The sequence below is a fragment of the Macrotis lagotis genome, chromosome 7, assembly GCF_037893015.1.
Source record: "Macrotis lagotis isolate mMagLag1 chromosome 7, bilby.v1.9.chrom.fasta, whole genome shotgun sequence".
Classification (NCBI taxonomy): domain Eukaryota; kingdom Metazoa; phylum Chordata; class Mammalia; order Peramelemorphia; family Peramelidae; genus Macrotis; species Macrotis lagotis.
In genome coordinates, this window is record NC_133664.1 from 189,251,157 (window position 1) to 189,507,902 (window position 256,746).

The 256,746-nt window shown below is 35.1% G+C and overlaps 1 protein-coding gene across 16 annotated transcripts; it reads left to right on the forward strand.

Annotated features, from left to right (window-relative positions):
- Positions 1-57,643: 57,643 nt before the first annotated feature.
- C2CD5 (C2 calcium dependent domain containing 5) lies at positions 57,644-188,933 on the forward strand. Of its 16 annotated transcripts, none has more exons than XM_074194270.1 (26): positions 57,644-57,755; positions 73,141-73,236; positions 74,371-74,509; positions 82,887-83,085; positions 88,417-88,568; positions 92,821-93,012; positions 94,804-94,889; positions 95,529-95,561; positions 100,615-100,723; positions 116,242-116,356; positions 117,332-117,520; positions 121,151-121,342; positions 122,850-123,036; positions 124,312-124,476; positions 130,935-131,075; positions 138,094-138,157; positions 139,818-139,879; positions 140,081-140,179; positions 143,065-143,154; positions 147,278-147,365; positions 150,218-150,304; positions 167,955-168,005; positions 168,852-168,953; positions 170,007-170,197; positions 184,273-184,419; positions 187,566-188,932. In XM_074194270.1, exons 3-26 carry the CDS (start codon positions 74,503-74,505, stop codon positions 187,695-187,697), a joined length of 2,880 nt encoding a protein of 959 aa, XP_074050371.1. In that variant the 5' UTR covers positions 57,644-57,755; positions 73,141-73,236; positions 74,371-74,502; the 3' UTR covers positions 187,698-188,932. The 16 variants fall into 16 exon arrangements, with proteins under 16 accessions (XP_074050371.1, XP_074050374.1, XP_074050376.1 ...); XM_074194273.1 differs by having other exon boundaries at positions 117,332-117,460; XM_074194275.1 differs by having other exon boundaries at positions 117,332-117,427.
- Positions 188,934-256,746: the final 67,813 nt, after the last annotated feature.

The window sequence follows — 256,746 nt, forward strand, 5'->3', positions numbered from 1 at the left end:
CAGTCGTTCTGGAAAGCAATTTGCAATTTTGCCCCAGAAGTTGTCAACTCTGAATAAATATTCTTTGACCCAATGATATATACTTCTACTAAGGCCTATAATCCAAAAGAAAGAGGGATAAAAATTCTTATGTACAAAAATATAGCAACTCCCTTCATAGTCTTATAGAAATGGAATGAATAATGAGTTTAATCACCTTGATTTGTTTGAGCTCCTTTATTTCCTAGGAGAGGTTTAAGTTACCTGGAAAGATCAGCCAAACAGGAGACAAAAATGAATGTGATTGGAATTTGACAGATCAGTAATCCTCTGTGGTGTCCACTGAGTGAACCCGGAACATCTCTGCTGTGCCAGCAAACACAGGACCAGCTCAAAGTGGTTCATTCCAGTCCCAAATGGACAGAGCTTGTACAAACATCCTGGTTCCGGGTACTCTATATTTCTACTGTTCTCCTGCTTCTCTTTGTTGTACAACTGTATAATCACTTCTTAACCCCCCCCCCCCAATTATTTAGATCAGCTAGATTCTGCTCTTCTCCAGGCACTAGTGTTATATTTACCCAATAAATGCTTCTGGTTTTGCACTTGAATTGTGCCTTGCTTCTCTTTGACACTTTGCCTCAATTAATCAAACTGCCAATTAGTGCGTCTCTAAAATTGATAGGCTATACTATTGCATAATGACTATATAAATTATGGTATATGAATATAATAGAATATTTTCTGACATAAAAAATGAAACAATCTGTTTCAAAGAAAACTAGGAAGACCTCCATGAACTAATACAGACAAAAGTGAACAGTATTAGAACAATTTATTAAATTGTTGTCATTAGGGAAAAATATTATTGAGAGACTGATCAATATAATGATAAATCTTTCACCTCCTGGAAGGGAGGCGACAAACCAAATGCAAAGGGAGCCAATTCCTGGCATGGCTATTGTGGTACTCAAATGATCAATTTGCTTTGCTGAATTATGCATGTTTATGATGAAAGTTTTATATTTCATTTTGGGGAACTTTTATTTATTCAATGGGGGTAGGTTATAAATATACATTAAATAAAATTTATTTTTTAATGAAAACTTATCCGAGAAAACATAAGTTAAAGAAATGAAGACCACTTCATACCAAGTTAGGGCAATCTGCCAGTCTATATAGTTAACTCAGAGCAGTCAAAGCCCTGCATTTGTTTTTCAACTCTCTGCTGCCTATTTGATAAATCCTATACTTTACTTTCAGAACTGTACTGCTTCTGAATAGCCAAGGACCTATCCTTCCTTCTGAACTTTCATTTGCTCCCTTCTGTACAGTTTTTTAAAATGTTACAAAGGCCCACTTTTTTTGACACCATTATTGCCAACTTTGTCCCTTTACCCCCTCTCCATTATAAAGCAAGAGAAAGAAAAACAAAATTGACTTGTAACTGATAAGTACAATCAAGCAAAATTAATCTCCATAGTGGCCCTATCAAAAAATGTCTTTGTACCATTTCTCTCACCTCTTTGTTAGAAAGTAGAGAAACAATATGTTCTCATCTTTTTTTTGTTTGTTTTTCTTTACAATGTCCTTATTTAAGCTGTTCTTATAGTTCGATTCAGCTTAAATAAGGACATTGTAAAGAATAAGGACACTGTAAAAAAAAACTAAGCTTATCTTGTAGTTCTGTTCAAGGGTCTGCTAAACAGTGCAATGGATCAGCACTGCCTTTGGAGTCAGGAGAATGAGAGTTTCAATCTGGCCTCAGTTATTTGACTCTTACTAGCTGTGTGACCTTGGGCAAGTTACTTAACCCTGATTATCTGGAATCCAGGGCCATCTCCAATGTTTCTGATTCATATCCGATCACTGGATCCAGATGGCTCTGAAGGAAAAAGTGAAGCTGGTGACTTAGCCCAGCACCCCTCACTCAAATTCAATTCATGTGCTTATCACGGAATCACCCTGATGTTTTCTTCAAAAATGAAGAACTATTATATTATTATACTTCTATTCACTCAGTGGCAGTTGTACTATCCAAGATGTTCTGAAATGGTCTCATTATTTCTTATGGTAAAATATTACCTTGTATAAGCAATCTAAGACACTGCCTTAGATTCTTAGTTCCTTTTCTTTTGCCCTTATTAATGAGAAATGGCAAATTTCACCCCCTTATTGCTTCTCTTTATGCAAATGTGTTCCTTTTATCCTCCCCTATCTTTCTCAAATCTTCACATCTGCCTTGCACTGTTCCCTGTTTGAGAAAAAAAAATTGAATATTTTTTGAAGACATTAAAGTTAAGAAGAGATACTTGTTTCTTCTTCCTAATTAGAATGTTAGTATTATATCATCCTTTAGCATTTCTAATTTCTCAAATAAATTTAATTTTCTGATTTCTCTGTACTCTTCTGTTTGTATTAAAAATTTCTTCTCTGCTCTGATCTTTTCATCAGAAATGTTTGAAGCTTGTTTATTCCATTAAAGATCTATTTTCTCCTGTAGGATTTTATTCAACTTTTCTGGATAATTATTCTTGATTGTATTTTTGATTGATATTTTTGGTTTTCCTGTCCCTTGACTTTGTTTTTCAAGATTTGCTCTTATAGTAGAAGGCACCAAGTATTTTGTGATTCTGACTTTTGGCCTAGATTTTTGACATATTTCTTTCATGAAAATTTTCTTTCTTGAGGGAGATCTGGATTTTGATTATAACATTCCTGGAATATTTTCCTTCTGGCTTCTTTTCAGGAAATGATTTGTGAATTCTTTCTCTCTTGACTTTGCCCTCTGGCTCTAATAGATCTGGACAGTTTTTATTTATGATTTCTTGAAAGATAGCATCTGGATTTGTTTGTTTCTTTAAATTATAATTTTCAGAGAGTTTAACAATTCTTAAATTATTTCACCTTGATCTATTTGTTTGTGTCTATTGGTTGGATCACAGATTTCTTACATTTTTCTTTTTTTTCTTTAAGTCTCTTGATCTAATATTTTTGTCTCATGATATCATTGAGTTCTGATTAGACTAGTCTAGTTTTCATGGAGTGCATGTCTTGGGTAAGGTTCACCACTTTCTCTTTCAGGTTATTTTTCTTTTAATTCTTTTCATCAGAACTTTTATTTCTTTTTTTCCCTCTTACTTCATTATTCATGTAGTCTTGTTGAAAATCCATTTTTACCATTATGTCAGTTTGCAATTCTTATGAAGTTAATCACTACTTTGTATGGGGGAGGGGATTTCTATATTTGCAATATTTTCTTTATACTAGTTATCTTTTTTGGTTACTCCTCTCAATTTTAATTCCCGAAGTGGAATTTTGTCACAGGGCCAGATTCTACTTTCTGCAATTTTTTAATGGGCGAAGTTGTCTCTGATGGCTTTGTCCTTGTTCCCTGTATTCTTGGACTTACCTCCAGCTCCTTCTGGTACTTCAGGACAGTATTATGAACCTTAGAGGGCTTGGACCTATTCTGCTGCATGCTGTAACATCACAGTCAGTCTGGTCACTTTCTGCTACTATTCCCCAGGGATTTCAAGGTCCCCACCTTGGAGTTTTCTAACCATCCTGTGGCTTTCTCAGAGATGCCTTCTGTTCTTGCTACCTTCAGATCCAGTCTTTCAGGATACAAGGATCCTATCTCTGGTCACTCCAACCTTCAATTTGCTATTGTCCATGGGTTTCTAGGTGACATTTGTATAGTTCCAGAGTAGACAAAGTAATTTAGTTTATCATTGGATTTCATGATCATTATTTGATCTGGTGTGAACTTTTGGGTTTTGCTGGAAGAGGTATATGGAAGCTGGGGCAATCTACCTCCAGAGTAAGGTAACTATCTTGGCAAAAATGAGTTATGTGTTCTTCAGTGATCTGAGAAATAACTCTTGGCTAACACATTTCTCTGAAGTGGTCTAAGTATGGCAGTCTGTATAGATCAGGGTATCTGATAAAGGGTGTGTCCTGATCTTTGCCCTCTTAACTCTGAGATTCCTAAGCTTCCAAATCCTATTCCTGGTCAGAGCAAAATGGATTCAGGCTCTAGACAATCTTGGTCATACCCTGGTCCAAGCTGCCATCCTCTACCCCTGCACAAAGTGACAGGTTCCAGACTTCATGGAAGACTTCTATAAGCTGGATTCCTGATGTTTTTCTTTCTGGACCCCTACCATAGAGTTCAAAATTTTCTTATCTCTTTTAGTGGTCCTGGTTTGGCAAAATTAAATTCCTGTAGTTTCCATTTGAATTTGTTGATGATTGCTTGGTTCAGCACATTTTGAGCAGTTATGAGAGACCTGAGCTATTTCGGTCACATTCACTCTGCCATCTTTGAGAAGACCAGGCAAAATTTCTGATGTCTTTGGAATAATAAGAGTAGTTTTCACATGTAGCCAGGTCTCCTTTGATGGAATATATATATATATATATATATATATACATTATATATATGAATTTTTTAAACCATATCACATGGTGTTATATGATATTTATGATAAATGTGTTGGCTTATAGTATTTTTCTGTATTATAACCTTTACTATAGGTATATTGATTTATGTGAATATTATATATAGCCCTTATATAGCCCTCAGGCCAGACGTTCCCTGCCCTGGTCTAAAGCATGCTATTTGATTGTATAGGCTTGATGTGTAATGTGTTCTATGATTGTATATACTTAAGTTGTTGCTTATAAATCTCATTTGGATCGAGTGCTTGGCATGAGAGTTAGGAAGGCTTGGGTTCAAGCCTACCTGTGATACATACTGACTAAATGACCCCTAGGTAAGTCATTTAACATCTCAAAGCCCCCAGGAAATTCTTTGAGACTCTAAGTTACAGAGCAGGTACAAATCTGCACTAGAAATTTTGTGATTGGAATGTCTATTTGTCAACGAAACCTCAGATCTAGTCTGTAAAATATTTGAGGTGTTAGTATGTATATATGTATATGTATGTGTATATATATATATATATATATATGTTTTTGTGTATATTTTCAGATGTCCCCAGTTTGTAAAGACTGCCAAAATTTTTTCCAAGGCATGTACTTAGTCCTAGTCCCTGCCCTAGAATGAAATTGTGTTATTTTGGAGACTATATCCACCCCACCCCCATTACCACCTGCTGCATATTTAAGTATGCAGCAGGTGGTAATGTAACCTAGAAAATTGTTCAGGAGACCAAGGGTAAAAAGCCAAAATTGAAGAAGAAAAAATAAGTCAGAATAAGGATGAGAGAAGGAAATGAGGCTATAGAACCAATGGACTTCCTCTGGGCTATGTTTTATTGCACCTGGTTCTACAAATTTTGAGACTTTGCCCTCTGACCTCCCAATGCTAGACTTTTATGGTTCAGTATGACACTACTACAGCAAGCCATTGAGGTACCTCCCCCATTCCTGTCAATTATAGACTTTTGATTTGTAGTTGTACTCTATACAAGTTCCCTATATACTTCACCTCTTCTGTACCAGGAAGCAACTAGTTCAATAGCAGTGAGACGTAGCATCTTTTGTGGTTATCTAATGGACATTTTAAAAAATACATTTATTATTTATTTTTAACATTTTTTTGAGTTTCAAATTCTCTCCCTCACTCCTGCCATTTTCCTGCCCTTTTGAAAAGGCAAGAAATTTAATATCAACTATACATGTAAAATCAGGCAAAACAGATTTTCATGTTAGCCCCATTGCCAAAAACAAATAAAAGAAAGATAAAGAAATTGGAAAAATATTTTTCAATCTGCACTCAGACTTTATTGGTTCTCTTGCTGGAATTGGATAGTATTTTTCATCATAAAGCCTTTGGAATTATTTGGATCGTTGTCTTGATAAGAGCACCTAAGTCTTAACACACTTGATCATTTACCTTATCTTGATATGCAGTGTGAGATGTTGGTCTAAAAGTAGTTTCTGCCAATTGTTTTCTAGTTTTCCCAGAAGTTTTTGACAAATTATGAGTTCCTAGCCTAAAATCTAGATCTTTGAGATTAACTCAGTAGTGTGTACTTAATCTATTATACTGATCCACCACTCTGTTTCTTAGCCAATACCAGATTGTTTTTATGATTAATGCTTTATAATAGTTTGTAATCAGGTAATGCTAGGTCACCTTCCTTCACATTTTTAATCTATTTCTTTGATATTCCTTATTTGATTATTTCTTAACCTTTTGTTCTTCCAGATGAATATCACTATTATTTTTTCTAATTTGATAAAATAATTTTTGGTACTTTGATATGGCACTGAATAAATTAATTTAGGTAGAACTGCCATTTTTATTATATTGGCTTGGCTTAACCATGAACAATTAATATTTCTCCAATTGGGCACTTTGTTAATTTAACATTTCCCCTACAATGAGGATTGAACTGATAGCTGCAGCATTAAGCAGCTGAATTTACAATCTTTCACCTCTAGAGCTTGGGAATTGATTGGTTTTGGAAAAGTGGTAGCAAGTATATATGCTATTTAATAAATCTGCCTTGAAATTTTTATTTTAAGTAATTTTTTTGCTTTTGAATTATTCTAATGTTAAGTGAAACAATTTTAGAAGATTTAAGAAAGAAAATATTGGTCAAGTAATTGAAGTAGTTATGTACTCAAACTAATTTGGCAAACTAAAGGTTACATTCAGAAATACTGTTCTTCTGATTAGATATAATTAATCAACATTACCAACAAGCAGCAACTCTCTTTGATTAAAAAGAAAGAAATGTATTATATTTCATTCCTACATACCTCTCTTAAAATTAAATGTCATTTTACTTTAATAGATGTAATAAAGAAGCTCTCGCCTCATAAAAATGAATGTTTGGGATATTAATTAACATTTTCCCTATCAGAAGGAAATCATTTTTTTCTTCACATATCATGTTAGTTCTTGATACTCAGTGGAATAGTAAAGTACTTTCATTGAGGGATATGAGTAGATTTCTAATATTGGAAATTCCTTAGATACAGGTCATCAAAGACTTGTTTTTTTTTTATCAGTTGCAGGTTTTAATAATCTATCCCATACATTTTGAAACTACATATTGAAACAAATAATATCAGCTCATGTTACAGATCACAAGTGATCACATACCCCCACTGCGTTCTGCTTCTTCTGTCTTCTCTCTTTCTTTCTACCCTACTCCTAGTACTCCTAGTCTTGGATCTAACTGTAAACACCTTCCCTCTATTCTTAATCCTAGGCCTTTTTTTCAGTCATCTGAGAGAGTTTGTGATCAAGGAACTAGGGGAAAAAACAGTTTGTCTTAAAGGAATTATGGAATCAATCCAATCAGAAGAGATTTTAGAGGTCAACTAATACATCCCAAACTTGAAGGAATTCCCCCTTTGCAATACTCCCTACAAATAGTTGTACAACTTCCACTCAAAGATTTTCAGTGGTGACAGCTAGGTGGCACAGTGGATAGACCACCAACCCTGGAATCAGGAGGACCTGAGTTCAAACCTAGACCTCAGACACTTAATAATTGTCTAGCTGTGTGACCTTGGGCAAGGCACTTAGGCCCATTGCCTTGCATAAATAAAAAAAGATATATAGAATTTTGTCATTATAGTTATATTAGGAAACTAGGAGGCACAATGGATAGAGTGCCAGGCCTGGAATCAGGAAGATTCATCTTCCTGAGTTCAACTATAACATCAGACACTTATTAGTTATGTGACCATGGGCAAGTCTCTTAACCCCATTTGCTTCAGTAATCTGTAAAATGACCTGGAGAAGGAAGTGGGAAACCACTTTAGTATCTTTGCCAAGAAAACACAAAATGGGGTCATGAAGACTTAGAAATGACTGAACAACAAAGTTCTACTTCACTCCTCATCAATTCATAAGTCTTTGTGTGTTTCTCTGAATTCTTCATTCATATTCACTATTTCTTATGGCACAGAAATTTTCCATTACATTTCCATTACTTAGTTTCTTCTAAGAAAAATGATGCTGGGGTGGCTAGGTGGTACAGTGGATAAAGCACCAGCCCTGGAGTCAGGAGTACCTGGGTTCAAATCTGGTCTCAGACACTTAATAATTACCTAGCTGTGTGGCCTTGGGAAAGCCACTTAACCCCAATTGTCTTAAAAAAACCTAAAAAAAAAAGTGATGCTTTGAACATTTATATATATATATATATATATATATATATATATATATATATATATATATATATATATATATATGTATATATATATGAACTTTCTGTCTCTGACCTCCTTTGTCTGATCATTATTCTCTGACTATCTGTCTCTTTCTCTTTTTCTCTCTCTCTGTCTCTCTCTCTCTATACTCTATGTGTTTCTCTGTCTCTTTGTCTCTGTGTCTCTCTCTGGGTATGTCTTCATTTCTCTGACTGTCCCTTTCTCACTCTTTCTCCCTTTGTTAGCTTTGGCAAATATTTACTCCAAAGGGATAAAGAAAATATACAAACAGCTTAATACAGTTCCTATAAACAAGTGACCTAGGTCAATTTGAATGCCTAAGAATGTATGACCCTTTCTACCAGACAATAACAAGTTAGTGATGCCAGATTTCTCACATTAAAGTTCTATCAGTACTTGTACAGGACTCACTAATACAGAACCTATTGGTACATCAATACATACAAACATATATATATATATATATATATATATATATGCATATATATATACAGAATTCAATAATACAGAGTTTCAGTCAAGTACTCAATAAATGAAGCTTGCAAAATATGCCAATGGGAACTGATTTGTATAATACTAAATAACGTATAAAGCAAACACACAAACAATTCCCTATTGAGTACTGTCCCAGTTCCAAGTCCCAAACCTACCTTGGTTCCAATTTAAGGTATCCTGGCTTCTCAGGGCTTTTCTGCCAGGCTAGCTGGCTGCAGCATCCCACCTAGAATTCTAGCTCCAAGATCACCATGGAAAGCTAGAGTCATAATTTGCTTTTAAAGGGGGCTTACATAGTGCTTTGTTTGTCAGTTGCTTAGAATATTTTTTCTTATAGAAGTCTAGATGCCTCTTTAAATGTTTGGAAGAATTCACTTGTCAATTCGTACAGTGTCAATGTGTCTGGAGAAGAATTTTCTTTGGTGGGGTTAATTCATTCATAATGGTATAGTTTTACTTTCTGTGATTGAATTGTTTAAGATCTCTTTGTTATTTTTTATGAGTACTTTGCTTTTGTAGGTGATCATTTCCTTTAAATAGTTTTTAAACATATAATTAAGAATATGTTCTGATTATTATTTTTGTCCTCTTTGTTCATTCATTTGATGCATTTTTCATTTTGGTAAAATTGTTTTTGTCTCTTAAAAATATTATGATTAACTGACTGTTTCCAAGATGTTCTAGTTAGTACTCAGGAGCATATACTTCCATCAGAGGAGGAGCCCTTCTTTGATTACTTGTAAATCTGGCCTTTTATACAGAAAGAAGATTTACTGGACAATACCAATTTTGGGGTTTGCCTCTGGATGACTTCTATTTTCAGTGACCTGGAATGTTATATGATAAGGGAATTTCTAGCCAAAAATGAGAAATGGTTCAGGCAGCACCAGCCTTGAGAGTTACCTTTTGAGTAACTCCCAAGTTCAAGATTTTGGGGGATCACATGTTCTAATCTAGAGAAAGAGAAATTTCCAGTTATAGTGTCAGCCTCACAAAACAGTTCAAAACTTCTCACTGTCACCCTGACTACTTGAGAGAAAGATGAGAGAGTATTACACAATGTTTTCTTTAAATTTCTACCAGTATCTACTACCTGTTCTGACAATCCAACCTATTTCTTTATAATAGCTGAGTCATTTTGTTCCTCATTCTCATTCGTTTAGATCTTTACCAAAAATGAAAATGAGAATACTTGTAGTTTATTACTCAGGTTAATACATGTAGGTTAGAAAATATTAAATCCAGAAATGCAAAATAATAGGAAGCAAATCAAGCAACCAGAAGGGAGAGCCTGGAAAGAGAATATAAAAGACCAATTAGAGGAAAGAATTTAAAGAATTCAATTCCAATTTAAGCTTACACTGCACTTCACTGCCTTAACTTCAGATTAAGCAAGTGGAGAATTAGCCACTTTGTCTACATTTTTATGGTCACTTTTAAATGAATATGCATACATGCATCTGAAGTTAAATCAGTTAAGTATTTTAAGTTAGCAAGAAATGTTTTTCTTTGTCTTATGCCTAGAAACTAGCCTTTATAGGCCCCCAAACAAATCATCAAGGCCCCAAAACAAATTATCAATTTGAAGAATTTGCTTCAGGTCCAGACTTCTTTCAGGAAAGGTCCTTGTTGTCTCCATCTGATTGGCTTTAGTTTTGATTCTCCTCCTACTACTATTACTACTACTACTATGAATAAAAAAAGCCATGAGTTTCCTAGGGACTTCTTCAGAAAGTGAAGTAAGAGCAGGTCTGAAGGCTAGGAACCTCAGTTAACGATTCAAAAAGATCCCGAACTTCACATAATGTTGTCAGTAGGCCCATACAAATTAGTGAAGAGTTTTGCTTAAATGGAGTTGTCCATTTAGTTGTCCTTTTGAAATTTCATCATAATCCAGCATAGTAAAACAGAGTCAAGACAATTGGTGATGGCTATAAAAGTAAAGGGAATAGATTATCCTGTGACAATTAAATTATCATTTAATTATAGCTAGTTCTTGTCAGACACCTTCTCAATAGGCTGATCCTTCACCTGGAAGATGGTCACCTTCCTGAGAGTCAGTGTGGTTTCAGAAAGGGTCGAGGCATAGTCAATATGATGTTTGCTGCCTGATAACTCCAGGAAAAATGCCAGGAACAGAACAGAGGTCTGTATACAATATTTGTAGATCTGACCAAGGCTTTTTATACCATCAGTCATGAGGGCTTAGGAAAAATTATGTCAAAATTTGGGTGCCTGGAGTTCATTAGTATTGCACACCAATTTCATGACAGCATGCACACCCAGGTTCTGGACAGTAGACAATGCTCTCAAGAGTTCCCAGTCACCAGTGGAGTGGAACAAGAATGTGTCCTTGCTCCCATACATTTTTTTAATTTTTTAACTTTTTGTTTTGTTTTTTTTTTTTGCAAGGCAGTGGGGTTAAGTGACTTACCCAAGGTCGCACAGCTAAGTAATTATTAAGTGTCTGAGGTCTAGATTTGAACTCAGGTCCTCCTGACTCCAGGGCCAGTGCTCTATCCATTGCACCACCTAGCTGTCCTGCTTCCATACTTTTAGCATGATGTTTTCAGTCATGTTATCTATCAAATGCCTTCTGTTTGCAGATTATTCCTCAGTGCAGCCTCTGAAGCTAAGTTGCAACAAAGTATGGATCGATGCTCTGCTACTTGTGCTCATTTTGGTCTAATAATTAACACCAAGAAAATACAGGTGCTCCATCAGCCAGCACTGCACCATCCATATATGCAACCACTGATTTCAGCAAATGGAGAAAGTTTGAGTACTATAGACAAGTTCACTTACCTTGGCAGTGACCTTTCCAAGGAGGTTCACTTTGACAATGAGGTTGACACTCATACTGCCAGAGCTAGCTAAGGATTTGGGAGGCTCTGAAAGAGAGTGTGGGAGAGAAGAGGTAGTAGACTGATTCCAACCTGAAAGTCTACAGAGCTGTTATGCTGACCTCACTGCTATATGTCTGTGAAACCTGGACTGTCTACCAGCGCCATGTCAGGACACTGAATTACTTCCATTTAACTTGTCTTAGGAAGATTCTGAAGATCACCTGGCAAGAGAAGATACCAGACATTGAGGTCCTTTCTGGAGCTTAACTGCCTGGCATTCCAACATTACTACAGAGAGAGCAACTATGATGGGCTGTTAGAATGCCAAAAAACTATTTTATGGAGAATTCATACAGGGAAAATGCTCACAAGGGGGTCAGAAAAAATGATACTGAGACACTGAAGGTCTCATTGAAGAACTTTAGAATTGATTGTACAGCATGGGAGCCATTGGCACAGGACCGCCCAGCAGGGCGGTGATGGTCCTCATCACTGAGGATACTGCACTCCATGAGGAAGGCAAAAATGGAAGCAGCTCAAAGGAAATGTGACATCCATAAATTTAGAATACCCACCCCAGGTGTTCACATGAATAATTTGTGCCCAACCTGTGTTATAGCATTCTGAAAGCATTTTGGTCTGATAAGCCTCAGTAGAATTCACTGTAATTTATCTGAAACATAATGATATCATTTTGGTCTTCTTTGATAAAGAAAGACAAGAACCAAACAACTTTTTGAATTTTATTGTATCCATAACCATAAGATCCGTGATTGAGGCTTGGAAGGACCTCTAAATGCCTCATTTTCCTGTTGAGGAAATAGGTTTATTGACAATTGGTAGGAAAGTTTGTTGTTTTTTTAAAGTACATCATTTATCTTAGTAGAGAGAAAGAAATTTGCAATCTTTGTGGATTTTTTTTGAGTTTAAACATTTTATCTTTATAGCAGCTTTTTTTGTGGTGACAAAGAATTGGAAATTTAGGGGATGCCCATCAGTTGGGGGCTGAACAAGTTTTGGTATATGACTATAAGAAATGATGTCTACTCAGATTTCAGAAAAACCTGAAAAAACTTATTTGAACTAATGCAAAGTGAACCAGAAGCACATTGTACACTCTAGCAGCATTGAACAATATCAACTATGAATGATGACAGTTATTTTCAGTCATACAATGATCCAAGAAAATTCTATAGGATTCAACTGAAAAAATACTACTCACATCCAGAGAAAGAATTGATGGAGTCTTCATGCAAATGTAAACATAATATTTTCAATTTATTTTTGGTGAGTATTTTCTTTTGATGTTTCTTTTTTTTGACAACATGAATAATATGGAAATGTGTTTTACATGACCTATATCAGTTTAGGGAAGGGAAACATAAGGGAAAGAGGGAGAAAATTTAGGACTCAGTTATGTTTTTTAAAAAATGTATTAATTGGGGTACGTTGGTGGTGCAGTGGATAGAGCACTAGTCCTGGAGTCAGGAGGACCTGAGTTCCAAATGTGGCCTCAGACATTTAATAATTTCCTAGCTGTATGGCCATAGGCAATTCACTTAACCCCATTGCCTTCCAAAAAAAAAAAGAATAACAATTTGTCTTTAATGTCATTGGAAAAAAATAAAATACTATTTATAAAAACCAAAGTGGGGTCATAAAGAATGGGAAAGGACTGAACAACAACAACAACAAAGGAATGTAAACTCTTTGAAGTTAGGGACTGTCTCATTTTTATATTTGTATTCTTAGCCCCTGGTACAGTTCTTTGTACAAACTAGAGACATAATAAAAGTTTGAATTTGAAATAAAATTTTGAAAAAAAGTTTAAACTTTTGTTATTAATTTCACACTGCCTGCTGATGGCCTAGAAGGTTCAGTATATCTCTCTTTATCTCATGGGCTTCTGCTTCATAGCTACTGAATCTCTTCTTTATATCAATATTTCAGCATGTTCTGTAGGACAAAAATAATACAATAAAAGCAAATCCTCGCCCCTTAGTTCAAGATCAGTTATTTGTACTGCTCTTTTTTACACCTGCTTTGGAGTTGTCCCTTGTTCATTTATAATTATATGTTCAAGTAGGATGTCAATAACAATAAATGTTCTATTTCACTTCTGCCACCTTTCCCCTAAAGAAAAGATTAAGAAGGAATTTGGAAAAATAAAAAAAAAAACAATGAACATGTAACAGGAAATCTGAATTCAAACCCTAGCTTGAATATTAGTAGCTATATAGTCTTTGGTAAGTCATTTAATGGGGAGTTAAGAGGCATATTAGCAGCTGAATTGACTGAGAATGAGGAGTCTCTGGTGAAATAAGTCTTTTCCTCTAATTCACTTTGCTCTGATTCCATATGCTCACCACTTGGTCTTGTTATCTTAATGTATTTTTTAAGTAATCTTCCTTATTACAAAGCAATAAGTCCCATTATAAATTACTACATTTGCTTTCTGGTAATGTAGTTCATGCAAAAAGATTATAGGAATCCTAAATATTAACTAATTCATTGTTCCTCCCTGAAGAGATAGTGTGTACAGAAGATACAGACTTGGCCTCAGAGATAAGAATTGGTTTGATGTCCAGCCTCTTGACATAAATGAAGTTTTGTGCCCCTAGGCAGCTCTCTAAAATTATAACTTGCAGAGAAAGTGAAAAGCTCTATTATTAGAGAGAATTTTTCATCTGAGAGTCCTCTATACTTATGAAATAGAAATCAATATAATTGATAAACTAAGTCAGGGCTTTCCAACCTTACTTTAAAAAATTTATATTGAAACAATAGACAATATATTTTGAATAGCAATTTTAATGAGAACTTTGTTTACTAAAGGATTTTGTAAACCCACAGGCTGGCCACATAAAATGATCCTGCAGGCCAAAGGTGACTGTTGCATTTTGGACAGCCCTGAACAAAGTCATCTGCAGAATTAATCTTCCCTAACGATTACTTTGCAAATGGATTGCTAATAAGACTAGGATGATCCCAGAATCTTGACTCACAAATCTTAGTCTTCTGAAGCCAAAAATGATAAGAAAAGTGAACTCATGTCTCCAAAATACACAAAAGGTTCTATTCCTCTTAAAAAGATTCGGGGTTTTTATTTGTTTATTTTGAGGTCTCTGAATGTTCAGGAGATTTTTCTATAAAGTCATGATAGATATATTAAAGATCTATAATTTCACCTGTGCCTCCACAGCTCCATTGACTACATAACAAAACTCTTTGTAGCCTTAGTAGATTGATTTCAGCAATTGTTAAAGCTAAAATATTCATTGAATTAGATTTAATAGAAACCAAATTTAACTAGACTAGTTCTAGACAAACAGATATATATGGTCTCATCATTGGTTTGTATTTTCTGAAATGCATTGGTTTGAAATTTAACTAAATGTAAAATAAACATTAACATATGAATCAGGAGGACCTGTTGCAAACTTTACAATGACTTATATATAAAAAAAGCCAGGTACAATATATGAATCTTTAATTGTTCATCTAGAGTTGTTCAAGGGAGAGGATGCTTTGACCAGGCAGCATGAGTATGACAGTTTCCTTGACACGAGATAATATCATTAAAGTTGCTCTTCACCAGCTGCTTTCTAATAGTACTTTTTTCTGCAGTAAACATTTCTGCTAGGGAAACGTATCAATTAATAGACTAAGTAGTCTAGTCACGTTGATAATTCTACTTATTATGTTAGGACATTTTCATTGTGTCTTGTTAATCAATAATCATTTGTGATACTTCTAATTGTTATCATATTATCACATTTTTATCATGGCTTTGTCACAGCTACTCTTTTGAGTTTTGTTAGTAAAAGTCAGTGCCCCAATACTTGATCACTCCTGGATCAACTGAGTTGTCTTGATAGAAGGAATTTCCTGTGAGTCCTGTGAAGCTGCAAGTTCAGTTTCTGTCCTGATGTTATATTATGCATATAATTTTTCTTACTCATATTAGCTGGCTAGTCAAAGCACTCAAGTCATAGAGACACACACAATTTTATCATTCTGATTGACACTTAGAGGTCCCTAGTCATAGTGGGGAAAATAATTTTCTGTATCCTAGAATATCATATATAAAATTTAGAAACAGAAGAGAACTTAAAGAATGTAACCTTTTTCAGTACAGGAATACATGCTTGGTAGACAGCATTTTCTCTGTTAATAAAAATTTTTTTAGATTAAAAAAATGATAAAGTGGGATCTTATATTCACAGCACCATTTAGTCAATTGTATGATTATAAATATGTAGTTTACTTTAACAGATAATTTCTGAGAACCTTCCTGTTCCATTCTTGTATTTTTCAACAAGGAAGCAAATTATGGTAGATGAATATTATGCAATATTATTGTACCCTAAATGATAAAATCAGAGATAACTGGGAAGATTAATCTGAACTTATATAGAATAAAGTGAGCAGAAGCAAGAGAACAATTTATATAATAATTTTATAAAAGGAACCTTAAAATATTTGAAAATTCTAATCAATGAAATGACAACTACAATTCTAGAGAACTGATGATGAAACAAGTTACCTACCTCTTGACATGTATTGTTGGACACAGCCAATATAGGAATTTATTTTGTTTGACTGAATATTTGTTACAGGGATGGTTATTTTTTTGTTTTGTTTTGTTTTTCCTGAGGGGTGGGGGAGGCCAAAAGAATTCTAAGAGACTGAGGGGGAATAGGAATACTATAGCTTAAAAAGAAAAAAAGAAGAAATGGAAGGTTATTGAATTTAGATTTTTTTTTAAATTGCAGAGAAGAGAACATAAGGAAAGCCAGAGGGATGTACAGGCAATCAAGGTGGCTTTGAAGGCTACAGATTAAACAGAAAAAACAAGCTGAACATAAGAGATCTATAGTTTCATGTGCCTTGCTCTTTTTCTATTCTATTATGAATATGGAAATGCCTATCTAGCATATGTTAAGCTCAAACAAAATAAAATTTTTGAAAAGAAATATTTATAAAATAAAAAGAAATATTGTAAAGCTTTTTTGTGTCCTTGCAGCTGTAAATGTAAATGTTCTTAGAATGATCTGATTTAATAAGGCTTAGTACAAATTTTTTGTTAACTCATTTTCTTCTCCGCTTTTTTTTTTTTAGGTTTTTGCAAAGCAAACGGGGTTAAGTGGCTTGCCCAAGGCCACACAGCTAGGTAATTATTAAGTGTCTGAGGCCGGATTTGAACTCAGGTACTCCTGACTCCAGGGCCGGTGCTCTATCCACTGTGCCACCTAGCCACCCTTCTCCACTACTTCTTAAACATTTTACAAGGCTACATATTGAATCACCCATTTATATACAATTTATCAAATTAGCTTATATTCTAAATCATTCCTGTGCTGCCAATATGTTGCTACATGACAGAGCCTGAAGCTATTGTTATGACAATTTACATTGATCAACTTCTATAGGAAACAGTGATAACTCATATTGATGCCTGTTTCTTTATACATTTTCTATTTTGGTAACTTTTAATTGAGTCAGACTGACACTATTTTGAATACATGTCTTCTTATTTTTATGCTTTCTTCTAATTCATTGTTACTTGTAGACCAGGGGATTCCTCCCTTTCTGAAGAGGAATCAAATGCTTTCCTTTCACTTGGATCAAGCTCACTCAGATTCAGTTCTGGGGACTACCTTAATACAAAAATAGGAAGGAGTACTATTTTTCTTGAACCCTTTGGCTCAGTATGCCTCACTCTGAAATTCTGGGGAAAATCTTTTAATGTTTATATATAGCTCATTTCTAGAGTCAAAGAGAGATTAAAATGTACAAAATAGTATAGGACAAATTCTATCAAAAAGTTGCTTAAAATACAAAAAATTCAAAACATTGCTTCATTAATGTAATAAATAAATGTTAAAATGTAGCAAAGATTCAACCTTGAAGGACTTGCTCATTCCATCAGTGCAACAATTGGGAACAATTTTGGGCTGTCTGCAAAGGAGAGTGCCATCTGTATCCAGATAAGGAGCTGTGGAGTTTGAACAAAGTGCAAGGACTATTTCCTTTAATTTAGGAAAAACCAGATATCTTATTGTCTGATCTTGTTACCTCTTAGACTTCTCTTCTTTAAGGATATGATTTCTCTCTCATCACACCAATTTTGGATCAATGTACAACATGGAAACAAAGTAAAGACTGACAGAGTGCTTTCCTTGGGGTAGGGGGTGGGGGGGAAGCAAGATGGGGGGAAAATTGTAAAACTCAGATAATATCTTTAATAAAAATAAATTTAAAATGTAGTAAAGAATAATGTGATACTTATTTAAACATGAGATATTTATTATATTATTGAAGGAACTGCTGAGTAGCTATTCCACAAGTAGTTTGGATAAGTCCTGTCTGTGCAACTCACAAAGCCCAGCTATTTTAGCAAGCTAGGAGTTGGTTCTTTCAGCCACACAGATACCTTCTCTGAATTCTTGTGGGACTCATCTCCTGATGATCAGCTAGTGTATGCTTTGGGAAATTTTGATGTTTTAAACTCTTGAGGATACCTACAGAGCTGGAGTCATTCATTCCTTGAGTTTGCTATTTGTGACTTGGACTCCCAAAAGGAAATGCAAAACAAGAGGAGCCAGGGACTTGTAATCTGATTTCAGGCTCATTTAGGTAAGCATCACATGTGCTTACCTCCTTCTATTGCAGGGGAAAGAAGAAAAATAAATACCCTTTCTTCCTTAGTAGAAGTAAGAGAGAACTTAATCTTGAAGAAGTCAGGCCCCAAAACAGAGAGATGAAGCTGTTAATGTGCCTCTTCTAGATTATTGAGAAGTTGACTTTCTAGCCCAATCACCAACATCTTAGATAGAGAGTCCGTCCCCACTCCATCCCGAGTTAAGGTACAGTGACCAGTCAGCCATCTATTTTGCATATTCTTTACCCCAGCTTCATGGGAAGTAGTCAAGTCCACATTCTGTCATAAACAAATCATCAAAACTTGGAAACATTCCAAAATAACAGCATCATAATGAAAAATTGCTCCAGATCACTAGTAATTAGGGAAATTGGGGAAATGTAAATTAAAGCAACTTTGAGGTTCTACTTCACATCTACCATACTGATAAAACTGAAAAATTAGGAAAATAACAGGTGCTGAAGGGGTTTTGGGGAAACAAGCATACTGTTAGTATGCTATTGGTGAAACTGTGAATTGGTGCAGCCATTCTAGAAAGCAATTTGGAACTAAGTCCCGTTGTCACTATACTTCATAGTAGTTGGCCCAGCAATACCATTACTTGTACTATGCTCTAAAGAGATGAAAGAAGAAAAGGACTTGTTTGTTCAAAAATATTTATAGTAACTCTTTTTCTATAGAAGAAAATAACTGGGGAGCAGAAACAAGATGGCAGCATGAGAACAGTGTTTCCTAGGAGCTCTCTCCAAAATATTTCAAAAACCTTAAAATTATTACCCTAACTAAATTTTTGAGATAGAACCCACAGAAAGATTCAGTGAGACAATTCTCCAGCCCAAATTAACCTGGAAGATCATGGGAAAGCTCTGTTGCTTAGGGTTGAAGGGGGCAGCAGTGTGCTGGAGCAAAGGAGTTCCAGAATTCTGGGAAGAGTCCATGGGGTGCCTGGGTCCCTGGGAGCACCAGCACCTGGCAACAGAAGCAGTTTCCTGACCTGCCAACCCAGGGAACACGAAGCACAACTTGGCAGATCAGCATGGAAACCTCTGCCAGAGTGAGAGGGAGTCAGCGTGGCCCCCAGTACAGCTGCAGCCATCAGTGTAGCTGTGTCCTGAGGGCAGCTAGAGCCCAGAAAATGGAAGCAGGCCCACAGAGCTGCCTAGCAGTCACCCAGCAGCAGTCACCCAGCAGCTGCTACCAGAGCACTCAGCCCACAGAAGGTAAGGGGGTGGGGTGGGGAGACTGTCAAGGTCTCTCCTCTGTCTCTGGGACAGAACTCTGGGGTTTTGTCCATATTCAGACCCTGGTCATAGTCTGGGTCCCCATACTGTCATAGAGCAGGGACCCTCCTCACAGTCCCGAGGCAGAGGGGAGGGTTTGGAGTCATCCATGGACTAAAACACAAGCAGAAGAGCAGTCAGAGTTTCTCATAAGACCTTGAAGGAACTGAGGTCCTGGCAGGGGTGTCCCAATAATACTCAAAAGCTCAGGAAGAGGCACAGGCTGGGGAAATGAATGAACAGAAAAAAAGGAATCTTACCATTGACAATTATTTTGTTCCTGGAGGATCAAAACACACATTCAACAGAATCCAAGCTTCCATATCCAAAACCTCCAAGAAATATAAGAGTGGGGCTCAGGCTATGACAGAAAGATTTTGAAACCAAGTAAGGGAGATAAAGGAAAAATTGGGAAGAGAAATGAGAGAGATACAGGAAAAACAAAGCCAGCAGTTTAGTCAAGGAGATTCAAAAAAAAGTTGAAGAAAATAACATGTTAAAAACCAGTTTAGGTCAAATGGGAAAAGCAGCACAAAAAGTTAATAAGGAGAAGAATATTTTAAAAAGCAGAATTGCCCAGATGGAAAAGGAGATAAGAAAGTTCTCTGAAGAAAACAACTCCTTCAAATGTAAAATGGAGCTAAAGGAAGCTGATGACTTTGCAAGGAATTGAACTGATAAAACAATACCAAAAGAATGAAAAATTAGAAGGAAAAAAATGAAATACCTCATTCATTGAAAAAAAATCCAACTGATCTAGAAAACAGATCCAGAAGAGACAATTTTAAAATTACTGGACTACCTGAAAATCATGATCAGGAAAAGAGCCTTGACTTCATTTTTAAAGAATTTCTACAGAAAAATTGTTCTGATATCCTAGAAGAAGAGGGAAAAATAGAAACTAAGAGAATCCACTGATGTCCTCCAGAAAGAGTTCCAAAAAAAATAACCACCAGGAATATTATAGCCAAGTTTCAGAACAACCAAGTCAAAGAGAAAATATTGCAAGTAGCCATAAGGAAACAATTTGAATGTTGTGGTGCTGCAGTCAGGATCACACAGGACTTAACAGCATCTACATTAAGGGCTCTTAGGACTTGGAATATAATATTCTGGAAGGCAAAAGAGCTTGGAATGCAACCAAGAATCAACTACCCAGCAAAACTGAAGGTCCTCTTCTAGGGGAAAAGATGGACTTTCAATGAAATGGGAATTTCAGATGTTCCTATTGAAAGGATCAGAGCTGAACAGAAAGCTTGATCTTCAAGTACAGGACTCAGGTGAAGCAAAGAGAGGATGGATGAGAAGGGTAGATTGTGAGGGATTTAATGATGATGAACTGTGTGTATTCCTGCATGGGAAGATGATACTGATAAAATTCATATGAACCTTCTCATTTATTAAAGCATTTAGAAAGAGCATATATATATATATATATTCAAGGCACAGGAGAGAGATGAATTTGAAGATATAGATTTTTATAATGGAGTCAGTGGGTGGAAAGGAAATGTACTGGGAGACAGGGAAAGGAGAGGCAGAATATTTCATGTAAAAGAATAGCTTTTGCAATGGTATGGAAATGGGGAGGATGAGAAGGAATGAGAGAGCCTTCATTTTCATCAAAAATGGCTCAGAAAGGGGGCAGAGCCAAGATGACGACAAGAGCTGATCGTGTCTTAGGTGCTCTCACACAAATCTTCAAAACTAAGGACTTTAACTAAATTTTTGAGAGACAGAACCCACAGAGGGACCCAGTGGGGCAGTTCTCCTACTCAAGGTAACCTGGAAAATAGCAGAAAGGCTCTGCTCCCCGGGGTTGGAGGGGCGGCCTGCCACAGGGTTGGCCTGCCAGGGCGAAAGAACTTCACCTCCTGGAAGCAGCCCCAGGGCACTGGGAGCCACAGCTCACAGCAGCTGGGGCGGGGGAGTTTCCTGAGCTATGCCCCAGGGAGCAGCAGGCACAAATTGGGAGAACAGCGGGGAACCTCTCCCAGAGCAAGCACATGAAGTCCAGCCCTCAGGGCACACAGAATAGCCACTGCATTCCAGATCCAGGAAACATAAGCAGGTGGAGCCAGTAAGCAGAAGCCCCCAGGGCATGAGCCCATTGAGCTGAGGGAGGGGAGTGAAAAGAGACTGCCCAGCTCTATCCTCTGCCCCTGGAACAGGACTCTGGGGATCTGAACACATTCAGAAACTGATCGCAGTCTAGCCCCCTCCCCAATAGAATAGCAGAGGGGGGGCGCATATAGTCATTCACAGACCAGGAGGGAGGACAGAGATTCACACACTGAGACCCTTGTGGGAGTGTCCCAAAAGCTCAGGAAGCACCCCAAAACCAGGTTCAGGCTGGGAAAATGAGTAAGCAGAGAAATAAGAGGAATACCATTGAGAAATATTTTGCATATGAGCCCAAGAAGGATGAAAATACTCAGTCTGAAGATGAGGAAGCACAAGCTCCTGCATCTAAAGACTCCAAGAAAAATAGAAATTGGGCTCAGGCTATGACAGAGCTCAAAAAAAGACTTTGAAAATCAAATGAGGGAGTTAGAAGAAACTGGGAAAAGAAATGAGAGAGATGCAGCAAAAACATGAAAATGAAGTCAGCAGCCTAGTCAAGGAAATCCAAAAAAAAAAAATGCTGAAGAAAATAGCATACTAAAAACCAGCTTAGGTCAAATGGATAAAGCAGTTCAAAAAGTTATTGAGGAGAAGAATGCTTTAAAAAGCAAAATTGGCCAGATGGAAAAAGAGATAAGAAAACTCTCTGAGGAAAACAAATCCTGCAAACAAAGAATAGAACTCAGGGAGATTGATGAATTTACAAGAAATCAGGACACAATACTTCAAAACCCCAAAAAATGAAAAATTAGAAGAAAATGTGAAACATCTCATTGAAAAAACAACTGATATGGAAAACAGATTTAGGAAAGATAATTTAAAAATTATTGAAATACATGAAAGTCATGATCAGGAAAATAGCCTTGACATCATTTTCAAAAAATTACTACAGGAAAATTGCCCTGCTATCCTAGAAGCAGAGGGCAAAATAGAAATGGCGAGAATTCACCGATCCCCCCGAAAAAGAGATCCCAAAAAAACCAACCACTAGGAATATTATAGCCAAATTCCAGAACTCCCAAATCAAAGATAAAATATTACAGGCAGCCAGAAGGACACAATTCAAATATCATGTAGCTGCAGTCAGGATCACACAGGACTTAGCAGCAACTACATTAAAAGCTCGTAGGGCTTGGAATATAGTATACTGGAAGGCAAAAGAGCTTGGAATGCAACCGAGAATCAACTACCCAGCAAAAATGAATGTCCTCTTCCAGGGAAAAAGATGGACTTTCAGTGAACCAGGAGAATTTCAAATGTTCCTGTTAGAATGGCCAGAGCTGAACAGAAGGTTTGATCTTCAAATACAGGACTCAGGTGAAGTATAGAGATTGGAGAAGGGGAAAATATGAGGGACTTAATGATGATGAACTGTATGTATTCCTGCCTAGAAAAATGGCACTGATAATACTCATATGAACCTTCTCAGTTAATAGAGCAGGTAGAGGGAGCTTTTATAGTTGAAGCACAGGAGAAAGCTGAATTTGAAGATATAATGTGGTGTAAAAATGATGGAGTTGATAAAAGGGAAATGTAATGGGGGAAAGAAAAAGGAGGGGGGGATAGGCCAAGATATTTCATATAATAAGATTTTTCTTTAGTACAGTAAGCTATTGCAATGATATGGAAGGGGGGAAGACAAGGGGGAATGAGGGAATCTTTTCTCTCATCAGAGGTGGCTAGGAGAGGAAACAGCATATATACTCAATGGGGTATAGACATCTGGAGTAAGAAGGAGAGAAGGGGGATGGGGGAAGGGGGGATGTGAGTAATGGAGAAGAGGATGGACCATGGGGTGGGGGAGAGTGGTCAGATATAACACATTTTCTTTTTTACTTCTTGCAAGGGGCTGGGATTGGATGGCCTGTCTGGGACCATAGGACCAGGTGGATGCTGGGTCTAAAGGGTGGTAGGGGTGCTCAGGGCCTCTTGGCCCCAGGACCAGGGATCTTTCTGCTGCGCCACTCAGCTACCCTACAGCAGAGTCAGAGTGAAAGGAGAGATAAAATATAGTACATGGTAGTGGAGAAATATGAAAGGAGGGAGTTGCGATCAGCCATGGCAACGGTGGAAAAATATGGAGGTAACTTTTGTGATGAACTTATCATAAAGAATGTGATCCACCCGCGACAGAGTTGTTGGTGTTGGAACAAAGACTGAAGCACACTTTTTATTATTATTATTTTGAGTGGTGTACAGGGCAAATGGGGCTGCGTGGCCTGCCTTGGGCCTCATAGCAGTGTGATAGTTGGGTGTCTGAGGCTGGTTTTGGACCCGGGTGCTCCTGGCTCAAGGGCCAATTCTCTGTCCACCACCCAGTCACCCCTACTATTATTACTATTTTATTTTATTTTGGGTCTTTTTCCTTCTTTTTGGTTTTTGCAAGAAAGTGGGGTTGGGGTGGCTTGCAAGTCACATGGCTGGGTGATTGTTAGGTGTATGGGGCCCGATATGGGCTTGGGTGCTCTTGGCTCCAGGGCTGGTATTCCATCCATTGTGCCACCTGGCCATACCTACAATTATTACTATTATTTTTTTAATTTTAATTTTTTTCTCTCCCCTTTACTTTATTGCTTAAGCTTGTCTATATTTTTTTGGGGGGAGGGAGCATTTTGTTTACTCTCAAACAAGAATATTTTATTAATGTATAAAAAAACCATTATTTGTAAAAAAATGTGCATACCTTTTGATCCAGTATACCACTCCTAGGTCTATACCCTGAAGAGATGATGAAAAAGGGTAAAAACATCACTTGTACAAAAATATTCATAGCAGCCCTGTTTGTGGTGGCAAAGAATTGGAAATCAAGTAAATGTCCTTCATTTGGGGAATGGTTTAGCAAACTGTGATATATGTATGACATGGAACACTATTGTTCTATTGGAATCCAGGAGGGATGGGAATTCAGGGAAGCCTGGAGGGATTTGCATGAACTGATGCTGAGTGAGATGAGCAGAACCAGAAAAACACTGTACACCCTAACAGCAACATGGGGGTGATGATTAACTTGATGGACATGCTTATTTCATCAGTGCAACAATCAAGGACATTTTGGGGCTGTCTGCAATGGAGAATACCATATGTATCCAGAGAAAGAACTGTGGAGTTTGAACAAAGACCAAGGACCATTACCTTAAATTTAGGGGAAAAAACCTGATATCTTATTGTCTGATCTTGCTATCTCTTATACTTTATGTTTCTTTCTTAAGGATATCATTTCTCTCTCATCACACTCAATTTGGATCAATGTTTACCATGGAAACAATGTAAAGACTGACAAATTGCCTTCTGTTGGGGTGGGGGGGTGGGGGGAGGGAAGTAAGATTAGGGGAAAATTGTAAAACTCAAAATAAATAAAATCTTTAATAAAGAAATAATAAAAAGGGAACAGACGACCTGAAAGAAGGGGAAGAGATAGTGTACCTGGGACCCAGGTCCAGTTCTCTAGTGATAATGGAGAAGTATGGAGTATATGAACCTTAGTTCTTTTTCTTTTTTTCTTACAAAATAAAATTCTTTATTAAATTAAAAAAATGGCTCAGAAAGGAAACAACATACATACTTATTAGGGCATAGAAATTTAGAAGAAAAAGGAGAGGGGGTGGCTAGGTGGTGCAGTGGATAGAGCAGCAGCCCTGAAGTCAGGAGTACCTGAGTTCAAATCCAGCCTCAGACACTTAATAATTACCTAGCTGTGTGGCCTTGGGCAAGCCACTTAACCCCATTTGCCTTTCAAAAACATAAAAAAAGTTTCCTTTTAGTCTAAAAACCTTTTCACTCTTTTTTCTTTTGTGTTCAACATATTTAATAAATATTTGTTGATCATTAAAATATATAACTATTGCTTAAATTAAAAAAATTTAATCTAATTTAATCATAGCTAAAATATTTTGTGAAACTTTAAAATTTTTTAAATTAAAAATGATTGACATTTTATTAACATTTAAAACTACTATCATTTTGTAGCTAATTATGTTTCCTGACCCTATTTATTATGCCCACATGTATGATTTTGTATCATTATCTAGCTTTCAAACATAGGACTTTTCATCTTACAGCTTCTGGATATGAATGAGTTTCTCCAAATTAAAACTTTGGATCCACCTGGGTGGTACAGTAGATAGAGCACTGGCCCTGGAGTCAGGAAGGCTTAAGTTCAAATTCAGCCTCAGACACTTGATACTTACTAGGGTTAGATAGCTTTTACTTAACCCCATTGCTTTGCAAAAACCAAAATAAAAAAAAAATTATGACTTTGGTTTATATTCATTACACTGAGATTCTCCTGTTTACATAGATTACTCTTTTCTGTCCAAAATGCACTACAACCCCCCCCCCCCAATAGAATAAATAGAATAATAAAATAGAATAATCACCACTTGGTGAAGCCAACCTGCTTCTTTGCAGAGGTCAAGTTCCATAGGTATAGATTATTGTATATAACATCAGATTTTTTTTGGCTGTGTTGATCAATTTTACAGATTTTTTTTTATCTTCTTCCTCTCATTAAAAAGGTTCTTGTTATAAGGAATTGATGTAAAAACAAATTATATAAATAAGATATTTATATATATACATATATATATATATTAAGAGATAGCTATTAGGCATGCAGTAGGTAGAGTGCTAGGACTAGAGTCAGAAGAACTGGATTCAAATTCATCCTCAAACATTAATAGTTGTGTGATCCTGGACAAGTCACTTAGCCCTGTTTGCTTCAGTTTCCTCATTTGTAAAATGAGTTGGAGAAAGAAGTAACAATCTACTCCAGTATCTTTGCCAAGAAAATCTCCAGTTTGATCATAAAGCAGGTGGACATTGCTGAGAATCAAATTAAAATTAAGTTAAAATCACAGTAAAATTTAAATAACAAAATTATTATTTTACTATTAAAGCATTTTTAGTATTTTTATATTTACTTGACCTCTACCAGATAGAAATTAATTAAATAAAACACTTGTATTAGAAATGGAATAAAACAATAGCAAAATATATAATTTATCTCTTTGGGGCACTCAGTACTCTTCAGTAGAATTATTAAAAGTAACTGTAAATAGTATTTAATCATGTTTTGACATTATTAAAATGGGTTATTTTATTTTTTAACTAGTAAATCATGACATTTTATAGTTATGTATATAAATATATAAGTAATATACTTAAATTTTTATTTTAATTAGACATTAATGTCTTAGGAAGAGCTAATCCTTATTGTTATTCATCTTAAAACCTGCCCTAGGGGACCTAACTTGTATTTTATTGGTCTGGGTTAATTAAAACTGTTAAGAATCAATGCTTTTTAACATTCATAGATGTCCCTCAGCCAAATCAATAGCTATTGATTATGGGAATATGACATTTTCTTTTGAGGGGGGGGATTAAATTTCATTAGGCATAAAATGAAAATGGATACAAGAGATTTTAGTTCATCTCCCTAAATTCGAACTGGCATTCAGTAATTTACAGTAGCAAAAAAGATGCATGTAAAAAAATTATACCTAGGGAGTAGCTAGGTGACGTAGTGGATAAAGCACCGGTCTTGGAGTCAGGAGTACCTGGGTTCAAATCCAGTCTCAGACACTTAAAAATTACCTAGCTGTGTGGCCTTGGGCAAGCCACTTAACCCCCATTTGCCTTGCAAAAAAAAATTATACCTATAAACAAAAACATGATTAGCTGGAGTATCAAAAATAGAAGGAAGGTCAGAATCAGAGCCAGAGCCAATTAACATTTATAGGCACTGTCCTATGCACAGGAGATACAAAGAAAGCCATTAGCCAGTCCCTGCCCTCAAGGAACTCATTGTCTAATAAAAAGAAGCTGAAAAAGTCTGAATGGAATGGGGAGGGTGTTTCTGAATTTCCAAGTTAATTTCTTGGAGATTATGGAGTCTAGGAAAGTAGCTGGCTAGGAAATGAGGAGGAGGAGGAGGAGGAGGAGGAGGAGGAGGAGGAGGAGGAGGAATATCTTGGAGGAGCATCTAGAAATCAACCTCACACTCTCCAGCCAGAGGGAGAAAGGGACCTCAAGAGTAGGGGGGGCTGAGGAGTTGTGAGTTATAATAATAAAATTACATTCTGATGGAAATATAATATGATAACATAATATAATAAATATAATTACAAATATTTTAAAGTTGTTATTTTATTGCATGGTATTTAATAACTTGCACTATGTGAAGATTTCAAAAGTATTTAAGGAAAGTACTTTGTCATCCCATTGGTATATACCAAAGGACACAGTAAGTTACAATTATTCTATCAAGAGTTTTTTTTTGTTTTGTTTTGTCTTTTTTAGCTTAATACAATATTTGAATTAGCTACCAGGTGGTGATTATTCTATTTTAACTGGTGTCCGGGCCTTGTCAGTTATTTTTACCTCTGAGTTCCTCCCTGATCTTTAATTTAATATAAAATAGGGATGCACTGAGCCCACCCAATTCATTGACTCTGGGGCCTCTTTCTCCTCTTCTTCCCTTCCTCTTCTCCTTCAACAAGGTGATGCCGTGGATAGCACATTCGCCTTGGAGTCAGGAGGATGTGAGTTTGAATCCAACCTCAGACACTTGACTCATACTATCCGAGTGACTTTGGACAAGTCACTTAACCCTGACTGCCTTGCATCCAAGGCCATCTCTAGTCCTGATCCATATTAGTCACTGGATCCAGAGGCTGTGGAGGAGAAAGTGAGACTGATGACTTAGCACAGCTCCCCCTCACTAAAATCCAAATCATGGCATCATTTCCCTGTCATGGTCTTCTTTGAAATTGAAGAACAAACATTAAATTAAATAAATACTTACCTCTATGGGTCAGTTATTGTACTAGATACTGGGGATACAAAGACTAAAAACCTTTCCTTCAAGGAGTTTAAATCTTGGAAGAAACCAATATGAAAACCTCTAACTAAACACAAAATATAAATGAAATAAATACAAAATAAATGGAGGTGGGTATACTGTTAATGGGGGGTATCCACATAAGTCTCCTGGAGGAGGTAACATTTGAGTTGAGCTCTAAAGAAAAGTAGTTTTAGGGAGGCAGAGTAGAAGAGGAGAAAATCTCATAGGGGACTGCCTTTGTGAAGGAGATAAAAGAAGGAATGGAGTATATAGGGAACAAAAGTATGAATATAGAATTCATATTAATTCATATAATAATTAATTAATTCATATTAATATGCAATAAACTATGGAAATAGGAGCTGTAATCAGCTTGCAAGAGCTCTAAAAGGGAAAAAAATTTGAATTTTTATGCTAGAGGTAAAATTGGGCCATTGCAGTTTCCTGAGAAGGGAAGTGATGTGGTCATACCTGAGCTGTAGGAATATCAGTTTGAAAGCTATGTGGAGGATAAATTAGAGAGGGGAAGACTAGAACCAGAGAACAATTAGGAGGCTATGGCAAAAATAAACAAGAAGTGATGAGGACCTGAACTAGGATAGTGGCTATGAATAGAGAGAAAAGAAATGATATGAAAGAAGTTATGAATGTAGAATTGTTAAGTTTTGGCAACTGACTGGATATGAGGATAATGGTAGGAGAAGGTAAAGAATTGAAAATGACTGAAGTAGGGGCGGCAAGGTGGTGCAGTGGGTAGAGCACCGGCCCTGGAATCAGGAGGACCTGAGTTCAAATTCGACTTCAGACACTTAATAATTACCTGGCTGTGTGCCCTTGGGCAAGCCACTTAACCCCGTTTGCCCTGCAAAAAAAAAAAAACCTAAGAAAGAAAATGACTGAAGTAGTGTACCTAAATGACTAAAAGGATAGTAGGAATCTAACCAGAAATCAGGAATAAAATAAATAAAAGTCAGAGGAAAAATAATGAGTTCTCTATGTTGTACATCTGTTTAAGATGCTTTTTTACACATCTATTTGGGAATGTCTAATAGTCAGTTATTCATTTGCTACTGGAGTTCAAGAAAATAGAGCTGTGTGTGTACACACACACACACACACACACTCACACACATATATATTTAAGAGTCATCTGCATAAAGAAAAGGACTAAACCTATAGGAACTGATTAGATTACATGGATGACCCAGTAAAGGAGCCTGAGAAGAGAGTTATGTCACAAAAACCTGTAGAAAAAGTGAATATCAGGAAGAGTGGTGTAGTCTACATTAATAAGCCTGAAGTCAGAATTTTCAATCACTTTACTCTTTCCCCTGATCCTTCCTTTGAGGCATGACTTTATAACTACTCTCTAAGCCCTTTCCTTCTGGGGAATGAATGCCTTTCAGACTACTGGCACAAGTATTGGCAGATGCTGTATTCCTTGCATCTGTTAGATACCCACACTATTCCAGATTTCATGATCAGTTAAACCCCAATGAATGTTTTCTCTCTGCTTGGGAAGTGACTGAAATAAATGAATGAATACATATTCCCTCCTCTCAAGGTTTTCATAACACTGTTCCCTTATGATTCTCTTTCTAGCTATGTGATCATTCCTCTTCAGTCTCCTCTACTGGATCTTTGTACAGGTCACATCATCTAACCATGATATCCCCCAAGGCTCTGTTCAGGGTCCTCTTCTCTCTCCTTAATCTGTCTCATTTGATGATCCCATCAGTTTCCATGGGTTCATTTTTCATCTCTATGACAATAATTTTAGACCTATATAGATCTCACTCTTAATCTCTCCTGAATACCTGTCCCACATCACCAAACAATTCATGGACATCTCAAACTAGATATCTCATCTCAGACATTTAAAAAATAATACCTTTAATCTTTCTCTCCAATCCTTCCCTCTCTCTGTTGATACAGGTGAGAAAGATCACAGTGGTTTGGCAAATGGGGACCCAGAGGTGTTAGGGACATAAAAGTTTATTTCCACATTACTGTGGGTATTAAAGTAACAAGTAAAAAAACTTCATTTATTAACTGCTTCTCATTTACCTTGGAAACATTATCTCAAAAACACCCCTTTCAAATCACTTATACAACCACCAACCTTATAGAGGTTCTCAAGCAACCCATTTGGTACATTGCAATAGCCTTCTGTGATCTCCCTGCCTCAAGACTCTCCTAATCTCTACTCCACTCAGCAGCCAAAGTGACCTTCCTAAAGTTCAGGTCTGGCCATGTTACCTCCTTACTTAATAAACTCCATTGAGATTTTGTGACTTCTAGGAACAAATCTAAAATCCTCTGACATTGAAATTCTTCACAACCTAATCCCCTCCTACTTTTTTCAACCTTCTTATACTTTACTCCTATCCATATGCTCCATGATCCAGTTATCTTGTTATTCTTTGTTCATGACATTTGCACTGACTGTCCCCATGCCTGGAAAGCATTCCATCTTCCTATGCCCCACCCCCACCTCAGAGATTACCTTCCATTTACACCCAAATAGAATTAATATTTAGTTATTTGCATATTGAATCCCACAATCACAATTTCAGTTCTTTGAGATCAGAGTCTATATAATTTTGCCTTTTTTTTTTTTTATTATTACTTAGTACATAGCATAGAGCCTGGCACTTAATAAGTGCCTAATCAATAATTATTTTTTGACTGATTTAGTATCAATGTGTGGATCTGTAATAAATGACTAGTTTTTATATGAGAATCTGGGGAAAGGAATCTATGTCTTACAGGTCAACAGCCAGGAAGGAGAAAGAAAGCCATAAAATAGCTTGATGTATATCAGAAAAGCAGTAAACGAAAGGAATCTGCCTCTATAGACAAGAAGTAAGTTAATTTACAACAAATCATAAAGAAGGAACCTGTCTCTTATAGATAAAGAGTTAGGAAAACTTACAATAGGAATACAAGAAAGCATAAAAGTAGAATAGGAATTTGAGGAGAATAAATAAACCAGGGGGAACCAAATGAAAAGTCTTTACCCACTCAAAGGAGGGTTTGGGTTGTTAGATTGTGGGGAGTAGAGGGTATGTGATAATGAATGGGAATCCACATGGTGGAGGGATAGGATAAGGAATGGTGGCTCACATGGTCAAGGACTTACGGGGATTACGATAGGCTTTTTTTTTTTTTTTACGATAGGCTTTTGACCTCTGTAATGCCCAGCCAATCTGGGAGGGCGGGACTTGTGTTTCTATACAGGGGATAAAAGGCTATGCTTTTAGTCTTCAGGATGTGTCTACTTTCAGGGACACCCATTTTTAAGAATGTTACAATAAAAGATCCTCTTTCACTAATGGAGGTTTGAATTCTTGGTAAGGCACTTGTTCTTTAGAAATGGGGGTTCTTTCGGGATCCAGACCTTGTCTCAGTAACCAGACCTCCAGACCAGTGAGGGGGGGGGATCCCTAACAAAGACAGGAAATCGAGACCAATAGATTTTAAAAGTCCTGTGTATTGCCAATGAGTGTCCCTGCTTGGATACGGTTCAAAAATCCTAGGGGGCACTTTAAGTAGTTTAGCCATAAGTGAACCAAAGGATTAAAGAATGGAAAAAAGGGAAAATAAATACCATGGCAAAGAGGTAACTTTATGCACAAAACCAAGATAAGAAAGGAAGTACTAAAGATTATTAATCTTGTTGATTAAGATTCCTGCAGAGATTAGGCAAAATGTATGAGTGTCTCAGGTAAGGTGACAAAATCAGGAGGAATATTTAACAAACAAGAAAGATGGGAAAGAATTCAGCACCAGGGAAATTAAGGAATAATAAGGGAACCCCTGGGGATATTGGCAATTCTCTATATAGTCTATTGGGAGGATTCTGGGAAATTGGGATAGTGATTGCTGCACTAGGAAAAAAGGATAAAAAGAAAATTCAAAAGATAGAAGAATGGAGTAGGGATTGCTGAGAAGGGCTTTGTAGACGTGTTTAAATTGTGTGTCTTTGTAGCACTGTCTCTGCCTGCTAAATTTCAACTTTCCCTCCTCATGCTCTGTTTCTGAATTGTTATTTCCAGCTGCCTGCTATATTTCTGTGGATTTAGGTAAAATTTGTTTTTGTAAAGCAAATTAAGTTTTAAACATTAGGAGTTTACCAACAAAGAGAATAATTCTGCTCATCCCATAGGAAGAGAAGAGAGGGAAGTTTCTTTCAAATCTGTCTCTCCCTCTGAGTGTTCCAGGGCATTATGTGTGAGGGAAGTCTGATCCCTGCCCCTTCTCTGTCTCCCTCTTTGCCTCTGATCTAAAGCTGGACTGCCAGAGTCTATGCTCATCTCTATTCCCTTTTCTGAGGCAGACTTCAGTGTTTCAGCCTGAACAGTTCCTCTTTTCTTGTTTGTGAGAGGCTGCCATGTTGCCTAGAGAGGCTGGGATTTTTCAAAGGGTGTTACATATTAAGAACTTTGGATGGGAAAGTGCGTTGTGAAAAAGTGGAATTCTTGCTATAATTTAATGCGTGTTCCTCATCATAAAATTGATAAAATATTCTGAACATGTTTTGTTACAGGGAGAATTGGATTGATTTTTTTTATTTTTTTAAGGGATGTCTAAGTTGTGTTCTAGTGTGATAGGCGAGATTAAATTTTAATTACTGTTTGCCTGTAAAATTAAGATCTGATAAACATATTGCTAAAAATATAAAAAGGAATGTTCATTAGAAAGAATGAATAGGGGCAGCTAGGTGGCTCAATGGATAGAGCACTGGCCCTGGAGTCAGGAGGACCTGAGTTCAAATTCAGACTCAGACACTTAATAGTTACCTAGCTGTGTGGCCTTGGACAAGTCACTTAACCCCATTGCCTTGTAAAATCCCTTCTCCCCCACAAAAGAAAGAATGTATAGTTTGAAATGTGGTTAAGCAGAAGATGTGAAAAGTTTGAGTTTTCTCTGAATCATAGGAAAGGTATATTTAACATAAAAAAGATATTTGTGAGCATGTGAAAGTTTCAAGTAAGTGAAAAATAATGAGAATTGTAAATAAAAAATTAAGTTCTGAAATTAAGGAATCCAGTTGAACTGGATTAAGTTATGTTCAGATGTGATAATTGATAATTTGCTTCTTATGCAAAATCTCTAGCAGTGAATTGTCTGGGAAATAATGAACCCCAGAAATATTGAATGCTTGAAAACTGAGGCTCTTGTATATGAATCTAGGTATAATTGAAGTTTATCCAAGTCTCAATCTAAATAAATGGTTTAAAATGTGAATCCTCCTTTTATTCTTTTGGACTTTTAAAAGACTAATTTGAAATTGATAATTAGTTACAGGTTATCATCTGAACTTAAGATTTCAGGGTCTTAAAATAATAATAATAATAATAATGAAAGTTTTCAAATAGTTTGGTAAATGTTCAAACTGTTCTTATAAAGGAGAAAAATATATATGTGTCTGAAGTTAAGGACTGATAAATCCAGATTTAGTTTTATTTAATCCAAAATTTAGTCCTAAAGGGAACAAAAATAGAGCCATTGGGGGTCTTTATCCTTGGACAAAGGTGGTTAAAATTCCTTGCCTTAGGGCCCTGGAACCCTGGTTTGGTGTCTAGTCAAGAGATCCCCAAAGTCAAGTTTTATTTATTTGATAGTATTTAGATCAGAAGTGATGTGAGACAGTCAGCAAGATCCACATGAAAGTCTCTGTCTTAGGGAGAACAGGACGAGTTTACGTAGAAGAATCCGACCCTAATTAACAGATGACTAGATGATAGGATCCCAATCTGCTTCTTTCCAGGAGAAAGGACTGGGAGAGTAAACTAAGCTGCTGCAGGTGAGACCAAAGGGGAGGAGACAATTCTCATTTAGGGGCTAGTCTGGGAATGAGGCAGGAACTTGGATAAAGAAAGGCATCTTCAACCATACAGACAGAGATGGATAGGAAGGAATTTTCTCAAACTTGTATCTTAGGAATTTTTCCTAGTTTTGTATTTTGGTATCTCAAGACCTCTCTCAGGCGTAAGCTTCAATTCCAAATAATAGTTTACCCCAAATATTAATTTTTTATTATCTCTTCAATTTGACAACTCTATTTGAATTGATCATCTATGTAAGGTAATCTGAAAATACATGTAACTAATTTAAGGAATTTTTTTTCTGATCAGACTAGGGGGAAAAATTTAAAAATAAAATAAATTAAGAGGAAAAAAGAAAATAGGGGAATGAGAGACCTGGAACTCTTTGAAAGAAAATGTCCCATTCCTCTCCTCTCCCAACCCTGTTTAAAAAAAATAATAATGCTAAAATGAAATTTGGGATCCTTTTAATTAAATGTAACTACTTCATAATTCTCCAATATTTTTGAGATAATTTCTGTAAGAAAGTCTAGGCATTTAACAAAATTTAGGTCACCTATTTTGGTCTTTTTAATTGGTAGTTTTAATTAACTTAATTATTGATGAATTGGTTAACCATGTGGTGTTACTCTTTAAAACCTATATATGAAAGGAATTTGACTTAAAGATGTTTTCTATATGAAAAATTGTGAATTTATTAATTTGATTTTTGGGGAATCTGGTAGAGGAAATTTGGACAGGGAAATATGTTTAAATTGTTCTCTCTGCCCTATGTATCTTACATTATTCAAGGCAATATACACCCCTACCCCCATCCCATTTTTCATGTTCTTTAAGATGAGGCCAATTAACTTTTAGTTCCTTAATTACCTCATCTTTTAACTGAATTCTTGGGGGGGGGGTCATTTTGAGGATTTTACAAGGGGAATAGAATAGAAAAGTCTAACCCTGTGGTAAGAGGATCAGTGTTGTAAAATTCTGGCAAAATCCTTGCACAGAATGGGGAGTAATTGTATAATTTTAAACTGCCATCTGAGAATGTACTTATTTAAGTTAAGGTGGATAATAGTAAATTTGTCAATGCTATTCAAATAAAAAAAATATATGTGGAATTATTTCTTAGTGCCAAAGAAAAATTGCCAAAGAAAAATTGTATTTGAGTAAATCTTAAGGCCTTGGTAGACTTTGTCATTTATGATAAGGGTAATTTAGTTATGTATGTTTTCCTTGTCTTAAACCAACAGATTCGTCCTTTTGTAAACATCCTTGGGTCCAAGTAAGATGGCATTAGAAATTCTGTGGTAATTGAGATTTATTTATGATAACAATTTTATACTAAATTAAGGCTGATAGATTCCAGATTTAAAGATTTATTTTTTATTTAAGGTTGAATAACTAAGAGATTTTTTACTTTACAAATTCCCAACTAATTTATTGTTTAAGGTTTTTGATTGTCTTTTTAACATCAGGAATATTTATTATTTATTTATTTGTTTGTTTATTTATTTTTTAGGTTTTTGCAAGGCAAATGGGGTTAAGTGGTTTGCCCAAAGCCACACAGCTAGGTAATTATTAAGTGTCTGAGAACGGATTTGAACCCAGGTACTCCTGACTCCAGGGCTGGTGCTTTATCCACTGCATCACATAGCCGCCCCAATATTTGTTATTTTTAAGAAAGAGGAACACTCTCAGAAGAGAATTGTTTTGTAAAAATACTCATGTAATAGGGCCTACTAAATTTTCAAATCTGTAAACTAATTCATTACAATAATGTGATGGTATTACTTATAGTAATAATGAATCAATTAGACATTGGGCTAATATTAAAAGCATTTAAAGTTTTTGTAATAATTGCAAGTGGAAAGGATCTTGCTGTTTTTATCTAAATTTGTTGCTGATCCATGGCATAAGTAAGAGTTGCATTAGTTGAAATTATCATATGTATTAGATTAGATTCCTAAAGAATCTCATTTTCTTTCTGAGAACGATATGAGTATATTTGAGTAGAATTAAATAAACTTGCAAACCAAAAATGAAAAATCCATTGAGATATGATTAAAGTTAAGAAACCTTTTTGTTGCTTTGTTTTGTTTAAGGAGATAAGATTTCAGCAAGGAAACTAAATGCTTAGTGAAGGCTAATAATTCATCTATTTTAGGTGTAATAGATCTGGAATTTAGAACCATTTGTATAACTCTATGCACATTATTTGTAAGTCATTTAAAATTATTCTAATTGTTTTACAGAATTCTGAAAGCAATGGTTTGTTGTTTGTGTCTATTTGAATATGGATAATAACTGAACATATTAATAGAGAAAATTGTCTCTGTAGAATCTACTTCTATATACAATTTAGGATTATTTTAGTTATATATGGCAAGTCTTTTATTGTTTGCTTTAAAGTAAAAGCATCCAAGCAATATGGATAAAATAATTTGAGTTTTTTTGTGATAATCTCTTGCTATTTCCAATGTGAGATTATAATCGATATTTAATCTATGTAAGCTGAACTCACCTAAAAAAAGTCTGATTGTTGAAATTTTCTATTTAAAATCTTATGTGGGGGCAGCAAAAAGCAGCACAGTAGATAGAGTACCAGCCCTGGAGTCAGGAGGACTGAATTCAAATCCAGCCTCAGACACTTAATAATTGCCCAGCTGTGTGACTTGGGCAAGTAAAATTTAACTCCATTGCCTTAAATAAATAAAAAAATTTAAAAAAGATCTTATACTATAGTTTAATTGATATTATTCTGTGGAAATGCTAGGTCAATGTTCTACTGATGCCAGTAACCTAAAGGGGGTTGGACACTGCAGGTGACAGGCTCATTTGGTCAAGAAAAAAGAGCAACTGTTCAGTACAATCTGAGGTTGGGCTCTTTTTGAAACAGTCAGATGATCTATAGATAGATAGATAGATAGATAGATAGATAGATAGATGATAGAAAGATATGAAATTTCCTTTTCTTTATGTCCCTGATCTTTATGAAAAATTGCTATAATCATGTCAGGTAATCACTATTAAAATCAGATATAGAAAATTTAAGTCTTTTGGACTACCATTATCTAAATTCTAATAGCCAGGTAGGCTATTAGTGTTAATAGTTTTGTCATCTGTTGCCAGCATATATTCCTATAAGAATTAAGATCCTTTCTTTTTTTTTTTATGCTTAGGGGACATTTAAGTGAAATAATAAAAAGTTTTTGTGACATCAAGATATGATTCTCTAAACTAACTGTGGAATTTAAATTAAAAGCAAAGCTTATTATCTTCAATTTTTAAAAGTCGTTTTAAGAATTATGTCATTTTTTTCTCTCTGTTTTCTTTCTTCCATTTGGATTTAATTCTTCTCTCACATGACGCTCAATATAGAACTATGTTTGGTATGATTATAAATGTAGAGCCTATATCAGATTTCTTTCTATCAGGGGGAGGCAGGAGGAAGAAAAATATAAAACTCAAAACCTTACCAAAAAATCGACTTGTTGAAAAAAACAATAAATAAAATATTTTTTAAAAAAATATATGATTCTCTATTATAACAGTCTCAAATTTAGTTTACAAAGAAATGTTAGTCAACTAAATATATATCAGAAGAAAGATGAGGTCTATTTTAAAATTATTTCAAAGAGAACTTCATTTCTAGTTAAGAATTTTTGAGTCATTATTTTAAAATTTTTAAAAGGTTAAAACTTTTTATCTGTAAATCACTTTCTGGATACTCTGCTCTAAAATGATATACAAACTCAAATTAATTTGGAAATCTTGCTTGAATTCACTTGTGAAATCCTTATGGAAGTTTATTTTGTTAAGTGGAGCAGCATACTCCAAAATGGTGGAATAAAAAGGAAAAAGTGCCAAATATAAATCTAGAGTTTTTATTTCTATTTGGAACTAAATTTTTTTGTGTATACCTATGTCAGTGGGTAAATCAAAAGGTAAATTGTTATGATCTAAAAAGCTCTTAAGTTTTATTTTCAAGTGATTAAAATATGAGTTTTGATCTGATTAAAAATGTTGTGTTAAGTAGTTCTTTTACCAAAAAGGAAGATCTTTACAGATAACCTAAAGAGGATTTCATTAACAGTCTCCAAAGATACAGAAGGATGTCAGATGTCTCCAGAAGAAAAGAAAAATTGGACCAGAAATCTATGTTATAGCTTATCTTCTCCTTCTTGCATATATTTATATGGTTTATTTATTCAAAGGGAACTGCCCCTTTTTAATCTCTGTAACTTTCCCCTTGATTCTGTAAGTGAGTTGCCCATACTTATTCCCCTTCCTTATAGATAAACTTCATGTTTGTTGCCTGCCCACTAGGGGCCCGAGGAGGAGTACTTGAGACAAGGAAAACACGAGACAAGGAAAAAGATTAATATGAGGATGAAAGTGAAAAAAATGTTAATTAAATTTGAGAAATTGGAATATGAAAGAAGAGGAGGGATTGTAATAAATGATTCATCTTCATTTCTACATCAGTTATGACATATAGAGGGAAAGAAATCTACAGGTAAATAGCTAAGGAGGATGGAAAAAAGCTATAAAATAGGTTGATGTATACTAACTAGAAAAGCAGTAAATGTAAGGAATCTGCTTCAACAAATATGAAGTAAGTTAATTTACAACAAGCCATAAAGAAAGGAATCTGTCTCTTATAGATAATGAATTAGATAAAATTTTAATAGAAATGCAAGAAAGCATAAAAGTAGAATAGGAATTTGGGGGGGATAAATAAATCATTAGAAACAGAATAAAGGATCTTAACACACTCAAATGAGGGTCTGGGTTGCTACATTATGGGGAATGGGAAAATGTGATAAGGAATGGGGACCCAGGTAGAGGTGGTGGAAGGGCAAGCAGGGATTGGGCACTTGACCTGTGTAATACTCAACTAAATGAGGATGGGGAGGGATTTGTGTTTCTAGACAGGGGAATAAAGGCTATGCTTTTGTGTTCCAGGTTGTGCATACTTTTAGGGTCACCCAAGGATTCTTTGCTTCACTAATGGTGATTCTGGGCTCTTGGTAAAGCACTTACAAATCTTACTCCAAGAGATAGGTCTTGTTGTGAGGTTTTCATCCTCACTTCCTTGATGTCAAGAGGTTTTTGGCAATCTCCTGTCCACTCCTTATGGCAGCAACTTCTTTACCTCTATCGCCTTGCCTCCTTCTATTTCTGTGGTTTCTTGTTCTGACAAGGGATTTGGGAATCAAAGCCAGATGACACCACCATAGAGGCAGGCATTGTCTCCAAGACTCTTGAATCACAAACCTTTGGGGTGTGCCCAAAGTAGTAGTACAAAATATCTTTGGTTTCATTGGAAAGAACAATTTCATTTGAGAGGTGGAGTTAGCATTGTAGTGTCAAAACTTAGTTATTTGGGGCTAAAATAAAGCAATAGAAAATTTTAGGTTAAACATGAAAGTATTGTCTGGGATTTACCTAGAAGCTTATAATGATAGTTATCATTAGAGATGGATACCTAGAGCAAAATGAGGGGGGAGTATTTATAAAAAAATATAGTTAAAAACTTTTGGCAGTCAACCAATCAAGTTACAAATTAGTGAAAATAAAGGTATCATTGATTATTATCCTCTTTCCCATCCATGAGGTCTGTTCGTGTCAAAATTGACAAAGATCCAATTAGTGGCAGGACTAGAGTCTCCTTTCTGACTTGATATTTTGTGTTTTTATAAGACATGTAAGAGAGATATAAAACATGGTATTTCTCACTTTCCAAAATGTCATAAGTATAAGAATTTATTTGGCATTCTTACAGAGATAACCAGGCCATTCCACTTTCTCAGGATGGTTTTTCTCTAATTGTTGACCAACTGAGAAAGCCAATTTGTAGAAGCAATTAGTGGGGGATAATTTACAAAAACAGAGTCAATCTTAATATTTAAAAACTAGAGAGACATAGATGCTGAGGACAGAGAGGCTCACATTCAGTCTTAGGAATTCAATCTGAAGAAACAGATTTTGATCAGAAATACAAACTTTAGAAACTTAACTTTCACAATAGCTTTTTTTTGGAATGAGGTTATAAAATGGAGATGAGATTTAAGAATTTTCCTGGACGTATGTCAGGGTTAAATGAAGGCTTTTGAAATATGGCAGGCTTTAGACATGTTTAGAGACAACAAGGTAGGCACCAGCAAATATAGTAGAGTGAAAATTAGAGAGGAGGGGAATGACTTCTGGGACCAGTAAAAGTTTTTGCATGAGATAGAAGGGGACCATCAATAGTTCAAAGATGTGATGTAATATATATGTACATATATATGTATAGTATTTTTAAATATACAAATATGTGTATATTCAAAATATATGCACTAGCAGACTAATTTAACAGGCTGTACATAACAAATTCATGTTAACTTGGGTTATATGTATGCTAACCTTTTTTTTTTTTTTCCGAAGTGACCAGCTAAGCTGATGTATCTATTATCCTTGGTTTTTTCCAGTGTGACTAGTTAAGTTGATATCTGATCAAAGATAGGTTCATATGGCCCAAGTAAACATAGAATCAAATGTGTCACTTTGTAAGTGAGACTATTAGTACAGATATCTTAAATATGCTTCTTGCCCAGGGGACGTTTTGCAATAGTTGCCCCAGTCCAAATATTCCTAAATGTATCTGTCTCCTTTTTTGTGCAGCATTGTTTACTTCTACCAGTTGTCTCCCATTGCTCTCAATCCATCTAACTGGTTCTTGTTTCAGATCAATGTTCCAATTCACTGTGCTCTTCTCAGTTTCCAGGAGGTGGAAGTCTCTAGTATTATTTTTCACAAACCTGCCACTCAGCTCAAATTCCATTTGTTCTCCTCCTCTTCTTCTAACTGATCACTGACTCTTTATGTTTGACAATTCTCTAATCCCTTGGCAGATGATTCTAATCATCCTTTACCTTCTTTAGCTAGTCTTTTGTTCTATTCTTTCTTGCATAAATAGCAATTTATCTCTATTCCAGCAGATGGCACTATATTGCCTTTTCTCTAGGATCAGGGCTCTAAAACTGGTTTCTAAGAGAACAGCTTACCAATGTTTCTAACAATTCAGAAATCTCTGACACTATTCTGTTTCTTTTAAAATTATTCCAATGATGCTCTTAAAATGGCAGTGGTAGTGGTTGCTGTTATTGGATTGGTAAGAAGGCAAGGTATATTAGTTACTCTTATTTGCCTTTAATTTTTGGATGACTTTCTTTTTTAGCTATTCCCTTGGTCTCCCTTCTTCTATGAGTTGAGAATAGAAGACAACTTGAAGTTCACCAGTCAATTGCTACTCCTAATAGGGTACGAATTCATTTTTCTAAAGCAAACTTAGGAAGTTGAATATTCTCTTCCCTACCTCAAGTTTCCTATCCACTCTGACACAGTAAAAATCTATTTACTGCCCCTTTCATATTCAAATTGCCTCCTTTTCAGTGCTTTAGTCAAACAATAATGCACACAGTTTAACAATATGGGTAGCTAACACTTTCATCACATTTTGCTAGTTTAAGAAACCATGTGGAGTGTCTAGAACACCTGCCCTGGAGTCAGGAGGACCTGAGTTCAAATGTGACTTCAGACACTTAATTACTTATCTGTGAGACCTAGGGCAAGTCACTTAACCCCATTACCTATCCCCACACCCCCCAAAAAAAGACAAATGTGGATAAGCATAATGGATAAACAAAATTTTTTTTAGTTTTTTTTGCAAGGCAATGGGGTTAAGTGGCTTGCCCAAGGCCACACGGCCAGGTAATTATTAAGCGTCTGAGACCAGATTTGAACCCTGACTCCAGGGCTGGTGCTCTATTCACTGCGCCACCTAGCCACCCGATAAACAAATTTTTAAGAAACAAAGACAATACTCCCAAACCTTGGGGGAAAATTATGATAATGACATATGTCACACAAGAGTATTATAAATGGTTCATACTTATAAAAACATTGTCTGGAATAATTAAATGACTTTTTAAAGTTAATTTTTTCTGCAGAAAAGAGTTATCTCCCCTAGTGGGAAAAAGCCCCAAATTGTGACAATGTCCAGTCTTATAGACAGTTTCTTCTTTCTCCTTCCCTCCAAGCCAGCCATTGGTCTGAAGTGTCAGGTACAATCTAATCAATATGATGAGCCTCAATCATCATGGGGGAGTGTATAGTTATATGTATGGACCTCATTAGACAAGCACATTTACGGAGGTTAAGGATCCTAGGTCATCTTAGGTCTGGTCTTATCTCAAGTCTGACCAGGTTGGGAGACCTCTCCCAGTTCTGTGACTGGTTGAGGTCAATTCCTTTGTCTCCCCTTTTGTCTTATGATCATATACCTGTATCTAGGCACAAAAGTCATAGGTAGACCCCAGATTTTGTCATGTATATCTTAGACAACCTCCCTATGGAAAGCAAACACCCTACATTCCTCACAATAGGGAGAGAACAGATAGAAGCAAAATGACAGGTCATTGTTTTGGTTTATGGTTCAGTAAAGTTTTAGTAACAAGTGATAGATGCTTCTTGACATGCTTCATGAATGATTTGCTCACTCACCTTCCCCTACATTTGGTGGTCATCACTAGTGATCCCATGGTTTCAGCACTCTGTTGCTTCCATAAGATCCACAGTTCTACAGTTTCACCCTCTCTTGATCCTGTATGACTTTTCAATTCTCTTCTCACAAAATGCAAAAGGGTAGGGTAGGGTAGACTTGTGAGCCAAGGTCACAACTTCTGCCATTCCCAAGCACAAGACAAATCTCCATGGTGATGGAGGAGAGGAACTGAGGACTGGATCTATTCATAGATCCACCAACAGTGTATTAATGCACCCATTTTAGAATTTGCATTCCATTATTTCCTATTATTATATTTGTAATATATAAATATATATAACATATGGCTTTTCATTTTTTGTAATATTTGTCATCTAATTGATGTGATATAAAGATTTCAGAATTGTTTAAATTTTTATTTTTCTTGCTTTTAATGGAACTAGTTTAGAGCATTCTTTCATATTCATATTGATAAATTATAGTTTTTTCCTTTTAAAATTGTCTCTGTATATCCCTTGTCTACTTATCTAATGAGAAATGGCTCCTGTTCTTATAAATTTGTATCAATTTCCTACATATCCTATATATTTCCAGATATTAGAGACTGAGAAACAGGCCCAGGTAATTTGAATAATTTGTTAGATTTGCCCTAGGGACAGATGAGGACTGAGGTCCAATCAGAGAGAAAATGAAGGAATTCTTTTGAGGTGGCATGAACAAGAATTGCTTCAGACATTATAAGGAAAACCTGAAGAGAATAAAGAAAGACTCCTGAAGGCCAGCTAGGAGACACAGTGGATAGAGCACTAGCCCTGGAGTCTGAAGAACCAGAGTTCAAATTCGATCTCAGACACTTAATAATTACCTGTGTGACCTTGGGCAAGTCACTTAATCCCACTGCTCTGGAAATAAACAAAACAGTAAAAATGAAGTTTAATCTTTAAAAAAAAATCTCAAGAAAAAAACAATAACCTGTACTTAGAATATGGAACAATTGTTTCAACTAGAATTTTGTATGTTTATGCCAAACTAGTTGGGATTTATAGTATCAAAAAATTCTATCTTCACTAACAAATTAGAATGAAGTCATTTTATAAATTAACTTAAATTACAATGCAGCAATTTGCTAAAATATCAGATACTAAAAAAGCAAAAAATAAACTTTATAAAAGTTTCTTAGCAAATTTGTTGGGATGAGGATCAAATGACTAATCCCATGCTTTCAGGCTATTTATGACATACTGTATTCCCCCATATGTAAGACACTCCCATTTGGGGGCCCGGAATTTGAAAAAAAAATGTATTACAAAAAGTTATCTAACTCAAGTTTTATTCATCATGAAATTCAGGGACTTGAACTTAGCTTTCAGCCATCTTTTGAGCAATTCTGGTGGCAAGTCTTGGACATGCTTAGTCCATTCTGTTAGTCCATTATGAAGCACCAATTGTGTCCTTTGAAATCCGTCACTTCTTTTTCATCAGCAATTCTTCTTGCCTCATGCTGAACCATCTTTGTGGACACAGGAATTCCAATCAGCCTTTGCTCTTATCCATCTCTTCAATTCCCTTTCTAAATCATGCCATTTGACTGACTTGCCTTTCCTGGTCTTCTGCCTGGTGTTCTCAGTAGGGTTTCTTCTTCCCCTAGTCAGTCTCCCATTGTGTTCTTAATAGCAGGAGGATTGAATTGACATTCAGCAACATGATTTCCATTCTCTTTTTCAAACTGGATTACTTTGAACTTGAATTCAGCACTGTATGAAAATCTTTTCTGAGCCATTTCTGGGCAGAATGTGGCAAAATGTAACCAATGTACCAGTAACAAATGTGAAAAGACAGCAAGGGTAAAAAAGCAGAAATCCAAGTTAAAAAAAAAAACTACAACCATTGTAAAAGATGCTCCCAGTTTTTAGATCCCAGTTTTTTTTTAAAAAAGGGTACATCTTATGCATGGGGAAATATGGTTTGTCCATTTTTTTTTTAACTGAAGTTGAATAGGTTCCTTATGCCTTGGTCTTCAGGAAAGTGGGGAAAGTACTTCTAGGAAGCCAACTTAAGCCTTCTTCAACTTTGGTTCCATTCTAAATTTCAGTTTTTTTTAAATCTTGCTGGCTATAAATTTTAGAAAGTAAAAATGTAAATAACAAGCTTGTATATGTAAAATAAAGAACAGAGAGGAAATTGAGTCTTTTTCTCCATACCTAGTATGGAAGTAGAGTGAGTTTCTAAACTATATTCCTGGTTAAAAAAAAAGTTTGATTTCTTTTGACAGTACTCAAACTTTAAGTCTCAGTAACCTTTGCCAATGAGAAGTCAGGATCCATGAATATTTCCCCCCATGTAATTAAAAACTTAGGAAGACAGTGATCAGGATGCTGAAAAATTTGTCTTGCCCTAATGATGCTTAAATTTCAGGAAGAGATGAATCATCATGTAGTATTGTATAAAGATGGTAGTCTCTGAGTAGCAATTGGGAAACTTAATATTGTGCAAAATTCATAGTCAGACCACCAGGGGAGATTAATGATTTCCCCTGTCCTTTGTTTGTGGATAAATATTACCCTCTCTCTCAGTTTGGGGTGATCATCCTGAATAGATGACTTCCACTTATAGGTTTATATAAATCCTAGAGAATAAAACTTCATATCTAACCTATATTTTCTATCATTTTATTTTAACCTTATATTTTTAAGGTTTGCACTAGAGAGGAGGATTAAAACAAAACAGGAAAATTAGGTAGCTTTAAGTCAACATAATTGGTGAAAATTGAGATGGGGGTGTGATGGCTACAGATAATAAAGGGAGAGATCTATAACAAGGTACAGTGAAGAGAGCATTTGGTTTAAAGTCAGTTTATCTGAGGTCTGCTTTTACCCTTTCTGTCTACTAGTTTCTATGACTTCAGGCAAACTCCAAATCTGTCTGAGATTTAATTTCCTCATCTGTGAAAAGAGAGGGCAAAATTAGATGATTCCTGAGGGCCATTCTAACTTTAAATCTATGATCCCATTCCTTTCCCTATATAATTTAAAATTAAAACTTTTTGTCAATGATGAAGTCAGTATAGATTAGGTTGTCTAATTGCATGCCATGGTCTAAACAATTGACATTCCCATTCACTTAGTTTTTCCTGTATGAATGATTAAGGAAAACTTTTTTAAAAATTTTATTTATTTAAAACAATGAGGTTAAGTGACTTGGCCAAGGTCACACTGCTAGGTTATTATTAAATGTCTGAGATCTGATTTGAACTCAGGTCCTCCTGACTCCAGGGCCGGTGCTCTATTAGTTTTGCCACCTAGCTGCCCCTTAAGGCAAACTTTAAAAAAATTGCTTATATATCTTGTTTCAGACACCTTCCCTTGTTCTGGGACTTAAAAACAGGACATTGTCATCTAAAAATAGGAATATTTGGAGAAGCTCATACTCTATGAGGAAATCTTTTTCAACTTGGATTCTGTCTCTTCCATAACAATTTTTTCCATTAGATATCAAAACCATAAGGACTTGAATCCCTCTAATCTAGACTGGAGCTAGATGGGAGATGTAGTTCTTTTTAGACAAGAGAAAAAGGTAGTCTATTAAATCAAAGTGTTCCCATTTTAATAGTTCGTAAACAGTTTATTCAATTTTTCAAAGGAGCAAAGTAAGCCCAAATGTCTGGAAGGTTTTTGATATCAAATTAAGATGCCCAGGGAGTTTTAAAATATAGGGATAAGATTTTAAGAGTATTCATCCGGGGCGGCTAGGTGGCTAGTGGATAAAGCACCGGCCCTGGAGTCAGAAGTACCTGAGTTAAAATCCGGTCTCAGACACTTAATAATTACCTAGCTGTGTGGCCTTGGGCAAGCCACTTAACTCCATTTCTTTCCAAAAACATAAAAAAAGAGCATTCATCCAATTAAGAAGGTATAAGACTTTTCTTTTAATATAATTTTTTGCTTTGAAAGTTATCTTACTGAATTGAATTTTGTTACTGAATGAACAAGTTCTAATTGTTTTAAACTTTTTTTACTTATTTCAAGGTTTAGTAATTTAGTTGATATGGGTTCTCCCTTTCCAGATGCAAATTGGTATACCTCACCTCCCAACCCAGTCATTAGGAAGTTTTCTCAAGTTGCAGAGCCCAACCCCACTCTGCCTCTCCAATTAAAATAATTTTTTATTTAATTTTTTATTTGAATTTTTTAATCCACTGGTGATGACTCTCTCTGAGATTAATTGAATAAAACCCTGAGGATAAAAATACTCTCCTTGGCTGAACCTATAATATAAATATTTCCATCTCCTTAGTGCCTGCATACTCTACTGCCATGGCCTTCTAGAATTCAGCAACATCACCATGTCATTATAAGATATTAGAATAGGTTTTTAGTGGGGCAGTTGCTTTTTTTAAAAAATTATAATTCTATTTTGGAAAGACACAGGAGAATCTAAAATAACCTTGATAGTGCTACTGTGACTCAGTTATCCGTGACAATAATCATAGTAGCAAATTTTTTGGAAAAAAAAGATTTAAACTCTCAAGGCTTTAAATGGCCCATCTTCTTACACACTGGAATAATTTTTGTGGCAGTATGCAAAAGCAGATACTGATAAGGAACAAGAAAGTTTTCCCCATGGAAAAATTTACTTGGGGTTATTACTTGTTATTACTTATTCCCTCAGTTACACTATGGTGAGGAGGCAACATTATGTAGCATAAAAAAGCATTAGATGTAGAAACAGAGACTTGCAATCTGCCCTGGTATTGCTATTTAATAACTGTGTGACTTTGAACAAGTGAGGATCTATATAAGCCTCAGTTTTTTATCTGTAAAATAGGAGTAAAAATATTACTTTTGCAATTTAGTATTTTTTTTAGGTTTTTGCAAGGCAAATGGGGTTAAGTGGCTTGCCCAAGGCCACACAGCTAGGTAATTATTAAGTGTCTGAGATCGGATTTGAACCCAGGTACTCCTGACTCCAGGGCCGGTGCTTTATCCACTGTGCCACCTAGCTGCCCCTGCAATTTAGTATTTTTAAAAATTTTTTATTGTATTTATTTTTTATTTTTGTACAAATGATTTTTTTATACATTACTAAAATATTCTTGTTTAAGAGTAAACATAATATCCCCCCCAAAAAAATACAGACCCTCATGAGTGATCAAGTAAAGAGAAAAAAATAAAAATAAAAAAATAATTTAAAAATGTGCTTCAGGGGCGGCTAGGTGGCGTAGTGGATAAAGCACCGGCCTTGGAGTCAGGAGTACCTGGGTTCAAATCCGGTCTCAGACACTTAATAATTACCTAGCTGTGTGGCCTTGGGCAAGCCACTTAACCCCATTTGCCTTGCAAAAACCTGAAAAAAAAATGTGCTTCAGTCTGTGTTCCAATACTACCAGCTCTGTCGCAGGTGGATCACATTCTTTATGATAAGTGCATCACAAAAGCTACTTCCATATTTTTCCACCATTGCCACTGCTGATTCCAACTCCCTCCATTTGTACTTCCCCATTACCATATACTATATTTTCTCTCTCATTTCACTCTGTCCCTATTCTTAAATGTGCTGTAGGGTAACTGAGTGGCACAGCAGACTGATCACCAGCCCTGGGGCCAAGAGGCCATGAGTCCACATACTACCCCTAAGGCCCAGCCCTGTTGTCCTGGATAGGTCACCCAATCCCAGCCCTTTGCAGGTAGTAAAAAAGAAAATGTGTTATATCTGACCACTCTCCCCCATGGTCCACCCTCTCCTCCATCACTCATATTCCCCCTCCCTTCCCCCTGTCCCCCTTCTCTCCTTCTTACTCTAGATGTCTATACCCCATTGAGTATGTATGCTGTTTCCTCTCTGAGTCACCTCTGATGAGAGCGAAGTTTCCCTTACTTCCCCTCGCCTTCCCCCCTTCCATATCATTGTGATAGCTCATTGCAATAAAAAAATCTTATTATATGAAGTATCTTAGCCTATTCCACCTCTCCTTTCTCTTACTCCCATTACATTTCCCTTTTAGTCATTGACTCCATTTTTACACTATATTATAATCTTCAAATCCAGCTCTCTCCTGTGGTTCATCTATAAAAGCTCCTTCTACCTGCTCTATTAAATAAAGTTTCATATGAGTATTATCAGTATCATTTTTCTATGCAGGAATACATGCAGCTCATCATCATTAAGTCCCTCATATTTTACCCTTCTCCTCCACTCTCTATGCTTCACCAGAGTCCTGTATTTGAAGTTCAAACTTTCTGTTCAGCTCTGGTTGTTTCAACAGGAACAATTGAAATTTTCCTGGTTTATTGAAAGTCCATATTTTTCCCTGTAAGAGGACATTCAGTTTTGCTGGGTAGTTGATTCTTGGTTGCATTCCAAACTCTTTTGTCTTCCAGAATATTATATTCCTTAATGTAGTTGCTGCTAAGTCCTGTGTGATCTCGAAGCCAGTGGGAAGGGAACACCTCAGGCATCCTTTGGCCATTGGTGCGCCAGAGGCTGCGGAGAAGGGAAAGAGAGATGACTCGTACTGTGAAGATCAAGGTGCCGAGACCTGGTCGTGCCTATGATGGGGGGGGGGGGGGGAAGAATCAAGGATGGCTGTTAATTTGGCTAACCTGGGGTGACTGGAGGAATTGTGGTGCTTTTTAACAGAAAATCAGGGGGGTTTGGTGGAGGAGGAGTTTTGGGGTAAATAGGATGAATTCCATATCAGGTACATGCATAGGTTGTTAAAAAGGGTGTTCATGATTTGAGTCTCTAGATTCAAGACAGATAATTTGGATTTTGGATATATAGGACACTTTAGGTCTGTTGTAACTGTGTTTTTGGTCTTTATTTTTGGATCTCCATATGTGATTTAGAATTAGAAATTCGTAATTTAGATTTAAATTCATAATTATGAATTTAGAATTCATAAGCAGCTGTCTTTTACAACTCATCTCAGTAGTATTGGTTTTAATTGGACAGACCCAGAAGAAGCTACTTTGTTCAAAGCACTAAGGTAGGGAGGGGATAGAAAGGGAAAGAAAAATTTAAACAAGATTCTAGATTAAGACTCCTCTTTTCATGAAATTTACAATCCAGTAGGGGATAGATGACATAAAAAAGTTATAATACAGTAGGTTAGAGGAGCAGAAATATTCTTTGTAATGTCTTTTGGGTAAATAATTTCTGAGTGGTGGAATGAGACAAAGTTTCACAGAAAAGGGTTCATTTGAATTAGCTGTTAACAGATAAGATAGGAATTATTTTTTATTAAAGATTTTATTTTGAGTTTTACAATTTCCCCCATCTTACTTCCTTTCCCCCCCACAGTCTTTACTTTGTTTCCATGTTGTACACTGATCCAGATTGAGTGTGATGAGAGAGAAGAGATAGGAATTTTTAGGCAAAGCAAAATAGAGATCCATCCAGGCAAAGAGGCATAGAAATGGACAGATTCAAGGTTAGTTTTGGGGGACAAAGGAAGTATTATGAGAGGATGTTCCAGGGTATCTTGAATATAAGCCCCCAAAAGTTAAACTTATTCAGGGAATAGGGAGCCACCAAGAATTTTCTAAGTAGAGAAATATGTTTGGACTAGTCTGGTAATATAGCAGGTAATGGTTCTAAAGACCTTCTTTATTCTATTTATTCTATTCTATTTATTTATTTATTGCAAGGCAATGGGGTTAAGTGGCTTGCCCAAGGCCACACAGCTAGGTAATTATTAAGTGTCTGAGGCCTGATTTGAACTCTGGTACTCCTGACTCCAGGGCCATTGCTCTATCCCACCTAGCCGGGCCTTTTTTAATTTTTTTTAAACATTTTATTTATTTTGAGTTTTACAATTTTCCCCCCAATCTTACTCCCCCCCCCCCCCCACAGAAGGCAATTTTGCCAGTCTTTACATTGTTTCCATGGTATACATTAATTCAAATTGAATGTGATGAGAGAAAAATCACATCTAAAGGTCTTCTTGACAGCACAGTGATAGCAGAAATAAAGAAAAATTGGAATTGGACATCTTGATAAGTGATTAGCTATGAGAAATGAGGAAAAAAGAGGAGTCAAGAGAGATCAAAGTTTCATATATGAGTAAGTGAATGAATGGTGGCACCACCTATAAAAATTAGTTGAGTTAAATTAAGAGACATTGTATTGCAGCAGAAAGTGTTGCATTTGGAGTCAGAGGAGTTTGACTTCAAATCTTAGCCCTTTCACTTATTATCTGTCTGATCTTTAGTCAAGTCACTTAAACTTAGTGATCCCTAGTTTCCTTCACCTGTAAATTGAAGCATTTGAATTTGATTTTCTAAAGGATTCCCTTTTGCCTTGGATTCTTTGAACCTTTGACTAAACTACAAGCTCATGAAATAGGAAACAATGGAATTGTTGATTGTAGAGAAAGAAAGGATAGAGAATTTCCTACTTTAAAATTGCAGGAAACAGCAAAGAAGATAGAGAAGGAACATTTAAGAGGAGAACCAGGGTTAGAATAGTACTACAGGCAAAGGATAAGGTTTTAGAGGAAGAAGGTGTATAATAATGTTATAATTTGTTTAGGTCAAGAAGAGGATAAAAATTGAAAAAAAAAGGCTAGGGGACATTATGGTCTTGACTTTGATGACCTGAGTAGTGAGGGTGAGGTGACTATGGAAGATGAACAAAAGGTTCAGGGGAAGGTTTTTTTTAATTTTTTTTTTTTTTTAGGATTAAGGAAAACCTAGCATTGTAGCTAAAAAGGAAGGATCCAGTGTCAAAAGAAAAAGATGATTACTAAATCAAGGTCATGATTTAAAATATCTTAAAATAGTTAATAATTTTTTATTCAGTATATCTATATTTATGTGTTTTACAGTCTGATGTAAAACTGATTTTTTTTTTGTTCATTATGATAGATAGTTCTTAAGTTGAATATGTGTTTTTTGGATATATATCAATCGAATATTACTGAATTCCAGATATATGCCATGAACTGAGTAGTTGTTTTGGAGGATACAGAACTATAAAATAGCTCTTGGTAGGTGGGGAACCAAAATTAATTCAAATGAAACATCAGTGAACAATAGTATAAGACATCAGACTAATATGAAATTAGTAGCTCAGGGGAATATACTTTAAATAATATTTACCTAACATTTAATAAAGTTTTATGCTCTTCTTGTAGGATATAAATGAAGGGATGGAAACTAGATAGCAATATACATACTTTAATTTGGAATTGGTCAGATGATCAGAGTCCTTATTGGTTAGATGCCAGCTAGGATCCATCCATAGAATGTTCCAGAAATCTTTGCTTGATCATAAGCTGTTCAAATGGTTTTTATCTACAATGCAGAAGTTTGCATCCTTGTCTAATTTTTTTAGATGTCACAAAACTTAGAGGGAGAGCCATCCTACAACATAACAAAATCAGGATTCAAAAGATTTTGACAACTAGAATATTGGGCTGAATTGACTAAGGTGAAATGTAATAAGGTTCAAAACATTAACTCCACAAGTACAAAATTGGGAGGGATGTGATTGGAAAGCCATTCATTAGAAAAAGATGTGTATTAATTGACTCTGATATGGCAGATATATGAATCAGCAAACATTTAAGTGCATAAATGAGGTAGGCACTATTTTGGAGACCCAAAGACAAGAATAAAGTAGTTCCATTAAAGAATTTACAGAGGCAGAATACAAATAAGTATATATAGAAAATAAATACTAAGAATTTTTTAGAGGGGGAACAGGATTCAACCAGGAATGACTTCATGTAGTTGTTTCTTGGGCAGAATTGAAGGAAACAACGATTCTGTAAGGGAGAGGTGATAGCTAGAGTGAAGATGTGGAGATAGAAGATAGAATATTGTTTGTAAGGAACAGCAAGAAAACTAGTTTGACAAAACTGTAGAATGTGGGAAGACGACAGGTGAATAATAAGATTGTAAAGGTTTGGGCTAGGTTGTGAAGCACTTTAAAAGTAAACAGAGGAGCTTTTATAATCCTAGAGGCATTGGAACCTTTGGGAATTAGAGTAGGGTGTGATGTGGTTAAATCTGCACTTGAACATTCAAAATAATTTTGGTAGCTGAGCTGAGGGATGGATTAGAGAGGGAAGAAACTTGAGCCAGGGAACCCAAATAGTAGGTTGTGGTAGCAATTTAGCCAAGAGGTGATAGGATCTGAACTAGGTTGGTACTTGTATGAGTAGAGAGAAAAAGAATGATAACAGAGATACCTTGACATGAGAAAAGACAAGATTTGTCTACTGTGTGAGGTGAGGAAGAATGAGCAGTCAAGGAAAATGCCAAGGTTGGGAATTTGAGTAACTAGAACAGTTGTACAGGAAGACAATTCAAATTTAGCTAGGAGTGAAAGGCATAGCTTCCAGGAGTAAGGGAGTGATAATTCTACCCTGGTCAGATCAAGAATATTGTGTGTTCAGTTCTGGGTTCCATGTTAGAGGAAGAAAATTGATAGTGTTGGAGAGTATTCAGAGAGATCAGTGAAAGGCATGTAGGTATTTGTGGAGTGATAGAAAGAAATGTTTGGGTAAGTAAGGGTGGAGTGATCTTATGTGGGGGAGGGGTTGGAAAAATCTAGTGAGGAGGTTAGTTTTGATATAGTAAGGTTTTGGAGTATCTGGGATTTCCCTGTTAGAAATGTATTTCACAACTCATCAATGCCCTTTTATTTTGTGCTCCTGTAAAATCTACCCCAAATACTGATTCTATATATTCTATAACATTGCATAGTATTATGGATTGGACCAGATTTAGGTCAACCCAAGATAGTTTAGGTTTCACTTTAGGAAGTAATTGTAGTCCAATCTGATAGAGAGTTTTACTTTGCCATAGCAGGGGAGAAATTTTTAAGAATGTTTAATGAGGACCCTTTTGTGATTCAGCTTCCTTGTATTGGTAATACTATTTGTTTGTGGACAGAAGCATTGGAGAGAGAGAGAGAGAGAGAGAGAGAGAGAGAGAGAGAGAGAGAGAGACAGAGAGACAGAGAGACAGAGACAGACACACAGAGACAGACAGAGAGACAGAACAAACTTGACGAACACTACGACCTTTCCCAGAAAAAACGTTTTAGGGAAAACTAGCCCACCATACATAGCTGGCCCTTAAAAGATATTCCTCATCTATACATATATTCCAATGAAGTATATAGGTCTCTCCACATGAGTGGCTCCCCTTTTTCAGTAACCTCTCTGATGATACCTTTAATTGCACTTTGTTGGAGGTGCATTAAGGACTATTCATACCTTCTATGTGTCTCTTTTTTGTCCTCCAGTGACTCTTGCAAATAGAAAATCCCACCTTCACAAAAACTCTGAAAACTAGGTTTATTAGGGAATTTACAGCCCTTAACAGAAGTTTATATTTTTAAAAATAGCCGGACAAAGGGAGGAGAGGCTACCAGGAAGGGGCAGGACATAGAAGGGGTACTGGTGTAGCAAAGGTGCAAAAAACAAAACAAAACACTTCCTACAGGGAGGAGCAGGGTGATGACAAAAGCCACCTTCTTTTTCCTTGGGAACTACTAGACTTTGAAGATAGGAGGTTCTGTTTATCTGCAAAGGACCCCAGCTGCTCAAGCATTACTCTAGCCTGGAACTCTAGACTTTGCTGACACCTGTCTTGCCTTCCAGGTACATACGGGAAGTCCAACCTGGGGTGCAACAATAAATTATGTCAGCTCAGTGGGAGGTTCATCCTTGGCACATTCAGTGCCTCCTGCATGCTTTGGGTGTCATGCTTCTGGAAAATATGGCAAATCCAGAAGAAAGGTTAGATTGGATTCAGGGCATTAGCCTCAATTTTAATTCTTCACACAATGTATTCCATGACTTAGAGCCAACATGAATTTATATTGCTGTTAGAAAGATTATGTTTTTTCTTTTTTTAAAAAATTGGTTGTTTTTAACATTCTTTTAAAAAATTTGAGTTTCATAGTCTCTCCTTCCAGCCCCTCCATTCACTGTGAAGGCAAGCAATAACTCATTTCACTTGATGTCAATGATGTGAAATCGTGCAAAAAATTTACATATTAGCCAGTTTTCAAAAAACAAAATGAAAAATAAAATGGAAAATATTATACATTAATTTGTATTCAGAGTTAACTCTCTCTCTTGAGGTAGATACCATTTACCCAAATGTCTCCTTTGGTATTATTTTTAGCAGAGTAGCTAAGTCTTGCACAATTGATCATCATTACAATGTTGTGTACAAAAATCTTCTGGTTCTGCCCACTTCATTTTGTGTCAGTTCATACAGATCTTTCCAAGTTTTTCTGAAACCATCTCTCTTTGTCATTTTTTTTTATGGCACAATAATACACCATCAAAGTCATACTTATTCATCCATTTCCCAATTGATGGGCATTCATTCCCCTCAATTGTTTTTTTTTTTTTTTTGCCAACACAAAGAGCTGCTATGAATATTTTTGTTCATTTAGGTTCTTCTTTTTTTTCTTTGCTGTATTGAGGATACAGACCTAATGATGATTTTGCTGGGGCAAAGGGTATGCACAGTTTTGTAGCTCTTGGGCATAATTCCAAGTCCTTCCTCAGAAGTGATCTGTGCTTCAAGAAGACTGGAGTCATTCAAAACATTGAACAATTTCCCAAAGGCACTCCAGTCTGCTCTCCTCCTTAGTATCTGTCCACAATATATGATAGCATAGTTTGAACAGTAGTCATTTTTCAATAGACTATACACTTCTTAACAGCAAAGACCTTTTTTCCCCTTTCTTTTTGTTCTTTAAGATTTCTAGAACAGTTCCTGGCACATTGCATATACATAATGCTTGTTGAAAATCAATGAGTGAAACTGCATAGCATTTTCTGTTTTGGGTAGTTGGGCTAAATTGGTTATGTGTCACTCTTGGCAATTTTCTAGGACTTGAAATCCTAGTAGTTTATAGTTTCTGTAGTTATTTGTATTTGTAGTTATCTACATATAGGAGCATCTGGTGACTGTTGCCATCTATAGGGAAATTCTTTCTTATTTGGACTCTGCTTAAGGTATCCAAGTCATCTTGTGTTGTGCATTTGTCTGTTTTACCCTTTGCTTTTTAAAATAAATTATAGAATATCATCAAAAATCCTTTTATATTTGTCAGGGTAATATTGATTTCTCCATGAGAGATATGATACTTTGTTTATAGTCAATAAAACTGGCATTCTCTAACCCTTTTGGCCAATATTTTGATTGTAAAAATATGTTCTATTTTAGATTGTGGTTTGTAAAAATCTACTTTTTTCCTTCTCATATTTTATTTTATATATATATATGTATATGTATATACATAATGTATATATCTTGATTTTATGTAGATTATTCTCATAAAAATTTTACAGGTTTAGAGAATTACACATGTAAATTTAATATTCTCTTGGTCATATTATTATGGTAACTACTGGAGATTTTTCCAAGCCTTTTTCTTTCCTTCTTTCAGATAACTTGAGGAACCAATTCCTTAATGCCCTCGGAATTGCATTATTGTCTGTATACAATGCCTCTGTTTACTTAGTCTACTCCTGCAGTTCATCCCTCCCCTTTTAAAACTTACATAGTGTTATTTCTGCTTCTTCAAGCAACACATCTGAGATTATGATGTTGAGTTGAAGGATAATGGGGTTAAATTGAGATCTTCTCTGTCAACTGCCTTGGTCCAAGGAGAAGGAACTTTCTGAGCACACTGAACTGAAGCATGTTGACCAAAGCATGTTCTGGGGCAGGAAGTGCTGGGGAACATTCCTAGTAAGCATATTTTGGGGTGCACACCTGGGGACTTGGCCCATCCCTGGGTATTTACCTCAAGACATCTGGAGAAAGTGATTGTACTCAGGACCTGAGGGTGTTTTGACTGAAACTTCCTGTATCACTGAATTCAGTCTTATAAACTCTTGGATCTGTGCCATTTTTGTGTGAGCACTATAAAAATCTTACTTGGGGAAAAATGGCTTTGGAAGTCATTCCTTTCAGAGAGGATGCTGTACTGAAGGAACTTTCCCAATCGAGACCTTGGTGCTGAGTTGTGATTCAATTTCCCCAGCTGGCCAGATTTCCAGGCATTGGATTCTCCTTGAATGGGTAGCTTTTCTCTTCTTTATCTCATACCTTTCCTTTCCTTTATGTTGATTTTTCCTTCATATATGCATTTATGTAATTGTATATCTTTGGGTTATAAGTGTATTATTAATCTTGGGTTATAAGTATATTAATCATTAAATTCTCATTTAAAAACTTAAGACACAGTGAGAATGCCATTGTGGGGACAGGAAGACCAAACTGACCAAATTAAAAATCTGCCCATAACCCTTTTTGTTACAGTAGTCTATATGTAGTGAGCTTATTGTCACTTATAAAAGCTTTTTATAGATCTTTTCCATTTTGGGAGGACTCTTGGTTTTAATCAGTTTTTTTTTTTTTGCTGAATTTTCTGTAAACCTTTTCATTCCCTACTGCTTCTTGTTGATTTATGTAGTGATACTGCTCATAATCTTCCACCATTTTCTTTTGTAAGACTTTTACAAATGAGTTATGAGTATTGCCTTTGGCTACCTGGCTACCATAATTCTCTGCTTAGCAAGAAGATCTTATCTTCAGAGGCTCACATGGTTTCCAGGCACTTTTATTTTTGTTCATTGACAAATGATTTATGTTGCTTAAACTACCCTAGCAGATTTTTTTACTTCATATATGTTCCTTTATCCATTTTCCATATTTCAGCACCAGCAGCTTGTTTGATTGTTTTTCTGATTGTATAACATAACTTTATATTTATTCTTCTAATTTGACTCTTTTTCAACTTGGATATTACTGTACAAACTGTGTGCTTCATGAGATAAACTACTTTATAGATTGCTTGCATGTTAATTTTTTTGTTTCAAAATATACATTTAATTCTATGTGATTATAATAAAAAAATCTCTTAACTTTTAGGTGAAATTTGGTAATACAACATTTAAGACAGATGTGTATCATAAGTCCCTTAACCCTCAGTGGAACTCAGAATGGTTTAAATTTGAGGTAAGATTTTAATTATTCTTATAAATAATGTTTGTTAGTGTATTTCATTGTAATAATTTATAAATATGTGTGTGTGTTTAGGGGGGTGTTTCTCACACAAAAATGTGAGTAGCTCTTTTTCCAGAATGGTAATATCTTCCATACAGTTCTTAAAGACACATTATCCCATGTCTACCCCAAATATCAGAATCTTTTATTTTTGGATATATTATTAAAATTGACACACACACACACACACACACACACATAAAAGAATAAATTCCTGTAACAATCTTAATTACTTGACTAAAAGGCAAACCTTGTGAAGAAGTTGTATTTACCAAATTTATTTTTGAATTGTTTCTCTTGTATTTTCAAACAATAGTTTATACTTGAATTTTCTTGTATAAGGTATGTTTTTGACCCATCAAATTACTCTAAAAAGCCAGATCTTTGCAGGCCATACATTTCCTTGAAAAACTACAAACTAGCATTGTATTGTGTTTTTATTCTGTTAAACATTTCCCATTTGCATTTATTCTGGTTTAGCTTGATGCTTCTGACCCAGGGGTACCAAGTTTACACTAAAGTATGCATTTTTACAATAACCTGTCACAAATCTATGTGTGCAAGTAGACTTTCTGATGAAGTGTAGAACCACTTAACTGCATATCTCTAGTGGCTGGCAGATAATAAACACTATATAAATGTTAGCTATTATTATTTCCTTTGAACATCCAGTCCTTATTTCACTTTGGATGATAAGGAAGAAAGGTGGGTAATGTAACAGCTAGCCAGCCGGCTCAGGAAGACTTCATTTCATATACTATATGACTTCAGGCAAGTCACTTAATCCTTCATTATCTATTACTATGAGTCTGGAGGGAATGGTCAAGGCTATGAGAAAGAGTATTTACCCTTGACCCTTTCCTCTTCAGTGTTTTCATTCATCAGTTGTATAAAAACATAAAAGATATTATCTCAAAGCTAATAACCAATAAAATAGAACTTTAAATTAAAAATTATTGCAGTACCTAGAATATTGAAATAAAGATGATTAAATTTAATAGACCTATTTGTAAAAGACCTTGAAGTCAAAAAAACAAATGCTTACAGATGGGAATACATGGTTTGGCAGTAGTTCACATAGAATCTCTGGTGGTTTTATTTGATTTATGTAAAAAGGCTACTAAAAATTGAGTGCACTGTATGTTGTGTTTCATTTGGAATACCTTATTTAAAAGATGTCACAGTGGGATAGTGATAAGTTATAGTTAATTGAGAGGAGAGTGATCAGAGTAGTGAATAGTTGAAAAAAACTGTGGATATTTCTCTTTGGGGAATAGAAGACTTAATATTTGAAACAGTGCAAGGATCTCACACATGAAGGAAGCATAAAACTGGCAGCCAGTATACTATAGGGGGAAAGGGCATGGGACTTGGAGTCAAAAGAGCTGAATTTGAGTTCTGGCTCTGATACTTTGTGACTTAATAACTTGTGTCTGAATTTCTTCATCTGTAAAATGGGGAGAATTAACATTTGTACTTGCAACTTACAGAATAGTTGTGAGGAAATACCTTATAAACTCGAAAGCACTATATAAATTATAGTTTCTACTGCTAGAATTTTGATAATGATAAAGTTGTTTCAAAAAACAGAATTAGTATACATGAGCAGAAGCTACAGAGAGGGCACATTTGAATCCGAAAGAGTAGATTTTTTTCCTCCATTATACCTGTGATTTTATTAGGAGTGGAGCTACTGATAAGAAAATAGCTTTTGTTGTAGATTAGCACCAGTTCTGTAAACTACGATCTTAGAGAGTTGTCTGGGGCACTGCGCAGTTTCAGGTTACACAATCAGGATGGGTTACAGGTAGGAAGTGAACCTCTGTCTCTCTGACCTCAGGACTATGGAGCTATCTTCTTTACCCATCCTACCTTCCTACTACATCATTCTGTTTCTCAAAAAGGACCAACACTTAAGAGTTGTTCAAAAAAGAAACAGGTTGCTTTTCAAAGTAATAGCTCTGTTTCTATACTGAGGAGTGTAGGTAAGATTACCTCTGAGATCCCTTTTAATTCAAATTCTGTGCAAGAAATGCTCTTGTTTTGCTAAGGCTAATAAATAGTAATAAAAATAATATTAGCTGATAATCACCTAGTGCTTTAAAATTGACAAAATGTTTTATGTATTTTATTTTGTTACACATTGGGGGATTCTGTTATCCCCATTTTACAGATTCTTATAATTACTGGAAGTAGGTTTTGAAACCAATGTTCTCTTTTGACTCTAATGCCAGTATTCTTTCTACTACTCTGTCTAAGCTAAATAGATTTTCCTAATTTCCATACTTCTACAGTAACATGCTTTTGATTATTTTAGACTGTGAAGAGCCTTTTCAATTTAGATATTTAAAATTATCTCAATAATTTTAAGTATGGAAAATTTTAATATATGTACTAAATTTGCCTTTTGATTTTCTAGTTTTGGATAATTATAAATAAATCTTTTTGATCCCTTTAGCTAATTTATATAGTGTTTATTGCAACTTGATATATTTTATAGATGTATTTTATAGAATGTGATGCTTAGACGCTACATATATTTATAGAACCAGATATATTTTATAGAATGCTATGATTAGATTAGTAATTAGTAATTAAACATGAATGTATGGAGAAGTATTTTATGCATTGTTCATGTTATATGGTGATCACATCCAATTTCCCATCATATCCCATTCTCAGTTTCCATTTAGGGTAATCACATCCCATTCTCAATTCCTTTAGAAATTTAGTAGAAAATTTTTCTTTTTTGCATTAAGAACTGTCATGTCCTCTTGTTATATATATAAAAAGTTATACTTTTTATAACTGAAGACTTTTGATGTTTCATATTGGGATATAATTCTAGGTGGATGATGAAGATTTACAAGATGAGCCTCTACAAATTACAGTACTTGACCATGATACTTACAGTGCAAATGATGCTATTGGCAAAGTGTATATTGATATTGATCCTTTACTGTATAGTGAGGCTGCTACAGTAATCTCAGGATGGTTTCCAATTTATGACACCATACATGGTAAGGGTTAATATTCTTAAAGTTTATTATGTCAGTAGATTATTTTATTCAAAATATCTTGTTATTTATTTAAAAAGAACTTTTAGCAGACATGTGACAATTTTAAATGTGATTGCTGGTCAGTGTTTACATTCTGGTAAGGAAGTGATTTATTTATATTTAACAAATATTTCTTAAGTGCCTACTATGATCAAGGCATTGTGCTAAATGCTAGGATACTTCGAGGCATTTCAGAGATGAGTCATTGCCATCAAAGGATTTACACACTTAGTTGGGGCTCATAGGATTAGGAGTATCAGTGAAATGCACGCAGATAAATTTAATACAAGAGAGGTAGTAAGATAGCAATTTACAAAAGAGTTTCAGGAATATTTACTTTGGTATTGTTGAATTGTTTCCAGTTGTGTCTGACTCTTCGTCACCCCATTTAGGATTTTTTTTTTTTATGTTTTTTTGCAAGGCAAATGGGGTTAAGTGGCTTGCCCAAGGCCACACAGCTAGGTAATTATTTAAGTGTCTGAGACCGGATTTGAACCCAGGTACTCCTGACTCCAAGGCCAGTTCTTTATCCATTATGCCACCTAGCCGCCCCTATTTAGGAGTCAAAGATACTGGAATGGTTTGCTATTTCCTACTGCAACTCATTTTACAGAGGAAGAAACCAGTGTAAACAGTTCAGTGACCTATTCAGGGTCACATAGGTAGGATCTGAGGCAAGATTTGAAATCAGGAAGATGAGTCTTCCTCATTTCAGGCCTGGTACTCTATTCAGTTTGCCACCTAACTACCTATTTGGGGAGGGAGAGAGACTACTTTTAGTTGTGGGTATCAGAGCTATGTCTATATAAATATTATGTGATTTATGCTGAATTTTGAAGGAAGATAGGAACTCTGAAATGAGGAATGAAAAAATTATAGAAATTGAGAATAGCCTTTGCAAAAGTGGGGAAAACAAGAGATTATAAAATAAGGATAGGAAGACAATTTGAAGTAAGACTATGGAGTGGCTTAAATTCATGGCTCAGAGACAATTATTTTATATTAGAGGCAAAAGAAACCCCTAGAGATTTTTTGATGAGGTTTGGGACCTGTCTCTTAGGTTTTGGCAGTTGTGTGGAGATTGGATTTGATCTTTCCCCCTCATAAACTCACCTTTCTGTTGATGTGTTACAATCTTCCTAATCAGAAAGAAATAAAACCTTGAGTAATTTTTGATTCATCTATCTCCTTCTCCCTTTATATCTTATGGATATAGGATCTAGGCCATCTTCCTCACAACTGGCAAAATAATCTTCCTAAGGCACAAGCCCCCTTTCCTATCGTAAATCCCTTGTTTAAAAGCCTTCAGTGACCCCCTATTGCTTCTTGGACAAAATATATATTCCTTACCTTTTTGGAGGGCAATTTTACATTTTATTTGTTTTCCAATTATATAACAATAGTAATAAGTACCTATCATTTTTTGTAAGGTTTTGTATTTTACAATCTCCCCCTTCCCCCCCCAAGGCTGTCTGATAGTCTTTACATTGTTTCCATTTTATACATTGATGTAAATTGAATGTGTTATAAGAGTAGACATAACACCCCCGCCCCCCCCCACCCAGAAGATGAGAAATGTCAATAATAGAGAGAGAGGGGAAAAAAATGTACTTCAGTCTGTGTTCAGATTCCATTGGCTCTGTCTCTAAGGTGAGTTGCTTTTTTTTTTTAGATTTTTTTTTCAAGGCAATGGGGTTAAGTGGCTTGCCCAAGGCCACAGGGCTAGGTAATTATTAAGTGTCTGAGTCCAGATTTGAATGCTCTATCCACTGCGCCACCTAGCCGCCCTGAGTTGCTTTCTTTATCATAAGTCCACCAGAGACATTCCTTACATTTAAAGCTAGCTATAAACTAGGTTCAATCCTTTCTTTCTAGACTTGTTTTACATTATTCTCTTATTGTGTTGTAGCCAAACTGGGCAACTGTCTTTTTTATGAAGCTGGCATTTTATTTCCTGCCTTCCTTCATTTTTACAAATTATTTTCTAATGCTTGGAAACTTCTCTTTCTTCATTTTTTGCTTCTTTTTAGTTTTTGCAAGGCAATGGGGTTAAGTGGCTTGCCCTAGACCACACAGCTAGGTAATTATTATGTGTTTGAGGCCAGATTTGAACTCAGGTACTCCTGACTCCAGGGCCGGTGCTCTATCCACTGTGCCACCTAGCCGCCTCTGCTTCTCAGAATCTTTAAATTACTTTAAGGCACCACTTAGATGCCACCTCTTGCACTGAACCTTTCTGATTGCTCCTGTGTTAATTTTCTCTCCTTTCCAAATTACCTTTTGTTTACTTAACTGTGTATTTGTGTTATCCCTTCATTTCAATGTAAGTTACTCAAGGGCAGAAACTGTTTAGTTTTTATTTTTATATTCTTAGATTCTAGCAATGTATTTGCACATGGTAAGATTTAATAAATATTTGTTAGATTGAAGTGATGAATTCAGTTTTGGATTTGCTGTATGTGGATTGAATTACCACAGAAAATTAGGATGATAATAGCATATATTTCATTCTATACATAAAATATGTATTATGTATTCCTTGTATATAAATGAGGGAGTCATCTGCATATGATGTTGCTGCTGCTGCTGCTGCTGCTGCTGCTGCTGCTGCTGCTGATTGTCCTTTATTCTTTTTTTCTTTTTGCAAAGCAATGGGGTTAAGTGATTTGCTAAAGTTCACACAGCTAGGTAATTATTAAGTGTCTGAGGTCAAATTTGAACTCTAGTCCTCCTGACTTCTGGGCTGGTGCTCTATCCACTGCACCACCTAGCTAGCCCCTTGTCCTTCATTCTTGAAGGAGACCATAACATCAGGGAGTTGATGCCATGACAAGCACATGAATTTGGTTTGAGTGGGGGGGTGCTAAGTCACCAATCTTACTTTCTCCTCCAGAACTATCTGGGTCTAGTGGCCAGAAATGAATCAGGATGACTGGAGATGGTCCTAGATGTGAGACAGAAAAGTTAAGTGACTTGCCCAAGGTCACACAGCTAGTGGTTATCACATGCCTGAGGCTGCATTTGAACTCCCATCCTCCTGAGTCCAAGTCCAGTGCTTTATCTACTGCTCCATCTAGCTGCATATATGTAATAATTGAATCCATGGGATCAGATTAGATCACCTAAAGAGAGAATATCAAAAGAAAAGTCATTTTACGGCAGAGTTTTGGTGGAGACACATTCTTTTTGAGTGTTGGAGATAATGAATTCACATTTATATAATATTTTAAGATTTGCAAATTACTATACTAGTATGTTATTTCAGTTTCACCATAATCCTTTGGGCTAATGCTATTATCATCCTAATTTTCTGTGATAATTCAATCCACAAGTATTTATTAAGTTCTTTATGCCTTTATAAAAGGCACTGTGCTAACTTCTAGAATTACAAATACAGTAAAAAAGAAAGACAATTCCTAACTGTGCAACCACAAAAAAAAAAGGCTGTTAAAAATATTTTTGCGTATGTGGGTCCTTTCTCTTTTTTTTTTTTTGTGATCTCTTTGGGATATAGACCTAGTCGTAGTACTGCTGGATCAAAGGGTATGCACAGTTTTCCCTTTGGTCATAGTCCCAAATTGCTCTCCAGGATAATGCTCCAAAAGTGTATTAGTGTCCTAATTTTTCTACATTGTCTCTCATATTTATCATTTTCCTTTTTTGTCATTTTACTCTATCTGGTAGGTATGTGATGGTCTCTCAGAGTTATTTTAATTTGCATTTTTCTAACCATAAGTGATTTAGAGCACTTATTCATACAGATAGCTTTGATTTTTTTTTTTTTTTTCATCTGAAAACTGCCTTCCTTTTCTTTGATCATTTAGCAGTTAGGGGATAGCTTGTCTTCTTACAGATTTGACTTATTTCTTTATATGTTTTGAGAAATGAGGCCTTTATTGGAGAACCTTGCTATAAAAAAAATTGTTTCCCAGATTTCTACTTTCCTTCTAATCTTGGTTACTTTGGTTTGTTTGTGGCTAAAACTTTTTAATTTGATATAATCAAAATTATCTATTTAAATGTTATAATACTCTGTCTCTTAATTGGTCATGAATTTTTCCCTTTTCCATAGATATGACAGGCAGTTTATTTCTTGTTATTCTGATTTGCTTATATGGTATAACTCTGTTTGTCTAAATCATGTATGCATTTTCACCTTGATAGATGATGTAAGATGTTGTACTCTATGTAGTTTGTACCCTTTTTTTTAGTTTTCCTGCCTGTAGCTCATCTAATTTTTCCTTTAAGAAACTGGATGATATGCCACTTGGTATATGTTTAGTATTGATATTATTTCATTGCCTATTTTATGGGTACTTTTTTAGCAAGGTGTTTCTGATCACTTTTAATTGGATCTATTTTGTTTTTGCTTTGTCTGAAATCAGGGCCACTTTTTTTTTTTTTTTTTTTTTTTTTTTTAGGTTTTTGCAAGACTGGGGTTAAGTGGCTTGCTCAAGGCCACACAGCTAGGTAATTATTTAGTGTTTGAGGCCTGATTTGCAGTCAGGTAGTCCTGACTCCAGGGCTGGTGCTCTATCCACTGCGCCACCTAGCCTCCCCTACCCTTTTTTTATACTTCAGTTGAAGCATAATAGAATCAGTTGCAGACCCTTCCCTTTATGTGTTTCTGTTTCATGTGTGTTGTTTTGTAAACATCATATTGTAGGATTCTAGTTTTTGATGCACTCTGCTATCTGCTTTTGTTTTATGGGACAGTTCATCCCATTCAAATTCAGTTGTGATTACCATCTGTATATATTCCACCATTCTATTTTTCTTTCTGTTTTCCAATTTCCTTTCACACTTTTCCTCCTCCAGTGTTTTGCTTTTGTCTACCACCTCCTACTATCTGCTCTCTCTCTCTCTTTCTCTCTCTCTCTCTCTCTTCTGTCAGTCCCTTTCCCCCAGTATTTACTGAATTTCTTTCCCTCTTGCTTTCCTTTTAGGTAAGATAGATTACTTTATTCAACTAATTATATACATTCTAACTTTGAGTCAGTCCTGATGAGAGTAAGGTTCAAGTGATGCCCATTGCCTACCCTTCTCTCTTTCCTTTCACTGTAGTAAGTTTTTTGAGCCTCTTCATGTAAAATAATTTATACTGTTCTATCTCTCCCTCCCTTCTGTACCCAGTGAACTTTGTCCCTTCCCCCTCCCTCTCCCTCCCTTTCTCTTTCCTCTCCTCTTGCCAAGTCATGACATCACCTTCTTGATGTTATGGTCCTCTTCAAGAACCAGGGACCTAGGGGCAGCTAGGTGGCATAGTGGATAAAGCACCGGCCTTGGAGTCAGGAGTACCTGGGTTTAAATCTGGTCTCAGACACTTAATAATTACCTAACTGTGTGGCCTTGGGCAAGCCACTTTACCCCATTTGCCTTGCAAAAACCTAAAAAAACAAACAAACAAAAAACCAGGGACCTGATGCTGGTGACTGGCATATGCTGAGGTTAGAAGGAAATTTCTTCATTTCCCCAAGACTATTCAAAGGTTTTTGGGTCTGGAGTTTACCTGTTCCCCTGGCTATGCTGAAGTATATTGGGGATCTATCCTGGTGTTGCCTATTTCACCACACTGAGACTCAGGATCTCTTACTGATTTGCTTGAGGTGGAGCTTACTACTGGAATGTTTGTTGAAATGCTTTCTGTCCTAGACTGTGCTCCCCTTTTACCTGAGTGAGACCTTTCTTGCCAATCTTCCGAGTTAAATTTTGCTAAAAGATTGTTTCATCCTGCGGATTTGTTTTGGGTTGCTTTTTTATGGTTGTTTGGAGGTGAATATGGGAGAGTTATGGCGATTTGCTATTTACTTCTCTCAGAAATTATTTAGAAGATTTTTTTTTGTGTGTGTGTTAAGTAGTAGAATGACAGGAAAGGCATAGGAGAATAGATTAAAGGCATAGGTAATGATATGGTTAAGTGAAGTTTTTTTTTTTTTTTTCAGGCAAGGGATACCTAAGAATAATTGTAGGGAGCAGGGAATCTTATGGTTAAAACAGAAAAATTGAAGAGAAAAAAAGGTTTTACAGGGATTGGAGGGTTTGAAACAGCAACTTGAGGGCATCTGACAGCGAATCAATTTGAGATGAATGTAAGGAATGTCATGTAGCATTGAGGATCCAATTGAGGTTAGATAATCCAATCTATTTGATTGTGTGACTTTAACATGAATTTAGGATTATCAGGATTGTCTGATAGAGAAGTGGACAGGGGATTAAGAAGTGAAGGATGGTGCTTTGCTGAATGAGAATAACTGTAGGTTAATATTGCAAAAAGAGAGAAGGAAGCCATAGACCCAGAGAATAGGGAGAGATGGGGGGGGGGGACTAAAAGTCGGAACTTTTAATTTTTACTGTTTTAACTGCTGTGTATTATTTGCTTAAAAATTGGAAGTGTTCTTTACTTTGTTCTATAATTCAAAATTTTTGCAGTTTATTTTTATATAAAGAAACTTTTTTTTATCTTTCTTTCAATGTAAAGAGTCTTGGGGAAAAATTTAGAAGGGTTCTATCATGGTTCTAAAGTAGTTATTTTCTTTTTTTTAGGTTTTTGCAAGGCAAATGGGGTTGAGTGGCTTGCCCTAGGCCACACAGTTAGGTATAAAGTAGTTATTTTTTTTATTTGTCAAGTCAGTTTTTAAAAAGACTTTTGTAGTATTTCTCAATTCAACACTGAATTATTAAAATAGATGTCTAAATTATGGATAAAGATAGAACCATAAAAAAGGGAAGAGCAGTGTAAAATTTCATTAGTTTTAGTTCTGATCTTTTGTTGAAGAGATATTTTATGGGGGTGGCTAGGTGGCGTGGTGGATAGAACACCGACCCTGGAGTCAGGAGTACCTGAGTTCAAATCTGGCCTCAGACACTTAATAATTACCTAGCTGTGTGGCCTTGGGCAAGCCACTTAACCTTATTTGCCTTGCAAAAACCTAAAAAACAAAAAAGACATTTTATGATTTGATTGCTGCTGTCATCATATGCAAATATACAGTAAAACCAGATGTGAATAAACATGTGGAGACCAAAACACATTCATCATGTTTTATAGGCAAATAGACAAATTCTTGAATTTGCTACTGATTCTTCACTTGGGCACCACCCAGTCTTCATTGCTTAAAGAAATATACAGTTATCCTTTTCACATTGTGACTTTCTCCATCATGGTTTTGATATATCACATGTTGGCATAAGAAATTAAATGGGAATTTTGGGGGTTTTACAGAAACTGCATATGACACACAAAGGCCAACAAGACAGTAATGAAAAATTTTAGGAATTCAGAAATATAGAAAATACATGTATAGACCAGCATGTTTTAACTTTAATTCTATAATAATTCAGACCTCTTCTCTGGTATGGAAGGAAGGCCAAAAAATTTTAGGTGGATTTTTCAGATTATGGGGATGCCTTGACCCTTATCCCCACAATGTAGAAAGGATAACTGAAGTGGGGAAAAAACTATCGTGAGATTTTTTTCTGATGAGCATTATTGGAATAATGGTTAGAATAATTTACTTATAAAAATTTTCATTCATCTACTAAGAACACATTGAAATATGGAAAAAAGGTCAAAAGATATTTTGATTTTTGTTTTTTGTTCTTGTTTTTAGTTTTTGCAGGGCAATGGGGTTAAGTGGCTTGCCCAAGGTCACACAGCTAGGTAATTATTAAGTGTCTGAGGCCAGATTTGAACTCAGGTACTCCTGACTCCAGGGCCGGTGCTCTATCCACCGTGCCACTTAGCCGCCCCCAAAAGCTATTTTGAAATGTAGAAATTAAAGAAAATGTTAATAGTTGACAAAGTTGATTTTGAAATTCTTCTAATTAAAGGAGAGTGACTACAGCTGAGAGGAAATTAAGTAGTTTTTTGGGCAACTTTGGTATTTGATGGCCCTTGTTTGGAAATTGCAATAATGTAATTATAATATATTATACTATAACTGTAATATGCATTTCTATATTATTGCAAAGTACATAGCATACTTTACCGCATTTAACATTTAACAACTGTGCAAAGTAGGTAGGGTAAGTATTACCCTTATTTTATACTTAAGGAAAATTAGTCCTAGAAAAATCAAATGACCTTAACTTATTTGCCTTTTAAATGATCAAAGGTCAGAATTTTTTCACTGTAGTATGATATACTTAGTAGTTATCAAGTTATGTGTGAGGCACAGTAAAATAAAATCTTAATTTTAGTCTAACTTTAAGTAATCTTTATTACATTTGTAGAACCCTATCTTGGATAATAGGCATCCTAGCATAGGCTGTTTTTCTGAGTGTGGTTTTCAGGTAGACCAGTAATTTTGTCTGGATCTATTTTCCAGTTTGGTCATTTTTCCTAAGAGATATTTTATATTTTATTCTATTTTTTTCAGCCTTTTGGTTTTGTTTGATGTAATCCTGTGGTCCATATAGTTAATAATTTCCATTTGTCCAATTCTAATTTTGGGGGTTTTATTTTCTTCAATTAACTTTTTTGTGTTTCCTTTTCCATTTGGTTAATTTTACTTATATGTGAGTTATATTTCTTTTCTAGTTGGTCAATTTTACTTTTAGATGAGTTGCATTTCATTTCCATTTGACCAATTTTACTTTTAAAGGTTATTATTTCTTTCCAGTCTATTTTTCATAATTCTCTTGCATGACTCTCATTTCTTTTCTCAGTTTTACTCTTCATCTCTTTTTTGATTTTGGAAATCCTTTTTGAACTCTTCCAAGAGATCTTTTTGGATTTGAGACTAATTTATAAATCCCTTTGAGATTTCAAACATATAGGTATTTTGTCACTGCTTACCTCTTCTGAAATGGTGTTTCTATTGTTCCTTTCAGAATAGTAGTTTTCTATGGTGAGTACTTTTTGCTCATTTTGATAGTTGATCTCTGCTCCTAGGGCACAGGGGATGAAGTTCCAAGCTTTTTATGCAGAGACTGGTCCCTGGTCCCTGGTTTATTGCTTGCCTGTGGTTGCCTGTGGTGTTTCAGGTGCTAGTTCCCTACCTTAGGGTAGCCCAGCCCAGGTCTGCCTTTTACACCAGCATTCCCAGTGCTCAGACTTAGGCTTCCTAGCTGGACTTGGGACCCTCGGCCTGCTGAGCCCAGATCTGAGCTGCCCTGTGGGTAAGAGCCTCCACCAACTTTCCTGCTCTTTCCCTTCACTGGGCTGTGCTTTCCCTTTTATGCATGTGAGACAGACCTTTATTGAAGTTCCTCCAAGGTGTCTTGAGTGGAGAACTTGTTTCACTCTTGTTTTTGTGGGATCTGTAATTTTAGGGTCTGTTTACAGGTTTCATTTAAAGTTGGTTAGGGAAATGCTCCAGGAGCTTCTGAGCTTTGTACCATCATCTTGGCTCTGCCCTGTTAGTGGGACCTTGGGTTCTTGAAGTCTCTGTCTGTAAAGCTTCTAAATTAATTTAGAATTAGAACTGGGATCATTTCATCTAGTTTTTCCCTTCATTTCATAAAAAAAAGTGAGGACCAGAGAGGTTAAATGATTTGTTCCAGATTACACTGGTCATCATAAACATCAGCAGTGGGGCTCAAAACTGTTCTCTGTTGCAGAACGAGACTCCTTCCTCTGCAGTTCTGTCCGGTGTGGTTATTGTGAGCTGCTGTGTTTATTGAAAGAGAACTAACTAGCTAAGCTGTTTGGAGATTCTTTTCACCAAAAAGCTCACCTGAATTTTTTTTTGGGGGGCATAATAACTCCTGAGTTATTATCTACTGAGGGTGAAGGTTGAGTCTACTGAAAGGTTTTGTGGTTTGTGTTGGAAGAAGTACTCAAACTGTTGAAGGATTATTTGAAATATCAAGAAGATCATCTATGAAGTTTGAGACATGGAACCAGTAATCCGAGTTTGAGATCTGATTCTTTCACATGAAAATAACTAATTTGTCCCCCTATAGATGTGTGACATAAAACTTTTTGGGACACACAATCTACAGTATTTGCTACAGCTACCGTTATAGAAGGTACCAAAGGAGGAATGATGGAACTATTTAGGAATTCTCATAAAGGTCTCAAATGTCTCCTTGGTGGAAGGAGCTTAAAAAATATCATAAAGATATGCAGAAATACATGGAAAGATTACATCAGAATCTTACTACTTCTGCTCTGCCCTGTAGATAATGTAAACATATTATTGCTCAATTATATAAACAACAGCAAGAAAATGCAGAATGAAATTCAGTCTTAATGACCATTGATCTTTTGGTAATATGAAGTGGGTAACAATAAACCTAGGTTTCAAAACAAAAGCAGCCCATACAGTGTTAGTAAAACACACAGCTAAGGTAACCATAAAAAGATGAATATTAATAGTCAAAAAAGGAGTAAAAGAATTGGTAGATATTTTCAGAGCACATGATAACTAGTTTACGTGGAAACAAACAGACCTTCAAACTGAAGTAAATACTACCAGATTTAATTCCAAATTTAATCCCAGGGTAGTTTATTTCCAGATGAAGTGTTTGAAATAGCTATGTAGGAAGTGGAATAAAAAAATTTCTCCATGGGGTACATCCACATAAACTTAATGAACACGTTGTTAACAAAAAAGCATGGAACAAATATCAGAGTTATGCAGATTCATGAATAAAAATGGAGGAATCTATTAAAACTTCTCTATTAAAGCTATTAAAATCATTGCCACTACAAACAATAGAAAGCTTATGTTCAATTACCTTAATTTATTAATCAGTGCAGTTTATACAGTGAAGTGGAAACATGTCTCTCCCATTTTGGTAATTATGGTTATTTTAAAAGATATGATCAAGTGGCTAGAATGATATACCTGAAGCATTTGCCATATTTTGTAAAATATAGATGACAAGTCCATGTATATTACAAATGCATACTTCCCCACTTCCCAATCCTTTAGAGTTCAACAAATAAAACTGTACTAGAAGCAAAGCATCATTATAGATAGAAGTGACTATAATATGTAAATAGTCCTATCCAAACAAAACATTGGTCCATAAAAATTAAAGATAGTTTTAAATAAATGTTCCTTTGTTGAATATCTAAACTTCCTAGAATGAAGATCTATCAAAATAGATAAATTAAAACCATATAGGAACAGAACAGGATTACATATTATTATCATCATCATCTTTCTTCTATTGGAGTTGTCCCAAAGATGATTTCAAAGAGTCTTCACAGAATGACCCTATAGCTTCATGATCTTGTTCATTTTATCCATTTGTGTAACCATGTGTAGAACATAAATTAAAAAAAATAACCAGTGACTTGTCCTTAGGCCAATTTTAATCTAAATTGTATCAAAAAAAGATGAGACGAATGAGATAATAGTAATATCATTAGTTACAGAAGGCACACAGTGCCAGAGTTTGCAATTAGTTTGTATATATTATATCTCATTGGGAAAGTATTTGGCATGCCCTAGGTTGAAAAACATTTGTTTGGCTGATGGATAGAATAAACGGAGGTGTGTATAGTATGAAAAAACCCCAAAAAGTTCTTCATCTTCTGAGATTGGTGGGACAGAGAAGGAAACAATTGTAAATAAAAAATTTTGTTATATAGAAGAAGTGAGAGTTCAGTTTTGTGTTTTAGTGAAATCACAGTCATCTGAGATGATGGGGTTGAATTCTGAAGGCTTGAAGACGAGAATATGATAGGTGGTGTGGGGAAATGTGACAGGAAATTTATGAGAGATAAAGAATGATCAAGTAGCAGTCCAGGCTCAGTGTGTTTATAGATGCAATCATCATTATGCTTGACTCCTTTCTTTAACAGTACATGGTATACTGGGATGAAGAACAGAGAATGTGGAATCCTAGGGTTACTAAGGCTTTTAATCAGTCAGGAGCGGTGGAGGTAAAATAGACAAGTGATTCTAGAGTAGTGGTACAGTTAAAATGAAATGTGGTCAGAAGATCTAAATCTAACAAGGGACCCAAAGCCATATTAAAGAGGGAAGAGGAAAGATAAAGGAATATTTTGGGGAATTTTTTTCCAACAGGAAACATCAGTATGCCAGTAACCTTTAATTTCATGGATATGAAGACTAATCTTAGAGAGTATCTAAAGTTCAGAGAAACTAAATATTTTCCCCATGGTCAGTCAAGTATACTATAAGTATCAGAGGGAGGATTTCAATTTAGACCTTGCATACTCAAAGTCCAGCACTCTTTCAGTTTTGCTAAGGTGCCTCTGTTTTATATTATTTTATAAAAAGTTTAATTTACTTGATAGGTTTAAGAAAAGCATTATTTTTCCTAGAATGATTTGTTGCTTTTCCCTTTTTATTTCACAGGTATCCGTGGAGAGATCAATGTTGTAGTAAAAGTAGACCTCTTTAATGATTTAAACCGTTTTAGGCAGTCATCATGTGGAGTAAAATTCTTCTGCAGTAAGTAAATAATTTCAAATGGAATTGACTTGCTCTTAATATGGAAAAATAGATTTCTATAAATGTGGAAAAATGAATATCTTTATCTTTTAAGATCTAAATAAAATGTGTACTTGTCAAGAAATTATTGTGGAAAATAAGTCTTTATAAAATTTTTTCTGGGGTCAAAAGCTTTCATTCAAACAATAATTAGTTTTTGTAAGTTTATATATTTAGGCCTGAAAAATTCAATAATATTTTACTGTTATATGAGGCACAGAGGAATATGCCATTTACTTGTTTCATAGTTCTATCTCTGTTCTCTATTCTGTGGTAAAAAGCATATCATTTTGTATTCCAAGTATTAAATCTATAATTTTTGTTTGCTAGAGATTTTAGGAATTCACTATTGCCAGTAGACATTAAGGTTTGTTGTGTTGGTACTTTCAGATATAGAATGCAAATGACATGATTTTTAAAGACTGATATAGTCATGTTTGGAGTAACTTTTAAAAAAAGTTTTAAATGAATATTCCTTTTTTTGCTTAGTGATTAGTTTTACATTTGCTTTCTACTTTTAGGTACCTGATTTATATTCTGAATTTTATTTAGATTTCATTTTATATTAATGTTATCTATAGCAGTTCTTAAACCACAATTATAGACCTTTCTTTAATGTGTTTGTAAGAAAGGTTGAGACACCATGGAATAGTGGATAGAAAGTTGACCTTGGAATCAAGAACACTCAGTTCACATGTCTTTGACATGTGTTAGCTGTCTAGTGTTCAGTTGTTAGGTCAGTGCCTCAGGAAATCCTCCTAGGGTTAACTAAGTTAAATACAAGTGATATTAATCTAAATTGGTTGAGGAAATCTCCAAACTGAGAATCCTTTGTAAAAAAAAGAAATAACAGACCAGGACTAAAAAAAGAAAAAGTGAGGATCAAAACCTTCTGAAAGAAAATAAGGAGTATTTTTATGACTGATTATATCTTTTGTGTAAAAGTAATTATATTAATTACTTCATTATAAACCATAATTAAAGTGATATTCTTTACTTTTAAGGACAGCAGAATATCTCATATTTAGTATATTAATTTCATTTGTTATACATATAGATATATCAATTTTTTTAATAGCAACATCTATTCCAAAGTGTTATCGAGCTGTAATAATTCATGGATTTGTAGAAGAATTGGTGGTGAATGAAGACCCTGAATATCAGTGGATTGACCGAATTCGCACACCAAGGGCATCAAATGAAGCCAGACAGAGACTTATTTCATTAATGTCAGGTAGGTTTTCTTGTGAATTAGTGGTACAGATGAAAATGTCTTCTCAAGAGTTGAAGATGTGGATCTAGAGTTCAGTGGAAAGATCAGCACTAGAGATAGAGATTTGGAAATGCTCTGCATAACTATAGGAGTTGAAGGCAATGTGATTAGTGAAAAAAGCACTGGCTTTTCTCTTAGGGAATTTGGGTCCAAATACTAACTGTATTCTTTATTACCCATGGGATCTTGGCAAGTCATTTAGTACCTTGGCCTCATTTATAACAAGACAGGACTGGTATAGATGATGAAACCTTTCTATTGCTAGAGCCTATGAGATTTGATTGAGGAGAAGTTATTGTGCTTTCCTCACCATGCACTTGTGAGAATCAAATGAGATAATCTTTTAAAATTCTTTTCAAACCTTAAAACATATTACCTATTTTTTTTTTTGCTTATTTAAAGACAGGTCATTATTTTATACTTTGAGAAGCATATTCTACTCAGAATTGCTTTTCAGTTTTTTAAGTAATCAAGCTCATTCTCCTCTTAATTCCCAGTTCAGTCAATTTTTGTGTGTGTGTGTGTGTGTGTGTGTGTGTGTGTGTGTGTGTGTGTGTGTACACGCACGTATATGTACCAAGTCAAAATGTATCTTAGCAATTTCTACTCAATGCTTTTTATTTTATTTTTCCCAGTTATATGCAAAAACAAGTTTCAACATTCAGGTTTTTTTTTAGGTTTTTTTTTTTTTTTTTTTTTTTTTAGGTTTTTGCAAGGTAAATTTAAGTGGCTTGCCCAAGGCCACACAGCTAGGTGATTATTAAGTGTCTGCTGCTGGATTTCAACTCAGGAACTCCTGATTCTAAGGCTGGTGCTCTATCCACTGCCCCACTAGCTGCTCCTAACATTCAGTTTTAAAACTTTGAATTCTGAATTTTCTCCCTTTCTCCCACCCCACTTCCCCATATTGAGAAAGCAAATTATTTGATATAGGTTAAAAATCTGTAGTTATGAAATACATTACTACAGTAGTTCTGTTGTAAAAGTAAACATAGCTCCTCCCTCACAAAAAAGAGAAACCCCAAGAAAAATAAAGTAAAAAACAACATATACTTTAAACTGTATTCACACACCATCAGACTTTATCATCAGTCTTTATCGTAAGTCCTTCAGAGTTCTCTCAGCATTTCTGAGAAAAGGTAAGTTATTTACAGCTGATTAGCCTACAACATTGTTGTTACTTTGTATCTAGTACATTTCCCATTGCATACTGCTCAGTAAATTTTTACTGAGCATCCTATTGAACCTTTTTTAAAATGACAGAATAGCATTTCATCCTAATCATATCTTTTTCAGTCATCCCCCAACTGATGGCCCCAATTTCCAATTGTTTGCCACCAGAAAAGAGCCTGCTCTAAATATTCTTATATATAGAAGTCCTTTTCCTTCTTGTTTTTTCATCTCTTCTGGAATATAGCATTCCTAGGTCAAAGGGTAGATGTGGTTTTTATAGCTCTTTGGGCATAGTTCCAAATTGCTCTACAGAATGGTTGAATTTCACAACTGCTCTAATAGTGTATTAATGTCTCATTTTCCCTACTTCCCTTCCAACATTTGACATTTTTTTCTTTCTGCCCTATTAACTGATCTAATAGGTATAAGGTAGTACTTCACAATTGTTCCAAACTACATTTCTCCTGTCAATAGTGAGTTAGGACATTTTTGAAAAAAATATTTAAATAGATAGCATTGATAACCTTATCTGAAAACTGTTCATACCTTTTGATTATTTATCAATTGGGTAATGACTCTTATTTTATATAAAGTTGACTCAGTTCTCTGTATTGGAGAAATGAGTTCTTTATCAGAGAAACTTGTTTCAGTATTTTCCCCCCATAGTTATAAAGCTAATGTATTTCCCTTCATCCTATTCCCCCACTCCCTATTTATTGTATTCTCTCTCTCCTCTCACCCTGTTCCTTCTCAAAAATGTTTGGCATCTGACTACCCCTTTCCACAATTTTCCTTCTCTTCTATCACCTACCCTTTGCCCCCTTAATCCCATCCCTTTCCTCTCCTATTTTTCCTTTAGGTTAGATAGATTTCTATATTCAATTGAGAGTGTATGTGTGTTATTCCTTCTCTTTGCCATTTCTGATGAGAGTAAGGCTTACTCATCTTATCTCATCTCCCTCATCTCCCCTCTTTTCCACTCCACTGCAATTTCCACTTCACTGCAAAAACTTTTCCTTGCCTCTTTTATGTGAAATAACTTGCCCCATTCTACCTCACCTTTTCCTTTTCTCCCAGTACATTCTTCTCTCACCCCTTAACTTCATCTTTATAATGTATTATACCTTCAAATTCGATGCTTACTTGTGCCTTGTCTATATATGCCCCTTCTAACTACCCTAATAGCTGAGAAAGTTCATACAAGTTGGCAGAATCATCTTCCCATACAGAAATATAAGCAGTTCAGCACTTTTAAGTCCCTCAGATTTGCCTTTCCTGTTTACCTTTTCATGTTTCACTTGAGTCTTGTCTTTAAAGATCAAATTTTTTGTTCACCTCTGGTCATTTCATCAAGGAAGTTTGAAAAATCCCCTATTTCATTGAATGTCCATAGTTTCCTTGAAAGAGTATTTTCAGTTTTGTAGAGTAGTCTTTTGCCTTCTGGAATATCATATTCCAAGCCCTATGATCTCTTAATGTAGAAGTTGCTAAATCTTGTATTATCTTGACTGTGGTTACAGGATACTGAAGTGTTTCTTTCTGGCTGCTTGCAGCATTTTCTCCTTTATCTAGGAGCTCTGAAGTTTGACTGTAACATTCCTGGAAGTTTTCATGTTGGGATCTCTTTCAGGAGGTCATTTGTAGATACTTTCAATTTCTGTTTTTACCCTCTATTTCTAGAATATCAGAGCAGCTTTCCCTGATAATTTCTAGAAAAATGTCTAGGGTCTTTTTTTTTTGCTCATGACTTTCAGGTAGTCCAATAATTTTCTTGCTTTTTTTTTTCCAAGGTAATGGGGTTAAGTGATTTGCCCAAGGTCACACAGCTAGGCAATTATTACGTGTCTGAGGCTGGATTTGAACTCAGGTCCTCCTGACTCCAGGGCTGGTGCTCTATCTATTGCACCACTTAGCTGCCTCAGTCAAATTATTTCTCCTGGATTTGTTTTCTTAGTCAGTTGATTTTCCAATAGAATATTTCATATTTTCTTCTAGTTTTTTTCTTTTGGCTTTATTTTATTGTTTCTTGATTTCTCACAAAGTCACCAGCTTACCTTTTCTCCAACTCCATTCTATACTCTAAGGAATTCTTTTCTTCACTTAGCTTTTGAATCTTCTTTTCCATTTGGCCAATTCTGCTTTTTTAGGCATTCTTCCCCTCATTGACTTTTTGTACTCCTTTTGACCAAGTCTGGTTTTTAAGATGTTATTTTCTTCAGATTTTTTTAATATCCTTCACCAAATCTGCTGACTGTTTTCATTTTTTTGAATCACTCTCATTTCTCTTCCCAAGTTTTCCTCTATCTCCCTTACTTGATCTTTAAAATCTTTTTTGAACTCTTCTCTAACCTGAGACCAATTCATATTTTTCTTGGAAGCTTTGGGTTCAGATTTTGTTATGTTCTGAGTGTATATTTTGATCTTCCTGATGATCACAGTAACTATCAAAAGTGTGATGTTTTTTCTTCTGTTTGCTGATTTCCCCAGCCTATGGCTTGATTTTAATTCTTCAATTTAATTTTATGTCCCTTTTTTGACATGTTAAGGTGGGGCTCTGCTTCCAGGATGGGCACTGTCCCAAGCTTTTGAGGGTTTTGCAATTGTTTTCACAGGTTCTTTTTAGGGACCTTCAAGCTTTCAATTCTTTCAGGTATTAGGATCTAAGAAGAGTTTTTGATCATACTCCTGGCCTGTGCTCTGGTCTGTAGATGACCATAAGCACTCCTTTCTGCCCTGGACCTGTGAGGAAAGTCCTTGCTCTGCTGTGGCAGTAAGCTCTGTTGTCCTTCTGCTCCTCTTCTGGGATCGGGGCTCCAGACTGTGACCCAGATCTGAGCATGGGCAAAGTAGTGAAGTCCTGCCTCAGTGATAGCAAAAACTCCCGTTATCTCCTTTGGACTTCCTTACCATCCATGGGCTGAGAAGGCCTAAAGAAGCTGCTTCTGCTGCTGCTGCTACCTATTCAGTGGCTCCTGAGGCCTGCTCTTGGTCTGCGCTGCTGAGGCTTGTGCTGGATTATGGTCCATTTTTACTCTGGCAGACCTTTCCAGCTGACCTTCAAGTTGTTCTTGGCATTCTTTGTTTCAAAAGGTCTAGAAGCCACCTCTGCTGCCCCTGACTCAGTTGCCCAACAGTCTGTTCCTGGATGACTGGGGCCAGTTCACTCTGGCATTATCTGGGCTGCACTGTAGGTCCTTTCTTACACCAAGGCAAAACACCTTACTGTAGATCTTCCAGGTTGTCTTGGGCTGGGAAATTGTTTCACTCGGTCTTTTTATGGGTTCTGCCACTTTAGAATTTGTCATAATTTAAAGGTACTTGCAGTGGTTGTGGGAGAGCTTGGGCAAGTCCCTGCCTTTACTCTGCCATCTTTGACTCCGCCTCAGTATTAAATATTTAAGAAAGAATATCATGATGGATATTTAAATAGTACTAAATGTTATTTTCCTTTCTTATGATTATTACAAATAGAACTTGTACATGGTTTTTGTGTGACATGTCAAAAAAGGGATATCAGCATATTCATAAAAAAGAAGTAAAAGGGGCAGGTAGGTGGCACAATGGATAGAGTATTGCAAAAAAGAAAAAGAAAAAAGGAGTAAAAACTAAAGTTGTTAGCAATAATAGTGATTATTCATATTTGTATAGCTCTGCTTTACAAATTCCTTTTCTTACAATGACTCCTTGAGACAACTTGTGGAAATAACTATTAGAAATGTTATATTCTCACAGTATGATTTTTGGCTCAGGTTAAAAAAAAGTTGAAAGCAGAACCCTAATTTTCTGATTCTTGAGTTTAGTACTTTTCCCATTACACTATGCTATATATATATATTTTTTTGGGGGGGGGGCTAGGAAGTGGGTTAAGCGACTTTGTCTAAGATCACACAGCCAGGCAATTATTAAGTGTCTGAGGCCAGATTTGAACTCAGGTACTTCTGACTCCAGGGCTGGTGCTCTATCCATTGAACCACTTAGCTGTCCCCTACACTATGCTATTTCTTAATAATTTCCAACAAATAAGTCTCTTTGTGGAAAAGACCCCTACTTTGGAAAAGGCCAGCACCAACACTACTATCTGCCTCTGATAGGATAGTCAGGCTAGCCTAGTTGAAATAGCAAAAACAAAAATTAGCATTTTCCTCTTTCATCAGTTCCTCTGGTGGAGAAGTTCAGAACCCTGAGACCAAGAGAAAGAGGTTTACCACTCCCCCATAACAGTGATTCTATTTCTAGTCTGTCCCTTGCAGCAGTCATTGAGGGGAGCAACCCATGTGCAGAAGGACCTTGTTACTCCAACACCACTGCTACCACAGTTGCCACCAATGGGCAGGTAAACCTAAGAACACAGAAAATATTGGAGTTCCCCAAATACTGACTCTGCTCTATTTACACCTCCCCCACCCTGCAGCCAACAGTCATCCAGAGTTTCCTGCAGAGAAGTATTTGGTGGCTACTTCTTCAAGGGCTGCAGCCCCTAGGTGCTTGTTGATGAAAAATGCAGAAAAGAGAGTCTCTCCATCTAAGTCCTTGGTACCATCACATACCTCAATATCAGAAACAGTTATTATCTGACTTTAGCAGAGATGTTTTACCATCTGCTTTGCCCACAGCACCACTGGACTTTTCCTTCTCACTTGCTGCCGAAACCTCCGTGATCTCCCCCATTGGAATCTGAACTTCTTTAGAACAATGACTATTTTTTTCTCTTTTCATCCCTAGAACTTAATGCAGTGCTTTGTGATAAAAAAAGTGCTTAATAAATGTTTTTTCATTTCTTGTGGAACTTGAAAAAGAGTAAGAAAAATAAGAGCTTTTTAATCATTTTCTCTATCACTATAAGCTACTTTAAGTTTATTAAAAACAAATGTAACTAAGCTAAGCTCATTTACTTTCTGGTAAACTTGTGACATATATGTAACCTTAGACAAGTCATCTAACCTCTCTGGGCTGTGTCTACAAAATAGACATAATGATAACTTGTCTGTATACCTGCCCAAATAAGTTCAGAATTCTAGATTAGATGATCCTTTGATCTCTTTTCCAGTTCAGGATTATGAAAATGAGGAAATGTAGACTAGATGATAATATGGTTAGGTGAATTATGAACTTCGTGAGCAATAGTGCCTAAAGGGTATCAACTAATGGATCAGTGTTAGTGTAAGGGGAGTTTCAGATGTGTCCTAGGCCTTATTCTGTTACTTATGATTCAAAGTTTATTTGTCCTTTATTTTTACTTCATTGATATTTCTGGATCTTTTTACCAACCTAACCCTCCTGAGTATCAGAAGTTTGTTTTTTACCTCAGAAATAATAATGAGTCACTGACTGCACACTTTTAAGTGAGGGACTGACATGATCATATTAGTTTTAGGATAGTCTTGGCAGTATATTAAGGTTACTTTCTAAGGACTACCTTAGCTAAGTACAAAGAAACTCATCACAAATAAGCCTTACTACTTGCTGTTGAAATCTTGATCTTTTGGCAACCCATGCAAAAAGCGAAGGAAAAAAAATGCCCCTTAGTTCTCTGTTATCCCCTTCCAAATCTCCAGCATTTGTAGAGTGGTTGAAAAGGAATGGATACTCAGAATCATGCAATTATTAGACCACCTATAAACTTTAATTGTTGGTACTCTAAATGTGAAATCCTTAACCAGTGATGAACACAGGAGGAACTGAATCATAATCATGCTTAATGCTTTTGCTGTAATAGATAGAAATTGCTGCTGTTTGTCTTTCATTTTGTAAAAAGACTATGACATCAGGGAGGTGATGCCAAGACAAGCACATGAATTGGATTTGAGTGAGGGGCTGTGCTAATTCACCAGCCTCTCAGAGCCATCCGGGTTCAGTGGCCAGATATGAAGCAGGATGACTGGAAATGACCCTGGATGCAAGTGAATCAGGGTTGAGTGACTTGCCCAGGGTCACACAGCTAGTAATTGTCTGAGGCTGGATTAAAACTCCTGTCTTCCTGAATCCAAGGCCAGTGCTCTGTCCACTCTGTCACCTAGAAATTGCTGCTAAATTGATCACATATACTTCTTGGAAAATTCAACAAAGAATTTTAGTGAGTTGGCTTTATTTTAAAGTCAGACAACAAGAAATATATCATTAGGCATTTGATCATCTTTCCTTGTGTTCATCATTGTATATATTTACAAGAAGTCTAACATGACTTTTTCAGTGATAAGTTTCTGTGAAATATGTGCTATGATTCTTCTAGATTAAATCATTATCCATCTTGATACTTGATGATTTCAGTACAAAGGTAGAAATGGGAGAAAATATTGATGATCAGGTAGGAGGAATAAGAGCGACTATAGACTTATAGATTACAAAGAATCATCATTATGAATACTTAGTAAAGGTTATAATAATCACAACAACAGAGTTGATTATATTTTAAGTCATATTTTTGAAATTTTCTTTTCCTTTTTTTTTGCAAGGCAGTGGGGTTAAGTGACTTGTGCAAGGTCACAAGCTAGATAATTATTAAATGTCTTAAACTCAGGTCCTCCTGACTCCAGGCCTGGTGCTCTATCCTCTGCACCACCTAGATGCCCTCAAAATTTAATTTTTTTATTGTGAGCTTAATCATCAATAAACATTTCAACATGAATTAATTTTATAGTCAGACCAAGATCAGAATTAGTAAAAAGCTAGATTGATAATGAAGAAAAAGATACGGCATACGAGTACATCAAGTAACTAAATTTTGACCTGTTTAAGCAAGTAATTATTTAAATTGGTTAAAGCACTTTGACAAAGATTATAATAATTTTATTTAGAAGTTTAACTGATAATTTTTTTTTTTTTGGTTTTTGCAAGGCAGTGAGATTAAGTGACTAGCCCATGGTCACACAGCAAGGCAATTATTGGTTGGACTTGAACTCAGGTCCTCCTGACTCCAGGGCCAGTGCTCTAGTCCCTGAGCCATCTAACTGCCCCTTTAACTGATAATTTTTTCTGTTTTTTGCCCCATTGATAAAATTAGTTTGACCTAATTGATATAAAAAGTTTCTTCCAAGTCTAAATTTGTGATTCTTTGATTCTTAACCATTAACATTTCAATAATGTATTAACAATTCAGTTTTGTAAAACAGGAATTGATTGCCTTTTTAAGAGTTTTAGGGTTTTTTTTCCCCCTTCTGTTTTATAGGTGAACTACAAAGGAAGATTGGTTTGAAAGTACTTGAAATGAGAGGAAATGCCGTAGTTGGGTATTTGCAGTGTTTTGATCTTGAAGGAGAATCTGGATTAGTGGTGCGAGCCATAGGAACAGCCTGTACTCTGGATAAATTAAGTAGCACGGCAGCATTCCTTCCTGCATGCAATTCCCCATCCAAAGAAATGAAAGAGTAAGTATGTAAGTGCGTAACTTTTAATGGAGAATGCTGTTCATCTTTTTTTCTGTACATATTCACTTTATTTTAAACATGGCCAGTAGGGTGAACCAGCACTTTTTATTAACATAATGATTTCCTGTCAGAATTCACTGTCAGTATCTGATATGTATTGTAGAACACTTTCCTCTTCAAACTTAATTTTGGACTAAATACTTTGTCCTTAAAGACTATTTATGGATTGTGTTTCACATGTTTTCTGATAGATTTTAAAAACTCTTTGGTTGTTGATCTGTGTTCTCTTTATGATAATGTAGAGGCAACAGGCTAGGTTGATCCATATGCTGGAGAGATCTTCTGCAATACAGTGTGAAGAGGTTAGTTAAGAAACCATCAAGAACCATTAAATAGACTTTTCATTTTTCTTTTGACTACTTCTTTAGCAGATCTATCGAATTATTTTAAAATTTGACCCTTTTAATGAGGGTAGAGGAACCTAGTTTTTCCATCTCTTGAGATTAACATCATAAAATTTAAAACTGTAAAAAACACTTCAGCTCACCATTTCCTAACTGAGGAAACTGAAGATGAAGTGATTTGTCTAAGGTTTTATATCCAGGAACTGGCAAAGCTATTACTTCAGATTATGGCTCGTTTAACTGTCCTTTACAAAGTGGCAGTGTAACAGCAAATGGTGTTGGGTTTTCTTGTCACAAAATGATCCTGAAAGAAACATTATGATTCCGTCTTGTTCGTTTGCTTGCAATGAACTCATTGCATTAAAGTTCTGACTGTTGTATCTCTAATGCTTATCCTTGTTTCATGTGGATTATAGTACACAGAAAGTTAGGAGATGGCTACATTACCTCTACATCTTGTGGTTGAAGTGTTAAATTACTAACTAGGAAACAAATTTTATATATTTGCTTGAATCCTATTAATTGGAGTCTTTGAGGACTGTAGTCTGAATTTTTTCCCCAATTTTCTGTTTCTACTTAGTGAATTCGAATAAAATGGGAAATACCTATATACTGTGAAGGGATTAAGACATTTGCAATTGAGAACATTTCTGAAAAGTATATAAAAATACATGTAATTTTTCAGAATACCCGATGTTTTAAACTTCCTTCTTTGTATTTCTGATAGCTTAATAATTTAGAAACCTCTATAAAATTCCATGCCATGAATATCCAGCCATAACTATGCTGGGTCCCTAATATAACAAAGCATTATTAGGCAAAATATGGCTTTATCTTAGTTTGAAGGGTTTAGAATGCACATGTAGTGCCAAAGATCTTCATTATAAATTAATGATGTTTCCATAATCTTTACCCAAGGATGCTTTAGACTTCAACATATTTGTGTATGCAATTAAGAAATGAAATGCTTTTGTATTTTTATAAGTCCAAGGTCTTTACTTTAATCTCAAATTTGTATTAAAAGTTAATTTCATTTGAATTTATTGCTCTTCTGTCTCAGAAGCTTGTTGGATTTTTTAAATAGTTTGAACAAAGTAATAGCTTGTTGGCCAGCACACATTTTTAGATGTCTGCTTTGTATCAGGAACCATGCTGACCATGGGGTTATAAATGCAGGCTGTGGAAGCAGTCTTTATTCTCGAGGAGATTATATTTCATACAGGAAAGCAGGACCTCTGTATGTGAATATGGAGTTATTATGAAGAGAACAAAGACAGATAAATACAAATTAGTGTCATTCAAGATAATCTGTAGTGGCAGTTGGGGGAGGAAGAGGTCAGGAAAGATTGCATGGTGATCCAGGGCTTTAGTTGGATCATACATGAGGCTTGGAAGGAAGTATATTCCAGCATGGCAGATAATCAGACCTAGAGACTGGAAATAGACCATCATGGGTGAGAAAAAGAGAGGAGACCAATGTAGCTCAATCACAGAGTGCTGGAGAGGGAGGGACTTAAAATTAGGGAGGAAAGGATAGGTTAGATCAAAGATGAGAAGAACTTTATATTTGATTGGCATTTGGTGGCATTAGGAAACTAGTGCTGCTTAAGTGTAGTAGTAACATGTTTAGATCTGAACTTTCCGAAAATTACTTGAACATCACGTGGAACAGGGACTGAAATAGCATTAATTAGGAGGCTGATGAGTAATCTAGATGAGAGCCTTATCTAAGGTTAACTGTGAGAGATGTAGAATTAGAAATGGCAAGATTTGACAATTGATTTGATAAATGAAATGAGAGAGTTTGAGAAGTTGAGTATAATGCCAAGGTTTACGCTTGGGAGAATGTATCTTTGTAGGCTTGATAGTACAAAAATAGTCAGTTTTGGAAAAGGGCTGGATTTTGGAAGTTTTGGAAATGTTGCATTTGCAATATACCTTAGTCAACTGGTGATGTGAAATTGAAGTTCAGAAAAGAGAACAGGGACTGGATATATTGATAGTTGATTCATCTACTAACAAATGATAATTAAATATATGAGAGTTGGTGAGATCACAAGAGAAAATTTATAGGGGGAAGAGGTGAACCTAAGGCAGTAGAATCCTTTTTCTATGTTTTTACTGCACTTAAAAAAATTATATTGTAAAAAGCACTCCTTAACATGTTTGTCTTCAATCAAGAAAGTCAAATTTTTAATTCCTTTCATCAGTATATTACAGTAGTACATATATATCACTAAATGTAATGTTGTACATTATTCATTTTGGGGGAGTAGAATTTTCCATTGTAAGATTTTTTTGTTTATAGTTGTAGTTTTGTTCCATTTTAACCGAATAAAATAATACAGACCATTGACCTCATCTATTTTTTTAAAGTGAGACCCCCCCAAGAAATTATTTTGGTGGCTTCTGTTGTTGGAATGCCAAATAAGTGCAATTGTTATATACCTAGTATAATTGAAGCATACTAACAATAAGAATATGAGCACTCACATGTTATAAAAGGCAGGAATATTAGCTTGCAAACTATATTGAAGACCATTGCAGCCATCAGTACTAGATTATTTTTGAGAATTACTATTCTGTGATAATACTTCTAACCATATAATGTTAGTTGAATATGTGTTAAAGGACCATAAAATAAGGTCAGTGGAAGTTGGGCTTTTTAGACTATGACAGTATATTTTTTTCAGTGTTTATTCATAAGAGCCTAAAAAAATTTTTTTAGTGTTGCATTAGTGAAAAAAGCAAATAAATTGCTTAGTACCATTTACAAATATTTATAGCCTGTAGATCCTTTTTTTAATCCAGGACATGTAAGTCTTTTTTAAGTTAAAATTTTATTAGATGAACATATATCATATTTTTTACTAATAAAAGTTTTTATTATATTTTATATATATATATATTTTACTACATGTATACTATATTTACTGATTTAGAGTGCTAAGTCGTATCTCACAAAATTGAATTTAAATTGTCCTTTCATACAAGGAGTAATTAATTTTAGAAATTATTGTCTTAATTGATGATGCATTTTTGTTGCATCATGCATTTTGAGACATAGTACTTTTTTTTTGCTCTATGTATGGTGTCACCAGCTTTAAAATAATATATATAATATGCATCAAGATGTTTATTCTTATAGATACAACTTAAACATTTTCTTGATTAGAATTCTCTTTTTTCCTAAACTGTCATGGTATTTTTCCTTCATATTCTTTGGTGCCCCCCCCCATATAGAAAATATTCTTTGGAAAGTTTTCTTTTAATCAAACATATGTAAAATTTTCTTTAAGAATTTGTATAAGTAACATAAGTATATAGGGTTACTAATTTCAAAGATGTAATATGATTTAGCTCTTTGTATTTAACTTTTCAGTTTTATGGGTTTTTTTCCTCCCATAAAGTTTGTACTGTGAGGTCACTGATGATGAAGGTAAAGAGAAACTTTTCTTTTTGGTGAATTGTTTATTTTTAAAGCAACTATAGAGACAAAATCTTACATTCAACTAAGCAGGAAAATATAGTTTACTTTCTGCCTAATTCTCTTATCAAAGCTCAGAGTTTATTAACTTTTCCTTTAAAAATTTTGACTAAAACATATCTTTAGCTAATGTGTATCTATTCTTTTCCCCCTTTTGGGTTTTCATCTAGTCTTTTGCATGTTAGGGATTTATAATTCTTAGGAGCTGCTTAAAAATGTGTGCTCTCTTCTAACTAAAGCACGCTGCAATCATTTTAACGTAACTTTGCAATCTGTTGTATATATTGTTTTCTTTTCTTCCACCTTGACTGCAAATTCTCTCAGGTCTCCGCTGGTTCACCCTCCAAGCCATGGATGCCGCTCGACTCACAACAGCCCAATTCACACTGCTACTGGCTCACGACTTACTCAGAACTTCTCTGTGTCTGTTCCCACTCTCATCTACACTGGTACGAGACTGCTCAGACTCAGGAGCTGGGGAGACAGGCCACAGGCAGAGTGGTCGCACAGGGCAGGCAGGCAGGCAGTGTAGGCAGGTACCTCAAATCTTTTCTCCTTCCTTTTCTCACTGGAAGTCCTGCTGTCGGTGAAGAACTACTGTATTCAACTGATAAAACAGAGGTTATAGTTGTTTGGAAGAGAAAGTGTCCTTTTCACTTCCAAAGTCTCTTCCATAGTCCATACACTTGTTTTCAAATTGTTCTCTCTTATAAATTTACAGTGGTGTACTCCAATTTGTAACTTTTGCATTTGCTTTCTGGTTTTACTTGGACACCAGAATTGTGATTGGGCAGAAAACTAATTTTTGTCCAAATGATCTATGTCTTCTGTTTCTTCTTTTATAAAACCTTTTAAGTATGGCTTGTGTAATTCTATGGAAGAGATCTTGTTGGAGAACAGGTAAGCAGTGATTCTGCACGAAACAGAAATGTTTCAGTGTGGCTATATCCATTTTCTTCATTGCTTTGTTTTTAGCTGTGGCACTCTTGATGCTATAGGATAAGGAAACATTTTTTTTTTGGAAGATATATATGTGTGCAAATATCAGTATATTTGGGTATATTTACACACATCATTTGCAGTCATCATCATTTTTTTCTTTTGTAACTGGAATCAAAAAGCATTGTTTATTTGAAAATATTTTCAACCATGTATTTATTCTCTTTGGTTATTTCTCTTTGGTATATTTTTTTCCCTGAGTCTGACATTTCATGCCTTTTACTTGGCTCGTTAACTGTTTCAGTGCAGATATTTATCTGAAGAGTACTGAATGGGTAAATAGAAATTCTTTGTCTTTGACCTCATTCCCAGCTTTACCCTTAAGAAATGACTGCTGGCCCAACCCCCAACCCATCCCATCCTGGTGTTTGGATCATGCTGCCATCAGCCAGATCCTTTGGGCACATGATTGCTTAATATCTTTCCACCTTCTTCTGGCAGGATTCCCTTCAATGAAGATCCCAATCCCAATACTCACTCATCAGGACCCTCCACCCCTCTGAAAAATCAAACTTATTCCTTTTCACCTTCCAAGTCCTACAGTCGACAGTCCTCTTCTTCTGACACAGATTTGAGTTTGACACCCAAAACTGGTAAGGCGCTTCCACCCGCTTTTATAATTTGGTTCTGTTCTTGTTGGCTTTTCATCCAAACTTTTTCTTCTGCTTTTGGCATATAATTTAATAAAAATGATGCCAGCACTAATAATTTTTGACTGTCACAATTAAAATATGAATATATTTTTACAAGGCAGGAATTAATTTGATGTGATTTCTGCCACCTAGGTTGATAGCTCAGAGGTTTAAGCTTTTTTGATAGTTTAAGTGAGAAATTGGATAACAAACACAATTCTCATTTTACCTATAGATATTTTGTTTAATACTATAATTTGTTAGAATCACATTTTATTAAAACGTATTAGGTAGTTGAAGAGTTAACTTATTAGTAAAAATGTGAAATCAAATTCCTCATGTAATAAATATATTTTTGGATTTATCTATGTTCTTTTTAAAGACCTCATTCTGAATTTAATCCTATAAAATTCAAAATATTACAAAACAACACCTACAAATCCCTCTGGGATGGTAGTGTCACATTAATAAGTGATATATTATCGTTAGTTTTGAAGTTTGCTTGTTCTATCCTATAAGGTAGAAAAATACCATTTTTGCTCCAGTTGTTTTTGCATATTTCTGAATTCTTATCTTTCCCCTCTCAAAAGCTCCTTGCTCCTTCCATTCATTCCTTACCCTGGTCCCCTATTTTGTCAAAATTTGCTTAGAATTTTTGGGGGGAGTTAGTCATTGATTATTTTTTCATCTCTAGGATAGACCAAAAAAAAAAGACTAACAAAAATATTTTAAGAAATTGGAGGAAAAAAGAATTGGGGTGATAGGATTTTTATAAACTGCATTTTGATCTGGGACATTTTTCAATGTGATTTAATCCACATTTTTAAAAATAGCTTTTGTATCATTTTGTCTTACTCCTTGAAATCAAATCTAATTTTAAAAGTATGGAAGCTTCAAGAATAAAGGAAATACTTGTGATTTTTTTTTTAAACTTTTTTTTTAAGCTGAGTTAGATTTAATAAATGAAATCATTAAAGAGAACACAAATTGAGAAAGCAATTTTGATGCTTACTTGAAAAGAAACCTGAGTTTTCTGATCTTTATTTTCACATCATGCTGCAGGTAAAAATAATTCAGTTTGTTAATTAATAGTTCAGAATTTAACAAGAAAGTACATACATTTCTTTAGATCATCTATCATGTTTAAAACACTTGGCAATTTAAGTCGTAGTATAATAAAAGTTTAAGACATCTGCCTATGGCACTTTTGCCCTAATGATTCTAAAATAAATGGGGCCCAAACTAAAATTGCTGACAGAAGAGACTTGAAGTCATGAAAAGTTATTGTTCTCTAAAGGGAAATTGATTAGGCTTAAAATATATAGTATGTTAGTTGGTATAAAAATCATAGTGAGGATTGTAGAGGTTTAAAAGAATGAGTAGCTTTTAGTTTTTCTTTTTATTAGAACTTTAAGGTAACATCATTTCATGTAGTTCCAAGGCCTGTGCTGAAGCTCACATCCACAACTCCTGAGTATTTGTTCTGAATCTAAATTGCTATGCCTTCAAGTAATATTCCAAATGTAAAAATTCTTTCAAAATTGGTTAGATCTTGTAGATTTTATTTCATGAGCTTTGAAAAGTTCCCTTTTCATCTTTGTGCAGAGGCAGTTTCTTTAACAATAGCTGGTGTTTTAGAGTTTAAGAAATTAAAGTAGTAGATACTGGCTTTCAATTCTTTCTACTTGGAAAAAAATATATTGCATCTAATTTTTTTAAGTTTTATTAGACAGTAGGGTTAAGTGACTTGCCCAAGGTTACACAGCTAAGTAAGTATTAAGCTTCTGAGGTTGGATTTGAGCTCAGGTCCTTCTTAGTCCAGCACTGTTGCTCTATCTGCTGTGCTACATAGATGTCCCTTTTTTTTTAGGTTTTTTTTTTGCAAGGTCAAATGGGGTTAAGTGGCTTGCCCAAGGCCACACAGCTAGATAATTATTAAGTGTCTGAGACCAGATTTGAACCCAGGTACTCCTGACTTCAGGGCTGGTGCTTTATCCACTGAGCCACCTAGCTGCCCTGTATAGCTGTCCCTTTGATTGCATCTAATTTGAAAAAAATTAAGTGAATTTGTATTTTTTTTCCTCGTCAAATATTTTGGTTTGTCTGATTTTTAACCATTTAAACTTACCAGATAGTGTGTTTATACCAAAGAATCTTCACACACATGTACCAAAATTTTAATTATGTCCTCTATCTTTGTCATCCTAAGAACCCAAATGTATGATTATTTTATGTAGCATAGGAACCAGTGAGCAAATTAATTTTTAGTATTAACTGGTTTTCCTGTGTTGTTTTCAAATAGTTTAGAAGATGTTTCTTTAGGGATTGATGGATTGATTCCTAAATTCCCTCTTTATAGGTTCTATTTCATAACTGAACTGGACCAATAAAAACTTTTTATAATTCAATTTTAAATAGATGCCTAGAAACATTTCTTTTTAGCTTTTATTTTTATTTTCTTCGAACTAAGGAGTTAGACATATTTTGTTTATAAATTTATGCAGTGCATTATATATATTTTTTTCAGTTGGGTTGTCTATTACTGCCTCATAACAGTAACATATTTTAAGTTTCATAAATGTCAAAAAAAAGGTAGACAATATAGTTGATACTTTAATTATTTGATTTTACCTGAGTCTGTTATATTCCTTGAAATTTATTTAAATAAATCAATCTATATCTTCATGTTTCTCTTAGTGTATATGGCTACTCAGAGAGGGAGCCTGGTGTAGGTTATAAAGAACTGTCCTTCAAGTTTGAAAAAGCTATGTTCATATCTTGCTTCTGACACAATCAGAGTGCCATAGTGACTATGGCAACTTTCCAAGATTAAAAGTTCATGTAGATAATGGAACTAGATTGATGAAGACAGTTGACATATAAGAAATTCCCTGTCTGATGACAAGAACTAATTAGGATAATGCGTATCCAAAGTTAATGGCTGGACGTACGTGGTAGTTGTCTCCAAACAACTAGCAAAATAGTCATCTTTTACTGGCTTCCTTATCTGCTTATTTTATTTCTTTTGGTTTCAGAAAAAAATTTGAGACAACTTCTAGAATTAAAAGAAAACTAAAAATGTAGGAGAATGTATGTTTAAAGAAATAGAAATTGATACTACATGTAAAATACATAAAACCCACCTAGGAAGTGATTGTTCTTTTAAGAACAAAAATCAAAATTGAAATGTGATTGAGTGAGGAAATAATTTTTCTTTTTGTAGGTAGAGGCTAACATTTGCATTTGGGCAGTTTTAAATTTATTTCTTTTTTAAAAAAATCTAAATAATTTAGAATACAAAATCTAAACTATTAATTAGTCCTTTCATTGGGAAGCTTCTCTACTTTTTTAATTTTATCTTAGCTCTTTCTATAATTGGTTAATAGTTTAGTAGAATATGTTTTATGTTGGCCTTTGGAAGACAGGTATAAAATACTGCATATAGTTGTTTTGATTCATGGGATATCATTTGATCTTTAATATAGGAATATATTTGTGATAATAGAATGAAAATAAAACATCTTTATCAGAGAGAAAAATATTAAAAATATTGATAATGTGTTTTAAATTTGCATAAAACATTGCTTGACTTAATTTGAAGTCAAAAGCATCTACCTACTGAAACAAAAATTATTAGTGATGTAATAAATAGCAAATAAAATCATTAGAATGATTAGCCAAATTGATGAGATGATAAATCCATTTAAAAGTTTTTAGTGTATTACCCACTTAAAATATGTTATTGTAGTATGTACTGCAACATTTTGCTTTATGCATACAGAAACATTTAAAAATTTATAACTATCCAAGTTTTAGTCCTTAAATGTATTTTAAATTTGATATATTTGAATTAGTACTTATATTTAAAAATTAAACGTAGCTTAAATTTAATATATTCTTGGAGAAATTTAAAATAGACTAGAATATCCTTAATTCTTAATTAAGATATTAAAGAATACTAAAGAACCTAATAAAGCTTATAGTAAATGTTTTCATTTTAAAGTCTGTATAATATGCTTTTCATCTACATTGTGACATTATATGGTCTTGGCATTACTGTTTCCTAATGGGAACTTTTCATAAGGTGGCTGTATGTCTGCATTTAAAAAAAATCATTTTAATGTTATGTTTTGTTTCATCATTGCTTTCCTTATTCTGCTTTTTCTGGTCATCTTCTGAATCTACATCTTTTCTCTACCACTTTCCTCCACAGCACCTTACTCACAAGGGCCTAGGATTTTCCTGTGTCCCAGCTCCCCCTCTATCTCTTCTGGTTCCCCTCATCTTAAAAAGTCCTGTCTCTTCTCGGAATCTAGCCTTACCCCTCATCACTCTAGCCATATCAGACCAGTTGTTCTGAGGAAAAGTGTTTCTTTCAGTGAAGAGTTGCTCCTGGCTGCTTCTGGTAGGCTCAAACTATAACAGCTTTTTTCCCCCCATTTAAAAAAAAAGCACAGTTTAACAAAGTAATTGTAGTCTTATAAGGAATTATTGGGTGTTATACAAGGAGCATCTATTTTTCTTATTTACAAAAGAAAAAAAGAACCCATATGAGACAATTTCTGAGTTCACTCATGGGTATTTAAATGTTTGGTAATTTTTTGTAAAATGATGCTGACAGCATAAATTTTTTTTATTATATTTAAAAGTTTTATGTTTTCAAGAAATTAAGACCTAAGAATACATACTTTGTCTTACAGTTAGTAGGATTCCTATTTTGGCTCATTTACTTGAACTTCTCTTCACATTAACTTCATTCATATGATTGGATCCCTATTATCATGTTAGCAGCCATTTGAAAATGTAGTTATTTTGTTCAAATTAGTTTGTCTCATTAGGCTTCTAATTTTCATTTTCGCTTTCCCTTATTTCATTCCATTGACATAAACATTGTAATGTTCTGCTAAGATTCCTTGGTGGTGGTGGTGGTGTCTTTTTCTCTAAGGAATCCATTTTGTTTTGTGCTTTCAGTATGCTTTGTATAAAGATCTTTATTTTGTGTCTCTAGTTAGTATTGTATAGTCCCTAGAAAGTATATTATAAATTAAAAGAATTAATTTTTCTGGGGGAAAACCTCCCCACCAGAATGGGACTATACATATGCTAATCTTTGTTTCCTTATCCAAGAACAGCTAAAAATATAATAGTTTTTACACAAGTAAACTAGTTCTTATATAGGGAATTTTAGTAAGCCTGACTTGTGTACATCAGTTTTGAATAGGGTGGGATTGAGCTCCTATTGTTAGTGTTTCAAATTCTTGCTTCTCACCTATACCAATATAATTCTTTTGCCCTGATTTAGTCAGTTGGTATTATCAAAAGAAGAAGAAAAGGTAGGGAAAGTAATGTAACATTAAAATTTTAAAATATAGGTAAATGTTTGCTAAATAAAGTTCTTTCAGAACTACATAGCTTATGATTTTGTGTTGAGTTCTTTGAGAGAGCTTTGAAAAGTATGGATATCATTAGATATAATTATATGGTAGAGCACAATTTAGATTTTAGACTATTTTGAAATAGCTTAAACATTTGGGTTCATTAGAATATTTTGAAGCAATCATTGAATTTCCTCTGTGACTGTTATATTTACTATAAGTAAATAGATCCAAATATAATTCTTTGACATGATAATCAATGTTTTTTTAGAATTTTTGAGTTTTAAAGTAGGGAAGGATGAACTAATCCAACCTACCTCCATTTTACAAATGAGGAAAGAGATGGTCAGAGAGGTTATGTGTTTTACCCAACGTCATATGGGAAGTTATTGACAATGATTATGTATTTGAAAAAATACATAAAACTAATTTATTTTCAGTAGACACTTATTTATAATTAAATTTTTCTTAAAGGAGAACCTTCTAGGGTACAAATATTTATCCCTTTAACATTATTTCTATTATTAAAGGAAGTTAACCCAAAATTTTGCACTACTTAGACTTTGTAAAAACATTGTAAACCTATTTAGTACACTAGGAAACTTTCACTGCAAGGGAAACTTCAGTATACAAAATGAAGTATTTGACCATATATGATTTTTTGTTTTGCTGATACTAATTTAAATAAAATATTTTGCTTGATGCATTTTAAAATAATTTAGGGGGGAACTCATGGCAGAAAATTAATTTCACTGAAGTTTTCTATTTCTTTGAAAGTTGGTTGTTTCCAAAGTTATTATTTATTTGCTGATATTTCTTAGGAATGGGCAGTGGGAGTGCTGGAAAAGAAGGGGGGCCATTTAAAGCTCTTTTAAGACAGCAGACTCAATCAGCGCTGGAACAGAGGGTAAGGAATTACAATTTCAGGACAATTTCATTGTTCTTATATTGTTAATGGTGTAAAAAATTGTGATGCATTCATGTGATGTTATTACCTTGTGTTTAACTTTTTTTTGTACAGTATATTTTCATGAGTCCCTCTAAAGAGTTTACAATAGCAATAATATAGTTTTAAAAAATTTATCATACATTTAAAATATTAGCTTATATATTCTTGTACTACAAAACTGATGTGGAGTAACCATGGAAGGTAATTAACTTTTTTTTTTTGTCTTGGAATCTAATTATAGATAATCATGACATTGAAGAAAAGTTATGCTGTGTTTAGAAGTTTTTTCTAATTTCTTTTTCAAATGATATTGTAGAAAATAAGTAATGTAATTTCAGTTATAGATAATATAGTTAAAATATTCCTATATTTTATTTTAAATTATTCTTTTCATTGTTTAGTTCCCATGAAAATAATATGAAATTCACAAATTTCATATTTGGATTTTTTAATGTAACATGATTATTTAGACTTCCATATTATTTCTTATAAACTAAATATGTATATATATATATTTAAATATCTCAGGGGGAAATGAATAGTTATAGTTTTTGGATGATTTTCTCTTTTCATTTTTTTGTGTTATTCATTGCTAAGGGAGGATCGCCTCATAGGTTCTGTAGAAGTCGGGTATGTTTCTAAAAATGTGTGAGAGTCTTTTTGTTTCTTGGATTGAGAGCTTTTAAAATTTTAATCTTGTTACTTAAAATTTGTTTAAGCTTTTTTTTTTCTTTTGGAAATGTTGCTAGTTCATAATGTACCATGTTAATATATTTTATTTAACAGCACTTGTGAAAACCATTAACTAATATGATGCATGATAATATATTTTTCATTTATTTTTCAGACACCTGTAGTTAGCTTTCAGTTGCAAATGATTTTATTTTGAAAATTCTAAGCACTTTTAAAAAGAAAAACCTTTTCTTACATTTCCTATTTTATGCTGGCATTTAAAAATACACATAAAATTCTATTATGACAAATAACCAATCAATATAAAGAAGGATTCTGCATACCATAACTGTTACCAAAATAGGTTTTTTTGAGGACAAATTCATCTCCATTCCTTTTCCCCATAATTCTGTGGGTCTTGTTTGCCTCCCAACGAGGCAAAGAGAACGGAACTGAACCAACAGCTAAGCAGCAATTTTCTTGCTTTGTCATTAAGTAACAAATATCATTCAACTATTCTTCACCTCTTCTTCATTTAAACTAATCATCTAATCCCATTTGAATAACCCTACCTTATAAGAAGAATACAAAAAGACCAATGCTCTTAGAGAAGAAAACAGATGAAAATAAAGGTAGATGCATGCATGACTACCTCCTCCTTTTTCTTAATGGATTCAAGAAACCTTTAAAATTTTTTAATTCACTGCCTCCAGATCTTTGAATTCTCTTACTTTTGTCTCATTAGAATTGAAATGTGATTTAATCAAATCATAATAATTACAAATTAGTAATTTGAGGTCTCCTGGATTTTGATGTAATGGAATTTTATATGTATATGGTGTCTTTAATATGTCTGTGCCTAAAATTTTACATGTCTTTAGAAATACAGTGAATATTACTTTGTATTTTATACTGGAATTTCATTCTTATAGCAAACTTGAAGCCCATAGGATGATCCATATGGGATTGAAATTTGTTATTGTAAACTGTAATTTCCTTCATGACCTGAAAAAAACAAAGCATGGCAGTATGCCTGAATCGTTTAACTTCTAACTACCTGTTGAGTCTCCATAACAGGTGCCTAAATGCAAGAAGTCCAGTAATTTGTAATAATGGATTGAGTGTAATTTGTTTACATGATTTGTTTCATTTACTTGTGGCTGTGTTGCTAATGGACATGTTTTAAGAACTATTTAGAACTAGAAACACTGAAACATACAGTATGTACTCCACATATACCCAAACACATGCTTGGTGGAAACCTCAGATTGCTTAATGACTATGGATCCACTTAGATCCTAATTCTCTTCATACTTTGTTTTCCTCCTTGTGGAGCAAGGAGCATAATTTAAATATTTATTTGAGAAAAGAAAAAAAATCCCTTCTCAGCCCAACATTCTTTAAGAGTTTATTGTTTCACGTGCCAAAAAAAAGTAAGCACTTAAGTGATAAGTGTCTACTTCATAGAAGGAAAAGAGAAAGATAAATGTATTTAAGTTTTTTCATGACTTTGGGTTTTTACATATAGACTTACTTTTCACTAACACCAGTACGAGTGTTTTCTGTTAGTATCTTACTTTCCCCAAACATAAAGCAGTTATTTTCTGTGTGCAGCATATTGACTGCTTCCTAAATTTTAATTGTTGCTTATAATCTGTAGCTTGATGATGCAGTGATTAGAATGCTGGGCTTAGAGGTAAGAAGACCTGACTTCAAATTTAACCTCAGCTTCTTATAAGCTCTGTGACCTTGAGAAAGTCACTTGACTTCTGTTTGCCTCAGTTTCCTCAGCTGCAAAATGGGGATAATAATGGCACCTATCTCACAGAATTTTAATTAGTATAAAATGAAATAGTATTTGTAAAGTTCTTAAAATCCTTATTCCCTTTCCTTTCCCTATCCTCTACACCCCCCTCTCCCCTCATACAGTATTTTTAGTCTGATTCAGGAAGGACTAGCTTCCTTCAGAGCAAATTAATTTTTGAATTCACATTATTGATATTCCACAATAGCAGCTTTAACAGATTATTACCTGTGTAATGGAAAGATCTAATTCTTGTTTTTGATATTTATGTTTATGCAAGAACACTTGCTTTTTAATCTTTTTAAAAGGATATAGTTTACTTTCATCAAGTTATCTTTTTTTGTTTGTTTGTTTAGGTTTTTGCAAGGCAAATGGGGTTAAGTGACTTGCCCAAGGCCACACAGCTAGGTAATTATTGAGTGTCTGAGACCGGATTTGAACCCAGGTACTCCTGACTCCAGGGCCGGTGCTTTATCCACTGTGCCACCTAGCTGCCCCATCATCAAGTTATCTTAATGTCTCCTTACCTAAGTCTTTGAGACTTAAGGTTCTTTAGTATAGCCCTTCAGTGTACTGTTAAAACTCTTCTTCTTGGGCATTTCACATAATACATATGTTCTCTAAGCTAGAGAGTAGTTACAGTGTAGGGTTGCCCAGAAATTCAAAAAAAGACACTAAGAAAGAAGTCAGTCTTAAATGTTTAGACTTTGATGCAAAGTATAGTTAACAAGCAAAACTTCCCTGTAATTAAAATTATCTAAAAGTAGTATGGGCCACTTTAGAAGGGAGTGGGTTCCTCCTAGTTGAAGATCTTCTCTAATTGACTAATGATAGATTTGTGGTATATGTTCATGTATAGGTTGTACTACATAACTTTGGAGATCCCTTCAAACTCCAAGTCTATGCATATGTTTTTGTTTTTTAGGGTTTTTTTTGGGCAAAGCAATGGGATTAAGTGACTTGCCCAAGGTCACACAGCTTAAGTATTAAGTGTCTGAGGTGGAATTTGAACTCAGGTCCTCCTGACTCCAGGACTGGTGCTCTATCCACTGTGCCACCTCCGTATGTTTTAATAATTAAAAAAAAAACCCTAGCATTTCAGGGAAGAAAAAGGTATAATAACTCCAATTTTTTCTTATCTATAAGACATTTAATTTTGCATGATTAATTCTTTTAACTGATATATATATATATATATATATATATATATATATATATTTTTTAGTTTTTGCAAGACAAATGGGGTTAAGTGGCTTGCCCAAGGCCACACAGCTAGGTAATTATTAAATATCTGAGGCCAGATTTGAACTCAGGGTCTCCTGACTCCAGGGCTGGTGCTCTATCTACTTTGCCACCTGGCTTCCCCTAACTGATACATTTTGATAAACCCAATGAGTAGATCAAAAGTTTTTTTGTCAGTCTTTGCTTGTTGAGTTAAACTTAACCATTATTACTCATGTCTTTGAAGAACCTTTGAAGAATTCAAATAAGTTAACATGTGTATAATGCTTTGCCAGCATTAAAACACTAGTAATTGCTAACTTTATTGTTATTAAGACCCTAAAAAAAGACCTTTTTTAATAGCAGCAATAGCCATAGCTACTTATATACATATATATCACTTTGAAAATTAAAGTTTTGCAAAGTGCTTTAAAAACTTTTAATCTGCTTCTCTTAACTATGAGGCAGGTTGTTGGAATAGGTACCTCGGATATTATCAGAGAAAGGAACCAGACCAATTTTCAGGATTCCAAAACAGCACCTTTTCATTATGTCACCTTGTCTCTCTCCTTAAATGTAGACACTATTATTTCTGTAAAGGTCCAACTTAAACAGTAATAGATTGTTTCTCTACTTCAGAGAAGTATCTTTGAGTCCCTTTGGCAGGCTGCCCAAATCTGTGGACTTATTGTTAGAAAATTTTTTTCCCATCCAATTTATGGACCCATAGAAATCTGTCTATATACCCCTTTAAGGGTCCATGACTCTGAAAGAGCCCTTCCTATCACTTCTTTAACACTGTTTATGATACTTTAGGTACTACTTATTAAGTTGTTACTATCTGTAAAATGTGATTTTTACAAAATGTGATACTGAACATTTACTTTTTTGTTGTATCGATACTTTGATGTACTTAGGGTAAAATTGATATAAGCAATTCTGCTGGTGGTGCAGATTTGGATCCATCTTGACCATTTGATCTAGTTATTCTTATATATGCTTTTAATAGGGGACAATAGATAAAGTACTGGACTTGGAATCAAGATTACACACTCAGACACTTACTAGTTTTGTGATTATTGGCAGATCATTTAATCTTCTCTCAACCTCAGTACTTTCATATAGAATTGTTTTAAAAGAACTAAATAATTTGTGAATGAATGGCATGAGTTTATTAATGAATGGGGACATTGAGACTTGTTTTTTGATCTTCAGAGCTTTTTTCTTATTTTACTCTGATTCCAGTGATCTTTAAAAAGGTATTAATGTTAGTACATGTTTATTCAGTGACCATTAAAAAGATGTACACTTACTAGTTCCTCTCTTCTTTTTTATTTCTATCTCTCCCAGTATTTGTCATTTCAGAATTAGAGACATTCTTCACTGCCTTTTTCTCTTCTTTACTATCACCTTGTTAATAGCCTTGTCCAAATCATGAAAGAGAACTTGGATTTGAAAGAGTTTCTGGTTATTAGGGCTGGAATGGGAGTGAAATATATATACTTGGAATCCCGGGAACTCTGAAAACATTTTCCCTTGGAAACATTGTTATACAGAATAGTTTGTTGTTTTATTAGTGTCAGGTTTACAAAGTACTTTACTTATATTATCTTATTTGTTTTTCAAAATCCTGAGATAGGTGTTTATAATTTCTTCTCTCCTCTTCATCCCTCATTTTTTAGATGTATAAGCTGAGTTTGAGGCCTCCCTGTTAAGTGACTTGCCTAGGATCACACAGTTGAGAAGGGATCGATTTGAAGCAGAATTTGGACTCAGGCCTTTTGGATGCCCATTGCTTTCTATCTACTATGCCATCTAAGTGTTTTAAGTTAACAAATGAATTACATGATATATTTTTAAAAATATATCTACAACTGGCATGCCTCTGATTTCAGTGGACAGAATAAATAAAATAATTGACATATGTTACTGGAACTTTGCAAGTTATTGACTGACTTTCTCCCCATACCCCTTTTTTCCTACCAGGAATTTCCATTTTTTACCTTGACGGCATTTCCTTCGGGATTTCTTGTTCATGTTGGGGGCGTTGTTAGTGCACGTTCTGTGAAGCTTCTGGATCGCATCCACAATCCTGGTATGTTGAAAAAAGGAAAATTGTTTTGTAAAATGTTCTATTAAGTTTAGGATTGAATTTTTAAAGTGATTTCTATAAATTGTTTTAGACTTTTAAAGTTAAAATCTTCTAAAAACTTCAAGAAAGTGTTATACTAAAGATATTTGTTTCATTCATTTGTATGAATTTTAAAAGATGACTTTTCAAACAAATTGTTAAAAACATTGATTAATTTTTGGTTTAAAATTTAGCCAAGAAAGTACATTAAGGTTGGCACCTTTGGAGCTTAGAAAGATAAAATCTTGCCATTAGCTACTGAGCCATGGCTATCATTAGTTAATTCTGTGTTGCAATTAATATTTATATATTGCATATTTAAGTAGTTCCTTTCCTACTTAGGGAGGAGTTTTAAAATTTAATTGAAAAAGTATGTATATATATATATAAAATGCATATAAATTTGTAATATTATTATGAATTTTCAAAACATTTTTAATATATCTGTGATGCTCCTGTTTGCTACATTGCTGAATTGTTAGCAATTCATTTATATTTTTAAAAAGGAAGTCATATTTTTCATTCACAGACATTGATCATAATTGTAAAGGAACAAAGGAAGTAGGCAGCAGAATATAGAACAGCCACCTTCCTGAACAGTAACCTCTAAAATCTTCTGAATTCTGATATTCTAAATTGAATATTCTTCTTTGACATTGACTTGATGTATGATCTTGCCCAAATTAAACATTTTTCTTTTGTAATGTCAGTATCTCTCTCTCTCTCTCTCTCTCTCTCTCTCTCTCTTTTTCCATATGTGTAGCACTTGGTTTATATTTTATTAACTGTTTCCTTATTTTTTTTAACTTAATAGTTCTCATAGCCTCTCCATGAGTACACATATTGACACCATAAAAAAGTAAAGTGTTTTGAAGCTCTCATGTGAAAAGCACAATCTCCATATAAGTTTTGTTTTCTCTTTTTCCACAGTATTAAAATACTTTTTGGTTTAGGAGTTAAATTAGTCATAATTCATTGTTGTTTGGGTTATTTTTAATTTTCGGAGAGCAAAATAGAAATACTTAGATAATTATATACATATACATTTTTGTATTGGGCATTGTAGTTCTGAAAAAAAGGTTTTGGAGAAGTGATATTTACTTTGGGTGTGCATGCATGAGCCAGGATTATTTAGCCTAAAAGGTTGGCAGCTGCATCTTTTTAAAGCATCAGTCTTCTCTTCCCACCTACCTACTTCTGTTTTTCTGTTTTTTTTTTAAAAATCCCTTTGTTCTAGTTAAAAACTTATATTCAGAGTGTTAGAACTGGAAAAAAGATTAGAGATCATTATCTTTAAGCAGTAAATATGTATGTTTAAGCAGTAAATATGTATATATATGTATGTAGAATATCCAGATTATTAGTTTGTCATACTAATACTCTTAAAGATATTGGTACATCAATTTTTTATAGTAAGTTCCTAATCTCTATTTTTATGTCCTTGTATATTTTGGGATAAAAAACAATGGAAATATGAATTTAGAAGATTTTATAAAACTTATCTTGCCAACCATAGGCTAGTCACAGATTATATCAGCCTAAAAACTTTGACACTAACATTTTATTCAATAACATTTACCACCTAGTCACAGAGAAACAATAAGAATATTTTTTAAGGATAAATCCAAGTTTGGTTAAACCTTTTATAAGTTAAAAATATTGTTTTAAAGTTTTACCATCTGTGCTCTGATTAAATTATGAAGCCTGGGAGAACAAGCTATGTATAGGATAGATACTTAAGCCAAAGTATTGTATTTAAAGCATCAATCCAAATAAAAAATGTTAATTAAGTGCCTATTATGTGAAAGGTACTGTAGTAGGTCCTGCATCAAGTTTGTTTTTTTTAAGAATTGTTATCTCTATATTGTTTACTACTAGCCATCCATGTAGCAAACATCCCTAAATGTGGTAAAATATCTTGCTTTAATGATCTTCAAATCACTGATAACTTTTCTTCTTTGAAAATATTTTTTGGCTATTAAATCAGCATAGTGTTAATCCTGGGTTTATTTGTTGTGAAACTAGAATACCTCTCACTAGCCTCTCTGTCCTATGAGAGTGAATACATCTTTGAAAAATAAAACTTTAATTAAAAAACCCACTAAATTGAAGTTAAATATATATCTACACATGTAGATATATACACATGTGTGTATATATTATATATATGTTCATATTTCTATTGAATATGATTTTGATTAAACTGACATATAAACTTAAACTATATAAACAATTATTATGCATTATAAAGGAATTCATATTCAAGGATAGTAAGTTAAATTTTAAGTACTTATTAAAATTCTTCCCTTATAAAAAAGGTTAAAATGCTAGTTTATAATACATTTGATTATCTTAATTTATTAGCATTCATTGATGATAACATTAAGGGAGAAACTGATGATAGATTGAGATGCATGGGCTTATTTTAACATGCTCTGCTTGCACTCTCAAATTAATTTATCAGAATTATTGAAGTCACTGATTTCTCTTGAGCAGGGAATATAGGAAATTATTTCAAAGGTAGTACTTAGGGGAGGTTTTATTCTGAAGATGGCAATACAGCTTTACAAAGTTGTGATTTTGGAATTATTTCACTATTAACCTTTCCTGCTTTCCACTTCTCCCTTCTCTACCCACTAAATATTAAGATTGGAAAAAAAATCATGGAGAAAATAAGTATTTAAGAATGTGTAGCAAAGGGAAAAATGGAGTAGTTTTGAATATTAAGGTATTCCTCATAAAGGATATATTTTTTCGATTGCTATAGCATGCGCCTTTTTCCCTATTTCAACTTTTGAATTAACTTTACTGTCTGTCTTTCCAGTTCCTGTGAAATGGTGTTGTCAATTATGTTCTTGTTTGTAGTGTTTTATTTTCTACTATTCTGCTCCTAAAACTAATCTACTAATTTGATGTTTTGAACTCAGCCTTTGTCGGAATTATGGGTAACACAAGATCTTACAAACTGCTAGACTGGAATAGTTTCAATTCAGGTATTTTATTAGTCATTCAGTACTACATATGCTGACAAAAATTATGGCAGCTCAGTGAAGTTTTTAGAAATTTTTTGATTAATTAGGTGTGCAAATTCCATTATGTTAATAATTTTTGCAATACAACTATAAATGTACATACATTACCTATAGCTTTTCTCAGAAAAGCAATATTAGAATCTGTTATCCTTTAGTAAAAATCTGTTAATTTTTTAACTAATTTTATTCTGAAAGGCTGAGCCATCCATTTTATTTTTTTCAGTTCTAAATTAAGATTATTTGCAGATTCATTTGATTATTTTATAAATGTTATCACCTTTTCAATAAGTAAAAGAATGAGTAGTTATAAAAATAATTTACTTTAAAAATCCCTGTGGGATTTTTACCCAGCTTTCAAACTCAAACAGTTCAATTGCCATTTAAAGTTGAATTGATTCTTTCAAATGAATTAACTGAAACAAAGCAAAATAGAAAATTTTAAAACTGTGGAGTTCTTAAATATACAATTTTCAGACTAATATCCTAAAATTATCTTTAATGTAATTTGGGGTATTCTCTACAAAAAGTATATGATTCTTTCAAAAAAACTTAATAAGTTTAGGCACATATTAACATAATTTAAGGCACATGTTAAAGATGTTATATACTTGAAATATCAGTTTTTATCATTCTAAAATATAAAATAGATTTAGAATGAAGTTTGCTGTTTCTATTTCAAAAAATGTTTTTTGCAACATCAAAAAATTGAACACTGTAACAATTTTGATTACTTTTCCAGAAGTAAACAAAAGTTTGAGAAATCAGAAACAGAAATTTTGTGGACTAAATCCTTCTGTTTTCCTTTACTGGATTTTTTTTTTCTTGTGAATGGAGATCCCTTTTTTTCTTTAGAGGAAATTTTACATAAGAATATATTTTGGGAAACTGAAAAATCTCTCTTATAGCCTTAAGATAAGATGGTGGAAGAGAAAGCTTCACAGATGATGATATTGTCTAGAATAAAAATGAATATATTTTTGTTCTTATCAAGTAAAATTATTTAAATATTTGATATTTTAACAATACTTAACTTAGGACATTTCTATCATCCTTTCTTTTCCTTAGAAGCTGTGAGGTGATAAAATCATTAGTCATGATTAAGTTTCACATATTGATACTTTACCTAAAAATCTTATATAGTTTTTTAAATTTCATGTCATAAGATATATCAGTAAAAAGTTTTTTAGGATATTAGAATATGTCCCATAACATTTTCTTTATTGAAGAGTGTTTTTTTTTTGTCTTAGGGGTCCAGGATTCAAATCTGAAGTAAGTAATGCATGTATGACTTGTAGGCTACACAAATTGCCTATTCATCATGCGGATTTGCCTAAATTCAGTCTAGTAGGAGAATTGTAATCAATTTGCAAGCCTAGACTGCATTCATTGGCAAATCTTTAGGAAAATGGTTTCCTGTCTCAATTTTTGCTAGCATGCTCTCACTTTGATTAGCATAAAAATAGCTAAATACATAATAGTTAGATGGCATTTTCTAATTTTACAAAATTGTTAAGGTTTCAGTGGAAAAACGTTTTTAAAAATTTATCATGAATTAAGTACGAGGAATTTAAAATATGAAACTGAATTTATTCGGTAATGATGAATTAGAATATGCTCTTTTTAAACCATAAGAGCCAGTGTTACCTCATGGAAAGAATTCTCATGGAAGTAGAAGGAAGACTTGAATTCTGTTCTGGACTCTTATCTTTTACTGGCTTGGGATTTCAAGGCATTAGCCTCCTTGAACTCATTTTCATGTCTGTAAAATGGACATAAGTTCTTCCCTGTCTTCTCATAGGTATGTTTTAAGAAGCAAAGGAAATAATCTTTGTGAAAATGCTGTGGTTACATTTATAATGCAGCTTTTTTTTTTACAATTTTAAGCAAGAGTGAGACTTTACAAATAATTTATAGTATCTTTAAAGCAGTTATGAGATGGACTAAAGAGCACTGATCTTGAAATCATCATCTATGTTGAAATCCTGCCTCAACTATGTAATTTTATGTGGTCTTGGAAGGTCAGTCAAGCTCTCTTTGGGCCTCAGTTTCTTCTGTAAAATTAGGGTTAGGGTTAGATGAGGTCTGTGATCTCTTCCAACTCTAAGGTTTATGATCCTATGAGCTATGTTTAAAAAAAAAGAAATAAATATATTCACTGAATTATTTAAGAGTTTGTAGACTCTAGTTTAAAAGCCATAGATAAAACAATAAATAAATTCACTTGGAGAAGTAAGGAATTAGTTTTTAATAAGCAGACTCCCTTAGGGCATGGTATGGGCTGTAAAAGTACATCACAATGAGGCAGGATTCCATTGTTTTCATTCATGAGAGTCTGACCTCTGCATGTTAGAAAGCAAATACTGATCCTATAATGAATATGGTCCTTTAGTATATTATTTCCTCATTGAAATCATACCCACATCTTCAGAATTTCATTTCTCCTACTTCATATGCTGGGAATAATTGATTTTTTATATAAAAATAAAGGATTTTAAATCTAGAATAGATTGTAAAGGTCCCATAATCAGGCACCTTCATTTTATGTAAATCAAAACTGAGGTCACCTAAGAGGTTAACAGGACCTTCAAAAATTCTGAAGTGGCTGATGAGGAAATATAATTAGATGTTTGTTTCACATTAGAAGAAAAATATGAGAGGAAAAATTTAAAAATACAAGAAAATGATGGGTACAGTGAATATAGGGACCAGGGAAAAGTAGTTTGTGGGCATTAAGAATCAGCCAATCAGGACATAATTTAAAGAACTAGAAAATCTGAAGGTTTTTGGACAAGCAGGGTGATCTTTTCAATTGTGATGGAATTTGAATAAAGTAGAAAGAAAGGAAACATACTTTGTGAAAATTTAGTTTATTCTAGTCCTTAAGGAATTAAGGGGGCGGGTATAACTGGTACTATAAAAGGGTTACAATAGAATTTGGGAGTACAGTGATTGGAGGAAGCACTATATCTTAACATTTAAAAATTAATTAATGAATCTGTCTCAGTAATCAAGTAACTAAGGCAAATGAGACAAGTAATGGGTGATGGGCTAAATAGAATATAAATCAGGAGTAAAAGTGGAGAAAGCTTTAAAAAAGGATTTTAATTTTAACTTTTACACATAATAATCTTTTGATTGAAGTATTTCATAAAGCTTTCTTTCTTGCTGGTAGTGATGTGCTCAGAAAATTTAAAGTAATTTTTATAGTCATTCTTTGAAAAATACTTGTAAATCAGTTTGCTGGGGAAAAATGTATTTCACAAGTACATATAAATTACTTATTTTTTATGTTTTATGCCGTTACTTTCTGATAGATTTTTGGAAGCTGTATGCCATATATTCCTACAGATAAACAGGAATTGACCATGTTAATAAACATCAGGATAATACATGCTACAGATTTTGATTTCTGTTAAAGGAATTAATTCAGTGTGTTATGGAAATTTTTCCAAATAAATCACTTATTAATTTAGTTTTCACATGCTAAAGAATGACATATGACTACATTTCTAACCACAGATTTTGTAAATATCAGAATGAAACTTTAAAAAGAAACCTTAAATTTTGTTAGTGTTTGTAATGCAGTATGTTAGAATCTGCTTCGATATGCCTCTTTAGAGATGATCATACTTATCGAAATCAACCCCAGATTGTTCTTTAAATTCTTATTAGAGTTTTAATTAGGTGCAAAATCTCTTGAGATTTTTATAGTTCCTGACTTTATCTGCTTCCCTTTGTCCCTTTCCCTCATTAGTTTATGAAAACTATACCGATAGTACAAACAAAAATTCCTTACTTTAGAGAAAAATACTGCAGAAAAGCAGGAATGAAACTTACTGTCTTTTCCAGGGTGATCAGGGATAGAGGGGCAGGAAATCTCTTTCAGAGATGGAGAAAGAGAGATTTAATGTGTTCTTTCTGGTCTTGCTGCTGGATTTTTGGCATTAACTATTGAAAATGCTTGTATTGTTAGCCATCCTGCCAAGCAAGTGATGTGATGGAGGAAGTTAACTTCTGTGGATCCTGTTCTTGGTGCTGAATCTCTTCTTCCTTCTCTCTGACTTCCCAGTCTAGATAGTGGAAAAATAATTTAAAAATCATGAAGTCAGTTTGGGTACAAAGTCTGAGTCCTGGAAGAAATAGACATGGGAAGTTTTCAGTATTGCAGTGAAGGAAAAAGCACAAACAAAAGTTTGAGAATAAAACAGTAAGAATAACCAACCTGATCAGAGCAGGGGATATAGAGGGAGCAGAAGATTCAATTTTTGAGCCCAAAGTTTTTTCCCTATCAAAAGGTCTGTTAAAGTTAACGAATAGTAAAGTGCAGCGGCCTTAGAACAGCAACATTGAAGACATTTGTTGAAAAACCCTGTTTTAGGCAGATTTAGGGTTGATTTCAAAAATTGAGCTTAAAAATTACTACCACAGTTTGACCTCAGTTTCTTCATCCATTAAATATATAGTACTTCTTTTACCTCTCCCTTGGGGGTAGTTTTGTAAAATTTTAGCATTTGTAAAATGCTAAAGAAATATGTGGTGCTCTTAGTAGAAGCATTCCTCCATAACTCTCTTTGTAGTGTGGAGTTGACCTGGAACCTAGAGAGACAATCCCCACTGACTCTTAACAGGTTCTCTTAAAGAATCTAATTAAGCCAAAAAAGCCAAAAAGCCACATAAGTCTGGGGTATCTCTTATCTGAGACCACACCTCTAAATTCAGAAACTAATTATCAGAGTATTGACTAACAGGTGATGTTTTTTGTCATGACAATTCGTGACTTATCTACTAAAGAGTTGAGAAGTTACATTATATGTTTGTGGAGAGAACACATAAATTAGCAAAATTCCAGATCTTCAAGTATTGCAGTATTATTGATGTTATTTTATGTATTCAGCATTGTATGAATGAAGTATTATAAGTAGGAAGTGAAATAAATTTGAAAACAAAAATACATAGACTATTTACTCTAGATAGAATTGATTGATAATGAATGGATTCACTTTGTGGTGTTTTGGACAGAATTTGTGATTTCATTAGTCCAGGGAGCTCTGTCAGGGAAAAATTTCTTCTGCCAGCTATAAGGTACATTATCTGTAGCTCTGTAGTCTTAGAGATTTGCCCTGAGCACAGAGAGGTTAAATTGCCTGCCAAGGGTCACAGGTAGAACTTGAACCACTTAATCTTGTTTTTTTAGGTTTTTTTTTTGCAAGGCAAATGGGGTTAAGTGGCTTGCCCAAGGCCACATGGCTAGGTAATTATTAAGTTTCTGAGACCAGATTTGAACCCAGGTACTCCTGACTCCAGGGCTGATGCTTTATCCACTATGCCACCTAGCTGCCCCTACCACTGATCTTGTTGACTTCAAACCCAGACTATTATCCATTGTACTATGTTTGATTAAATAGTTAACATTTATTGAATATCAACAGTAAAGCATTGTGTTATGTGGTACAGTTGTTATAGGAATTCAGAGATGAGAAAGGCCATTGTGACCTAGTAAGAGAATTAGTACAAATCTGAGGCTTAAAGGAAGTATAGAATTTTTAGATTGGTGGCAAGAAGAGAGGAGAAGTTAAAATCAACACGACTTAGGTTTTAAAAGTGAGCATCGCTTATATGGCAGGTAAAAAAGAGAACAATTGAACTTAGTTGTATAGAAGGTTCATGTTTTGTCTGGTTAGAGAAGAGATTTGTAATGGGGAGCTCAGATGGTCGACTGAGGCCTTAGAACTTGAGCCGATAGATGGCATTTGCCGGGGGTTCTGATTTGTGGACAGTATACCTAACTTGTGTGGGGACAACCAGCTCAACTTTTCCAAAGCCTCTATGATAAAATCAAAGCATTTAGTGTATATCTACATATATCTTTATCTTTATAGATCCATTAGATAGCAAATGTGTTCCTTAAGCAAAGAACAAACTTTGTTTTAAAAAAGTATTAAAATGAAGCATGCCAATTAAGTCCTGTTAGTCTAGTGACAAACATTCATGTACATTTCTTAAAAGAAGATAAAACTGAGACCAAAATTAAAGCATTTATCTGAGATTCAATTTGATGTCTTTTCACCTTCCTCAGTTATTACTGTTGCCTAATAGAACTCATTTTTTTTTTTATGGAAACTCCTTGTATTCTTCTCCCTGCTCCAAGATTGCTTATGTGTCTTTTGTAATTTTTGCCCTGTTCTCAATGCAAAACAGAAAAGTTGCCCTTATTGCTTTCTGTTTACTCTGAGAAGAAAATCTGAGAGTAAAATTAGGCTGATTTTCATCAGCTCTCTGTTTTTTCTCTTCCTATTTTGCATGAGAGAACTATATTTTTTGTTATTCATCTTTTTCTTTTGACCAGAAGAGAACTTTATTACCTCTACTCATTTAGTCCGCAGGTACAGTATCTTGGATTCTCTTTGCTCAGAATTTCTACCTAACCTTTTTTTTCTTTTGCTTTCTTCCTTGGTCTTTGAAGCTCAAGTTGGTGTAAAAATTACTTTAATAACTTCAGCAGGCTGCTCCTAGCTTGTTTTAAGTCCCTTTCTCTAAAAGGCCTAAGTCCATTCTTCTCTTTTTTCTGTTACATTTAAAATTATATTTGAATAGAAAGGCATCATTTACTCAGTCCCTAATTTTAGGAAGGTGATATTGAATAGGGGTTAATCAGAGAACAACCAATTATGGGATGATAGTGAAAGAATTGACCAAAAAGAATAGTAGTATTAGAATGAAAAGATTTAGGAGGAGAAATGACATTGATAGGAGATAAAGTTTTTGTCTCATACCCCTCATATTAGTTTTCTGTTGCTAATAAAGTTCTTTTTATGAAAATACATATAGACAGAGGTAGTATTGTAGTAGTGAAAATACAAGAATGGAAATTGAGCTTTAATTCTGGTTCTGATTTAAATTTGTTAGAAAGTCAGCATGAGATTTTAAGCTGGTCAACTTTTGGTTCTCTGCCAACCTTCTGTTCCCTTTTATGCCCAGAAACTTGAAATGGGCAATGATTTTGACAGCTTAAAGAATCCCTGAAGTAGAAGACAATAAAGCATGCGGGTCTGCATGAGAGTGACATAAGCATCTGCCATGTGCGGACTTGAATGGACAAAGATCCAGTAGAACATATGGATTGACTTCAAGAAGATTGCTATCTTGTTGAAGTGTCAACGAAAGTTTTTTTTTAAAAGAAAATTATAAAAATTATCTTAGAGCACTGAATTTCCAAGAACTCATTTTTTTCTCATATGTTAAATGGATTTGGCCATCATGCTATCTGGAAAGTTTAATTGGAAAGTTTTTCTGTGAATAGAAAATTGGATTCACTAAAAATTTTTGAGAGTGCAGGGATAATCTGTAGTTTCTTCAGTCCATTAGATGATTTGTACTAGATGATATTTTCATAGAGTATAGCACAAGTTACAGTGATGATCGTAAGGCTTTAAAAATTCCTTTTTTAATAGTGTTTTAGGGTGTGGGGAAAAGGTTAGAATTTTCTTTCCTCTGTTTCTCATTGAGAGTTTCTAGCTTTTTTAAGGTGTGTTGTTTTTGGTTTTTTTAATTAAAATGTACATGTTAACTTCTACAGTCAACAATATTTTAGACTTTAGATAGATTGTCTTGTGCTTTGGAAGACATTTTTGAAATTTTCTACATTACAAGAGATTTTTGAAATTTCTTCAACATTACATATTAGGGTAGATGATGGGGTTTAGGATACATCTCACTTTAATTCAATCCCTTTCCTACTTTCCTACTGAAGTGTAATTATTGACTTTCTAGACCAATAGAGAAAAAATTTAGATGTATGATCTTAAGTTGAAAAATATTGTTCTAGAATATTATTATCTTGCTCTCTTCCTTCCATATGAACTGACAAAATCTAGAAAAAAAGAAGATTCAAAAGTGTGTCTTTAAAAATAATAGTACTGAATTCTAATAAAACATAAGTTAACTCATTAAAAAAAATCAAGCTTGTTCTTTGAATGTACAGATTAATTTATCAACCTAAATGTATTGAATTTGGTTTAATTTGTTGGAGTTTCAAGTGACATTTCTGAAATGTGTATCTTACTTTGTACTTTTATACAGTTATATAGAATTTATTAAATAAGAATTAGGTTGTTTTGAAATTCTCAAATCTTCATTTTACATATTTGGAAAATTATTTCCATGAATGTAAGGAACTATTTATTAAAATGAGATAAATGTATTATCTATATTACATGAATAGAATTTTTAAATGGAATAAATTCATCATCTAGTACATGAATTTTTTCTTCATAAGTAATAATAATTGAATTGATTCTATTTAATGATCTCTTAGGTGAAATGATAAGATTATTGAATGGACCAAATGTCCTAAATAGTAGAGATATCTAATCATTCACAAACTCTTTGCCTGCCATTATTCCCCAGTTTTAAACTATTGCATCCTAAACTGTTTGGCCCTTGTGACTTTGCCCTAAAGCCTGGCTCTTTGTTGACAATTTGTCATTTCATCTTGGTGCAGTGTACACATTCCTTTTAAACTGAGTTTTATGTTGAATTCATTCTTTCAAATGTACAGGAGAGGAAGAGGCTCCCATTTAAAATGTTCACTTTATCCTATTATCATCTCTTTCACCTTCTTGCTCTATTCCAAATCAGGTTGAATAGGGTGACTGGTCAGTTCCCCTTTTTTGTTTCCAAACCAAATTACAAGCTTCTTTAGGACAGAGTAATTCAAACTGTTTGTTTACCCCTGTGATAATCCACTTAATAAATGTTGGATAATGAAAAAAAAATGTGCCTTATATAAAAGTGTCTCCACTTTACTGCTCAGCCAAGTGGTATCTTATTAGAAAATTTTATCAGTTTCAAAATCATTGCTTAGGATTATTTCTTCCAAAATGGCAAGATAAAGCCCCAATTATAACTGTAATCTAAAGATTCAACTTTGGCAAAGTTGAATTCATTGTAATGATAATGATAATGCAGTTTTGTCCATCCAGTTTTGTTTCATCTTACAAAGAGATGAAAAATTGAATTATAGCATAGTTCATCTCTATATCAGAAAAGTGATATTAAAATAATCTATAAGTTTTATGGAAGAAAACCACAAAATACCAGAAATAATTAGAAAAAGGAAACCTTTAATTATTAAAAGATACTGACATTTATTCATTATTTTTATTAAATTATAAATCTCTAGTAGGAAGGTGGTTTTATGTTGAGGGAAATTTCTTTGCCTTATAGCTCTAAATCCCATCTCAGTTATCCCTTTAAAATGAAGTTTCAAAAACTTCACACATGGCATGTGATTACCAGAATCATTTTTATTGGTAATTCCAGAGTTTTGTATTTTTTAAATTTTCAGCTTAAACTCTTTGTGCCCTATATTAAAATTTTTGAATACATCTTTGAGAAGAAATTCAACTCTTAGTTTTTAAGATTTTAATATTTTCAGTTTCAGGATACCAGGTCCTTCTGAACTTTAGTCTTTAGTAAATTAGGTAGAACCTAATTAACAATGTTTTTATAGCTCACTTTGGTCTAAACATAATGTAGATTTTGAACAAAGTTAAAACTTTGCTTTAATACTAAATAAATGAGTTTACTATTTTAAATGAACATAGATATAATAGATAAAGAATTAATCCTCTCCAATTTATTGCTTAAAGTTTGAGATAATTTTTGCTAAAGTAACCACCAGCAATACTAGAAAAACCTGTGATTGAGTGCTACATACTGTATGCTTGCCTTGCTTTCACCTAGAGTCGAGGGCCATTACTTTCTGTAACCATTTCAGTGAGCTGCCATAGTTCTCAGTCTGTACTGTCACCTGATCCAAGCATGCGCCAAAATATCCACTGTTTCTGGCTACTGTCTGCTAAATCTGCTTTGCAAAAACCCTTTGTTCTTTAAGCTTTTGCTTCAGCCACAAATAAAATTAAAGAAGCCCTTTGAAGTGTGACACATGCCATCCTGCTTCCTTAGCTCCTCTGTTATGTAAATCCTTAGCATTACTAAATTTGTAAATATTACAGTGGCATCCCCATGTGGAATTTTGTGGCTCATGTGTCAAAATAAAGGCTGCTTGTTACTATATTTGTAAGAAAAATACGAATGCTGCATTCACACTGCATTCAGTGTTTGTATTAACCACTTACAATGTCATAGTCTTTGGTTTAATTGTGTGATGATTTTTATGCATTAATACTAAGGTAAGTTAAGTGTGTTTATATATTCTATGTTATGTGTGTACTTAGATCAAAGTAATGACACACACTTTTAAATTTAGATTTACTAGTCATTTAAAAATATAACATTCAAGTTTATAAATTGAAATTAAAATACAACATCCTCTACTCAAATCTGATTTTTAAAAAATCTTGCATCTTTTTCGAAAAAAAATCAATTATAATGTGTTATTTTAGATAGCAAATATTTTATGTAAAAATTCATATCTGCATATAAATTTTGCAGTGATTCTTTGTATTATAAAAGTTTTATCCTGCATTTTTAAAAAATAAGAGCCCCAATGCACTTAAAATGATTCAATGTATTAAAATTCATTTACATGTAATTTTAGTTAGCCATATCTGGTGCTTGAGCTGAATTATACTTTTACTACCTTTCCTGATTTTTTTAAACGTAGAATTTTATGTAAGATTAAATTAGACACCAGAATCATTTTCTTAGATGTTAAAATTCCATAATAGAAAAGTGGAGGAAACAAAAAAAGTCTTAGGAGAGTTAGAGTGTATTGATAAATATACTTATGTACTGCCTATTTGTATTTAAATCTCATTTCAGGAGGAGTTTCTCTAATAGCCACAGTGTGTGTAACATATGAGTACAGTGTTCTACCTAATTATCCCATGATTTGATAGCTCCAACATTTCAGCCTTTCATCTTTTTTCCTTCTCTATTTTCCTATCCTGTTTTGACCCCTTTTTCAACTTCTTGGGGATCTTCATTTCTTTCTTTTTTTTTCCCCTAAAAGAAATTGTATAAATCTAAATATCCAGAAACTTAATTCAAGCTCTAACTGATATCCTTTGTGACTTTGGCCATTATTTCTTCACTTACCTCAACCTTCTGTTTCCCAAGGAGAAAAATTGTCATATCATTCTACTGTGTAATCTAGAAAAAGTTATTTAATTTTTTTTGTATGTATGTGTGTGTGTTTTGATTTCTACAGTTTTCTAATAGTGAATATACTACTACTTCTCCCTCTTTGTCACTGGGTATTGAGGCATACTTTTCTTTATTTACTTTTGGAAGCGAAAATATATTTTAAGAATTAGGCATAGACAATTGCTCCTAAATGGAAATATGTATATTATATGAGTTTTGAATCTTAATTACTGCCAAATGCTACTGTTCTCTGCACACAGTAAGCACTCTTAGATGTATACTTAGGTTGAGTTGATATAAAACTTTTTAATATGGAAGAGCTTCAAAGAGAGATTTAGTTAGCACATTATCTAGAAAGGTTTGATTTGTTTTTTCCATACACATTGTTCATTCATGAGCACAGCCATAAATGGAAACAATGAAATAATGTTTTAGTCAATTTTTGCTTGTATCATCTTTTACTAAAATTGAGTGTTCTTGTCAGCTGGTACTCACCGGTTATATCATGTTAAATGCAAGCTTGGCATAGATAAATTTGTAACAGATAGGATATTTGAATGTTCTTTGAAGAGTAGACACTGAACACCTTGTCATCACTTGCAATATGTACAACCTTGAAGATAGGCACAATTCTGTAATTTCAAAACATTTTGTGAGTGTGACCAACAAATAAAGTTCATTGTGTCATAATTAAAATCTCATTTTCCAAGTTAACCAAATTATTGGTGTAATTTTTTTAGTACAAGTTTTTTGTATTATTCAGTCTTTTTTTCTCTCTGTTTTAGATCCCACTTTTTTTTTTTTTTTAATAAGGATGGCTTCTTTTCAATTAACATTGGTATATCTTTTACCAGAAAAGAAGGACTTTGTTTTAGGGTGTTTTATATATCATTCTTATCACTGAAAATCTATTTCCTAATTCATATTCCTTACATTCATTCCCAAAATGGTTAAAAAAAATTAAAAAAGGTGCCAGATCTGCATAATCCTGACCAGTGTGAAAGTGCCATACAAGGTATTCTCTTGGGACATAGATTTTAACGCCTAAGTTTTGAGTTTGGAACCTGTTGTATCTGTACTTTTAAGGTATGTAAGAAGATATATTTCTACTTGGTGACTCAATACTAGTGAAAAATTTATAGGACTAATTTATTTTCAGACAAGTGTCAAACAAAATAAGATAATAAAAACAAAGTATTGGATTTCAAATATATAGATCATATTATTTATTCTATGACAGTACTCCCATGCCTTTTAGTGTGCTTATTCAGATTAGTTAACATGACACTTTATAGGTCTTATGCCCCAAAATTACAAACTGATTTATTATTTGTTTTTCAGATGAACCAGAAACTCGAGATGCTTGGTGGGCAGAAATCAGACAAGAAATAAAATCTCATGCAAAAGCATTAGGCTGTCATGCTGTAGTGGGCTACAGTGAATCAACTAGTATTTGGTAAATCATACTTATAGTCTGAGTTTCTAAATGCCATAACTATTTCTCTTCTATCTTTTGAATAGGCCCAAAACTTGAGACAACTATAGAGATGCTTCAGAATAAAGCCAGGACAGCCCTTAATATGTATAAATTTTGTGTAAAAGATGTTGAAGCTAGCATTTAAAAACCTTTGCTTAAATAGTAATGCATTTGAAGAATCGATATTGGAAAAAATTTTGGATTTGGTATCAGAAGGCTTGGATTTAAATACTAACTTTGTCAATTCCTAGCAATGTAACCTTGCAAAAAATAAAGTAGGACTTGTTTCTTTGAATGTAAAGTAAGGAGGTTTAATTAGAGATAAGCTTTCCATACTCTATGTATTTATGAACTATGATCTTATATTTATGTATCCTTCAGGCTGAGCCTAAATATATTTTTCCTAGCAATGTCTACATTTAAATATCTATTTCCTAAGTTAAATTTTATATATAATTACTAAAATATCATAATTTTTTGTAGAATTTTATTTTCCTATAATTTAAACAAGGTTTTATATCTTTAATATGTAGTTCAAGTAGAGAATTTTAATAATTCTTTTATTCTATTTGAATTTAATATCTTAGGAGTTTATGCTAATTTGAACTTTCTTGAATTATTTTAATAAATTTTAAATGTACTTATTCCTGAATTTACAATGCAATTTGCTACTGCTAATATTTTAGAAATATAATGTACTTCTTTTTCTGTCAAGTTTTAAGTAAAACTGCGTATTGCTTTATAAATTATGTTTGGTGAATAATTCTTGATACTAAAGAAACTTCCACTTGCTCCCCAATTCTTTGGTAAACAAATTTCCTTTCTTAAGATTTGTTTGATGATAGTATTTTTCCATATATAGTATTCAGTAGTATCTTAAAAGTTGACATGTATTTAAATCATCACCTTTTGAATTACTTGTTAAAATACATATGTAATTTTTTTCTCTTCCAGTGAAGAGGTCTGTATTTTATCTGCATCTGGCACGGCAGCTGTACTGAACCCTAGATTTCTTCAGGATGGCACGGTGGAAAGCTGTTTGGAACAAAGGTTGTCATGGCAGCCTGGCTTCTTTTCCATAGGGTCAGAGAAGGGAGAGGTTGATTTTTTTCCTCAGAGCCAGGATAGTTCCTCTCTATTAGGGTAGGTTACAGTGTTACAGTGCAGGATTCGGGACCAAGCACTTTACTGATTTTTCACTAACAGCAGCAACAAAAGAAGTAATGGGACTGCACAAAATTAGATATATTATTTTTATTTCTAACAGCTTGAATAAGGTAACATGTTTGAACACTAACCAGACAATTTATACTTTTTTTGCCACTATTGAAGAATAATTTTCTTTTTAAAAAAAAATGTTTTGATACAGTTCATTCCATTGCTGCCATTCATGAAACCATTCAATTAAAGAAAACTCATTAATTCATCTACTAATATTGTACATGATTTCTTATTAGTAATTGCATAGAAAGTAAAGAATTTAAGTAGAGTTAAAATTGAATTTTTGTGCTTTAAAAAAATTGAATTTCGTAATTAACATGGTAAGGGAAATTTAGTTGTTTTTTTGGTTGACTTAAATTATTGGCTCCTTTTAAATAGCCAGCCAGTCAGCATAAACTGTTATTGAACTATTTCATTGAAATTAGAACTACAAATTTCTGAGATGGCTGTTTGCCATTATCACTGAGATGTTGTATAAAAATCAAATTTTTAGTGAATTGAATTCATTAGTATACACTTATTTGAACATTCGGTTGTTGTCTATGCTATACTTTAGAAAACTATAGTTTCCTAACTATGTAGCAAATAGAGAAAACAAAGCTTTACTCTCTAGGTAAATATAACCTTAAAGTTCAGCACTAAAAGTCCAGATGTAACAAAAAAAATCTTTAAGTTGTGTTTATGTCAAGAAACAAAATTCTGCCACAGGAAAAGAATTTAAACTGTTTTTTCTTCCATTTTGTTTTAATGGAATTTGACCAGGGATTTCAAAACCCAGAAAAAAGATAATTAGTAGGGAAATGTTGAAGAATTTCACAAGTGCACTTGTCAAATTTGTAATAATCTTGCCTTTGACACCAGTGTATACTGATGAATGAATTCATTATCACCCATTTCAACAAATGCAACCTCCATCTCAATATAATAATGTTTGTTTCCTAATACTCTTTTGCTAATATGTAAGCAATGAATTCTACTGAATGCAGCAATTGAATGAGTATTATTTAAACATTGCTATTACTCCTACAATTTATTTACTTTTTAAAATGTTTTGATAATAGAGAAGCTTATAAATTTTTCTTTTGAGTAAAGAGTGCTTTCTGGTCATAGATAAGATGTTATTGTATTATGAATCACTTTGCAGGAGTAAAACAAGGTTGAACCCTCATTAAGATGATTAAAAAGGGGTGGCTAGGTGGCGTAGTGGATAAAGCACCGGCCTTGGAGTCAGGAGTATCTGGGTTCAAATCCAGTCTCAGACACTTAATAATTACCTATCTGTGTGGCCTTGGGCAAGCCACTTAACCCCATTTGCCTTGCAAAAAAAAAAACAACCTAAAAAAAAAAGATGATTAAAATTCACAGAATTTGAGTTAGGGCTCCTTAAATCAAAGTTTGACCTAGTCTCCCTCCACTTTTTGGTGAACCTGTACTAAGAGGCCAGGTGCCCAGTGTAGTAAATCTAATAACTGAATATGTTCATGAAAAATAGTTTATAATCTAGAGGCTTTTTTATGATCTATTTCCAAGAAGAGAATCCCAGCCTCAGCTGAGGATATAGAGTGGTACCCCAAATTATTAATAATTTATAGTTCAGTTTGTGAATAATAGCTCCTAAACCTGAAAGGATACTTCATAGTTTATCTGAAACTTTCTACAGATCCTTTGCAGACTTTATTTTATCCTGGAATATTCTTTATACATTTTAGCAGTTTGATTATATTGGAGAGCCTGTTTACTAAAACCAAGGAGCTGTAATATATGACAAAAATTGAAAGGGTTTTTTTTTAAACATCTTTTACATCTCCCATCCCAAAGAAATAAAAAAAATTTCAATAAATTGCCCTTATTGTTATTATGGGCTGAAGATGTATCATGTGTAGGTAATAGAGAAGAATTGTGTCTTTAAAATGAAAATGTTTTGCATAGCGAAGTCTTTTTAATATACAATTTTGGTATCATGATTTTGGTCCTTTTTATTTTTTAGCTTTGACTCATTTATTACCATATTTGCGTGGGAATATCTCCTATTTCAGTCGCTGGCTGATGCCACTGTGTTGTTTTTTGTTCTTAGGATTTAAATCATGAAGATTTGCTAAGTATTGGGGAGAATTTCCATCCTGTTTTAAATTTATTATTCTCTATCTTGATTATAAACTTGTGTGGGAGAGTGAAACTGGCAAATGGGAAGGAGATGCTGCAGCACTTGAGTCTCTCTTGTCTACCCATAGTCTTCTCTATCCCTAGATTTACCTTCTTTTCAGTAAATGAATTCTTAATGATAATGAAGCAACACAGTGCTTCTTAAATAAATTTGTAAATGGGACAGTATGTATGTAAAATATGGTGCTTTTATTTGTAGTTATAAATATCTGTGCTCTTTGTTATTGAAGAATAATGCTATTTTAGCAATGTTTACATAATTTTGAGTTTCAGTGAGACCCTTTGATTCTGATGTAGAACTCTGATGTAGAACAGATTTTTAGGGGGCAGCTAAGTGACTCAGTGCATAGAGCATCTGCCCTGAAGTCAGAACAACCCACTTAGTAGCTGTGTGATCCTGGACAAGTTACTCAACCTCTATTTGCCTCAAGAAAAAAATGAAAAACAATAGATGTTTTTTCTTTTCAAATTATCTTAGTTTCTTTTTAAGTTATATGTCTTAAATAATTTGGGGAAGGTTATTTTCTCAGAAATTTTTCTACATCATATATATATAATTTATTGTTTTATCATATATTTTATACGTATTCTATAGCAAACATTTCTGTAGTGCTTACTATGTGTTTTACAGTTATCTTATTTGATCCTTGTAACATCTCTTGACAGGTAGATGCTAGTATTATCCCCATTTTACAGATAAATAAACAAAGCCAAACAGAGATTGACTGACTAACTCAGGGTCACATAACTAGTGAGTATCTTAGGTCAGGTTTGAACTCCTGATTCCAAACCCAGGGCTCTAACACTCAGTAGATTATATTACCTGGTTACTCCTGACAGATTAGGTCAGCAACACTTTTGGTTTCTTGTCTTTTTATTGTTTTTGTGCTACATGCTCTAATCACAATTTATAAAACTTTAAACATTAAAACACTGAAAAAACTTTTGAGCTGGCCTTACTCTGCAGTGTAAGAAATTTCCAAAATATATACAATTAATGTGATAATATTTTCCAGTTATGTTGATTAGGTCGTTTTTAGATGCCCTAAATCCTGAAAGGTCATGGAACTAAAATAATTGGTTTTGAGGTGATCTAATCCAGCTTCTCATTTTGCAAATCAGAGAAATGAAATATTTTGTTTTTAAGTCATTCTGGTAAAAAGTAACAGAATCAACCCAAGTCTTTTGACTTATGAACTCAAGGCTCTTCTTGCCCCTCTAACAGAAGACCTCCTGGCTGTTTGTAGTTGGTATCTCAGTTGCTTGTTTCAATTTAAGAGAAAGCATTAATATTGAAATAGTTTTTGTGTATGTTTTAATGATTTATATAAACATCTAAAGCATTCTGCTTTTTTTTTCAAGAATTCATTTTTCTTAATATATTTTTAGACAAGAAGAAAATTTACCTGCTGGTTGTGGATTTTGCCATATACCTTATGATGAATTGAATATGCCATTCCCAGCTCACCTCACTTACTGCTATAACTGCAGAAAACAAAAGGTTCCTGATGTTCTTTTTACAACAATAGATCTTCCTACTGATGCAACAGTTATAGGAAAAGGTTGTCTTATTCAAGCCAGGTATGTTTACCAAAGCAAGAGAGAATCAATTTCTTTGTATATTAAGCAAGCCCATGCAGATTACATTTAATGTTAGAGATTTTTGTTAATTAATATGATAGTTGAGCCTATGGGAGCTAATAAAATCATTGTGAAAGGGAAAATAGAGAAGTGACTCCAAGACAGAACCAGGGAGTAAACTTAATGCAGAGGGAATGAGACGTAAATCATAATCCAGCAAAAAAAGTCTGAGGCCGAAGGTCATCAGAAAAGGCCCACCATTTAACATACATGCATGTATGTAGGGATATAGAAACTTAGGTAGACATGTTTATAGATACATGTATGTGTGTGCACACAAGCACAGATACTGTATATACACATAAAACATTATGCACACTTCTGTGTCTGTTTTCTTTCTCTGGAGCTACGTAGATATCATCTTCCTTTATAGATTCTTTATAATACAAAATATTGCTGTTACTGAATAGAACATTATATCAGAAGATAGAAGTGTTGTAAAAACTTAATGTAGACAGAGTTCCTAGGTAGGAGGAGAATAGTCAGCAGTGTCAAGTAGGAATTTGAGGACGGAAAAAAAAAGAATGTTAGATTTGACAGCTAAGAAATTCTATTGAGGACCAAGATTGCAAAGGACTGAGCAGTGTAAATGTGGTGAAAAAATGGAGACTTAGTGAAGACAGCTTTTCCTGTGTTTGTTATGAAAGGGAGAAGAGATAAAGGGTTAAAACATGAGGGGATGGTTGGAGTGACTTAAGTTTTTTAAAGGTTGGGGAGACTTGAGCAAAAAGGTAGAGTTATTTACATGGATAAGTTTAAGGATCATCTCTTGGAAGAGTGGTAAAATAATGGGAGATGATACTGAGGTGACTTGAAGTATAGATTTGGGGTAGAGGAAATAGTCATTTTGGAAAGCTTCAGTGTTTTTTAGTGAAATGTGAGCTGAGGTCCTCTATTTAGAAGGAGTGATGTAGGTGACTTGAAAGAGGTCTACTGTGAAGAGGGGAATTAGAAGGTCATTCAGGGAAGAGTAACAGGATTAGAGTCCAACATTGAAGACCCAGTACGATTGCATAATGTACATTTGTAGGATCATCTGATTCTGGGATCTTCTCTCTTGGCATTCAGCAACAACTGAAGATGAGCAGTGGATTTGTCAGAGTAGTATGGGGTTGGAGTTTGGGAAGGGATGGGCAGCAATAGGATATGGGGCATGGGACTCAGGTAGTGGACAGAGTAAAGTTGAACTGGTTAACTCTAGGATCAAGATTCTGAAAGGAGGATGTAGTGAGGTTTGTATGTCTTTTCTTTCCTTTTAGAGTTAGCTCCATATAGACAGATTGTTTCTTAATTTATCTTTGTATCTCAGTTACATCAGACTAACTTACATAGAAGGAATTTCATTTTTCTTTAATTCACTAATAAAAGTGTGACTTTTTTTGAGATTCTACTATTAATTTATTGATGAGATCAATGTCAAACAAGTTAATGCTTTTTTTTTTGACAGGTTATGTCGCTTAAAAAAGAAAGCTCAAGCAGAAGCAAATGCTACTGCTATCAGCAATTTGTTACCATTTATGGAATATGAAGTGCATACTCAGTTAATGAATAAGCTGAAACTCAAAGGAATGAATGCTTTGTTTGGACTAAGGATTCAAATTACAGTGGGTGAAAATATGTTGATGGGCTTGGCAGTAAGTTCAAATTTATTTGGATATATTCTAACTGCTATAGTTATAGAATCTGTTTAGGTAGTAGATTAAGGACTTCATTTTTAAATATATATAGTGAACATTTATCCTTCAATAATTTGAAATTTTTTTTGTTATTTTTTTTAACTAGAAAAATGATCTAATAATATATTTGTGGGGCACTGTAATTTCTTAGGTAGAAAACTGGACTTGATGAAGTGCATATACTTCAAGGTCACCACTCTAGTCAACAGTAGATGGTATAGTGAAGTAGGTCTAGAACATTAACTCAGTGAAACCTGAGAAATTGAAACATTAGTGATTATATACCCATTTCCTTTTTTTCCATTAGCTGCTATTATAAAGTAAAATGATGTTTTGTAGGGAATATGGCAGCGAATAATAAAGTCTACTGCTGGCTGATTCAAGCTGACCTCGTATCACAGTTAAATTTAAGAGGACATACACTGAGTGTCAGGAAAAAGTTGGTCACCTGAAGTCCAAGTGTGGTCGCCAGTAGCCATATGGTTACTCATCTATTCATGTTCCTGTTGAGTCTGATAGCATTTTCATTTTAGAGAGGTTATAAAACAGTTCTTTAATCATACGTCTTCACTTAACAAGAACCAAATTTATCTCATTACTACAAGTTCAAAGTGGCATTATATCCATTCAGTTGGAGATACTGGTTCATAATGCACATAAAATATGAATATTTTGTCTTGGTCTGTGTAAAGTAAATTTTTTGTTTTAATTGCCTCCTTTTGTCTTTTAATTGTATAATGATAAATAAAAACTAATTGAGTTTAAATTAGAATTATTATATAATTAGAAATATTTGGATGAATAAAGAATTTTGTTTTATCCATCAAAGATAATATATGCCTTCTGCCATCTTCTTCTTGATGTCCTTATTTTGCCTTACACCATTACATGTTGGTATTTAAATAATTTATTTTGTACTGTTCTCTAATTGTTTTAATGTGCTTAATTCTTATCATAACTAGATTGTTAAGTCCTTAAGGAACTTGTCTAGGCAGTTTGAGGAATACAGAAGTATTATATGTGGTGTGTGTTTGTTTTATTCCTCGTAACCAAGCACAGTGTTAGCCTAATGTAGGCTTAAATATTTTTTTAGCTTAAATTTTAAAATTGTATTTGTGTAAATTAATTGACCGTTCTTTCTTGGGCCATATCAGAGGGCCAGAAAAATTTCTTTTTTTTGCTTTGCTATTGTTAAATGAATATTCTGTCTTTTTTCTGCCCATTTTTCCTAAGTCTGCAACAGGTGTATATTTAACAGCTTTACCAACCCCTGGTGGTATCCAAATTGCTGGGAAGACACCAAATGATGGATCATATGAACAACATATATCCCATATGCAAAAAAAAATAAATGATACAATAGCTAAGAACAAAGAGCTGTATGAAATCAATCCTCCTGTAAGTAAACTCTGTAATGAGACTATTTTAGCTTTTTTATTCTTATGTATGTTTCTACTTTATTTTACCTTAGGTTTATCTATAATATGAAGTTATATACACACATTGCAACTTTTGACTATAAAGATTATAACTATCATTTCACTTGCTATTTTAAAGTTTACTCCTTTAGTTTGAAGAACATTGATTTACTAATGATTTGGAGGAAAGAAAAAAGGATTTGGATTCCATTATCATATATTAAAACTCATATTAACTCACATTTCTCACTGAGTTTGCAAAACACACCTATGTGTCCACAACTGTGGATCCATAGTAGAAATATGGTAATCTTCATTTAACAAAAGAGATTGTGATATGGAAGCTCTTCAGGTGTAATTTTTTTTTGCAAGGCAACGGGGTTAAGTGGCTTGACCAAGGCCACACAACTAGGTAGTTATTAAGTATCTGAGGCCAGATTTGAACTCAGGTACTCCTGACTCCAAGGCCAGTGCTCTATTCACTGTGCCCCTAGCCACCTCTAGGTGTCATTATTGACATCAATATAAAGTAATAATTAATCCTTTGGGCAAATGAAAGTATTTTTGTTTTTTTTCTATTCTGTTTTATTAACTGGATATTTTTTAAAACATTATTATGCTAGGCATACTTGATAATATTGTTGTTTCTATCCTATCCTACCAATGACAATTCATTTAACAAACATTAGACTTTACTTTGTGCTTTCTATGGACCCTTCTGCTTCTAGCATTTATATTCTGTAAAGAGCATACATGTTAGCACATTGGATCATAGAGTTAGAAAACTAATAAATTAAGGTCCTATTTATTATTTATCAGTCCCAATAGTTTATATGAATTAAGCTTTTCTTGCTTAGTCATTAGTACTTTTTTTTAGTTTTATTTTTTACAAGGCAATGGGATTAAGTGACTTACCCAAGGTTACACAGCTAGGTAATTATTAAGTGTCTGAGGCTGGATTTGAACTCAGGTACTCCTGACTCTAGGGCCAGTGCTCTATCTACTGGGTCACCTAGGTGTCCCCAGTACCTATTATTAAATGAGGTATTTTTTTTTAAATGAACAGAGCAATATCTGTTTTATTTATTGAATTTTAGAATTGCAAACTTGTTAGTTTTATCAGACATGATCATAGTAAAATAAATTTCTGCATTTCATTACTGTAAGCATACTTAGTATAGTGTTGTTTATCAATTTCCAGCTTATACCTAGCTATCATGACTATCATGTTGGACACTAAGATTTAGGATCCAAAAAGATTAAAAGTGCTGGGAAAATACTAAGATGAATTTTAATAGGAATAAATGTACAACATCTTACTTGGTTAAAAAAAATCAACTTCCCTAGTACAGGAGAGATGAGGAGGGTAGCATGGTTAGGTTCATCCAAAAAAGATAGGAGCTTTTAGTGACTTGCTGTCTTAATATGAAACAATATTATGATATTGCAGAAACTAATGTGATCTTAGTTTGCAAAAATGACAGTAAAAATAAATTGCACTTATTTCCAAAACATGTTACATATATATATTCTTTCATTTAATCTGTTATGAAGATCTATATTTTCTAAGGGCAGTAATATTACATACTGCTTGGGCCGGTTAACCCTGAAAAAGAGGAGGAGACTATCATAGTTGAGTTCCAGTACTTAAGAATCTGTTGTGTGGTAGAGAGATTAGATTTGTTTTGCTTAATCTTAGAAGGGAGAGCTGGGTTTAAATAGCAAAGACTTAGGTTGAGACTTGATTCTTTTTTTAAATTTAATTTATTCTTATTTTGTACAAATTACTAAAATATTCTTGTTTAAGAGTAAACATAATACCCCCTCCCCCCAAGAAAATATAGAACCACATAAGAGATTAAGTAAAGGGGAGAGAAAAAAATAAAATTAATAACAATAATAACAACAATAATAAGAAATAATAATAACAACAACAACAATAACAACAATAATAACTAATAATAATAATAATAATAATAATAATAATAATAATTGTAGATATGGCCAGATGGCGCAGTGGGACAGAGCAGCGGCCCTGGAGCCAGGAGCACTTGAGCCCAAATCCGACCCCAGACCCCCAACAAATACCCAGTTGTGTGACCCCATGAAAGCCACCCCAACCCCATTCCCCTACAAAAAAAAACAAAAAAAGACCCAAAATAAAATAGTAGGAATAATAATAATAATAATAATAATAATAATAAGGGTGACTGGGTGGCAAGACAGATCACTGGCCCTTGAGCCAGGAGCACCCAGGTCCAAATCTGGGCTCAGACACCCATCAGTCACCCAGCTGTGCAGCCCCAGGCAGCCCACCTAGTCTCATTTGTCTCGCAACACGCCTCCCCGATAATAATAATAATAATAAAAAATGTGCTTCAGTCTGTATTCTAATACCACCAGCTCTGTCGCAGGTGGATCATATTCTTTTTTGTTGTTTTTATTTTAGGATTTTGTAAGGCAAATGGGGTTAAGTGGCTTGCCCAAGGCCACACAGCTGGGTAATTATTAAGTGTCTGAGGCCAGATTTGAACTCAGGTACTCCTGACTCCAGGGCCGGTGCTCTATTCACTGCGCCACCTAGCCCCCGATCACATTCTTTATTATAAGTCCATCACAAAAGTTACTTCCATATTTTTCCACCATTGACATTGCTGATCACAACTCCCTCCATTCATACTTCTCTACTACCATGAACTGTATTTTCTCTCTCCTTTCACTCTGTTTCTGCTGTAGGGTAGTTGAGTGGCACAGTAGACAGATCCCCGGCCCTGGGGCCAAGAGGCCCTGAGCCCACATACCACCCCTTACACAGCATCCACCCTGCCCTATAGTCCTGGACAGGCCGTCCAATCCCAGCCCCTTGCAAGAAGTAAAAAAGAAAATGTGTTATATCTGACCATTCTCCCCCCATGGCCCATCCTCCCCTCCATCACTCATATCACCCCCCTTCTCCCTGTCCCCCCCTTCTTACTTCAAATGTCCATACCCCATTGAGTATATATGCTGTTTCCTTTCCTAGCTACCTCTGATGAGAGCTAAGATTCCCTCATTCCCCCTTGCCTTCCCCCTTCCATATCATTGAAATAGCTCATTGTAATAAAGAAAAATCTTATTACATGAAATATCTTGGCCTATTCTCCCTCTCCTTTTTCTTTCTCCCATTACATTTCCCTTTTTGCTATTGACTCCATTTTTATACCATATTTTATCTTCAAATTTAGCCTTCTCCTGTGCTTCATCTATAAAAGCTCCTTCTACCTGCTCTGTTGATTGAGAAGGTTCATATGAGTATTATCAATGTCATTTTTCTATGCAGGAATACATGCAATTCATCATCATTAAGTCCCTCTTATTTTCCCCCTCTCCTCCAATCTCCATGCTTCACCTGAGTCCTGTATCTGAAGATCAAACCTTCTCTTCAGGTCTGGCCATTCCAAAAGGAACATTTGAAATTCCCCTGGTTCATTGAAAGTCCATCTTTTTCCCTGGAAGAGGACATTAGTTTTGCTGGGTAGTTGATTCTCGGTTGCATTCTAAGCTCTTTTGCCTTCCGGTATATTATTCCAAGCCCTACGATCTTATAAATGTAGTTGCTGCTCAGTCCTGTGAGATCCTGATTGCAGCTATAATATTCCTGGAGGTTGGTTTTTTTTTTTTTGGATCACTTTCTCGGGGAGATCGGTAGATTCTCTCCATTTCTATTTTGCCCTCTGCTTCTAGAATATCAGGGCAATTTTCCTGTAGTAATTCTTTGAAAATGATGTCAAGGCTCTTTTCCTGATCATGATTTTCAGGTATTCCAATAATTTTTAAATTATCTTTCCTAAATCTGTTTTCCATATCAGTTGTTTTTTCAATGAGATGTTTCACATTTTCTTCTAATTTTTCATTCTTTTGGTTTTGAAGTATTGAGTCCTGATTTCTCATAAAATCAACAATCTCCCTGGGTTCCATTCTTTGTCTGAAGGATTTGTTTTCCTCAGTGAGCTTTCTTATCTTTTCTCCATCTGGCCAATTCTCCTTTTTAAAGCATTCTTCTGCTCAATAACTTTTTGAACTGTTTTATCCATTTGACCTAAGCTTGTTTTTAAAGAGCATGCTATTTTCTTCATCATTTTTTTTTTGGATCTCCTTGACTAAGTTGCTGACTTCATTTTCATGTTTTTCCTGCATCTTTCTTATTTCTTTTCCCAATTTTTCTTCCTGTCTTCCTCATTTGATTTTCTTTATTATCATTTTTTAAGGTTTTTACAAGGCAGATGGGGTTAAATGGCTTGCCCAAGGCCACACAGCTAGGTAATTATTAAATGTCTGAGACCGGATTTGAACCAAGGTATTCCTGACTTCAGGGCGGTACTTTATCCACTACACCACCTAGCCGCCCCACTCTCATTTGATTTTCAAAGTCTTTTTTGAGCTCTGTCAGCCTGAGCTCAATTTCTGTTTTTCTTGGAGTCTTTAGATGCAGGAACTTGGACTTCCTCATCTTCAGATTGAGTGTTTTGATCCTTCTTGGGATCACAGGCAAAGTATTTCTCAATGGTGTTCCTCTTTTTTCTCTGCTTGCTCATTTTCCCAGCCTGAGCCTGGTTTTGGGGTGCTTCCTGAGCTTTTGGAACACTCCCACAAGGATCTCAGTGTGTGAGGCTCTGTCCTCCTTCCTGGTCTTTGAATGACCATAAGAGCCTCCCTCTGCCATGGGTCTGAGGTGGGGGTCCCTGCTGTTCTCTGGGGGGGCCTAGACTGCAATCAGCATCTGAATGTGGTCAGAAACCCAGAGTCCTGTTCCATGGACAGAGGACAGAGCTCAGTAGTCTCTCTCAGCTCCCTCCCTAGGCTCAGGGTGCTCATGCCCTGGGGACTTTGCTTAATGGCTCTGCCTGTTTCCTCTTTCTGGATTCCTGGAGACCAAGCTGCTCTCTCTGTTACCCTAAGTTGTGTCTGGTGCTCCCCTGGGGTGTAGATCAGGAAACTTCCCCACTGCTGTGAGCAGCTTCCAGCGCCCTGGGGCTGCTTCCAGGAGGCTGAAGTTCCTTCGCTCTGGGGGGCTGCCCCTCCAACCCTTGGAGCAGAGCTTTTCTGCTCTTTTCCAGGTTACCTTGAGTTGGAGAACTGCCTCACTGGGTCCCTCTGTGGATTCTGTATCTCAAAATTTTAGAGTCCTTAATTTAGAAGTTTTATGAGAGAGTGCCTAAGAGACATCCTCTCTTGTCACCATCTTGGCTCCACCCAGTAGACTTGATTCTTAAAAAAAATTTTGTAGCAGAACTATTTAAAAGTAAAGTAGACTTCCTCAGGAGATAATAGTGGATTCCTTTTTTATGTGTCATTAGAGTTCTTCAAGCAGTGACATTTTTGATGTTGTGTAAGAAATTCTTTTTCAGGTATAGGATAGATTAGATAGCCCCTGAACTTCTTTCCAATGTTGAGGTTGATGTCTTTACTATTATGTGTAAAATGGATCAACTGTGCAATTTTGAATTTGACATAACTTTTGTTTAAAATGGTTATCCTAGAATATGATCCCCAGACAGAGCATATAAATTGATTTTTTTTAAAATGCAAAAAGATATTCCATTAGTAAATTCAATACATGATGCTAATGCATAAATTTTTTTCATTAGCAGAACATAGGGAATATTACTTCAAGTTTCAATGAGAAAGGCACTAGTTAGACTTTGGGGCCTATATATCCAAAAGAACAATGATTTATTTTTAAATTATTTTTTCAATTAGCCCTTAACCCAATTAAATTTCAAATAATTTTATTGATATCATTGCCATGTATTCCTCACATGCCACCAAATAAATTATTATATAATAGATATACTAATAACGAGTTTTAAACTTTACTACTCAAATAAGTTTTCTATTTATTCTTCATATATATATTTATATATTCATGTATATATGCATGAATAAGTAACCTTTCAGACTCCATAACTTGTACCATATCCTTTGTCTTTGAGTTTTTCTAGCACTATTGATAGATTTGTAGGAATAGACTTATTCTCTTTTCTTGGTCTGTCTTGTGACCTGTGTATACAGGTCCGCTGAATAAGTTGTAGGTATTGTTTATAGCCATGCAACAGAGAAAAAACTAAGGAACTCATTCACTGTCCTCATTTTTATCTTTTTCTTCCATTGTTAGCATAATGTTGCTCACAGAATAGGTACTTGATAAATGTTTGTTGAAATGATAAGATTTTTTCTTAAACAACCAGCTATAGTTAATTACTGCAGAGAGTTATTCCATAAATTTTGTCAGCGGAGAGGATTTATTAAACTCCTACTTTGGAGGTGTATACCACTAAAGAAGAATGAAGAAAATACTTAAAGGAAGCCTTTTCTAATTGGAATGTTTATGTTTACTTTCTATTCATGTACATTTTTATTGAAAATGGAAACTTATGTAAAATATATTCTATATTTCAGGAGATACCTGAAGAGATAATAGGATCTCCCATTCCAGAACCTCGGCAGCGTTCAAGATTATTACGGTCTCAGTCTGAAAGTTCTGATGAAGTTATTGAACTGGATCTCTCACACGGGAAAAAAGATGCTTTTGTACTAGAGGTACTTTTAGGCTTTAAAACATTTGGAAGAAAAAAGTCCAAATTATTTTAATTGCTTTCTAAATTGGGGTATAACATTAATAGTCTTATTCATAAAGTATGTTTGAAGTACTAAGACAGTATAGCAATTTATACAGGAAAAAATGATGAAAATCATGTTGGCCATTTTTATGCTGTTAGCTACCAAATGACTGAATATGTAATTGGTGCTTTAAAAATGGATACTTCAGTTAGTTACAAGTTGAATGGATACTTGAAATAATAAGTTGAAATATCCTCAATTAGACTTGTTTTTATGAAGCTGAAAATAGGAAGTCAGAATACAAACTTGGACTATTTAAAGAAACTATTTATTATAGAGTTATATTGTAAAGCTCAGTATCATTGAATAACAAAACCTTGGAAGTGGGAAGTACTTCTAAAGTCATACAATCCAAGTCATTCATGAACAGGACCCTTCTCTGCAAAATCACCAACAAATGGTCTAGCAGCTACACGAAAACTTTCAGGGGCAAGAGAGTGGATTCCAGTACTTCTCCAGTCTGTTCATTACATGTTGGGACTGATAGAATTGTTAGGAAGTTTTTCTTCACATCCACCCTTTCTGTCTTTCTCTCTAACTTAATCCTTCCCTTCCTGCCAGCAGGCATTGTCCTGGGGGGATGCAACTCTGACAACTACCTCTGCAGGTGTTCCACCCCTCCCTTATAAGCCATACCTACTGAAGTCTAAGAGGGAAAAAAAAATTCTCTGTGATCACTGACAAATGTTTCATCATCAAAAATTATTTTTTTCCCTGTATACTCAGCATCTTTTTTTTATTAAATGTTTTTTTTATTTTTTATTCTCATTTTGTACAAATATTTTTTTACATTAATAAAATATTCTTGTGTAAGTGTAAACAAAATACCCCTCCTCCCCATGAGTATAGACTTGCTTGGGTGAAAAAAAGTAAAGGGGAGAGGAAAAAAATAAAATTAAAAAAAATAATAGTAATAATTGTAGGTATGGCCAGGTGGCGCAATGGACGAAGCACCAGCCCTGGAGCCACGAGCACCCGAGCTCACATCCAGCCTCGTAAACCCAACAATCATCCAGACGTGTGACATGCAAGCCACCCAATCCCCACTGCCCGGCAAAAACCAAAAAGAAGGAAAAAAAAAGACCCAAAATAAAATAAAATAGTAATAATACTAGGGGTGGCTGGGTGGCAGACAGAGCATTGGCCCTTGAACCAGGAGCACCAGGGTCCAAATCCAACCTCAGACACCCAAAGATCACCCTGCTATGTGGCCCCAGGCAGGCCACTCAGCCCTATTTGCCCTCCACCCTCCCCCAAATAATAATAATGAAAAATGGAGTGTTTGTTCCAACACCAACAACTCTGTCATGGGTGGATCACATTCTTTATGATAAGTCCATTGCAAAAGTTACTTCTGTATTTTTCTAACGTTGCCATTGCTGATCGCAACTCCCTCCTTTCTTATTTCTCCACTACCATGTACTATATTTTCTCTTTCCTTTCACTCTGACTCTGCTGTAGGGTTGCTGAATGGCACAGCAGAAAGATCCCTGGTCCTGGGGGCCAAGAAGCCCTGAGCCCCCATACCACCCCTTAGGCCCAGAATCCACCTGGCCCTATGGTCCTGGGCAGGCCTTCCAATCCCAGCCCCTTGCAAGAAGTAAAAAAGAAATGTGTTATATCTGACCACTCTCCCCACTTGGTCCATCCTCTCCTCCTTTATTCACATCCCCACCCCTTCCCCTTGCTCCCTCCTCCTCCTTCTTACTCCAGATGCCTATACCCCATTGAGTATATGTGCTGTTTCCTCTCCTAGCCATCTCTGATGAGAGGAAAGGTTCCCTCATTCCCCTCCTTCCATATCATTGCAATAGCTCATTGTAATAAAAAAAAATCTTATTATATGAAATGTCTTGGCCTATGCCCCCTCTCCTTTTTCTTCCATTCCATTTCCCTTTTTTCTATTGACTCCATTTTTACACCATATTTTATCTTTGAATTCAGCTTTCTCCTGTGCTTCAGCTATAAAAGCTCCCTCTACCTGCTCTATTAACTGAGAAGGTTCATATGAATATTATCAGTGTGATTTTTCTATGCAGGAATACATGCAGTTCATCCTCATTATGTCCCTCATATTTCCCCCCTCTCCTCCAATCTCCATGCTTCACCTGAGTCCTGTATCTGAAGATCAGACCTTCTCTTCAGCTCTGGCCATTCCAAAAGGAACATTTGAAATTCCCCTGGTTCATTGAAAGTCCATCTTTTTCCCTGGAAGAGGACATTAGTTTTGCTGGGTAGTTGATTCTCGGTTGCATTCTAAGCTCTTTTGCCTTCCGGTATATTGTATTCCAAGCCCTACAAGCTTCCAATGTAGTTGCTGCTAAGTCTTGTGTGATCCTGACTGCAGCTTCACGATAATTGAACTGTGTCCTTCTGGATGCTTGTAATATTTTCTCTTTGACTTGGGAGTTCTGGAACTTGGCTATAATATTCCTAGGGGTTGGTTTTTTGGGATCTCTTTCTCTGGGGGATCGGTGGATTCTCTCCATTTCCATTTTGCCCTCTGCTTCTAGAATATCAGGGCAATTTTCCTGTAGTAATTCTTTGAAGATGATGTCAAGACTCTTTTCCTGATCATGACTTTCAGGTATTCCAATAATTTTTAAATTATCTTTCCTAAGTCTGTTTTCCATATCAGTTGTTTTTTCAATGAGATATTTCACATTTTCTTCTAATTTTTCATTTTTTTGGTTTTGAAGTATTGATTCCTGATTTCTGGTAAATTCATCAATTTCCCTGAATTCTACTCTTTGTCTGAAGGATTTGTTTTCCTCAGAGAGCTTTCTTATCTCTTTTTCCATCTGGCCAATTCTGCTTGTTAAAGCATTCTTCTCCTCAATAACTTTTTGAACTGGTTCATCCATATGACCTAGGCTGATTTTTAGCATGCTATTTTCTTCAGCATTTTTTTGGATTTCCTTGCCTAAGCTGCTGACTTCATTTTCATGTTTTTTTTTTCCTGCATCTCTCTCATTTTTTCCCCAGTTTTTCTTCTAACTCCCTCATTTGATTTTCAAAGTCTTTTTTAAGCTCTGTCATAGCCTGAGCCCACTTTCTGTTTTTCTTGGAGTCTTTAGATGCAGGAGCTTGTGCTTCCTCATCTTCAGACTGATTGTTTTGATCCTTCTTGGGCTCATATGCAAAATATTTCTCAATTGTGTTCCTCTTTTTTCTCTGCTTGCTCGTTTTCCCAGCCCAACCCTGTTTTTGGGGTGCTTCCTGAGCTTTTGGGACACTCCCACAAGGATCTCAGTGTGTGAGGCTCTGTCCTCCCTCCTGGTCTGTGAATGACCATAAGCGCCCCCTCTGCCACGGAGCTGAGATGGGGGGGGACCCTGCTGTTCTATGGGGGGGCCAAGACTGCGATCAGGATCTGAATGTGGTCAGAGCCCCAGAGTCCTGTTCCAGAGGCAGAGGACAGAGCTCTGCAGTCTCTCTCTCTTCACTCCCCTCCCTCAGCTCAGTGGGCTCATGCCCTGGGGGCTCCTGCTTACTGGCTCCGCCTGCTTCTGTTTCTGGATCTGGGCTGCAGAAAGACCAAGCTGCTACCTGTGTGCCCTGAGGGCTGGGCTCCAAGTGCTCACTCTGGTAGAGGTCCCCCGCTGTTCCCCCACTTTGTGCCTGGTGCTCCTTGGGGTGCAGCTCAGGAGACTCCCCTGGGGCTGCCTCTGGGAGGCTGAAGTTCTTTGGCTTTGGCGGGCCACCCCTCTGGCTGGCTCCCCCTCCAGCCCTGGGGAGCAGAGCCTTTCTGCTCTTTTCCAGGTTACCTTGAGTAGGAGAACTGCCTCACTGGGTCCCTTTGTAGGTTCTGTCTCTCGAAAGTTTAGTTAGAGTCCTTAGCTTATGAGTTTTATCATAGAGTGCCTAAGACTCCATCCCTTCTTGTCGCCATCTTCAGCATCAAAAATTATTACAATTTAATTAAAGGAAATGAAACTTAAAAATGCATTATCATATTCCTTGCTGCTGTAACATGGATCATTGCATCAACCTTTAGCTGAAGCCTCTTATATATGATATCTTCTCTTGTTAAAATAGGAGTTTTTTGAATTCTTTACATGTAGTCAGCATCTAATATAATTTTTCATTTATTTGTACTCTAAATCTAAATCTGTACTTTCCCATCATTGCTACTAATTCTTAGAGTCACACAATTTCAACATTAGAAGAGACCACAGAGTCTGCCTTAGGCCACTATTTTTTTGCATTAAAAATTATCTCTGCAACAAATCATCCAACCTTTGTTGAAGTCCTCTATTAAGAAAGAATCAAAACCTCTTGAGGCAGCTTTCGGATACATCTAATTTTAAAGAAATTTTTCCTTACATTATGTTGAAATCTCCCTTCCTTTAGCCTTCATAGTTTCCTCTTCTGAGACAGAGAAGATTTGATCCCAGTTCCACAGTAATTCTTCAAATATTTGAAGACTGCCCCCCCTCCTCTGTATCCCTCCCATCCCCAAAAAGGATCTTCTCCAGTCAAGGTCCTCCAGAAGCTGAACATTCTTAATTCCTTCAGTCATTCAAACATAGTATGATCTTGATGACTTTTATGATCCTAGCCTCTGTTCTGAATACTTTCTATTTAATCCGTATCTTTCCTAATATGTGATACCAGATAAAGATTGGTCAAATTAGAGCATCACCTCTCTTGTTCTGTACACTATGCTCCTTTTAAAAGATGTAGCTGATGTTTCAGAATTGTTGTGAGGATCAAAGGAGATATTAAAGCTCTTAGTCCACTGCCGGGTGTACCTATTAAATACTTTCCTTTCCTTTCCTCATTCTCCTCCTTCCTTCCTTCTGTATTTTGACTGGCATGTCACATTCATCCTGTAGTCCATCCCAGTGTTTGGAACTTCAAGATAAATTGCTGTACAATGACATCCCCATCTTATACTTGTGAAGTTGTGGGGGTTTTTTTTAAGCTTAAATGTAAGACCTTGAATTTACTGTTTAAATTTATTTATTAGCGTTGATCCATTTCCTAGTCTATCAAAGAAAGACCCGACTGTTCAAAAGTTAGATCCTGAATCTGTCATCTTTGTTAATATTTTATCCTAGCTGACTCATTTGCTCATTTGAAAAACATGTCCTTTGTCTATATTTAAGTCTTTGATGAAAACATTAATCAGCACAGCACCAAGGTCAAACCCCCTGAAGCACTTAAAAGATCTTCCAGGTTGGCACGGATTCGTTAGTTTTGGGTCATTCAAGTAGTTCTGAAGCCATTTGACCTTGCTCTGCTTATTTCACTCACCCATGTTGCTTTGGGCCAGAGTAAAGGTACGGCAGTGTAAATGCTTTGTTGGATTCTGAGGACATTATAATCAGTAGCCTTCTCCAGATCTGTTAGAATTAAAAACCCTCTTTATCACAGAAGGCTAGTAACCTTAAAGTTAATCTGGAATGCTATTAAGTAAAAACATTTTAAAAAAGAATAAATTTGTTATCTTATGTAGTTAAACCATTTAGGTCATTTCCTGTTAATCTTGTTCAACCCACACCCCCATCCTTAATACAAAGTAAAATATTTGAACAGAGCCAAATAGTCCAGAAATCATTTCTGACACTGTACCCTCAACATTTCTTTTTCATCACTATTTCCTTTTCTGTATTCATGAGTCAGTATTGAATAATATATTCTAGAATTTTGCCAGGGATTGAAGTCAAGCTTTACAGGCCTATAGATTGTAGACGACGTTTTTCTCTTTTTATACTGGGATGTTGCACTTCATTAGACTTTGGCACTTTTTCCTGTAGTATTTGATACTTTTCTCTCTTATTTTTGTGGCTATCTTTAGTTTTTACATTTTCATTTTTAAATTTATTCTTCCCTTCATCCCTGCTTAGAGAGCCATCTCTTGTAAGGCAAGAATAAAAAAAAGAGGAAAAATCAATTCAGCAAAACTGACCAATGCATCAAATGAGTCTGGACACACACACACACACACACACACACACACACACACACACACACACACACACACACACACTGTTCTGAGACCACAATCCTCCACTTCTACAAAGGAGGCAAGGAGGTATATATGCTCATTTCTTTTGGATAAATTTTTTTGTTCATCAGTTCATACGTCTTTCCATGTTTTTTCTTCTTCATGGTCATCATTTCTTACCACACAGTATTCCATTACACTGGTATATCTGTTTCTCTGGGACTGTGACCAACTTTTGCTTTGTAAACACCATGGTAATGAATTCTTTGGAGGTAACTGAAAACTTTCCTTTGCCCTTCATACTTGTACCAACATTCTCTAGCTTCTGCCATTCTTATTTGTAGCTGTTATAGATAACACTCACAGTAAATAGGTCTGGCAGATAGGTCGGTGTGTCTTGTGTTTTACATTCGGTGGGGTCAGGCTTCTAAGTGAGGTTAAATTTATTCATGGTCTATGCTTAGTACTTTTACTGTGATATGATATTAGCTTTCTCAGATGCTGTTGCTTGGCCATTAGAGGCTGACTGACCACTTCTCAGTATGTTGTTGACTGGATTTTTTAAAGGATGAGTTGAGCTAGGAGTCTAGAAACTGATTTTTCTATGGTGTTGTGGCTATGACTACTTATTCTCTTAGAACTCCTTTAGACTTTCTCATTTTGTGTACTCTTTTGTCTTTTTTTCTATTCTCTAACTCATCCTCCATTCATTTGCTAAATCACAGGTCTGCCCTTAATGCTCTCCTCTGTAATTGTCACCCCATTTCCAATAGGATTCTTTCATAATCTAGTTGCATCTCTTTCCAGCCACATACAGTTCCCCTCCTGTTTCTAAGCAGAGGTCTTAGCTCTGGAAGAAAAACAATGACCATTTCATGAGGAAATTCTCTATTTCTTCAACATTTAAGATAAATTTTAAGTTTTTATTTTATACTTATTATATATTATTAGTTATTTTAACCTGATTTTATAAATTATTTTAAGATTGATGACACAGATGCCATGGAAGATGTACATTCTTTACTTACAGATGTTCCTCCACCTTCGGGTATAGTATAAAAACTTATTTTTGAATTTTAAACTATTTCCTAGTTTTTTATGCTTCATTTCATAGTACTTTTATTGATAAATTGATTTGAATAGATTAGATGACCTCTCAGGACCTATCTACTTCATCAGAATGACATAAGATTATGAAATGGAATGCTGAGTCAGCTCAGTCTTAGGCAGTTGGGCTAATGTAAATATTTATTTTCCATCTCTGAAAGAGTACATTAAGGAAGGTTTTTTTGTGTGTTCTTTAGCCCTTTGAGTTGAAAGTTTGGTCATATTGCTTAGTTTATTTTTTTTTTTTACCAGTCTTTCAAGTAAAATATTTAGAATCTGTTCTTTGTAAAGAATCTACAACAAGTATGTGCTGAACAAAGTTATTGCCAAGCCTTTTGCTAAGCTTTGGGGAAGAAACAGAAAAGGAATGTATGGTCCGGTTTTATAAAACTTAAGGAGTTTTACAAGGAAAATTTGAGGAATAGGGGCCTTAAGTGCTGTTTTCAAGTATTTGTAGGGTTGTCATATGGAAGAGGCAGTACCCTTGTTCTTCTTGGCTCCAGAGGGGAATGATGAGTGAAAGTTGCAGTTTTCAATTCAGCTAGGCATGATTTAAGTGCCAGTCACTGTGCTAGGGGTGGGCATGTGGAGAGGATGTTGAAAGCTCTTCAAGGAGCTTATATTATTCCATTGGGGAAAATAGCTCAGTAGGTGGAGGTGAGGAAATGCTTAATGTTAAGAGCTGAAGGGTCACCTCAAGGAGCTTTCAACATCCTCTCCACATGCCCACCCCTGAGTTTTTTTTAAGTTTTTTTTTGCAAGGCAATGGGGTTAAGTGACTTGTCCAAGGCCACACAGCTAGGTAATTATTTAGTGTCTGAGGTCGGATTTGAATTCAGGTCCTCCTGACTCCAGGGTCGGTGCTTATCCACTGTGCCACTTAGCTGCCCCCCCCCTTCAGCTGAGCTTTGAAAAGAATTAAAGATCCCAGGAGATGGAGGTCAGGAGGAAGAGTAGTCCTGTAGGGCACAGCCTGTGCAAAGAAATGGAAATGGGAAATAGGCCAGTTGGTGGAATGAGTAATAAACCTGGAACCACTGACTGGACCTAGATGATGATAAGTTTTCTATGTCAAATAGAGAGCTACGTATTTTGTCCTAGCAAGGAGAAGCAGCCACTGAGGACAATTGAGCAAGAGAGTGATATAATCAGACCTGTGCTTTTTAGGAATGTCAGTTTGGCAGCTGTGTGGAGAATGAATTAGAAAAGGAAGAAATAGTCTAGATAAGAGATAGTGAGGGCCATAACTAGGCATGGTTGTTTTATGATTGAAGAGAAAAGGATTTAGTTAAAATATATTGTGGAGGTAGAATCTACCTTGTTGAATATGGGAGGGGAAGGGAAAATGAAAAGTTACAGATGCTTCTGAGCTGGTGAACCTAGTGACTGTAAGACTGATTGGTCTCCCTCAACAGAAAAAAAGGAAGTTTTCAGGAAGATTGAGTAAAGACCAGTTTACTCCTATCTGACCTAGTATTTGAATCAGAGAATAAAAGTAATTATTTTAAATTCCCATTCTATATTTTCAAAATGTACTACATGAATGTAAGTGCAGTATATTTCATTTCTTATTCTGTTTCTTTTTGGGGGGCGGGGTTCAGGCTTTTATAGCTGCAATACAGAAATTATGCCAGGCATCAATAATTGGACATCTGAAATACAGGTAAAACTTTCACTTTCTTATTCTTGAATATAGGCCACTTGAATGATGTCAGTACACTGTCTTTATGCATTAAATATGAATAACATGAGTATCATTTTAAAATTTTCTTCTGTGTAGCATGCCATCAGTTGTTGCCATTTTATTTTTTTACAGGTTGTCCTAATATTTAAATTTAAACAAACTCTTAATTTTTCTATTTAGATGTTCACTTCAGTAAGAGTATCCAGATTAAGCAATATTAATTTGACAAATCAGACACTCAATAAGAATTTTAATGATCTCTGTGAAAACTTGCTCAAGGTAGGAAATTTTTTTTACTGATTATATCCCAGGCTCAGAGGTTTTAAGAGAGTTTCAGCTGAGGTTCAAAGGCTCAGTGACTTTCTAAATATCAGACAGGTTATAATTAAGAGATTTGAACCCAAGTCCTCTCACTCCACATCCTGTTCTAGATATGTAAAAACTATTAAATGGTATGGAACTGGAAAAACAAATGTTAAAGTTTCTCTGAATTGTTTGATATAATAATATGAAATAGTCTGAGAAAGATGAGTTGCATAGAAGTCAATTCAGCATATTTAGCCATTAATAAGAACAGATATTTTCATTCTGAGTTTGTGTAGAAAAGCAATGGAGAGACATATGTGCATGATCAGAAAAGGAGCTGAAATATTTATGATGGACAGTCTCTAAACTGCACTGTGAAATGTAATACTACAAATGAAAGACTTCCAAAATTTTGACTTTTAGTTTTGTAGAGGATATATAGGTGATCACATAGAATGAGCAAGCTTGGGTTGATTATGAGCTGCCTTGATGGAAGGAATGTTCAAATTAAACATTTCCAAAGTATTTTATTTTCTCTTTATAATCCTCTCCCCAACCTAGTAAGCTGGGTTGCATAGATACCATTATCCCTTCTTTATAGGAAACTGAGATACTGTGAAAATAAATGACTTGTCCATGGTCATATAACTAGTAGATATTTGAAGAGGTAGGATTTTTGAAGCCAGGGCTTTCCTGACACCCAAGTTGTTTAGTTTTTCTACTACTTCACAGTTTGTCTTATATAATGTTGATAAGTGGAAAAAAATATTAAGCAAGTTCTCTCTGCAATTCTGGGTGACTTACCAAGCTTAAATGTAAATAAGATTAGATCCTTGTTGTCATAGAGCTTTTGATTTTGTTGGGGGGCATATGATGCATACAATAGTAACTGAGTAAAAATTATACAAGTACATGAAGAAGGTACCAAAAAATAGCTTTGTGAGGTTTAAGGATAAGAAAGATCTTTATTTGCTTGGGGCATTAGGGAAAACTTCATGAGAGAAGTGACTTTTGAGTTGGACTTTAAAAGATAAAAAGAGCTATGGGGCATTAGGGAAGACTTCATGAGAAAAGTGACTTTTGAGTTGGACTTTAGAAGATAAAAAGAGCTAAACATTTGGAGTGAAAAATCTTGAAGAATGTATTACTGGTATGGGGAATAGTGTGACGTGGAGGTGGAGAAAAACCAAGGCATATTTATATAAGAGATAGCCATCAGTCTTATTTGATTGAGACTGAGAATGGAAAGGGGGTACTTTGAAATAAGAACAGAAAGGTAGAATGGAGCCAGATTGCTGAGATTGTAATTAAGATCCAAAGAGTTTGAACTTTGTTTCCAACAGAGAAATGATACAATCATATCAAGGAATGAGAAAACGTAACTTATAACTGTATGAAAAAAGAAAGAAGTCTGTTTAAACTGTTTTCATAATCCAGGTGACTGTTAATGAATCCCCAGGACAAATTGGAAACCAACAACTATATTATTATTTACACTTCATGGAGAAGCATAACTTGCAGAACATATCCTCTGCTCTGGTCAGACTACCATGTCTGGATTATTGTGTTCATTTCTGGGTATCATATTTTAAGAAAGACTTTGATAAATTAGAAGCCATGTTGATGGGGGACAACTAAGACAGTGAGAAGACTCAAGACTAATGTGAAAGAATTAAAAATGATTAGATGGGGAGAAGAAAATGGGGAAAATGATAGCTATCCTGAAGAGCTTTTATGTGAAAAGGAGGATTAAATTTATTCTCTTTGACCTCAGAGGAGTAATTAGAAGTTGTTTGGGGTCCTTGAATTTGTCTTTAAAAAATATTTTTAAAAACTGGTTTCACTTGTAATATTTTGTATTTTATTTTAAGCATTTAATTTCTTGATTCTGAAAAAGGTATGAGATATGATTATCAAATAGGTACATGCCACAAACAAGGAGAGGTCTTAGAGTCTGTGATTAGGTGATCTTGGGAAGTGAGTATGTATGTATGTCTAAGCAACAAATATAGATGTTAGTTTTTTTTTTAAAGCTTGTTAGTAAAGAGAAAAGCAGGTGAATGGAATAGAAGTATCAAGGGAATAATTTATTTTTGGAGATGGTAGACTCCATCCTATTTATAGGTAGATAGAAAGGAACCAATAGAGGGTAGAAATTAAAAGCTTGTGAAAAAGAAGGAATAATGCTAGAATACTTCCCTGTTAGTATGTAGGAAGGTTTGGGACCAAAAAGGTATGAGTGTTATGGAGTAAGGAAGATAAGATGAGAGATAGTCAAGAGTTAGGAAGTGAGTGGATGACAGGAATACTCAAAAGTCACAAGCAAATAGTCATAGTTATAATGGATACTTATAGGAGTAGATTCTTAACTTACTTAGATTGGGTTTTTGTATTGTCTTTTTTTTGTCTTAGTTTTTCCATCTGTAAAATTAGTGTATATACTAGGTGATCTTAAATCTTCTTTATGACTCAAAAAAATCGATTAAAGTATTATTTGGTTTTCAATTTTTACATTTAACTTAAATAATTCTGATGATAAAATCAAAATACTATACTTCATAATATAATGTAGAAATAGAATAATTAAAAATTTAAACTTTTAAACTCATAATAGATGTATGAATTTCTTCAGTTTTCACATTTTTAGTAGACTTATTGGCAAATTTATAAATATAGTGTGCTTTTAATTTTATCTTAGGCTAAAATTATTATTTTAAAAAGTGATATAGTAAAACTGAAATAGCTAGGGCCTAGTCTTTTAATTTTTCCACTTTCCAGAATAAAATATAAGATAAAGAAACACCTTTTACAGACTTGATAAAATAAAAAGTGATTGATTTTTTTTTTTTATTTGATAGAGCCTGTATTTTAAACTTCGTTCTATGATACCCTGCTGCCTTTGCCATGTCAATTTTACGGTATCTCTTCCTGAAGATGAATTAATTCAGGTAATTAATGTTCAGCAAATTTATTTAAATTAAATTTATTTATTAAAATAAAATACAAAGTAGTACAAGTGAATCAAGTGAATCAATTTTAAAAATATTTTTTAAAAACAAATTCAGGGACCTCAGGAATTCCATTTGGGCCATTTTATCTGTGTGGTAAATGGATATTGTTGTTTAGTTGTTCAGTTATGTGCAACTCTCTGTGATTGTATATGAGATTTTTTTGACAAAGATACTGGAGTGGTTTGCCATTTTCTCTTCCAAATATATAACTATATATGATCTTTTATCTTATGGTATAATATATTAGACATATGTGTATAATTAACTTTGACACCAGAATTCTTTGCTTCCTGTATTTTGTTGTTGTTCATGAATTGCCTTGGCCAAATAATATGTCCCTGAATAACTAGTATACCTTTTTTTTTGGCAAGGTAGTGGGGTTAAGTGACTTGCCCAAGGTCACACAGCTAGGTAATTATTAAGTGTCTTGAGGGCAGATTTGAACTCAGGTCCTCCTGACTCCAGGCTGGTGCTCTATCCACTGTGCCACCTAGCTGTCCCCCAGTATACCTATTTGCTTTAAGCAAATAAAAGTTTTTTAGCAACAGATTCAGTATGTCAATTTTGTGGGGTACTGGGTGGCATAGTGGTGAGAGTGCCAGACCTGGATCAGTAAGACTCTCCTTTTTGATTAAAATCTAGCCTCAGATACTTAATAGCTATATGACCTTGGGCAAATGCCTTAATCCTGTTTGCCTCAATTTCTCACCTGTAAAATGAACTGGAAAAGTAAATGGCAAAGTACTTCATTATCTCTGCCAAGTAAATATTAAATGGGGTCATGAAGAGTTGGACATGACATGGCTCAACAATAATAAAAATGTCAATTCTGCTGCAACTTGTAGTCTTTCTCACTTGATATATAACCCACCAAAACTTGTATTTTCCTAGTCTAGCTTTTAATAACCCACTGAGGGTCATCTCCAGAATTGTAGAATCTCTTTAAATCTTAAATATTTAAGAATCTTTTACAATATATCCATCAAGTAGCCATCCAGTCTTCTTTTTCTAGACCTTTATTATAGGAGAACTTAGACTATTCCACTTTTAGATATCTCCAGGGCCAAGAACAAGTCTAATCTTCTAATCTTTTACTTACTATGTAATAGTCTTTCATATGTTTGAAAATGACTATCATGTGTCCCCTAAGTCTTTTCTTTTCTAGTCTAAACATCTCTAGTTCTTTCAACAAATTCTCAAATTATGCTACCATTGAAACCTTTCATCAACTTCCTTGTCCACTAGTAGATACTATCCAACTTAATAATGTGCTTTATAAAATGTGGCACCTAAAACTTAATAATATTTGTCCTTCATTTTTGAAGAAGACCATGACATCAGGAAGGCAATGCCATGACAAGCACATGAATTGGATTTGAGTGAGGGGGTGCTGTACTAAGTTACCAGCCTCACTTTCTCCTCCAGAACCATCTGAGTCCAGTGGCTAGAGATGATTCAGGATGACTGGAGGTGGCCCTGGATGTGAGGCATTCAAAGTTAAGTGACTTTCCCAAGATCACAAGTGGCAAGTGTCTAAGACCAGATTCAAGCTCCTGTCCTCCTGAATCTGAGATCAGATTCGAACTCTTGAAACCAAGACCAGTGCTCTGTGCCACTTAGCTGCCCTACCTAGAACTTAACACAGTACTCTAGATATGCTCTGATCTAGACCAAGTTCTAGATAATATTTGTCTCTAAATTCAGCCGTAAGAAAGTTGCAGAGGTAGCCATCTACATTATTAGAGTTTTCTAAAACAAAACAAAACAAATTAAAAAAGCATTCAGAATCTGATGAACTGTACATTTGCTTTTTAAAAATTTCTCTTATGTATTTTCTTTCCTATCCCTTGATTTTCTTTCTTTTCCCTTAATCCTGATTCCTGATATTGAAAATGACTAATCTCCATGTTAAATACAAATGTGTATGTACAACATTCATCTGACTTTTCACCAATGAGGGCAGGGGGTGGGAAGGGAGGGTGGAAGGAAATTACATAACTTAAAATATGCATATGCATATGTGGATGAAAGTTGAAAAACTTTCATAATATGTATTTGGAAAACAAAAGATAATAGTTTCCTTTCTGGGAATTCCCTCTATTAGTGAAGTATCATTAGTCCCATCAGAAAAATAATGCAATCAAAGAGTACATTAGCTTTTTTGATCTTTTCTATCATAGTACATTTATTAAGCTTACTGTCTCCTAAAACTTTCAAAGTTTTTCAGAGAAGCTGCTGACTAGTCACAGCTCCCCCATCTTGTACTTTTGAAGTTGATTTTTTGAAATCCAGGTTGAGACTTGGATTTTTATTGTCATTGAATTTTACCTTAATAGTTTTGACCCAATTTTCTATCCTATTAAAATATTTTTATATTCTCACTCTTTAATCCAATGTTAGCTATCTTAATGTTTTCTGCAAACTTGAGAAGCATGTCACTGTGCGTTTTTCCATGTATTGTATTTTTCCATGTATAAGATGTACTCTTTTTTGAAAACTTTGGGGTCTAAAAATTGGAAGCATCTTATTCAATGGTTATAGGTATTTTTACTTGCATTTTCCACCTTTTTTTACTTGTTTTTGTGTTCATTATTGATTTTTTTACTAGCATTTCCCACTTTTTCATGCTTGTCTTTGTGCTCATTGTTTTGCATTTATTGCTGGTATATTAGGTTAAGTTTTGCTACCTTCTGCTCAGAAAGGTCTCAGAAAAGATTTTCATACAGTGTTGAATTCAAATTCAAAGTGATCCAGTTTGCAAAAGTGAATAGAAATTGTGCCCCCAAGGGATAGTCTTGGGATAGACCAGATTCCCCTTTCAATTCTTGTAGTCTCAGTTCCAAGCAATCTAACAAGACAGTTCTATAGTGGCATACCTTCCAGAACATCTCTTCCATTTTTTTATTGAAAAATTGGAACTGCTTTTCCATGATTTTGAGAAATCCTTTATTTTCCATGAGCTTTCATAAATTTCCAACACAGAACAATCATGGATTTTTTTTCCTGTCTTAGGACATAGTTTTATCGTTTTTCCTCACCAGAGATATTCAAGTTCAACTTTTATCAAGGGGGTCATTTTGGCTTTCACAATAACTCTTTTTTGTTTGTTTATTGTTTGCAAGGCAGTGGAGTTAAGTGACTTGCCCAAAGTCACAAAACTAAGTATTAAGTGTCTGAGGTTGTATTTGAACCCAGGTCTTCCTGCCTCCAGGACAGGTGTTCTATCCCCTGTGCCATTTAGCTGCCCCCACAATAGCTCTTTCTAGGTGAGTTTTATAGATATTGCAAAGTTTTTAACTCAAAAATTTTAAATGACTCCTTATCTATGGGATAAAATACAGATACTTCCATAGATTGCCTCCAGGCAATTATTCAGCATTATTTTTCACTACTTTTTTTTTTATTCATTCTGTATTCTAGGCAAAGAAGTGTACTTGTTTTTGTTCTGAGTGTCTCTTTCCTACATTCACATAGACTATCCATTATATCTGGAATATTTTTTGTGATTGTTAAGTTATGTCTGACTCTTTGTGACCTCAGGAGTGGTTTGCCATTTCTTTCTTCAGTTCATTTTATAGGTGAGGAACTTCAAGAACCATTAGTTACTTGCCCAGAGTCAAGTAGTAATAAGTGTTTAAGGCCAGGTTTGAGCTCATGAAGAAGAGTCTTCCTGATTGATTCTAAGCCAGTATTCTATTCACTGTCCTACCCACATGTCCTATCTGAATATTACTCATTCCAGTTTGTGGAAATTCTTCCTTCAAGGTACAATTAGAATACAACTTTCTGCAGGAAACATTTCATCATTTACCTTACAGAGAGTAATCTTGCCTCTAAAAACCCCCTTAAGACTTAAGCCAGGCTCACTTACATCTCATTTTTTCTCCTATTGCATTCTGTTTTGTATGGTAACTATTTGTATACTCATCTTTGATTTTGTGAACTCTAAAGTCAAGATCTATTTTTTATTTTCTTTGCTCCTGTATTAGCACTATTTTTCACTTAATAAGTGTTAATGTTTAATGAATTAATACTGACATTGATATTGCTCCCACTACAGGTCACAGTCACAGCAGTTGCAATAACATTTGACAAACATCAAGCAGTACAAACTACAAAAACTCATGTGGAAAAGTCATTACAAAGAGGTAAACATTTGAAGAATAAGAATTAATTAACTTTCAAGAAATGTGTTAGATTGTGATAAAATGAGAGGATAAATTCATGAAGTTCTAAGTATTCTACATATTCCTTTTTTAATTCACCCTCTAAATAGTTAACTGATAATTGTCTGTTCCACTGTTTTTCAGCAGTGATGTGGACAATTATTTATTTTAAAATGCAATTTAAATTTGCATTTAAAATGCAAAATGGGGGAATTTGACTGTAAGTGGATTTTGTTTGGGATAATCTTAAAATAGAAGGGTTAGAGACTTTATTTCATTAGTACAGGAGGTTTCCAGGTGAAGAATTATCTCCTTTTCTGCATCAATACATGGTTAGTGTGTGTCAGAGGCAGGACTGGAATTCAGGTCTTCTTGCCTTTGAAGTTGACTTCTGTTCACTATGCCATTCTGCCTCTTGATTTTAAAATGTTAAAAATAAACATTTTAAATATTTTTTAAAAGAAATTTAAAAATATACAACTTAATAGATAACATAAAGAATTTTGTAAAATCTACACTGAGGTATGTAACTAATTAACTGAATATGAGAACTAAATCAGTGCATTGAGAGTCCAAAATTATGGTAATATCAACCATGTCCTTAAATACTTGGACTACTTTAGGTAAATTTGAAAGAAATCAGAGTTACTAATAATTTACATACTCAAAATAAAAGGAAAAAAACCCTTTATTTTAACAAAATTTTATAATTTAGTCTACAGCAGTTTTACGTTTTTGTGATTGATTTGCACATGTATTAAAAATGTTGGTTGAAATTATCAGGAAAGAAACTAGGTAGTAAATAACAAAATAATGAAGTATTTTGTAGTGAAGATAAGTAATCACTTATAATTCCTCAGGTGGAATAGTTGGGAAAAGCAAATGGAAAACCTTTTAAAATAAACAAATAAATCCAAAAAGCCAAGGTCCCAACTTTGAAAATCTTAGCCAAGAGCACTATTACTACGGTATTTATTTAATAAATTTATTTCAATTTATTTTAGATTATCCTTAATAAATATCAGAATTCCCAGTTGCTTAATAATTAGTTTATTCCTCTTTTCATTCTCTGTTCCAGCCAGCTGACCTTGCTGTTCCTCACACAAAACACTCTATCTCCCTCACGTTTGCACAGGCTTTCCCTCATGCTTGGAATGTACTCCTTTCCCGAACTCTATCTTTGCAAATTCTTCATTTTTTTTGAAATAACTCAAGTACTGCCTTCAATGTGAACCTTTCCTGATCCCTCATCCCTCCAAATTGTAATGGTTCCTCCTTCCACATATTCTCTTGTACTTATCTTGTATGTGTTTTCATCTGTACTTTCAATCAGTCAGCTAGTATTTATTAAGTTCCTCCTGTGTCATAGGAGATGCAAAAAAGTCAAAGGAACTCACAGTATAATGATGGAAATAAGGTGCAAACAACTATATGCAAGGCAGGATGAGGATAAGCTTAGAAGGAAGGCACTGAGGTTAAGGAAGGACTGAGAGGCTTATTACAGAAGGGAAGACGAGAAATGAGATGTGAAGTAATCTCAGGAAGCTAGGAGATAGCAGTGAAGAGGGAGAAAGTTCCAGACAGCGGAAATAGCTAGAGAAAAACCTTGGTGTTAGGAGACAGAGAGCCTTGGGTAAGGAACACCAGGTTGGCCAGTATCACTAGATTGCAGAATACATGGGGGGTGGAAGTTAAGATTGAAGAAGACTGAAAAGGTGGAAGACTGAGTTAAGAAATTTTAAAGTCAGAAATGATTTTCTGTTTAATTTGGCATGTTGACATGATCAGATAGGAACTTTAGAAAGATCAATTTGACAACTGAATGGAGGATGACCAGAGGTGAGGAGTAATTTGAGGCAGTAGGGGCCCACTAGCAGGTTTGTACTAGTTCAGGCTTGAAGTGATGAAACTTTGCATCAGGATGGTAGAAGTATCAGAGCAAAGAAGGGGATGTGAAGAATTGAAGATTTTGGTTGGCTTTATTTTGTATATGAGTGCCTGAGAGGATGATGGTGTTCTCAAATATAATGGTGAAGTATTAGAAATATGTGTAGGGGTTTGGAGGAAAAATAATGAGTTAAATTTTGGACATAATGAGTTTAAAGTGTTCATTGGCCATCTAATTCAAGTTATCTAATAGTCATTTGGAGTTGTGATATTCTGGAAGTCAGTAGAGAGGTTAGGACTGGATGAATAGTCATCTAACACCATAAGTAGATGATAAGATCACCAAATAAAATAGTATAGAGGAAGAAGAGGTCCTAGGACAGAGTTTTGTGGGTCATCCATGTTTAGAAGATGTGACTTGGATGAAGATCCAGCAAAGGAAATTGAGAAAGAATTGTCAGAAAGGAAGGAGGGGGAACCTGGATTAATCAGTCTTTTGAAAACCTGAAGAGAATAGAGTTTCAAGAGAAGTGAGTGAATGATAGTGTCAAAGGCAGTGGAGAGATAAAAGGGAAAAAAATGAAGATTGAGGGAAAAGGCTAATTAAAATTTGATCTGGCAATTAGATCATCATAATGGCTTTGAAGAGAACATTAAAAGATGAGATCAAAAGTCTGACTGCAAAGAATTAAAAGGAAATAGAAACTCCTATTATAGATGGCCTTCTTAAGGAGTTCAGCACCCAAAAATAAGGTTAATTACAGGATGATGGATATTACCTTCCCTCATACCATGTAAGCTTCTTGAGGGCAAGGGCTGTTTTATTGTTCTTATTTTATATATTTTTATATCTGATTTTACATATAGCTGATATTTTATAAGCATGATGATTGATTGCTCACTAATAATACAGTATTAATAAGTAAAATACTTTTTTTTCCTTCAAGCCTCTACTGACAATGAAGAACTTCTACAGTTTCCACTGGAACTTTGCACAGATTCACTTGCTTCTCACCCTTTTTCATCAACTAAAGGTTGGTTAATAAAAATAATAGTAAAATTTATCCTTCAGTCCTTTCTACTTGCTTTCCTCATTTTAGATGAATTATATAATTCTGAGTTTAGAATAAAGTCATCAATTTTTATATTTGGTGTTTTTTTCAAATTCTTAAAAGCAAAAAAAGATAGACTCTATTCAGATTTCTCAAATGTATGGATTATAGTCTGTGAATCTAATTTTTAGTAATCTACTCCATACCACAGAAGTAGTTGCCATATTTCTTTCAGTCCTTGGATTCTCTAGCATAACCTTTCATGTCAAACTTCCTCTCCCTTGACAATTTTTTTCTGTAAAAACGAACCCCCTTATATTCTGAATATTTGGAGAAAGCAAAATTATTGTTTACTTTATTGTACCTATATAGCATGTTTAGTGATGGGGGACTGTATGCAAGGGGGAAAAGAATGATCATTGTTTTTCTGGTAACTGACTCTTGCAAATCTTGGCTACTAAATTTAATAGTATTAATGTATAAAAGTAAGTTTCCCAAGTACAAAATGATTATGACTTTGTAATGTCTACCTTCACTGTCAGTGATAGCCTATCAGTTTTTGGAATGAAATAAGAACATGAAAGATTCATAGAATTATTAAGTGGTTCATTTCCTAACATATACTCAGTAGAAAGGAGGAAAATATGTTAATGATCTAGCTTCTTTCAGAGATAAGGTTAATGCTGTTTTGTACAGTAGTTGGATCCAAATAAATTTGCTTTATTTAATAACAGAAATTTCTTATGTTTCTTGCTATTTATTTTAATTGCAATGCATTTGAAGAAATGTAATTTGAATTTTAAAGAACAACTAAATAATTTTTCTATGTAATTTATGAGACCTTGTTTCATATTTTGAAAGCTTAGAAATAAGATGCTTTCATTATATAAACAAATCAAAACTGATTTTGGACCTATTTTACATTTCCTTATTTTTTAAAGTGAGCAATTTAAACCTATGATTTTATTGGTATAGGGGATTCCTAATGTGTGAATGCCCTTGAGTTTTAAAGTTTTTCAATTCATTTATAATAGAAATATAATACACACACATATTTATATATGTAATCTCATAAAACTTAAGTGACTTTTCCATAGTCTCTTTGCCAGTATGTATCAGAGATAGGATTTGTATCAGAGACCACCTGACTCCTTCTGGCTCCCTATCCATTAACTGCTCTGCTTGTCTTTTTCTCTTCACTATTGTCTTGAAATATCTCTTTATATTATTATGACACATCTGTTAAACACGATCAATGGATTCTTTCAATGGTTATTTTACCCTCTGATTCTAAGAATATTAGGGCAATTTTCTTTGATGATTTCTTCAAAGATGTTGTACAGACTCTTTTTGATCATGGCTTTCAGATAGTACAATAATTCTTAAATTTTCTCCTGGATCTATTTTTCAGGTCAGTTGTTTTATCATTGAGATATTTTACACATTTTTGTATTTTTCATTTTTTAAATTTTGTTTTACTGATTCTTGGTGTCTCATAGAGTCATTAGTCTCCATTAACTCAACCTTTTCCTTGAGGAATTACATTATTCCTTTTAGCTTTTGCATACCCTTTTCCATTTGATACATTTTATTTGTCATTTTTGCTTCCTTTGGCAAAATGTTGATTTTTCTCTTTCATTTCTTTTCCCAATTTTTCTATTTGATTTTTAAAATCCTGTTTGAGCTCTTCCAAGAAGTCTTTTTTGGACTGGAGACCAATTCATATTCTCTCCTTTAGCATCACCTGTAGTGCTTTTTCTGCCACCTTCTTTTGAGAAGGCGTTTTGCCCATCCTTATCTCACAGGTAACTTTTTATAGACTGTGCTTTTTTCTGACCTTTCTTACTCCTTTTGAATTTTGTTACTTTGCACTATCCCAAAGTTATTATATTGGGGGAGGGACTGGCTCACTGGCCTGGGACTGTCTGCATTGGAAACACTAATGGCTTGCTCTCTGGACAGTCTGGGAACACCAGCAGTCCATTCTGGGCCGTTTGTGTTGGGAATGCGTGGAACTTTCTCTCTGGGAGATCTGTGTCTGATCACCAGTAGCTTGCTCCCTGGCATAGGCCTTCTGGGTTGGGAACTCTTAAGGGCTAGACCATTCAGTACAGTCACACTGGTCAGTGGGATTCTGGGGCACCTGTTTTGGGAGTTTTTCCAACTGACCTGCCAAGCCTGAACTCCAAGATCCTTCACTGCAGATCTCTTTCCATCACCTTTGGGTTGATTTTCTGCTCCCTGCCCTGGGTTCACTCACGTTCTCTTTCCCTCACCCCCTAGACAGATCATACTGGAAGTTGCTCCACTCTGTTTTTGTGGGTTCTGTCACTCTTAAACTCTTTTTAATGTTGTTTTGGAAGGAAACCTTGAAGAGCTTAAGAGAATTCCTGCATTCTATTTGCCATCTCAACTCCACCTCCCCTCGCCTGCCCCCCCCCCCCCCTTAACCTGAAAAAAAATTTAAGCTTCTACTTCCAAGGTATAAACAAATATACAAGCATTTTAGCTTGGTTCCTGTAGAGAGTAATTTGGTTCCAAATCTAAAAACTGTCTTGCTTTGGAGTTCCAGGGTCAGTTGTCTTGACTCCTCAGGCCTTCCCCACTGAGCAAGCTGACTGCCCCATTTTGCCTGCAGTTCTGTCTGCAAAGCCTACATGTCCCCTCCTAGTTGGGATTCACCCCTGGCATCCAAAATTGAGAACAAAACAAGACAAACACCCATAGTTATGGGGTCCAGAAGGAGAGCAGACCAAAAAAGGGTACCTTCCCCATGCCCTTCAGAATGGCCAACTGAACTGAGATCTTAACTCTCAGGAAGGTTACAACAGGAAAAAGAGCAGCTGTGTGGTTTCTGAGATCATTTCCATTTCTGACATACTTATTCTCATGTAGATGCATTTTTATTTTAATAAATTAATAAATTAAGAGTCCATTTCCTACCATTCTTTTTGTCAGATCTAATTATTTGAGCTATTTTCTCATGATGTGGCTATTGAGTAAATCAGTTTTTTTTTAAATTCTAGAATTAAGAGAAAATTTGTCTTATGTAAAAGAAACCCACTAATTTATTATTTTTCTTTCTCTTTTATGTTTTGACCCAGTTCAATATTTTGCAAAAATATCTAATAAGGTTGTAGAGAAAGTAAGTTTATAAGGCTGTGAGAACAGTATTATTAGTAGTTTATCAGAGTTTCAGATGATAAAAAAACTAGGCAGCCTAAACCAACATGTTGGAAGACAGCTCCAAAAAATTTTTTTTTAGGGTTGTTGTTTTTTTTTTTTTTTTGCAAGGCAAATGGGGTTATGTGGTTTGCCCAAGGCCACACAGCTAGGTGTTTGAGACCGGATTTGAACCCAGGTACTCCTGACTCTAGGTCCGGTACTTTATCCACTGCGCCACCTAGCCACCCCCAAAAAGATCTTGATAGGCTAGAATGTTGTGCAGAATTCAGTAAGAGGAAATTTAATGGGAATAAATGTAAAATCATACATTTGAGGTAAAGAAAATGTACTTCACAAAAAAGATGATGAGATAGATAAAACTGAATTGTAGTTTATCCAGAAAAGGTCTGGAGATTTTAGTGGTAAGATTATTCTGAGTTATTTGGTGGCAGAATGTGCAAGTCAGTCATATCCTTTAACCCTTGTGCCTTTTTGAAGATCTTGTTGAACATCTTGGATGGGAGCAATTTTAAGTTATCTCTTTATATAGTTGGCCCACTTTGCAGTGCTTTTATAAATTCTAACAAGTAGTATTTTCAAAAAATTCAAAGTGTGGAAAATTGGAATTTTTTTTTAAATGAAAAGATCAAGAGAGAATGAAATAGCCTATGAGAGATAACCATCAGGAAGAGGAAGTTAAAAATATAGATCTTGTTATTTAAGGGACTTCAAATTATCCACTATAAGCAAAAAATAAATTTAGGCTGTTAATTTTAAAATAGAATTAAGAATTTGGTTTTTACTTTCTTATCTAAAATTATAGATATTTGATTAAGTTTTCCCCCGTTATTGAAGTAAAGTACAGTTTCACATAGCCATAGACAGCTAATCTTGACATTCTCTATTATTACATCAATACTTTTACCTTTTTTATTTGGAGATGTCTTCTTTGATCTTTTTTGTTTATTGAAAATTGGTCTGTCATATCAAAGCAAGGATTATTAATTTATACTAATTGACTATAAAAAAGAATCACAGGCATGAATTATTTATCCTTATTAATTTTTTCCTTTCTAATTCTCTTATGGAAAGGATGGACAGACTCAACCAGTGCCAGGCCCTTTACTGAGCACAAGGGCGGAATGAGATGGTTCTCACCTTTGAGGATTTAAGTGGAGATACCATATAGAAAGATGTAATTGGTTGTGCTTTGTATTTTGTGCAGGCATCTCTGTACAGGTTGTATGGACATCTTTATAGACTCATAGATAAGGGTATGCAGAAATATAGATGTCTATAATAACACACACATATATGCATATATATATATATATATATATATAGAGAGAGAGAGAGAGAGAGAGAGAGAGAGAGAGAGAGAGCAGGTATTTTAGGGTATCAATAAAGAGGGGGCAAAAACTTTTACCAATCAAATAGCTATAATTATTACTTGAGGTTGGATCATAAAATGCTTCACATAGAAGATGGGTGTGTAAACTGTAGTTAAAATGCAGTTGATTAAGGGTAAATAGGGATGCTATGAAGTAGAGGTGAAAAGATGTACCTCACAAGCATAGGAAACAACTAGCCCAAAAGCTTGGGGATGGGAACAGGAGGGCTGTTAATGACAGGGAGGGAGAGGGGAGAGCACCCCTTTTCTGTGCAGAACGGGAATGAACAGTGTCTACAGAATCTGGAGAGGCAGACTAGAGCCAAAAGTGGGAAAGTGACCATAGATAGAGATGTTTATTGGTCACTGGAATTTGGAGTGGAGTGATCCTGTCATGTCTAAATATTAGGAAGACCCTTGTGACATGTGCAAGGGAAGAAAACTGTTCAGTGATCTAAGATGAAATGAGGGTCTGACCTCTAGTGGTATCTGTATGAGCAGATGGGAGAACATGGGAGTGAGATATCTAGTGGAAGGAGAAATAATGAGATGGGCAAACTGAGAGACAAGAAAGAGTGAGGAGAGGGGAGGGTTACTGCAATGTCACAAACTGGGGGGATTCACAAAATAATAATCAATGAGATCATAGCTCTGCTTGAATATTGAATATCTTTTGATATTCTTAAGATTTCAAAATACTAATTAGTTAATTTCATGATTATATATTGAGTTTGATATAATTTTGCTAACTGAGAAGATTTTTTTTTTAGTAATTAAATGATGAAAATTTCTGAACTAGAATTTTTTTCTGGGTAATTCTTTTTCTTTTTTTTTTTTTGGTTTATTTATTTTATACTATTACAATAATCTTGTGGGAGAGTAAATATAACTCTCTTCCCCCCCCCCCCCCAGAAAGATGAGAAATCTCAAGAATAGTGGGAGAGGGGAAAAAAAAGTATAGTTCAGTATGTTCAGATTCCACTGGCTCTGTTTCAGGGATGAATTGCCTTCTTTATCTAAGTACACCAGAGAAGTTGCTTCAATATTTTTCCCACAGTTGCTATTGCTACCTGTATTTCCCTCCACTCTATTCCTCCCTACTCTCATTTATTCTATTCTCTTTCCTTTCACCCTTCAGAAGTGGGTTGTGGCAGAGTACCCTCTCCCATGATCTTCCCCCCATCTGTTCCCCCCACTTCCCTTTCCCCCTTCCCTCCCCCTGCCCCTTTATCCCATCCCTTTCCTCACATTTTTCTCTAGGGTGAGATAGATTTCTATACCCTATCAAGTGTATATGTTATTTCCTCTCAGCCATTTCTGATGACAATGAAGGCTTACTCATTCCCCTTAGCCTTCCTCCATTCCAATCCATTGTAAAAGCTTTTCTTGACTCTTTTGTGAAATAGCTTAGCTCCTCTTCCTCTCCTTTCTCTTCCTCCCAGTACTTTCCTTTATCACTCATTGATTCCATCTTTTTACTATATTATACCATTATCTTTAGTTCCTTCTAATTGCTCTTATAAATGAGAATATTCATATGAATTATCAGTATCTTCTTCCCATACAGGAATACAAACAATTCAGCATCATTAAGTTCCTCATAATTAACCCTTTCCACCCTCACTATGGTTCACCTGAGTCCTCTACTTGGAGAGCAAATTTTCTGTTAAGCTCTGGTTGTTTCAATAGAAAGTTTGAAAGTCCCTTGTTTCATTGAAAGTTCATCTTTTCCCCAGAAAGAGGGTGTTCAGTTTTGCTGGGTAGTTGATTCTCAGTTGTAAACCAGAATCTTTTGCCTTGCACAATGTTGTATTCCAAACCCTACAAGCCCTTAATGTAGATGCTGCCAGATCCTGACTATAGAGCCATTGGAGTTGAATCACTTGTTTTTGGCAGCTTTTAGTATTTTCTCTTCCACTTGGGAGTTTTGGAGTTTGGCTTTAATGTTCCTGGAAGTTTTTATTTTGGGATCTCTTTCAGGAGGTAACCAGTGAATTCCCTCGATTTCTATTTCATCCTTTGCTTCTAGGATCTCAGGGCAATGCTGTGTTATTTCTTGAAAAATGAAGTCAAGGCTCTTTTCCCTGTTGTGACTTTCAGGTAGCCCCCAAACTTTAAAATTCTTTCTCCTGGAACTGTTTTCAAGGTCAGTTGTATTTCCAATGAGATATTTCATATCTTCTAATTTTTGTTTTTTATTTTTTGTCTAGTTTTATTTCTTCCTGATCTCTCACAAAGTCATCAGCTTCCTTTACATTTGAAGGAGTTATTTTCTTCAGAGAGCTTTTTTTAATCTTTTTCCAGCTAGTCAATGATGCTTTTTTAAGGCATTGTCCTCCTTTGCCTTCTGTGTCACTTTTTCCATTTGACCTAAACTTTTTTGTAAGGCAAATGGGGTTAAGTGGCTTGCCCAAGGCCACATAGCTAGGTAATTATTAAGCGTTAAGCATCTGAGACCAGATTTGAACCCAGGTACTCCTGATTTCAGGGCCAGTGCTTTATCCACTACGCCACCTAGCTGCCCCCTAAACTGGTTTTTAATGTTATTTTCTTCAGATTTTTTTGTATTTATTTCACCAAGCTGCTAATTTGGTTTTCATGATTTATCTGCATTGCTCTCATTTCTCCTCCCAATTTTTCCTTCCATAATTGCTTTTCAAAGTCTTCTTTGAGCTCATCCATAGCCTGAGCCCATTTTCTATTTCTCTTTGGAGCTTTTGGATACAGAAACTTCGACTTTTTCATCTTCTGAGTATGTACTTTTGTCTTTCATGGGACCAAAATAATTTTCTTTCGTCAGATTCTTCTTTTTCTGTTGTGCTCGTTTCCTCAGCCTATGACTGATTTACCACACTTCCAAGGCTTTAGGGAGTTTTGGGTACAACCCACAGGGACCTTAATTCCTCCAAGGTCTTATGAGAGGCTCTGATTGCTTTCTTTTTTTTTCCCAAGGGAAATGGGGGTTAAGTGGCTTGCCCAAGGCCACACAGCTAGGTAATTATTATTAAGTGTCTGAGGTTGGATTTGAACCCAGGTACTCCTTACTCTGCAAGGCTGGTGTTCTATCCACTGCGCCACCTAGCCACCCCTTCTGACTGCTTTCTTGCCTTGTTTAGGCCCTCCCCTCTGCCCTGGAGCTGTGAGGAGGGTCCCTGCTCAGCTATGGTGGTATGGGGGCCCAGACTGTAGCCTGGATCTGAGTCTGGGCAAACAGCTGAGTCCTGCTCCATAAAGAGCAGAGAAACCTCTGCAGTCTCCCCTAATCCCCTTACTATCTGTGAGCTGAGAACTCTTGAAGTGCTGGGTGGCTCTACCGATTCCTGCTGCAGGTTCTTATCTCAGGGCTGCTATGAGGCTGGTGCTCCACTCTGGTGCTGCAGAGTTCTCTCACCACCCCTTCCAGCTGTCTCCGGTGATCCCTAAGCCAAGAGGTCTGTAAACCATTCCCTCTGCCATGGACCCAGGCGCCTGGCCTGATTGTTCTGGGGTTTTTCCCCAACTCCTTTCCCAGACCTTTCCTGCAGAAGTTCTGAGTTGTCTTGGACTGAGAAATTGAATCGCTCATTCTTTCTGTGGGTTCTGCCCCTCTAAATTTTGACTAGTGTCATAATTTTAAGGCTTTTTGAAGTTTTTTGGGGAATGAGTTTCCCAGAAATTCCTGCCTTCACGCCAACATCTTGGCACCGTCCCCAGAATTATTTTTTTAAAGGATTTTGTCATGTGTGGGACAGCCCTGTTCTTTCTTAAATACTTTGAAGAACATAGATTGATTAATTCATTGTCAGAATTATTTATATCATTATAGTGTTAGATTACTCATCCTGATAACCTCGAAAAGATGGGTCAAATAAAAGTATATTGTTAAATATCACTGGAACCATAGGATCATAGATTTAGAGCTTGAAGGCTTTCAACAGCCAAGTCCAGTGGTGTCAAACTCAGGGCAAAACTTCTAAGTACAGCCAAACGAGATTAAAATGTAAATGGGAAATATTTAACAAAGTAAATAAAGACACATTACAGCTGGATTTTGGAGGAATGGTTTCCCATTTGAATTTGACACCACTGGTATAGATTATAATGCCCACCTTTTAAAGATGAGAAAACTGATTCCTAGAAAGTTGATTTCCCCAAAGTAGTTATGAAATTATATTTTAATATAGTCCCTTTTGATTCCAGAGTCAATAGATTTTTCCAGTATTCTAAGAGATATTTTTTCATAAGTTAAAAGTCAAAATTAATTTTTTAGGGGTAGCTAGGTGGCGCAGTGGATAGAGCACCAGCTCTGGAGTCAGGAGTAGCTGAGTTCAAATCCGGCCTCAGACACTTAATAATGACCTAGCTGTGTGACCTTGGGCAAGCCACTTAACCCCATTTACCTTGCAAAAGCCTAAAAAAACAAAAGTTAATTTTTTAATATTCAACTTATAAAAAAGGTTTAAAAGTTTTATATGTTTATATGTATGTGTGTATGTGTGTGTGTACACACACACACACACAAACTTACATACATATATTACTTACAAATATAATCCATGAGAGATATGTTGATTGAACTTAAGACTTTGAGGGCTTGATGAGTTTTTAACCTGTATTAGAAGCTTCTAGTAATTCTAGGCAAATGTGTACTGATCCCATACTATTTTGATCTCATTTGAGTCCTTGACCAACTGAATACTTGGTATTCAATTTTAAATCAAAAATTGTTTTAAAACTTTTTCTTTTGTATTTTTTCAATTATATGTAAAGATAATTTTTGACAGTGCTTTTTTCATAATTTTTTTATTTTTATTTTTTATTGAAGATTTTATTTATTTTGAGTTTTACAATTTTTCCCCTAATCTTAGTTCCCTCAACCTACCTTTCATAATTTTTCATGAAGTTTTGAGTTTCAAATTTATTCCTCCCCTAAGAGTAAGAAATTTGAAAAAGGTTATATATGTGCAATCATGTAAAACATTTTCTTATTAGTCATATAATAGTCATAGAAGAAAAGGGGGGGGAAAAATGAAAAAAAGAAGTCACACACCAAAAAAAAGTGTCAGTAGTATACTGTGATCTGCATTAGACTCCCATCAATTCTTTCTCTAGATATGGATAGAATTTTCCATCATGAGTCTTTTGGAATTGTCTTGGATTATTGTATTGCTGAGAAAAGCTAAGTCTTTCATAGTGTTTCATGATGTTATTCTGCTCACTTAACTTTTTTCAGCTTCCTTTTTTAGGTTGTTTTTTTTTTTGCAAGGCAAATGGGGTTAAGTGGCTTGCCCAAGGCCACACAGCTAGGTAATTATTAAGTGTCTGAGACCAGATTTGAACCCAGGTACTCCAGACTCCAGGGCCAGTGCTTTATCCACTACACCACCTAGCCGCCCCCCCCCCCCCCCCGCTTCCTTTTTTAAAATGCAATTATATGAAACTGATGATAATTATTTAAAAGGATTTGTAAACTATTGAGCTAGGACAATATATTTTCATTTATAGGTACTTAAAGCTGCAGGTTTAGAAAAGTACTGTTAGTTATCATGGTAGCTATGGAAAATGTCTCATTGAGAAGATCGTTGCTTTTGTGCAAAAAGTCATTTTGTATCACCCCGTTAGGTTGATTTATACCTTCTCTCAGTTGTACTATGTAATTTGAATAGTATTATAACCCCCTCATTTTATCTTTGTTTCTATAATAAGCCATTTTTATTTTTCCAAAACTGTTTTTAAAAGGTAGTTTAGGTTAAATAAAATGCTAAACTAATTATTGCATTTATGTAAGTGTTCTGAAGCTGCCAAGTGGAAATATAAATAGATGTGAGACAACAGAATTAGCTTTAACCTTTTCATGCTAATTAATGGGTTCTTTGTCTTCACAAGTTTAAATGGTTTTTTATCCTGGTTTGTTTTGTATATAAACAATCTAGAGCCTACTTTTACTTGCTACTTTTTCTTCCTCTTTACTATTACTAGAGGGCAACAATTATAGTGATTGAAAACTCACTGTCTAAAAGAAGACAGATTGTGTAGAAGGGAAGATAAAAAGAGGAAATAAAGAAATGAATTTGAGAGGGGGATGAATAAGGAGAAAAGGCAAGATGATATTGAATCTAATGAGTCTCAAGCAAATCTCTTTCATTTAACACAGAGGCTTAACTGTTTTTGTGTTTTGGCTATCTGGTGAAGCCTGTGAACCCAATCCCAGAATAATATTTTAAATTCATAAAAATAAAAGGGAAAAACAACTATATTTGAACTACAGTCATCAAAATATTTTTTTAAAGGTCACAGGTCCTCCTAAGAACTCCTAATTAAAATGAAAGAGAATAAATACATAGATAAAAATGTAGGAGAGAAGAGATGGGTATAACTTGAAAAGGAAGGGGAAAAAAGAAGGAAGAGATACAATAGGTAGAAAGAATTGGACAATAGGAAAACTGGAAGCTGAGACAGCTATAGGAATTTAAAAAAGAAACAAACAGAAAGAAGGAAGCAGAGATGAAGAACATTATATGCCTCAAATAAAGGAGCTAAAATAATCACTTTGAAATAGACTGATTACAGTAATCACAGTTATAGTAGGTATTCACAGAATTAAAGGTTAGAGAACTAAGATCATTTTTAGTCAAACCTCTCATTTTATATAAAGGAAACTGAGGTCTAGAGAGGTAAAATGATGTGCTTAAGAGCACACTACAAGTAGATGGCAGAACTCTTGTTATCTTCTTATCCAGGTTTTCTAACTCCAGATTCTTAATAAATTAGATTTACTTTTCTTTCATCAGTTATGCACATGGAACCTAACCTATCCAATCTTTCTTCTCCTTAGTAGCCTAGAACTATGACATAGCTATTCCTTCAATGTCATAAAGATCTGATTATTCATTTATTAAATTATCAGCATATATATTTATTGAGAACCTATATATGTTTGTACATATGTGAAACATGTAATATAGATGCACAACTTATTAAAGCAAAGCTTAAGCATTTAAATCAGGAAATTCTGTATTAATAGAAAAACTAAGAAAGAAATGGAGTCTCAAATTGCATCTTGGTAATTGATACTATCCATTGTTTAAAGAAGCATAGAGTATGAATTATATAACCTTGGGTCTAGATATGTTTCAATTTGTTAAAAAAAAAACCTTCATAATATGTAGAAAACAACAACTTTATCAATTTCCATGTAGATAGCAATTTTCTAAATTAGGCAGGCAGTTACTCAAATGAATCTGTGACTTCCTCAATGTGGAGGATTGTGCATGCTTGCCCATTTTGTTGGATTCTTGGTTATATCCTCCTTCATATTGACCAGAGGAGATCAAATCTTTGTTGAATTATTTAAAAGAAAGGTAATTCATCAGTATTTTTTACAAAAAATGTGATTCATTAAATTTTTGTTGCTATAAAATTTCAATTAGCAAAAAAACCAGTAGAACAAAATATTAACAAAATTGTATCAAACAATAATTTAATCATGGGATAGGATAAATAGGTAGCATTTGTACAGCATTTTAATGTTTGAAAAACTTTTTGTAGTGACAGCTAAGGTGGTGCAGTGGCTGGAAAACTGACCCCAGTGTCAAGAGGACCTGAGTTCAAATTTGATCTCAGATAGTTGATACTTATAGCTGTGTGACCTTGATCAAATCACTTAACTCCATTGCCCCATAAAAAGAAAAAAAGAAAAACTTTTAGTCATTATTTTACTTGATCCTCACAAAACTCATTATAGTAAGTGCTAGTATTATTCTTATTTTATAGCTGGGGAAATTGAGGTTCTGAGAAGTTAAGTGACTTCTCCATCACTAGCAAGTAATTCAAACAAGATTTGAACCTGTCTTCTTGGTTCCTAGTCCAATGCTCATTCTATTATACCACACTAAAACTATACTCATAAACCATAAATTTAGGAAAGTCTTGAGGTCTCAAGCTTACAAGCATTGGAACATATTTGGGTTTTTTAATTGAAGGAACCTGATTTTGCCAGATTTTCCCATTTGTTGTTCTTATTTTTTTACTCACTAAATGATTCAGTTTGGTTGTGTTTCATCACAGAAAGATAAAAAATGAAGATTAGATGATAAAACAAGTTCTGTTGGTCTTATTAGCCTTGTTGGGATCTGATATTGGGAATCAGAGATTCCTTGCTGTTTTTGTCTTATACCCTTATTATTGTAGACTTAAAGCCCTCTATCTACCTTATCACACTTGTTCTCTTCATTAAACATCATCCATTATCATCATTCATTTTACTCATTGGATTGCTCCTCTAATTGCATGTCATAATCTATATATTAGGAATTCTTAAATTCTTTTTTTCCATGTGAACTGGCAAGGCAATCTCTGGATGGCATTAATTTTTATTTAAGAGGCTTTGCAGGGGGCGGCTAGGTGGCATAGTGGATAAAAGCACCGGCCCTGGAGTCAGGATTACCTGGGTTCAAATCCTGTCTTGGACACTTAATAATTACCTAGCTGTGTGGCCTTGGGCAAGCCGCTTAACCCCATTTGCCTTGCAAAAACCTAAAAAAAAAAAAAGGCTTTGCAGTATTCTTAGATTGTCAGTATAATCTTATCTTTTTTTTGTTTGATTTTTAAAGGAGAGTTTGTAAGCCTTCACTAACCCTTTCTTTTTCTTTGATTTAAACTATGCATAGGACATTTTTCATTATCTTGGTAAATACCTATGGTGAGTGTATATGTTCTTGTTTTATAACTCATTTTTATATTAATAATCAGAATTATTGAACAGTTATCTCTTTGCATTTGCTTCAATCAAGGTATCATGTGTGATTTATTTTATTTTTTTTTTTTGTGGGGCACTGGGGTTAATTTATGCCCAAGGTCACACAACTATACATAGGGCCAAATTTGAACTCGGGTCCTTGTGACTATAGGGCCAGTGCTCTCTGTCCGTTGAACCACCTAGCTGTCCTAGTCATGTGTGATTTTTAACATATTTATGAGATATTTTGTGGGTTGTAATGACAATACTTTGTTCTAACAAATCAAATACTTTTTGTTTGTTTTTTGTTTTTACAAGGCAGTGGTGTTAAGTGACTTGCCCCAGTTTACACAGCTAAATGTATATTAAGTATCTGAGACCAGATTTGAACTCAGGACCTCCTGACTCCAGGGCTCATGCTCCCCAAATCAAATACTTTTGAAAAAAACCCAGTCATCTTATAGAATCTTATATTTTCTGTATACCTTGTCAAATTCTGAAGATCTGTTAAATTAATCTCTCAGGGTTGTTGTAAGGATCAAATGATATAATATCAACAATGCTTTGCTAGCTGTATGTTACTGTTACTATTGCAAAAGCCTGCCTGCTCCTTCTTCACCCTTGATTTTATAAAGATGAGAAAAAAGAAGCATTTGGACTTTGCCTTGATGTCTTCTCATTTATTTCCCCCTGCCCTTTTTTTTTAATAATTCAGCCTATGAGGTCTTCCATTCTTCTGAAGTATCTTGAAAAATCATTCCTTGATACCTTTAAAATTGACATGTGCTAGGACCTTTAACTTCTGTTTGTATTTAGCCAGATTTATCTGTTTGTGACTTTTATCCACTTGAATACCATTTCTATCTCTTCTTATTGGGCATTAGTTGAGGTGTAGTGTGTTATTAAGAATGAATAATTGATGACCTATAGAAATTCTGCTCCTTCTGTTCCATTTCATAGTTGTTTGTTTTCCTGCTTCCAGTTTTATCTATAAACACTCTTACTTTAAATAGCTTAATTTACTTTTACTTTAATAGCTTACTTTAAAGCTAAATACCTCCTCCTTTTCTCCGTTTCTGGTCCTCTTCCTATTTACTTCAACCTTTCTCTCCCTGTTCTCTGCCTGCTCCCTCTCCTCTTCTCTCTCTTTACCAACTCCCTCTTTGCCTTTCTATATTCTTTGTCTATGTCTTCATCATTTTCTCTCATGCCGTTTTCCTCTCATTTTCTCTCTTTCCATCTTTTGTTCTATTTCCTGAGATGGAAGGATAGATGCCATGCCAGCAGCTGAATGATGATCCAATATGGTATTTGTTTACCTTCATTTCTTTCATAATATTATAAAGGCTAGAGGAAATGAAGAGAAAGGGAGAGAAAAACTAACTTGTTAGCCAGATCAGGACTTTTTTCTCATATGATGTTGACTTGACATGTTTTCCTTGCCTCTGTCATGGTCATGTATTAATGGAGATAACTCAAAATAGAAATGAAACCTGGTAAATAAGCTCAGATGTTCCTAGAAAATGTAAATCTGTGGTTTCTTAATATTGAATTGATTACGTAATTCAATTCTGAAATTCAGTAGTTTGAATAAATCATTTTCCTCTCCTCCATAGAGTGAATCTTATTTGCAATACACTTTTTGAATCTTTTCCCAAAGTAGATAAAAGTTATTTTAGTCAATTTATTTTGGTACATTTGTGTTTGAAACAGGGACCAGATTTTTCTATTCATTGCAGTAGTAATAAGTGACTATGTAAGTTATTCACAAATTATGTAAATTCTCATAAATAATGTATTTGTAATTTCTGATATCTGGAAACTTTAGTTATAAATGGAAACAAATAAATATCCTAAAGAATGAAAACTATGCCTGATTAAGGATTTGTCTTCTTTTGACACTGGCCTTGAAAATTCAGTGGGAAAAATTGGAAGGCCACTGAGTACTCTTCTCTAGGCATACCGAGTTGATGATCCTTTTTTTTAAGAGAGAGAGAGAGAGAGAGAGAGAGAGAGAGAGAGAGAGAGAGAGAGAGATCCTATCCAGAAATCCCATTTTTGCTATTGTTGGAGCATAAAAAAGGTTCAATTGTATTTATTATTTCTTTTGTTTATTAAGAATCATCCTTAGTTTAAGCAGAGTAAAAATCCTCTTGGATTATTAGTAGTTCCTGAATGTTGTTCTTTTGAATGTAGTTTAAGGTTTTTAATTATTCTTTTAGACCTAGTCAGTCAACCCCCAATTATTAAGATCTTACTATGTGGCAGACACTGCTAAGTGTCAAGAATAAAAGTAAAAGAAGAGAAGGAGGGAAGTAGAGGAAAAGAGAGGGGAGGGGAGAGACTGAGAGATGGAGAGAAGGGGGAGAAGCATCTGCCTTCAAGGAACTTAAATTCTAATGGGCAACACAAAATTAAATTGAAGTTATAAAGAGTGGAGGGGGGAGGATTAAGATGAGATCATTTTGTTTTTCTAGTTTATAAGGTAAATCTCTGATAGTTTGGGTAGAATGATATTGTTTAAGTTCATTGAAGTAGTGATGTCATTTTTATTGTATTGACTTGACCTCAGGGAAAATTAATTTTTTCCAGTTATTTAGGTCTTTATTTGTATAAAGAATATTCTTATAGTTACTATATATCTTTATAGATAGACTCTCAAGAACTTTATGCATTCTGAAATAATTTTAAATGGAAACTCTCCTGTTCTGGGTTTTTTGTTGATAATACTTCAGCTTTGTTGAAGTTATTATATATTTCATTTATTTTTTTTGTTTTCTCTAAGGTTCTGTGTTTATTATCTATATAACATCATTTTACTTCTTCTTTACCTATGCTTAATTGCTTAATTTTTTTTTCTTAGTGCTTTTGTGCATTTCCAGCACTATATCAAATAGTAGTGTTGTCAGTGGACATCTTTACTTTACCCTTGACTGTATTGTAAAGAACTCTATCCACAGTTGAAATATAAGATCTAAATATTGTTAGTCCATTTTTTTTTAGTTTTTTTTTTTTTTTTTTTTTGCAAGGCAATGGGGTTAAGTGGCTTGCCCAGGGTCACACAGCTAGGGTAATTATTAAGTGTCTGAGGCCGGATTTGAACTCAGGTACTCCTGACTCCAGGGCTGGTGCTCTTATCCACTGTGCCACCTAGCCACCCCATTAGTCCATTTTTCTGTGGAGAAACTACTTACTATTTCTCTTGATTTTATTATCAGAAAGGGATATTGATAATAAAGGACTGTGTTAGACCAGGATGGAGCTGATTGGTACAATAAATAATAGTTTAGTCATTTTCTAGAGAGAGACATATACATAGGCATGCACGCACACACACACGGCATGTGTGCATGCACATAATAGCCACTATCTCACTTTTGAACTTCAAAAACACATTAGTTGATTGACATTAACTGTTTGGGACTTGCTGATCAATTCACATATCAGGTACCATCTTAAAAAAAATTTCTTCCCATTTAAAGTATCTTTAAAATAAGTACCCTGAACTCTTTTGTAAAATGAGTTCTTGAGTTTTCACTTTTTAGGCTTTAGTAGGTATAATTTTAAATTATTACCTTTCCCCTGCCTTCCATATTTTTACTTGTTGCTATTTCAGTTTATCACTCTTTACATTGACTCTCTTCTCAATCCCCCCCCAATGGATTTTGTCTTTTAATCCTTTTCTATTTGTTGATTTATTGTATTCTTTGTCATTACTAAAACTAGACTGTATTATTATAAGTAGACATGTTTGAGTATTACTTGTTTTGTATTTTAGGGACATATTTGTAGATCTCTAAAGAGCCCTTTATAAATTATTTTTTTATAGAATTTAAGATTTCATTAGCATAGGAAATTCAAAGTAAGGAAACTCCTTTTATTAGTGCCTATTGAAATTGACTTTACAAATTATATTCGTAGATAGTTGTTTGGCACATTGAAAGGCTAAGTGATCTTTTTCAGCCTTAAATCTGACTGCAAGGTAATTTCTCTACACACTTTGCCAGATTGCCTCTCAAATTTACATATGAAATATTTATTTGGTTTGATTTTGTACTGAAATTTTTGCTAGCTTTTCCCGCACTATAACAAATAGTAATGTTGATAATGGACATCTTTGCTTTACCCTTGACCTTATTAGAAAGGACTCTAGTTTATCCACAGTTGGAACATAAGATGTAAATAATAAACTATCCTGTTTTTCTATGGAGACATTTCTTGGTATTTCCCTTGGTTAAAAAATTTTACCCATTTTTAACTTCTAATCTTATGGGTCATGGAGGCATTACATAATGAACAGAAAAAGAGATGCTATGTTATATGAAGCATCTGAGCTAATATTGTTCATATTGTCTTATCAGAACACCTGGAGAGTGCAAGTTCTAACTCAGGTATACCAGCTTCACAGAGAGGTGAGTTTGTCTAATTAAGCCAACAGTCATCAAAGATGTGAAGTCCTGGGTTTTTTGGTGAATATAATTGCAGTTGCCATTGAAGTGGATACCAAAGTGTGACTTTGTTGCAATACTTCTTTTTAAAAAAGTCAATAAAATCTTAGATTTTTATTGCTTAGTACCTGTTTTTTCCTTGAAATGGTAGGAAGAATTCCCTTTAATTTTTCAAGTGGAGAGATACAAATTTTCTTTCTTGGATATTGTCAGAGAATATTATATAGAAAAACCAGAAGTAAAAGTAGGGTTTTAGCTAGAGCAAACCTTGACTTTTATAATACTAGTAGTAGTATGTTTTTTGGAACAAATTTTTCTTTTGTCTCTTATTTTTTCCTCTACTTCTGATTCAGGTGAAATTAATTTTATTTTAGATTCAAATTAGAGAAAATAATTATTGACGATATCTTGGAATGGTAATTTTTTCAGCAGCTCTTTCAGAAAAATCATAAAAGTAGCTTATACTAACTTAATTAAAAATATAAAATAGGAAGTATGGGAAGAAGTTAGTTGTAAAAAGAATATTTCTGTAGTTTTATGTTTCTTGAGCTCTGATTTCTCTAAACTGTCCCCCCACAGTTGTGACATCATCATAAAAGCTCAACCAACTAATTGAAATCTTGGTTTTGGAAAAACTACTGTCTGAAGGCCCAACTTAAAAAAAAAATCTTGACTGATTTGGAAAAGGATCATTCTTTTTTCTTAGATACAGTTAATTGCTTCATCAGAAGGACTATTGTGACGAACAAGGCACGTCATCCATATTTTTTCTTTGTTTTTTTTTCTTTTGTTTTCTGTCTGTGTTTTCAGCGACATCAATTGATTACAGTTCCTTTGCAGACAGATGCAACAGCTGGATAGAGCTCATTAAACTGAAAGCTCAGACCATAAGACGTGGATCAATTAAGACAAGTAGGCGGATGTTTCTACCACATTATGATGATATTCTGAGAAGCATATCTCTGATTTCCTAGTGGTGAAGGCTGGACTTTACTATCCAGTAATAACATTGCCAATCAAATGTATATATCAGAGTGTGAAAGCTGCAGACACTAATGCCCATTTTAACAAGTATTATAGTAGGATTTTCAAGGCTTAATTTAAAAAGTAAAATATTGCTTTAAAAAAAGTAATTTATGAAAGTGCTAACAAAAGTATATAAATAGGTACACACCATAGGAAAAAAAATAAATTGCTCAATTTTTGAAGAGACATTTACCATCTAGGACTTTTATTTGCCATTTAGTAAATAATAGCCACCATGATATGAGAAGACTTCCAGAAAAACAATTAGCTAACTCTTCCTTTGCTGCTAAAATCAAGTTTATTACATGTATCACCTACTTAATACCCCAAATATATATATATATATATATATATATATATATATATATATATATATTGGTGAAGTTAGAGGTATTTTTGTGATAAATCAGTTGAAATCACCTATAGGATAGGCAGTATCATTTATGATGTTAAATCATGAGTTCATTAGTCATTGGTTTGATTTTTTTTAAAAAGAAAACAATACAATTAATAGTATCTACAGACACTGATGAAGACTTCTGATAAAATGGAAAAAACTGTACTGGTAAATGTAACAACTTTCACACTCTTCTTATAATAATTTGTTTCTTCAGCAGATAATTGTTAAAGCTCTGCCACTTTTTCTTTTTCTTCACTTTGTAACTGATCATTGTGTGTGTAGCTACATTGCATCACTATTTTCTTTTGCAGGAATGTCATTTACCTTCCCAAAGAATTTCATTGCAACTTTTCCTCTTGTATTTTCTCTCTCTTTATTTTCAGTTGCATGTAGTGCATGATAATGTCTTTTCTTTCATGACATGGCTTAGCTTCACAGACAGGTGAATGTTGTTACACAACTACTTGGAAACCATACAGAAGGTTGATCTAAGAGTCATCATTTGATCTAAAGATTTTCTTTTGTTTCCCAAATTTTAGCTGTGTCAGTTGAGAAAGCAAGCCCATTGACTGAAGGACATTTTCGGCAGCGTTCTGCTCCTGCGTGTGCAAATTCCACAGTTGGTGTGGTTAAGATGACACCCCTTTCTTTCATTCCTGGAGCAAAAATAACAAAATATCTTGGCATAATTAATATGTTTTTTATACGAGAAACCACTTCTTTACGTGAGGTGAGCTTCATAACCTTACTCTTGTTATTTTGCTAATTTGTATTAAGCAAACTACTATTTTAAAAATTACAAGTTATGCTCCAGAAGAATTCTGTTCTATTAAAAACATATTACAATATTGTCCATGCAAATCTCTGTAGTATGAGTGAAGTAGTATATTTATGTGGTATTTCAGGCACTTCCAGTTATAAATTTTGTTGTATGACCCTTAGTGCGTACTGTTGATTAAGTGCAAAAATGTTTTGGAGTGTGGTCTAGTTTCCAGTTCAAGTATGGGAAGAATTCACAAAAGAACAAGCTCTGACCCAGAAATAGTTGGAACAAAAGGTTTATTTAAGTATTATTGTAGTTAGCAGAAGGTAAAGGAGAGAAAGAATAAAAGTGGTGGTCTGATCCTCTGAGAATGAGCAAAAAGGACACTTGGGAGCAGCAGCAGGTGCTGTTGCCACCATAAGTGTTATCAAGAGGAAGAGCAGTATGAGGAAAAGAAATTTGGGACAATTGCAGGCATAATTGGGCTGAGAATAGCAACTCACCCTCAGGGGTAAAGGCAGATTTATGCAGGAGCAGGGCATGTTGTATGTGTTGGGAGAGGGGCAAAGGAGGAGTTGAGGGACAGGCTTGAGGTTATTCCTGTTACCTCCATGGATTTACATCTCAGAAGGGGTTGAGGTGATTCCCACCAGGCTAGTATTAATTTTACCATGAGATTACACTGGGGTGAGTTTAGGAAAGAAGCCAAAACTTTATATTGAGTTTGGGAAAGAAAATAGAACATTTACATTTCTGTAGGGGTTGATCCTAGATAACAGTAGGGTGTAAATTGGCATATTCTTCTTAATATTTCCCTCTACTTCATTATTATTGAAGAATTCTAATTTGTTTTGTATATTTAAAATTTTTTCTTTTAATTTAAGGCTTATGGGGTTAAGTGACTTGCCCAAGGTCACACAGGTAGGCAATTATTAAGTATCTGAGACTGGATTTGAAGTCAGGTACTCCTGACTCCAGGGTTAGAGGTTAGAAAGGTGTTCCATCCACTGCACTCACCTAGCTGCCCCTTGTGTATGTTTTTAACATATTTTGTTACACATTTGTAGACTTGATCACTTGGGATAATTACACAAATTCACCCAAGTTTGATGAAAGGTTTTGGTATTATCCTATGTTTAATGTAAATTTGATCATATTTCATATATATATATAAAATACAGTTTTTCTATCTAAAATGATTCCTTTTATATCACTCAGTAGGTAGCTATTATGTATTAAACATTGTGTTAGACCTAAAGGATACAAATTTAGGAGTATTTAAAGACATAAATGAAATAACCCCTGTTGTCAAGCCATTATTCTATTGGAAAAGACAAAATTGGCATATATAAATGTAAATGTAAAATATTTTGGGAGAGAGGGAAGTAGTGCTGGAAGAATCTGCAAAGATTTCATATAGAAGATGGTACTTGAGAATCTTTGAGGAAGTAAGAAATTCTAAGAGACAAAAATGAGTATGAAGTACATTCTAGATTTGGGAGGCATCCAGTGCAACATCAGAGAAACAGGAGGTGGCATATTGTGTTTGATGAACAGAGAGGAGGGCAGTTTGACTTGTTCCTAAAGGGAAATAATGTATATAAGATTAAGAAGGTAGGTTGAGCTCAGGTTGTTAAGAATTTTAAAAGTCAAAAATGGAGTTTATGTTTTATTCTAGAAGCAATAGAGAACATTGAGTTGAACAGTAACATCTTCAAACATGCTTTGGCAGTTGGTTAGAAGTAAGTCTTGAGACAAGGAGAACTATTGGAAGGCTGTTGCCATTGTTAAGATGAGACAAAATGATGACTTGGACTAAGGTTGTGGCTTCTGTAAGTAGTGAGAAAGACTTGTATAGTATATTTAGGAGATAGAAACAATAAAACTTAGCAACTCATAAAAGATTGATATAGAAAGATGAGGTTGGAAGCCAGATTAGAAAGGTTGAGTAGAGTATGATAGGAGAAGTGGAAGTAATGATTTCTTTTTCCTTCAGTTCAACTATGAAAGGGAGGAAAAGTTATATCACTTTAACTTTTAGTGACTATTTCTATCAGCTGTTCAGAGGACCTGGCTTTGCATTTGTTGTTGTGCATTTGTGTTTGTGTTTGTGTTTGTGGAGTGGGTGCATTGTTATTCATGAATGAATATTTAATCCTGTATGTGATCCTTGAAGGGTTTTTGTTGGGCTATGCTACCAGGAAGAGCAAAAAAGATTGGATCTAGATTCTAGCTCTTAATACAGCATTTATTTAAGTAAAAGCATATCTGTAATGGACATTTGGACATGTTCTAGACTTTTCTTTACTTCCAGAACTTTGTATCCTCCTAAAATGAAATTATTTAAGTTTCCAATACTAAGCTAAACTTGGTAAATATCCCATTGTCATACCTTTTCCTTCCACTGCAGGAAAAAAAAGAGATGTATCTATCATTTTTTAAGGTTATTAAATTAACTGGGTTCCAGGTAGTCTTTTGAACTAAAACTAACACTATTGTATAGAGGATAAATTTTAAATTAATATCAAATTTTTCATCATGTCAATGAGAAAAATAGGAATTCGTTCATTTAGTCATATGATAGATTTTTTTGAAGTGAAGAGTACTTCCTCTAGCTATGGTACAAATTATTTAGCTGTCAAAACTTCTTGACCTAAAGGCAGATAAATTAGAAGCAAAATTTACATCATATAATTAAATTAGAACTTTTTTCAGTTAAACCATTAATTAAAAAGGACAATTATTCAGTATTTTCTTCCTTTATAGCATTTCTGTAAAGTAAAAATTCTGTTATCTCATTGTCTTTTTAAAATTAGACATTCACTTTTGGAGGAAAAAAAATCTGCAGTTGAAAATAAAAGGTGAGGAAGGAATTCTAAATGATTGAATAGTTTCAGGGATATTTCTTTGACACCTTGAGAACATTTCTCAGAGTTTTTCAATCATTTTAAATTTCTAGTAGAATTAGGCTTCTATGTTCTACTTTACTGATTGCTTCTTATACAGTATATACTACAATTTGAAAATCATTCAAGTTCAGATTATATAAAACAATGACAGAATTGATAAACTAATTTGGTTAAACTAAAGTCAATTCCATGGAAAAAATTAGTCACATAAAATAATTTTAAAAATTTTAAATTCTGTGAATTTTTACATTTTCAATAGTTTTCTATGTTTTTTTTTTATTTTTGCAAGGCAGTGGGGTTAAATGATTTGCCCAGGGTCACACAGCTAGGTAATTATTAAGTATCTGAGGCAGGGCTGGTGCTGTATTCACTGCTCTACCTAGCTATCCCCAACATTTTTCAAAAGTTTTAACTTGGCATTGTATAAATTCATTTATATGTTGGTTTTTTTGCACATATATACATATATATATATATATATATGTATGTATATATATATATATAATGTATGTATATTCTTAGTCTTTATATTTCCCTTCAAAAAACACTTTACAAATATCTCATTTTATCTTCACAACAACCTTATGGGGTAGGTGCTATTATTATTCCCATTTTACAGATGATTCAACTGAGACTGACGGAGGTTAAGTCATAAAAGTCAAAAAGTAGTAAATGTCAAAAGCCAAATTTGAACTCTGCTCTTTCTGACTCCAGATGATCTGTTGACTGTGCCAACCAACTGCCTCTACAAAAGGTGACTTAAAATGAGGAATAGTGATGCCAAAAGAAACTTTTTTATTTCTTACTATTATTTTATCCCTCTTGAGCAGTTAATTTTATCAGATTTATTATTAGGCCATTGATTGTTCCATTATCTGCCTGACCCAAGGAACATGTCACTAACAGAAAATCAGATATCTATGAAGCAAAAGGTACATAGAGGAATAGTGTGTCATTTTTGTTATAATTCCTAGGGTCCAAGATTCTCTGATATTACCAGAAATTTTTATCAGCCAGAAGATACAGAGGTCCAACTGTTGATCTCGACTTCCTTGTAATTGCTATTTCCCACTAAGATATTCAATTTTGATGTTAATTGTTAATTTCTTACCAATATGGTTGCCAAAATGAGAGGCAGATCACCCAGATCCTATTTATCAGTTTCAAAAAAACCCTGAAATGTGCATTAGACTGAATAGTGATATTAAAAAAGAAATTACAATAAATAACTTTTTCCACCCCAGAACTTTATTTAAAAAAAGTTAACTAAATGCTAAAGTTAGTAAGAAAGGAAGTCTACTTCAACAGAGAGCATTAGTATGATTAGAGCCAGAACAGATGTAATCTTCAAGTCTCTGCGTCCAGAAGAAGCAAGAGCAGAAGACCTTGGCAGCAACACAGAGACAGACCATTGTGGTGCCTCATGCCTCAGGTTGTAGCCCTCAGACTGAGACCGTCCATTTCTAAAGGCTCTGATGACCTTAGGACTCACTTGAAATACAAGAGAAAGAGCCTCTCTTCCAAATTTCAGTGGTCCAAGGAGGTATGGTCAGGTTGAGAACCAAGGGCAAGAGCAAAACCAAGAAGGGCCAGACATACTTCTCAAAAGCATAGTAGGAGGTGAACCTGACCTTTGCACAAAACTCCAAATCAGAAACTAAAGAGATAAGTAAATTAAAGAGAAAATCCAATGTTTTTCAGTATCATAAATTATTTTACCTAAAAATCCTTTAAAAAAGAGTAATTCCATTAACAACTACAGAGACTCAGAAGAAAAAAATTGGTTTTTCATAAATATACAGAAAAAAAGTAAAAATTGAAATAAAAGCTCTGGAGGAAAGAATGAAAAGGTGCCTAAGTAGCTTAGAAGAGAAATTGGAAAACCTCTCCCAGGAAATGAACTCCTTGAAAGCTAGATTAGACCAAACAAAAGTCAGTAACTCCAGGAGATAACAAGAAATATTGAGCAAAATCAAAAGATTTGGGGTCCACTATATATGGCCCAGTGTGCCAGCCTGGAGTCAGGAACACCTATTTTTAAAACCAGCTTCAGGCTCATAACTTGCTATGTGACCACGGGCAAATTGCTTAACCCTGTTTGCCTCAGCTTCCTCATCTGAAAAATGAGCTAGAGAAGAAAATGGCAAACCACTCCAGTATCTTTGCCAAGAAAACCTCAACAGAGTAGCACACAACTGAAACAAATGACTAACAGCAAAAAATTAAAAGAAAAAGACAATGTAAGATATATGTTATCAAAATTAATTGACCTAGAAAACAGGCCAAATAGAGTTAATTTAAGGTTCATTGAATTCCCAGGATTTTTTAAAAGGTTTGGACACTATATTTTAAGAAATAATAAATGGGGGCAGCTGGGTGGCAAAGTGAATAGAGCACCAGCCCTGGAGTCAAGAGGAACTTAGTTCAAATTCAGCCTTAGACACATAATACTTAGGCGAGTGTTTGTGTGTGTGTGTGTGTGAGAGTGTGAGACCTTGGGCAAGCCACTTCATCCCCACTGCCTTGCCAAAAAAAAAATAATAATAATAAATAAAAGTTGTCAGGTATATTAGAACCAGTGGACACCATGATGTTAGAATCAATTTCTTCTGAAAGGAGCTCTAAAAGGAAAAGTCCTAAAAATTTTAACCACAATATATTGCTCACAAGTCAAAGAAAGACTACAAGCATTTGGAAAGATGTACTGGAAAGATCTACTCAGGAACTGTTGCCAGAATTACAAATGAGATATTGGTTTAGAGTTATTTGAGTGTTCAGAAGGACTTACAACAAAGAATGACTGACTCATCCTTCATAGCTGAGTATAATCAATGAATCTTTTTTTTTTAAATTTAACCTTTATTGGGCAAAAGGAGTTTTAAGAGTTTCTGAAATATATACTAGAGTTGAGTAGAAACTTTGAAATATAAACACAAGTCAAGAGAAATCTAAAAATTTTTTGAATTGAATCATAATTAGATTTTGTGAGAAATGTACAGAAAAGGATATTGTAGAGGAAGTGGACATCTGATGAACTTTAGGCTTATTTTAAACAAAGGAGAATGGACATATGTATACACTAACAATTTAGTGGACAATCTCATCAGACTCAACAAGGAAACAAAATTCAGATGGAAAAAGGAGTAATTAGAGTGGATGAGGAAAGGACAATCACAAGCAAAATTAAACTTACTGATTCTTAAGGGGGCAGGAGGAGAATCAAAAAGGGGAAGAACTAGACTATAAGGATATACCTTAGGTTTCCTTTTAGACTGCCCTATGGTTTAACAAACTGAAGTATTTGAATGTAATAGAATATTACTGTGCTGTAAAAATGACAAAAGTTGATTTCAAAGAATCCTAGTGATGTGAACTAAGAGTGTGAAGTGAGTAGATCTGGGTGAACAATTTATAAAAAGACAGTGATATTGTAAAAAACAAAAAACAGCTTTGAAAGACTTAAGAACTCTGATTAGTGTAATGGCCAGTCACATTTACAGAGAACCTTTGGTGAAGAATATTGCCCTACCTCCTGACAGAGAGATTATTGGCTCAAAGTACAACACCATATATTTGTGAACATGGCTACCATATGGATACATTTTGTTGAGCTTTGTTTATTTGCTGAAATTTTTTCTTTTCTCTTTCAGTTCTTAATTTGAAGGGTGAATTAGTGAGAGGGAGATTAGGAGTACTGGTGCACCTTAATTCCCCCACAGAGGACTTTTATAACTTTTTTTAAGATACAGGGGAGACTAGATGGATGTTTGGAATACAGACTAACAAGACAAGACTAACAGGCCAACAGGACAGTTTTGAAAATAACAAGGAAAATTTGTTGCATTTTTTTAAAAGTGAGATTAAATAGAGATGATTGCATTAAAAACTCTAATTTTTGTATTCTTTTGTATGGAAATGCTCTTTATTTTGGTGAACTCCAGACCCCTTTCCCCTGATTAATGTATTTATATGAGGAGGAAGATGGATTTTTTAAGCTTGTGGGCTTTTAGAAAGCCTCTGCAAAGGCATGGAGATAGAAGATGGAATGTTGCATGTTAAGAACATTAGGAGGACCAATTTGGCTATGCTGAAGAATATATGAAGGGAAATAATTGACAAGATTGGAATAATAGGCTTGCATCAGGTTGTAAAGTCTTTAAATGACGCAGAGGATTTTATATTTTATCATAGATGTTACTAGTTTATTGAGCAGGAGAGAGAAAGAATCAGACTTGAGCTTTGAACTCCATGGAGGATAGCCAAGGATGGGAAGGCCTCATAGATGCTAGAGACATTTTGGAATAAAACTTGACAACTGATTGGATATGATACCCCGTAAGAGTTACTTCAGCATTAACAATGGCAGAATGGTGTAAAAGTAAGAAGAGGCTGCTAAAAATTTCAATTATTAGACTATAAAATATTTGCTTAGATGTTGCTAGTTCTAAGGGGGAGAATTATGTTCACTATCCAGCAGGCAAATATACAACTTGAAGAACTGAATATCAGTTTTGTCATTCTCATAATAAATGAAAGGAGGGAAAGAAATCATAGCCAAAAGGCAGGATGGCACACAAGCTTTCCTTAAAGAAGTAAATAAAAGAAGAGGAAGAGTTACTGGGTTTAAAGTGAAAAGTTGTAGACCATTTTTTCATGGAACACTAGGTCATTTTATGTTACCTTGGCCCTGTGATAACTCCAGTGTGCTCCTGAACATTTGATGAGAGCTGCGTTGAAGAGATGTGACACAAATAAATACCATGAAGACAGTCTCTTGATTTTATTGTTGAACATCCAGTCTCTTATATCAAAACTTATTTCAGATATGACAAGTCAGACAGAATCCAGCTGCATGGCTTCCTCGATTAAATTTATGATATTTATCCTTTGAAGTCTGGACTTACTTATCAGAAAGTTTCCCATACACTTCAGCTCTGCAGATGTTTGGTGAGCCAACCAGTTCACATAACAAGCAAGAATACATGCAGTTTCTAATGACCTTCGTCACCAGAAACACCTGTGTTCCACTCACAGGGGCTGGCCCTCAACAACTAATGAAGATAATTTCAACTCTGTTGCAAAGGATTGGAGATACAGAGATGACAAAGAACTTAATAAATTTGTTGCAAAGGGTTTGGAGGTATAGAGATGCTACAAAGAATTTATTAAATTTATTATAAACTTAGAATTAGAGGAGTCTTCACAGGCCATCTAGTTAGCTCCTTGTTTTTAGATGAAGAAATTGAAGTTATTTTATTTTTTATAAAGATTTTATTTATTTTGACTTTTACAGTTGTTCCCCTAATCTTACTTCCCTCCCCACACCCCCCACAGAAGGCAATGTGTCAGTCTTTAAACATTGTTTCCATGTATACATTGATCCAAATTGAATGTGATGAGAGAGAAATCATATCCTTAAAGAAAGAAACATAAATGATAAGAGATAGCAAGATCAGACAGTAAGATCAGGTTTTTTTTCCTAAATTAAAAAGTATTTGGTCTTTGTTCATACTCCACAGTTCTTTCTCTGGATACAGATGGTATTCTCCTTTGCAAACAGCCCCAAGTTGTCCCTGATTGTTGCACTCATGGAATGAGCAAGTCCATCAACTTTGATCATTGCCCCCATGTTGCTGTTAGGGTGTACAGTGTTTTTCTGGTTCTGCTCATCTTGCTCAGCATCAGTTCATGCAATTCTTTCCAGACTTTCCTGAATTCCCATCCCTTCTGGTTTCTAATAGAACAATAGTGTTCCATGACATACATATACCCAAGTTTTCTAAGCCATTCCCCAGTTGAAGGACATTTACTTGATTTCCAATTCTTTGCCACTACAAACAGGGCTGCTATGAATATTTTTGTACAAGTGATGTTTTTACCCTTTTTCATCATTCTCTTCAGGGTATAGACCCAGTAGTGGTATTGCTGGATCAAAGGGTATGCACATTTTTGTTGCCCTTTGGGCGTAGTTCCAAATTTCTCTCCAGAAAGGTTGGATGAGTTCACAGCTACACCGACAGTGTAATAGTGTCCCAGATTTCCCACAACCCTTCCAACAACGATCACTATCCTTTCTGATCATATTGGCCAGTCTGAGAGGTGTGAGGTGGTATACCTCAGAGATGCTTTAATTTGCGTTTCTCTAATAATGATTTAGAGCAATTTGTCATATGACTATGGATTGCTTGATCTCATCTGTAAATTGCTTTTGCATATCCTTTGACTATTTGTCAGTTGGAGAATGGCTTTTTTTTTAAATTTGACTCAGCTCTGTATATTTTAGAAATAAGTCCTTTGTCAGAAATATTAGTTGTAAAGATTGTTCCCGAGTTTGCTGCATTTCTTTTGATCTTGGTTACAGTGGTTTTGTCTGTGCAAAAGTTTTTTAATTTAATGTAATCAAAATCATCTAGTTTGTTTTTAGTGATCTTCTCCATCTCTTCCTTAATCATAAACTGCTTCCCTTTCCATAGATCTGACAGGTAAACTAGTCCTTGTTCTTCTAGTTTGCTTATAATAATTGTTTTTTTATGTCTAAATTCTGTATTCATTGTGATCTTATCTTGGTATAGGGTGTGAGGTGTTGGTCTAATCTAAGTTTCTTCCATTACTAACTTCCAGTTTTCCCAACAGTTTTTATCCAAGAGAGAGTTTTTATTCCAATAGCTGGACTCTTTGGGTTTATCAAACAGCAGATTACTATAATCATCTCCTGCTTTTGTACCTAGTCTATTCAACTGGTCCACCACTCTATTTCTTAGCCAATACCATACAGTTTTGATGACTGATGCTTTATAATATAATTTTAGATTAGGTAGGGCTAAGCCACTTTTTTTTTTGCGCAAGGCAAATGGGATTAAGTGGCTTGCCCAAGGCCACATGGCTAGGTAATTATTAAGTGTCTGAGACCGGATTTGAACCCAGACACTCCTGACTCCAGGGCCGGTGCTTTATCCACTATGCCACCTAGCTGCCCCTAAGCCACCTTCTTTTACACTTTTTTCCATTTTTTCCATTAAATCCCTAGAAATTCTTGACTTTATTTCTCCATATAAATTTACTTACAACTTTTTCTAACTCATTAAAGTATTTTTTTGGAATTTTGATTGGTAGGGCACTAAACAGGTAGTTTAGTTTTGATAGAGTTGTCATTTTTATTATATTAGCTCAACCTACCCATGAGCAGTTGATGTTTGCACAGTTATTTAAAATCTGACTTAATTTGTGTGATAAATGTTTTATAATTATTTTCAAAAAGTTTCTGAATCTTCCTTGGCAAATATTTTATATTTTATAAATATAAAGGCATTTTATATTGTCTGAGGTTACTTTGAATGGGATTTCTTTCTAGCTCTCCCTGCTGTCTCTTGCTAGTCAAATATAGAAATGTTGAGGATTCATGAGGGTTTATTTTTATATCCTTTCACTTTGCTAAAATTTGCTAATTGTTTCCAGTAGTTTTTTGCATGATTTCTTGGGATTTTCTAGGTATACCATCATGTCATCTGCAAAGAGAGTTTTGTCTCTTCCTTCCCAATTCTAATTCCTTCAGTAATTGAAGTTATTTATGACATTTCTTCTCACAGATGGGATTCTAATCTAGCTTCTCTGAGACCAGAACCAGTATTTGTTGCACTCTGCTATTTCAGAGATGATGTGGAGGTAGCATGACAAAATACAAATATGAAAATATGATTTAGGTTTAGAAACAAAATGGACCAGATGCTTTCAGACTATACAGAAACTTCAAATCTATTAAGAAGTGGTAGCTACTGAAGCTGGTACCAGATAGCACCAAATTAGCACGAAATAGCAGCATGAAATTGTTTATGCCTCAGCAGGAAGTGACTAATTAGTAATTCGGAAGTAACTTCTAAATCAGTAGTCTGTAGACTGTCAGACTATCAATTGGTAAATGATTAAGATGTGTTTGATCAAGATCAGTATCAAAATAAAAGAATCATGTGAGGATATATAACATGCAATTGAAGCAGCAGGACTCTAACCTCTTTGAGGGGCGGGGTTGACTTGCCCATGGTCACATAGCTAGGTAATTATTAAATGTCTGAAGCCGGATTTGAACTCAAGTCCTCCCTGACTCCAGGGCCGGTGCTCTATCCATTGTGCCACCTAGCTGCCCTGACTCTAACCTCTTTAAGCAGTCCCTTGATGTGAGCATGCCATAGTCATGTCTCACTATGTCTCTTCAGCATCCTTTGTCTGAGGCCCAACTTTGTCTTCAGAGATTATAGCAATGACTTAATAATTCAGTCCAAAAAGGATTGAAGCCAGAAGTCTAGCCCCATTTCCTAAAGAAGTTTAGCTGTTGCATATCAGAACGCCAAGAGAACCAAAGAGGTTCAGAATTCCTTTGACTCTCAAATACTTAAGGTAGTACAAAACCGAGAAAAATGGAAATCTTAGATGACCCCGGATTAGATTGAAAACTCTAAAGCACTATGGAGAAGGATGGTGAAGATAATCACTAGTATCAGACCATTAAGAACATGGGAAGGAAAAACATGTTTACTTTAAACCCATTACATCCCTAATGTATGTAAAGATGGAATTAGAGGGCAAAAAGTGGATGAAGAAATGGACAGGATCTGTAAGGATTTATTTGACAAAATCTTCATCTGTAACATTGCTATATTTGGGTTTTAACATCACAATTCCTATTTGAAGAAATAGTAAAGATAGGAAAGCACAGATAAGAATAACTACTAAACTGAATCCAAGTTTATACCAAAAGCGGTCCGACTACCAACATATTAGATTGCTTTTGGTGAAATTCTGAAGCTGTTTCTGATAGGTTAAGTTATACTGATGTATTACACCTAATCTTGGAAGGTGGCATAACTTAATTAAATCTATAATCATTCAGATTCTCCACATATCAAAAAGACAAATGAAGGAAGATTGCCTATTGTATGGTGATAGTTATTTGAATGGACATCCCTTCATACTTGGTATATTCAGGGTGTCCCAAAGTCTTAGTGTAGTTTTGAGCTATTGTGGGACAACCTTTCTATCTTGAGTAGACAGTGCAAATAGATAATTGGGTAGATGATGTTGAGCTAGATTGCCCTAGAGAAATGTTCTGTTATTAAGTCATTGCTATAATCTCTGAAGACAAAGTTGGGCCTCAGACAAAGGATGCTGAAGAGACATAGTGAGACATGACTACGGCATGCTCACGTCGAAAAATTGGATATAAGCTTCATGAGTTAAATTCAGTTCAACCAAACATTTATTAAACATCTACTACTTGCAAGGTGTTGTGCTAGGTACTAGGAATTTTGAAGTAAGGAGTTTGTGTTCTGTTGGGAAGGAAGGAAACAAGTAGGCGTTAAGATCCCATCATGTGCCAAGCACTGGACTATATCGTACGTTCAACTATATTCCTGGGAGATAGGTGGGCTATTATTAATCCTCATTTTATAGTTGAAGGAACTAAAAGAAACAGGTTAAATGATTTACCCATGGTGCATTGAGACAGGATTTGAACTCAGGTCTTCTTGACTCTTAAAATTAGTGACTCCATCCATTCGACTCTTTGTAATTCCAAAGGAGAGAATACAAACTCTAGCCTTAAGGTTCTCTATAGTTCTCTATAGCTCATCTATATTTCCAGCTTTTTTTTTTCATAGTGGGAGATAATGACCAAAAAAGATGAGTAAATCAAGGGAGTTTGCAGGGAAGAGTCATGAAAGCTTTCTGTTAGGAGGGGCCACCTGAGCCAAACCTTGAAGGAAACAAAGAAAATAGACCATACAATTATGATTGACTAAATTGTTGTCTTAGCTTTGTAATAAGAAGTTCCATAAATATTCATGAAAAATATGTAGAAGTGTTGGGTGTTAGCAAGCAAGCTGCTTGCAGTCTTAGAAACAGGGTAGTCCATTTAAAAGTGTGCTGAATTTGGACCTGAGATCAAATCCCAGCTCTTTGGCCCCACTGGGCTTTGGTATCTTTATCTAGGAAAGGAGGGGGGTGGAACCAGATAACTTCAGCAGTGAAGATGTATTGCATTACAGTTATGAGAAGGTAAGAGATCGATGAGTTCAGGGAAGAAATAGGTCAGTTTGCCCAGAACCAAAAGTACCTGAGAGGGAGCAAGATAAAGTGAAAGCCTGCTTGAGAAGGGCTCCAAATGGCAACACCCAAGGAGGTTTAAGTTTAACTGGTCATGCCATGGGCATTCTGTCCTTGGGAGAATTGTTTTGCTTGCCCAGGGAAAGATGGATTAGAGAGGAGAAAGGCTATAAGGAAGAGGGACATTAAGGAGGCTGTAGCAACAGTTTGGACAAAAGGTAAGCAGGGTATGGGGCATTATGGGTGGAAAGAAAGGAAGCAATGCTGAGGAGTGTCTTGAGAGATGTCCCAGACAGAACCTGACTCCATGTCATCAAAACACACTGTATCCTGGTCTAGAATACTCTTTGTCTTCATCTCTGTCTCTGTCTCCTTGACTTTCCTCTGGATTCTGTTGTTCAGTGAAGCTTTCCCTTGATTCTTTCAGTGGATTGTACTGTCCTTTTTCAGTTTTCCTGGAATTATCTTTCTTTCTGTATGTGCCATATCTCTCTAATAAAATGTAAACTCTTTGAAGACAAGGGTTCTTTGATTTGTATCTTTCTGTTCTTTCTTATATTCAACTGTCATGTTTAATGTTTGGGGTCTTTTTTCACATTTTTATTAGAAATGGGAGTTTCACCTTATTTGGGGTTCCAGTCTTGAATATTCAAGGCCCTATCTCCCATTAAGCTTGCTTGCCATCTGCCTTATATCTTCCTAATTTTAATTTAAAAATCTTTTCTTGGAGACTTAGTCAGTCTTACTTAAAAAGACTTCAAACCCTTCTTTCTTTATGGGTAACATTAGCACCAAAAACCTGATAGTAAGTTTGAAAGTTAAAGAACTCAATTAAAGATGGTCTAATCCAACCTTCTCATTTTACAAATTACAAAGAAAACTCAGAGATTTATTGATTTGTAGCTAGCTAGAGTGTTTGAATTTCAAAATATGAATGAAAATTTAGTTATCATAGCTTTAAGATAATTAAATGTTGTAATGCATTTAGCATTTTGTCTATCTTATATTTACTTTCATATATATCTTTTCTTTCCTTAGGAAGGAGGAGTCAGTGGCTTTCTCCATGCTTTTATTGCTGAAGTATTTGCAATGGTGAGAGCTCATGTTGCAGCATTAGGAGGGAATGCAGTTGTCTCCTATATAATGAAACAGTGTGTGTTTATGGAAAATCCAAACAAAAATCAGGTGAGATCACAATAAAATTTTTGGTAGGAAAAAATATGATGCTAATAAACAAATAATTCTTTTTTTAGTTCTGTTTTCTATAGTACAGTACTTTCTTGATTTACTGAATGTGTAATTAATTATGATCAGACCTCATTCAGATATTCCTTAATCACTTCTTTGGACCTGAAGCTTTCCTTTTACAACTTTGTAAATTCAGAATTTGGCCTCAGTTTGGAAAACAGTTCTATCTAAACACTATCTTCTATCTTTGTGGTAAAGGAATACAGTTTACAGGAGGAAAGACGGGCTTTAATTAAGTAAAGAGGAAAAAAATCTTTTATATGCTATTAAAGGTAGTTCTATTAAGGCAAATTTTTTTTCACTTAAGTTTTAAATGCAGCATAACACATTGGTTACAGTATTGGATTTGGAGTCAACAGAGACATGAGTTCAAATACCATCCTATATAATTATATGACAGTGGGCTGTCTGAGCTCTGAGCTTCATCTTCTAGATCTATAGTACTTACCTCACTGGATTTTTGTGAAGCTCAATAAAATGTATAAAATGATTTTTTTAAAAACTTTAAAGAACAATCTAAATATTAACTATGATGATGGTGACATTTTCTCATATGAGTTATTTTCATAGTAATGTTAAATTTGCCTGAATCTAATTGGTGAATTAAGTGAGGTATAATGGAAAGATTTTTGGAGTCAAGATAGACCTTTCCCTTCTGACAATTGCTGCATGACCATGCAAAAGTCACAAAGGCACAAAGATAAATGGTTTTCTCCAGAAGCTGTCAAAAGTTGTCTAAAAAAACCAATATGGATACATGGATATATTTGTAACCAGACTGATTTTTGAAGTTGGATATGGGAAGGGGAAGCAGAGGTAGGTAATGAAAAATGAATGCAAAAGCCTTGTCCTTATAACAAGTGTATTAGGAGTGTAAACTAAGTTTAAAAAGGAAAAAAATAAGGGCAACAAAATGGTTTTTTAAAGCTTTCTTATGGAAAAGAGGAGAATCAAAGAAGTCTGAGGATGGATGAATTAATTATAACAAAATATATGATTGGGGTTAGATAGTGAATTCTTATTTTGCTTTTTTTTATAAAGGATAATAATCTTTGGTCTAGAAAAAACCAGCAAAAATAACGAATATATTAAACTAAGCCAGGAGATAGTCAGAGAGTACTTAGATGCCCTTGATAAGGTCCCTAGACCCAGGTGAACTCTACTGTCAGATACTGAAAGAACTGATAGATGTAATTGTTCTTTGACTTCCTATGGTCTTTGAAAGATCATAGAGAATTGGAGAATAAATGTCCCAGTAAAAAATTGGAAATGGAGGACTTTATGCAGTGTTTACCAGTTCACTTAGTTTCACTCCTGAAATATATTAAAGAAGTTTAGTGAACATCTGGAAAAGGAATCAATAATCATAAAGTAGCTTCATCAAAAAAGGAACATGTCAAAATAACCTCATTTTCTTTTTTGTCAGGATTTCTATATTGGTAGATTAGGAAAATGTCATGGATATAATTTCTCTAGGTTAAAATGAAACAATTGACAATGTCTCATGATATATACATATATATACATATATATGTATATATATATGTATGTAAATTGTGGAGAAAATGGAAAAATATAAGCAAAACTAGTTACAGGCATATTTTAGATGTTGTTCAATGGCAGGACCCAAAAAGTAGTCATGGATGGTTTGACATGTAAAGTTGGAAGATTGCCTTCATTGGATTTAGACTTTAACTCCATGGTTTTTTATATTTTTATCTGTTAATTAGATAGAGTCAGCATGCTTATCAAATTTTCAGATGACAGAATTTGGGAAAGCTAAAATGCTGGAAAAGAGTTAGGGTCCAAAACTAACAGATTAGAATGGTTGGTCATATCTGGTAGGATTAAATTTAATATAGATAATGTCTTACAAGCAGGTTCAAATTAAAATTACAAGATGATAGAGGCTAAAAATTAGCACTTCATCTGAAAAACCTTGAGATTTTTAGTGATCTGAAAACTGTATGAATGAATAATACTGCAGCTGAGATATATAGCAATTCAGAAAGCTAATTTTAGGTTTCTTTTAAGTAGAGTATAATGTCTAGGAATCAGGATCTGATTATCACATTGTATATTGTCCTGGTCATGCCACAGTTTGTGAAGTTTGTTCAGTTTTTGTATACTGCACTTCAGGAATGACTTTTGTTGGCTGAAGATCCTAGCAAGTTGGAGATGGACTTCAAAATCAATGCCATGTGAGAATCTGTGAGATATTTATCTGAGAAATGAGAAATTATAGGGCATTATCATCTTCAAGTATTTGAAAGGCTGTCTTTTAGAGTGATTTTACTTATTCTGATGGTTTCCAAAGGACAAAATTGGAACTAATAAAATGGAACTTGCAAAGACAAATTTAGACTTGATCTAAGAAAACATTTCCTAATGATTAGAGCTGTCCAGTATGAAATGGATTGAGAGGCAGTATGATAGAGGGAAGCAATGTGGTATAGCCAAAGTAGTATTGGATTTGAAGCCAGAGGACCAACTCCCCACTTACATGATTTAAGGTTTGTTTTTTTTTTTGCAAGGCAAATGGGGTTAAGTGGCTTGCCCAAGGCCACACAGCTAGGTAATTATTAAGTGTCTGAGACCGGATTTGAACCCAGGTACTCCTGACTCCAGGGCCAGTGCTTTATCCACTACCCCATCTAGCCGCCCCTGATTTAAGGTATTTTGATTAACTGCTCTGGGCTTCAGTTTTAATCATCAGTAAAATAAGGAGATTGGATTAGATGAATTGGAATGGATTAAATGACCTCCAAAAGACTCTAATTTTATGAGCCTATCTATGGTTTTGGGTGGTTCTTCACTGACAAGCTTTGTCAAGCTAAGGCTAGATGACCCATTTCTCCATTATGTTGACTGGTCCTTTCCAAGTTCAGTGTTTTATAGTCAGCTCATTTAAATCTCATATATAACACAGGAATAGTAATTCTTGTAGCACCATCCTCTAAGGATTGTTACAAAGCTCAAATGAGATAATGTATATAAAGTACTTTGTGAATCTTGTAAAAATGGAAGAATGCTCATGTAAATTTTCTGGTTTTGTGATAGAACATTTTCTGTTACACTTGCAGGCACAATGTCTAATAAATGTAAGTGGCGATGCAGTGATTTTTGTACGTGAATCTGAATTAGAAATTATATCAGCTCAACAACCCATTGCCAGCTGCCAACCTGCATGCAGTGGAGCAGAAATTGCTACTTGAAAAAAAGTCAAAAGAACAAAAAACCCACAAAACCGGTGCTTGTTGTAAGGTGTCTGTCAACTTCTTCAGAGTCCATCATAGGATTTTAAAAAACAGAGCTTAATATGAGACAATCAGGAAAGGTGTGACGGAGAATTCTCTAATCCTTTTACTTTTGCCTGCACAGTCTATAGACAATAAGAATATTGGCTTTAGAATTGTGAAGAAAAATAGTACAGAACTACTTGTGAAATTAGCTATTTTTAAATAAATGTAGAACTTCAAATACTATTTTTAAATTAAGTATGTTCATTTGGAAGAAATGATTAAAAAATGAAAACAAGAAAAGCAACTAAACTCTGGAATGCAATCAGGAAACTAGGACAGTTACCCTGGTATAATTTGAAATTAGTGGTAAATACGCAAAGGTGGGAGGGAAAACTTTAGCTGGTGGAAACTAAGAAAGGTAACCAGAACTACATAGGTTTTCAGTTTCTTCATTTTATTTTGTTCAACAATTTGATGACTGCATAAGGAGCAAGGAAAGTACTTTAACAATCTTTTTTTTTTGTATTGTAAAGCCTTGTAATTTGAAGTTATATGGCTATAATTACCATGTTAAAAAAAAAGATAATTTATCAGTTCCAAGTCATTTCAGTATGTTTCCAAATTTCTTTTTTGACAGTAAGATAAGGAGATCATTATATAGTTTAACAACTGATTGTACCAAGCTATTTCTTAACTCCACAAATGCTAACTGGAATTTCAATTATAAAATAGATACTTAGTGAAATTCCTATATTCCTATATAGGTTCAGTCTAATTTTGTCTCGATTTAAACATACTTCATTCAATGAGATAGGGAAATTAATTTCTAAGAAAATTCTAGCATTCTATTGAATAATAAATGGTGCTTTAGAAAATACCAAGGGTTCTTCTGAGTGAGTTTAGATACATTTGACCTGGAATCTGTAAGTGTAACTTGAATGTAAATATTGCATTGCATCTTCACATTAGAATAATATTTTTTCCATCAATGCCAAATACCCATTGTAAGTAAATTTTTTTCAAAAATCACATTCCTCCTTTGCACAATAAAATTTCTGTACAAAACTTTCTTGCTTTGGTGTTTCAAGTGAACGATGTTAAAGAATTAACAATCTTTTCTTTGACTCGTCATGTGTCAAGATTTTTTGTATTTCTACTTTAATTTTATTTTTCAAATAAAATGTTTGTAAAAACAGTGCAAAATTGAATGTCCCTGAAGCTTCTTTTGCTTTTAAGAGCCTTGTGTATTTTGAATTTCATTCTTTAGTTAAAATCCTTTAGTTGAAAACCAAAGATTTTCTTTTCAGATATATTGTAGCAGTTTGCTTTTTTGGTGGGAAGGAAGTTCTTCTGTTTTCTTTTGAAAAGTAATGCACTACTGGGATAATACATTATCATCAAGTAGGATTTATCTGCTAGTTTAATTAATTATATCAATAGCATACCTATCAGAAATCATAGGATCATATCAATAGATGCTGAAAAAGCTTTTGATAAAATAAAGCACCCATTCCTACTAAAAACGCTGGAGAGTATAGGAGTAAATGGTTTTTTTCCTTAGAATAATAAGCAGTATCTACCTGAAACCATCAACAAGCATTATATGCAATGGGGATAGGCTTGAGGAATTCCCAATAAAATCAGGGGTGAAACATGGATGCCCATTATCACCACTACTATTCAATATCATATTAGAAATGTTAGCCTCAGCAATAAGAGAAGAAAAAGAAATTGAAAGAATTAGAATAGGGAAGGAGGTGACAAAACTCTCACTCTTAGCAGATGACATATACATAGAGAATTCCAAAAAGTCATCTAAAAAACTACTAGAAATAATTAGCAACTTTAGCAACGTAGCAGGATATAAAATAAACCCTCATAAATCTTCAACATTTCTATATATGACTAGCAAGATACAGCAGAAAGAACTAGAAAGAGATCCCATTCAAAGGAACCCTAGACAAAATAAAATACCTGGGAGTCTACCTGCCAAGGCAGACTCAAAAACTTTTTGAAAACAATTACAAAACTCTTCTCACACAAATAAAATCAGATTTAAATACTTGGGCAAACATCATGGATAGATCGAGCTAATAAAAATGACAATGACAATTCTACCAAAATTAGGCTACTTGTTTAGTGCCCTGCCAATCAAAATTCCAAAAAATTAATGAGTTAGAAAAGGTAAGTAAATTTATATGGAGAAATAAAAAGTCAAAAAATTTCCAGGAATTCAATGAAAAAAAGTGCAACAGAACGTGGCTTAGCCTTACCAGATCTAAAATTATAAACCATTGTTCTTCAAAACTGTCTGGTATTGACTAAGAAATAGAGTCATGGATCATTGGAATCGACTAGGTTGCAATAGCAGGAAATGATTATAGTAATCTGCTGTTTGAGTCCAGCTATTGGGATAAAAACTCGATAAAAAACTTTGGGAAAATTGGAAGTTAGGATGGAGGAAACTTAGACCAATACCTCACACCCTATACCAAGATAAGATCCAAATGGATACAGTATTTAGACAAAAAGCAATATTATAAGCAAACTAGAAGATCAAGGAGTAGTTTACCTGTCAGGTCTGTGGAAAGGGAAACCGTTTAAGATCAAGGAAGAGATAGAGAACATCATTCAAAACAAACTAGATAATTTTGACTACATTAAATTAAAAAGCTTTTTTTTGCAGAGATAAAACCACTGTAACCAAGATCAGCAGAAATGTAGTAAATTGGGAAACAATTTTTGCAACTAGTATTTTGTACAAAGGACTCAATTTTAAAATATAGAGAACTGAGTCAAATTTTCAAAAAATCAAGCCATTCCCTAGTTGATAAATGGTCAAAGGATATTTACAGCTAAGGAAATCAAAGCAATCCATAGTCATATGGAAAATTGCCCCAAACCATTACTTATTAGAGAAATATAAATTAAAGCATCTCTGAGATACCACCTCACACCTCTCAGACTGGCCAATATGATCAGAAAGGGCAATGATCAATGCTGGAAGGGATGTGGGAAATTGGGGCACTAATACATTGTTGGTGGAGCTTCTCCTTTTGGGAGAGCAATTTGGGATTATGCCCAAAGAGCAACAAAAATGTGCATATCCTTTGACCCAGCAATACCACTATTGGGTCTGTACCTGAAGAGATGATATAAAAGGGTAAAAACATCACTTGTACAAAAATATTTATAGCCTCGCTGTTTGTGGTGGCAAAGAATTGGAAATTAAGTGAATGTCCTTCAATTGGGGAATGGCTTAACAAACTGTGGTCTATGTATGTCATGGAACACCATTGTTTTGTTAGAAACCAGTAGGGATGACAATTCAGGGAAGCCTGGAAAGATTTGCATGAACTGATGCTGAGCGAGATGAGCAGAACCAGAAAAACATTGTACACCCTAATAGCAACATGGGGGTGATGATCAACCCTGATGGATTTGCTTATACCTTCAGTGCAACAACTAGGGTCAATTTTGAGCTCTCTGCAATGGAGAATGCCATTTGGAATCCAGAGGAAGAATTATGGACTTAGAACAAAGACCAAAGACCATTGCTGTCAAATTAGAAAAAAAGCAAAAAGCATTATATTATGTAATTTTACTATCTCGTACTTTATTTTTCTTCCTTAAGGATATGATTTCTCTGTCATCACATTCAGCTGAGATCAATGTATAACATGGAACCAATGTAAACACTAACAATGCCTTCTGTGGGGGAGGGGGAGGGAAGCAAGAATGGGGGGGAAATTGTAAAACCCTAAATAAAATCTTTCTTTTAAAAAAAGAAAAGGTAAGTACTGCACTTATTTTAAAAACTTGATGTTATTTTTTCTTTAAAAGGGACAATCTTTTTAAAAAAACAAGAACTAAACATTTTAATTTGTCTTGCAAATTAAAATTTCATGAGTCAAATCTGGTTTCCCACTCTTTTATCCCCAAGTATAGTAACCAACAATGAAAATTTAGCTCACCTACTATGATTTATGTGTTTTTTTAATATTTATTCTTTTTGTACAAATTTTTTTATACATTAATAAAATATTCTTGTTTAAGAGGAAACAGAATACCCCCTCCCCCACAAAATATGGACTCACTGAGCGATAAAGGGGAGAGAAAAAAATTAAAATAAAAAAATAGTAGTAATTGTAGGTATGGCCAGGTGGCACAATGGATGGAGCCCCAGCCCTGGAGCCAGGAGCACCCAAGCCCATATCCGGCCCATATACCCAACAATCACCCAGCTATGTGACATGAAAGCCACCTCAACCCCATTACCCTGCAAAAACTAGGGGAAAAAAAGACCCAAAATAAAATAGTAATAATAGGGGTGGCTGGGTAGCAGATAGAGCATTGGCCCTTGAGCCAGGAGCACCCGGGTCCAAATCCAGCCTCAGTCACCCAAAGATCACCCTGCTATGCAGCTCCAGGCAGGCCACCCAGCCCCATTTGCCCTGCACCCCCCCCCCAAATAATAATAATAAAAAATGCTTCAGTCTTTGTTCTAACACCAACAACTCTGTCACGGATGGATCACATTCTTTATGGTAAGTCCATGGCAAAAGTTACTTCTGTATTTTTCCACCGTTGCTGATTGCAACTCCCTCCTTTCATATTTCTCCACTACCATGTACTATATTTTCTCTCTCCTTTCACTCCGACTCTGCTGTAGGTTATCTGAGTGGTGCAGCAGCCAGATCCCTGGTCCTGGGGCCAAGAAGCCCTGAGCCCCCATACCACCCCTTAGGCCAAACATCCACCTGGCCTTATGGTCCCAGACAGGCCTTCCAATCCCAGTCCCTTGTAAGAAGTAAAAAAGAAAATGTGTTATATCTGACCACTCTCCCACCATGGTCCATCCTCTCCTCCATCACTCATATCCCCTCCTTACTCCAGATGTCTATACCCCATTGAGTATATATATGCTGTTTCCTCTCCTAGCCACCTCTGATGAGAGCAAAGATTCTCTAATTCCCCCTTGCCTTCTCCCTTCCATATCATTGTAATAAAGAAAAATCTTATTATATGAAATATCTTGGCCTATTCCCCCTCTCCTTTTTCTTTCTCCCATTACATTTCCCCTTTTTTTCTACTGACTCCATTTTTACACCATATTGTATCTTCAAATTCAGCTTTCTCCTGTGCTTCAACTATAAAAGCTCCCTCTGCCTGCTCTGTTAACTGAGAAGGTTCATATGAGTATTATCAGTGTCATTTTTCTATGCAGGAATACATGCAGTTCATCCTCATTAAGTCCCTCATATTTCCTCCCTCTCCTCCAATCTCCATGCTTCACCTGAGTCCTGTATCTGAATATCAAACCTTCTGTTCAGCTCTGGCCATTCCAAAAGGAACATTTGAAATTCCCCTGGTTCATTGAAAGCCCATCTTTTTCCCTGGAAGAGGACATTAGTTTTGCTGGGTAGCTGATTCTCGGTTGCATTCTAAGCTCTTCTGCCTTCTGGTATATTATATTCCAAGCCCTACGATCTTATAAATGTAGTTGCTGCTAAGTCCTGTGAGATCCTGACTGCAGCTCCATGATATTTGAATTGTGTCCTTCTGGCTGCTTGTAATATTTTCTCTTTGACTTAGGAGTTCTGGAATTTGGCTATGATATTCCTAGAGGTTAGTTTTTTGGGATCTCATTCTCGGGGGGGAGGGTGGATCAGTGGATTCTCTCCATTTCTATTTTGCCCTCTGCTTCTAGAATATCAGGTCAATTTTCCTGTAGTAATTCTTTGAAAATGATGTCAAGGCTTTTTTCCTGATCATGACTTTCAGGTATTCCAATAATTTTTAAATTATCTTTCCTAAGTCTGTTTTCCATATCAGTTGTTTTTTCAATGAGATGTTTCACATTTTCTAATTTTTCATTTTTTTGGTTTTGAAGTAATGAATCCTGGTTTCTCATAAATTCATCAATCTCCCTGGGTTCTATTCTTTTTCTAAAGGATTTGTTTTCCTCAGAGAGTTTTCTTATCTCTTTTTCCATCTGGCCAATTTTGCTTTTTAAAGCATTCTTCTCAACTTTTTGAACTGTTTTATCCATTTGGCCTAAGCTGGTTTTTAGCATGCTTTTTTCTTCAGCATTTTTTTGGATTTCCTTGACTAGGCTGCTGACTTCATTTTCATGTTTTTCCTGCATCTCTCTCATTTCTTTTCCCAGTTTTTCTTCTAACTCCCTCACTTGATTTTCAAAGTCTTTTTTGAGCTCTGTCATAGCCTGAGCCCAATTTCTGTTTTTCTTGGAGTCTTTAGATGAAGGAGCTTGTGCTTCCTCATCTTGAGACTGAGTGTTTTGATCCTTCTTGGGCTCACAGGCAAAATATTTCTCAATGGTCTTCCTCTTTCTCTGCTTGCTCATTTTCCCAGCCTGGGCCTGGTTTTGGGGTGCTTCCTGAGCTTTTGGTACATTCCCACAAGGGTCTCAGTGTGTGGGGCTCTGTCCTCCCTCCTGGTCTGTGAATGACCATATGCACCCCCCCCTCTGCCACGGGCATGAGATGGGGGGGGCTGCTTTTCTATGGGGGGGCCTAGACTGCGATCAGAATCTGAATGTGGTCAGAGCCCCAGAGTCCTGTTCCAGGGACAGATGACAGAGCTCTGCAGTCTCTCTCCACTCCCCTCCCTAGGTTCAATGGGTTCATGCCCTGGGGTCTCCTGCTTATTGCCTCCACCTGCTTCTGTTCCTGGTTCTGGACTGCCTTGGCCAAGCTGCTGGCTGTGTGCCCCAAGGGCTGGTGCTTGCTCTGGCAGAGGTCCCCCACTGCCCCCCTCCACTTTGTGCCTGCTGCTCCCCGGGGTGTAGGTCTGGAGACTCCCCCGCTGCTGTGAGCCACGGCTCCCAGCACCCTGGGGCTGCCTCCAGAAGGCTAAAGTTCTTTCACTCTGCTGGGCCACCCCTCTGGTGGCCGTCCCTCCAACCCCGGGGAGCAGAGCCTGTCTGCTCTTTCCACTCTAGGAGAACTGCCTCATTGGGTCCCTCTGTGGTTTCTGCCCTTTGAAAGCTGAGTCCTTAGTTTCGAAGTCTCACTAGGAAGCTTCTAAGAGAAGTTCCTCTCTAGTCACCATCTTGGCTCCACCCCTACTATGATTTACTTTGCTAAAACTTGGTACTGTCCTTTATCAATGTTTTATGATGTAACTTAACTTACTTTTACAAATTTTTTTAAAGCAAGTGAAAACTATCTCCCAAATCATCCCAAGCATTGCTTTATAAATTATGCCTACAGACTTTATACTGATAAGTAATTATTCCTTAATGATAATATGAAATAACACTTTCTACATAGAGCCTTTCCTGATTCCATTCATTTTTATACTAGTCTTTTTTTTTTATATATTGACTTTGTATTGCTATAATCTAGCACACAGTAAATGGCTGTTGTTGCTTGAATGCCTACCCATCAGATTGAAAAGATAATCCAAATTTTTTTAAACTTCAAATGTTAAGTTATGCTAGTGTAGAGATTGTTTTAAGTTTATTCTATTGTTCAGTACATTCATCCTATTTTATTTGAAAAATTGTGTAAAGTACCTTCTAATATAGTCATTATTAGCAGGGAGAGAAGGATATGTTTTGTTTAAAGTGAATCTTCTAAGTGAAAATAATTTTGTCTGTACCTTTAATTTTTATATCATAATTTCCTGTGATGCTCCACATCTTAGGTCCTTTGGGAAACCCATCCCTTATAACAATTTTTTTTGAATTTTTTTTTAAAGAAAGATTTTATTTATTTTGAGTTTTACAATTTTCCCCATATTCTTGCCTCCCTCCTCCCACCCCTCACAGAAGGCAGTCTGTTAATCTTGACTCCAGGGCTGGTGCTCTATCCAATGTGCCACTTAGGTGCCCCCAGTCTTAGTCTTTACATTGTTTCCATGGTATACAATGATCCAAGTTGAGTGTTATGAGACAGAAATCATATCCTTAAGGAAGAAAAATAAAGTATAAGAGCAAAATTAAATAATATGATAATGGTCCCCCCCCCCCCCAATTTAAGGTAATAGTCCTTGGTCTTTGTTCAAACTCCACAGTTCTTTCTCTGAATACAGATGATATTCTCCATTGCAGACAGTACCAAATTGTCCCTGATTGTTATACTGATGGAATAAGCAAGTCCATCAAGGTTGATCATCGCCCCCATGTTGCTGTTAGGGTGTACAGTGGTTTTCTGGTTCTGCTCATCTCACTCAGCATTAGTTCATGCAAATCCCTCCAGGTTGCCCTGAAATCTTGTCACTCCTGGTTTCTAATAGAACAATAGTGTTCCATGACATACATATACCACAGTTTGTTAAGCCATTCCTCAATTGAAGGACATTCACTTAATTTCCAATTCTTTGCCACCACAAACAGGGCTGCTATGAATATTTTTGTATAAGTGATGTTTTTACCCTTTTTCATTATCTCTTCAGGGTATAGACCCAGTAGTGGTATTGCTGGATCAATGGGTATGCACATTTTTGTTGCCTTTTGGGCATAATTCCAAATTTCTCTCCAGAAAGTTCGGATGAGTTCATAACTCCACCAACAATGCATTAGTATCCCAGATTTCCCACAACCCTTCCAACAATGATCATTATCCTTTCTGGTCATATTGGCCAGTCTGAGAGGTATGAGGTGGTACCTCAGAGATGCTTTTATTTGCATTTCTCTAATAAGTATTAATTTAGAGCAATTTTTCATATGACTTTGGATTACTTTGATTTTCTCATCTGTAAATTGCATAAAAAATTTTTTAAAAAGAGGAAAGTCAAAATTGAACAAGATAATGAAATAATTTGACAGTAAATGAATTCAACATTTCCTTCCATCTTCTAATGAAATATATCAGAGCCCCAAATTCCATAGTATCATAGAAATTGAGACTTGGAGGAGACTTTAGGAGCCAATCTGGTCAAACCTGTACCTAATTAATTTTTATTTATAGTAAACTTGCTTTTATTTTTACTATTTAAAAAATGTTTATTATTTCTCTGGTCTAACTTGATTCCTAACAATAAATATCTAACATTTATATAATTTCTGCAGAGTGTGAGACACTATTCTGAGTGCTTTGCAGATAGCTCATTTTTTGTCCAGTTAAAGAATTTTGAATTCAGGAATACTATCCTAAAAATGCAGTGTTTTGGAGGGTTTTATATCTGAACACAGAGCGAAGGGCTTTTCTGAGAAAGCCCCATGTCCCTTGAAAATCTATGGCTGGGACCTTGGAAGCCACCAGGAATAACAGAGCTTGTGGTACAGTGGAACTTAGACTAGGTCGGTCCATGTATCCAGGGGCTTCATGAGATGTCATCAAGGGCTTTAAAGATTCAGGATGCAGAATCACAATGATGTAGAGGAGATGGATATCAGGAACCTAGGGCAAGACTGCCAACCACCTTACCCAAAAGTTAAGTTTGGTTGGAACCTATCCCTAATTGAAAGCCCCAATTCAGGAACTAATGAATAGACCAAAGAGATCATAAACCAGTAAATAATCATTATTGTAAATATAAAAATGCCAAAAATCTATGCTAGGTGGAGAAAATAATTCTGTAATAATAGCAAGTAGAGTTAAGGGAGAAACATGCCTTTTCCATAGGATTAAATGAATACCTAGAAGACATAAAGCTTAACCTTATTGTAGTAACAGATTCTCCGAAAACCAGAACAGACCAAATAAGTTGAATATGAGCAAGAGACAAAATGATTTTTTGAGAAAAAAATAGAAAATCTAAGATAACTGATAGCCAAATCATCTGTTCTTGAAAACAGATCCAGTAAAGAACTTAAGAATCATCAAACTCCTAGAAAATAATATTTTTTAAAAGCCTAGTAACATTTCAAGAAATCATACATGGAAATTGCCCAGATCTATTGGAACCAGTGAAGATAAAAATTCACTGATCACTCCCTGAAGGAAACCCTAACAGGGAAGTATCCCAGATATGTCAGCCAAACTTGAAAGCTTTCATTTTAAAAAGAAGAGTTTTGCAGATTTCCAGAAAGAAAGTTTTTAAGTACTAAGGAAATGCAATGCAAATTGCATAAGTTATTGCAGTTAATACCTCAAGGGAGAGGAGATCTAAGGAAACAGTATTCCTAAAGACAAAAGATATATGGCTTATTTCTATAGTTATACAAAAATGTTCTAAATCACTATTGATTTGAAAAATGCAAATTAAAACAGCTCTGAGATACCGCCCCATACCTATCAGATTAAAAAGAAAATTAAATGATAAATTTGGAAGGGACATAGGAAAAGTGGGGCACTAATGCATTGTTGGTGGAGTGCTGAACTGACGCAATCATTCTGGAGAGCTATTTATAACTATGCCCAAAGGGTGATAAAACTGCATACTCTGATCCATTACTAGGTCCATATCACAAAGAAATTTTCTTTTTAAGGGGAAAAGATCCACTATTCAAAAAATTTAGAGCAACTCTAATTCTAAGAATTAGAAATCAAAGTGATGTCCATCAGTTTGGGAGATGGCTGAACAAGTGTCATATGATTGTGATGGAATATTATTGTGGTATAAGAAATGAAAAACAGGATGATTTCAGAAAAACCTTGGAAAGATTTGCCTGGACTGATGCAGAGGGAAATGAGCAGAACAAGAATGCTTCATACAGTAATAGTAATATTGTATAATGTACTGTGAATGATTTGGCTGTTCCCAGCAATATAATCCAAGACAATCTCATTGCACTTTCATGCCATTTGGCTCCAGAGAAAGAACTGATTATCTGAATCCATCCATCCACCCTTCCTTCCTTCCCTCCCTCCCTCCCTCCCTCCCTCCCTCCCTCCCTCCTTCCTTCCTTCCTTCCTTCCTTCCTTCCTTCCTTCCTTCCTCTTTCTCTCTCTCTTTCTCTTTCTTTTCTTTCTTTTTCTTTCTCTTTTCTATCTTTTTTCTCTTTTCTCTCTTTCTTGCTTTCTTTTTCTCTTTCTCTTCTTTTTCCTCTCTCTCTCTCTCCCCCCTCCTCTCTTCTCTCCTCTCTTTCGGAATCTTCTCTCTCTCTCTCTCTCTCTCTCTCTCTCTCTCTCTCTCTCTCTCTCCTCTCCTCTCCTCTCCTCTTGCTTTCTCTGAGAGGTATAAAACTTCCTCTTTATTTGGAATAAGAACATTTATTTTCCTAAAAATAATAATTAGTAATCTATATGCATAGAAATAAATGAAGTCTTTGCCTGAGTTAAATCTCTGCTGAACTAGGTAGAATCGCTTGGTCTACAAGCCACTTACACAAAGAAGTTTAACCCCTGCCTATGGTAAGACCACTGAAATGAGAATTAAAATTCTCATAAATGATTCTTAAACCAACGATATACTAGGAGAGGATGAGTGACAAAGGCTAATACCCTGATCTAGTGTGCAAACCACTGGAATGTAATGGGATAGAGCAGATCCCTTTAAAGCGACACACATTTAGGGGGATAGTCTATACAGACAGCTCAGAGCGAACCTCCTACAAATGCTCCATCCTTTCTAAATGTGATGTGTTGGGTGGGATGGAGGTGATTTAAACAGATTCACTTTGTTAGATTCTACTTCTAGGAATCTAACAGCACAGAGAAAAGACAAAACTGGTTGACAATTAGGAAAATGGAACAGAAAAAGATTTCACTTTTGAAAACCAGATGGATGAAAACAGAAATAGCCCAAAAGATAAATAGGAATAACTATCTTTACTGACCTGTTATAAAAACAAACAGGAGAATCCAAATGTCTCAGATGAGTCTGGAGCTTGTAAGCAGCATCCTCTAGTCCTAAAATGAAATTTTAAAGGGAATATTCCTTCCTTTCATCTGAAACCTGGAGTGGAAATGGAGAATGCAATAATTGGTACAGTGCTTCCTCATCCATTGTTTTCATGGTCAATCAAGATAACATCTGTCCTGGGTGGGGTATGGAGAAACCAACAAATAAACTTTACTGTTATCATAAGCAACAGCAGGAAGAAGCACAAGCTGGATAACAGGAATCCACAGGCTCTGATTACAAGTAAAATATCTTACTGGCATATAGAGCAGGTAATAAAGAAGAAAATCAATGGCAGTTATGTTGATCTACAAATTATTTTCAGCTGACCTTTGAAGTGAGACAGGGAGTTTTTTTTGTTTATATTATTTCAATAATCTTATGAGAGTAATCATAAACCCCCCTCTCCCCCCAAAAGGGATGCGATACCTCAAAATAGTGAGAGAAGGGGAAGTTTGGTGGCACAGTGGATAGAGCACCAGCCCTGGATTCAGGAGGACCTGAGTGCAAAACCAGCCTTAGATACTTTCTAATTGCCTAGCTGTGTGACCTTGAGCAAGTCACTTAAACCCATTGCCTTGCTTAAAAAAAAAAGAATAGTAAAAAAAAAGTGTACTTCAATCTGTGTTCACATTCCAATGACTCTGCCTCTGGGGTGAGTTGCTTTCTTTATCATAAATCCTCCAGAGAAGTTGCTTCAATATTTTTTCCATAGTTGCTGTCACTAGCTATCACTATTCCTCCCTACTCTCATCTATTCCATTCTCTCTCTCTTATTTCATCCTCTCCCTGTTCAGAAGTGTGTTGTATCTGAGCACCCTCTCCCACAATTGTCCCTCTCTTCTTTTTATTTTTTTGGTGTCTTCTAAACTTTATTCATTTTTTAAAATTTTTCTTTAATTCATTTCCACATTACTAAAATATTCTTGTTGTAAGAGTAAACATAATATCCCTTCCCCCCACAAAAATATAAAACCCTATGAGAAATAAAGTGAAAGAAAGAGGGGGAAAAATGTGTTTCAGTCTGTGTTCTGATACCATCAGCTCTGTCTCGGGTGGATCACATTGTCATAAGTTTATCAGAGAAGTAACTTTCATATTTTTCCACAGTTGCTGTTGCTGATTGTAATTCCCTCCATCCATTCCTCCGTACTACCATCTTTTATATTTTCTCTCTCCTTTCCTTCTGTCCCTATTCAAAAACTGGGGCAGCTGAATGGCACAGTGGACAGAGCACCTGCCATGGGGTCAGGAGGCCTCAAGCCTACATCCCACCCCAGAGACCCAGCAATCACCCTGTGTTCCCAGACAGGCCACCCAATCCCACCACCTTGCAAAAAGTAAAAAAGAAAATGTGTTATATCTGACTGTCCTCTCCTAAGAGAAGATAGTCCTCTTCTCTATCCCCTACATCCCCCCTCCCTTGCCCCTGTCCCCTTTCTCCTTTTTCTTCTAGGTTTCTATATCTTATTGAGTATGTATGCTGTTTCCTCTCTGAGCCATTTTCAATGAGAATGAAGGCTCCGCCATTCCCCCTTACTTTCCCCCCTTCCGTACCATTGCAAAAAGCTATTTCTTGAGTCTCTTACATGAAATATCTTAGTCTATTCTACTTTTCCTTTCTCTTACACCCAGTACATTTCCCTTTCATCCATTTTTACAATATATTATACCTTCATATTCATCTCTCTCCTGTGCCTCATCTATAAAAGTTCCTTCTAACTGCTCTATTAAATGAGAAGTTCATATGAGTTTTATCAGTATCATCTTTCCATGCAGGAAAACACACAGTTCATTGTCATTAAATCCCTCATAATTTACCTTTCTCATCCACCCTTTCTATGCTTTACCTGAGTCCTGTACTTGAACTTTCTGTTCAGCTCCGGTTATTTTAACAGGAACATTTGAAATTTCCTTCTTTCATTGAAAGCCCATCTTTGTGGAAGATGTTCAGTTTTCCTGGGTAGTTGATTCACAGTTACATTCCAAGCTCTTTTGCCTTCCAGAATATTATATCCCAAATTTTACAAGCCCTTAATATAGTTGCTGCTAAGTCCTTTGTAATTGTAACTGCAGTTCCACAATATTTGAATTGTGTCCTTCTGGCTGCTTGTGTCCTTCTGGCTTCTCTTTGACTTGGGAGTTCTGAAACTTGACTATAATATTCCTGGGGGTTGCTTTTTTTTGGATCTCTTTTGGAGATCAATGGATTCTCTCAATTTCTATTTCACCCTCTGCTTCTAGGATGTCAGGGAAATTTCCTGTATAAATTCTTTAAAAATGAAGTTAAAGGGGTGGCTAGGTGGTACAGTGGATAGAGCACCAGCCCTGGTGTCAGGAGTACCTGAGTTCAAATCCGGCCTCAGACACTTAAAATTACCTAGCTGTGTGGCCTTGGGCAAGCCACTTAACCCCATTTGCCTTGCAAAAAAAATGAAGTTAAGGCTCTTTTCCTGATCATGACTTTCAGGGAACCCAGTAATTTTTAAATTATCTTTCCTGTATTTGTTTTCCAGATCAGTTGTTTTTTCAATAAGATATTTCACATTTGCTTCTAGTTTGTCATTCTTTTGGTGTTGAATTATTGCAAGTATTGATTTCTTGCAAAGTCATAAGTTTCCTTTAGCTCCATTCTATATTTGAAGGATTTGTTTTCCTTAGAGAGGTTTCTTATCTCTTTTTCCATCTGATCAATTCTACTTTTTAAAGGATTCTTTTCCTCATTAACTTTTTGAACTGTTTTATCCATTTAACCTAAACTGGTTTTTTGGATTTTTTTTTTTGACTTTTGCAAGGCAAATGGGGTTAAGTGGCTTGCCCAAGGCCACACAGCTAGATAATTATTAAGTGTCTGAGGCCGGATTTGAACTCAGGTACTCCTGACTCCAAGGCTGATGCTCTATGCACTGCACCACCTAGGCTCCCCACAAACTGTTTATTTTTTTTATTTTTATTAAAGTTATTATTTGAGTTTTACAGTTTTCCCACAATCTTGCTTCCCTCCCCCCACCCCCACCCCACAGATAGCACTACATCAATCTTTACTTTGTTTCCATGTTGTACCTTGATCCAAATTGGGTGTGATGAGAGAGAAATCATATCCTTAAAGAGAACAGAATTCTAAGAGGTAACCAGATCAAACCATAAGACATCTGGGGTTTTTTTTCCGAATTAAAGGGAATAGTCCTTGTACTTTGTTCAAACTCCACAGCTCCTTATCTGGATACAGATGGTACTCTCCTTTGCAGACAGCCAAAAATTGTTCCCAATTGTTGCGCTGAAGGAATGAGCAAGTCCTTCAAGGTTGAACATCACTCCCATGTTGCTGTTAGAGTGTACAGTGTTTTTCTGGTTCTGTTCATCTCACTCAGCATCAGTTCAAACAAATCCCTCCAGGTTTCCCTGAAATCCCGTCCCTCCTGGTTTCTAATAGAACAATAGTGTTCCATGACATACATATACCACAGTTTGCTAAACCATTCCCCAATTGAAGGACATTTACTGGATTTATAATTCTTTGCCACCACAAACAGGGTTGCTATAAATATTTTTGTACAAATAATGTTTTTAGCCTTTTTCCTCATCTCTTCAGGGTATAGACCCAGTAGTGGTATTGCTGGGCCAAAGGTTATGCACATTTTTGTTGCCCTTTGGGCATAGTTCCAAATAGCTCTCCAGAAGGGTTGGATGAGTTCACAGCTCCACCAACAGTGTAATACTGTCCAATAGTGTCCCAGATTTCCCACATCCCTTCCAACAATGATCATTATCCTTCCTGGTCATACTGGCCAATCTGAGAGGTGTGAGGTGGTACCTCAGTGACTCTTTAATTTGCATTTCTCTAATAATTAATGATTTAGAGCATTTTTTCATATGGCTATGGATTGCTTTGATCTCCTCATCTGTAAATTGCCTTTGCATATCTTTTGACCATTTGTCAATTGGGGAATGGCTTTTTGTTTTAAAAATATGACTCAGTTCACTGTATATTTTAGAAATGAGTCCTTTGTCAGAATCATTAGTTGGAAAGATTGTTTCCCAATTTACTACTTTTCTTTTGATCTTGATTACATTGGTTTTATCTGTGCAAAACCTTTTTAATTTAATGTAATCGAAATCATCTAATTGGTTTTCAGTGATGTTCTCCAACTCTTCCTTTAGTCATAAACTGTTCCCCTTTCCATAGATCTGACAGGTAGACTAGTCCTTGATCTTCTAATTTGCTTATAGTATTGCTTTTTTTATGTCTATATCCTGTAACCATTTGGATCTTACCTTGGTAAAGCGTGTAAGGTGTTGGTCTAATCTAAGTTTCTTCCATACTAACTTCCAATTATCCCAGCAGTTTTTATCAAAGAGAGAGTTTTTATCCAGGTGGCCAGACTCTTTGGGTTTATCAAACAGCAGATTACTATAATCCCCTCCTGCTTTTACACCTAGTCTATTCCACTGGTCCACCACTCTATTTCTTAGCCAATACCAAACAGTTTTGATGACCGATGCTTTATAATATAATTTTAGATCGGGTAGTGCTAAGCCACCTTCGTTTGCATTCTTTTTCATTAAGCTCCTGGCAATTCTCGACTTTTTATTTCTCCATATGAATTTACTTACAATTTTTTCTAGCTCATTAAAGTAATTTTTTGGAATTTTGATTGGTAGGGCACTAAACAGATAGTTTAGTTTTGGTAGAATTGTCATTTTTATTATATTAGCTCTACCTATCCATGAGCAGTTGATATATGCCCAGTTATTTAAATCTGATTTAATTTGTGAGAGAAGTGTTTTATAATTGTTTTCAAAAAGATTCTGAGTCTGTCTTGGCAAATAGACTCCCAAGTATTTTACACTGTCTGAGGTTACTTTGAATGGAATTTCTCTTTCTAGCTCTTCCTGCTGTTTCTTGCTAGTCATATATAGGAAAGTTGAGGATTTATGGGGGTTTATTTTATAACCTGCACCTTTGCTAAAATTGCTAATTGTTTCCAGTAGTTTTTTAAATGATTTCTTGGGATTCTCTAGGTAGACCATCATGTCATCTGCAAAGAGTGAGAGTTTTGTCTCTTCCTTCCCAATTCTAGTTCCTTCAATTTCTTTTTCTTCTCTAATTGCTGATGCTAACATTTCTAATACAATATTGAATAGTAGTGGTGATAATGGGCACCTTTCTTTAACCCCTGATCTTACTGGGAATGACTCTAGCCTCTCTGCATTGAGTATAATGTTTGTTGATGGTTCCAGATAGATACTGCTAATTATTTTAAGGAACAGTCCATTTATTCCTACACTCTCTAGTGTTTTTAATAGGAATGGATGCTGTATTTTGTCAAAAGCTTTTTCAGCATCTATTGATATGATCATATGGTTTCTGATAGGTTTATTATTGATATAATTGAGTATACTAACAGTTTCCCTAATATTGAACCAACCCTGCATTCCTGGAATAAATCCTACTTGATCATAATGTATTATCCTAGTGATGACTTGTTGTAGTTGTTTTGCTAAGATTTTATTTAGGATTTTTGCATCTATATTCATCAGGGAAATAGGTCTACAATTTTCTTTCTCTGTTTTAACTCTTCCTGGTTTAGGTAGCAGTACCATATTGGTTTCATAGAAAGAGTTAGGCAGAGTTCCATCTTTCCCTATTTTTCCAAAGAGTTTATATAGGATTGGAACCAATTGTTCCTTAAATGTTTGGTAGAATTCACTTGTGAATCCATCAGGCCCTGGAGATTTTTTTTAGGGAGTTCACAAATGGCTTGTTGAATTTCTTTTTCTGAGATAGGGTTGTTCAGATATTTAATCTCTTCTTCATTTAACCTGGGCAACTCATATTTTTGTAAATATTCATCCATTTCACTTAGATTATCAAATTTATTGGCATAAAGTTGGGCAAAATAATTTCGAATTATTACTTTAATTTCCTCCTCATTGGTGGTGAGTTCACCTTTTTCATTTATAATACTAGCAATTTGGTTTTCTTCTTTCTTTTTTTAATCAAATTGACCAGAGGTTTATCAGTTTTATTGGTTTTTTCATAATACCAACTTTTGGTTTTATTTATTAATTCAATAGTTTTTTTGCTTTCAATTTTATTAATTTCTCCTTTGATTTTTAGAATTTCTAATTTGGTATTTGATTGGGGATTTTTGATTTGTTGTTTCTCTAATTTTTTAGTTGCATGTTTAGTTCATTGATTTCCTCTTTCTCCAATTTACTCATATAAGCATTTAGAGCTAGAATATATCCCCTGAGAGTTGCTTTGAATGAATCCCATAGGTTTTGGTATGTTGTTTCAGTATTATCATTATCTAGGATAAAATGGTTAATTCTTTCTATAATTTGTTTTTTGGTCCATTCATTTTTTAAGATGAGGTTATTCAGTTTCCCATTTGCTCTGGGTCTATATCTCCTTGGCCCAGTATTGCATATGACTTTTATTGCATTGTGATCTGAGAAAGATGTATTCATTATTTCTGCCTTTCTGCAGTTGATCATTAGGTTTTTATGTCCTAGTACATGGTCAATTTTTGTATAAGTTCCATGTACTGCAGAGAAAAAGGTATATTCCTTCCTATCCCCATTCAGTTTCCTCCATAAGTCTACCATATCTAATTTTTCTAACAATATATTTACCTCCCTAATTTCTTTCTTGTTTGTTTTATGATTTGATTTATCTAGATCTGATAGCAGGAGGTTGAGGTCTCCTACTAGTAGAGTTTTGCTGTCTATGTCTTCCTGTAATTCTTTCAGCTTCTCCTCTAAGAATTTGGGTGCTGTTCCACTGGGTGCATATATATTCAATATTGAAATGACTTTATTGTCTATGGGACCTTTTAGGAGGATACAGTTTCCTTCCTTATCTCTTTTAACACTATCTATTTTTGTTGCTGCTTTGTCTGAGATAAGGATTGCTACCCCTGCTTTTTTTACTTCAGCTGAAGCAAAATATATTTTGCTCCAACCTTTTACCTTTACTGTATATGTATCTCTCTGCTTCAAATGAGTTTCTTGTAAGCAGCATATTGTAGGATTCTGGTTTTTAATCCACTCTGCTATTCACTTACATTTTAAGGGAGAGTTCATCCCATTCACATTCAAGGTTATGGTTACTAATTCTTTATTGCCCTCTGTGCTATCTTCCCTCCATTTGTATTTTCCCCCCTTTCTCCCCCCTTTATCCATATTCCCCAGTATTTTGTTTCTGAATACCACCCCCTACAGTGTGTTTGCCCTCCTATATCACACCCTCCCCTTCTTTCCCCTTTCCCTTTTTCCCTTTTCCCTTCCCTTCCTTTTGTTATTTCCCCCTTTTCCCCCCACTCCCCTTCCCTTTCCCTTTCTCTGTCACCCCTCCCCTTTTCTCCTTTTACTTCTTGAAAGGTTAGATGTTTTATAAGTTAACTGAGTATGTGTAGGTTGACTTTAAGCCAACTCTGATGAGAAGAAGATTCAGGTGTTTCTCCTCTACTCCCTTCTTCCCCTCTATTACCATAGGTTTTTTGTACCTCTTAGTGTAATGAAATTTGTCCCATTCAATCCCCTCCCTCCTCCCATCTCTTTCCTGTCCCCCGTTTTAGGGAAGTAGTGTATTTTTTTTAGATCATTCTATCTAAGTCATAGAAAATTCTGAGTGTCTGTCCCTTCTAGTTCAGTATATTCTGTTGAATAGAGTCCAAATTCCTGAGAGTTATTAGAGTCTTTCTCCCCAGTGGAGTTAAAGCCAGTTACATCCCATTAGATATCAGTCTCATGGATAGGTCATGGATGTCCATCATTTCTGGCTAGGTATATTCTCTCTGTTAGAGCTACATTTCTCAGGATTTATGAGAGTCTCTACCCCCCCCCCCCCCCCCCGCCCAGGCTGGGATATAGCCAGTTTCAACTTGCTGGATTGCATTTTTTTACTTTTACTGCCCCCCCCCCCTTTTTAACCTTTTCATGTGTCTCTTGAACCTCCTGTTTGATATCCAGTTTTCTGTTTAGCTCTGGTCTTTTCATCAGAAATTTTTGGAATTCTTCCATTTCATTAAATGTCCATCTTTTTCCCTGGAAGAGAAGGCTCAGCTTTGCAGGAAAGTAGATTCTTGGCTGCATTCCAAGCTCACGTGCTCTTCGAAATATCTCGTTCCAGGCCCTTTGATCCCTTAAAGTTGATGCAGCCAGGTCCTGCATTATCCTTACTGTGGCTCCTTTATATTTAAATTGCTTCTTTCTGGCTGTTTGCAGGATTTTCTCTTTTATCTGATAGTTCTGGAGTTTGGCCACAACATTCCTTGGTGTTTTCCTTTTAGGATCTTTTTCTGGTGGGGATCCATATACTCTTTCAATAAGTACTTTGCCCTCCGATTCCATGATGTCAGGGCAGTTTCCTATCACTAGATCTTGTAATATTAAGTCCAGACTTTTTTTCTCTTCAATGTTTTCAGGAAGTCCTATAATTTTCAGGTTTCCCCTCCTCGATCTATTCTCGAGGTCAGTGGTTTTGTTGATGAGGTATTTCACATTTGCTTCTATTTTTCCTATTTTTTGATTTTGTTTAACTGACTCTTGCTGTCTCGTGGAGTCATTAGTTTCTGTAGACTCCATTATTTTTGGGGGGGAGGAGTTTTCTTCATTAACCTTTTCCAATTGGTCAATTCTAGTTTTGAAAGAGCTTTCCATTTGACCAATTGAGGTTTTGAGAGAATTAATTTCTTTTTTGCATTTGCTCATTTGAGGATCTGAGAGATTTATTCTCATTTTGTAATTGTCCAATTGATGATCTGAGAGATTTATTCTCCTTTTGTGTTTGTCCAATTGTACTTTCTAAGGTTTTGTTTTCTTGTTGCAAGGTATTAATTGTCTCCCCCAAATTTTCCAGTTGATTTTTAAACTCCTTCCTTATTTCTTCAAGGAAGTCTTTCTGTGCTGGAGACCAGATTGTATTCTCCTCAGATGTTCCAGGTCTCTCTGGGTTGGGGTCTTTCCCTTCCAGGAATTTTTCTATGGCTCGCACTTTCTGCTGACCCTTCTTCATTATGCTAAGACTTTGAGTTGGGTGGGGCTGGTTCCCCTGGGCTTGGGATCTCTAAAGGCTTTACTGAGTGCAGTTTCTCTGCCTGGCCAGTAGGAGGTGCTGTTTGCCCTCTCTGTGGTGTCTGTGACCTTGATTGTGAGGCCTTCTCCCTTTGCTTGAGGGAGGGAATTGGAGCTATTGAATTTTTTCGCCTTCAATCAATGAAGGGCTTTACCCTGGCTTGAGGTCATTCCTCAGCTGGGCTGGTTCTTTTGCTCACACACCTGGGCCTGAGGCAGAAGTAATTTGCATTTGTTTGGGAGGAGGCCTCAGTGCAATGGAGGCATGGGCTCAGAGTTTCTCAGACCTGAGGAGCCCAGGGATGGTGTCCGCAGCTGTCCTGCACCAGACCTCTCCACGCAGCCCCTTCCCCAAGCTCCAGGGGGACAGCACCAACACCAGCGCCTCTGCTTCCCCGTGGACCTAAGCCCCCTTCATCCAGCCCCACCGCTGATCCAGCAGGTCTGGCTCTCGGGCCCTCAGACTCCCGGTTCCGATTCAGCTGTTGGTCTGGCTGATCCTCCCTGGGAGCTCAGACTCACCTGCTGGTACTCAGCCAAGGCTGCTGCGGGAGACAAATCCTGAGGTAGATTTTCCTCTCCTAGCTTTTCTTCCTGGGTTTCCTGGTTCAGATTTCTTTTAAGAGGTTTGTTTCATGTGATAGATGGGGAAGAGATCAGGAGACTTTAGAACTGTGCCTGTCTTCTCTCCGCCATCTTGGCCAGAAGTCTCTCACAAACTGGTTTTTAATATGCTATTTTCTTCAGCATATTTTGGATTGCCTTGACTAAGCTGCTGACTTGATTTTCATGTTGTTCCTACATCTGTCTTGTTTCTCTTCCCAATTTTTCTTCTACCTCTATTACTTGATTTTCAAAATCTTTTTTGAACTCTGAGTCCAACTTCTATATTTTTTACAGTCTTTAGATGCAGAAGTTTGGACTTTCTCATCTTCAGAGTGTGTATTTTGATCCTCCATGGGACCAAAGTAATTCTCTATGGCCAGGTTCTGAGAAGAGTTGATCTTAGGAAGACAATCAGAAAAGAATAAAATATACTGAGAGAGTGTTAAATAGGGTCAAATGTTGCAAAGAGACAAAAAAATTGAAAAAATTCTATATCTCACAATTAAGAGATATTCATAACTTTGAGACAGCAGTTTCAGTTGAAACCAGATTGCAAATGATTTAGAATTAAGTATAGATTATTTTCCCCCACTAGAATTTTTGTCTATGAAAGGTTGTAGCTATATAAGATAATAATTGCTTGAGATGTTGGTTTTGTGTTTGTTTTTTGAATTTGTTTATTTTTGAATTTTACAATTTTACCCCAATCTTGCTACCCTTTGTTTTAACAATAAGGGTGATCTAAGAATATAGGCTACATTTAAAAAGCCAATAGAGATTATTACTGAGTGAACAAAGGGATCTTTCTGAAAAGAAAACATGATAGGGCAATCAAATTGAAGGTTAAGATGGACAATGAGGAATTTGAGGCAATGACAGGCAAATAATCCTCTTTCAATGTTTCTACAACAAGGTAATTAGGTTCTGGAAGACTGTGTCAACAGAGCACAAACTCTGATAGCTTGTGATGTTGCTGATGCTGACGTAGAACTCTTGCTCCACATCACTCTTTCTGTCATAAGTATTGATGCATTTGAGGAGAATCTGAGTTTAAACTGGTGAAGCTGCTGAAAATGAAATAATGTGAAGTAGGCAAGAGCATGGGTTTTAAAGATAGAGGAGAGACTCTTAAGTGAATATAGTTATCAGGATTGGAAGAATCAGCCCTGGTCCTACAACTACTTTGCCTTGATAGTACCCTAGTGGCAATGCTACTTCTGGACACAAACTACTTTATTAGGTAAACAGTGAAACTAGAGAGGTTAGAAGTGAGTTGAGTCACCAGAAGCAAGGAAAAACGTCCTGAGTACAATTCATATCTGAATCCAAATTGTTGATCATTTCCCTTGAAGAAGAGCTTGAAGCCAGTCCAGCTTATGTGTTTCCTGAATTTCCTGGACAACTGTAATCTGAGTGGAAAAGCCAATGAAGTTATTTAGAGCACAAATATAAAGAGTTTTGGGGATGATTGCTAAATCCAAGTGCTGGGGCCCTTGAAACATCCAATGGGAGTGACTGTGATGAAATATGGATTTGTGGAGCATAGTCTATGTGATAGTTGTGTTTTCAATATATATTTTAACATGTTCTTTTTACTTCATTTTCATGTATAAAGATGGTAGATAATTAATTCATGCTTATGGGAGACAACATTGTACCTTGTTCAGTTAGGATTTTTTGTTTTTTTGTTTTTCTTGCAAGGCAATGGGGTTAAGTGGCTTGCCCAAAGCCACACAGCTAGGTAATTATTAAGTGTCTGAGGCTGGATTTGAACTCAAGTACTCCTGACTCCAGGGCTGGTGCTCTATCCACTGTGCCACCTAGCTGCCCTCAGGTTTCATTGATATGTAGCAAATGAAGGAGAAGAGTAGAGTGTTTCTAGTGAATGAGGTAAGATTCTAATGAGGTAAATTCACAGACTAACCCAACCACCGAGTAAAAGGGGAAATAGCAGAGGAAGAGTTGGAATATAGAGATAACAGCTCTCTGATAACCACCCTGAATGTCCCTTGGTATTGTATAGAGTGCACAATTGACAGGGTGAGGAGGAGTTTGCCTTTACCTGGGTCCTCATCAATAATAGGGACTAAATAACCTTAAGTAGGTTAAATAATTTTTCCAGAATAATTATTTTTAAGAATGAGGTTTTTTGTAAATCTGCTTAGGACAACCTATGGAATTTTATAAAAGAGAAGTATAAACAAAAGAACTCCTGAGCTTTTTCTTCATACCATACAATCTGGAAATGATGCCAAAAGATGGAAACACTGTTGGATTGACTGTAGCTACATAACTATACTGATACATTGTTGATAGAACTGTAAAGAAGTTCAACCTATTCCTGATACTTGTTTGGAATTTTGCAAGAAAAATGACTTATTTCCCAGATGCTTTGACCCCATTATCCTGTTATTGAATATATACTACAAAGAGATCAAAGACAAAAAGAAACATCCAATATATTCCAAAATACTGATAGCAGTATTCTTTGTTTCAGCACAGAGCCAGAAACAACACTGGTGCCCATTTATGTGGGATAATAAGGGGAAACCCTATTATATATACAAATGTGATAGAATATCATTGTATAGTGTAAAATGATAAATATGAGAAATATTTAGAAAAAGGAAAGATTTGCATGAATGTTGCAGAGCAAAATATGTAAATAAAAAGATTCCTAAAAAGAAGTCAAACTTTAAATAAGTGAAAAACTGATGGAGATCCTAGGAAAAAAATCAGTCATCTCTCAGTTATTTATTAAATATCAACTGTATATTAGGAACAATGCTAGGTGCTAGGGATACAAATATAATGAAAACATTTTCTATTCATAAAACCTATATTCTGAAGTGGGAGATAATCATAGAGAGATATGTATATACAGAATAAAAAAATAAATGGAGCCAAATATAAGGTAGTATAAAAGAGAGAATGCTAATAGGTGATCCTTGGGATCCTGAGTTGATCATGGAAAGCAGATATTGTTTGAACTTCCTTAATGAGGCAAAGGAAGGGAAGAAATGCATTCCAACTGTTGCAAAGATTTGAGTCATATGTGTGAAACATAGTGAAGGCTAGTTTATCTGGATCACAAAGTTTGGGAAGGAGAGTAATTTTCAGTGAGGTTGGAACATTAGACTGGGGTCAAGACTTTAACAATCAGAGTAAGGTTAGGGATTTGGGAACATATTGAGTCAAGGAAATAGTTAACAACATGACCAGAACTGTGCCTATGGAGAATCATTTAGCAGCAGTGCAGTGAATGGATTGAAATGAGGAGAGATTCGAAGCAGGTAGGCCAGTTAGGGAATGATTGCAGTATTCTAGGTGAGATATGATGAGATCCCCAGTTAAGGGTAAGTAAAGAGATTTGAGATATGATAGGGAGGTAGAAATGGAAAGATTTAGCAACTGATTGGATATGTGAGGTGAGAGTGAGGAGTTGAAGATGAAACTAATGTAATATATCTTCCCTCTCAGAATGGAGAGATAGAATGCTAGTTGGACACATCTTGTGAACTTTGACTATATGGGATATAGTCACTATATGGCAGTCACTTTATGGGAGATTTTTATGTGGTTATTTTTCTTTGATTCAAGGAAATCCATTCTGGAAAGACAGGGAAGTTTGAAATGACTACAATATAAAGAATTAAGGCTTTTAAATTTTTATTTGCACACACACACACACACACACACACACACACACACACATACACACACGAAAACAAAAACAAAGTCAAAGCTATTAGACTTGCTCATCCAGGTTAAATCAACCCTGAAAGCAATGTAAAGTTGGATAAAGTATTTACTTTTTTTTTTTAACTTGGGGCTATTTGGAACTCCTAGTTCTCATCCAGGGCATGGTACCAGTACAGCTTACACCTCACTTCTTGTTGCTAATATGAGCTACCCAGACACCTCCAGGTTTCTGCTCTCTGGTCCCTTAATGAGAATGGTTATAATTCCAAAGTTTTCCTTTTCTTCTCCCACAGCAAGGAGTTCTATTTCCATGAACAGAATTAGAGATGCGAAGCTTGCCAAGTTTCTGTGGAAATACAGATGCAGTTTGATTCATTCTTTTTCTGCTACACTATATAAAAATAGGGACTTTTAACAATTCGGAAGCTTGGATGTTTGGGGTAAATTTTTGATTACTTAATTTCAAGTGCCCATTAGCATGATTCAGGAACCTGGCTTGTGATATGGCAAGGTAATGAAAGTATGCCCACAACAATCTACCCTTGCCCTTTCCTTCCCTTGGCTTCCCCCTCTCTATTCTGTTTCTGAAAATGGTTTGTTGATATTTGTTTTCCCAGCAGATTTATGTTGTCTATTAAGGCTGACTCTGCCATCTGTTCTAATTAATGACTTGTGAAACTTTCCTCTTGTAGCACAAAATTCATTACATGACAGACAATGCAGATGGGCACTTTGTTAGATATGAGCCAAGATTCTTCACAAAAAACTTTCTTTAGACCAGCTGGGAACAAATATGAATACAGCCCTTTCCACCTCAAAACTCTGTCCTGAGAGTCATATTCAGGAACCATTCTGATCAAGGCTGCATGACATTAGCTCCATTTTTTTATTAATGTCTTTTTTTTTGGTTTGTGCAAGGCAATGAAGTTAAGTGACTTGCCCAAGGGTACACAGCTAAATAATTATAGATATCTGAAGTCACATTTGAACTCAGGTCCTCCTGACTCCAGGGCTGGTTCTCTATCCACTGATCCATTAGGCTTTTCAAACATCTTTTAATGTAAGATCAAGCCCCATCAATACTCTTAGGTACTAAGACACTCTAGAAACTGTTTCTTTAGCATTTGTCGATTTATTTTTTAAACTAAAAAACCCAACAATGTTATTATACTGGAAAATATTTTTAAAATATTAAAACCAACCAGCCAATTAATCAATAAACAGTTCTTAAGTATCTACAGTGTCCTAAGCAATGAGACAAAAGATAGTTCCTATCCTCAAGGATCTTACTCTCTAATGGGGGAGACAATGTATAAATAAGTATAGACAGAGCAAGCTAAATACAGGATAAATAGGAAGTCATTAACAGAGAGAGAAGGCACTAGAATTAAGAAGGATTGGAGAAAGCTCCAAGTAAAAGAAGAGATTTTAGTTGAGACTTGAAAGGAAACAAGGGAGGTCAGCAAATAGAGAGAAAGATTTAGGGCATTCCAGATATGGCAGAGAGCGAGAGATGATCTGAGTTAAGAGATGGAGTGTCTTGTTTATGGTATAGACAGGAGGCCAGTGAATCTGGTTTGAAGAGTACATGGCAGGGAGTAAGATATAAGAAAACTGGAAAGGTAGGTTAAGAAAAGCTTGGAATGTCAATCAGAGCATTTTGCATTTTATCCTTGAGGTGAAAGGGAGTCACTGGGGTTTATTGAATAGGGAAGTGAAAATAGTTGAACTTGAGCTTTAGGTAAATCATTGACTTAAATAGCAAAGTCTTATTTTTCTATTTATTTTTGCTTTAAAAACAGGGAACCCTTATTCAACTTGGAGTTTTCCAGTTTTCTACTTGAATTTGTAGATCTTTGTCTGAAGTGTACCTCCTATGACTGGGACATATGCTACCTTGCTGGAAAGAATCTCTGCAGCTCTTATGATTTACCAAGGATCTACAAAAATGAACTGGGAAATAGATCAGCCCCATTTTTCCATAGTCTTTATCTACCTTGAATTTCTTTTTTTTTCTTTTAGATTTTTCAAGGCAATGGGGTTAAGTGGCTTGCCCAAGGCCACATGACTAGGTAATTATTGTCTGAGGTCGGATTTGTACCCAGGTACTCCTGACTCCAAGGCCAGTGCTCTATTCACTGTGCCACCTAGCCACCCCTACCTTGAATTTCCAGGTCAAAGTGTAGTAACATCAGGTAGGAGGAACCTTCTACTACCTTCCTCAGGAAGGAAATAAAAAAATGAACTTTTATTAAGTACATGTATTAGGTGTAGTGCTATGTTTTACAATGTTATCTTATTTGAGCTTCATAAAAATTCTGATAGGTAGGTGCTATTGTTACCTCCATTTTACAGTTGAGGAAATAGAGGTAAATAGAGTTTAAGAAATTTGCTCTGGATCATAGTAAGTGGCTGAGGATAGATTTGAACTCATGTCTTCCTGAGTCTGTCCACTTCACTATCTAGCTACCTTGGGAATAAAAAATTGTGACATTCAGAAGAAACACAGAATAAACAGAGTAAGGTTCTTAGAACCCTGGCTTGTAGCCACCTTCTCTTTCCTTTCTTTTTCCTTTTGTAAGCAAAGGATAGAAACTAGAATTCCTGAGCATGAACTTTCCCAATTTGGGGGGCTAGCTAACAAATAATTATAAATCACTGTGACAAACAGAGGACTTTTGATTGTCTAGTAAGCCAGAACTGAAAGTTTATGCATAAGTTCATATCTGACTTCCTATCTACATCAGACATAGCTGACTCTCCTTTTCCTGGTTATAATAGAGGCCATGCCAGTTAAAAGCCTTCAGGGGGAACAGAAGTAGTAATAGTGACATAGTAACAATGACTATGAGAAGGGTGCCTATTATCTTTGCCTCTTTGCACTTGTTCTTTCCTGTTCTAAATAAGCGATGGAACAGATTAGGCTTTGATTTTTCATGATCTTGAAATATCTAAGAACCAGAGTTCATATTAAAGTTTCTTAAGCAGAGTTCACATGTTGGATCTAACTAAGCAGTGAATTGGCATGGTATCTTCTATTTTCTGTAAGCAAGAGATCATCAGTGTCACATTCACAAGTGAATTTGATAGGGCAAAAAGTCCTTAGCAATTACTTTAAATTTGAACCCATTCTCCAAATTTATTAGCATAGATTTGGGCAAAATAATTCTGAATTATTACTTTAATTTCCTCCTCATTGGTGGTGAGTTCATCTTTTTCATTTATGATACTAGCAATTTGGCAATTTGGTTTTCTTTTTTCTTTTTTTTAATCAAATTGACCAGAGGTTTATCAATTTTATTGTTTTTTTTCATAAAACCAGGTCTTGGTTTTATTTATTAGTTCAATAGTTTTCTTGCTTTCAGTTTTATTAATTTCACCTTTAATTTTTAGAAATTCTAATTTGGTATTTAATTGGGGTTTTTAATTAGTTCTTTCTCTATTTTTTTAGCTGTATATTTAGTTCATTGATTTCCTCTTTCTCTAATTTATTTATGTAAGCATTTAAAGATACAATATATCCTCTGACAGCTGCCTTGAGTATATCCCATAGGTTTTGGTATGTTGTTTCATTATTGTCATTATTCAGGATGAAATAATTAATTCTTTCTATTATTTGTTGTTTGATCCACTCATTCTTTAAAATAAGGTTATTTAGTTTCCAATTAGTTTGGGTCTATATCTCCCTGGCCCATTATTACATGTGATTTTTTTATTGTTTTATGATCTGAGAAAGATATATTCACTGTTTCTGCCTTTCTACAATTAATTATTAGGTTTTTATGCCCTAGTACATAGTCAGGTTTATCTAAGTGCCATGTACTGCAGAAAAGAAAGTATATTCCTTTCTATCCCCATTCAATTTCCTCCATAAGTCTATCATATCTAGGTTTTCTAACAATCTATTTACCTCCTTAACTTCCTTCTTGTTTATTTTATGGTTAGATTTACATAAATCTGAAAGTGGGGAGGCTGAGGTCTCCCACTAGTAGAGTTTTGCTGTCTATGTCTTCCTGTAACTCCTTCAACTTCTCCTCTAAGAATCTGGATGCTATACCATTGGGTTCATACATATTTAGCATTGAAATTACTTTATTGTCTATGGTACCTTTTAGGAGGATATAATTTCCTTCCTTATATCTTTTAACATTATCTATTTTTGTAGCTGCTTTTTCTGAGATAAGGATTGCTACCCCTGCTTTTTTCACTTCAGCTGAAGCAAAATATATTTTGCTCCAACTTTTTACCTTTACCCTATGTGTATCTCTCTGCTTCAAATGAGCTTCTTGTAAGCAGCATATTGTAGGATTCTATTTTTCAATTTACTCTGCTATTCACTTATGTTTTAAGGGAGAGTTCATCCCATTCACATTCAAAGTTGTGACTACTAACTATTTATTGCCCTTCATGTTATCTTCCTTCTGTTTGTATTTTTCCCCTTCCCCCCACTTTATGCACATTCCCCAGTATTTTGTTTCTGAATACCACCACCAACACAGTGTGTTTGCCCTCCTATATCCAGCCAACCTCTCCTTTTTTCCCCTTTCCTTTTGCCCCTTCTTCCTTCCCTTCCTTCTGTGATTCCCCTTTTCTTACCTCCTCCCCTCCCCCCCTTTCAATACTTGAAAAGTAAGATAAGTTTCTTAATTTAAATGTGTGTATGTATGTTAACTTTAAGCCAAATCTGATGAGAGCAAGATTCAGGCAGTTCTCACCTCCTTCCTTCTTCCCCTCTATTGTAATTAGGTCCTTTGTACCTCTTAATGTAATGAGATTTACCCCATTCAGACTCCTCCATGCTCTTTACTTTTTAAGGAGGCATTGTTTTTAACTCATTCTATCTGAATCACAGAAAAGTCATGAGTGTCCATCACTTCTGGCTAAGTATATTCTCTCTAATAGAATTACAGTTATTGAGAGTTATTAGAGTCTTTCTCTCAGGTAGTTGCATAACCAGTTTCATCTTATTGGATAGCAGTTTCACAAATAATCATGAGTGTCCATCACTTCTGGCTAAATATATTCTCTCTAATAGATTTACAATTCTTGATAGTTATTAAAGTCTTCCTCCTAGGCAGGGATATAGTCAGTTTCATCCTATTGGATAGCAGTTTTTTCTCACCCCCCCCCCTTTATTAACTTTTTCATGTGTCTCTTGCTCCCCCTTTTTGAAGTCCAAATTTTCTATTAAGCTCTGGTATTTTCATCAAGAAATGTTAGAAGTCTGCTATTTCATTAAATGTCCATCTTTTGCCCTGGAAGAGAAGACTCAGTTTTCCTGGATAATGGATTCTTGGCTGCATTCCAAGCTCCCCTGCTTTTTGGAATATTGCATTCAAGGCCCCTCAATCCCTTAATGTTTATCCAGCCAGGTCCTGTGTAATCCTTACTGTGGTTCCTTGGTATCTAAGTTGTTTCTTTCTGGCTGCTTGCAGGATTTTTTCTTTTATCTGATAGTTTTAGAATTTGGCCACAATATTCCCTGGTGTTTTCATTTTGGGATCCCTTTTTGGAGGGGATCAATGTATTCTTTCAATAACTTTCAATTTTGCCCACTGGTTCCATGATATCAGGGCAGCTTTCCATCACTAAACCCTATAATATTAAGTCCAGGTTTTTTTTCTCTTCAATGTTTTCAGGAAGACTGATAATTCTTAGGTTATCTCTTCTTGATCTGTTCTCTAGGTCAGTGGTTTTGCTGTTGAGGTAGTTTACATTTTCTTCTATTTTTTTCAATTTCTTGGTTTTGTTTAACAGACTCTTGCTGTCTCATGAAGTCATTAGTTTCCACAGACTCCATACTTTTTTTTCAGAGAAGAATTTTCTTCATTTACCTTTGCAACTCCTTTTCCCATTGGTCAATTCTATTTGTGGAAGAGTTTTCCATCTGACCAATTGAGGTTTTGAGAGAATTATTTTCTTTTTTGCATTTGTCCAATTTTATTTTCCAAGGATTTGTTTTCTTGTTGCAAGGTGTTAATTTTCTCTCCCAAATTTTCCAATTGATTTTTAAACTCCTTCCTGATTTCTTCAAGGAAGTATTTATGTGCTGGAGATCAAATCATATTCTCCTCAGAGGTTCTAGGTCTCTGAGTTAGGCTCTTTTCCTTCTAGGATTTTTTTTCTATGGACCCTCCTTTCACTGGCCTTTATTCATTTTCCTAAGATCTTGTGTTGGGGGAAGGGCTGGTTCACAAAGGTTTGGTGTTGAGATCCCTAGAGGCTTTACTCACTGGGTTTAGTAACTTCAAGTGGGTCAGCAAGTAGGGGGTGCTGGTTGCTTTCTATGGAGTGTCTTTGATCTTGATTTGAGGCCTTCTTCCTTGACCTGGAGTTGGTGGCTGAAGCTGATGAATACTTTTATCTTTGAACAATAGTGGGCTATGCCCTGGGGCAAGGTAATTACTCTCTCTATTCACAGCTGAGGGAACTCTGCTGTTCACACCTGAGCCTGAGGGGAGGTGGGTTGCAATTGTGTTTATTCTGGGCAGAGGCTGTAGCTGAAATGAAAGTATGGACTATAAATTCCTCCAGACCAGAGGAGCCCAGGGATCAATGTCTGTAACTCTTCTGCACTGGAACTTGCCCTCCAGACCTGCTGGTAATCCCCAGACCATCAGTCCCCCCAGCCAATGCCTCTGCTCCCCAGTTGGCTGTCAGACCATGACCCCCACAGCCAAAGCCTCCATGACTGATTAGGCTAGTCCTGCTCTCTAGCTCTCACCCCTCCCAGCAGAGTCTCTGCTTTCTGTGGCCAGCTCACCCATGATCCTAGAAGACAAACCTTGAGGTAGATGTTCTTCTTCTAGCTCTCTTTCTGGGTTTTGTCTATCGAATTTCTGTTAAGAGTTTTGTTTCATATTATATATGAGGGAAGATAAGGAGACCTTAGCACAGTGCCTGTCTTTATTTCCACCATCTTGACTGGAAGTCTCCTCTACTAATTCTTTTAAATGATTTGACCTTTTATATATTCAAGTACTGTATTTTGAACATATTGTAGTATATGAGCTATAGAGGGAATTAACTGGCCCACAGAGAGAGCACTGGGTCTGCAGTCATGAAGATCTGAGTTTAAATTTGACCTTAATCACTTATTAGATATATCACCCTGGACACATCACTTGGCCTTCTGTCTTAATTTCCTCATCTGTAAAATGAAGATAATACTAGCTCTCAGGGCTATTGATAGGATCAAATGTGATAATATTTGTAAAGTGTTTTGCAAAACTTAAAGCTCCATATCTATGTGATCATCATCATTATTATTATTACATAGTGTCAGATGTTAGCCTAAATCTACACAGGTCTATCCCTAGGATATCAGTTAGTGACCCACAAGGATTAAGAATGCTGAAGATACCTAGGATCACATACTGACTTTTATCCAGAATTAAAAGAAGCATTTGAATTTGGCATTTGAATTTGGAGTTGAGAACTTTAGTCCATAGGATTCAGAGTTCATCTAATAGATCTCTAAGTAGGTTTGGAGATTTAGATGGATACACTCTGGATTTGGGTGTCTTTCCCACACTCTCTCTCCAAGCTGGACCTTTACATGCTGGCAATGTTTCAAGTTGCAGATATGAATGATGAAGATCAGAGCTGAAGGACCAAGACAAAGATTTCTGAGAACTGAGTAGACAGGTTAGTCAAACACATGCTATTTCTTTGCCCTCTTTTCTGTCTTCTGTGAAAGAACAATTCTTCTTTAGTTATTGACACTTTTTACTTTTTGACTCTTCTTCCCTTCAGAAATTAAGGATTTAAGGGAAAGAAATCAGCTCTATTCCACAACAGCTGAAATTCTCAAGTAGCCAACCAGAGATACACTATTTACTGTTCTTTAATTATCATCTCATTATGTTTGATATGAAATAGAATTAGTAACCACAAATCCTGGCTTGTATCAAGTTAAAGATGGAAGTAAAGGGAACTTAGAGAAGAGGAGACTATAATATTCTCATGATTTATATGAGAACTGAAGTGGGAGAATGGAAGTTTTGCCCTTTTAAAGAGGGAGGACAGTGTTCCTCATAAACTAAGGTGGAAGGACAAGGAATCCCATTTTCTCCTGCAAAAAAGAGCAAATAATTATTTTTTAAATCTCATAGATTAGCTAGAGAACGTAAATCACAGAGTTAGAAAAACCTGGGTGGGGAAAGGGATGGGAAATTTTGGTATTTTAAGAAGTTAGGGATTTTTGTTTAGTTAAGACTTAAATTTTGACTAAACTGTTGATGCCATGAAACCTGTGTGATCAAGATAGTGGAGCTAGTGCTAACTTTATCTGGTGTTGGGAAGTTGAAGGGTTTTCAGATCAAGACATGTACCTTGTGAAATCTCAGAAATAATTATCTCAAAAATTAGATCTCATTCTTTCCCGGGAATACTATGCCTATTAATCTATCTCAAGTGGTAGCACTTTTAGTCTACATGCTTATCTATTCTTCCTCTACATTACATGTTTATAGAAGTTCAACTCTTCTTTGTTATATTTAATTTCTACCATTCTATTTTCTAATTTTTCTGAGTCTTTTTCAAAAAGGAAGTCTTGCTCATTGTATTTTTAGTTTTACCAAACATTAGAATATTAAATTGCTTTCAGTTTTGGGTTTTATTGCTATTTTCTAACCAATATCAAATAGTGCCATCAATATTGCTTTATTGAGATCTGATCATGCTGTACTATGTATTAGTACCTTTTTCTTATTATTTCTCTTTAGGTGTTAGACTTTTTGTTCTTTCAAATGAATTTGATATTATTTTGTCTAGTTCTATTAAAATACCTCCTCAGTAATTTATTTGGTGCAACACACACACATACACACACAAACACACATAAACACACACACACACACAACCACAGGCCACTTTTATTATTTTAGTATGGTCTTAACATAAACAATTAATATCATTGATATTATTATTTCTATTGGGAAGAATATTTTTAACAGTATCTCTATAAATCTTTGTATCTAAGTAGATTAAATCTCATATATTTATACAAGTTGTGGTTATTTTGACTGTAGTGTCCCTTATAATTTCTTTCTTTCTTTCTTTCTTTCTTTCTTTCTTTCTTTCTTTCTTTCTTTCTTTCTTTCTTTCTTTCTTTCTTTCTTTCTTTCTTTCTTTCTTTCTTTCTTTTTCTTTCTTTTTGGATTTGCAAGGCAGTAGGGTTAAGTGTCTTGCCCAAGGTCACACAGCTAGGTAATTTTTAAGTGTCTGAGACTGGATTTGAACTCAGATCCTCCTGACTCCAAGGCCAGTGCTCTACCCACTGATCAACCTAGCTGCCCCTATAATTTCTTTCTTGACTTTGTCAATACTGTAAAGAAATACTGATAATTTTGTGAATTTTTTATTTTTTTATCTTAGTAAAATTATTAATCATAATGATTATTTTCACTGCTGTTTCAATGGGGTTTTTAAAATGTGTACCATTATGTAATCTGAAAATAGGGATAGATTTATATTCTCTTTATCTACATCTTTGCCTTCGATTTTATTTCTGCATCTTGATTTACCCCTATTCTTGTTTTCAGTTTTTATTTTTTCTGGGAAAACTTTCTATGTTTTGCCATCATAAATAATGCCTTTCCATGCCAATTCTTTTTAAGGCTTTTTAACATAAATGAATGCTATATTTTGCCAAAAGCCTTTTCCACATCTATTAAACTAATCATGGAAATTTTGCTTTGTTTATATGATCATGATAATTATTTTCTTAATGTTGAAATCTCTTCACATCTTCATTAGAAATATAATTTAGTGAATTTTTTCCAGGAAATATTGCTGATAGACTTTCTTTAATTTCTTTAGCTAGTCACTTGACTCCTTTGGAGGGTTAAATGTAAAAGTCATACTTTCTGCTTTTCAATTCTATGCCAGATTTAACCACTGAGTATGCTGCTTCTGCTTTAAAGGACTGAACAGTTTAAAACTATTAAGTCTACTCCTGTTATCACCAAAAATCTGGTCTTCTGTCTAGTCACATAAATCATTACTAACTCCTATTCTGACATCTATTGTTATGACTGAGGTTAGAAAGGGAGAGCTTTATTAATATCTCCCATTTCAAATGATGAATATTTCAAATAGATGAATATTTAGCAATTTAGCAATAAAGGTATTAATATAGGTACTCATTATTACCTTCTTTGAATCCTACCTTGCCTTTGCACCTGAATCCATTTTACTTTTTCTTCTAATATTGAACATTGACATGCTAGTTGGCCAGTTATTGATATTTGGCCAGTGGCATCCAACTTGGCATGTATTAGGATATAGGTCAGTGAATTATTATTTATTCACATGTAGCATTTTGTTTGGCTCCCATGTTTTGGGCTCTTTCAAAGACCAAAGATAGTGGAATAATAGAGTGATTCATACTGAATTTTCAGTTGGCAAATGTCTTCTGGAAGCTATCATTTTTCAGCTTTAAAATTGTCTGTTGATTATTTGGTCTGCTATCTGAACTAGGTGTCATCTGGATAGTTTACAAAGAGAATTTACTTTGTTTAAGAACAACCCCCCCCAGTCCTTTATATGTGTGAGGCAGATACATCCTTGAAAACCAAATTCATTCCACTTATCCAAAAAATATCTCTAAAAGATACAAAGACTAATAGCATAGTGATTTCTTTGTTTGTGGAATAGGTTCTGAATTTCCTTTCTTTCTCTGTGTGATTCTTCTAATCAGTTATCCCCAGGTAAGACTGTTTGTTGATGTCAAGCCAGGAGTGATGGCCCAGGCTGAGACTGGTAATTCTCATGAACTCAGTCATTCTGAGCTGCAGTCTTTAAGTTGATTGTATGTCCACACTGTTGAGTACCAATATGGTGAACTCTCAATACTGGGACATCACCAGACTGATGGATTAACAAGTCCAGGTATAAAGTAAAGCAGAATAAAGCTTCTGTGCCATTCAACAGTGGGACTGAACTGATAAGTGGCTATTGGACTTCCAGCCTAGATCAGGTTGACAGATGTAGTCTTAAAAATTTTTCATAAATATATTAAAAAGATTATTAAAGTCTTTGCAATAACCACATAGGTTGTTAATGTTGTTTTTAAAAATCTCTGATAGTAATAATTTAAGATCAAATTAATTTCCATTTTCTAAGATTAAGTATTTATATAAAGATAATAAGCAAATTCAGTCTTTGTTCAATTTTCAAGCTTTAGAAAAATAGCATCCAGTATATCAAAATTTTTAGCATTAAACCACAGTATTTCTAATTATGGTGATTTTATCTAAGTTGACCAACCTTCTCTGAGTAGTTCACATTGCCTGCCTCCATTTTCCATGAATTTATAAAAATTATTTTGTGTTCTTGTTAGCTTCCCATGAACCAAAGTAAACCTTTCTTTGGGTCTGTCTCAATGAGGAATGAATACTGGACCTCAGAAGACAGAAGCAGTTAATATGAAATCACATACAAAGGGTTTCACTTTGGATAGAAGAGGCCAGTGTCAATGGGTTGTAGAATATGTAGAGGACAATAAGGGTAAGAAGACCTGAAAAGTAGTAAGGGGCCAGGTTCTGAATGACACTGAAAAACCAAACAAAAGATTTTATAGTTAGTCCTTTCAGTTGGTTCCACAGGTGATTTATCTCAGAACAGGCAATTCTTCAAGAACTTTCTTGAAATGTTCAAGAGTCATGGAGAAAAGTATACCTTACATACCCTCCAAGAAGTGAAATAGTTCCACATCTACAATGAATTTCTTCCTTCTGTGCTTCTTCCAATCTTCAACTATCAAGGAGCCTCTGAAATCAAGCATCTCAAGATTCTCTGCGGTTGTCAATAACTCAAAGAGCAAATCTTAGGGAACAACCTTAGATTATAGGAAACCTTGGTGTGTCCTGCCAACTATTTTTCTCGCTCTCTCCTCTAATAAATTTCAATACCAAAAGCATGAATGTCCAGAGCCTTTAGGTACTAGTTTCCTACTTGCAGCTTAAAGTAATTAAGATGCAGAAGAAGGCTGACTTTGTTCCAAAGAAACTTCATAAATATTATTGGATTCTGGTTACATCTAGGAAAATAGATCCATTTTGTTTTTGTTGTTGACAATTGGTACCTGTTTTGGAAATTCCAAATGTTTTATATTATACCACATATTCAGGGCAGGATCATAAATATAGACTTGGAAGGGACATTAGAAACTATCAAGTCCAGCCTCCTAATTTTACAGATGAGAAAACTGAGCCCCAAAGACATTAAATAATTGGCTGAGGAATCCATAGCTGTTCAGTGTGTAAGATGGGATTTGAATCTAGATCTTTCTGTGCTCTATCTTCCATGCTGAACTTCTTCATTTGGGATGGATTGTCCTTTTCACTCAGAATACAGGGCCTAATCCTCTTAATAACTATAAAATCATATACTTTGGGTTTGCCCTTTATAATGCCTCAAATATAATGGTTAATTGATAGCTATATTTGAGCAAAACTGATCATTCTGTCTCTTCAATCTTTATAGTTATTTCAGTCAGTGGTCCTAGAATCCTAGAGAAACAGGCCCAGGAAGAGCCAATGGGTAATTTTTGCATCTCTTAGCCATTTCCAAACATTCTCCGACTGACCATAGTTTCTATTACATCAGAGACTGACTCTTCTCTTGGAGGCACAATAATAACCAAAGTTTAACCTATTCTTCCTTGTGAATGCCCTATCCAGAGGTATCAAATTCATATCATCTAGTCATTTCTATTTAAATTTGACACCATTATAACCAGGGGTTGATCTTCTTGACAAGTTTGAACCTCCTTAATATCAGAAGAAATGAGATATCACAGTAACCTGAAAAATAGTCTTCAAGGTTTTTCCAAGGTTTGCTTTCCAGGGCAGATTTTCATTCTTTTTTGGCAATTCTTTTTATATGCATGGTTTTTTTCCTTTCCTGGATCCACTTTATTAGTTATTGATAACTGGGAGGGCAATCCTATTTGGATGGCAATGTTGTCTCAATAGCAGTTTGTCAGTTATGTATCCACTTAAGCACTTAAAGCAAGCTTAACTGTCCCTTTAAGTGCCACATTCTATAGTATCTTTTCTAGACACTGCATTTCTTGCTCCCCTTTTGGATTATAGTTGAGAATCTAAAGAAAATTTCTCCATACTCTTCATGCTCTCCAAGTGGTGATTCAGTACTCTCAAACAATTAGGTGTTTAAACAGAACCATTTTGACAGTGGTAAAAGCATATTAGTCACAGACCCTTTGAAATTCTCTTATATCTGACATCAATTTCCCATAACATCAGATGTTTGGGGTTTATAGATTAGGATTTTAAATCAGGAGATAGTATGACTTAGTAGAGTAGGAAATAATTCTCAAGTCTAAAGACTTTAGTTAAAAAATGTACCCATGATACAATTAGTGTGAATAATGAATCCTGTTAAGTGATAGCATGAATTTGAGTTTTTAATTAATTAGGGTTATAATTCTATAAAAGATGGTAATGCTTCTAACCCATTGGAAATATACAGTATAAATCTGAATAATGTGACTATTTCATGGGACTCATTATTTGTACTAGTTGGAACCTAAGTGAATCAATCACCTGTATGACCTTAGATAGGTCTTTGATCCAGGGACTGTTTATTAGCATATGGTCTTATAGTAGATGCCTGATAAGTGTTTATTGACTAACTGACATTTTTATTTAACTTCAGTTTCCTCATTTGTAAAATGAGGGTGTTGAACTAGATGATCTCTGAGGTCCCTTTATTCTAGAAGCTCTATTATCTCAGTAGTATATTTCATTTAGAGTTCACATTTCCCCTTTCCTTTTATACATGAATTCTTAATATTTTTTATGTTGTGGATTCCTTTGACAGTCCAATGAAGCCTATGGATCCCTTCTTAGAATAATATTTTCAGATAAATATTAAAAATAGGATTACAAAGGAAACCAATTATATTGAAACAGCTTTAAAAACATTTAATCTCAAGTTCGTGCTCAATGAACTAGAAATATATAGGGATCAATGGATCCTAGCTTAAGAATTTGTCTTCTAAAGAATAGTGGAGTTTAAACAAAGACTATTACCTTTAATTTAATTTTTTTAAAAAAAGGTATCTTATGTAATTTTGCTATCATATTTTTTTCCTTAAGGATATGATTTCTCACTCAACACATTCAATTTAGATCATGTATAGCATGGAAACAATGTAAAGATTAACAGACTGCCTTCTGTGGGGGTGGGGGGAGGGCAGCAAGATTAGGGGGGAAAATTGTAAAATTCAAAAATAATTTAAAAAGAAAAAACAAAGAATCTTTCTTCTAATGTTTCATATCTCCTGAGAATGATGGCTGTTACTACTGGAGACCTATTTATAATATAGTTATAATATATATTTTTTGAGATTTCCTAAAGGATTGTAAGTGCTACTTTTGGTGATGTGGCAATTTTTAGAAATGGAAGGGTGTTTTCTTTTTCTAATTTTCTGATATCTGACACAGATCTCCCTTCTTTCTTTAGAAACTAGTGTCCATGATAGGGGGCTTTGTGTGTATGTTCATGTACTCTACCTCCTCAAGTGTCTCTAGGAAATTTGGAAGACTTATTCATTTTCTATACTTATGCTTCATGGGCTTTTCATTGGTTCCCTCCTCCAAAACCTTATATGACTTGGTGTGCATCTGCATTCATTTCTGTGACAAACCTTCAATAATTGTATTTTCTGTAGACCACCCTCATGGTATGAAGAGAATCCTAGGGAAGATCAATATTCAGTACATTGCCATACATGTGACCCTAAATGGATTCCAATTTTTTTTGGCAAAGCAATGGTGTTAAGTGACTAGCCCAAGGTCTCACAGTTAAGTAATTGTTAAGTGCCTAAGGTCAGATTTGAACTCAGGTCCTCCTGATCCCAGGGCCGGTGCTCTATCCACTGTGCCACTTAGTTGCCCCAACCCTAGGGGGGGCATGAACATGTTCATGTAACATGAACCACAGAGATTCCTTTGGCAGGAGGAATTTTAGGTGATTTTCTTATGTTTACTGGATAGAACATTTCAGAAATTTTTGAAAAATTTATGCATGATGTCACCTAATTTACTGAGAATTTCCCCTTCATAAGCATGCCATTCACAATACTACATTAATTGAAATGAGGAAAACAAAATCAGAACCTCTCCATTATGTAGCCATTAGAAGATTCTAATCCTATATAGGTAAACCAAGAGTCCTAGGTATGAGGGTTCTCATGACTTAGGCTCCCTACTGCCAGAATTTTGTTAGTAACTGCTACAATCCTAAACTAAGTTCTCTTTTATGCTGATGTCATGTGATGACTCTCTAGGCAGGTCCCAACTGCTGCCAGCAGATGGCACCATATATTTAGCCCAGTTAGTGAGCTTTTGAAAATTACTGTTTGTTTTGTAATCTCAGTACTTGAAGCTATGCCCTTTGTCATTGTGTCTGAGACTTGTCCTCAACAGAATCTTTCTTTGAGTCCCAATTTCAAAAGAGCTCTTTTTGGAAACTCACAAAAGTTCTGGTTTCAAAGTCCAAAACCCTGATACTTTTCCCCCTTGACAATAAAGATTAGTGACTTCCATGCCAAATCTTCTTTACACGACATCCCAATTATTCTTTAAGCACTTCAAAATTTGAGCTTATATGTATGAAGTGTAATTGGAAGTGGTCCCTCCCAAATCATATTTCTTGGTCACATTTTTCCCCGCCTAAAATTTTCTCTGGGAAAAATAAATAATTATCTTCACTATAACTTATAGATCTCCCCAGATATGGATAGAAGGGTCACCAACACCTATACCAGCACTAAAGGGTGTAGGAAAAGATTTATTTTATCCAATCAAAAATAGCAAAAGACATTTAAAAGTTTCACTTCCCTGGAAAAAATGACTATGTTTTCTTTTTCCAGGGACTCTCGCCTTTTCCAGAGGGTTGTATAAGTGCTTCAGAGTCCTAATGCACCTTGTGGCATGAGGCTCCTCTAAGAAGAGGAAGAAGAAGAAAGAAAAAAAGAAAAAGAAATTAAAAAATAAAAAAAGAAAGAGTATGGAAATCTGTATAAAGAGGCAGACCAATAACATTTGATAAGCTTCACCTTCATCCCAGGAATGTATATATTTCTCTAGTCATATTGTACTATCCTATAAACTTATACTTCCATTGGAAGGGAAATGAAATTTGGGTTACTAAAGACCCAAGACCTATTTTATCTGATTAATTCATGTTAGTAAGAAAGGGCAAAGTCCAGTTACTTATACATATTTGTTATTTATTGTTGCTTTTTTAGCAATAGAATCATGTACATGATCCCCATTTCCCTAAGAGACTGATTTTTTTCCAGGAGTGTATTCATATCTCATTAGAAGATTGGATATAGGAATACGCTTCTTTATAAGAGATTGTCATTGTCCAAATACTTCTTGATTGGAACTCTAATACTTTGGGTTAGTAAGAGAGGCAACACTCTGGTAGTATTTCCTAGACCTCCCTCTTTTCAAAGAATGTATATTTTAACTTTCTAGAAAAGTAACATTGTTTAACACATTTTCCCTCTCTTATTCAGATTAGAATTCAGGATCCCCTAACAATTGCCCATGTGACTTGAAAACATATCCAATGCCTTTGCAACTGTTTCTCCACGGCAATCTCATGGCACTCTCCTGGAACTCAGGGTCATGAGTTCTGGTTATTCTATTACTGCTTCTTCTCTTTCTCCTCTTCCTCCTCTTCTTTCTTCTCTTCCTCCTCCCTCCCTTCTTCTGCTCCTTATTCCTGCTATTGATCTACTTATGGTTTCTTCTACTATGCCTGCTACCATTTATATACTTCCAACTATAATAATGATGATGTTTGTGCTTCATTTTCAAAGAAGATCATACCATCAGGGTGGTGATGCCATGACAAGCATATGAATTGGATATGAATGGGGGAATGCCGTACTAAATCACAAATCTCACTTTCTCCTCCAGAGCATCTGGGTCCAGGACAACTGGTGAAAAGCCAAGGGCAACTCAACTAAAAAATTTGAGGTGTTCTCAATGAGTATTCTTATTGAATATTCTTCTCATGCTACTGCTAAATAATTCTCTTTTTGGTAACTGTTGAATGATTCATAAGTATCTCATTTTATTTCAGTATCAAACTTAAGTTGCCAGGGGACTTGTCTGAGTAAGGGCCAGCCCAGAAAATGTATAATTACTGAATAATGTTAAGGAGTTTGGCACACCGATCCCTTAAACATCCACCCCAAGCCAAAACTCAGCTATTGAGCATGTTTCAACAACTGATTCATCCTCCTCTCCCTCTTTTGGGAGCAGAACTTCCTTAGAAGCAGATTATTCTGCTCCCTGAACAGGGAACATGCTCTTTTAACCACTTCTTCAACCTTTCATCATCCCATGTCTGGAAATTACAGTAGACACCTATGGCAAAACAAAGCCATACTTTTTTTCCTTTATCATTTTATCAAACTTAGAGGTATCTTGTAGGTGAATTTTTGTGGACCTGCAAATTGTAACACAAACCTCCTCCACTTCAACGATTCCAAATTAGTTCCAAGTCTCCAGATCATCATCTTCTCTTACCCAGAAAGTCTCCTGTTCCTGAACAGAGAGTGCTTTCTCTTTCCCCTTATTCTATACAGAAGAAAAATAAACAAAGTACAACAGTGCAATTTTTTTAAAATCACAGCTAAAAGTGTAGAAACACCCCAATGAACTTAAAAACAAAGACAGTCTTTTTTAAATTAATTTTTATTAAAGATATTATTTGACTTTTGCAATTCCCCCCCCCATTTTGCTTCCCTCCCCCCACCCCCCCACAGAAAGTACTCTGTCAGTCTTTACTTTGTTTCCATGTTGTACCTTGATCCAAATTGGGTGTGATGAGACAGAAATCATATCCTTAAAGAAGAGAAGAGGAAGACCTCCCTCCCCTTGGGACCTGGGAGACTATGAAAGGGCTGTGGTTGATTGCCTTTCTAAAAAAGGACAGCAACACCAGGGAGATGGTGCCATGACATGCAACAAATCACTGACGTGAAAAAAGAAAATTTCAACTTGAAGCTTCGCATTTATTTCCTTGAGGAACGAATACAGCAGAAATTTGACAGTCCCAATGAAGATGTCTATAAAATTAACATTGAACTGAAGGTAGAGCTTGAAAGCCTGAAATGTAAACTACAAGAGAGGGAACATGTCCTCATCAAAGCCTCCAAAGCCGTTGAAAGCCTGGCAGAAGGGGTTGGCTCAGAAATTCAGCACATGAAAGATGATGCCCACAAAAAGCTGCAGCAAGTTGAAGACCATCTTACCAGAAAAATCTTTCATTTAGAAGAGGATGTCAAAGTAGCCCAGGCAGAAGTGGAAAAGGCCTTTGAAATGGCAGAGAAGGAAAAGGTTCTCAGAATGAGTTTGGAAGAAAAACTTTCGTCTCCGAAGATAATGCAGCAGGGAGAACTGGAGGAGGCACTAGATGAGGAAGAAAAAGAAAGACTGAAAACCAAATCGCTAGTATTATAAATGAAAAAGGTGAACTCACCACCAATGAGGAGGAAATTAAAGTAATAATTTGAAATTATTTTCTCCAACTTGATGCCAATAAATTTGATAATCTAAGTGAAATGGATGAATATTTACAAAAATATAAGTTGCCCAGGTTAAATGAAGAAGAGATTAAATACCTGAACAACCCTATCTCAGAAAAAGAAATTCAACAAGCCATTAGTGAACTCCCTAAAAAAAATCTCCAGGGCCTGATGGATTCACAAGTGAATTCTACCAAACATTTAAGGAACAATTGGTTCCAATCCTATATAAACTCTTTGGAAAAATAGGGAAAGATGGAACTCTGCCTAACTCTTTCTATGAAACCAATATGGTACTGCTACCTAAACCAGGAAGAGTTAAAACAGAGAAAGAAAATTGTAGACCTATTTCCCTGATGAATATAGATGCAAAAATCCTAAATAAAATCTTAGCAAAACAACTACAACAAGTCATCACTAGGATAATACATTATGATCAAGTAGGATTTATTCCAGGAGTGCAGGGTTGGTTCAATATTAGGGAAACTGTTAGTATACTCAATTATATCAATAACAAACCTATCAGAAACTACATGATCATATCAATAGATGTTGAAAAAGCTTTTGACAAAATACAGCATCCATTCCTATTAAAAACACTAGAGAGTGTAGGAATAAATGGACTATTCCTTAAAATAATTAGCAGTATCTATCTGAAACCATCAACAAGCATTATACTCAATGGGGAGAGGCTAGAAGCATTCCCAATAAGATCAGGGGTTAAACAAGGGTGCCCATTATCACCACTACTATTCAATATTGTATTAGAAATGTTAGCATCAGCAATTAGAGAAGAAAAAGAAATTAAAGGAATTAGAATTGGGAAGGAAGAGACAAAACTCTCACTATTCGCATATGACATGATGGTCTACCTAGAGAATCCCAAGAAATCATCTAAAAAACAACTGGAAACAATTAGCAATTTTAGCAAAGTTGCAGGTTATAAAATAAACCCCCATAAATCCTCAACTTTTCTATATATGACTAGCAAGAAAGAGCTAGAAAGAGAAATCCCATTCAAAGTAATCTCAGACAACATAAAATACCTGGGAGTCTATTTGCCAAGACAGACTCAGAATCTTTTTGAAAACAATTACAAAACACTTCTCACACAAATTAAATCAGATTTAAATAACTGGGCAAATATCAACAGCTCATGGATAGGTAGAGCTAATATAATAAAAATGACAATTCTACCAAAACTAAACTATCTGTTTAGTGCCCTACCAATCAAAATTCCAAAAAATTACTTAATGAGTTAGACAAAACTGTAAGTAAATTCATATGGAGAAATAAAAAGTCAAGAATTGTCAGGAGTTTAATGAAAAAAAAATGCAAACGAAGGTGGCTTAGCACTACCCGATCTAACATTATATTATAAAGCATCAGTCATCAAAACTGTTTGGTATTGGCTAAGAAATAGAGTGTTGGACCAGTGGAATAGACCAGGTGTAAAAGCAGGAGAGGATTATAGTAATCTGCTGTTTGATAAACCCAAAGAGTCAGGCCACCTGGATAAAAACTCCCTCTTTGATAAAAACTGCTGGGATAATTGGAAGTTAGTATGGAAGAAACTTAGATTAGACTAACACCTCACACCCTTTACCAAGATAAAATCCAAATGGTTACAGGACATAGACATAAAAAAAATACTATAAGCAAATTAGAAGATCAAGGACTAGTCTACCTGTCAGATCTATGTAAAGGGGAATAGTTTATGACTAGGAAAGATTTGGAGAACACCACTAAAAACCAATTAGATGATTTCGATTACATTAAATTAAAAAGGTTTTGCACAGATAAAACCAATGTAATCAAGATCAAAAGAAAAGTAGTAAATTGGGAAACAATCTTTCCAACTAATGATTCTGACAAAGGACTCATTTCTAAAATATACAGAGAACTGAGTCATATTTTTAAAACAAAAAGCCATTCCCCAATTGACAAATGGTCAAAGGATATGCAAAGGCAATTTACAGATGAGAAGATCAAGGCAATCCATAGCCATATCAAAAAATGCTCTAAATCATTAATTATTAGAGAAATGCAAATTAAAGAGTCACTGAGGTACTACCTCACACCTATCAGATTGGCCAGTATGACCAGGAAGGATAATGATCATTGTTGGAAGGGATGTGGGAAATCTGGGACACTATTACACTGTTGGTGGAGCTGTGAACTCATCCAACCCTTCTGGAGAGCTATTTGGAACTATGCCCAAAGGGCAACAAAAATGTGCATACCCTTTGACCCAGCAATACCACTACTGGGTCTATACCCTGAAGAGATGAGGAAAAAGGGTAAAAACATTACTTGTACAAAAAATATTTATAGCAGCCCTGTTTGTGGTGGTAAAGAATTGGAAATCCAGTAAATGTCCTTCAATTGGGGAATGGTTTAGCAAACTGTGGTATATGTATGTCATGGAACACTATTGTTTTATTAGAAACCAGGAGAGAGGGGATTTCAGGGAAACCTGGAGGGATTTGCATGAACTGATGCTGAGTGAGATGAGGAGAACCAGAAAAACACTGCATCAGCAACATGGGAGTGATGTTCAACTTTGAAGGACTTGCTCATTCCATCAGCACAACAAGTGGGAACAATTTTTGGGTGTCTGCAAAGGAGAGTACCATCTGTATCCAGATAAGGAGCTGTGGAGTTTGAACAAAGTACAAGCACTATTCCCTTTAATTTGGAAAAAAACCCCAGATGTCTTATGGTTTGATCTGGTTACCTCTTAGAATTCTGTTCTCTTTAAGGATATGATTTCTTTCTCATCACACCCAATTTGGATCAAGGTACAATATGGAAACAAAGTAAAGACTGATGGAGTGCTATCTGTGGGGTGGGGGTGGGGGTGGGGGGAGGGAAGTAAGATTGGGGGAAAATTGTAAAACTCAAATAATATCTTTAATAAAAAAAAGAAGAGAAGATAAGTCTAATAGGTGACAAGATCAGATAATAAGATATCTGTTTTTTTCTAAATTAAAGGGAATAGTCCTTGAACTTTGTTCAAACTCCACAGCTCCTTATCTGGATACAGCTGGCACTCTCCTTTACAGACAGCCCAAAATTGTTCCTGACTGTTGCACTGAGGGAATGAGCAAGTCCTTCAAGTTTGAACATCACTCCCATGTTGCTGTTAGAGTATACAGTGTTTTTCTGGTTCTGCTCATCTCACTCAGCATCAGTTCATGCAAATCCCTCCAGGTTTCCCTGAAATCCCGTCCCTCCTGGTTTCTAATAGAACAATAGTGTTCCATGACATACATATACCACAGTTTGCTAAACCATTCCCCAATTGAAGGACATTTACTGGATTTACAATTCTTTGCTACCACAAACAGGGCTGCTATAAATATTTTTGTACAAGTAATGTTTTTACCCTTTTTCCTCATCTCTTCAGGGTATAGACCCAGTAGTGGTATTGCTGGGTCAAAGGGTGTGCACATTTTTGTTGCCCTCTGGGCATAATTCCAAATAGCTCTCCAGAAGGGTTGGATGAGTTCACAGCTCCATCAACAGTATAATAGTGTCCCAGATTTCCCACAACCCTTCCAACAATGATCATTATCCCTTCTGGTCATATTGGCCAATCTAAGAGGTGTGAGGTGGTACCTCAGAGAAGCTTTAATTTGCATTTCTCTAATAATTAATGATTTAGAGCATTTTTTCATATGACTATGGATTGCTTTGATCTCCTCATCTGTAAATTGCCTTTGCATATCCTTTGACCATTTGTCAATTGGGGAATGGCTTTTTGTTTTAAAAATATGACTCAGTTCTCTGTATATTTTAGAAATGAGTCCTTTGTCAGAATCATTAGTTGGAAAGATTGTTTCCCAATTTACTACTTTTCTTTTGATCTTGATTACATTGGTTTTATCTGTGCAAAAGCTTTTTAATTCAATGTAATTGAAATCATCTAATTGGTTTTCAGTGATGTTCTCCAACTCTTTCTTAGACATAAACTGCTCCCCTTTCCATAGATCTGACAGGTAAACTAATCCTTGATCTTCTAATTTGCTCATAGTATTGTTTTTCATGTCTACGTCCTGTAACCATTTGGATTTTATCTTGGTAAAGGGTGTTATGTGTTGGTCTAATCTAAATTTCTTCCATACTAACTTCCAATTATCCCAGCAGTTTTTATCAAAGAGGGAGTTTTTATCCAGGTGGCCTGACTCTTTGGGTTTATCAAACAGCAGATTACTATAATCCTCTCCTGCTTTTACACCTGGTCTATTCCACTGGTCCACCACTCTATTTCTTAGCCAATACCAAACAGTTTTGATGACTGATGCTTTATAATATAATGTTAGATCGGGTAGTGCTAAGCCACCTTCGTTTGCATTTTTTTTTCATTAAGCTCCTGGCAATTCTTGACTTTTTATTTCTCCATATGAATTTACTTACAATTTTTTTAACTCATTAAAGTAAATTTTTGGAATTTTGATTGGTAGGGCAATAAACAGATAGTATAGTTTTGGTAGAATTGTCATTTTTATTACATTAGCTCTACCTATCCATGAGCAGTTGATATTTGCCCAGTTATTTAAATTTGATTTAATTTGTGTGAGAAGTGTTTTATCATTTTTTCAAAAAGATTCTGAATCGTTCTTGGTAAATAGACTCCCAAATATTTTATATTGTCTAGGTTACTTTGAATGGGATTTCTCTTTCTAGCTCTTCCTGCTGTATTTTGCTAGACATATAAAGAAAAGTTGAGGATTTATGAGGGTTTATTGTATAACCTGCAACTTTGCTAAAATTGCTAAGTGTTTCCAGTAGTTTTTTGGATGATTTCTTGGGATTCTCTAGGTAGACCATCATGTCATCTGCAAGAGTGAGAGTTTTGTCTCTTTGTTCCCAATTCTAATTCCTTCATTTTCTTTTTCTTCTCTAATTGCTGATGCTAACATTTCTAATACAATATTGAATAGTAGTGGTGATAATGGGCACCCTTGTTTAACCCCTGATCTTATTGGGAATGCCTCTAGCCTCTCCCCATTGAGTATAATGCTTGTTGATGGTTTCAGATAGATACTGCTAATTATTTTAAGGAATAGTCCATTTATTCCTACACTCTCTAGTGTTTTTAATAGGAATGGATGCTGTATTTTGTCAAAAGCTTTTTCAGCATCTATTGATATGATTATATGATTTCTGATGGGTTTGTTGTTGATATAATTGAGTATACTAACAGTTTTCCTAATATTGAACCAACTCTGAATTCCTGGAATAAATCCTACTTGATCATAATACATTATCCTAGTGATAACTTGTTGTAATTATTTTCTAAGATTTTATTTAGGATTTTTGCATCTATATTCATCAGGGAAATAGGTCTATAATTTTCTTTCTCTGTTTTAACTCTTCCTGGTTTAGGTAACAGCACCATATTGGTTTCATAGAAAGAATTAGGCAGAGTTCCATCTTTCCCTATTTTTCCAAAGAGTTTATATAGAATTGGAACCAATTGTTCCTTAAATGTTAGGTAGAATTCACTTGTGAATCCATCAGGCCCTGGAGATTTTTTTTAGGGAGTTCACTAATGGCTTGTTGAATTTCTTTTTCTGAGATAGGGTTGTTTAGGTATTTAATCTCTTCTTCATGAAACCTGGGCAACTTATATTTTTGTAAATATTCATCCATTTCACTTATATTATCAAATTTATTGGCATAGAGTTGGGCAAAGTAATTTGAATTATTACTTTAATTTCCTCCTCATTGGTGGTGAGTTCACCTTTTTCATTTATGATACTAGCAATTTGGTTTTCTTCTTTCTTTTTTAAATTAAATTGACCAGAGCTTTATCAATTTTATTGTTTTTTTCATAATACCAACTTTTGGTTTTATTTATTAATTCAATATATTTTGCTTTCGATTTTATAAATTTCTCCTTTAATTTTTAGGATTTCTAATTTAGTATTTAATTGGGGATTTTTGATTTGTTCATTCTCTAATTTTTTTAGTTGCATGTTTAGTTCACTGATTTCCTCTTTCTCCAATTTATTCATGTAAGCATTTAGAGCTATAATATATGCCCTGAGAGTTGCTTTGAATGAATCCCATCGGTTTTGGTATGTTGTTTCATTTTTATCATTATCTAGGATAAAATGGTTAATTCTTTCTATAATTTGTTTTTTGGTCCACTCATTTTTTAAAATGAGGTTATTCAGTTTCCAATTTGTTCTGGGTCTATATCTCCTTGGCCCAGTATTGCATATGACTTTTATTGCATTGTGATCTGAGAAAGATGTATTCACTATTTCTGCCTTTCTGCAGTTCATCATTAGATTTTTATGTCCTAGTACACGGTCAGTTTTTGTATAAGTTCCATGTACTGCAGCAAGAAAGGTATATTCCATTCTATCCCCATTCAGTTTCCTCCATAAGTCTACCATGTCTAATTTTTCTAACAATCTATTTACCTCCTTAACTTCTTTCTTGTTTATTTTATGATTCGATTTATCTAGATCTGATAGTGGGAGGTTGAGGTCTCCCACTAGTAGAGTTTTGCTGTCTGCATCTTCCTGTAGTTCTTTCAGCTTCTCCTCTAAGAATTTGGGTGCTGTCCCATTGGGTGCATATGTATGCAATATTGAAATGACTTTATTGTCTATGGTACATTTTAGGAGGATAAAGTTTTCTTCCTTATCTCTTTTAACACTATTTGTGCTGCTGCTTTGTCTGAGATAAGGATTGCTACCCCTGCTTTTTTTACTTCAGCTGAAGCAAAATATATTTTGCTCCAACCTTTTACCTTTACTGTATATGTATCTCTCTGCTTCAAATGAGTTTCTTGTAAGCAGCATATTGTAGGATTCTGGTTTTTAATTCACTCTGTTATTCACTTACATTTTAAGGGAGAGTTCATCCCATTCACATTCAAGGTTATGATTACTAATTCTTTATTGCCCTCCATGCTATCTTCCCTCCATTTGTATTTTCCCCCCTTTCTCCCCCCTTTATCCATATTCCCCAGTATTTTGTTTCTGAATACCACCCCCTTCAGTGTGTTTGCCCTCCTATATCACACCCTCCCCTTCTTTCCACTTTCCCTTTTCCCCTTTTTCCTTCCCTTCCTTTTGTTATTTCCCCCCTTTTCCCCGACTCCCCTTCCCTTCCCCTTTCTTTGTCCCCCCTCCCCTTTTCTCCTTTTACTCCTTGAAAGGTTAGATGTTTTATAAGTTAACTGAGTATGTGTAGGTTGACTTTAAGCTAAGTCTGATGAGAAGAAGATTTAGGTGTTTCTCCTCTTCTCCCTTCTTCCCCCTCTATTGCCATAGGTTTTTTTGTACCTCTTAGTGTAATGAGATTTACCCCATTCACTCCCCTCCCTCCTCCAGTCTCTTTCCTGTCCCCCTTTTTAAGTAGGTAGTGCTTTTTAGATCATTCTATCTAAGTCATAGAAAATTCTGAGTGTCTGTCTCTTCTAATTCAGTATATTCTATCGAATAGAGTCAAAATTCCTGAGTGATTAGGGTCTTTCTCTCAAGTGGGGTTAAAGCCAGTTACATCTCTTTAGATAGCAGTCTCATGGATAGGTCATGAATGTCCATCATTTCTGCCTAGGTATATTCTCTCTGTTAGAGTTACAATTCTAAAGATTTATGAGAATCTTTTCCCCCCCATGCTGGGATATAGCCAGTTTCAACTTACTGGATTGCATTTTTTTCCCCTTTCACCACCACCATTTTTTTCCCTTTTCATGTGTCTCTTGAACCTCCTGTTTGATGTCCAGATTTTCTGGTTAGCTCTGGTCTTTTCATCAGAAATTTTTGGAATTCTTCCATTTCATTAAATGTCCATATTTTTCCCTGGAAGAGAAGGCTCAGCTTTGCAGGAAAGTAGATTCTTGGCTGCATTCCAAGCTCCTGTGCTCTTTGAAATATCTCATTCCAGGCCCTTTGATCCCTTAATGCTGATGCAGCCAGGTCCTGCATGATCCTTGCCGTGGCTCCTTGATATTTAAATTGTTTCTTTTGGGCTGCTTGAAGGATTTTTTTCTTTTATCTTATAGTTCTGGAGTTTGGTCACAACATTCCTTGGTGTTTTCATTTTAGGATCTTTTTCTGGTGGGGATCGATGTACTCTTTCAATAACTACTTTGCTCTCCAATTCCATGATATCAGGGTAGTTTTCCATCACTAGATCCTGTAATATTAAGTCCAGGCTTTTTTTCTCTTCATTGTTTTCAGGAAGTCCTATACTTTTCAGGTTGCCCCCTTCTTGATCTATTCTCGAGGTTAGTGGTTTTGTTGATGAGGTATTTTGCATTTTCTTCTATTTTTTCTATTTTTTAATTTTGTTTAACTGACTCTTGCTGTCTCATGGCGTCATTAGTTTCTGTAGACTCCATTCTTTTTTGGGGGGAGGAGTTTTCTTCATTAACCTTTTGCAACTCCTTTTCCATTTGGTCAATTCTACTTTTGAAAGAGCTTTCCATTTGACCAATTGAGGTTTTGAGAGAATCATTTTCTTTTTGCATTTGCCGAATTGAAGATCTGAGAGAATTATTCTCATTTTGTATTTGTCCAATTGAAGATCTGAGAGATTTATTCTCCTTTTGTGTTTGTCCAGTTGTACTTTCTAATGTTTTGTTTTCTTGTTGCAAGGTATTAATTGTCTCTCCCAAATTTTTAAGCTCCTTCCTTATTTCTTCAAGGAAGTCTTTCTGTGCTGAAGACCAGATCCTATTCTCAGAGGTTCCAGGCCTTTCTGAGTTAGGGTCTTTCCCTTCCAAGAATTTTTCCTATGGATCTACCTCTCCACTGACCTTTCTTCATTTTGCAAGACCTTGAGTTGGGGAGGGGCTGGTTCACAGGGGCTTGGGATCGCTAAAGGCTTTACTCACTGAATGCAATTTCTCTGGCTGGCCAGTAGGAGGTGTTGGTTGCTTTCTCTGGAGTGTCTGTGACCTTGATTGAGGCCTTCTCCCTTTGCTTGAAGGGAGGAGTTGGAGCTATTAAATTCTTTTGACTTCAATCAGTGGTGCTCTTTACCCTGGGTTGAGGTCATTGGTCAGCTGGGCTGGTTCTTCTGCTCACACACCTGGGCCTGAGGCAGAATTAGTTTGCATTTGTTTGTTTGGGAAGAGGTCTGAGCTGTAATGGGACTCTGAGTTCCTCAGACCAGAGGATCCCAGGGATGGTGTCCACAGCTCTCTTGCACTGTCTGCTAGCTCCCAGGGGACAGCACCAACACCAGTGCCTCTGCTCCCTATTTGGCTCATGCCCCTGCCATCTAGCCCCACCGCTGATCCAGCAGGTCCAGCTCTTGGTCCCTCAGACTCCTGGCTCCAATTCAGCTGTTAATTTGGTTGATCCGGGGTTGATCCTCCCTCTGAGCTCAGACTCACCTGCCCGAATTCGGCCAGTGCTGCTGTTGGAGACAAATCCTGGGGTAGATATTCTTTCTTCTGGCTTTTCTTTCTGGGTTTTGTGGATCAGATTTCTTTTAAGAGGTTTGTTTCATTTAATAGATGGGGAAAAGATCAGGAGACTTTAAAACTGTACCTGTCTTCTCTCTGCCATCTTGGCCAGAAGTCTCTTCTCAACATTTCTATTGCTTTTAAGGGTACCCTCACTTTCCCAGTCACCCAAACTCACAATTTAGGACATTATCCTCAACTTCCCATTCTCACTTACTACATATATCAATTTCTTGACAAATTTTATCCTTATTACCTTCAAACATCTCATATATGTTCTCGTTATTCATGGAGCCATCATTTTGGTACAGGGTATCATGACCTCTTGCCCAGGCTATTACAATAGCCTTCAAATTGGTTTAATTACATAGTCCTCAATTTGGTTTTCTGTATTTTATACTTTACTTGAATTACAAAGCTATTTTTCCTAAAACATTTGTCTAACTAACTAATCCACCTACTCATGAACTTCCAGTCTACCCCTATAACCTGCAGGATGAAATGTAACATCCTCTGGCTTTGAAAGTCTTTCACTAGAAGGGTCATGGATTCAACAAGAATGAGGACTAAACATTTTCTCCAATACTCACTCTCAAAAATGATCCTTAAGATGAATTGTACATCAGATGAAAAAGCAATTGCAACTGTCTCTGCATTCTAAGACAATAAGAAACTTAACAATGTGAATAGCCTTATGGATTATCAACATTATTTCATATACTCCTATTCTCCCCTTATGTCTCCATCCAGACTTCATACTCCAGTAGAGGATACAAATTTATTGTCTTGTTTATAATTTGAGATCTACTCAGTAATTTCCTTGCAAGGAGGAAAATTGTTTGGGAACAAAAGGCAGTTATCAGCCAAAGAAATAAAGTATAGAGAGAACTGGAACAAGGTGCCAGCATATATGTGATACTGTGCCAGAAATTAAGAAAAAAAGAGCTGAAAGCCAGGTGAGACCAGTTCTATCCCACAGGAGATTGAGGCTGGTGAAAGTGAATCCCCCCGAGGAGAGAGGAGAGAGAAAGTTGGGACAGCTATCAGGTCCAACCCCTAAGGACTGTCAATCAGAAAGGAAAGGAACCATGAAGTGAAGCCAAATGAATATTGAGAAAAACAAAACAAGACAAAACAAAGCAACAATTAACTTTACTAGAAGTCTGAAGAAAGAAAATCCAGTTTAAAAACCTAGACCAACAAGCAGATAAATCAACAAATAAGATATTAAGATATGGTGACTAGCAAGACATTTAAGATTTTTTAAAAAATGCTTTCTCTTATACTAATTTATCACTCCAAAAACTACTCCTCTTCAAGGGGAAAAAGTCCTCAAACAAAAAAATATGATGAAACAAATTCTGAAATTGGTAATGTCCAAAAATATATGTCTCTTCCAACATTTTAAGCAGGAGACATGTCATGTTTCATTTTCATTTTTTTGACTTATGGAATATCATTGCTTTTATCAGAATTCTAAAATCTTTCAAAGATGTTTTTCTTTATAATGTTATTGTATAAATTACCCTCCTATTTCTACTCACTTCTCTCTACACTGGTTCATAGTTTTCTTCCAAATGGTCTCTGAAAATGCCCATTTCTTCAACGCATTTGGCACCACCAAGAATCAAAATCTTCTTGAGTATAAATTGCAAGATAAAACAAATAGAATCAAAACCCAAAGAAATTTCAGATCCTGTAGTTTCCCAAGGGAGAATGTCAATACAACACAGGGTTCCTAAAAAGTTTGGAGAGAAAACTTATGTTGAAAGAAGCTAATAGGGCAACAAATGGCATAATTTATGGCCTGCACTGAATAAATAATTAGTAGATTATAAAAATGTAAATCCATGATTGTATCTCCAAAGAATAAAAAAGAGAAAAACTGTTTGAGAACATAAATATAATGAAGTGAAGGACATCCTAGAAGAAGAGAGCAACAAATAAGAACACAAGAATACAGAAAAGTAATTAGATCTCTATTCAGACAACATCCATTTATTTTGAATGTAATAAGCCACATATTAAAAATTATAGTCCTGGGTGGCTAGGTGGCCCATAGGTGGTTAGGTGTCATGTGGATGGCTAGGTGGCGCAAGTGGATAGAGCACTGGCCCTGGAGTCAGGAGTACCTGAGTTCAAATCAGGCCTCAGACACTTAATAATTATCTAACTGTGTAGCCTTGGACATTTGCCTTACAAAAGTCCTAAAAAAGAAAAAAAAATCATAGCCCTCCTCAAAGAACATGAAAAGCCAAGAACCCTTTATAATGGGAGCCACAGTGATTTTTTTTCAATTACTATCACCATATGAAGTCCATCAGATCCCTTTCAAGCTGCTCTGGTAGATTAGGTCAGAACTGAAATGACATAAGATACCCACTTAAGAAAAGGAGATTTACTTAGCAATATGTGAAAAGGATTTTTTTTTCATATTTTTTGCAAGGCAATGGAGTTAAGTGGCTTGCCCAAGGCCACACAGCTAGGTAATTATTAAGTGTCTGAGGCCTGATTTGAACTCAGGTCCTCCTGACTCCAGGGCCGGTGCTCTATCCACTGTACCACCTAGCTGCCCCGATGGAAAGGATTCTTAATAAGGATACAGCACTTTCCTCTCCACAAAAAATTACATTTGATCACCCAGACAAAATGTCATGACTCAAGTGGCCATGTGATATTCTAGAAATCTGAAGGAACCTGATGTCCCATGGAAAGGACCCTTAAAACTTTAAGTGACCAAAAAGCTTTGTATATGACTGGAATTTTAGTCCCCTGACTCAATCACATTTCAGTCCATTTTAGGGCAAAGAACTACTGCTGATGGAGCAATCTGCATCAGTTCATGTAAATTTTTCCATGCTTCTATGTTTCATGTACCACAATTTTTTAGCCACTTCCCAACTGATGGATATCTACTTTGCTAAAGGAAAAAGTGATATTTTAAATATTTTGATGCATATGGGAATTTTTCCCCCCTTGTGATCACTTCCTTGGAGTATCAGTTCAGTAAAGGAGTTTATGGATTGAAAGATATAGATATCTTAGTCATTTTATTTGCATAATTTCAAATTGTTTTTCAAAAAGGTTTTGCCATCTCACAACTTCAACAGCAATATATTAGTATGCCTTTCATTCTACAATCCTTCCAACATTGAGATTGCAATTTTTTTGTCATTTGAACTTTTTCCAGTTTTGAGATTTTTATTTCCATTTTTGCTTCTTTTGTTTTATTATTATTTTATAGAAATGCTGTTGGTTTTGAGGATTTATTTTGTAACCTAAAACTTTGTTGAAACTGTCTCAATTAGTATCTTATTTGATATCCTAGGATTTTACAAGTAAATGATTATACTATCAGACAAGAAAGATAGTTTTATTCCACCTTAATCTATTTTTATGCCTTAAATTTATTATTCTCTTGTATTAGTGCAGTTGCCACTATTTCTAGAATATTATAATATAATAGTGGAGAGAATGAACATCCTTTCTTCACTTCTATGTGTATTGGGTAAGATTCTAAAGTACTTCCATTGCAAATGCTATTTCCTTGTGGTACTGAAGAGATGTTTTTTAAAATACTAAAAAAAGTCCTTTCATTCCTATTTTTGGTAGGATTTTTAAGAGAAAAGAGTGCTGCTCTTTTTCAAAGGCATTTTCTTTATCCATTGAGATGATCATGTGATTTTTGTATGAATTGGTTTCTAATATGATAATTTTGTTGATTGTTTTCCTAATGTTGAACCTTCTTTACATCTACAAAATAAATACCAGTTGCTTATAAAAAATGCTTCTTGGATAAATTGTTGTGATCTGACAGGATTTTGTTCAAAATTTTTGACTCAACATCATTAATGATATTGGCCTATAATTTTTCTTCTGCAATATATCTTTTCCTGGTTTGGGTACTGGGATTATATTTGTTTCAGAAAAAAGGATTCTAGAAGGGTGCTTTCTTTCTCAATTTTTGAGAATCATTTATTGAGTATTGGTATTAATTGTTCTTTAAAAGTTTGATAAAAATTTTGCTGTGATTCCATTAGGACCAGGAGTTTGTTTTATTTTGGTAGTTCCTTTACACCAAGATCTATTTGCTTCCTTGAAATTGGATTATTTAGTATCTCTATCTGACTTCCTTATAGATTGGGTATTTTATATTTTTGAAGATAGTCTATTTTCTTAGTTTTAAAAATATTGGTGTATAATATTGCATATAATTATTATTATTACTTATCTGGTTTTGTTATCATTTTACTTTGTTCACTTGCTATTTCATTGATTTGATTGTTGCTCTTATTTTTAATTAAGCAAAAGTGTCAATTTCATTCCTCTTATAAATTAAGTAGCTTTTAAGTTTATACATTGTTTCTATTTATTATTCTTGTTAACCTATTTTCTTCTAATTTTTAATATCTTCTCTTTTTTGCTTATTTTTTTAGGTTTGTTCATTTGTTGACTTTCTAATTTTAAAAAATATTCATGTTCATCCATGTTTTTATTTTCTATTTTATTAATGTATATTTCTAGGCATATGATTTCTCCCTTGAGAATAGACTTAGCTGCAACTTAGGAATTTTGGCATGTTGTTTCATCACTATCATTTTCTTTCATATGATTATTCATTGTTTCTATGATTTGTTCCTTGACCCATTTGTTATTTAGAGTTTCATTGTTTAGTCTCCTTTTGGCTTTGGGTGTTTTGCTTGTGGTCCCTGAAGCAATAAATTTTTATAGAATTATGGTCTTTAAAACATATATTTACCATTTTCTGTCTTTTTTACATTTTTTGGCAATCTCTCTGTGCCTGATATGTGATCAATTTTTATAAATGTTTCATGTTGCTGAGAAATACGTAAATTTTTTTACTGTCCTATTTAGAAGATGTCATGAGCCTTTTAATTCTAGTTTTTCCAGTCATTTGTTCCATATTTTTTCTTTTGCTTATCTTTCTGTTAGACTTGTACAAAATAAGGAGAGGGATATTAAAGTCTACTGTCACTATTGTACTGCACATATGTAGCATTTGTAGCTTATGAGGTCATTAATATTGGTTTATTGTCTGTGATTCCTTTCATCAAAATATCATTTCTTGATTTATCATTTTGTGTTTTTTAAGGTTTGTTTTTGTTTTGTCAGAAAGCATGATTACAATTCCTTCTTTTGGGAGTTTACTTGATACATAGTAAAAAAATATTTTTGATCCTCAAAGTTTTATTTTGTACATATTTTTGTTTTTAAATATGCTTTTTTGTAAACAACTGATGGTAGGATTTTGGTTTCTTGTCTAATCTTTCCCTCTTTCATTTTATTGAATTATTAAATTTATTTAATTTAAAGTTATGTTTATCTTTTTTATTTTTTAGGTTTTTGCAAGGCAAATGGGGTTAAGTGGCTTACCCAAGGCCACACAGCTAGGTAATTATTAAGTGTCTGAGGTTGGATTTGAACTCAGGTACTCCTGACTCCAGGGCCAGTTCTCTATCCACTGCCCCACCTAGCCACCCCCTGTTTATCTTTTTCTGTATTTTTCTCTAATATTAGTTTTTCAAGTTGGTTTTTCCCTCTCTTCCCCACTCTTCCCCTTGTAAACAGAGTTCTTTCAATTGTTTTAGCTTATTCTTTTTTTTTAAAGGGGCCCTATTTTCAATGACTCCCCCCCAACCCCAATTCTTCCATTATTTGATTCCTTTTTCTTTGGACTTTTGATTATTACTGCTTTTTCTTGACTATTTTAATCTGATTACTTAATTGTTCCACTCCATTGCCCTATGCTCCTCTTATATTCCCTTAAGAAAAGTCTCCCTTTTTCTCCTCTTCTTCAACAATTCATTCTTTTTTAAAATTATGTTTATATACCCCTTTCCAGAGAGGATTTTTCTAACTTCTCTAGACTACATAGAAAAACCTCCTCTAGATCCTCATTTTATTGTCCAGACCCCTATAATTATCTAGTCACTTTCTATTCTCTGCAACCCTCATGGAATGAAAATTTTCAAGATATCCTTATGGGCTCACCTCATTAGGAAATTTTTACATGACCCTGTAGAAATTTCCCCTCAGATTTCACCCTTTTAATTGTGTCAATTGGCACAATGCCAATTTTTAAAGGTGACAGGAAAGTCATTGCCCTAAGATAGCATCCCCTCCCTAATTCTTGATCATGTAATACACTAGTCATCTATATCCTTCCACCATATTACCTTCTTTGCTTCAATTCTTCAAAATCTCCTCCCTGGGTACATGCTCTTCCACTTTCCTAGCTAATTCCCAATAGTTCCCAGTAGTTCCCAGAAGTTCTATCTCCTTTTGAGGTAGAACTGTGATCTTTTCAATCCCATAGACCACATTCAACACAGGTTCTACATTTCTGTCATAGAACAAACATCTCTCTCCATCCATAGGAGTATATAGGAGTGTATTGCCTTACCATCACCAAAGGCTTCTCTTCTTTCCCATATCTTTTAAATTCTTTTCTTCTTCCCTACCTCTCTCCCTTATAGGTTCTTCTCTTCTTAGGATTCATCTTCCTCTCTCATTGTTAGCATTAGATTTGAACAATGTATATCATATTTTCCTTTCTTCCTCTGCTCCCATAATCTCTTTTATTTATCCTCTCATTTGTAATGGAGTTCTAACCAAAAAAACACCCCCCCCAAACGATTCACTTGAAATTAGGATATTATCAGGTTTTGTCCATAAAGCCTCTGTACAATCTTATTGCTGTTACCTCCACTTGACTTCTGCCTTAACCTTTGTCACACTGTATGCAATTGGAAATAAGTCTTTTACTGGATTTTCTGCTGTTACTCTGTTGCCATTGTGAGTCTTAACTGTTTCATTTGATCACTCCTCTTGCATTTCTTTTGTCTACAATGTTTAAGAAATAAACACTCTCCTCATATATGGTTTTCTTTTAAAGAATGTTTTAAATCACCACTCATCTTTTTTTTTTCATTTATGATTAAACTTAGATTTACAGGGTAGGTCATTTGCAGAATTCCAATACTCTTCAGGACATATTCTATACCCTCCTGCATTCTCTGATCAGTATAGACTAGTTTTATATTATTAAACATTTCTTTTGTACTTCAGGATGTTTCTTCTGATTGCTTGTGGAACTTATTTCTGAATTAGATTGTTATTTAAATATACTCATTGTCTGCCTTGGCATTTGCAGTTTGATTTGTTGTTTGTCCATGTGGTCTATGAATTCTTTCATTTGGTTTCATTTCTACATTCAGAAATTCTTGGCAGTTCTCTTCTATTTTTTAAAGCATTTATGGTGTTAAAGTTATTTTGGCTTTGAATCTTACTTTGTTTCTCCTCAATTTGCATTCCCCCTCTATTGTTCTCTTTTTTATTTCTTTGGTTAGACTTACCAATGTATATTATGCCAGTTTTTCTATGCTGTCAATTATATTTATTTTATAGTCCATAAATTCTATTCTAATAATTTTCATTTATTTTTAAATTACTCAGGAACAGCATATTGTAGTTCCATGTTTTCCTCTACTTTCACAGAGTTCTTTGTCTCATTTGAATGTTGTGGAGTTAGGTTTTGATGGAAGATCACTTGTGGGATCCTTGAGTTGAATCTCTAAGTCAGTTAAGTATAATCTAACTGCTGATAATATAGTATGTCTCAGAAGGGATGCTGAGTATTTGTTCTTTCTTGTGAATTTCAGATATCTTAAATCATGGAGACTACTGAGGTTGCTTTATGTTTGGTGGAAAATGTATGTTATAATGAGGTTATAATGAGGGGGAATGACAGAAAATGTCTAGTACTTGTTTTGTATGTGTGATCCAGAAGTTTGACAACAAGAACTATTAAAGTCAAAAGACTAGAAACTTAGAAGGAATTCTAAGGTACCTCAGAGCAAAAACAACAGACCTGAAAAATAGCTGGAGAACTAAGGTAAGGATTATTGGAAGACCTGAAACCTATAACACCCTCCTCCAAATGATCCTAGACTTCATATATCAAGAAATCATAGAAGAAAACTGTCTAATTCACTTAGAAGCACAAGGCAAAAATGAGAATATCAGGAATACACTAGACAATTTCTAAAAGAAATCCAGAACCATTACAGCTAAAAATCTAGAATTACTAGATCAAAGCTACTGCAAGTAGCTCAAAAGAAAGAATTCAAGTTCTCAGGAGCCTAAGTCAGGATCATGCATAGTTTAATACTACAAAGGAGTGGCATTCTTGGGATATAATACCCCAAGTTTGCCTTCTGAGATCCTGTCCCCAAATATAAAGGCAAAAGAAAGAAGCCTATCACCAAGAAAAACTTACCTAGCCAAACTGCTATAATTCTACAGTTGGAAAAGTGAATTTTTAAATAAGTAGAGGATTGCTAAGTTGTTCAAATGAAAAAAAGTTTTATAAAAACTGTGAAATACATAGTAATAAAGAGAAACAGATAAACATGAATGAGGAATCATAAGGGACTAAGCAAAATTAAATCATTTACAAGCCAATATGGGGAGATGTGTTCCATCAGACCTCTATTATCATCAGGGATCATAGAAGGAGATAGAATGGAAGTGGTTTTTTATATTTTAATGGTACTTAAAGGAGAGTGAAAAGAGAGGAGAGAAAGAAGTACACTAGAGGAGGAACTGGAAGAATGAGGAAAATTCTCACATAATTGGTATATGAAAGCAAAAGAGAATACACACAAGGAGAAAGGGGTTGGAAATGGGAATGGATAACATATAATTCTTAGTTTTAACTGAATTAGTCAAAGAAGGAAAGGACACATATTTGGGTACAGAAACACATTTCAATCAAGAAGAAAATGGGAGGAAAAAGAGATAACAGAGAAATTCTATTAAACGATTTAGACTTAAGTAAAACAAGCTCTAAGGGAGGTAGATTTTTTTTAAAAAATGGAATTTGAAGGAAAAGAAAGGATAAAATCCTGCTATTGGGTACTGTGTAAGGGGGGGGGACTAGGAACAGAGGCAAATTACACTCAACTTCTAGCCCTAATGCTGATCACACTACTCTCTCATCAGTTTCTCCTTTTTTATAAAGGGGGTTGGGAATAAGGCAAAGGAAAAAAAAATAAGAAAAATGGATGAGGAAAAATGCAGTTAATGACAATTTATTATACTGATTTGAATGGGATAAACTCACTTGTAAAAGAGAAGAGGATAACTGAATGATTCACAAAGTAGAATCAAGAATATGCTATTTACAAGAAATGTTTATGAGACAGGAAAATGCACAGTTAAAATAAGGGAATGGAACAAAATTTATTATGCCTCAGTAGAAATAAAAAAGTCAGGGTGATCAATCTTGATCTCAAACAAAAACCCCCAACAAAAATAGTTTTAGTTACAAGAAAGAAAAGGACACTATATTTTTTATGGAAGGTACAATGCACATTGTATTGATACCAATACTTAATATACATGTGCCTAGTGACATAAAATCTAAATTCTTAAAGGAAATGACAAATGAGAAATAGTAAAGCAATAACAGTGGGAGATCTCAATTTACCCTTCTCAGAATAAGAAAAAGTCAAATAAAAATAAACAAAAAGGAAGTGAATAGTAAATAGAATTTTAGAAAAGTTACATATAATAGACTTCTGGGGATAATTGAATGAGAATAGAAAAGAGGAAAACTATCAAGTGTACATGGTATCTTTATAAAAATTGACTGTGTAGTGTTATGATAGTAAAAACTTCAAAAATAAGTATATAAAAGCAAAAATATTAAGCATGTCTTTTACAGACCACAATTCAATATAAATAATATAATTAGGAATAATTAAAAATTAGTTGGGGACAAAATAATTTATTTGTGAGACAATATATCAAAAATTTTAGGATTTGATCAAAATTTATGTCTCATAATTAATCTCAAAATTTATATAAAACATTTTATCAACAAATTGGAGTTACAGCAGATTAGCGAGTTGGGCATGTAAATAAAAACTGTCTGGAAAAATAACAAACTAGAACCTTCAATTAAACAACAGAATAGAGTGAATTCAAACCAATAATGATAAAAGGAATGAAAGTGTTAAGAAATATGCCCGTTTATTTGTCAATGAAAATGACAATCTAAATGAAATGAATGAATATTTACAAAATGTAAAATGACCAGATTAACAGAAAAAGTAGAGAGCTTAAGTAACCTAACTTCAGAAAAGGAAACTGAATAAACCACAACTGAATTCCTAACCCCTCAAAAAATAATTCAGGACAAGATGTATTTATGACTCAAAAATAAAGTGTAACATAAAAAAACAAATTAGAGGGGCAGCTAGATAGAGCAGTGGATAGGCATCAGCCCTGGAGTCAGGAGAAACTGAGTTCAAATTTGGCCTCAGACATTTAATAATTACCTAGCTGTGTGACCTTGGCAAATCACTTAACCCAATTGCCTTGCAAAAACCAGAAAAAAAATTAGAGTTACAATGAAGAAATTGGAAAGGAGAAGAGTCTATTACCAAGCAAGAATTAGAGAGGATCACAGCAAGGAAAATAAACTATCGATTACATTTAATTAAAAATTTTCCACAAACAAAGCTATGTAGCTAAAACAAGAACTGCAAAATAGGAGAACTAGGAAAGTGAGGAATCATGAAAATCCAAGGGGGCAGGAGAATTCAGAATGAGAGAGCATTCAGCAGTGGCAAATACACTAGATAGGCCAAGAAATTTGAGAATTTAGAAAGAAACACTCCTAACTTTGGAAAGAAAAAATTCAATTCAATGATGAGGTTAGCCATGTGGCAGAGTTGAGGAGTTAGGCAAGGAAAAGATGAGAGGCAATGAAGTAGTAGTTTGACTGAGAAAGAGAGGAGAAATATAAGATATTAACTTAAGGTTCAGTTAAGATTTTTTTTAAGGCAATAGGGGAGGAATCAATAGATGGGGGAAAATGAAAGTTTGAAGGTGGGTATGATTGAGACTCCAGTATGATGTAATGAGTGAAAAATGTCCATATGTAGAGGGACTGGCTTTGACAGTCAGGTACTGGGACAGTTTGCTGTATTCAGTGAGCTTATATATTAATAGGGAGAGTAGGGAGCAGGTAGGAGGACAACTCTCAAGGGGCACTTTTGTCCAAAAAGTTACTGTAAAGGTGATAAGTGCCATGGGAGAATAGATTGACACATCATCCAAGAACAATGACAGAATTAATTGTGACTCCAAAATTGGAAATGGGGGATAGGAGATAGTTGCCAACAAGACTGTGGAAGAGGTGGGTAGACAGAATGGAGTGAAGTGAAGCATGATTGGGGTTTTCCCTATATAGTAGTCCTGATAAGTCACTAGTCAAACAGGACAGGATGGCCTCTAGACAGCAGTTTCATTAGGGTACATTCTCTGGTGGTAGTATCGAGAAGAGAAGTAATGGTTTAGAGTAGCTATTATGGGGAGGGAGATAAGAAATAGGAAAGAATAAAAGGATTGCCTTGCTTAAGTGAGGATCCAGTTGAAGTTAAATAACCTGAATTTATAATGTATTTAAAACTCTGGACTTAGATTATTCCATCTGTTTCCTCTGTTCATATATGTGCCACTGAATGGAGTTAGAGGAAGTCACATAACCATACTAACAAGGAAAGTAGGAAGTGTGGGAAATGCTGATAAGAGTAGGAAGTACACTTCCTCTGAAAAAAGGCTTCGTATGGTGCTTATAATTCTCTCTGATTTAACCTGCTGTCAATGACAGAGGTTTTTTCAGGCAGTACAGAAGTAGGGGTCAGAGGCACAGTCAAAACTGTACCTTACTTGCCCTCCAAATCTCTTCATTTTGTCATATAGGTTTTCTCTAACTTTTGTTCTAGTGAATAAAATATTATTTCTTTTTGATACCATGCTACATCTAAAAAGTTTTGGGTATGATGACTTCTAGATCATTTTTCTTGATGTCAAATCTATTCAAGAATCTAAAGAACCCCAAAATTATACTTTAGGGTGAATTCAATTCTGCCAGAAGACAGAAACAGCTAGATGGCATAGTGAATAATGTTGGGAAATAAAGGCTTCTCAAATCTAGCCTCAGACACTTATTAGCTTTTGATGATGGGCAAGTTCTTAACTTTTGTTTACCTTAGTTTCCTCACCTGTAAAATGGGAATAATAACAGTACTTATCTCGCAAGGTTGTGAGAATCAAAAGATGTACTATTCGTAAAGCAGTGTCTGGAAAATAATAGACACTAAAAATGCTTATTCCTTTCCCAAAATCAAAGGGAAGAGGAGAAACACAGAAGAGTGCAGTAGATAGTTCTACTAGAGAAGTGGCATTTCAGAGAGGCCATCGGATTTGATTGTAGTTGTTACCTCCAAGGGATCTTATTGAGGTATAGGACAATGGTTGCCATGAGGAAGAAGCATTAAAACATGTTCTACTAAGGATGAAGCTTACAACTCTGTTGTTCTTCAATCATTTCAGTCTTGTCAGATACTTTGTGACCCCATTTGAGGCAAAAAGGATTAAATGACTTGATCAGGATCACACAGCTAATAAGTGTCTGAAGTCAGATTTAAACTCAGATCTTCCTGACTCCAGATCTGGTGCTCTATTCACTTTGCCACCTAGCTGCCGATATCATGCTAATTAGAGAACTGGTACTCCTGGGTCAGTAAGAAACATAGTATCTTAGAATAAAGAGATCCTGTACCCTTTCTGTTTTTGTACCACACATATGGAAAACGTTTGTCTTTTTCCAAAGCAGGGAACTCTTGAATTACTCCCCTTTTCATTAAAGAGACCAACTAGCTATTCAGCAGAAAGGAACTTTTTCAAGAAAAGAAAAAGGCTAGCACCAGTACCTCTTGGGAATTGTGGGAAATGCAGGCAGAGCTGTGAGACATTGCAAAACAGTCATACTTTTTAGGAGCCTATTATAATGCAAGATTGTAAATGAATGATACTACAGTGGGAATAAGAGGGATAAGGGAATAATCATTTAATTACTTAGTATATACCAGGCATGATGCTGATGCAAGGTAGGTACCTTTATATTGGGGAATATATGTGCTTCTTGATAAGTGTCAATGTTTTTATTTTCCCAGATCTCTTTTTTTTGTGAATTTTATCTAAAAGAAAATAAAAGCAAAACAACCCCCTCTTTTTTTGTTTTTGTTTTGAGTCTATGAACTGTGTGCTTGCAAAAAGGAGCTTGTAGTGTCATGTCACAAAGTTTCTAAATTCTCTTGGTGAGGTAAAGAATCAAAGAAATTTCTCAAAATGTATTTAGATTTTTATGTCATTTACTTATTTGAATCAAGGGTAACTAATATATCATAAAAGCTGTAACAGTTTTTCTCATAAAGACTCTAGATACTATTAGAGAATTTTAATTATCAATTTAGAGAAAATATTAGCAATGATGGCTAGAGAGAAAACAGATAAAAAGGATTGTCATTTTATTTCCCAGTAGATTAAGTTTAACCCTTATCTTGGGAAGAGGCGTGAAGAGGATTCTTGCAAAAAAAACTTTAATTAACCTACTGAGTTAAATTGTGGAAATGTATATACAGAATTGAGGAGAAATCAGCAATTATGGTGATGTTAAATGACTTTGTGATCTTAAAGCTAATACATAGTAAAGGATTATTTTTACTTTTGTTTTATTGTTTGTTACATTGTTAATAAATAATAATAATAATAATTACAATAACCTTGATTTTTCTTTTTAGTCTGAGAGACTATGGTGTATGATAGAGATGGTGTAGTGAATGGAGCACTGGACTTGGAATCAGGAAGATCTGGGTTCAAATCCCACTTCTGATACTTGGTAGTTGTATAATGCTGTTTATGTCACTCTTGGTAAGTTATCTCTCTGGACCTCAGTTTCTTCATCTATAAAATGTGGAGACTGGATCCCTACAGATAACTCTATGATCCTATGAAATACTTATGGTGAAAAAGGTTTCTGTCGGTTTTTTTGTCGTTTTTTTAAATAAATAAAAATTTAATAAACTGAGGTGGAGACTTAATGAATTAGATATTTTCTATTTTAATGGAGTTTACAACATTAAGGAGATAGAATAAGCCCACAAATAATCTTGTTTTTAGTTCAAACTTACAAAATCATCCACGTAGGGAACTTCCCATGTGGGAACTCCTTTCAGTGACTCTGATTGGCCTCTTGTAGTCTAAGATAATTACTTCAGAGAATTAAGACATTCAGTGACTCGCCCAGGTTAATTGATCCACAGGAAGAGGCACTTTTAACTTGACAGGACAGGACTTTTAGTTTAATCTAATCATCTGTCAAAGGAATGAAAGCAAAGAGTTTATAGACAGGCAGCTCTTATTGGGTTCCTGGACTAACCAGGCATCACAGTCCAAGTACATCAGGACTAAGTGTCAATAATATGCAAATTAGCGAACTTTAAGATGCATGTTAATATACCGGGGACAATGCATTTTGTTTTTCTAATAATATGATACTCAAATAGGGCACAAATAAACTAATCAAAATAATTTGCCATATGAATGTTTTAAATATCACTATAAGTTTTATACAGCATCCTACTTAAGATAATCTTCAATAGACAGACCCTGATCAGAAAAGACATGCAGGAAGCACTTTTAAACTTTCAGAAGGGGCTCCCCATTACATTTCTTTTACTTAGTTACCAAAATTTACCTTATGAAAATGAAAAAAAATAAGGTTATCGCCAGGAGGTCCTAAAACGGCCCGCTCCTGAAAGCACACTAGTTTTGTATTTTAGAATCTTTGGCTATGAGGTCTTTGAGGTTACTATTAGCCAGGAAAACGCAGAAAAACAAAACGTAGCGTGGCTTTCTAAAGCTTTGCATGCAATGGAGCCTTCATTTGTGATGTCCCAGGTTCTGCCAGCATGGATTCCAGCCGGATTCACTTTGGGATGCCGGCGGTGTCTTTCCCTGCATTGCTTCAAGCGGGAGAATCTGTGTACACGAATCATCCGTGCGTGTGTGCGCGCGGTCGCGCGCGCGTCTGCGCGGGCGCTAGCTTGTCTGGGGAAGCCTCCAGTAAATGACTGGTTAGGAGGAGGTGGGGAAGGTAGGGGTATAACTCCCCGTTACTCTCTTCCAGTCCTCCTTTGCCGAGGAATAACCAGTCAGTCAGGGAAAGAAGAGAGGCACCGTGGGAGGGTGCTGGAGCCCAGGGACTCCAGAGTCTGGAAAGGCTGTATGCGGTGCTAGTGGTGGGGGTGGGGGTGGGTGGGGGGAGGGAAGGGGCGCCGAATCTGGCTAGTCCTTTGACGCACTCGGTGTTTGGGTGTTCGTTTTTATTGTTTGTTATCTATTCTGGGGGAGAGAGAGAGAGAGAGAGAGAGAGAGAGAGAGAGAGAGAGAGAGAGAGAGAGAGAGACAGAAGAAAGAGGGACTAGTTACAATGTAGCAGATCTGATACGCTGATCAAAGGGTCAAAGGGAAATTTTGCAAGTGTGGGGTAAAGGGGGTGGGGGAGACGACCTTGATTTCCACCAATCACGGTGTGTTTGTCTGAGATGTCCTGGGTGCACAGGGTGCTCGTGGTTCTCTGCAGAATTAATTGAAGAGAGACTTCTTTTATTTGCTTGGAGAGGTGGAAAAACCAAAGGTGGGAGACCTAGCGGTCCGAAAGCCTGGTGGCAACATTGTTTCTCTCTTCTTTCCATTGCTTCGGAGCCGCCGCAGCCGCCGGCCCAGCAGCCACGGCCGCAGCAGCCACGGCCGTAGCAACCACGGCCGCAGTCGCAGGAAGAGCCGAGAGCCGACCAAAGGCGAAGGAGCTTGTTTTTTGCCTTTGGCGAAAGCGAAAGGGGCGGGGGAAAAGCCGAGGAAGCTCGTAACTGAGAAGGAGAACGTTGTACCTGGACCAAACCCGAGAACGATCGTGATGCGGC

Bases quoted from the DNA above. Each gene is read 5' to 3' on its own strand.
- C2CD5 (XM_074194270.1), top strand. The intron at 131,076-138,093 runs GTACTTTTAGGC...AATTATTTTAAG, and splicing joins AAGATGCTTTTGTACTAGAG to ATTGATGACACAGATGCCAT. The intron at 143,155-147,277 runs GTAATTAATGTT...CTCCCACTACAG, and splicing joins CTGAAGATGAATTAATTCAG to GTCACAGTCACAGCAGTTGC.